The sequence below is a fragment of the Anopheles coluzzii genome, chromosome 2, assembly GCF_943734685.1.
Source record: "Anopheles coluzzii chromosome 2, AcolN3, whole genome shotgun sequence".
Classification (NCBI taxonomy): domain Eukaryota; kingdom Metazoa; phylum Arthropoda; class Insecta; order Diptera; family Culicidae; genus Anopheles; species Anopheles coluzzii.
Window position 1 is genome coordinate 44,460,378 of NC_064670.1, and position 285,095 is coordinate 44,745,472.

General features: G+C 44.3%; 22 protein-coding genes across 44 annotated transcripts; 8 read left to right on the forward strand and 14 right to left on the reverse strand.

Annotated features, from left to right (window-relative positions):
- Positions 1-17,997: 17,997 nt before the first annotated feature.
- LOC120949502 (zinc finger protein GLI2-like) lies at positions 17,998-22,962 on the reverse strand. The gene is made up of 3 exons (XM_040366846.2): positions 20,003-22,962; positions 19,489-19,650; positions 17,998-19,413 (listed from the first exon to the last, which is right to left on the reverse strand). Exons 1-3 carry the CDS (start codon positions 21,470-21,472, stop codon positions 18,814-18,816), a joined length of 2,232 nt encoding a protein of 743 aa, XP_040222780.2. The 5' UTR covers positions 21,473-22,962; the 3' UTR covers positions 17,998-18,813.
- A 94-nt stretch (positions 22,963-23,056) lies between these two features.
- Positions 23,057-32,180, reverse strand: LOC120949503 (shootin-1). 2 transcript variants are annotated; one of them, XM_040366847.2, is made up of 7 exons: positions 31,631-32,180; positions 28,236-28,653; positions 27,759-28,168; positions 27,553-27,665; positions 27,314-27,476; positions 26,257-26,815; positions 23,057-23,656 (listed from the first exon to the last, which is right to left on the reverse strand). In XM_040366847.2, exons 2-7 carry the CDS (start codon positions 28,552-28,554, stop codon positions 23,340-23,342), a joined length of 1,881 nt encoding a protein of 626 aa, XP_040222781.2. In that variant the 5' UTR covers positions 28,555-28,653; positions 31,631-32,180; the 3' UTR covers positions 23,057-23,339. The 2 variants fall into 2 exon arrangements, with proteins under 2 accessions (XP_040222781.2, XP_049461425.1); XM_049605468.1 differs by lacking the exon at positions 31,631-32,180 and adding an exon at positions 29,855-30,043.
- A 3,731-nt stretch (positions 32,181-35,911) lies between these two features.
- On the forward strand, positions 35,912-72,481 carry LOC120949219 (protein Skeletor, isoforms B/C). Of its 2 annotated transcripts, XM_049605466.1 has the most exons (12): positions 35,914-36,034; positions 37,116-37,784; positions 51,748-51,824; positions 52,018-52,169; positions 61,658-61,769; positions 64,684-65,103; positions 65,249-65,269; positions 65,437-65,788; positions 65,880-66,366; positions 67,218-67,348; positions 67,428-67,597; positions 67,675-72,481. In XM_049605466.1, the coding sequence occupies exons 2-12, from the start codon at positions 37,415-37,417 to the stop codon at positions 67,855-67,857; spliced, it is 2,475 nt and encodes an 824-aa protein (XP_049461423.1). In that variant the 5' UTR covers positions 35,914-36,034; positions 37,116-37,414; the 3' UTR covers positions 67,858-72,481. The 2 variants fall into 2 exon arrangements, with proteins under 2 accessions (XP_049461424.1, XP_049461423.1); XM_049605467.1 differs by lacking the exon at positions 65,249-65,269 and having other exon boundaries at positions 35,912-37,784.
- Positions 72,482-80,925: 8,444 nt separating this feature from the next.
- LOC120953722 (NADPH-dependent diflavin oxidoreductase 1) lies at positions 80,926-97,328 on the forward strand. Of its 3 annotated transcripts, XM_040373923.2 has the most exons (9): positions 80,926-81,922; positions 83,516-84,003; positions 84,074-84,370; positions 91,259-91,340; positions 93,572-93,702; positions 93,780-93,919; positions 94,019-94,164; positions 94,242-94,474; positions 94,553-97,328. In XM_040373923.2, the coding sequence occupies exons 1-9, from the start codon at positions 81,079-81,081 to the stop codon at positions 95,189-95,191; spliced, it is 3,000 nt and encodes a 999-aa protein (XP_040229857.2). In that variant the 5' UTR covers positions 80,926-81,078; the 3' UTR covers positions 95,192-97,328. The 3 variants fall into 3 exon arrangements, with proteins under 3 accessions (XP_040229857.2, XP_049461426.1, XP_049461427.1); XM_049605469.1 differs by lacking the exons at positions 80,926-81,922; positions 83,516-84,003; positions 84,074-84,370 and adding exons at positions 86,133-86,265; positions 88,417-89,105 and having other exon boundaries at positions 91,239-91,340; XM_049605470.1 differs by lacking the exons at positions 80,926-81,922; positions 83,516-84,003; positions 84,074-84,370 and adding exons at positions 87,941-88,207; positions 88,417-89,105 and having other exon boundaries at positions 91,239-91,340.
- Positions 82,198-83,333, reverse strand: LOC120953721 (U3 small nucleolar ribonucleoprotein protein IMP4). Its single transcript, XM_040373921.2, has one exon. It carries the CDS (start codon positions 83,223-83,225, stop codon positions 82,284-82,286), a length of 942 nt encoding a protein of 313 aa, XP_040229855.2. The 5' UTR covers positions 83,226-83,333; the 3' UTR covers positions 82,198-82,283.
- LOC120953720 (THO complex subunit 3) lies at positions 84,571-85,751 on the reverse strand. Its single transcript, XM_040373920.2, has 2 exons — positions 85,470-85,751; positions 84,571-85,398 (listed from the first exon to the last, which is right to left on the reverse strand). Exons 1-2 carry the CDS (start codon positions 85,656-85,658, stop codon positions 84,619-84,621), a joined length of 969 nt encoding a protein of 322 aa, XP_040229854.1. The 5' UTR covers positions 85,659-85,751; the 3' UTR covers positions 84,571-84,618.
- A 2,881-nt stretch (positions 97,329-100,209) lies between the features above and the next one.
- Positions 100,210-146,898, reverse strand: LOC120952783 (C-terminal-binding protein). Of its 12 annotated transcripts, none has more exons than XM_040372283.2 (8): positions 146,726-146,898; positions 110,137-110,855; positions 109,730-110,035; positions 109,377-109,637; positions 109,139-109,270; positions 107,944-108,151; positions 106,881-107,054; positions 102,907-105,671 (listed from the first exon to the last, which is right to left on the reverse strand). In XM_040372283.2, exons 2-8 carry the CDS (start codon positions 110,317-110,319, stop codon positions 105,664-105,666), a joined length of 1,272 nt encoding a protein of 423 aa, XP_040228217.1. In that variant the 5' UTR covers positions 110,320-110,855; positions 146,726-146,898; the 3' UTR covers positions 102,907-105,663. The 12 variants fall into 12 exon arrangements, with proteins under 12 accessions (XP_040228220.1, XP_040228219.1, XP_040228221.1 ...); XM_040372284.2 differs by having other exon boundaries at positions 106,881-107,027; positions 109,130-109,270; XM_040372277.2 differs by having other exon boundaries at positions 109,130-109,270.
- A 493-nt stretch (positions 146,899-147,391) lies between these two features.
- Positions 147,392-149,762, forward strand: LOC120952781 (jerky protein homolog-like). Its single transcript, XM_040372274.2, has 2 exons — positions 147,392-147,680; positions 147,753-149,762. The coding sequence occupies exon 2, from the start codon at positions 147,765-147,767 to the stop codon at positions 149,499-149,501; it is 1,737 nt and encodes a 578-aa protein (XP_040228208.2). The 5' UTR covers positions 147,392-147,680; positions 147,753-147,764; the 3' UTR covers positions 149,502-149,762.
- A 42-nt stretch (positions 149,763-149,804) lies between these two features.
- On the reverse strand, positions 149,805-153,948 carry LOC120952779 (kelch-like protein 10). Its single transcript, XM_040372272.2, has 6 exons — positions 153,573-153,948; positions 153,259-153,507; positions 152,885-153,158; positions 152,680-152,805; positions 150,932-151,207; positions 149,805-150,846 (listed from the first exon to the last, which is right to left on the reverse strand). Exons 1-6 carry the CDS (start codon positions 153,812-153,814, stop codon positions 150,085-150,087), a joined length of 1,929 nt encoding a protein of 642 aa, XP_040228206.2. The 5' UTR covers positions 153,815-153,948; the 3' UTR covers positions 149,805-150,084.
- A 73-nt stretch (positions 153,949-154,021) lies between these two features.
- LOC120952780 (uncharacterized) lies at positions 154,022-162,863 on the reverse strand. The gene is made up of 6 exons (XM_040372273.2): positions 162,604-162,863; positions 157,688-158,415; positions 157,533-157,614; positions 157,142-157,451; positions 156,611-157,069; positions 154,022-156,527 (listed from the first exon to the last, which is right to left on the reverse strand). Exons 2-6 carry the CDS (start codon positions 158,305-158,307, stop codon positions 156,184-156,186), a joined length of 1,815 nt encoding a protein of 604 aa, XP_040228207.2. The 5' UTR covers positions 158,308-158,415; positions 162,604-162,863; the 3' UTR covers positions 154,022-156,183.
- Positions 162,864-164,098: 1,235 nt separating this feature from the next.
- LOC120952782 (cartilage-associated protein-like) lies at positions 164,099-169,859 on the forward strand. Its single transcript, XM_040372275.2, has 8 exons — positions 164,099-164,687; positions 164,760-165,388; positions 165,453-165,596; positions 165,674-165,854; positions 165,934-166,059; positions 166,146-166,288; positions 166,362-166,577; positions 166,655-169,859. Exons 2-8 carry the CDS (start codon positions 164,786-164,788, stop codon positions 166,733-166,735), a joined length of 1,494 nt encoding a protein of 497 aa, XP_040228209.2. The 5' UTR covers positions 164,099-164,687; positions 164,760-164,785; the 3' UTR covers positions 166,736-169,859.
- A 743-nt stretch (positions 169,860-170,602) lies between these two features.
- On the reverse strand, positions 170,603-182,169 carry LOC120952785 (protein sex-lethal-like). Of its 6 annotated transcripts, none has more exons than XM_040372290.2 (6): positions 180,386-182,169; positions 179,237-179,282; positions 178,033-178,374; positions 176,746-177,035; positions 176,481-176,644; positions 170,603-172,163 (listed from the first exon to the last, which is right to left on the reverse strand). In XM_040372290.2, exons 1-6 carry the CDS (start codon positions 180,430-180,432, stop codon positions 172,078-172,080), a joined length of 975 nt encoding a protein of 324 aa, XP_040228224.1. In that variant the 5' UTR covers positions 180,433-182,169; the 3' UTR covers positions 170,603-172,077. The 6 variants fall into 6 exon arrangements, with proteins under 6 accessions (XP_040228224.1, XP_040228223.1, XP_040228225.1 ...); XM_040372289.2 differs by having other exon boundaries at positions 176,746-177,038; positions 180,386-182,165; XM_040372291.2 differs by having other exon boundaries at positions 176,746-177,038; positions 178,033-178,359; positions 180,386-182,164.
- A 203-nt stretch (positions 182,170-182,372) lies between these two features.
- Positions 182,373-183,167, forward strand: LOC120952787 (NADH dehydrogenase [ubiquinone] 1 alpha subcomplex subunit 7-like). Its single transcript, XM_040372295.2, has 4 exons — positions 182,373-182,547; positions 182,652-182,740; positions 182,820-182,912; positions 182,998-183,167. The coding sequence occupies exons 1-4, from the start codon at positions 182,482-182,484 to the stop codon at positions 183,050-183,052; spliced, it is 303 nt and encodes a 100-aa protein (XP_040228229.1). The 5' UTR covers positions 182,373-182,481; the 3' UTR covers positions 183,053-183,167.
- Positions 183,168-183,967: 800 nt separating this feature from the next.
- On the reverse strand, positions 183,968-218,545 carry LOC120952778 (GAS2-like protein pickled eggs). 2 transcript variants are annotated; one of them, XM_049607899.1, is made up of 11 exons: positions 218,431-218,545; positions 215,488-216,116; positions 204,903-205,296; positions 194,861-195,057; positions 194,406-194,524; positions 193,811-194,079; positions 189,853-189,960; positions 187,838-188,022; positions 187,578-187,737; positions 187,127-187,514; positions 183,968-187,049 (listed from the first exon to the last, which is right to left on the reverse strand). In XM_049607899.1, exons 3-11 carry the CDS (start codon positions 205,074-205,076, stop codon positions 185,878-185,880), a joined length of 2,772 nt encoding a protein of 923 aa, XP_049463856.1. In that variant the 5' UTR covers positions 205,077-205,296; positions 215,488-216,116; positions 218,431-218,545; the 3' UTR covers positions 183,968-185,877. The 2 variants fall into 2 exon arrangements, with proteins under 2 accessions (XP_049463856.1, XP_040228205.2); XM_040372271.2 differs by having other exon boundaries at positions 215,488-216,162; positions 218,431-218,526.
- Positions 218,546-231,309: 12,764 nt separating this feature from the next.
- On the reverse strand, positions 231,310-233,550 carry LOC120953991 (anaphase-promoting complex subunit 7). Its single transcript, XM_040374477.2, has 4 exons — positions 233,356-233,550; positions 232,116-233,282; positions 231,754-232,028; positions 231,310-231,679 (listed from the first exon to the last, which is right to left on the reverse strand). The coding sequence occupies exons 1-4, from the start codon at positions 233,422-233,424 to the stop codon at positions 231,433-231,435; spliced, it is 1,758 nt and encodes a 585-aa protein (XP_040230411.2). The 5' UTR covers positions 233,425-233,550; the 3' UTR covers positions 231,310-231,432.
- Positions 233,551-233,702: 152 nt separating this feature from the next.
- On the forward strand, positions 233,703-235,606 carry LOC120953993 (required for meiotic nuclear division protein 1 homolog). Its single transcript, XM_040374480.2, has one exon. The coding sequence runs from the start codon at positions 233,869-233,871 to the stop codon at positions 235,072-235,074; it is 1,206 nt and encodes a 401-aa protein (XP_040230414.2). The 5' UTR covers positions 233,703-233,868; the 3' UTR covers positions 235,075-235,606.
- Positions 235,607-235,699: 93 nt separating this feature from the next.
- LOC120953992 (apoptosis-inducing factor 3) lies at positions 235,700-239,483 on the forward strand. Of its 2 annotated transcripts, none has more exons than XM_040374478.2 (2): positions 235,700-236,409; positions 237,653-239,483. In XM_040374478.2, the coding sequence occupies exons 1-2, from the start codon at positions 236,355-236,357 to the stop codon at positions 239,296-239,298; spliced, it is 1,701 nt and encodes a 566-aa protein (XP_040230412.2). In that variant the 5' UTR covers positions 235,700-236,354; the 3' UTR covers positions 239,299-239,483. The 2 variants fall into 2 exon arrangements, with proteins under 2 accessions (XP_040230412.2, XP_040230413.2); XM_040374479.2 differs by lacking the exon at positions 235,700-236,409 and adding an exon at positions 236,792-237,457.
- LOC120953996 (ribosomal protein 63, mitochondrial) lies at positions 239,352-239,960 on the reverse strand. Its single transcript, XM_040374484.2, has 2 exons — positions 239,733-239,960; positions 239,352-239,665 (listed from the first exon to the last, which is right to left on the reverse strand). Exons 1-2 carry the CDS (start codon positions 239,901-239,903, stop codon positions 239,522-239,524), a joined length of 315 nt encoding a protein of 104 aa, XP_040230418.1. The 5' UTR covers positions 239,904-239,960; the 3' UTR covers positions 239,352-239,521.
- A 66-nt stretch (positions 239,961-240,026) lies between these two features.
- LOC120953994 (ADP-ribosylation factor-like protein 13B) lies at positions 240,027-241,722 on the reverse strand. Its single transcript, XM_040374481.2, has 5 exons — positions 241,413-241,722; positions 241,223-241,353; positions 241,070-241,146; positions 240,327-241,005; positions 240,027-240,266 (listed from the first exon to the last, which is right to left on the reverse strand). Exons 1-5 carry the CDS (start codon positions 241,460-241,462, stop codon positions 240,160-240,162), a joined length of 1,044 nt encoding a protein of 347 aa, XP_040230415.2. The 5' UTR covers positions 241,463-241,722; the 3' UTR covers positions 240,027-240,159.
- A 137-nt stretch (positions 241,723-241,859) lies between these two features.
- Positions 241,860-246,321, forward strand: LOC120953990 (WASH complex subunit 4). The gene is made up of 8 exons (XM_040374476.2): positions 241,860-241,990; positions 242,053-242,612; positions 242,682-243,170; positions 243,233-243,790; positions 243,869-244,813; positions 244,889-245,162; positions 245,236-245,694; positions 245,772-246,321. Exons 1-8 carry the CDS (start codon positions 241,969-241,971, stop codon positions 246,050-246,052), a joined length of 3,588 nt encoding a protein of 1,195 aa, XP_040230410.2. The 5' UTR covers positions 241,860-241,968; the 3' UTR covers positions 246,053-246,321.
- Positions 246,200-247,935, reverse strand: LOC120953995 (protein SREK1IP1). The gene is made up of 2 exons (XM_040374483.2): positions 247,089-247,935; positions 246,200-247,023 (listed from the first exon to the last, which is right to left on the reverse strand). The coding sequence occupies exons 1-2, from the start codon at positions 247,191-247,193 to the stop codon at positions 246,589-246,591; spliced, it is 540 nt and encodes a 179-aa protein (XP_040230417.2). The 5' UTR covers positions 247,194-247,935; the 3' UTR covers positions 246,200-246,588.
- A 12,467-nt stretch (positions 247,936-260,402) lies between these two features.
- On the reverse strand, positions 260,403-265,733 carry LOC120956288 (uncharacterized). Its single transcript, XM_040377671.2, has one exon. It carries the CDS (start codon positions 265,731-265,733, stop codon positions 260,403-260,405), a length of 5,331 nt encoding a protein of 1,776 aa, XP_040233605.2.
- Positions 265,734-285,095: the final 19,362 nt, after the last annotated feature.

Consider the following 285,095-nt stretch of genomic DNA (forward strand, 5'->3'; position numbering starts at 1 on the left):
TTTTAACACACCCTTGTTTTGGTAAAGAACTTTATAATAGGTTTGTTCCTTCTTCACTCCCTTCTCGCGAAGCTTGTTGTAGGTCAACCACTGCTTCGAAAAATCGTTACTCTTCAGTGTCACACTGTCGAATGAAATCTCTGTCCCTCATCTTGAAAGTATGCACACAGAGAACAAGTCGAACAAAGCGAAGAAAACGAAACATTTGTGAATACGCAATAAGCAGTGCGCTATTTGTTCAACTGTTTTTTTTTTTGTCCGAGTGTTTCTAGGGCTTCAAAATGTGTGGTATTCTCTACACATCATTTTGTGTTTCAAGGTACAGCCTTAATTTGAAGGCGTATAAAAATGTAGAATATTTTCTTTTTTCTTGCCCCGCGTTTCTGCTTTTCGGGGTTTTCATTTGGCTCGCGCTTTACCGTGCGCTGTGTTGTCGTACGATCGCGCACACATGGTAGACAGGATTCGCAACACGATGCCACACAGTTGTTTATTTAAATTCGTGTGCCACACGCCACCACCGCAGCACATGTGCCCGGGCCGGTTGATGGGCGGCAGGCTAAATCAAGGGAGCAAAAAAACGAATGAAAACCAACCACTCGCACGTGTTTCGCGCACTCTTATCGCAAGAAACGTACGCCCGTCCCTGCCGCAGATCGTTTGCACACTTCTTTATGCGCTTCATCTCATAATGATTAGCGCGACACGATACACGATAAAACTAAACATAAATACATCGAAAGGATTCCCCCCATCGTTGTGTGGTTTGCAATGTAAAACCAAAAAAAAAAAAAACAAACAGAAAGTGTAATAGAAACGTGTGGCAACGCACGAAGCGGGGAAAACAAGATACGAAGAAGCTTGCAAAACGATATGTTTGGGGGTTTATTTTCGGGTGTTACTCGTGGATACTTTTTTGTGATTCTATCTACTGCATGGAACTGAGGCGCTGAAGCGCAACCGGCCATGATATTGTCAACTGGCAATAATTTACGAATGTGTTTTATCGTTCCGTGCGCCAAACTGGCTTGCGCAAATTTTGTGACGGTAAATTAATAGCAGTCATCCACGTTCAGTAAGCGCATTAAGCCGATGATGAAGACGCAACTAAAACCATTTGACAGCATTCATGGGCAAGGCCATGGCAATATAAGGAGTTTTCCGCAAAAAAAGACGATAAGAACAGAACCTGACGATGCGAGAAGAGGATTGGGTAAGGGAATAGAAAAATATCATTTACAGGAGTGTGTTGAGTGCATTTTAAAATGTATGCTGGTGTATTTTTGAAGTTATATTAAACATAAAACTTTGCAAAAATTTTCAACAAAAGTTGGTTTATAATTGTTTACTTAATGCTTGTATTGTGTGCATGGATGGTCGATTTAGTGAATCAATATATAATTTGTGACGTACAAATCTTCTGTAGAAAGCAAATGTCGTATTGATCTCGATTGGTGATCCTCCTCTTTGGAAATCTTTGGAAATTGGATAAGTGATTTGAATCACTTACGACAGAACTTTCAAAAAAATATTTTTTTACGAATGATGATGACCGCGATCAAGACTCTTAAACAGATACCCAAGTTTGGAGGGTTTAATCTCTCTTGGACAGATCCACTCCTGCTAATAAAAGTAATTGGAAGTAAAGTAAAAATCAATCTAGCACCTTGCGGAAGCTATCCGGAATTTTGCCATGGCGGACTAAGACATGCGTGTAGGCATGTTTTAAGATCTGACTGTCATTTTTATCAATTCCTCCTCAGATTTTGCGTCAAAATTGCTGGAGTAGAGCTTTTGCATCATTTTGATCTAGAAAAATTAGATGGGACGCAGCTGGGGACGAGATTTATGTTTCCTAATATCATGGACGAGATTTATGTTTCCTAATATGTTTATTGTTATTTCCTAGGTACTATTTCAACGTTTCGCCGGTTGCAACAACCTCCCGGCCAAGCACTCGATCATCATTTTCAGCTTTCTTTGGAGCTACTTGTCGCTCAGTGTCGTCGGCCATTCAGAAGAGGGCTTTATTTCGAGGCTCTGATTGTTATCTAATAATGACAAAATGATGTAGATGCCGGAGCAGGCATATACGACGTCCACAAACTGCCACAAGGTGTCCATTTTAGACACTACAGGCAGCCGTTCTATGATCGCACACGCTCCTCAACGAAATTGCTTTATTTTTTTTACCATCACGGTTAGAGTCCGACTGACAGAGGTGTCAAAGTTTGTTTGCTGACTCATGGGAAACTATTATTGAAATTTACGTTAGTGTGGGTTATCATAATAAACCCATGGAAAATCGATTATGTTTTATATTTTTTATGCAAACGCTACGACGGAAGAAACAAATTTCCTTTAAAAAACCTGAAAGATCTAGCTCTGACAACCAGTTATGTATAACATATATTATCAACCATGGATCTCTTCTTCTTATTTTCAGTAACAATCATTGTCGGTCAAGACCTGCCTCTGCTACTAATGGGCTTGGCTATCCAAAAAATATTAATTACCCATAGCAGAATAGTCTGTCTTAATAATGGGGGGGGGGGGGGGGGGGGTTAGGCATGGTTCATACGAAGCTTGAACCCATACCCATGACGGGCATGTTGTACCATGAAACCGTGGCCAAGTACAGATCGACTTCTTCTTCTATGGCACAACAACCGCTGTCGGTCAAGGCCTGCCTGTACCCACTAGTGAAGTGAGCTTGGCTTTCAGTGATGGGGGCACGATCTATTAGGGGCTTGAACCCATGACGGGCATGTTGTTAAATCGTACAAGTTGATGACTGTACCCCCAGACCAGCCACAGATAGACTACATGAAGACAAATATCAAATAGTCTCATGGCCAGGCAGAGGGTCTTCATTTGTAGATGATTGACTTAAAAAATGTAAAAATTAAGTGAAATCTTTCATATTTATCAAATTACGGTTGCCTATCTACTCTAGTGGTAATTTCTCTTGGCAAAAATGAGCCTGCGCAATAAAATTGCCATTGAATACACTTCCCCACACACAAAATCCATTAAAGTGAAAGATTTATCATCAGCGCGCCAACATTTCACTCGCCGAGCGACAGAGTCAATAAAATATTCCGAAAGTATTCCAAAAGTAAAACTGCTGAAAACTCCCGTTTTTGACCACACCACTTATGTGTTTATTATCGTGTATTTGATTTAAACTTTTATTATAAATCGTGTATTTTATTTAAAATAATGTACGATAATGTATTAATTTTCCTGCAATAGCCGTTTACACGATATAGATATTCAAGACCGGGGAGTTGTGGAATCTGTGGAAATGTGTTTGTAATGATTATCAACACAGAAATTCAAAAAATACATCAATTTCGTCTCAATGACACCTTCTAACTGTCAAAACCATCGTATCTGCAAATCGTCGTAATTCGAGGGGGTCGTAACTCGGGGGACGCCTGTACAATGGAGGCGCTTGGTCACTGACAGCACCGATCAAGGTGCGTGGAGCAGGTTTTACTTAATTCTATTACTTTCAGCTGTTGAAGAGCCGTTGATGAGCTACAGCAAGGATCTAGGTACTTTATGGCACGCCACTAAATAAACCGTTTCCCACGACAATCTGCAGTTCAGACTCTTTATTTCCTGTCTAATGTAGTTCCTTTGCTTACTTTTGCTTTGTCTATATTACTAGAACATTGAAAGTGCGGCAGCATGTTGCGCAGTAATTATGTTTAGAGACACATTGTGATATTTTCCCATCCATGATCTTGGACAGGTCTGCGCCTCGTGCCGAACTGGGGTTCGCTATCGAATACCTTCCTGGTGAGACATGAATCCGGCATCCTCTTAACATTTCCCAGCCATCGTGTTCTACCGGCCTTTTTTTCAACGACAATATGCTTGGTTTGCCGTACAGTTTGTTAATAGTACAGCTAGTACAGCTCGCACACACCGCCAAAGGTGGTTTTGGAGGATCCGTTGCTCAAGCTTAGCCTAGCTTAAATCGTACCTGTTTATAAGTAGAGGGCATATTCCAAAAAAGCAGTTCAACATCCGAACATAAACCAAATCAATGTTCCAAAACTGACGAATTGTTTTAGCCATTTGTAATTACCAACATTTGCTACTAAAAAAGTTCTCGATTTAATTTAAGAATCTGAAATAGCCAAACACAAAAATAATAGCAATGTTTGATGCAATAGGATGTGGAGAGACCACAGTGAGTTCTTTGGTATTACAGTTATGTGCAATTCAGTATTCAAATGACTTTTTATATCATGTAAAGAATAACATGATACGACTTTTTTCTAATTTTCTTAACGAATGGGCGATATTTTTAAGGTAGATATCTGCTAAGTATCGTTACTAGAATGATAGTAATCTTTAGGACGTTAATAATTCAAATTTAAGAATAATGTCCTTAGAAGAAGATGGTTTATCGTCCACAAGTAAACTTGATCATGAAACTACGATTGAATGATGATGAAGGAGTTGGTTGACTCCAAACAAGCCCATCTCATTAGCTGTGCCATCCTCATCCATAGTATTCATTTTGAGACAGGATTGCCATGTTAAGTTTAGTTACTATTAGCAAGATGTTTTCTATAGGTGCTTGCAAACCCAAAAATTATTTGATTCTCATCCCGGCCTGTTTTATTAAGGACTGACTATCCGGTTGAGGATGAAACACAGTTTGGCATGTAAAACTACAAGTCTATGTAGATTATTTATGACAAGTATCAAAAGAAGAAGACGACATATGCGTCTGGTGTGCATTTCACTGTGACACAGGTCAAACTTGAAGCATAATACGTTAATTCACATCATTTACAGACGTTACCATCTGTACATCTGTCATAAAGCACTTTGAGCAGAACGTATTTACCGAACATCAATTCACCATTAATTTTTATGGCAGCACTTGTCGCGTACGTTTCGGACTGTTCCGAACCCTTCCCATTCGAAGGAAAGCTTCTGGTTTTACGATTTCAAGGAATGTTACTTACGCTAACCGCAACACCAGTAAACCAAAGACAGTAACTAGAAAAAAAAGTTCAGATAAATCTATCGAAAACACGTGAAGCCTCTACTCATCTTACTTTGCACGCTTCAATTCTTTCATAATATTGTCTCAACGAAACCTTTAGTAAATCAAAGTTATTGTTATTCTAACCAAAAAAAAAAAGAATAACACATAAATTCAGATCCTGGTGTGTGATTTTTTGACCCCGAATAGTGACATTTCATGTGTTCGATGACTTGTTTTTATAAAGGAATATTGTCATACTTGCCTTCACAAGTGATCGAATGACGATCGTCCTGCATACTTCAGGAGCAATAAACTATACCGCGTGATCGCGTTTCATGACCTTGCATCCATGCGCTACAGGAACAGTATGGAAACCATCCTCGCCAATGGCGGTATCCTTTTGCATTCGGATACCGTTGTAACTACTGTGCCTGTTGACACACAAACGATGTCATCGTCCTTTTTCCCTTCTGTTCTTTTCGCTTGCCTGATCTTCTCAGTTTATCCCAAAGTTTCGGGTTCCAGGTTCCCATCGTTTAGATACTGCTGCAGTGCACCTCTCGGACCACCACCAATCATCATCCTCATCATTATCACCGTCACACACAACAGCAGCAGCTCCAGCACCGATCACGACGAGATGTCATCGACTGGCAGCCGTTAGGCCGATAATTAATATTATTTTAATGTTCGCTTAAAACGGCTCCTAACGGCTTGTTTGGAGATGAAAACGATCGTAAAGGCGAAGAGCCAACTTTCAGTGGCCAACTCAAGGATCATACGGAATGGGGTGGATGGAAAGAAAAACAACATTAACGTAGCCTCGGGAAGGAAAGATGTGTTGGATTTGGACGAGCGACAACGACAAAAAAAAACCAACAACATTATCTGGAGTTTGAAATATTCAAAAATAGTCCATAAAAAGCACCTACCATCATTAAACCACAGCAACACTTGAGCAACAGAGCAACGCATCAAACACGAAACGGAGGAAAAGGGTGGCCACAAGGAAGGACTCACATACCAATCGTAAGAAAAACACCTAATTTTGAACTCGACATGGGCACGATATGGGAAAATGGAACTACATTCCACGCAAGAAACGTTTCATGTCATGAATTTCTGTGACTGTGTTGTTTTTTTATAGTCCTTGCACTATTGGGAGCTCCTTTTTTTATTACAAACGTTATTAGAAGCGCATCGAATCCTTTTTTGGAATTTCCACGGTAGCTTCCGGTGCTACTAGTTTTCTTGGGAAGGACTTTGTTTCATTTTAGGGAAAAATGTTGAAAGCTGAATCCTTTTGTTGCGTTCTGTCATGTTTTTATTTTTGTTATATTTTGTCAAAGAAAGATGCATGGACATGATATGGGACAATTTCAGAGTTGTGAGATCACCAATCCAACAGCTTCAAGTATTACAACGTTATTATAAATACGCATATATTATAAAAAATACATCTACAACAAAACTTCTATTAGAGAGAAGATACGACCTCGTTTGTACGGATCAGTAATTCTTGGTTTGTTTGGCAGAAAAAACAAGAATTACATAAAGTCGTGCTTTAACCGAATAGAAAGCTAGTAAAAACCTCGGTAAAAATTACAAATCATATGCACAATTTGCCTCTTCTATTTGACGTAACGACCTACGCACTCATGTCGGTTTATATAGACTTCTGAGACTTATTAGTAAAAAATATTCCCATTTACGCACCATCTAGAACTCATGGACAACGTACATTATATAATACAAAGAGTATAGGATAACATTAGCCTCATACAACGACCCTCTATTAACATTGTGTGAACAATTCAATACACATTTCTAATCAGTTGACTTGACTGCGCAGAGCTTTAAAACAAGGAATTTAGATTCATGCGCACTCGGAAATAGGCAATATCAGTTTTAACAAATAGAATAAAGAGATAAGGGTTATAGTCTATGCAGTACCAGACGCATTACTAGTCGTAATATCATATAGTCGGATAGTAAGTATGAGCAACATAAGAGGCTTGCACTCACGACGGGTATGTTGTTAGGTCATGCTAGTCGATGACTGTGCCACGGGACCGCCTCTGTAATAAACGTTTATTCTTCTCTTGTTTCGTTTTCAGTCAACGCCTGCCAGTACCACTGATGGTCTTGGCTATCGGCAACTTATTGATTAACCATAGTTGGATAGTCAGTCTAACGTATGGGGAACTGGCTGACTGACCATACTGGACATGAACCCATCCGTGCTGTTAAATCGTTGACGATTTTACCATGAGGCTTCCAGTAATTCAAGATGTACCGATGAATTCACAAAAAATATCAATACAAACAGGAGTTGAATGGATAATCCTTTATTTAAAATGTCCATGCCGTATAAGGCAATAAAAAGACAGAATAAAACTGACGGAAAAAGTGGTTAATTTTCTATGAACTGCCTACATAGTTTTTGTAATAATTACCTAGATATGCATGTAAAGCAGTATTAACAATACACTACGCTAAAAATTGAAGAGTAAAGAACTTACAAATTAACAATTCTATTCCAAAAATGTTAATCATCACGTAAAAACGGTTATCTGTTGTTATTTCAGGATTTCGTTTAGGTTATGATTCAGTTTCGAAAAGTATTATTCAACAAAGAAGTGGTACTCAAAAAGTATAACATCCTTATTAGTTTTTCCGCTAGACTACCAGCATTGGACTTATCGCAGAATCTGGCGTACGAAAATAAGGTTTAATGAGAAAATTGATATGGTAGAGGTATATAACGACTGTGAGGACGGTTCAAAAATATTTTAAATAGATTCTTGAGTCGGCAGTATTATGAAAAATATCAAAAACTACAGTTTCTCAGACAAATCCTCGAGCAAAAACAAATTTTCAATGAATAAACAATGAAAGTGAAGAATCAATACAAAAGCTTGTACCACTTTACAATAGCTTAGCGAAATTGTGCATAATTACCATATTCGGTGTTAAAATAGTATTGTGTCAGATTCTGCAACAAATCATAACATTCATGTTTGGAAACATGTGCAACGCATTAAATGTCGGAAAATGAACCAACATATTTGACGTTGTATAAATGTAACAGTTTGACACACAGTTTGGCCTAGAAACAGTTTTACAGTATTGGATTATTGAATGCTGGATTTTTGACAAACATATTGCAGCGAACAAGTGATCGGTACGCTGTCCATCTCTGAAACTCGTTGAAAAATTATTTGCTTGCCCTTGTTTGTTGTTTTTTGTACGAAAATAGATAAAAACAGACAGCTTAAGCATGCTAAAATACCTTATTAATGAACATTTGAAACATATCGAGTGTTACTCGCTGTAATTTATATTTTTACTTATAAATAAGCGATTCATTGAACTAATTTGTATCAAAGACATGTCTCATTCCTACAATATTCAATATGTGTTTTTAAAAATATGTTTGATAAGTTACAATCAAACATTCATGAAAAGTCCAACTAGTGCTATTTTTATTTCGTACTTCTTTTGAGGAATTCTTCAGCATAATATATTAAAGTGATGTGAATGTAAACATTTTATAAAAATAATTATCTAAAACAAGCTATCTTACCATTCAGAACTAACAAAATCTTAATCGGTAAGATAAATCCACAACTATTGCAAAAATATAGTGGTGCTATTTTGTGTTGTACCGATTCGAAAATCATCTATCAATTCGATATCAATTTTTTAGATATAGTTTCGTCATTCGATTATAATTAACCAAATCACAGCGAAAGCTGCCTAACGACAGTTTTTTTTTTAATTTACGACATTCGTTAAACTCTCCAAAAATAAAAACTCCCTATGACGAGATGAAACAATTACCCTCAAGTTGACTGAATGTTCTCGATGGCGTGATGCTCATTTTAGTATCTTACAACCCATTACATCGATCATACCATCGTTCACAACAAACAATTCAATGAATGATTATTTTAACCATTACGATCAACATTTATCAATTTAACTACTTTTACAACTTACTTTCCCGTACAAACCTGATCCAGAAAAAACATAACAAACTGCTCCCGTTAACAGCGGGAACGAATTGAACGACGATCATCTTCCAAACGCAAGGATGCGTAACGTAGGTTCGATTAAAAAGTCATAAAACCGACCGAAACCATGCCCAGGCCGCTTTTCACGTGGCCCGGGCGGATGCTCAACATTTTACGACTGTTTGGTACAATGTTGCATTGCACATAAAAAGGTTGTAAAAATCTATGTAAACCCATCGCTACCGATCGCGGTAAAGTTGGCACAACCACTCTACGATTTTACGATCTTTTCCTTGGAAACGTTTCCCCCCCAACAATTATGTCAGGGGTTAGGAAATTTTGGTGAGTTGAACTGATTGTGCCGCGATCGGGGTTAGCTTCGGTCCGAAACACCGAATATACTTTTCCAACCACCGCAACCGGCCGGGAGCGCATGGGAAACGTTTCGTTACACATCATAATTTTCCCCCGAAGCGCAAATGCGCATCGAATCACGCCTGCGCTTTCAGCGTTCGATCCTTGTACGTCCTAAGCCACTCACGCCCCGCTGCTCCCGTTTTGGTTTTAGTTCCAAAAGTTAAACCAAAGCGAAGCAAGTGTCACTGGGAAATGGAATTCAGTGCGACAACTGGAACAACTCATTTTTTTGTTCATTTTAAAACTAAACTAAATCCGTTGCCGCGTGACACAGCTCGAACACAGTGAGTGCCGTTGTGTCAAAAAATGGTGAAATCTTACCCGAACACCCTAAAGTTCAATTTATGATGCGTGAAATGAACGGCGCGTCCTGGCGGTAGAACAGCAAAGGGGTGGGAGGGCAGCAAACATAATTGCTTTCGGACAAATTATGAGACAAGAGAAATAAGAACTTCGACCCGCCTTAAGGATCGACACGCTAGCAAATGCAATAATTCAGATATTCCTTCAATGATAATGCGTAGAGGATAATTGGAAATTTCTATTTAGATTCTGGTTCGGTTTAGAAAATTGGAGCACGTTACTCTTTTCTCTCCAATAGTTTAAAGGAATTTTTGGCAATTATCATTCCTAAAACTAAATGGTACTGAAAACGATCTGATAATCCATAAAATACAAGCAAACATAGTCATTATAAGTTTCCAACCACCGATACATGCGCTTGAGTACCCAAAACTGCCAATAATTATTACCAAAACATCATCCACTTCAACTTCACATTCGAAAATATTTACACAATCCTTTCACGGATTAGAGCAACTGCGTCGATTCATGACACATGGTGGGAAAAACACTCCCACGATCTCCCATTCCCGCCACTAGTTGTTGCGCGTGTAACCCCATCTACAGCAGGGCTTACAAAAGGATTTGATCAGAAGATTGCGCCTGAAACGATCGTCAAATAGACTCTGGAACAACAAAATCCACCTCATCAAGCACAACCAACAGACACAACATCAACAACCCATTTAAGCTCGTTAAGACCCATTTTCCCTCTGCAGTACCGATTTCATGCGAAGGCATTGTGTTGTTTTCGTGAGTAGCGGCAGTTCCCACCGTTTAGGTCACGTTTCGGAAGTGCCAATGCTGCTTAGTACAGCCACAATTCATCTAAGAAATGCACTGCTTCAGGAAGATAAACGCATCCCGGGCACCCCTCCAAGTGTGCTCGACAAAAAGCAAGGATCGTTGATGATTATTCGAGGTGACAGCGTTGCAAGATCTGTGCTCGGTAAGTGGTTTTTAAGTTCACACTTCTCAAATTAGCTTTCCTCCCTTCTCGATTTTCGGATGCGTTACGTCGGCTTGTCGTACGCGCTGGAGAGATGGATGGAGTCTTATTTACAAAACATCACGACAATGTGTTTATAAACTAATTTGATGAATCTGTTCTCGGAAAATGAAAAGAAAGGAAGGAAGGAAGCGCTCAACGAACCCGGATTTAGCCCCTATATCGGTTGTTCCGGAGTGGTGGTTGCTTTACGGGCGGATTCTAAATTTATGACCTGCGTTCGAGCGTCTAATCGGCTCATTTCGTGGATGAGTTGAAGGACGTTTGGAATGATGGAGTGGCTTTGCCAGCGCAACCGGTGCAATTTGTCAGCGGTTGTAATTTCCACGCCGGTTTTCACATGTGGTTAAGCTTGAATTGGAGTATGATCGAAGCGAAAGTTAAGTGCATCATTTTTATGTTATTGCAACAGTGTATTATCTATTATAAGATAAATAACAGATAGAAACAGGTAATGCGTCGAATTATTACTGAACCAATATATATAAACAACTCGCACGATTTAACAACATGCCCGTCATGAGTTGGTAATGGGTAATGAACCGTGCCTCCATACACAGGACTGATTATTCTGCTACGGTCCAACAATAAGTCACTGAATGCCAAGCCCACTAGTGGTAAAGGCAGGCCTTGGTCGACAACGGTCGTTATGTTAAAAATAAGAAGAAGAAGAAGAAGAAGAAGAATACATATAGCTTAAAAAATTGGGATCTGTTTTAGTACCGGTAGGTTAGAGGATATTACAGGATCTATGTCCCGTCCCCATGGACTAGTTCCAGAACCGATATGGGTTTAGACTCTAAACTTTAGAGTATGCTCTGGTATGGGTTCGGGATCTATTCCAGGACCGATACGGCTTTGGAAGCAGTGCTAGAACCAGTAAAGAATCAAGATCAATTCCAGTCCCATTATAGGATCGGGATCAAATCCACGACCGTTATGTTGTCAGAATCAGTTATTTCATTTCATTTATTTTAATGCAATATGTACCATCAATATAGGACCGGCAAAGGCATCAGTTCCAGTGTACCAATGAAGGTTATGACTAATTCTAACACCTGTATCGGATTGGCGTGAATTCCAGCATCATTATATCTAGAAAATTTCAGATTCGACATACGTTCGGGATCATTCGAACAATCGGTATGGGTTCTGAATCAGTTTCTCTTAATCAGTCCCTAAGAAGTCACCAGGAATTAGCGTTGTCTTTTCGAAAATTATTTGCACACATCCTAAAGTTATAAAATTTCTCGAAATTATCCTGCTTATCCCAGTAATCAGGCCAAATAAACTAGTAGCTTAAAAAAACGTAAGATGTTTAAAGTCGTAAGGATAAAAAATCGTATTTTTTTAAACAGTTGTCAAATAAATAAAATACCAATTGATCATCAAGCTAATGTGATCGTATCATACCTGTTATATATTTAATGCTTACGATATGCTTTACAGCATTGATAAAGTATTCTTGGATATTGGATAAATAGCGTTTAAACCACTATGATGTTTTTTTTTCTTACATTCTTTGCTAGCGTTGTTTCATCGTACCACAAAACGCACGAAGCAGCAAACAGTACATCCAAAAACCTCCAACATGCTTGAAGAAAAATCAATTTTCATTCATGTTCGCGAGGTATGGGGTAAAATCGTGTGTTTATTTTTATGATATGCTGTCTTTACCGAGCTGTCTTTGTGTAACCCGCGCATCCCTCCGCGTGCCTTGTCAGACACCAAAGTATGAAGATCATTGTGATTTATAGACGATCACTTACGCACTTGCCACAGCGGTTACGGGTTCTTCAGTCGTTCGTGTCGCCCGGGTTCACGGCATTGCTCCTGGTGGGGTACTTTCGGCATCGTTATGCACTTTGAAGCGTCGAGGCATCCTTTGGTGGATCGGTACGGTATCATCGATGCGCCCCATCGTTTTACACTTGCTGCACCATACTTCCCCATCCTCGCTGGTTGAGTTATGGCAAATGATGTGGCAAATTGTACGGTGTGTTTTTTCCACTGTGGACAAATGGGCCTGCGCTTTCTAAATCGAATTGAGTTCAAATGCGCAGATATAGTGAATAGTGAGGGGGAAAACAGACGATCGTTCCAAAATCCGATCTTATTGAAAAATCCCATCATCAGACACAAAGCGTACGATCGCTGACAGGTTTTGGCATGTTTGTTTTACTTGTGACACGTGATGAGAGCTGATCGACCAATTTAATTTCATGTCGCGGGCCGACACCAGATGGTTTAATTTGCTTAAACTTGTTCCTCTTTTGATGGATTGTTATTGGATGAGTTTTCATCCGCCAAGAAATGCCTTTTTCCCATGACCTTGGCCAGCATAACGTTGGAACGATCGTGAGTGTGCATTGAGTGAAATAGTTTAATGTTTGAAGAAGTATTTAATTTATGGTTTTTTGCTGGTTTGTTTGTTTTTATTGTCAACTCAATTTTGGTATCGGTAAAAACTTTGTTTTATATTTTGCTTATCGGCTTTCCCACAGAAATCTATTGGAATTATTGCAAAGTTTGGAAAGAGCGTGTTATATTTCAAGCGTGTCAAAGATGGACACAATTTTACAGAGCATATTAATTATTTCATTCCCATATTTACTGATTCACAATGATCAATTTCGTTATCTTTAGTAACGAAGTATTAATCATTTGATTAAAAGTTCATTTGTCATGAAATTTTATAAATAGGATTGTAAGATCCCCGTAGTAGATTAGCCACTTTCGGGATTCTTTTCATTCAGCTAGGCAAGCTGATCACTGTCCAAGATCCTGCTTTCAAGTGGAAAGCGACAGGTTTCAGTATTTTTGAACACCAATGTTTGTAACGCTGGTCCGGTGATAAAGCCATCAACTAAATCCACGACTCGTTGCGCTAAAGAAGAAGAAGGAGACAAATGTTTGAACCTATAATAGCACTTCTATAATAGCATTGAGTGATGATAATCCAAATGATATCCTACATGATATAATTATTTATGAAACTTATGCTACTGATTCCTTCCACGTAAAAAATGGTAGCTCTAAATTCTATAAATGCAATTAAGTAATATTAAGACTTTATATCTACAGGTTGTCCTCGAGATACGATATAAATGCGGACCAAGAAGCAACCCCGTACACATAAATCAAATTTCGTGGTTTTCAGTGAACATATAGTAAATTTGCTAGAAATTTTACCGATGTCGTGGATTTTGCCACTTAAATAATTACACTTAGATATACAGGAAATAGGTTCCAAACATATAATAAGCTGATCATCAACTCCATTAACCAAAAGCCCAACAATATAACATTCTCGACAAAATTAACAACTTTTTGGACGTAATATTGTTTGTACATGCAATTTTATCTTTTTTCCCGCTCTACAGAGTCGTCAACAACTTGAACATAATTTATGTTAAAATAAATATTTTAATGCATTTGGAATCACTAAACAGAGCGTAAAAACTGCTCAAGTATTGATTTCCTCATAAACCGCGTGTTTTCTCGAGTAGCATTGGATTTTATTTTTAATAAACATACTGTCAGGACACGCATCCTTATTGGGCGAAAGTCATCAAAATACCGTGCACATGCATAGCTCATAAAAAATGCATAAAATTGGAGCCACTAAATATTGCCCCACCAATGCACGGTGTGGGCTGGCGTGGTTTTGTATGTGTGGGCTTATTAATATTTCGCCTGTGTCGCCGCGAGTTTATTTCGTTTCCCTTTTAACGGTTTGTTTGGGAAAACCACGTGATACCGATGAAACATGATTACTACCGAAATTTCTGACACCTCGCACTGACGCGCCGCTAATTCTCCTTAGTGTCCAAATTTATGGGTGCCTGCCTCCTTTCGGCGGGTTGCTGGTGTTAAATGTAAACAAATTGGTACCTCCCCCCTCGACAAACGATCGAGTCGGGAGCCCGTCGCAAAACCGAAAACTGGTGTATAGTTCTTCCTCCGCCACCATGAGTACCCCATGTAGGCGACGGTGATAAACTCTCGATTTTGATTGTCATCAACACGCTTCTCGGAGGAACGTGAACGAAATCGAAGAGAAAAAGGCGTACACACACACGCTCGCCGTCTACCATCTGGTGGGTAGGTAAAGGATAGGAGCGACGGAGCCACGGGATGCAAATGTGCATTTGAGAGTGCATACGAGAGTGCAACACACTCAAAGACACCCGTTGGCGTCATCCTCCGGGGGCCACTTTAATTGCCTTCAGATGCTCCCAAACTGGGAAGGCCGCCACGAAGGCAAAAACAGAACCTCAAGGGGAAAAGGGGAAAACAGAAATCCACCACCAAATGGGAAGGAATCGCTTCCTCAGGGACATCGACACGGGACACGCGATCGAAGGGGTGCAGTTTGCAAAGCGTCGCAACGACTCGCAGCGCCTACCTCAGCCTGAGTGACTCAGAGGGAAATGAGCGAGACGAATACATACATACCCGGAGTAGCGATATTCACCCGCTATCGGAGGGAAAACGGTTCATTATGTTGATGACCTTTTGCACCACACTCGACCTCTCCTAGTCCGCTGCCGATGGGTTGGCGATGGCTTCTGGGCGTTCTGCTCTTTGCTGCAGCAAGTGCAACTGTGACACGATCCTGTGGAAAAAGCAAAGGGACAGAAAGAGAGACATTTTACTCGATCGCATGCGTCGCACCAGCGTACTGCACCGCCGTTGCATGCATGGCACATGTACGTTGCACTCTCGCTAGCCTTACCCAGCATCTCGCCGGGTCGTCGCCGCTCTTCGCCACCGCCGCTCTTCGCCACCGCCACTCTTGGTGGATGAGTCCCAAATCCGCTTTGCTTTGTTAGCAGCACATCTGGCAGCACGATCTGGTACGGAGGACCGCGCACACTGTATCGTCTTGCAGGAGTCACACCTCTGCCACTACCCTACGCGCCCGAATACTCCACACCATCCTGAACACGAAGGGAAACCGCAACACGATGACGACGGAGACGCAAAGTCCTCGACGCACTCCGTTTGTTGGTTGCTACAAAAACAATATTTATGATATTGTTTATACCGCTGACGAGTTTTTTTTTCGTTCTTCTTGTTTGCAGCGTTCACTCATCTCTGTCCTTTCTCAAACACGCGGCTCGCGTCCTTTCCTACGTGCTTCTTTGTCTCTCCTCTACCACTGCTCGGGAGGGAAACTGTTACGCCAGTAGCTGTTGATGAGTGTTTCCCAACTTGCCGGCATTCAGGCTGCACGAGCTCGGTACAACACAGCAGGCTGAATTGTGCAATTTCTGGTTTCCTTAGTGATGAACGACCTGACCACCATTAGCACATGGCAAACGTAGATTAAGTAAGCCATTTAGAGACGAATAGAGTTTTATGCATATTTAATGAATGGAAAATGTGTATAATTATTCCAAATTATCTAAGAATTGTTCTTTTTTTTATATACACTTTTTCACTACCCGTGATATCACTTTGACGAACTATCCTTAAACTTACAATAAACTATCTGCAACACGATCTACTTGATCAATCGCATTGCACTGAATCATAGAAATGAAAAAAAAATCCCACCGTGAAAAAAAAACAAAGCAAACCACGACCTACCAAAGAAGAAGGTAAAGCAAATGACATCGTGATCGGGCAGGACTGGGTGGACCCAATGTGTTGTGTGGCAGCATTGTTCATTGCGCGGGGTTAAAAAATCAAACGTCCTATGCTCGTACCTATTACTATTTATAGAAGAACCGCGCGCATTTCGAACCTGGGGGACATTTGAACCTGCGCTCCCTTCTCCCTTCGGCTTTCCAGCTTCTCGCACACTCCATCTAAAACTCTTTTTTTGTGGTTGTTTCTGTTTCATGTCGAGTTTCTGTGCCCCGTGATCGTGCCACCGGGTTGAACCGCTTTAGCCTCTGCGTGTGTAGATCGATTGTCCGCCCGTCCTCACACTTTTTTCACATCCTCGTGATCGGTATTCCACTTCGTGCAATGTGTTTGGATGTTGTTTTTTTATTTTTTTGTTTTGTTTTTGGTATTCCACCAAACTATCCAAACTCAATCATTTTTTACGGTTCATGTCATAAGCGGAGACACTTCACCTAGATAAACGGTGCCTGCTCCCGGTGTAGAATAGGACGAGTAGCGGACGGGCAACAACTGGTAGAACCACACATTTGCTACTAATGTTTTTGTTTTCTTTTTTCAACCCCTTCTGGTTACGCTGTGTTACGGCTTAATGCTGGGCACAAGAGAAATGGTTCAATCATGGTGCGAGCTGCCAGCTTCCTTTCTTTACTGCCTTTTTCCCATTTTCTTATGCTGTACTTATGCCCCCGCGTTCCCGACATTAGCGCGACCCGTCAATCGAGGAAAAGCCTATGCAATCATGCTGACACGCTCAGTGTGCTTGCGTTGATGTGCACTTGCGTCGTAAATTTAAGATTTTTAATGAGTTCCAAGCCCCACCGGATCGCTATTAAAGTGTGAAGGATGGACCAAAGCAGTTGGGAGTTCCATATATTCTATATAAAAAAAGAAGAACAAAAAATACAAGATGCAATCGAAAGCGATCGTCTGTAAAATCCTAGGCTCCCCAGGGTGAGAGCACTGCTCTCTCGAAACTGAAAGAGTTACAACGATCCGGGACAGTGTAGCCTCATTACCATGACACGGATATAACGCTGGGCTAATGTGTCTAATGCTTGGGTTAATGTGTCCTCGCGATCATTCGAGTACCAAGTACATTAACAGAAGGTAGAGACGGCCTTCCACCACTTACACTAAAGATCGTCGCAACTACAACCAAGGCAACACATATGGTGTTCGTTAGTGACCTGGGAGCCAGGAGGCGCACAGCGAGACCGAGTGAGGCGTTTATGGTTTGGTTCAGGAAGGATGTTCGCTTTCCCAAGATGCTTCATTTTATTGGTACGCACCAAAGTGCGCTTTTAAGGATCCCGTTATTTGATGGCTTGCTCGTCGTGATGAAAACTGTCATGTGATTCGTCCTAAATGTATGGACGACTTCGTGTCACGATGATCTATTCCAGTCGGTAGTTTATTTGGGCCGTTGTGTTATTTCGGTGTCGTCTTTCCAAGCAGCAACCTGATACATGTCAGCGTCAGGAGTCCTGGTAGGTTTGTATTATCCTTGCGAGAGGGTAGCAGCATCCTTCAGTCCACAAATAAGGTGCTGAGATGAAACTAAATACATTTAATCGTTTTTATTGATTTTACATCGATAACGCTACATTCCACCTAAACAATTGTCTTTCCAATGTCTTTTATATAAAAAAAATCGATACTACCTAAAATCAAACTAACGTTGTCTTTGTTTTGCGTAGCAAAATGTATACATGGCTTGGTAAGGAAAAAAATAAATCTTTTGCATTTAAGCATAACTCATTAATACTAACATCTCCGTTAACATGATGTGCTGCAGTTTTTTGTACAGTGTTTTGTCCTGCCACTTAATGCCAAAAATCACATTTGCTTCAAATGAACGTCACATGTGAGAAAGTGTTTTGTCGAATTGTTCTAAAAATACTTAAAACGGTGAAATAAAAGTAGTCAAAATTTCGCTTATATGATAACTAAAAATCTATGATAACCTAAGCTTTCACACAAAAAGAGTCAGAGGAAAACAACATCTTTGGAAATGTCTTTAGAGTGTATATCAGAGTTTACAACAAACATATAACAAAGATGGAAGATCGTTTTAAGATCATCAGATCAAACGAATGTAACCTATTTCCTCTATCAAATCTGACACCTACGATAACAAGGACACCTAGGGAACAGTGTTCCTATTAAGCACTATTCTATCTAAGCAGACAAATTGCACAAACTTGGTATGCTTGGAAGTACTCTTCAAGAATGGTGAGTTGCTGGAAGATCTTGTATTGCGAAATAGCACTCCTATTAATCTACAGCGTCTATGTATGTACCGCTAATTCTGTGTAATTAATCCTATGAAAATAATCTCTGTCTTTAATAATAATCTTTACCTCACTTCTCCTAACTAATCAAACCACTGCTCCGAAATAGTCGAAGTCAGTTGCAAACGCTAGTGTTTTCTCACCGTTACAGTCGGACTCGTTCATCATGCGACATCCCGCGGTAGATACTTCCAGCATGGTACATTCATCGTTTGAATAGGTTGCTTCATTTTCAAACGAAAGTCCCAAATTTTCCATCAAATAGCGATTACTTTCGATTCCCCCCGCGTTGCTGTCCGGGCCGGCACCGCCGGTAGGTTGTTGCTGCAGGATTTTCATCAAACAGTTAGACATGTCGTTAAAGTCGTCCATAGTGGTACGCGGCCCCGATAGTACATTCGTACCATCAACGCCAGGCAGCTCTTCCTGCACCAAATTCGAAGGCTTATCGAACACATCGTCGAGCTCATCCAAATTGGACGTCGTTTCTTTATAGGATTCCAGCTGGAACGTGTCCAGGCTCGACATGATCGGTTCGGAGAATCGCCTCGCTGCGGGAATGTCTTGCGTTTTCCTGCGCACCGGGACGTCCGCCGGGCGGTTGCCATGGTTTTTGACGTGTTTGCGCAAGCTGGATGGGTCGGTGTAGCGCTTATTGCACCCGGGCAGCTGACATGCGTACGGTTTCTGTAGACAAAGCGAGTGAGATAGGGTGCATATTAGATCGCTGATGGTGGTTGGTTTCCCGCCGAAATGCCTTACCGTATCGTAATGTGTGCGCTGATGCTTTGCCCGATCGGAACTGTTGCTGAACGCTTTGGCGCAGCCTTGGAACTGGCAGTTGTACGGCCGTTCGCCGGTATGCGATCGTTGATGGATTTTCAGATTTTCCAGCCGAGAGAAAGCCTTCTTACAAGTGGGGAACTGGAATGGCGCAGGAAAACAACAAAGAAAAAAGGAAACTAATGAATTTGTGAGCATCAACACAGCAGGATTAGTGTCTCCAAAGAAGGGGGAAAGTAAATAACACATGCAGCAAAAACCATAACCCGGACAACAAGCCCGCACTGCCGCTGGCTTGCTTGGTGCGCGCGCGAATCGTGCAGAAACTATGCGCGCTCCCCGCCAGCTTATTACACCCGTGTGGCCCGAACCGTCAACAGATGTTTTCACAACAATCGTACACCATCGTGCAAGCGGTTCTGAAAAGAGCCTGCACGCAGCATTACTTTCTCTGTTCCTTTCCCTGCTGTTTCCCTGCCCTCTACCCACTTACCGGACATTTGTTGGGCTTTTCTCCGCTGTGCACGCGCATATGGATCAGCAGCTTGTAGCGGGCATTGAACGGTCGATGCTGGCGCGGACACTCCAACCACTGGCAACCGAACACTTCACCACGCTTCGGTTCCACGTGCTGCTTCTCGATGTGTGACACCAGCTGCTGCTGGTCAGCGAACTCCATATTGCAACCGCTCCAGAGGCATACGCGCGGCGAGCTGGACGACACGCAGGATTCATCTACGTCCGCCGGCTCATCAATCATATCCAGCGGTTCCTGTTTGGCCACAAGCAGCCCCATTTGGTTACAATCCGGCGAGAGGTTTCCGGACGTGACGCTGCTGGCGCTGTTTCGCCAGATGTCCTTAAACTCACGGTTCGGTTTGTCGGCGCCCTGGATCGGTTTGTAATAGTTGTCAGCCGAATAGCTGTACGAATCTTGCGTCGCAAGATCCGAGTCTCCAGGTTGGGCGACCGGGTTGCAGCAACTATCGCCCGCCTTGGTGGTGTTGCTGTACTGCTCCAAGAACGATGTATCCAGGAACTCCATAATGTAGTTCATCGATGGCTCCACGCCGGTTGGGTTGTTTTGGGCTTTGGACCCAGCATGGCCACACTGTTCAAACTGGCCACTGATCGTACCACCGAAGGCACTGTGTATCGAGGGCAGTACTGTGGCGGTACTGCTTTTCGGTGGAGTCGTCGGTGTGATCGTATCGGGTCGTCCCATTCCCGTCCCTAACTCTCCATTGGTTCGCTTTGGTGAGGAGCTACCAACGGCAACGCCGCCGCCACTACCATTTAGATTCATCAGGTTCAGCGTAAATCCATTGTCTATCCAAGAGTCTCCAGCGAATGGAGAGGAACAGGGTGACTGATTCTTCGACTGACAATTCGCTTCATTGTAGTTGTAGTAATCCGTGGTGGTGGTGCAACTGCTAGCGCAGCTTATCAAACTTTGGCACGTCAGTGGCGTGCTTGAAATGGTTGCCGCTGGTGACAGCATTATGCTTGACGTGGACTGCAGCTTTTCGATGTACTCCGGGTCAAACTTGAAGAACAGGTCGTCCGTTTTGGAAGGGTTTGTGTAGAGGCAGCTCCCCATCTGCTTGAACGTGTCCTGCTGCTGCTGCTGCTGCTGTGGAAACTGATGAAACTGCGTGCTTTCCGGCGGGAAATTGCACTCCCCAGCGGAACCGGCATATCCCACCACGGGCGGAGCGGATATCGGTGTATAGCTATGGTGCAGTGCATGTTGACCACAATCGGCACCGTACGATGGATTGTGGGATTGTTCAGCTTTGCCCTCGTTCATGCCACAACTAAGCGCACTGTAGCAAACGTCCATAGTGGTATCATCCGGCAGACAAAAGCCATGCTTCAGATCGAACGATTTTAAACTGCTTGCGCACAGATCGACCGAGCCGGCCAAACCCGTGGAAGGAGTTGTTGGTGTTAACAGTGCCATCCTGAATCACGAAGATATTTATTGCACAAAATAAACACACACACGGGAAGACAGTCTAGCTAATACGAAAGCATTGAAAAGCACTGGAAAATTCACTGCACAGACAATAATGTCCTTAAAAACACAAACTCTATACACTCGCAGACAATTATTCACTCGATCACGATCGACACCAACTGCACACTTCCGTAAATAACTTCGACGATGAGCAATGGGAAAATACGTCCGACCCGGTCGATCGTTCGGCGGTTAGTGATTCCAAACCGGGATCTTCGCAGCATCGCCGCGAGTCACCACGATTGCGAGCACGATACACGCACACGCGTTTTCCCTTTTCTGCTCCTTCTTCTCGATCGTTACGGCGAAGATTTTCCGAACTTCTGCCATGTGTGCGTGTTCAGCTTCATGATCATCATCGAGCGTATGTGATGCAGGATCGTACTCGGTCGCGCAGCTCCGTGGAATGATGTGCATGATCCTCGTCGATCCCGCACATCTTCCGCTCGTTCGTCCCACTTGCCGCCAATCTTACTGTTTAACGCGAGCAGTAACAAACAACAAATTATACGACTGTGACATCTACTCGCTGCGTGCAGTGGCTTCTCCCTCCGCTTGTCACGTTCCATTTAATCCTGCTCTTTTTCATCGCTTCTCTGGTTCGCCGGCCACAGGGAAACCCGAACACCCAGAGCAAAGCAGAACGGGGAAAGGTTAGGTCAGGTTAAGCTACTGGAAAAACTAAAACCCGCAGCGAGGACGTAGGGGTCTCGGCAGGAAGACCCAGTGAGGTGTGATTGTTTTTACTTATATTTTTTAAACCCCGCGGCAATGCTGTTTTACCAAATGCAATGCAAAACGATCATGGCCCAATTGCACAGCCCTTAGCATACGGTTTGCATGCATTTTCTTGTTTTTGCAAACATATTCTGGCCTGCGTTTTTTGTCGCAATTTGTCTTACCCATTCCTTTTCTGTGGTATATACAGTGCCAACGTGCATAACTACCAGAGCACTGCTGAAGTTGGGAAGGAGGCAAAGCAATGAAATGAAACTAAATGCAATCCCCTTACTAATGTGATGGAGTGAAAGCGGGTGAAAGTGACAAGAATTTGATATGCAAGTCGTGCTAGGATGGATATCCCTTTTCTGTGATCGCAGCTATTTTCTTTTTTTTGTGTGTGTGTTGGTTGTGCTGCTTCTTTCACTGTTTTGTTTCTGCCCCACTGTAGGGAGTCGCGGCGCTGGTGCTACGCAGTCTGCCACTTATTTATTATTTCGAGCGCTTACGAGTCACTTGTTATGATGTGCTATGATTATGTGTCGCTTTCTTGTGCGTGTGTGTGTACTCTACTTCTTTCCCTAGAACGCATTAGAAGGAACTCTCTTCTTTCTCGACCGATCTTTACCACCCGGTGTGGTTGCTTATAGAGCAAAAAAGAAGTATGAAGAAATTCTTAAATAAGAAATGTGGTGCGAGAGATTGAACAGAACAGAACAGCTCAGTAGAATTAGTCGCCTGTTAAGAATCTGGGGCAGTATGTTTTTTGTGATACAAATGGTCCGCAAAAATTTACACAGAGAAAGGTTTAGCCGTACGCATTCTTTCATTTTTTGTTATTGCTAAAAGGTTAAAATTTATACAAAACAAAGCTTGAATAGAGAAAATGTAGTAAAACTTATTTTAGTTCTATAGCACCTTCTTCTTCGTTCGGCTTCTTCACCTTCCTAATACAAACAACTAGTGCGTAAATGTGTTAATAAAAATTCACTAACTCGTGGTAAACATCCTCATTATTGTGGGATTAAAGGCAGTTGTTAAAAAAATATAAAATTCGAAATGCAGCGTGTGTGTAGTAGCCTTCGGGGTCTCATAAATCGGTTACATCCATCAGCAAACGGGTCCGTCGGGCCGCACCATCTGTGCCGTCCTGGCCCCGGCCAACCAGCTCTGATTCGACAATAATTTTCGATTTCCGGTTGCGCCGTTTCATCTTCGCCAAAATGTCATACATCTCCTTCAGGCCGGGATTGCGAGCGACCATCTGGTTGTAGTCCTGCTCACTATCTCTAATACTGTCACTGGTACCGGTTGTCTCGTCGCCGGCGGAATGGTTGGGTAGGTTGGGACGCCGTCGCCTTAACGTCACCTTTCCACTTTTGATGTCAGCAATCACCGAATCTAGACCTGGTGGCAAACGGTAGAAGAAAGGAGGTGGAAACGGGAGGGGGGAGGAATGGGAAAATGAAAACATACGGAAAACAATTCAATCAACGGAACATAATTGCTGGACGATTACATTCGGCAAGAAATTTGGCCAACGGAAGCGCAAGCAATATCGCTACAAATGGAATCCAGTGTTGCAAGCTGTGCAGCAGTCGGAACAAGGTAAAGATAACACCCGGGCCGAGACCGTTTACAGGGGAGCAGAAGATTGTTTTCAGTTTAGTACCATAACCACATTGAAATGCTACAGGAGTTAGTAAATAGCTGTAGAATTTTACATAAATAATAAAAGTGTAAACACAATTCCCTGCAGTGTCTCCACTGCCATCATCTATAGTCGCCAGTTCATTCGAGGTCATTTTTGATACCCAAATAAAAATGAACACCACCCATTTCGAAAAGGACACCCATTTCGTGTCAGGAAAAGTGTACGAGCGAACCAAATGACACACAGGTATGATTCGTGTACCAAGCAAACAACAATAACCTACAGTCCGGTTCGAGCTTCCGAACGCTAACGACGGTTTCTTCCCCTTACGCAGTGGGAAGTTGTACGCGGCAATTATATCGCGCAACAGGTGTTGTTGGGTGGATGGGAAAATCGTTGAATTACCGCTCCGTTTTCGTGCAGTGTGTTTTAAAAGCCACCCCGCGTGGGCCAAGTGGTGGATCAAAGTTAAAATGTAAAACCACAGCGAGTTAATTTAATAATTGTGTCCTGGTAAAAACTGTGTTGCAAAAAAGCACCTTTCAAAGCAGTATAAAGCATCGTCTATCTATTAATACCCAGTGATCTAATAGGTAACGGTAAAAGAATGACTAAGGTCAAAGGGAACTTTTCACAACAAATTGCTTATCAGTGATAAAACACAGCCTTCGCAGCAAACAAATGGGTAAAATACTAATATTCTGCATCATTTGTGAACCACATTTTGCCAATAATGCTCAAACTGATGACGGGTTCCAGTTTAAAGTGTCTCTTCACGTCCACTTCCGGTCTGGATTCTAGTCTGCCCGCTCATGTCCGTACAGGAGAAAATACCAACGGTGTCCCGCGCGGCTTGTCGCTCGGATGTTGTTCCTTTTTTATCATAAAACATACGACCTTTGGCATCGTTACGTGAAGTACCGAGGAAGCTTTGATGATGGCTACCAAAGTCCTGACCTTTGCGTTCGGAATGGATGTGTCATCAATACGGCAATATCGTACGGCAGCACGCGACCATATTAACCATCGACTGATGTGCTTGGAGTGCGCTTCTGTGCTCTTTAAAGCGCTTCTGGAAAATATTATATTAGCAGAACGAACTCGCCACTACGCCTACGCGTCCCTGGCGGCAGGATAGTGGCTGCCGTTCTTACTACGGCGATGGGAGAAAGGCACGAACATCCCAAAGGAGGCCAGTCGCTACGTTGTGCCAGATACAGCCGATCGGTTACCTTTCGTGCATTATCGAACGAGGGGAGAAAAGCGTCCTCTTGCTCCTGCTGCTCCGGGTTGTCTAGCCGCCGCCGTAGCCGCCGAGAGCACACACAACACAGAAGCTTCCCCGAACGGCTGTGTAATTGAATGGGTTTGCTTTACAAATATGATTATAGACCAATTTGCAAATCGAATGGCTTTTTGTTGTGAAACAATACTAGAGAGGCTCCTTGTTGTAAAGTTTAAATGCACTGATAAGCAACGTTAGGAGAAGTTCGATAGAAATTTTGTTATAGCACAGCGACTACATAGGTAATCCAACAGCACAATGAATCCATAATAATTTGCCATTCCACTGTTCCTGTTTCATGACAACGTAGCCAACCACCACCCTTCCAACAGGATGCAAATAAAAAAAAAAAACAAGAAGCTTTCCACAACTCATCCCGATACAAAACGATGGTCGTAGCGGAAACGACCGTTGCGAAACGATGATACACAGCATCGAAGGGAGGGCGAAAAGGGACAACAAGGAGGGTTCGGAGTTCATGCTGAGTGGAACTCAGCAAACAACTTGTCGTGGTTTGGCTTTTACCGTGTCCTTTATGCGCCCCTGCGTCTTTCTGCGGCATCCCACTCGTTACCAATCCATCCGGTTTATTGTCCTCGCGTACTACTGCTGCGGTGCGGTTATAGGGGAACGCTCATCGGCTGTACCGAAGGATGGTGGCTAGATTCAATATACTGGTAGTTGGTCTAGTGAGATAAATTTTACTATGTGCGGATGGGCGATTGGGCTGGCGGGTAGTGGAAAAAATCCGACCGAACACACACACACCGTACGGAAAACTCTATCAGCCTTCAAAATGTAACGTTTTATCAGCTCACATGGATAGTGAAATGTGTGTTACACGTGGGTTACATCTTACCACCCGACAACTACTACACCCCCATCTGCATGGCAGGGATTGTGAAAGCAAGGACAATACCAAAAAGTACAAAAAGGACAAACAAGGAAACATGGAAAAGCAGCGTTGCCATCTACCCGGCCATACCCAATGGCCAGTGGTAGCAGCAGCGGACGCCAAAACAACCAAACTGCGTATGTATTGGGTACTCCTCGATCGATAAAACCTACCTGTTGCCGGGTGCTGGCTATTTACATTCGTTATTGCCACGTGATTTAATTTCTGCTGCGAAATCGCCTCGCTTAAGCCAAGCGCCCGGTCGCAGCCTTCAGCCGTCCCGGTGGAGGTTAGGTGCTTGCTGTTAGCGAAATTGTTAGCTGGTAGCGGTGGTGCCGGTGGCGGCGGTGGTGGTGGTGGTGGCGGTGGTGGTGGTGGAAGGGAAGGTGGTTGTGCAGGTACATTGGTTGCGACGTGTGAGAGACGGGAAGAGGTCCCGGCCGGGGAACCTTCAGTCAGACTGCACTGGCCTAGCAGCGACACCAGCGGATCGTCACTGTCCAGAACTTCGGAAATTCCAACGATGTTCGTGGAGCCCGGCCTGGCAGAACTTTGCCACTCTCGCAGCCGGCTGATACGGAGCTGCTGTCGTAGCGCTAGCACCTCGCCCTCGGCCCGTTCGGCCCGCTGCAGCGCTTCGTCCAGCTGCTGCCGCAACCCCTCGACCTCCAGCTCAAGGGCAACGATCTGATCGTTCGTCTTGCGCTCGTGCTCTTCGCTCATGAGACTTTTCTGCAGGCCGGACATGGAAGTAGGTAATCGCCAGATAAGTATCGCCAAGCGAGCGAAATGCCTTTCCGGGTAAACGCACACACACACACACATGCACAACAACCACACTGAGAAACTATGCAGTGACCTCCGGGAACGATGAACGCAAGGAATTTTCGTATAAACATTTTTAAATCGTTCTCTCTAAACTCTATTGGCCAAAAGTCATATTGGAATAGTGAAGGAAAATTTCGAGTAAAGTTTTTTTTTTTAATTTTGAAGATGCAAAGTTTGCGCTTCTCATAAGTGGGTTGTTTGAATTTATGGACAAATTAGTAAATTTTACAGGCGAGTAGCTGAATTAAGCTATTAGACAAAGTACATCAATCTCTTTCAAATCCAATCACCGATTTTTGTTTGGTTTTAAATTTACAATCAATAATAATAAGCTACAAGCCGTACAGCACGGTTATAATACAGGCTGTCTGTCTTATTGAAAGTTGGAAAGCATTTACTCACATATTCGATGAACTGTGCTTCGTATGTTTTCCTCTGCAGCTCAATTTCGGAGCGCATCTTTTGGATCTCTTCGTTTGTGCTTGTTTTCGAATCGACAGAATCGCGATTTTGACGCACCAAGTGGTCCCGTTCGCGTTGCACCTGAATGAACGAGTTTTCCAGCCTATAATAGACGACGAACAACCATCATCATTACTGCCGCATCAAACATCAAACATTACTGGACAAATACCGCATACCTTTTACTAGTATCGATTGATTCCAGCATGTTTCGTGACATTAGCCGGGCCACCTTGTTTAGTTCCGCATTTTCCTCTCGCAGTTTCCGATTGGTTTCCTCGTACTGTTGCTTCTAATGAGGGAGAAAGATAGTACGCAGAAAAATAGTTTAATCAATGACGGCTTGCTTGGATGCTACTCCCAACACTGCGTTCAAAATGCGTACATTTTCCAACAGTTCCGAGATTTTTTCATTCGCCTCGTACAGCTGTAGCTCCACGTTGTTCAGGTAGGACTTGAGCTTTTCCATTTCATTCAGCAAACTGTCCACCTCGGTACCCTTTCCGCTCGGCTCAGTTCCGACCGTGGTTCCGGTTGCACCTGACCCCGAATCCCGTGTACGAGTCGGCAAAGCATCTGGCCCCTCGTCATCGCTCTCTACCGCGTCTACGGTGACACCTTCCTCGCCGGGCGCTGGTGTAGGAATGATTTCGGATAGCTTACGTCTTAGGCGCCGGTTTTTCTCCGTAAAGTCCGTTAGTACACGCTGCGAGTTTTCCAGATCTCCAACGAGCTGCTTTACATTGTAGTTGAGCTGTTCGTTCGATGTTTCAAGCTGGGCGTTGCGTTTGGTCACTGGGAAAAAAAGAATGCAACGTTAACTTTGGATTGTTTTGTGCTAAAGCAAAGTTAAAACACTTACAATGTTCGCACTTTTCCATCAGACGGTTGTGGCTTTCCTTTAGTTGAACGTACTCGGACGGCGTGCTGACCGTTGTGCCGCTTCCTGCACCCGCAACACCAACGCCACTGGGCGATGAATCCGCCTGTACGAATGAACCGAGCATGCTGCGCGTGAACGAAGGTTCATCGTCGTTTATCGACACCGAAGCCGAACCGACGTTCGACGATGAGTTTGAAGATGAACCACCGCCACCGGCAATGTACAGGTGGAGCGATGTTTTTCGTTTCGGTATCGGAATGCTGCTACGTCTTGAAGGGGATGTTTGCGAGATGTCCATTTTTACGGGGGTGCTATGCGAAGCAAGTATTCAATGTCCAGTTCAAAGAAAAAAGAGGTCCCCGCTGCGCTTGATCTAGGCGAAACGTCTTCAAAACACCTGCAGTGATGGAAATTAAAGCCAACCAGTTAGGCATCAGTAAATCTCATAGTTTTTTTCTAATTGCTTTAACGTTTTTTTACACACTGATAAGAACAAACAACAACGAGCAAACAGAGGTATATGCTTGCTGATAAAATTGAACAAAGAGACTATTTTAAGAATTAGTTTAATGATACAAGTTGATGACTTTTTTCATGTTTTTTATTTAACTGTGATAAATGCCCGTCATGGTTTCAAGCCCGGAATAGACCGTGCCCCCATACGTAGGACTGACTTTCCTGCTATGGATTATCAATAAGTCACTGAAAGCCAAACCTTCTAGTGGTACAGACAGGCCTTGAACGACAATGGTTGTTGCGCCAAAGAAGAAAAAGTAATAAATACAATAATTATCTTATTTATACTTTGAGTAATTAATGTTTATATGTTATGGTTTTAGGTAAATTATCTGTTTTTGCAATTGGTTTGACCAATTTAGGGGTCGTTCAACACAGACTGTCTACGTATTGTTGATCTCCCAATAAGACCATCTGCTGAATGGGAGAAAAAACCTGAATTGACCAAGCGATACAATGATTAATCTATTAACAGATCGTTTTCGATGAACCGATTAGGTTCAGATGCAAGCAATATAATAACCTATAGAATGTCTAATAAAACAATTGTTCATTAAAACAACCAATTATTAGTCACGCTTCGGTTAATATGAACAGGTACTATAATTTGAGTGCGTATAAAATAATATTATAGGGTTTCCCACGATGTATTGGTCAGTTCCCGTAATTTTTTGGGATTGTCTCACGATTTGTGCATCGTTTCCTATATATTTTTGGATCGTTCCCACATTATATTGACATTTACCGATTGAATAGTAATACAATTGAGTTACGCCCAATAAATCAAGGACACGATTAAAAAAATATAGGAAGCCACAGCAAAACATCGATGATCAACCAAAAAACGTTAAAAACCGTGTATTTTGTCGTTGTTTTAATTGTCTAATAGCATTCCAACGTATTCAACAGCTGTTTAATCTTTTGTTTTGCTTTCATCTGCATGTTTCAGAGTGAATCATTTTTCCAATGGGCTTCCTTTTATTGCAAAGCCAAACAAAAAGTGCCTCAAAGCATCCGATAGAATCGCAAAGCCAGATAAGATAACATTATTGGAATCAAGTTCAGGTTGCACTTTTACTCACATTCATATCATTCGACGCCTATCTTGGTTAGCGAACAGCATTCAACAGACTGGCGATGAAGTCACCGATTCAAACCGATGATCATCCAATGTCAACACAGTACCCGGGGTCCGTGGCCATTGTGGCGGAAGCAAACTCCAAAAACAAACACATTTCATCAAACGTACGTGCTTCGGGTGGGCATTTATTGGCGACATTGGCATATTCTTGATGTGAAAGACAGTGAGAAACAAAAAAGTGCGTCGGGGTGGTCAGTTGTTGTAGGTTCACCGCAGCCGCAAGCGCTTGAACTACTCAATTATTCAATGACCGAATGTGGTTCGTTTAGAGGCGGAAACCTGCACAACAACCCACACGGACCGCGCGATCATATGCGCGTGTCCTGGTGCGAAAGACCACTGCGCCAATCCGTTCGACCGTTCGTTGGCGTTTAGTTTGTCTGGTCCGCCGCGTTGCGGGGATGGCGTGTTCTTGGCTCTATTGATAATATGAAAAAAAAAACATTGTAGCCAACCCACGGTACACGCAAACCCGTTTTAATCTGCGCAATGTACATTTAAGGATCTAGTGTGTCTAATGTACACAAAGGCGGTACCTCATGCTGACGTACTGTTGCTCGGACGATGTCTTTGTTTCTGTACCGTTCCATAGCAGTGCGAAGAAAAGGAATTACAGGCGATTAACATGTAAACCGAAAATGGAATTTTCCATTTCAATCGTCTATCAAAATACTGTTAACTTATAGGTAGTAGTACTGCAGCCACCTGTTTAATGTCAATCATAAACACCTCATACCGAGTATTGTATGCAAACAACCCAAACCGTACAGCGCATACCGCAAGCATGAGTCGTTGCTAAAGCAACCGGTGTGGAGGCTCGATTGTATCACTACGAAAACGGAACATCAGCTATTGCAACATGCTTCGAATACTGCTTCAGAATGTAACTCTGTTTTTTACCGACTCAAAAATGCTCTCCTCACACTTCTCTTCATCACTTGTAACAATCGCACAGACGTTCAGTTGAAACTTTCGTTGCGTTTTTTTTTGTTCATCTTCCAGCAGCATAAATCTTCCAAAGAGAAAGGAACCACTTATGCGTGCTGGTGTGCCCGGTTAAAGGGCTATACGCCTGTCAGGGGTACTGTGAAGAAAGGGTACAAAAATGATCCGCACACGGTGGATCATGTTTGCCAAAAAAAAAAAAAGATTTAAAGAACTTTCTCTCAGTTCATTTTTAGTGAGCGCATTTTTAACCACCGCAGCACATTCACCTGCACACATACCGCGTGGCTTGCTTTGCAAAATGTCTCACTCAGCGCGTATCTCGAGCACACCTGCTTCTTATCACAGGTATTACGGTTTGTTTGCTGTGTCTGGCTATCTTGGCTTGGGGAGGTAAAAGATGAAATTGGGCACAAAATAAGGCTAGTGAGATGTTTGATTACGTTGGACACATTTTCGCACATATCTACGCCAACACTTTGAAATACACACTCACACATGTCTAATTTACAAATGTGCCACAAGCGGATGCATCCTACGCATCGGGCCCTTACAATGCTGCAAAGAACTTGCAGCCTACAAGTTCGAGTTTCACCGTTGGGAAAACATGGGTGATGAGTCACCTGTACTAGAGAGGCTAGCCAACGTTCGTTCGTACGCGTCACAACAATAACAAAACAATAGGAATCGCACAGCATCGTTACGGTGTACGGGCGATTGAACTGCAAGGGAATTTTGTCTGTCCATCTCTCACTCTTTCTCTTTCTCTCACCTGTTGTATGTTCCGTAGCTGGTGATGTTTCTATTGGCTATTTGGTGGTTACCAAACCTTTTCAACTGCTACTTCTTCGAAAAATCACACTGTTTCACAGAAATTCACGTCGAAATAAACCGAAACACTGTTTAAGACGAACCAATTTCTATTACCACTGTTGCCCTGTTCTGACCACCGCTGCTGGTCCGCTTCATGATGCTTTATGCATCATTTCCATTCACAAACACAGCTCAGCAGTCCACCGATGTCGCGAACTACCAGCAAGACAATGAACAGGGCGAGAGGGCGAACAACGAAAAAAACCAACTCCCAAGCAGACCGCGCAGCTAAGTGCCGTTGGATTAAACCAAACCTGTTCCTACTGTTGCTGTATGATCTTTCTCCAACAAGCGTGATTTGAACCGTGTATCGTACGAACTTGTGTGAACATGTGCAAACTTGTGCAGAAAAAGAGACACTCCATCAAGAACGATGCTATGCTAATGTTAACGGAGACTCACTTTTAATGACTGGAGGGAATGTAACAAAGTGAACGAATGTAAAACCTGCTAAAACTGTTTTTGTTTTGTTGTTGCTTTTATTCATTCGAAATGTCAAACCACAGCCATGTTCGAAAAGTGAGACAAGTTTGCTTTGTCAGTTTTACAGGCAACGTTGTCGGGGGAAAACATAACGAATTGATACAATTTTATTGTTCCGTGTTGTTCATCTTTGTTGCTTTCTTTCGCATCAATTGTAAATATGTTGCGTTTTATTTGAAAAAATCTTTGGTAATGCCTTTGTGCAGCGTTGCAGTTTTGTTACGCACTGTAGTTCGAATGGGTTGTTGTCTTGGCTAAACATACAAACAGGCGTTACTTTTTGTTACAACATCCGATGACTGCTTTGAAAAGTGTTATTTTATAACGCAGTTGTAAAATAACAGCATAAGTTTAGAATTTAAATCTGTTTTAATGCTTAACAAGACTGGAATAGTCATTTTTCATTCTACAAACCCAACATAACCAAATTAAATAACCTGGTTAAATAGAAATGTAAAATTCTAGAACAGCATATCCCGCTCTGATTTGGGTCAGACTCTTCATAAATCCGCGGTTTTTAGCCGGTGAGGAATTGCTGAGTAGTAGCATTTAAATAACTTTTACCACTGGTGACCCCGCAATCGTCATATCATTTAGCCGATCTCACAATGCCACTCATAACAGCTGTAACATTTGTGAAACTTGTATTGAGTGTTCTAACCATGTAAAGGGACTTTATGTTGTGTTGGATACAAAACTAACATTTGTCCGTCACACTGAAGAGGTCATCAACCGCTACAACTAACTGATCAGCCACTACAATCAACCCCGTAAGGTCAAAGACCTTACAGGGGTTTTCATAGGTTATCATAGTTGTGGGACACATAGTTGTGAGCTTTAGGTGATGTTAATTGGACTCTATAGCACCTTTTTTGACAGGTTCATTAGAAGATCCTATTGAATGTGTCCAAATGGGCGATTTCCTTATTGGATGTGTCCCTATAGAGCCCTATTCCTAGCACATGAAGTTAATTTCCCTTAAGCGAGTTGCAAAAAAGTGTCCCACGACTATGAGTATCCCTGAAAAACCCTGTAAAGACCCCATGTGTTTTAAGGCTATCTACTGCAGCATCGTAAGACCAGTGCTTGAATTTGGACATCCTTATGCAGATCGTTCCATGAGGTTTATCCACTATTCGACTTTAACATCTCGCTAAAAACTTTCAAAGACAGACTGTTAGTCAGCCAAATTCGAACATAATCAATGACTTTTTTGTTCTTCATTTTGTGACGCTTATAAACAAAGACAAATATTAATCAATACATTTTTGTCAAGTGGATACATATAAAAATAATTATAAATATTTGCATCTTGTGAGCCTGGTAGATAAGATCATGTTTTTTTTTTTTCATTCGATATCAATACGGACACACTTTTGGGACCTTTAAATAAACAACTACAAACATAATTCCGCTACTCATACATCCACTTCTGGTGTTACATAACTGTTTCTTTGGTGGTTGCATTTTTTCCATGTGCGGTCTCCTATTGATTTGTAATGTGGGTCGCACATGGATACTGACCACGTTGCTGAATCCCATTGCATAACTATCGCACACCGAATTGTGCGTGCTTGCAGCTTCAAATAGCCGTTGAATCAAACCTGTAGTATCGCTCCATGGAACTCTCACTCTCATTAAACCGTTTATTCTCTCGCAGCAACTGACCGACCGACCGGTGACTTCAACGGTGGTGTGTAGGAAAACCGCCCTGAAGCAATTGTTCGGAAGGATTATTTGTTTGAAAGTTTCTCCAAGGAATTGTTAAATTGTCGACACAAAATTAACAGTGTTAGAGAAATTCAGAAAAAAGACAAATTATTGTGATTTATTAACAACTGTTTCGGTATTCTATTATTAAAAGTCGAATGGCTTCCCGTTCTTGTGCGCATGCACCGAATGGTTTCAGTCGACAGAAGGAGCTGATGACAAATTGGAAATAAATTTCAATACACTTTTTGTCACAACATTCCGTTCCCTCTGAACACACAGCATAAAGGTAAAAATAGAGTGAATAAATTTTTCACTCATTCGAAACCACTACAAACGACTGCTTTAACGTGCTTGTTTTCGTCTAAAACGGCACAGGTACTATCTATAAAAAAAAACATAACAATCTCCCCAACAACAGACATTTCTCCACATCGACTGGGCTTGGGAAGGTAGAGACATACCCCGACATGCGTACTACCATTCCCCAGGTTTATGGTTCTCTCACGACATTGCAAAAATGGTTTGAATGAAACCATTTTACGAACCAGTCAGTAGAATGATGGCGATGGCGACCGAGCTCGCGATGATGATAACATTTAGAAAACTGAATTATTAATTAACCTTTGGCGGAAATGTCACTCACAGCGATGAGGGCATTGTTTAAGGCTTTATTTAGCTTTTAAGGTTGAAAATAAAATACCACCACCTGAGCAGAGATCGTGTAGCAAAATCCACTACAACACATTCCACGAAGTGAACTGGTCGGATGTCTGTTGGCAAGTGTGTAGAAAATGCGCGTAACAGCGTGTGGATTCACTTTCAATGTTTGGTCTTTTTTGTTTTGCCTGCTCTCCAATGATTTCTCACAAAACATCCGAACCATGCGAGAATCAACAATTTTGACGCGATTCAACGGAAAGAGAGAGATCGAATGCCGTACAGTTTGGTACCGAATTATAACAGGTGAAGATGAAATTATTCATCAAAATTATCCTAATTAAAATTCAAACAAAATTCAACAGAAAAAAAATCTAACCCAAATTATTGTCCATATTGATTCGTGTAATGCCTTCAAAGTTCCTTCAAATGAATGATCTTAAGGGAATATTAATTTTATGATTTTTCATAGCTAATTTTGTTTATACTTTCTATATCAATTTTAATTATATTCGAAAAAAGGTGTTTGAAATAAAAAAAAAACATACATTTGCATTCCTATCTTCTTCTATTTCTACCGTTGGCATAGGTATAATTTGTAAATATTTAATTATTTCTTTACAAAACCAAGTTTAAGAATACCCTTCGCTAGCTCCCTTAAGAATACCCTGGTATCGTATACACTGTAAACAACGAATTGTCCGCTAGTGTAAATGGATGTAACCAATCGCATAAGCATCCTTTTTCCCGTCCTGAAAACAGACGCACACATCCACATGAACGTCCTATCGAAAGTGAGCCGAAGATGGCTGCCGTGAGAAATGTGCGGCTCCCCGGCACGCAACAGCCAACACAACACGCTGGTTGATTGCTCCCCACGATGGGCACGCACACTAACCATTCCTCGCAGTACGCATGTCCCATTCACCCAATCCCTTCTCCAGACACTCCACCCCTGTCGGAAGCTCTTCCGTCCCTCTCTTTTACAGTCCTCCCTACCCCCCAATGGGCCACCCTTTCAAAAGCTCCCCCATCTTGGCACGTTACGAATGGAAAGAACGGAGAGAAAGAGAGTAACCACGAGCGTGTAGAGTGAAGGAAAGCGAACGATTCGGCTTTCCCTTTCGGCGGCTCGCACCGGTGAATGGAGCATGCGAGAGATCGAAACCATCCGAAGCACACCTTTCGCTTGGGAGGGGAGCAAATGGGAGTTGTTTTTCTTTTTTGCATCTCGTGCTCCCCCCTGGCCCATGGTTGCGGTCGTCGTCATCGTCGTCGTAGTCATCGTGTCACGGATTCCGGCGCGGCGGCTTGCTGTGCGCGAACGCAAACACTACTACCCCAGTCCGAGACGAAAATCCCTGGCGAACGGACACACGCGGCACCAGCAGAGCCTCCTCAGCAAAGCGTACTCCTTCTTGCAGTGGTGCAGAAGTTTTTTTTCGATTTGGTTAGTTCGGGTTGTACAAAAGTTTAAAGCGCCCCCCCAACTCCCACACACTGCTCCCCTCCCATCCATCAAACACGTGTGCATTGTGTGTGACTCTGTGTGTGTGCGTTTTTTTGTGTGTGCTGCGAATTAAAAAAAAGTATGCCCAAGCTTTCTGCCATTTTTGGTATGCCACATAGGCTTTCAATTTACTCCTGAATTTCTCAAAAAAGGGAGTAGGCAAACATTGTGTTTGTATGTGTGCTTAGATTTTCCGGGATTTGTTACCGGGATTACTACAATGCTGGATAAAACACATCTCCGACCATAGCAACGCCGTACACCTGTGCCTGTGTCTTTGGACGGCCAGCGACCACTCCTCCTTCACCGGCACCATCAGTATCACCTGCAGAACCCGCGAGGACAGGACAGGCAGCCACAGCAACTCAGTTCTTTCAGTGCTGATCTCGGAAAGTGCAGAAACGTTTGTCATGATGCTGATATAGTGAAGTTGAAACGATTTTACGCTGCACGCGAACGCTTTGGTTCAGTTTGTATCCGTTTGATTTGGTTTCGTTTATGTTTTATATTTGTTTTGCGTTTTTCCAATTTATTTTGAACTTAATTTTCCTACCCTCCCCTATGCAAAAAATGTATGACTAGTGGGTGCGGTTCAACCAGTTTAACCAACCATCAGACGGGTCATATAGAACGACCCAGTGAAAGTGCATCATAGCATGCGGTGTGCAAAGTTTTCTGGCTGTGAGTTTTGGAAAATAGAACTTTGCTTCTATCGCGTCCAACTCGCGCAAAAGTGCAATCGTGCAAACGCAAAAGCTTGAAGAATATATTCCGTGAAAGTGTGAACAGAATCACCGTTTCGATGTCGCAACGACACAACGATTAACATCGAAGATTTGCTTGCGAACAGCCGCACAAATAGCAACGCAAACAATCGTCATTATCACCGGGATGATGTGGAGCAGTGAATTAGTTTGTTCAATGAAGAGAAATGGGTGTACAATTTAACCTAACCCTGTATTGATTTCAAGCTAGTGAAGTAATTGTTTATTTTTTGTTTGTCCATTTTTCTTTCGTTTAGTTGGATACATTTTGCGTTTATTTGTTTCTTCTATCTTGGTTTCTGCGGTTTCACAAGTGCACGCAACTCGCATCCTTCAGCCATCGAGAACATTCGTCCGGAGTAAGTGAACTTGTTCGCCCGCCGAGCTTACTCTCCCAGCGTCATGTGCTTTTGACCGCCATTTTGGAAAAGTGAAGCAGTCGCGTGTAAAAGCAGAGCAGTACAATCCTGCAGCACTCCCGAACCCAACTGTGACCCCCCTCCCGCTCAGTACGGTCGGTCGAGCGCGGGACGAACCGGAGAACGATCCGGAACGAATGATGGCGGCCATTTTGGGTCGCGAAAAACCGCGCCGTCAACGGCGGGCCGGGGAAGATCCTGGCGCCGCAAGTGAACCCATCCAAGCGAGCGACGGTGAGAGTGGTAGTTGTGGTCAGAATCGTATGGAGCAGGCGCTAGGGCCGCCACCAAACGCAAGGACTCCACGATTGTCCTCCCGGTGCTTTTGGTCGGTGGAGGAGGAGGAGGAGATGATGGAGGATGGCGAAATGGAAGTATTACCAGCTCGAAGGAGGGGAGTGGTGAGCAACAATGCATCGGACAGGCATTGGCCATGGTCAGGGTCGCGCGCCAGGGATACGTCGCTTCTCGTAGGACTAGTATTGGTGCTGTTACACACCGTAGAAGGTAAGTCGATTAACTGTGCACTTTTCATTCCTACCTTTTTCGGGGTCAAGATGTCTAGGGATGCTTTATTTCTTAGAATGTAGCCTACAATCTAGCATGCTCAAGGAGCTGAAGAGACATGCTCAAAACTATGTGGAGGGCATTTATTTGTCAGGTGCTTCGGCGTATAAAATGTTAATGATATTAAGATGGAACAAATACAACAAGATAAGAGCTCTTTTTCACGCTATATTACAAGAATGTCATGAAGTCATAAACGATGTGTTAAAATCTTAATGCGGTTTAATGTTTGAAAGCATTATGGACAGTAAAATACTTTGTTTTGGGTGATATTTTGTTCAACAATATGAACTTGGCATAGAAGCAATGGTTCATGCACAACGCACTGACCCTACGCCGTCGTTCCCGCGTCACGTAAGAAGCTACAAGCTACAATTATGCAATTTTGCCCCGGTGCGGTAACGCTTGATAGGGTTTTAATGTACGATCCGACGTTTCAACAGCATTAATCAAGCCTGAGCAAACTCGCTCTTCCACGTGATGGGAGCATAATTTAACGCACAAAAGACACTAAACAATAGGGCCAAATGTTCAGAGACCCACAGACCGCCGTCTGTGTGCGGTTGGGCTCAGTGTTGTGTTGAATAGGGCCAACGGTGGTACAAACTGCTTGCGTGAAGGACACTAGACACGAGACAGAAAGGCAAAAGGTTCTACATCATCTTGGTACAAGAATTCTACGTTTTTTGCTTACTTTTTTGAATGGAATTGGTATCCCCTTCGCTTGCTTCAAGACACACACACACATACACACACCGAATTAACACACAAAGCAACAAAGGCATTTATTACAAACCCTCAAACCGATGGCTTGTACGAGGGGCTAGTACTTGCATAAAGTGGCTATAAATTTTAATACCAACTCGTAGTAAAGTTTAGAGCCGTACTGTTAAGTGACACTACCTTCCCAAGCTGGCAATGAGTTTGCTTAGAGCAGATGAATCTTATTATATTTATACTCATTCTGAATGATTGTACAGTTCGCTTTATAGATTCAACAGTCGATGAGTTTGCCTTTTTTGCGACTATTCAATATAAATTTATTTTTTATGGAAAAAGTTAAAGTGTTCAATCTAAACCACAAGGCTTTCACTAGACCGCTGAGCTAAAGCCATCATCAATGCTCTCTTGTTGCTTATCCGTCTACCTTGAAGTTATCCCCTCCAAGCAAACATATTTTCGTACACCTGCACCCCTTGCTAGGCGAATCCTCCTTTAAAAATTGTCTCTCAACTGACACAAAACCGTCTTGGCAGCGATTTTTAGCGGTTGCGTCAATCACTCCATCTCTAGTGCCGGAGAGGACGTTTGAATGCCTTTCACTTTATGTCTCTTGCAAGAAGCGCAAACAGCTCGAACAAGGCAAAAGAATTACCTTCATTCATCTTGTAAATTGTATGCGTGGTTTTGAGCTAGAGAGAAATCATTTTAGAGTCAAATCCCATTCCCATAAAAATGAAATGAAATAAACACACAATTCATGAAAACGCAACAAAGCTTCGCTGGTAGCAACTTCACCGGAACAAGCTGAATTTACTGTTCTTGACATAATGCGTAACAATTTTCTGAGCTCCGAGTCCCAACTTCTAGAGCGAATCAACCATGCGTAACTACCGATAACCTGAAACTATCAATTTGAACTCTCGCTTGAACGGAACATACGATAGTCAGTATCAACAGCTCTCGTAGCTAGCAGTCTTGCCCCGATGCTTCGAAGCCAAACGAAAGTAAACTTGTTTTCTCGCGCCGCCTTCTGCCAGACGCACCCATCCTCCCTGTCCCGCTATTGCAAAACTGCATTACGTAAGCGGAGTGGAAAGTGGTGAGTGTGTGATACCTTTCTCTCCCGTTCCATTTCTTCCCATGCTTCCCATGAACCGATGCAGTTGTTGTTCTATCGCAAGCCGTACGAAGCGAGCGAGCTCGTGTTCATTGCTCCACCAGTCTACCTCGGTTAATTGCAAACCACAACAAAACGTGGTGAAAGTCGATCGCGTCAAGAGCGGCAAAAGTATGTCGATCAACCCATCGGTGGGTTCGTCGCCTGTACGTCAATTGACTTTAGACGGTTGGCTTACTCAGCCCAACGAAGGTACAAACTCGAGCATGGCGCACAAAGACTACTTCCGTAAACTTTGCTCTTTTGGTTTATTATTTTTCCCACTCTTACGCTTTCTCACCACAACACGATGTTTTTTTATCTATAAATTTAAAAGACTGTAAGCAACTATGGTTTGTGAAGAAACTGCTTCCCCGTCTGTTGGAGAGTTTCTGTTGCGTAATGCGTTTTTTTTTTGTTTCTTCTGTGTGCAATTCTTGTACGGTATTGATACATATTTCGAGCACTAGTCAAATGTGAACACCTTTAACCTGTGGCGATGGCAGCCAAAACAAGGGTTACGTAGGTCAACCTAAACCAGTTTGGTCGAGAAATAGGTGGTCAGTTTGATACTGTGCCAACCAGACGACACAAGAAGCTGTTCGTTTTTATTTGTGTCCTGTGTGCTTGTGTTTTTAGTTGTATTATTAAAAGTGCTTAAGAAAAGCTGGACATACAACAATACACAATGTGAGGTAGCGGATAATAGCGGACAGTCTTGATTACATATAGACGTTAAAATTTAGTTTATAAAACTTCATTTACATACCATTGTCAAATTGTTTCAATGTTCGAGTATTAAATCAAGAATAATATGTATTGATTTGAATTAAATTAAATCTAATTTAAACAAGCTAACTAAAAGCGCTTAAGGGCCACATTTAGCTTGTCTAAAGAAGATCTTTGTTTTTATTAATTTCTTGATAAAGTATCTGGCCTCCGTGGCCTACATACAAAACTTAAATACTAAGGGACCTTATACTAAACGTTGATATGATCCAGTGCTATGTGTTCTTTTAAGCGTTGCAAACATTTGGTAACATTAAAGGACAAATCAATTACACTCGAGTAGTCATTAAACGTTTTGAACATCAAAAGTAAAGGATACCTAGCACAATACAAGCGAAAACGATGGTCAATGTACAAAAATTGTCTGTTTCTTAAATTTTTACTTGGGACGTAGAACTTGACGAGGACGAGACAACATTTGAGGTGTATCTATGTGGCCATTCAGTACTTTAAAAACAAACATGCACTGAGCAACTAGTGTTCGGTTCTCTAATGTTTCCTAACCTAACAGATGACAGCGAGTTTTATACGGTGGAATACTATCAGTGTTTCTCCACGGAAGCCGTTTTATCGCAATTCGTGATTTTTTTCTAACCTGTCAATTCTAGTTATTTGTGCAGGGAACCAAGCTACTGACGCATACTCAATTATTGGACGTATAAAACAACAATACAGAGGTTTTAAGCACAGTGGATCGTGGAACATTCTGCTTGTTCTTAAAATATTTCCTAGCATCCTATTAGCCTTGGTTATTACCGAGCTAACATGTTAGTCCAAACAAAGTTTATTGTCAAGTAAGACGCCTAACTTCTTTACTGTCTCAGATTGTGTTAGAGGCTTGGCAGAAATACAATATGTGAACTTTATTGGAGTACTAGAACGAGTGAATGAAATAACAATACATTTACTTACATTGATGGCCAAACAATTTACATGACACCACGCATAAAATGTAGAAAGAAAGTTTTGTAAATGTTGACAGTCACTAGCAGATCTTACTGGGTAATACATTTTTAAATCGTCAGCATAAAGAAGCACAGTACACTCAGTCATTAATAAATAAATTAAATAATTTCGTATTCGTTTCGCATTTGTTAATAAATAAATTAAATAATAATTGCTCTAAAATACTCCCCTGAGGCACGCCTGATGGTCGACTAAATTCTTCGGAAAAATTGTCTCCTATTTTAACTCGTACAGGGCGATGCACGAAGTAGGAATCAAGCCACCTAATTAATCCTGAGTGAAAGCCAAGCTTTGAAAGTTTAGCGATCAACGTTTGAATATTAACACAATCAAATGCAGAGTTAAAATCAGTATAGATTGTATCAACTTGCATCCCTTTACCTCGCTTCTCAAAACAGTAATGTAGAAACTGCACTAAGTTTGTTACCGTAGAACGACCTGGTATAAACCCATGTAGTAGTGGTGTTAAATGGCAAATAGTGCCTAGCAATAGGTGCTTATGAATCAATAACTCAAACAATTTAATGACTGCACATAGCATAGAAATAGATCTATAGTTGCAAATTGAGGATCTGTCTCCTTTTTTATATACCGGAAAAATCCAGGATTTTTTCCAAAGAGCTGGGAAACACCCAGATTGAAGCGAGTTGTTGAACATGATAGTGAGTGGTGATGTCAAAGCTTTAATGCAGGAAGTAACTACTACTCCCGGGATGTTATCAGGACTGCTAGCTAAGGATGGTTTTAGAGGAGCTTGAATAGTTAAGCTTCTTTAACCGTTTATGAGTCAGGGTTGATCCCATTTCATAGTTTTCAAGTCGTATTACCTATGATGGGTCACCAACTCTGACTCTGTAATGCTATTGCATCTAGAATGATCTTAGTAGAGTATCGCAACAAACGTCGCTGAGTAAACGCAAACCTAGAAAAGTAAAAGTCCAATAATTATTAGATAGGTTTTAGTAAAGAATTATCTTGTAATCGAAGCTTCCGTAACAAACACTGGATATGTTTTTGTTATTGTCTTCATAGTCCTAAATAAAAAAAGGGACAAAGAGTTTTAATAACCAGAAACGTTTTTTAAACTGCTGACTCAACAATAAACTACGCTATGTGTTAAGAAGCACTCACTTTGACATGATCGTGAAAATCTAAATTATATTTTAAATATTACAAAAATAAATAAAAAACAATCAGCTGAAAAGTCATTAATACAGATAAAATATTGATTTCCGTCCGTTGATTGGCTGCTTCCATTCCATTCCAAACGTTTGTATCTAAACACCACATCTGAGACCGATTTGTTCAGCATTAAGCGTACATAATTAACAGATCATACCATTTACCTCTTACCCTCTCCCAACTGTGAGAGCCATACAATTTGTTCCCACTTTCACACTCAAAATTCCCCTCCGAGCGTTCATATTCGATGGATAGGATGAAGCTAATGTAGAGGGTTACGATTTTTACAACTCCCCAAACATTCATAACTAGGCAGCGAACAGTTTCTTCCCCGAAATGTATCGTTCAAAAGATGCCCTGTACCGCGCGTTGTCGATAAGGCTTTCATAATAACCATATCGATGGTTACCATAACATCCCAGATCCCCGGACCGAGGGCGTACTATCAAAGGAGGAATCGTCGGAAAAAGCAACCAACGCCGACGCGAGACACGTGTTGCTCGCAAAATTAAGTCATAAATCATAAAAAGCAAAAACCCTCCATGTGCTTGGGAGATACTTCACGGGCCGGATCTGTGTTGTGCCCGTAACAAATTGGAACATACACACACAGTGGTTGCATGGTTTGGGCTATGAATATAGTACGTAGTTTGAATTATTCGGCCTAATGGAATAGTTATCTTCCAGATCGTTTTAAGAGCACGTTCTTTAGAATAACTGCATTAGACCAAGAACGTTGCACAAGTATTGCACATTGCCATGTGCTGCACAAGTATTGCACATTCAATTGTGTTTAACTAGCTTCTCAATACGAGTATTGATAGAGCTTAGAAGCAATTAGATTACTGCCATTCCACAATGGGCAGTTTAGAACAAATTGCGGGATAAAATTATTTTTGCAGAAATTGTTAGTTTTTATCGTTTGTAGTAGAGTATTATGATAGTAAATAACATTTTATTTGTAGTTCGCATCTATACCACCAGGTGGCGCTACATAAAATAGTGTTTTAAGGGATTTTTGCTTAGTTTTATTAATTTTGTGTGTTTTTTTTCTTGTATTATTTGTTGCTAATTGTATAAACCATTTTAAAATGTACTGTAATGTTCCATAATGAAGATTAAATAAATAAATAATAATAATAATAATATATAAACAAAACATAATAATTTTGAATAAAATATTTTTTTCTGCTTTGTATAGGACAATTGTAGCTAATTCTCGTCACTTTTACTCACAGGTAGTACAAATATTAAAAATTTACATACACAACTTAGGTGGATGCTATTACAAGCTCCTGACGTCTAGTTCACTTTTCCAAAGACATGAATAAAGGCATTTAAATAATTAGATAGAGCAGGTGCATTGAAATAAAGTACTTCCCAAATTCGTAATGAAAAGCAACACATATTGTTTGTCTTTGAATATTCATCCAATACCTTTCCAAGTGCTGTACTGCCTTCAGAAGGGGTAATAAAACTAAAAATCCTTCTTGGTTTTACAACTATCTGAAAAAATCAAAATTGCACGATAGCTACAAACTAAGTATTTACTTCATTTGTAAAGTTAAACCCTGTCTTTGTTTTAGTGCGTGTAGCTACTGATATTGAACTGGTTAACGAATCAGAGAAATACAGCTCATTATACAAAATGTCCTTCTGGATGCATTTTCTTTCTTGCAAAATATTCTTTGTAGCATCTCCCCTCTATCCTTATATTTAGTTTGTCATGAGTTTTGGGAGTTTCTTCTCCCAAAACGCCAATAGATGCTACTGAATTCATAACGTTTTCCTGTTATGCGTATAATTTAAGAATTACTTTCCTTATATCCTTCTGTAATCTGCAGTAGGACCAAAAGGTATTTGGTTCTGATTTGCTTCATTATATTTAATGATAAAGTTAGGTTAGAATAGAAGTACATGAGCTATATAATAAGAATAAGATAAGTACATGAGCTGAAATTAAGATACACAGCTTCGTAATTGAAATGAAAATTGATCAAAAGCACGTAGAATATATTTTTGTAGAATACACGAAATACGCTACACTAGGCACCTATGGAGCCGCCTAGTTACGCATGTGTCTGTTTTTAGAAAAAGTTGATGTGAAAAAACTTCAATAAAATTCGCGTTCGCAAACTTTCGCAGAATATTTCTTCACAGATTGATAGTATATATATTACACTATGATGTGACATATATGAGACAACGCCACTCTACGCCACTTTTATAATGGCATCAAGTCAAAAATTAAAATTATGAAAATTTTCAGGAGGTTTCTTCAGTTATTATCGTATATTTTTGCATTTAATTAACTTAGCTCAAAATTTTTCATGTGCTTATAAAGCTGACTAAATATCCTTTATAAAATGTCTAAATTTATCAAAATCGGTTCATATTTGAAAAAGTTACAAAGGTTTAAAGTTTTCCAAAAAAGTGAAGATTTTTCTGCGTTTTTTTAACAAATCTCGACTTTGAGAGGTGTTTTCTAGAGAACCAGAACAGATAAAGAGCTCATATTTGGTATTTTTCTTAGTTTAACCCTTAGTATTAAAACCTATTATTTGGAATTGCGCTATTACAAAGTTGATTTTTTCTATTTCATCCCGGCAAATGCCCATTGTGCATTCGCAAGCTTTAGTCATACTATGTATGCTTCCTAATCCTTGAAATACTCGCTGAGTGTTGCGGCGAACGTACACCTTGCAGTATTATTGAATATCTTCGTCTGTTTCATATTTTTTCCCCTTAATGCTCCATAATTTTACTTCAGCTGCTCCATCGCGTATGAAAGCTTACACTAAAAGCCACGGTAGGATCACGATATGCAAAAAATGTTTCCTATCCTTCGCGCTTTTATTCCCGTTTCACTTTATTTTTTCTTGCTTCCATTTTGCCGCACTTTCTCCTGCTGCGTCATAATGCACTAAGTTTATGATTGTGCAAGCGTACCGAGCAATTTCTGGAAAAAGGATACAAGAGCTTCCCACCCAGTGTCCACCCCGAGCTGTGCGGACGGAAAGAAAACTTTTGCGGCTCGTTTTACGAATGGGAGGACATGCAGCTCGGAGAAGAGAACAGACAGACGATGCAAAGAGGACGTACACTAGCGTACCAGCGTACGTATCACTCTCATTAGAATACCGAGAATGCAATACGAGACAGTGAAATATGAGACCTCTCCATAACTGTGCATTGTGCAGCCGTCTACTGTTGCTGCCACTACGGGGACAAATTAAGCGGAAAAGTGAATTCTGTAATGAGGCCGGCAGCAAAACTGCACTTGCGTGGGATAAAAAGTTTCCAGGAGTTTTTCTACCTCTGTGTACGGAAGTAGGCAAGTGTACACCCGGACGGGAAAATTATTCAAACGCGACGTTGATGTGCTAAAGGTGCAGAATTGAGAGCGCTGCATCAAGATTTTGTATCAACTTGTTAATTAAATGTTTTATTTTACGTTTTACTATGAGTCACATGAGCGCGCTTGGGACCGCATAAAGCTGATGGGATTGCATTTAGCATGTAATGTTTGTACCATTTTGAATTAAATATTTTCTAAGCCATTTCAAGCAAGTTTCAACATACTTATTGCAATCCCAGAGAATATTATACCATCAATTAAAAACCATTATTTTTTCCTGTTTATTTGTTATTACTTATCTCCATTTAAACTTTCTTTTAACATAACCTTTGTTACATCGTTTTTATCTGCTTCCTAAACGACATACTCTCATCCGTTTCACCATTCCGCACCGGTTCAACCCGAAACCGAAAAAAGAATGCTGACTGACACAGAGACAGATAGTATCGGCTCGATTCAGCAACCTGCAGCCCCCGATCGAACACCAGCAGCAGGGACAAATCCTTTTCGAATCCGTGTCTTATGCACATCCCCCAGTGCCATTATATTATGATGGCCGTAATGAGCTCACCGCTTCCGAATAAATGTCGAATCGGGCAACCAGAACGTCGCAGATTATATCGATAATAATCATCCACTTTCCGCTCTGTGCTCCTCCCCAGGCCGCTGTGCGGCAGGCCGGAAAGAAGTTCATTAAACATTATTAGTTCGGTGTGACGCCGGGCGCACATCATATTTTTACCATTTGCCCTGTTTGGACGGGGGAAAAGGGCGATACACAACCCTCGCCAGTTAGAAAACCCATTTTTCCTCGATACCCGAATAATCTGCGGAGGGGTGCCAGAGTGTTGGGGGTGCGAGGATGATTGGTGGGTGAAAATGCGAAACGTATCCCTGTATCATTTCGTCGCCTTCTTATTGCTTCCGAGAAAGAAAATGTTCTTGTCATCCCTTTTTCTTTCTTTGCTTACCGTTTTCTTTACCATTTGTAAGCAAAAAACGGAAAAATAATGATCCCTTACTCGTGTGGCGCGTGTCCTTTTTTGGAGATTTCTCATATTTATCAACCTCGATCTATTAAGGGGGAAACATCCCCATTTTCCCGAGATTGTTATGTTGCTCTAAAATCGGTTGTAGCAAGCTTTATATGTTTTGTAGTCCATGGAAATTTTAAAAGGAAACGTGCAACGGAATAGCGCTTTTCCGGGCCTAGATCTATCTGCTACCCGGAAAAGTGGGTTTAAATATTTGTATTTTTGACTTTTCTTTCTTTTGCACATCAACAAAACTAGCAAGTTCCCAGATTGCCTTAACCATACTTATGAGCAACAGTAAATTTCACCAGATTTCTCATGCTAGAAGCATCTTAATTGCTTAACCCTCGCAGTACTACAACCTTCAATGCTCCGAGACGGGCGTAAAATCGATGAAATACTACACCAGTCAATAGGAAACGCAATGTTGCTTTGCCCAACCGAACGGCCGTTGACGTTTATCAGACAGCTCAAGTGCCACCCGAGTGTAGGGAGTCAAGTTTATTGATTTATCCGATTTTCCATTATGCATTCCGTTTGCCCACGGCTTCAGTTGAGGATTACTACCCTTCCGAGCGTCACATCTTTGCAAAAGCCTACGCACTGGGAATAGATTTTCCACCAGCCTACAATGCTAGATATGATCCTTCTCCCCAAGCCGCCGTCTGCTGCATCCTCCCTTTGACTCCCTGTCTACAAAATGGCTGACCTCGTAATCCAAACCTCGGCGGCAATTGGCATCGTATCGATTGTACGGTAAATATTTGAAATCATTCAATAACTGTCATCGGGTGGAGCACACTGGAGCAGGGGACGCCGACCTGGCGTTTGGTTTAATCGACAGTACCGATTTCGTAGACTTTGCTTTAAACGGTAGCATCGTGGCTTCGCCGCATATCTCATATTTCGTCACAAACATACACTCATAAAGAAAGCGGAAACGCAGTGAACGATTTCCTTAAAGCCGTTGGCGCTAACATCACTATGCTATCGTGTTGCTAGCATTAATCAATCTGCTTCCTGGGATGCGCGAGAGCTGTGCCGGTAGCGGCGATGAAGATGATACGAAAACACGGTCGCATGCTGCTGATCTAATTTCCCAGGGCAACGTAATAGGATTTGGTTCAGTTGGTCGTTTCGAGCTCGTTTAGTCGAATTGTCTACCACCGACTGACGGTTTAAGCAAACCGGAATCGTTCATTACTGGCTGGTGTGCAAGAGGTCGTTGCCGTTGCTCGCTCGCAAAAGGACGAGGAGCCGTGAGCCGGGGAAATGTTTTTCAAAGGACGGATACAAAAAAACATACACACATACATGCGCTCCGGTATTATATCCATCTAGATCGTTCTAATACAGGTTTCACCTAATTCAATGAAGCAGAAGACACGGCACACAGTTATGTAGCATCATCGGTCCTCCCCAGGAGAGTGAAGTAATACATGTTGATAAAAGCGAATTAATCCTGTCGCAATGTGTGTGTTAGTGATACGCATCCTTTGAACTTTCCGGATACATAAAGAAGAAAAATAAGGTTTCGTTTATAAGAACTACAAAAAAGCATTTGTAAGCTCATTGGAATAGCTTTCTTTTTTGTATGAGCTCTTATCAATCTTCCATCTACATTCGTTTCATTATTTCATCAAAAACAATTCATCAAACCGGTTTCAAAATATAGTTTAGAATAATATTATAACCAAAATCAAAGGGGGTCGTATACTGAATGCTTCATTCAGTGGCTTACGGTTATTGCAACCCTTTCGATGTCGTGAAGAACTGTTTGGCACAATCATCGTTTCATCTAAGGTTCAATTTTTCTGAAAAATAAGAAATTATAATTTTAAATTTGGTTTTGTTTTTTTTTTTTAAATTAAGCTGGTTGATTGAACAAATGCTTTAACCTGTAATTTAGATTGGACGAAACGCTGAACGGTTCATAGCTTCACAGTACCATAATTGGAGTATGAATATTGAGTATGTACTTTAGACGCAAATATACTTTCGTGTATTGGTATTTTAAGGCTTATATACCTACAAACAAAGATCATGTGTGGTGTTACCATGCGTATTTTCATGGCATATTGTAGTAGCGGTGTATATAAAACACATAGATGTCTTAAATACAAATGTTAAATTTATTGGTACTTTACTAATACATTTTATAATATGTATAAACTTATACATTTATGGCGGTCTAGATTGCAAATCGGTCTAGATTTTGAGGGCAATTATCGTATAGTTAGAACATTTTTTTTTATTCAGGACTGCCGTATTGCTTAGTATAGTTTGAACATATTACATTTCAAAATAAATGGGTGCATTAGGAGATAAATTTACACACACAGGTGTTTTAAATTTAAAAAAAATAGTAAAATTAAAAAGGAAAAACCTTTGTAAAGTAAAAGGAAAAACTGTGTAAACAATCATAACACATATCATAACCCATAATCGTTATCCTGGTGAGAAATATTTCTCACTTTTAGACACACCCAGACTCGCACACAAAAACAACATCGATACATTTACCCTGTATGGTGTAATTGTCCACCCATCATTCCCATTACTACATTAGACTCACTTAACATCTGTGCGACATCGAGTGGAATGTAAAATCATTGGGACCGCCACCAGCGCGGTTAAACGTGAAACAAGATGTTTCGCTTGGCGTAACGGTACCGCTCATCGATTTTCCCTTCAAGCAGCGCTCGTCAGGCGAGTGCGAAAAGAAATACCCCAGGAACCCTCCTGCATACAAACCAGCAGCCATCCCGTTTAATATCGTTAAAAGTCTTTTGTTCCCGGTTACCACGCCATTAAGCCGGATGGTGTTTGCTGCTGTTGTGTTCTCTCCCTTCGCCGGCTATTGTAGCCGCGCGCTGTACTAGTGCGGGGAAAAGAAGGTGCAAAAAAGAGACTGAGGGTGGATAAATAAATGTCCCATCACATCGTCGTTGTCGTTGTCAGCATTAATTATCCAATCGCAGAACGTTTCATAGCCAGCGACAGTTTTCATTTCCTTCGGCCGGTTTTTACCTCATCTTTCCGACGGCGGATGATGCTGGATGGATTGGATTGAAGTTTTCCTCGCTACGTAAAGAGCCTTTGCTTTCAACAGACGTCCGGACGCCGGCTAATGCTCGCATGAAAAGAGTTTTCCTGCTTTGATGAGTTGCCTTAAAAAAAAAGTGCTCTAGAATTGAAACCACTTTGGTGCGAGTTTCCATGAGCGTCCTTGTAAGTTTTCCCTTGCACTAACCATTTCGCGCACCTTTCGAATGTATCCTCGCCACGGTACAATATCAACTCACCTACATATATTCTGCTCCTGCTCTAACAGCTCGATGGCGGACGAAGTGTTTGCTTAGCTTTAATATTACTTTTCTAAGCTGCCCTCGGGGGAGGAAACCCCTCAATCAGGTCTCAAGATGCAATCTGAATCGACTATTGACCGGATCGGTGTGGGGTTGCAAATGCCCTACCCCTACGCAAGGTTGTAGAGCGAACAAAGGGATGGGGTATGACCGGAACGCGGCGGCGCTTTTTTTATTGCAAGATGTATCTACTTTTTTCCGGCACGGTATGCATGGGCGCCGTTGTCTGTTTGCTAAAGCTTGTTGGCTCTGGGCGGAAAATCCGTCCAGTTACAAACCTATCCTGCGCCGGTGGCAATGGTGGAAGTGTGGCGTGTGGCACTATTTACACAACAGTCTGTGATGCGCCCGCCGGAAGGCACGCTCGACTCGAGGTTCACTGCAAACCGTTTAAGGATCAAGCCATAGACAGGTTGCAAAACAGGCAAGGGCTCGGAATAAATCGACGAGGGTGTATCCGGCACCATTCGTAATCTCGATGTTCGAGTTTTTAGTCAACGTTTTACAGCTTGTTTAACAACCTGCCGTGATTTGACGCAACCAGTGCATGTTTAACCAGCAGAAGAGAAGCGAAATGTTTTGTTTTTTGTTCTAGAAACGTAGGGTTTATTATTTCTGATAGATGGTTAAACTATTAAATCTGATATATTTTACTATTTCACACTGAACTTGGTTGCTTATTAGTGCTTAGGATCTCCAGAATGAGTGTTTTTTAAGGGACTCAAAATTGAATGCTGGTATCAAGTAATTCCATATGATTTCCTTTGAAGTGCATCATAATAGAGAATGTCAATAGTGATGGCTACCAACGGTAATCGATTGTTAGAAGTGCTTTTGGTTTTGAGACTTAGTTCTTTGTAAGTCTACCGAGCTAAGCTTACTATGCCGAAGAAACTTGATTGTGCGCACTTCTTTTGTGGCTGTTATCAATACATCTATGCTTTTAAAATTAATATAAGTGAACCATTAGTCGTGTCAATGATGTAAATTAATGTTGAGTTCTAACTAACGTTTCGCAAATTTTACCAAGACATTTGGTAGTCAGGACAATTCAATTACTATTTTTAATCTACTATGCGCTTGGTAACACTATGCGCTAAGCACACGATGTTAAACTATCCTACAACAAAGGATATTGCAATTGCAGCACAGCTACAGTATGATAACATTTCAGTAAATAACGATGACAGATAACAAAAACAACTTCTTTCAGTAATAGTGAGGGTTATTAGTATAAGATGAATAGTAACACACCAAACACACACTTACAATTTTCGTAGCAATCAATTAAATGCCTTTTTTTACATTTATTTCCTCTCGGTTTCAGTTGACAGTCGAGCACCGAAGGAACCCTACTACGGTCGTGAAATAGGACATCTGACCAACTTCGGACACGGCATCAAGGTATGGTTAAAGAGATTTTTTTATAAACCTGCTACCGTAAGCGTAATGATCGCACGAGTTAAAGCATGTACCAACGCTTGAAAAGAAAAAAAAACAATTTGCTTAATGTGTTCTGCACTTTCATTCGCGATACCTTTGGGGTGCGTTTGTCTGATCCGTTTTTCTTTTTTTTTTTCATTGCTACCGTATATAGGGACAAGTGTTTGCCGTCGATGAATCGACGCTGTTTGTCAAAGGATTCGCCTACGATGGTAACGCACCGGATGCGTTCTTCTGGGTCGGTAATTCACCTCGCCCAAGCCCGGAAGGATTCATCATACCGTACCCGGAGGAATACAGCGGGCGGTAAGTTTTGTTTGTATTGATGGTTTTTACTTTCCCTTTTTTTTGTGAGTAATGGCATAGGGATACCTAATGTATTTTGATAAATATATGGCTGTTTTCTATACTTTTTAAATTGTCGAATTTAGCAGCAAAGCAATCGAATGTTTTACTTTACTCGTAAATGTCTTACACACAGCTCAAAACTGATTGCTCAATATTATGGGCACTATACTTAAACCCCGTGTGTGTGTGTTTTTTTCTATTTTAAACGAACGGTCTAAAAAGGCCATATTGCTGAAATAGGTGTTAGGATGATCTATTGTTTGACCACGACTTATGATTTCAATTTCAAATGTGTTTCTTTAAATCTGTGTTGCTTCAAATGAGGTGCACCAAAAATCGCTCACCTTCAATTTAGTTTCCGAATAAAGACCAGCCCCTTACAAAACGTGTCCACCCAGCAACGATATCTTAATTGGAACAGTTCTCGTCTCATCTTTCTGCTCAAATTAAAAATGAAAATAAACTCAACTCAGCTTTGCATCCCATTCAACGGCGCTGCCCTAGTATGCAACAGGGTGCGACGCTGGCACCCAGAAGAGCTGCGCATAAAATTCACATAAATTTTTATTTCTCTCACCACCAACCCCACCACCCTTACGGGAAGCTATTGCCACTGCAGGAGGAGTCACAAAATAAATGAACTTCCTGCAGGCGGGGCGCACCGACGGCACACTGTAAGGCTTCCGGTTTTTATCCACACGAGCGAAAGGATGAACACCATCATCCACCCGCCTGTGTTTGTTTGGACGGAGAAGTGTGTATATGTGTGTATATCTGTGAATCTTCACGCACGACTCCCCGTACTTTGAGCTGCTGGACGCCAGAGATTCTTCTCGGCCACCTGCCGTCCCGCACCCGGAGACGGAAGCGAGCGATAATAGCCCTGCATCCTATCTAATCTATTTTTATTTAGGGCTTTGGCCACAACCCCTCCGGAAGATGCTCACACTTTCTCTCTACCTCGCTTCGCTTCCACTCTCCGGCGCTACGCATTCATACCGGGTGTCAGACCGTGCGTTCCCTCTACGGTGGGATTTCGTTACGGGGGTTTTCCCCCGTACGAACAGCGTGCGCAAAGAATTTGAATCATTTACTAGAGATTAAGTACCTTAATGTTACCACACTAACATTTCGTCACGTTTTCGGCATTTGCCCAGGGAGTGGCGCGACCCAGCGTGAGAAGTATATTTCCGCAGATTAGCGTGAGGATTCTGTCTGCACATCTACCGCTTCTCGCCAGCCAGCCACCCAGCCAGATAAGTGTAGAATTGGAAGGAAGGGAGTTTGCAAAATTAAATATTCAACAAATGATCGGTACGTTTAATAAGTTAATTCAATTATATCGTGATAGTACCATGTTGGCACACCCAAACACGGACGTGCACGACGGAAGATGACATAATTTTAGAAGCGAACGAATTTTACCATTGTCAAACAAAATGATCAAGCTAAAGTTTTTAACCGTACGGCGTTTATGTCAGGCTGCTCTCTTTTAGTGCATCTTTGGCAGAACCTTGAACAGAACGTTTCTCCAAGAAGCCGTCTTCTTTGCGCTGTTTCATATCACAGTCGTTTGCTTTCAATGGTTTTGGAGCGTTTCCAAACAATTCAAATTGAGCGTAACTGCGGTGTCGTTTGCACATAGTGATGTCACCAGCAATTACTCACAGTACCCTCGGCCGCCCAATGTTCGACAGTATGTTGTCGCGGACAATTATTATGCATATTTCTCGCCTCATTGGAAGGGCTTCACTCTATCCGCCCTCTCCTTTCACGATGAGCGAACACATTTTAACCAGGGCAACCCTCGTCCGTGCCCATTTGGAAATGGCACAGTACCAAGCTTCTGCATAGGACGAAGTGGAAATGTCCCTCGAGGGCTTCCAAAAAACGCCCTACCTATGGTATGTACCTGTTCAAGTACCGCCTCAAAAAGTGTGCTCTGGCCCAGATGCCATAATTGAACATTTAATTGAAATGGATTATGATTGAGCAGAACGTTCAACCCGCTTACCTATTATTCGGAACAGTTTCCCTGTTTAATGTTTCGTTGCGTATCGTGAAACAGTGAAGCTTGTTGTTCTATGTATCGTTGTTCAAATCCATATTTTCTTACCAGTTTACCTAACTATGCCAACTGAACATTGAATTGAACAATACTCTTACTGGCTCGCATAATTAAAGCAATGCTCAATCGCAAAACTGATATTGAAACTCATTGCCATCGATTTAATTTACTTAGCAGATGCTAACCCTTCCGGTACAATTTTCATTAAATTTAATGAACTTGTTAAAAGATTATCGATTATCCCGTAGAATTACGAATGAGAACAATGCATTTTAATTTTGCAATTGGTTTTAAGTTTGCTAATGACGTCTGTGTGTATGAGTTAAAAGAATGATGATTGAGTTCGATTTTGTGTTAAATCTATCGGGTAACTTTTGGTATGGCATTCTTCCGCCTAAATGTAATTTTTTCGATCAAATACATTTTATTCAACTGTTTGCATAGCCACATACAAATAAACATACTTCTCGCATGTTGCTTTAAAGGAGATAGATGACTTAAAACAATGAAAAACATATGCCCTAAACGATCCCATTATTGAAAGGAATATTTATTGCTTCTAAAACCAATGTTTGAGTTTGAAAGTTAATTCACTACAACCATATCGTTCCTAGCAGTTCCAGCTTCGAAAATTCAGAGCTGGAAGGGAGTACTCCAGTCGTGGTACGGCTGGAACGGCTGGTATACGCTCAGCTGCTTCAAAAAACCCTAAAACTAAGCCACGAAATTGTAATGTAATTCCGCTGCTACTCTCGATTGTAGATTGATTCACTCTGCTAGACTGCAGAGACGACACTTTCTGTTCCCGTTTTTCCATCCATCCTTTCTTGGGCTGGATCGTGGTTTCTGTTTGGATGACGGTAAAGAGCTGCGTAAGTGTCTCGAGCTACTGAAAATCTGCGAAGGCTCAATAGCGACTGTGAAGAGTGGAAATTGTTATACACTGCACACCGGGCCAGCGTAACCGACATTTGTGACTGTGTTTTGCGTTATCCCCTTTTCTGAATCGTCCCTTGCAGGGGTGTTTTTACTTTGTTCCTTGTGCGTGTGGATTGTTGGTGGTCTTCTGATAAGTGATTACGTGTAAAAGGATTTGTTTTATCGATCCAGGATGAAATGTGCCCGGTTTTTAGGGGAAACTCACTTGGGCAGATTGCTGACGGAAAGGGGAAACTGCGAGAATAAATTGAACCAGCTTACCGCGGACGAATAAAAAGAAAGGTCTAACTGTTACGAGTGGGAGTAGTTTTGAACCAGGAATTGGATTTTGTTGATTGTCTTTCTTTTATTCCATTCCTTGCTTGGTGGATCAGCGGAGTATCGACAAATAAACATGCTTGTTTATCCCCATAGTCGCGCATAAGTGTAAGTTTTCCAAACCGAACAATAAATAGTAAGCTGTACATTAAAACATGATAAACGTAATAATTGGCAGCAAATAGATTGGATAGGCTGTAGGGAATTGAACAATGTTGCTGAACATTATTGGTATGGAGTTGGTGTTTTTGCTCTTTCCCCCATACATATCCGATCATACAACAAACTCTGTGCTTTATAATGAACTCAGAATAATATTTCCATATACATATTTTTGTCCAAGCAGTTAAAAGGCATGACGTTGAAAACAAGCAACCTTCATACCCCGTACAACCCAATTACAAACGTGAAAACGGAAGCCGAATCCGACTTTTAATAAAATCATAGAAAAAACTACAAAATAAATTACTTCAACTCTATTATTTGCCAATGATTTGATGATAACCTTTCGTTGCATTGATGAGATTATGTGACATCGCTAGAAAAAAAATCGTGTCGCACTTCACATATACCCAGTACAGCATTAACTTCTCATAATAGTTTCATTAACGAAACAGATAATATTCCCCTAAAACAAAACCCGAGGCGTTGCGAAGCCTGGAACGTGCTTTTTGACGTTTTTTGGCACGCGTGCCAGATAAATATTCATCCGCACCAGAACACGCGTTGGTTGGTTGTCGGCTTTCTATCCCATTGTTCAGCGACCTCCATTTTCCTGACAACAACCATCCATCTACCAGGGAGCATAGCTAAACGGCACAGGATGAGGAATGCGATCGATTTTGAAGAAAATGCTTAGAAAAGTATAAGGCACACCCTGCCACCACGTTTTTTTGGTGAAACGTTTTGCAAACCGACAATCCGTGTACCGTATGCCCCACTACCACATAGTACAATGGTTATCAGTATACTGGTCCTCTACTCGCACGCACGTATACTTAGTTGCTCCTAACAGACAGAATGAGAAAGAGAGAGAAAGAGAGACAGAGGGTAAGAATGTGTGAGAGAGCCTATACTGAATTACTCGAATGTCGCCAACGCACGTGAGAATTTAGGGAGAAACAGGCCATAGTAGGTGTACCCGGGGCGACAAAATCAGGCGTCTCCGATATTGAAACGCCTAATGCACTTCATTGTTGACGCCACGTGGCCGTTTCATAATGAAAATTCATTTTAAATTATTATTGTCGCTACGTACTACTACATTTTCCTCCACTTATCCCGTATTTTGCCACTCCTCCTCTCCTGTCCTCCTCCCCGTGAACAATCTCCGACTACCGACTTCCGGTTGCTTCTTCCGGAACCGTGTGCGAGGGTGTCGGTGCGTTCCGTCTTTTTGGCACTATGTGAGCATTGACAGTGACATCGTGCGTATCCTTGCCCACGTCGACAGCACGTTCACTGGGGGGAAAAAAGCAGTTCATTTCCCTCGTTTGCCGTTGCTGTGTTATGTGGTCTTGCTGGCAGGAAATGGGTGGCCTCTCCGTGGCGTGTACGTGGCGTGTACGGGTTTAATGCACTTCCACACGTTCGGCACATCATTAATAATTGTAGCGAAAGAATCGAAACTCGGCGTTGATAGACAGCATGTACCACTTTATCGGCCAGTGAGGCGGGTTTTTACCATTACCGATGCTGAACTGTCAATGTCGGTCAGCTTTGCGACAACGGTTCAGGTGGAAGGTATGATTGTGTACAGATTTTACTTCAGCCGACATCATCGGCCACCAACGGACCCAGATCAAACGGTAATGGATTGAAGTCATTTTTTCTTCACCACTTTTATGTATACCTTTGCGTCATGTTCTGTCATTAGGAGTTTTTTTCTTGTGTGCATGACATGATAGCAATATGATTCAACCTGTCAGGGCGATGAATTATGTGCATTTAAACAAGTCATTTTAGTGCGAATCATGAGTAAATATAAGCTTTGTTGCTGTGATAAAATTTCAAATCAATATGTTGCTGATCATGGTACATCACATCGAATGACTTTATGCGATTAAATCCATTATAAACTCCAAAGTTCTTTAGTCATAGCATGTCTCTATTCTATATCAGCAATGGCAACACACAATTTATCAAGAACAATAGGAATACCGCTTTTTTATTTCTTATACTGATTTATATTTATATTTATATTTTTTATATTTTTATATTTTTATATTTTTTTTATATTTTATATACTGATTTGAAAAGTCGGTTGGTCTGTCTTTCTATCTCCGTAAACAATTGTACCGCTATGTGGTTCAATTGATTAATAAAACCATTATATTTGACCATAAGCTATTAGGTGTTGCCCTAGATTGGTTATTCATCATCTGTGATATATAAGTTACATCGTTAGACACCAATTTCTGTGTTCGTGTTAGGCTGTTAGGCTTAGTAAATCGCCATTCAAAAACAATAACAGAAATGTATTGTCTTTAGTTCCAGTATTTGTCATTTATCCGGTCAGTACTGGAGTAGTTATTCCGTGCTGTGGTGTCCCTACTCTTTGTTCTAGATTAATGAACTAGAATATGTTAAAGAAACACATATCCGACGAATTCTTTAAAACTCGCCGTGATAAGATGCTACTTACTGCAAATAGTGTATAATTTTAGGCATTCAATCTCTAAAACAACATCACATGGTTTTCCGAGTGTCTTTATGACTAAAACCCCAACATATAATACTGGATCGTGTATTATTTTGCTTCCTAAATTCTCCCTTTCCTCTCATTAAATCTATGTTTTAGGGCACCAACTCAAATGTTAGAAAACAACCAGTTTTTGATCAAATTTAGATCCATTTGCAATTGATGACAAGTTAATCGAGTTTAGTCAAATAAAAACAATTCACTTCCATTACACAGTGACGCGAATTGTCAGGGAAGGGGTAGAGTTTAATCTTTCAACACAAATATTAAAACACAGTAAATCAGTGTAATAACCCTTTGAACATGTTGCATGTTTACAATATAAACAGTAAATGCATAAATACCCTCACACACATACACACGCACTCTCCCATACACCCATCAACGAGACAGAGCTTCGAGCGGTCGACTCGTCTGTTTTCATGGTTATCATTTGATTGTGCCAATCATTTTACGTTCATCAAATTATGCTCGTCAAACAATCGGCACTGGATTTAGGCAGTGGCAGTCCCTTACCCCCGGCTTGCGGGCCAACACGCCACCGTAACACCATGCCAACGGTAAACCCTCGCGCACTCTCGAGTGCAAATGCTACCGTGCAGAGTCCACCCTGTGAACAATGTGTCGCTTCCCCCTTGTCGTTTGTGTGCTGTTGAAAATCCGGAACCGTCAGCATATGAATTCATCAAAGCATATTACCCATGGAGAATACAATAAAGCCTAGGGATGGCTCGACAACACGCTAGTAGAGGTGTCTGGGGAGAGGAGGAGGGGCAGCTGCCGTGCTCCTGTTGCCTTCGATCAAGTTTCCCTCAACGCTCCCTCGACACTTGTGACTTCCTTTCGCTGTGGACGCAAGGATAACGAACAGATTGCTGGGAAATCCACTTGCTCAGCCCAGTTCCACTCCGTTTTGCTCCCTTTTGTATGCTGCGTGATGCTGTTGTGATTCTTTCCAAAGAGCTTAACAAGAAAACGAGAATTGGAAGGGGAGGTTGAGTGCGTTGTGTGTGGGGTAGCAGAACGAGGAAAAGAAAAAAAAACTGATTCTTCCCCTTAAAAAAAACGTTCCACGATAGATACGGCTTAGAATGCCCCAGCTCAGTCTCCCGGGGTAGGACATGCGTGCGAAATCATTGTCCACCCTCACCACCTTCTCCATTCTCCGTCACAACAACCAGTCCGGGAAAGGCAAACACACCACATTCTCACTCGTCGAAACAAAACCCAGGCACGGAATCATGCCGAGCGCATCCCACCGCGCTGAAGTTCTAACCTCAAAACCCGAAAACCATTGCCGTCGGCAGGAGTCGGCACCCGGCAGTCCACGGCACCATGATGAAGTCATGAAAATCTGCACATTCTTGGCGGGCGGGCTAGAGAAACGACTGTAAGGGCTGTAAAAAGGGGTAAGGGAGCTTGGTATGATGGTTTGCTTCATGCTTGGTTTGTCACTCGATTCGGTAAATCCCTGTGTCCTTGGTAAAACCAAACGATCTCGTCTTCGTGCTTTCCGTTTTATTTCCCCAGCGTTTGGAGCACCGTAGGGGGGGGGGCAAAAAAGGCGGTGTACTGCCGGTTTGCCAGCTTCAAAGTTGCTTTGTGCCCGAGGTTTGGTTGCTCGGTGCTCGCAAAAGAAATTTTTCTCAACAAAGTTAAAACCCGAACAGTATGTTGCGGATACTTTCGTTCGGGAAAGAAAATGAACCAGAAAGCGAACAAAAAAAAGCAACAAACCCATCCCACACCACCCAACGGACCCAAGTTATGGACCAACACTGGACGCACTACTGGAAAGTGACCTGAAAAACTGTCGCTACTGCTTCTTTTCGAACGGCGTTTCGTTTTGAACGAATCGGCAGAAATACAAATTTCCCTGATCTTCTGCCCTTTTTCCTATCCCCGAGCTGTTACGAGCAGTGGAAAGCGATAGTAGCAAAATGATTCACATTTTTCGTCCCTGTCGTCCCTGCCGTCCCCGTTTTGCTCGGTTTGTCCATTTTCGCTTCCCCCGCCGCTTCCCTAATTCGAGAAGGGGAAGGGATGGCACGAGACCCCCGCTCTGCACGGCAATCTGCACGGGAAACAAGCATAACGAATTATATATCTTAGATTACACCTCATTAAATAATGATCGATTAAGGGCGCATGCGACATCGGACACCGAAACCGCAACCGGAGGGAATGGGAGCGCGGGTTGAACCATCGCAGTGGCAGACGAGAAGGTAATGTTTGACGGAGAGGAAAGAACCAAAACGGCAAGCAAAAAAAAAAACACAACGGTGGCGCTGCTGTGCAAACGGTTGTGTGGAATTTGTATCAGTTTTCATAAAGCACAATGATGTTGCTGTGTAACCTGACCTCGAAGTTTGGGCGGAGATGGCGCACATAAACACTACTAAAACAGCAACACAAAACAATAGGTGACGATGGTGCGAGGGGAAATGAAACTCGAGCGCACAAAAACGCGCAATAAAACCGGCAATTGGCATCGGGAAAATCTGGTCCGGGAAAGTGATGGGGCGAGTGGAGCTGGAGCGAGGCGCAAATCGCATATCACGCTCATCGATTTCATGCTCATGGAGTGGAGGGTGAATGTCATCAGCATAAAAATGTAAACGTGCATAAATATGGATGATAACGTTTGTGCGGGACGATGCCTGCGGCCGGACAACGATGTGAAGGCCAGGCCAGGAACCGTTGGTCAGGGTAAACCTCATTTTCCAGACGCTGAGATTACTTATACATGCTTTGTATTGGGAACATGCTAAGAATGGATTGTCAAAGGGTAACAATTGCGATATATTCAAACAGAAAGATGGTATTAAATGAATGTTTTGAAAGTTCTTGCCACCGACATGTTTTCCAGAGGAAAGTGTTAAAAATATGAAAACATTTGATTGGAGTTTAGGTTTAGCGTTCTTTATTTTGATTCTCGTTCTGAATCAAGCACAAATAGATATACTCTTTGAAATTATTTGCTCGGTAGACCAGCTTTTACACCATCTTTCACCAATTCGTTCTCAAACATTTGCAAGTTAACGTTCTTTGTAGTTGTTATTTGCAAAAAGAACATTTGGTATTACTTTTTTTAAACCTTTTAAGATTTTAAAGCTCAACAATTGCATTTAACATAACTTTCTACATCAAAACTATGGTAAAATTTACAATTTTTGTTTTTCTACGAGGCTGCTTCTTTTTTAATATTTTACTAACACCTAAAAAGTTTTCAACAAAATGTTTATTATTTAAACATTTAATATTCTTTGAGCATTGAACATCGAGAGATTCGACAACAAATACATTTTGTAGATACTATTCTTCTCCAGTTGAGTTGTAAAACTGGACATTCAAAAGATGCATAAGAGAACTAAGCAAATTCCTTTGGATTGACATTCTTACTTTATTGTGTATTTTCAGAGAGCCGCCGGTGTTGCAGCAACATACCAATACGGACATTATCCTTAAGTTACCGATGGGAAAGCGCATACGGGACATTCGATGGCTTTCGGTTTGGTGTCGTCGATTTACGGTATGTTTTAAAATCCTTAAAAAACAATATTTATCTAAAACTTTTCAATATTTGTATAAGAACTACAAAACAAAACCTTTAAATAATTAAATTGCGTATTTTTAAGTACAGATACATCCATAAATGCGGTCAACATAATTTGGCTGCCAATAAAATTTAAACCACAGCATAGTAAAACAAATGTTTTTTACATTTTGATGATTTTATTTTGCAACATTCCGTATTATTTGATAAGTACTTTGAAGGTATTTTGTTTTGATAGTATTAATGTACAGTATATTCCCGAGTTATGCGGTTCTCGACTTACGCGGGTTCAAATCAGTTCAATTCAAATCAGTACAATTTGCTTCAAGAATTCTCCAATGCAGTATAAATTGCATTGTTGGTAATAAATTTAATCCACATACAAGCGAAAAATATCAGAATGTTCTTCACGAATCGTATCAAATAAATGATAAAGTGTATAAAAGTTTTAATTCTAAATCTAAATTTAATAGAAAAATACCGAGTACCCAATTGTATTTTGGTCGAACACCGCGAAATTCGAATTACGCGGATATTTGAGTTACGCGTATCCATCGGGAACGCACAAACCGCGTAACTCGGGAACAGACTGTATGAGAAAATTCTATAAGTAATGGATAAGATTTTTATTTAGTTTTTTATTTAATTATGTTATTAATATGTTTGATAAAACTCTTGATTTTGACCAAACATTTGACTGTGGCATGTTTATTTATTTAATTAAAAAAAAATATATTTAAAATGTGATCCGGGTGTTTCAGGAGAATGCACAATTCTATTGTTAAACCTACAGTAAACAATAAAATTACATTGAATTGAATTGAACATACTGTCAGTCTTTCAAACATAGTCAACAGTCTATCAGACTTTAACTCAAACAGTTGCGGATCAGATGGCATCATAATACTACGATACCGTTTAATCATTTCCTGATGTTAGAGGTAAAATTTTGTACCCATACCTTCTGGTACTATTTAAAATTATTGACACAACCATATCCAGTATTTGATAATGATATATTTATCTCAAAGAACATTTTCTATTTAAACAGTCGCACTGTCTCCAGCTCAAATTTACTGTTTACCAAATTTACCTTGTTAAATATGACATTGTACTACACGAGAAGAAAAGCAATTGATAGATCAAAGAACAGAGCGAGTTCAGAAGTATAATTTTAAATTCTTTTCTGCGAACTTATATTGTATCGCATTACACAGGATTCATTGCCCACCAGTATGCTATTAATGTTTATTAAAATCATGAAATTTAAATATTCAATTGCGTTGCTTTGAAAATCGTACCACTTTTGATGAAAAAAAATAATAATGGTCATTTAAATGTGAAAATTTATGAGTTCATGAAACAAATGAAGTTTTGCAGCTGGATTAATGCCAAAATCATCAGTCAAAATCATTAAAATAAATTATGTTTTCGTATTTCTGATAGCCCTTAACACATGTCATATGTGTTCTCGTTTACCTCACAGAACCTACACTTTTTCAACATTTATCGGCTTAAATACAACACGTGCCTTGTAAATTGTACCATCGCTCTATATATATATAACGCAAATAGAACGCTTATAATAATTTCCGGCTATCATTAGCATCATTTACGCACACAAAACTGTCTCTTTGATCTGTGACGGTGAAATGTTTGATATTTTACAGTTCCCGGTAAGGAAGCCCCGTGCTATCGGTTTTAATCGTTCGCGTCACCACGGTTACAGGAAATGGATTGAAAGTAGTAATTCACTCAATCGAATCGACAGATGAAAAAAAAGCCACATCAATGTCACCAGAGTGCCCTTCCACCAAACCGACACGGTATTTTGCTTTGCTTTGGAAAATCGAAACGCACAAAAATCGTCGCAACCGCTCGTCCTGTAACCGATACCGTCGTCCTACACCTGCACCCACATCTTGCACACGTCCGCGCACAACCACACCGTCGAATGGATTGATAATTTCGATAAACGTACCGTTTCGTCCTGCTGGCTGGTTCGTTGGCGGGGCTGGACGAATAATTGCGTCGCGCTAGTGCGCGTGCGTGGGCAACAGTCACCTCGAACGGTATCGGTGAACACCTTCATCGTTATGGTGGTCTTTCTTCGCCCATCAAAAAGCCCGTTGCCATCGTAACCATCCTTTGCTGCGGAGCCAACACTCCACCTGGGGTGCTGCCTCGCGTACCCGTACTAGTACAACAGTACTACCACGTATAATCACTTTACCAAATATGAGATGATTAGCTTTTTGTCCCAACGTGCCTGTCTGCAAACGAGGGGATAGACGATGGATGGAAAAAAATCAAGACCGATATTTTTATTATGAAATTCGACCACAGTTTGTTCTTTCTCTTTGTTTCAATGAGTCGCTTGCCACTATGGTTAACCAATTTGGTTCATGTCAATATGCCTACGACATGTTTAGAACAATCAAAGCTGGAAGCAAACTAGTTCACTTAATACTGTATTTCAATCTTCAAAGCGTAAAGCGCTTGGCAGGTGTATGAATACTTTTATAATGCCTCCGAAAGTCTATGTTGTCCTAATTCTAGGTCTATGGAAAGAATTCCTTCGATAACTTGCAATAGTTCTTCCAACTTACCAAAAATATCGTCATTATCGTTGGAATTGAGTGGCAATCCAATTAAAATTTGCCATCACAATAGAGCGAAAATGAATGTTCGCCTGGTCTAATAAACGTCAGCAACAGTCAACATTTTCAATTCCACAAAGACCCGTTGAACAGCAAACACGGACACTCTTCACTGCTCACAAGTGCTCGTTTTCAGCTCTAGTGTTATGTCTTTTCCACCAAACCATCAACATCAATTTCACGATTTTCATGATTTTTTTTTTATATTTTTTTCATTTTCACTTCAACAGGTCGATTTTGGAGAAATTTTCATCCCACCAGGACTGGACGTACCGAAACCACGGGTACTGCCCGAGTTCAAGCGTCTAGCACACGGGCTTCGCTCGAGCAATATCAGCATCCTGGACGCGAAAACGTTCTACATTCCCAACCTGCACTATGACGGTGCTGGCCCAGATGCTTACTTCTGGGTCGGCAACGGTTCCGAGCCAAACATTATGGGCACGAAGGTACCGAACGAGCTCGGATCGTTGGACCCGCTGCGTGGCTATCAGGGCGAAGATATCGAAATTCAGCTGCCGGGAAATCTTACCGTGTACGATATCGACTGGCTGGCGGTTTGGTGTGTAGAGTATCGGCACAACTTTGGGCACGTCTACATCCCGAAGGATCTGGATGTTCCGCCAGCACTAGGACAAACGAAGATAGCGGTAGGTTACACTACAGAAGCGATGCCAAGACACAGTAGAAGCTAACATGGATGGTAACAATCCATGGTTGCAAGAATGTAATGTGATTTTCAAAATGTAACATGTTCCATTTACCTTTCTTTACCTTTTCTCCTTCACTAACAAGCCGCCATGGTGGTACAAACCGGTAACTAGTCGCCATTTTCCTACAATTCAATCGTTCTGTTTCATGTCATGTCAATGTTTTGATGTACTAATGTTGTTTTTTCAAGCATCACTTAATCCGCCATAGCTTTCACCGACGGCCACCTACTGATGAATGTTTAATTGATTCCCCTTACAAATGACTTTCAGACAACCACGACTACATCATCGGTGATAACACAGCCCACGAGCAAACCGGCAAATGTCAACTGCAAAGAGCTGCTGCGCGGTAAACTCAACGTGATGTGGGAGGTGATGGATGACTTCATCGTCATCGAGCTGGTTGGGCGTATCCGGGAGGACCAGTACATGGCGTTCGGTATTTCCGGCAGCCATGGACACCCGCAGATGATTGGTGCGGACGTTGTGGTGGCGTTCTACGATCGCCGTCAGCGCCGATTCCGGGCCGAGGATTACTATATGTCCTCGCTGGCCCAGTGCGACGGTAAGCTGGGCGTCTGTCCGGATGAGCGGATCGGTGGTAAAAACGATGTGGAAATTTGTAAGTAGAGAGCACATTGCATATATGCTCTATTGCATAGTATCTCTTTTGACGAATTTCCTTTGTGTTTTGCTCTCATCTTCTACGGCAGTGTCCGGTGATCGTAGCCATGGTGTTACCAAGATCAAGTACCGCAGGCTGCTGCAAACGAACGAAGCTGTCAACGACCGGGCCTATCCCTTGGATCGTCAAATATCGGTGATTGCCGCTATCGGGCCATTAAACTCACGGGACGAAGCGAACGCACACTCGCACACAGGCACGGAGGTCACGGTGGATGACGTGCAGATTGACTTTGCGTCGAAGAACGATCACACCTGTACCGATGCCCTAGATAGCTTCCGGGAGGAGGACGGCCCGGAACCATGGCCATCGCGCACAATCCTGGGCGAGAAGACAATCACGGCTCGCATTGGTCCGACCGGTGGCAAGCGCGGTTACACGCCCATTACTGGCCATCCGTCTTGGGGCATTGCCTGGTACATGAATGATTTGCTGATTCCAGAAATCTACGTCGAACGCGGGCAGACCTACACATTTATCGTCGAGGGCGGTGATGAGACGACGCAACCGGCTAAGTATGTTGATATAAAGCATTGCATTGCTTAAAAAGCTGAAATGGGAACAACGAATGTCAGACCCTTTGAAGTCTGTGTTCTGATATCCTTTTTCCATATTTTAAATTCGCTCAATTTGTTGCAGAATAATTATCGATCTTATAACTATATTGAAAAGATTTTTCTCGGTAACTTATTTCATTAAAAACAGAGTAACTTTGAGCATTCGTTACTTTTAAATGTCTCAATAAATATGCAACAGTCTTTTTAGTCCTCAGTCCAGAAAACTCGCAAACACAAATACCATAAGTAAGAAGCTCTGAGGCACCAGAACCACTATGTGTGTTTCACAACCTCAACCAGATAAAACTTTATCTTTCATGTAACTATTTCCGAGCGTCTGGATATGACTGGTTTATGACATTCCGCATTTGGTGCTACAGTTAAACAGTTCCACTAAACTGATGAAAAATAGTAAAATAATTTAATGGTTAGTAGATCCTTTGCTCCATTCTGCAGGCCCTCACACAGCATTATTTTATCTTTTATCTTCGCCACCGCTTTCATGCTGTTCTGAATATTGTAGTAACATGCAAAACCGGCATATGGCATGAAGAAAAGTTGAATAAACTCAGTTCAGTTATGGAATTCCCTTTTATTCGTCCCATATCCATCACTACTTTCACCGCAAGCGCTCTTCTCTGACTTTTTGCTATGAAAGTAAGGAAATGAAAGCAGCATGATTAACTTTCCCATACTCCAAACTCAACCTCCAACCTAGCTGCATTCGGGTGGGAGAATTGAAACCGCTGGGATGAAAATGCTGTCCAGAAAACGCAACGAACTAACTTTTCACATTCTTTTCACCACAGATATCATCCACTGTACATTACCAGCTCGCATGAGGGCGGCTACGGTCAGCTAACCGAAGCCCAGAAACGCCGTGAGACGGTGTACGCCGGCGTAGAATATGATGCCGATGGGTACGCCTATCCAACAGCGGGTAAGTGTGGAAAAGTTTGTTTTTTTCATCTTTTATGCCGGCATTTGCTTTTAATCACGCTTATATCATGTATTTATAGCCGGAAGATACTGCGAATGGAAGCACAAGACGATTGATCGTTCGGCCGAAATTGCTACCTTCGACGAGTACAAGAAAACCCTCCAACTGTCCTGCGACGATCCGAACGGTCAGCCTGCTTATCTTAACTGGACGGTGGTGGACGAAACGCCCGATCTGGTGTACTATCAGGTAAGGTGTTGTGCCAGTAATTGATATATTAGTAAGCTAAGCGTCTAACATTCCGTTTTTCCCACATCTCGGCCCAGTGCTTCACGCATCGCAACCTCGGCTGGAAGATTCACGTCGTCAATGCGGGCGAAACTAGTAAGATCAGCGGTTCGCATGGCTTGTATGGGTCGGTTTCGTCTACCGTCCTGTGCACGCTGCTTCTGCTCGCTCTGGTACCCGGGTTGTTTGCTCTGCTGCCACTACCGCCCAGAGGTTTTTGATAGTTCAGTGCAGACACTAGGCAACAGATGCACCTCTGACGGTACAGGAGTCCCCTGTTTGAGCTGTCATTTGCGTGCGAGCAATAGTAGTAGTGCGCAACACTTAGACTAGGCGTGAGTCGGTCGGACCCAAGAAAAAAAAGCGAGAACCTTTTGGTTCTCTGCCATTTACTGCAATTGCTGTTTTCAATCTGCACCGTACATTTGCTCCATTGCTGTCCCATGCACGTGTTCCTGTGGGTGAGAAATCAGGAATGCTTGTAGTACACACTCAATGCGCTGCGTCCTATATGCAACCGGGCTCATTTTGTTCATAAAACTACACACAAATGCTGATTTGATCGTCTCTTGCCGCGTGCACCGCATGATTTGTTTTTGACTCGTACCCCGCTCTCACTCTCGTCAGCACGAGCCGCAGTGAAGGAAGTTAAACGTCTTTATCCGTCCACAGTAATCGAAGCTACCGGCACCCGCGTAGCAGTACCGCGTCAAATCGTAACTGGATTGTGTTGCCTTCACTGCCCGCGAAACATATTCGCACCGCAAAAATAGTCTGCAATAAGATGCGCGCATATATGCAACCAGTGTGTAGCCGATGTAGAACCACAGCCACCCAATAGCTTCCCCGTGCGTAGGGACAGCAACGAGCAAAACACCACGGTCAAGATGCCTACCAGGCAGAAAGTAGGCAAATTTAGGTAGGCAACAACAAAGTTTAAAGTTGATTTAGAAGCGCTAAAGTGGGCGCTACACTGCAAAACGGATACTGGTCCCTCCGGGCTCGGTTTTGGGGGGGCATCCAACACCGATTCTAGGTAAGCTGGCCCAGCAAACTGACCTCGTTTGCTTGAATGAAGCAATTTCAGTGGCAGTACGTGGCACAGTACTAACAAAAAATTATCGAATGCTTGCAACAATGCATTAGCATTATCGAACAAACCCATACAACCATGCGATATCGCCGAAAAACATATCTTACTAGTGGGAGAACGCCTGCAGAGCGTCTGCAGCACGACGGACCGAACGTGACCGACACGAATCGCGGAAGCTGACGAAACATGGAGGGAGAAGGTGGAGATGTGAGTAGATATAAGGACACGATACGAGAGCGGAAAAGGAAATGCAAGGCACAATTATTTAGCTAATCAAATTGTCCTCGGGAGCTGTGTGGGAATATCGAGAGTCTAGTGTGATGGAAAAAGAAACGATTCAATAACCTATGCGCGAAGCTAAGCTTTGCAGGCAACCATTAGATAAAAGAATTTACAAACAAAACGCGTGACCAGCTCATGGCCAAGGTAGGTTGCAAACGAAACGAATATGTGTACGCAGAAAGCGATAATAACAAATACCTACTACACGTTTGCCGAACATTCCAATTGTTTCCCCGTTTTATAGCTACGTTAGAGACAGTTACTTTCTTCTTCTTTTTGGTGATCGTATCAAAGTTGTTAAACTAATTTTAAAAACTGTTACATGTTACAGCGTCAGTTTAAGCTCCTCATATTGTTTCTCTTACAAAGAAGGCTTTTATTGAGCATTTATTCTATTATCGACGCACAGACGCTAATGGGGCTATGCTATGCACTTGCAGGCTTTTAAGCGTACACAAGGAAGGACATCGAAACATTCTTATCTGGTCTCACGTGAGACAGAACGGTACAATAATTAGCAGTGAGATGAACACAAACCCGTGCATGTTGTGTAAAACCATATACATATTACATATTTATAGCCGTGCGCAAGATTCGCTTTTTTCAAAGCGATTGAAAACGAATGACAATAAGTAACTTCAAACTGGTTCGTAGAGTACAACCAGTGCAAAAGAATAAACGGACACTATTTACAGTGCAAAAGACAATAAACGTGTTTGCAATCTTTCGATTGAGATTGAGACGTAACTTACAGTAACGTAACGTAAGAAAAATGTGCAAAACTGCACCGAGTGAAAGGCCAATCGAGGTGGACAATAATATGTACTTTACAACCATTTTGCTGTTTCGACATTTTCAAACCTCCCATCGCATGCTACTTCATTCAAGCAGAGCAAAAGTAAGAAATTACCGTCTGTGTATGCAATTAGTAACCTGGGCGTTGTATTAAGAAGTAATTAAGAAGATGTGAGAAAGATACAGCATAAATCTTTTCTCTGATTAAAGCTAAATTTGGCTGCACCTCTGTACGCCGTAACCATCGATTAGAGCAACAACAGTACACTCTAGATAGTTTAAGAAATAATTAACTTCATCTTCGGTACGGTTAGCGGTCGGAATCGGTACTATTGCCGCCTCTTTATAGTTCCGCGAAACCTTCGAAGAAATGTGAAATTAAGACAATTTGACAATAATTAAACCGTTGGAAACATGTGCAACTAAGCTAGACTAAACTAGGATTAAGCTAATAGATATTGCTTTTTTATATGTTCTTTACCCATCAATATATAATGCTAATTCGGTTCGGTACTGTACTGCTCACTCAAATATAGCTGTAAAGTGGTATGTAGGTGTAAAGAAAAATAAAAGGCACACAATGAAAATCGCGATGGGTGAATTACTGTTCTGGTGGAATCAAAATTTGCACACATTTAGCTACACCTTCTTCCTTTATCACTAGATGGCGAAAGTGAAAGTTTATTGTAATCACAATGATTTTTCGATTCAATTGCGACACACATTTTGGCAATACAAACAGAAACCAAAACCAGCAAGGAGTTCAAAAGTTTGCTCATTACAAAACATAAATTAAATGCATAAATGCTGCAAATAGCGATAAGTAAAACAGTAAAAAAAACCCTATCTAACAAAAATCATTCAAACACAAAATATAAAACCATGCAAATACATTCACAAACAGCACAACTAGCAGCGAAAAAGAAAGAAAAGACAATTGTATGGAAATTGAAATTCAAATTAAGTACTATATGACAATAATAACACAAAAAGCCGAAATTGGAGCAGAGAAAGAGAGAGAGAGCATTATATATATACAGCATCCCATTGAAAGTGACGCGTTGTTTAATGTGCTGCGAGCAGAGCTCAAACAATAATTAAATGAATCAAAATACAAGCAAACAAAAAAAGAGAAACAAAACTTTACCAATAAGTGTAAATTTAGCAAAGAAAAACTCAAAATAGGCTGGCGAAATGCAATTCACTCAAATTAAAACATACAACATAGGTGCATCAAAATCACCACCCACTCCCGCACCACTATGAAAGTAGCACCATACCCACCATTATCTCCGATGAGATGTGTGGGTGGTTGTTAACACTAGTGGATCATTTTATTCTACTATTATTATTACTACTACTATTACTACTACTACTAATACTAATAATTCTTGTCGGCAAGGAGCACATTAAAGCGAACCTACATTTACACGCATCATCATTGCATCAACGGCAAACACAGAACTAAGGACAATAATATATTAGCGACAATAATAGTAAGCTAAACTACCATATAGAGCAAATCTTGCTAAAGTAAACGTTGATAGTGTTGTACATGTAATTTTACATCCCGATCGCAAGACTATTGGATCATATGTGGAGTGCAAACAAACATTTGAGCAACACATTGTACTAGTAATGCTATTATTTCCCTGTAGCGGGTGCAAATTGTGCTGAAAGTTGGTTTTTAACTTTAAGAATGTTATGTATTTTAGCCTGGCTTTTTATGGCCGAAGTTATTATTTGTTTACTGTTTTACAATGCAAGCACGAAAATGCAAACTTTCATTTCTACTTGACTTGAAAGCGACAGTAAAACCGCAAACGGTACAGCCGTTTCCACCTACCGAACACACAACTAGCACGGTATACATTGCGGTGCGTAGCAGACAATGTGACCAATGCAATCTAAAACTTAAAAAAAGCTTGTCAAACCCAATATAAAAATGATCAAATTTTGATTACTTTATGTGTCTCTTTGTGTAAAATAGCCATGTGTCAATTACATGACAATAACGAGTAAGGTGGTGTAAGGAAAATTAGATGAAACAACAAAACATTTACTAAAGCAAAAAGGAACAGAAAAATCACACAATACTGAAAAGAAGTCATCATTACTCATTCTAAAACGCTAATTCTAACAAACAATATTGATTGAGCAAGGATAAAAAGGTGAAAAAGAAACATCACAATACAGCACCGATAAATGAACAGATCTGCTACACTCTCGCGCTCTCTCACTGTGTATGAGTGAAGTGAATTTCAACCGGAATCATAGCTCCATCATAAGAAGAAAATCGAGAGCACACTGTGTAATTTCCTTTGACATTCTATTATTTGTTTTTGGAAACAGTTTCTACATTGTTCGCTACCAGTTGACCAATATCGAAGCATAATTTCGAATCGAAGCGGCCATTGGAAGCCGGTAAATGCGACCGCACGACCGCACGTTACTAGAGAAACGGCGGGAAAATCTTAATCCTAAACAAAAACTGATGATTGTGAGAGACAATAATTCTTTACAACTTTGAAGTACGCGAGCAAGGATATTACATAATAAGCAAACAAAGCAAAAAGAGCAAACAAGCCAACCAACAAAACAAACACATCTAGTTTTAAATAAAGCATTAACGGTAACTAAGCAAAACGAAACAGTCTGTGGAGGAAAAGAGAGAACATTTTAGTTTTACTGATTGATGCATCGTCATGCAGATCGAAAGAAACGGGTCCAGATGCAATTGCCAACTACCAACCTAGTAACTAGCTGCGTATGGTAATTTGTGGCGAATAATTCGGAGTGGAATCTTCGATGCATTCCGACTCCGGTCTTGCAAAACTGAATGATACTCCAAAATTCGCATTCAATTCAGCTATTTCCGACGACTCTGATTCCTGACGACCCTGGTTGACTGCAGTCGACTTACAACGGTTCTCGTCAATTCTGGGATACTGGCGGACTCCGATCGAGTGTGATTGGCGAGAGAAATAAAAAATCATTCCCAATTGTTCGAACTCATCCGGACCCATGCGGACCCAAGAGCATTAAATTTACATTACCGTTCGCAATGCTGGTTCCAATCGTTTCGACTGTTCCGTTTGCTCTAACCGATCTGAACGAACCTACCGTTCTGGTGATGGAAAAAATGAATCCCAGAAGGGATTCAAATCTTCGAATCCCTATCCTGGATGGGATTCGAATCTTTGAATCCCAATCCCAATCCCAATGTGGTATAGCGTTATATTGTAGTTTGCAAGGGAGGGGGGGGGGGGTGAATTAGTTAAAGCTGGAATAAGAAGTCATTCTGTTTTACTCCTAATTATTTAACTTTGCAGTACTTACAACATAATTAGTACAGGTCCCCGAGATATGCGGACCTTTATTCAATATCAAATCAAATAATTTATTTACTGACTATAACTTCTCATTAAATGCTACATTACACGAACATTTGCTATATTTTTACTGAAAACTGCGTGATTCGACTTCCGAAATTAGAGATACGTGGTTTCTCTCGACCCCCATTAATAGCGTATCTCGGAGACAGCCTCTTATTACAATCGCAATCCCAATCCCAATCGCAATTGCAATTAGAATCCCAATCGCAATCAGAATCCCAATCGCAATCGAAATCAGAATCAGAATCTCAATCTCAATCGAATCCCAATCGAATCGCAATCGGATTCCCAATCGCATCGCAATCCCAATTCCACCAGAATCCCAATCGAATCCCAAACGAATCCCAATCCCAATCTAATCGCAATCGAATCCCAAACGAATCTCAATTCCAATCGAATCGCAAACGAATCCCAATCCCAATCGAATCGCAATCAAATCCCAATGACAAAGGAATCTTTTAGGGATTCAAATCCTACAATGGGATCCAATCCGATCGAATCTTTCTACGGATTGAAGCTTCGAATCATCCGAATCTCAAATCTCCCAACACTATACCGTTCCCTCCAAACATTGAAGCTTCGAATCATTCGAATCTCAAATCTCCCAACACTATACCGTTCCCTCCAAACACACTGTTTCGATCGAACCTACCGTTTCCATCGAATCTACTGTTCCGGTGAACAAATAAAAAATTCAAAAATGTTAATTTTGTTCCGATCGTTCCGTTTGAAAACCTACTTCCGATCAAAGAGTTCTACTTTACATTAGTGATGGGAAAAATGAAGTTTTTGTCGGAATCGATTCCGAATAGCCTCGAAGATTACTGGAATCATTTCCGGATAGTACGTCCGGAATCAGTTTCCAGAATCAATTACAGAATCAGCTCCGGAATAGGAATCGGGCTCGGAATTGTTTCCGGATCTGGCTCCGGAATCGAAATAGGCTCCAGAATTGGTTCCGGAATTGGTTCCGGAATCGGCACCGGAATCGGCACTGGAATCGAAATTGGCTCTGAAATCAGAATCGGCTGCGAAACGGAGTCGGTTTCAGTATCTCCATAAGAATAAGCGTTTGGGTCCAATGATGCTCCATTCTCATGAAGATGCCCAGACTGATTTCGCTTCTGAAACTTCTTATTTCAATTCAAGAACTGATTCTCATTCCGGATCTAATTCCATTTCTGGAGTCAATCCTGATTCCATTACCGGGGCAAATTGAGATTTAAAGGTCGATTACGATTCCGGAGCCGACTACAAAATCGGCTCCGGATTCGGCTCCGGAATCGAATCCGGAGTAGGAATCGATTTCAGTATCGGAATGGGCTCCAGAAATAATTCCAAACACGGAATCGGAATCAAGTAGGTCCGATTCCGAGCTCCCACCACTACTTTACATGAGTCCCTGCAAATACGTCCACAACAACATGAATCATTGTTGTGTTTTAAAATAAAGCAACCTTGGCATAAAAATCCATAATCCTAAACAATGAATTTTAAAATTGCATTTTTAAAATTCCTTTTCAAATTCACCCGTTAGCACATGTGTGCCGTCTAACCACTGCTTAGCGAAGTGAAGTATCGCTGTCAATCCCAATCAGCTGTTTGTTGCGAAATACCGCTATGAGGAGCAGAGTGACCAGAAATACCGATTTATCTGTATTCCTACCGATTTTTCATATGCCTACCGATTTACAGATAAGCCTCCTAAAACTACCGATTTTTCATTTAACCTACCGAAAATCACAGAATTTTAATTTTTCAGTCGTTTAAGCTTAAACTGAGGCGCTTGGGATGCTGTTTCAAGGATTGCTACCCTAATTTGTTACTTATCGCGCTGATGCAAGTTTGTTTGCCTGGCACTTTTTATTTTTATCCGTTAAAATGTAATCTTCATAATAAGTAGAAAATGTCAGTTGCGTGGATTCCGAGAATTGCTCGTCAAAGAAAATCATTTAAATTTGAATTTGAATCTCGCTGTCGGCGGTTAAAGCTTAGCCGACAGACAAAGAGAATGAAATTTTCAGGCGAGGAGTAGGTAGAAACACACGGTGGGGTCCGGCCCAAGATCGGATCCGACCCAAGTGCCACAAATCCACTAAACGACCACTAAACGGCTTCTAAACGACTCAAGTTCTCTACCTAAACGGAATATAGAAAGACTTCGTTTAGCAGACGGCAAACGACTCATGCATTCTAAAAATAGCAAAAAAGCTGGTGGCGCTCTCTGTTGGTGGGATACCCCAACCAGTGGAGCTTCATCGCTTGGAGGAGAGCTTTCTCATTTCCTCTGTACTGTTGTATGGTTTCGCATTGAAGTTATGCATCGCTAGAACTAGAACGGCGATACGATTGTTTAAATACTAAACTCCAATGGAAACCACCAGCACTGAAGCAAGTGAGATTTGAGTAATGGTCGTTGGTGTTGATACCCACGTATCTGACCACACGACTATCCACATAGATTGTTGCTCAGAAAGTTAGAAGGCTATATCCCAAGTGCCACAAATCCACTAAACGACCACTAAACGGCTTCTAAACGACTCAAGTTCTCTACCTAAACGGAATATAGAAAGACTTCGTTTAGCAGACGGCAAACGACTCATGCATTCTAAAAATAGCGAAAAAGCTGGTGCCGCTCTCTGTTGGTGGGATACCCCAACCAGTTGAGCTTCATCGCTTGGAGGAGAGCTTTCTCATTTCCTCTGTACTGTTGTATGGTTTCGCATTGAAGTTATGCATCGCTAGAACTAGAACGGCGATACGATTGTTTAAATACAAAACTCCAACGAAAACCACCAGCACAGAAGCAAGTGAGATTTGAGTAATGGTCGTTGGTGTTGATACCCACGTATCTAACCACACGACCATTCATATACAGTAGAACGTCTATTATCCGGGGGCGGATTAACCGGCAGGCGGCTTAACGTGCGCATATATCTGACAGCTGTTCATACGTATGGCGAAAGTTTGCAGCGATAATCAATTGGGTAACCAGTTTCTTGTGCAGCTCTGTAGTGTCTAGGGGTATTTTCGAAATTCATTTTTGTTCATGAACAGTTGGTAAACCTACAGTTATTGATTAAAAGAATATTCTACTAACGATTAGTCGATTGATTCTAGGTGAATTAATAATAAAACTAGTGAATTTCATATGTTTTATATGCGTTTGACATTTCTTGAACCATTATCCGTGCAAATCGATTAACCGGCAACCGTCCGGTCCCGAGCTGCCCGGATAATCGACGCTCTACTGTAGATTGTTGCTCAGAAAGTTAGAAGGCTATATTGGTCATGATAAGATGAAACTTGTCGAAACACATTGCAAAAAAAGGATAGCAATATAATGATGAGTTGTAATACGCCATCTAATGATCAAACCAATGAAGCTGTGGATCTTTCATTTTTTTCTATGAATATTCAATTTTCCAGTCGTTTAAGCTTAATCTGTGGCGCTTGGGAACAACACAGTTCCCTAGCAAAATCTGATATATAGGAAACGATTATTGAATCCGTTCAGTCAGCGAGCAAGGAGAAGTGTACCAAGCGAACCAAATATGAATTTATACTGAAAGTGAGGAATTTATCAGAGTGCCAGTGCATATCCCAAGCGCCACAGATTAAGCTTAAACGACTGGAAAATTGAATATCCATAGAAAAAAAAGAAAGCTCCACAGCTTCATTGGTTTGATCAATAGATGGCGTATTACAACTCATCATTATATTGCTATCCTTTTCTTGCAATGTGTTTCGACAAGTTTCACCTTATCATGACCTATATAGCCTTTTAACTTTCTGAGCAAAAATCTATAAGAATGGTCGTGTGTTCAGATACGTGGGTATCAACACCAACGAACATTACTCAAATCTCATTTGCTTCAGTGCTGGTGGTTTCGTTGGAGTTTAGTATTTAAACAATCGCATCGCCGTTCTAGTTCTAGCGATGCATAACTTCACGCATTTTTGTGCATAACTTCACGCAGCGATGTGTTTGTGACGCATTTTTATTCCGCTTTTACACGTAGCGTTCCCGGTTTCTAGATTAAGGTGATCGTGCACCACGCGAAATACAGTTTGAGACATTTTGAATAATCGCACGCGTAACAGAAGCAATAATCTTAAACAATGAATTTTAAAACTGCATTTTTAAAATTCCTTTTCAAATTCATTCGTTAGCACATATGTCCCGTCTAACCAATGCTTAGCGAAGTGAAGTTTCGCTGTCAATCCCAATCAGCTGTTTTGCGAAATACCGCTATGAGGAGCAGAGTGACCAGAAATACCGATTTATCTGTATTCCTACCGATTTTTCATATGCCTACCGATTTACAGATAAGCCTCCTAAAACTACCGATTTTTCATTTAATCTACCGAAAATCACAGAATTTTAATTTTTCAGTCGTTTAAGCTTAAACTGAGGCGCTTGGGATGCTGTTTCAAGGATTGCTACCCTCATTTGTTACTTATCGCGCTGATGCACGTTTGTTTGCCTGGCACTTTTTATTTTTATCCGTTAAAATGTAATGTTCATAATAAGTAGAAAATGTCAGTTGCGTGGATTCCGAGAATTGCTCGTCCAAGAAAATCATTTAAATTTGAATTTGAATCTCGCTGTAGGCAGTTAAAGCTTACCCGACAGACAAACAGAATGAAATTTTCAGGCGAGGGGAAAGTAGAAACACACGGTGGGGGTCCGGCCCAAGATCGGATCCGAAGTCCGTTGTTTTGGGCTAAAAATTAAAAATGGCGGATGGAGCGCTGTTTCATTGTATTTTCCTTATACCCCTTCCTTTACACGGACTTGGTGCACCCGAATCAAAAGAAAAACTTTAACACATCAAACTTGGTTTATAAAAGACGCACACTTTCTCATTCTTTTTGCTAGTAGGGTAAAAAGAAATTGATCGTTAAAATAATGGATTAAATTTAAATTGTTGCGTTCTCAACAGTGCTCCTGCCGAAATCTGCCAATATAATCTGGTCACACTGGTCCGCAGGTCAGGCGAGCTTTTTGGCGGCCACCGTCGCAAAACCGTCGCAAAACGTCAAAACCGGCGTCGCATGTACTGCAAACCGACGTCGCCAGCGAGCGAAACTCGCAACGATTTCGAGGCGCTGGCGACGGTCGTTTTTGACGTTTGGCGACGGTTATTGACCTTTCGAGTGAGCTTTTGCCCTGCGGGCCAGTGTGGCCAGATTATATTGGCAGATTTCGGCAGGAGCACTGTTGAGAACGCAACCATTTAACCAAAGTGAGTGTATATATCAGGTGGGCTTATGGTGTTCTTTCTCACCAATACATCGACACACAATTTGACGGTTTGCTCCATAACAAAATCTAGTATGCCTTTAAGTTTAAACAAAATCTCGCAAAAATTGTATGTGGTTTTGCTCAGGCGTAGCACAAAGAAAGAAGCCAAAAAACCTACGCGACGGCCAGTTTTTGGATTAAAATGATGATCTGAAGATTACTGAATAACAACCCAAGTGCCACAAATCCACTAAACGACCACTAAACGGTTTCTAAACGACTCAAGTTCTCTACCTAAACGGAATATAGAAAGACTTCGTTTAGCAGACGGCAAACGACTCATGCATTCTAAAAATAGCAAAAAAGCTGGTGGCGCTCTCTGTCGGTGGGATACCCCAACCAGTGGAGCTTCATCGCTTGAAGGAGAGCTTTATTATTTCCTCTGTACTGTTGTATGGTTTCGCATTGAAGTTATGCATCGCTAGAACTAGAACGGCGATACGATTGCTTAAATACTAAACTCCAACGGAAACCACCAGCACTGAAGAAAGTGAAATTTGAGTAATGGTCGTTGGTGTTGATACCCGCGTATCTGACCACACGACCATTCATATACAGTAGAACGTCTATTATCCGGGGGCGGATTAACCGGCGGGCGGCTTAACGTGCGCATATATCTGACAGCTGTTCATACGTACGGCGAAAGTTTGCAGCGATAATCAATTGGGTAACCAGTTTCTTGTGCAGCTCTGTAGTGCCTAGGGGTATTTTCGAAATTCATTTTTGTTCATGAACAGTTGGTAAACCTACAGTTATTGATTAAAAGAATATTCTACTAACGATTAATCGATTGATTCTAGGTGAATTAATAATAAAACTAGTGAATTTCATATGTTTTATATGCGTTTGACATTTCTTGAACCATTATCCGTGCAAATCGATTAACCGGAAACCGTCCGGTCCCGAGCTGCCCGGATAATCGACGCTCTACTGTAGATTGTTGCTCAGAAAGTTAGAAGGCTATATTGGTCATGATAAGATGAAACTTGCCGAAACACATTGCAAGAAAAGGATAGCAATATAATAATCAGTTTTAATACGCCATCTATTGATCAAACCAATGAAGCTGTGGAGCTTTCATTTTTTTCTATGGATATTAAATTTTCCAGTCGTTTAAGCTTAATCTGTGGCGCTTGGGTATTGTACGCTGACGATCTTAAGCTATTCCTTCCAATCCGTGAAGCATCCGATGTTATCTCCCTGCAAAGTTCAGTGAACTGCTTTTCCGACTGGTGTGAGAAAAATGACCTAGTAATATCTGTCGATAAATGTATGTGTATGTCGTTCCACCGAACTGTCTGTCCCATAACCCATAACTATAATATTTCTGGAACCATACTGCAACGCTGCCAGACTTTTAGGGACTTAGGTGTTACCTCAGACTGCAAATTGAATTTTCATCAACACTACTCCGATATTTTAGACAAGGCCAACAAAATGGTAGGTTTCATTCGCAGACAATCGAGAGAATTTTTCGACCCACACTGCCTTTTAATGTTGTACAAGTATCTTGTTCGTCCTTGCTTGAGTCTTGTTCTGTAGTATGGTCTCCTTCATCCAGCTTTTGGTCCAAAAAATTGGAGTCAGTACAGAGAAAGTTTACACGTTTTGTCCTGCGTTTTACCCCGTGTCGCAATCTTGATCCTCGTCCGTCTTATGAAACTAGGTGTTTACTGTTTGGGTTTGGGTATATATATATATATATATATATCTCAATTAATTTGGAATTAATTATTTTGGAGGAAAAAATCTCAATTTTTTATTCATTGAACTACAAAACTCAGCCAAACAATTAAATCAATCTAAATAATCCAGCGAAAATGAAATGACAGCACGTACGATAAAATCGTATCCAAGGAGCACTGCTGCGGTCCTAAGTGGTCGCGTGGAGCCCCGAGAAAAAGAACTTGTCACCACAAAAAAAAATGTGCATCTTAGTCCTTCTTTGGCTTAGAATTCCAATTTTCAGATCGACACTTCAGAAAAATCTTCATTTGTGTAACCGCTGAACCAATTCTAATCCATATCCTAAATAACGGATGCATATTCTCGTGAGCCGGTCTCGTAGTACAGTCGTCAACTCGTACGACTTAACAACATGCCCGTCATGGGTTCAATCCCCAAATAGACCGCGCCGCCATACGTAGGACTGACTATCCTGCTATGGGGGGGAATCAATTAGTCACTGAAAGCCCAAGCCCACAAGTGGGTACAGGCAGGCCTTGACCGACATCGGTTGTTGAGCCAAAGAAGAAGAAGAAGATTCTCGTGAGATGAAACTTTCATTTTCCGCATTAGCACCCCTCCCATCCCGCTTAACATTCCCGCTGACTTCTTTTAAGTTTCGAGGTTTAACCTACCGAAAACTACCGATAAAATTTTGATGCGCCTACCGAAAACCGCCAAAATAATCTGGCCACACTGATGAGGAGGACAATGCCCGATATAAACAGAACAGCTGCTATACAAACACTTACTTTCTACGGGACAAAGAGCGACTGTGCTGTCTGGTGTCGTTGATCTCTGGTGTGTGTGTTCTTGCCTCAATTCAACAGCCCCCAGCACGACGATGATGGAACGCAAGCTTACCATCCTGTACGGCAGCCAGTCCGGCACGGCGCAAGATCTGGCCGAACAGATATGGCGCGAATCGAAGATGTACTTCTTCCGCGGGAACGTTCTTCCGATGGGCGAGTACGACGTTTCGGAGCTGATCGGAGAACGGTTTGTGGTGTGCGTCTGTTCCACCTACGGCCAGGGCGAGGAGCCTGACAACATGAAGCGCTTCTGGAAGTTTCTGCTCCGCAAAAGCTTGCCCAACGATTCCCTGCAGCAGGTACACTTTGCCGTTCTCGGACTCGGCGATTCGCGCTACCCGAAGTTCAACTACGTAGCGAAGAAGCTACACAAACGTCTGCTGCAGCTCGGCGGAAGTGCACTGCTGCCGGTTGGGCTGTGCGACGATCAGCACGATCTCGGATATGGGGCCGTTTTTCTGCCCTGGATCAATCAGCTGTGGGATGAGCTGGGACGTATTGTGCCACTGTCGGCCGGAACGCACAAGCTGCCCGAAAGCCCTCGCGAGTTCCGATGGCAGGTGGACATTGCAAATGAAGGGCATATAACGAAGAACATTAGTCCGGACGGCATCGACCTGTATGCGGACTTAAAAATGCCCAACGGATTCCAAACGGTGGTGGTGGAAAATCGACGAACAACGGCAGCGGAACACTTTCAGGACGTTCGGATGATAACGTTCGAGAAGAAGGCGGTGCCTTGGTGTTCGGGCGATGTGCTATATGTGAGGCCGCACAATTCGAAAGACAGCGTGGACCAGCTGTTTGAAATATTCCACCAGCACGAGTTCGGCCTGGACAAGCATACATGTGTGCAAGTGAAAGCCATTGATTCCGGTAAGTTCACTTACGTGTGCTGTATTTATCCTTATCAAGATCATCAACTATGTTGCAAACAGCTTTAGATGTATGTTGTCGTTCATCTCTACAGTTGGAAGCGCCGTTGAGATATCTCGTTGCCATGGCACACTAGGATAAGATAATGATGATGGATGGGGGGAATTAGTGCAGCACCGTTACAATCAAACGCTGCTGCACCCTGTTTTCTCCGATTATTTAGAATGACTGATAATGTGTCTTTCTCATCAAACTGTTGTTAGTAGACGATACACTTTGTCGACCATGTTTGTATGCTTTATTACGCCCCGCGCATACATGCATGCGATGGAGCTATACGTGTTTCCTTACATTCTACCGGCTATCCTTGCGTTGCACCATCTTCCTGCCAACCATCATCGTCCGAGAGGAAGCGCCGCTTTGCTGCCGTGTTCATGTACGGTCTATATACCCACTCCGTGTCGGCCGCATCCAGCTCGTCCACCGTGCCGAGCTTGATCTGGTACAGCTTCAGCTGGAAGCGCGGCCCACACTCCGTCAGCTCCAGCTGCTTGTCCACCATGCGGAAGGTGTGATGCCGGAAGCTGATAAAATCATCATGATTAGCGAACGTCATGACGCGCTTCGAGTCTTCCTTCGGCACCGGGAACAGATACCGCAGGATGGACATCGTTCGTTCGGCCAGCTTCGTTTTGAAGTTGTGGAAGATCAGGTGCGGCTTCTGCTCGCTCATCGTACCAATGTCCGGAATGTCGTGGCGCATTACCACCCCGGAAATATTAAAGCTTGCCGTCGGCCCGTACGGCAGATGGCAGATTACGAGGTTGTCCGGTACGCCGCTGTGCTCGTGCACCACGATGAAATCCGTCACGTTGTTGGCCCGGCAGGCGTGCACGAGCTGCTTCATTTCGAAGTTACCGCGATTCATTCGCTGCGCGTTGGGAAAGATGAGCCGCAGCTCTTTCACGAACTGTACCAGGCGGGAGGAGGGATCGCGCGACGTTGTGATCATGATCTTCGGATCCTCGCAGCCGGCGTACCGGTACTCGTCGTCCTTGGAATCGGCCGTGTTTGCTCCACCGCTGATGCCTCCGATTTCGGCAGCCCGCTTGGGACCCTCGTCGGTCCACTTAAGCTTTTCCTGCAGCGCTAATGCATCCTTTTTGAGATCGCCGTGTATCGGTATGTGCTCCTCAAGCGATCGTTTAATGCGTTCCTTCTTGTCCTGTATGGTTTTGTGTTTGTTTTCAACTGCCTTCCGGAAAAGATACTCTCGGCGTAAACGCGCCTGCCGACGAAGCATTTTGTAGCGTTTGTGCCGTATTTAATACACTATTTTTACAGACCAACTGTGCTCGGGCACTTGTTTCACGAGAAATACAAACATTAGCACGTTGTTTTACCGAAATGTCATCTACGGCCCTTGCGCTGCTTTCATCTTATGTCGACTCGTGTCGTATATCTTTGTCGACTTGCGACGCCATGTATACTCCATCGCCTGGATGACAAAAGCTACTCATGTCTTCATTGTTTCATTTGATTTGTTTTATTTTTAAAAGATCTTATTTGAATTACCTTATTGCCTTTTTTCAGAAATGCCGGTACCATCAATTCTTCAAAAGCCCCTACCGCTGGTTGCCATTGCGGAACAGTACTGGGATTTAACGGCCATACCGCGTGCGAGGGCATTTGCCGTGTTGGCCAAAAACTGCTCCAACGAGTTAGAGCGCGAGAAGTTGATCGAGTTCAGCCGTTACGAAGGTCAGGAGGAACTGTTCGCGTACGCTAACCGACCGAGAAGGACGATTTTAGAGGTGCTGTTGGATTTTCCACACGCTACCAAAAGTCTCACGCTAGAGGCACTGTTTGAGCTATTTCAGCCGATCAAACCGAGGGCATTTTCAATCGCCTCCGCCATGGAAAGTGGTAAGCTGCAAATCCTGGTTGCCGTGATCGAGTACAAGACAAAGCTGAGCGTTCCGCGGCGTGGATTGTGTTCACACTGGTTAAAAGACCTGCAACCTGGAAATATGGTAAATGCATGGGTACGAAAGAGCACATTCCAACTTCCGGCCGATAATGTGAGTAGCACGGATAAAAACACGTTTTGTTTGAAAATAATTAAGCTTGTTTTACTTTCTTGTTTTACAGAAAACTCCTTTGGTGATGATCGGTCCAGGTACGGGTCTGGCACCGTTCCGGGGCATTCTTCAGGAAAGAGAACTGTCCGAAACGCCTACATCGGCACCGTTGGTACTGTTTTTCGGGTGCCGCAGCTCGACTGCCGACTTTCACTGCGAGGAGGATCTGAAACGCATGGAACAGAGTGGCATGCTGCAGTTATTTTGTGCATTTTCTCGCGATCAGCCGGAGAAGGTTTACGTGCAGCATCTCATAAAGAAGGAGAGTATGTTGTTGAAAAAACTGCTGATAGAGAACGGTGGATACGTGCTCGTTTCGGGCAGCTCAAAAAACATGCCTCAAGCGGTAAAGGAAGCCTTGATAGAAGCTATCGGTGATGCACAGCACATAGAGAAGATGATACAAACGAATCGCTATCAGGAAGAGACATGGGCATAAGCTCACTTTTCAATAAACACTGGACGGAACTACTAGATAAATGGAAACAAATGCGACAAACAAAAAGCTATCTTAATGCTATTACAGAAGTGTATTCATCGAGTGATATTTTGAACTTATTCGGAAAATCCCCAAACTTTCAAGCTGCCAGCATCCCTTCGCCTATCGTTCGCGTCCTTGTCGTCGCAGGCGTATGCCAGGATGTATTGCTTCGGATGCCAGGCCACGGTGAAGGTGGCCGCGTCCACGGATATATCTGCCACCTTCTCGCCCGTCTCCGTGTCGCCGATGTCAATGATCAGATCCTCGCTCGCCGATGCTAACAGTTTTCCATCGTGGCTGAAGGAAATCGTGCGCACGGGCCAGTCGAGTCGGGAAAACACCCGCAAGCAGGCCAACTCTTCTGCGTCCCACAGTGACACGAGCGCGTCGGCCGAACCGGTGGCAAAGTATTTTCCCGTCGGATCAAACTCGATACAGATGCAGGTACTCGGGTGCGCCTTCAGGACCTGCTGCAGCTCCAGGTTCGGGTAGTTAAGGATATGCACACAGCCCTGCCCGTTGGTGAGGAAGAACAGATCACTGCCATTGCTCCAGGCGATTTCGTTCACCTCGAAGCTAAACTGTTCCTCGGCACGAATCTTGTGCGTGCGCGTGTCAATGAACGTCACCAGATCCTCCTTGTTGCCGACCGCTATCGTGTGCCCATCCGGTGACCATGTGATGTTAATGTTTTCCCCCTTCGTGTTTATAAAGGTTGCACATTTGCCGACACGCACGTCCCATATGCGCACCGTCTTGTCGCCGCTGGCCGTGCTAAGCAGGTCCGGCATTGACGCATGCCAGCATAGCTGATCGACCGAGCCGGTATGGCCGCGATAGGTACTCTCCTTGTTCTGGAAATGAATACAAGGGAAGGATGGTTAAAAGGGGGCCCGCTCGCGTAAAGCACTACCACCATCATTACCAAGCGTTCCCGATCCAACGTAAACACAGCGACGGTTTTGTCGAAGGAACCGGACGCCAAGCGGCGCCCATCACAGTTCCACCCAACCGAATGGACCTTTGCCGTGTGTGCCTTTGAAGCTTCTCTGCTTTTGTTGTGTCCCTTGAAATACTCCTGTAACTCTGCGAGTTGCGTTTTGCTGCTCACCATTGTGATCTGTAGCTGGTTTGCTTCTTATTTTAAGCGAATGAATCGAACAAGCGGCACGGGTGGATTGTTTTGTTTATGTGCTGTAAGCCTGAATGACATCCGTTTGATCGACCGCAACAACCCAACAACCAGCTCCGACAACTGACGTTTTTGTCGGATTTCAAAGAACTGTCAATGCATCTGAAGGCAAGCTTGGTCGATTACTGAGAATAGGTAAATTAACTACCATTAATCTATATCACTTCTTGAACTTCTTTCGTTCCGTACTTCTGTATTCACAATATTTTTTCTCCTTTATCGCTTTATTTTTTGCCATCAAGACAGCATAAAGCTTGGTTTCTCTACAGTTTCTCAAAACTAACGGGTTTTCCCCGAATCAAAAATGTGTAACAAAGTGTAGATGCTGCTTAATGGCAAAGGGAAAGAGAACAGGGCAGCATCGTACAATACGGGTAACAACATTGAGATTTCAGTCTTCTTTGGACTGCGACCACATTGGCCGCCGTCACTGACCATCACGTGAACGGAAGACACACCGCCAGCAGCGCGGTGTTCCGAAGCGGCACAAAGTTAATCCCGCCCGGGACAATTGTACACACGCGAGAAGGTGCGTAAGTTCTACCAAAAACCAAACAACCGACCACCATCGAGCGGCGGCATCTTTCTGATATCGATTTTAGGCAGCCCATTATGTAGCCACGGAAGGAAAGTTGTTGCTCTCCTTACCTGCACCTGCTCTAGACTTGTTTGGTCGATGTGCAACAGTAAAAATGAAAGGATGTCGCCGCTGTGATATAGCTACCAGCTCTACCGTTGTGCTGTTTCTCTATGAAAACTGTAAAGTGTGTGAAAACCCCCTGCACCGTAAATATTTCCGTAAGATAATAGATGGTACAGAGCCTAAGCGGCAGCGGCGACTGCAGCCAAGCATCGCATTAACAGCATGAATGAGAATTAGATTAGCAAGCTATGCTGCACATTCGGATCACATCAACCCGTGCTCCTCGCGCCTTGTGAAAATGTGCTTTTCTAAAAATAGGCTTGTAGTGAAAATTTCCCGACCCCTAAGATCGATTCTTGACGAATGGGGTGCGTTTGTCACACCACACCGTACGCTGTTTGACGTGTGCTGTTGCTGCTGCTGCTGCTTCCGGTGCGCTTTTATGTCTTGAAAAACTTCCGGCACAGTTCGCGCGTAAAGCTAAAATGTGGACATTTCCCACGTGTAAATTGTGCAACACGTTCTTATCGGACGGCCACGATAAGCCTGGTGACTGTGAATGCACTCGCTGTGTGGACTTAGTGACCTCATGCACAGCAACATGGTATGCAACAGATTAGAGCCAGCTAGGGGAAATCGGGAAAGTACGTTGAATAATAATTTTATGAATAATTGATTGTGAGTGCGCACGATGGGCGAGTAAATATTGCACGCTAACACAACCAGATAGGGCAAACAAACTCTCTCCAGAAAACCGGCATCGTTCATATACGATACACGTGTTGGCTATAACACCTCGAGAATAGAACCATCATTAATCGGTGCCGCATATGAATCGACCACGCGCGCACGTCGCGGTCGTTCGCGTACTGGGGATGCGATGCATTTGGGCGAGACTAAACAAACAGAGATAGCCTGTCCCCACTTGATGGTGCATCACTGCGACGAGAGAGCTGAGTCGATTGCACACTTCGATTACGAACAGAAGGGTTTACTCCCTGCATTTGAGCGAGACTAAACAGAGAACGCCTGTGACCACTTGATGCGAGAGCAGAGTCGCCTGCACACTTCGATCGTGAACAGAAGGGTTTACTCCCACCTGCAGCGATTGGCAGCCGTTTAAAATGCAATAACAATAACCGTCAAGACGGTTAGTTTTCTTCTTTTCATCGCCGCCTGCACTTGACCAATGAGGCGGCGAGGCGAGCAAATCCGACACCACCATGACGGGCTCTGGCGTATTTGCATCGAAATGGCCAACCCATCAAATAAATCTCCATAATTAACCCATTCCGTAGCAAGATCAGCTAGCGCGCCGGAACAGGTTTACAACGCTTTTGGATGACAATTAATTGTATTACATAATGAAACGCTGCTCCTAACTTAGAGCACAGAAACTGCTCCATTTTGCTTGAAGGATGTACTTCCTATCAGCACAATTCGGTGCACAATCTGGCATCGGTCGGTTTAAGATGATAGAGTACGCAAGCAGCAGCAGCAGCAGCAGTTTGCCATTGTGTGCTCGAAGCCGTTATCAAATGGTTCTCGTTAACCTTGCCCACTTCTGGGCAGTAATTCGAGTATCTTCACACTCGGGGCCGTTCGGTTGGCAGTTTGTTGAGTAATGGACGTCATTGGAGGAGGGCAAGCAAGAAGAAGGACACGCGCTTTAGCTTTCGACCGTTTTAAAATAGCATAGCAGGTTTGGAACAATAACTGTTTGATCACTTACTCCTAGCTGCGGTGTCCGGTCCGAAGTTGATAAGACAACAGATTGCAGACGCCTTGCCGATAGTAGAGCCCAGCATGAAGTAGAAGCTGTTTCTAGGTACTTACAATGGGCAGCGGCATACGATGGGGAGCGAGGGCGAAAAAAAAAAACACTCCAGCAAATATACATAATTATTGATTGAGACATTAGATAATACATCAGCCCTTATCAGTAATACTGGGGGCAATACTACGTCATTGATTTTATCTCTCCTTCTGAAGGACTTGCATTAACATTGGTTCGGTTTTGCTATCATTTCATTACAGACTGGGACTGGGACAGCAGCACCGGAACCACCCGCTTGACCAGTGTGAACGAAGTTTGTGCTCAAGTGTATGGGATCTTGCCCCCGTCAAGCATCGGCATCGATTACACGGATTTTACAACCCAGCAGTTCTTGTGTGCTGACGGAGCAAATTATTGCAGCACTGCAACTGAACCCCAAGGAATGATTTGAACCAACACAAACACGCTACACTTGCATAATTTACCTCTCCGCCCTGCTCGGTACCAGCGTTCCGAATGACCGGTACGCCGCCGCCAGTTCTCAAGAAGCAGCAACAGGGCCAGCAGCGCCAGCTTTATGCAAAAACTCACGCAACCATAACACCACGTGAACCAACGGTGTCGTGAAGTCTGCGGCCTGTTAGTTTAATCTCCGGGATGGAAATGAACTGCCCTGTTACCATGCTCCGAACGTGCGTCTGAATGGCAACAGTGAGAAAGGACAGGCCGAGCGGATACGAGTGCGAGTGATTGCGCAACATTGTATGCGGTGCCTATAGAAGGATCATAAGACACGCAACGCGATCTTCCGGAAAACTGATCTCCGACCCTCCCCAACCAAATAACAGTACGATGGCGTCGTACGATAGTCAAAACCTTCTGCCCGGCAGCGGTGGGCGTACAAATGGAGGCAATATTAGCGTCGTTAGCAGCAGAAGCGGCGGTGGTGGTGAGTATTTTGGCGCGCTCGCCATTCTCGCGGATGGGTTTTTGGCCCCAATAAACAAACAATTCCGTTCGTTCGGTGGTGTCTCACCGCACGCCACTGGACGATTTTATCGCCATCTCGAGAAGCTGTGACGTACGGCTAAACATGCTAATATGCTAATTTTAACTGTTACGTGTCGGTGCAATTACAGCGCCTACAGTTTTGTGTAGTGCCCCACAACACAACAACAGCACGTGGGATAGTGAGTTTTGCGCGATCGGTCAATCGGTTCTAGTTTTCGGGTTTTTCCGGTGAAAACGTTGTTTTAGTATCTAATGTTTCCGTTAAAATTTAAATTTAAATTCTTTGAACGCAGGCTCTGGAGAAAGTCACTCATGGGTTGAATGTTGATTCCGGCTAGGAACGGAAATTGCTTTTTACGCAAGCGTTTAGTTCATGAATAAGATTACTAACTGTATTACTCATGCATAGTACCGTTTCATGTAAATGATATGGAGCTGTTGAACAGCGCTTCACCACTATCAAAAGACAAATTTCTTCACGTCCAGCTCGATAAGCAACTTACAGGAAGAAGCTGTGCCACACGACACTTGTGCTCGCTTCAAAGATTGATTGATACAGAGACGGCATGGAAGGCATGGGAGGCTAGGGGGGCGAGTGGACCCTGTCTTATCGTCTCCACTCACGACATGATTGTGACATGAATGGGGTACGAGACTTGAATGTTGTCATTCGCCCCTTTTCTTCTTTTCCTTCGCACAACATAATTGGCTAATAAATTGATTGAAACGCCCATGCGCATGCGTACCATCGCGTGAAGGGTTCCCGATCGACACACTACCTCTTCTCTCGATTGATCACCATGGGTTGGTGACTAGATCAAAAGAAATTCCTTCGCCACATAGCCGGTTGCCATGCTACTAAACTACACACATTCCTGCCCAATTGATCTATTGCCCATCCATCCAAGAAGTCCAAGAGCGGTGAACCAAAAAAAGGTGGTGGCGATTCGCTCTGTTCGCCAGTGTCAAGGGGATCTAGATCTCGCCAGCAGCAGGGCACCAGTGTGACCCAGGAGGACATCTAAGGGCGGAAGGCAGGGTACGATTTAATGCGCGCGGTGATAAAAATAGACCTTTATATTATTCATCCCCCATTCATCACGCGTATCAAAAGCGGTTCGAGTGCTGGGAAAGGGCGGGGCGGGGGTACATCATGTTTTTTTTTTTTTCAACAAGTCGGAACGTCGGATCATTTCGGACCGGTGTTTGTGTGTCTGATGCGACAGCTCCTTCTCCTCCTTGGATCGTCGTGTCATGTGAATCGCCCCCGAGGACCGGCAACCTCGCCCGGCTGATCAACTGTGTGAATAATGGTATCGCGCTCGCGACTGATGAGGGTTATTTATTGTCCGTCAGTACAGATTAAATTTGCCCGAGATTGCTTTATGCAACACACAAGATTCGGATGAGGAGACGCGCACGTCCCGGGTTGCACTTGTAGAAGCAGGGCCCGATCGAATGGTGTATAAATGGCCATGGTAGTATGGTGACAGCGCGGAAGATGGCGAGAGCAATTATCAGCATGCCGTAACGGGGGTAACGTAGACAATAAACAACGTTGGAAATGCGTTACACCAAGACAATGGCACCCGGCTGATGATGAGTGAACGGACCGTCTTATCCCAAAACAAAGAATTGCAACTGTGCATGGGCGGACTGATCAAAACAAGCTCGGATCGATGGGAATTTCCTCTATGTTGAATGTTTAACAAAACGTCCAGTTAAACTAACGTCGATCTGCTCATCCTTCCGGTGATTAGTGTGATTAATGGATGATGATCTTTCCCGATTATGCAAACGGGGGCTGAGGTTGATTGAAACTAGGACAAACAGTTCATTTGAATGCCATAAGCGAACAATCTTATCACAGGCACGCGACTTGTGCGAGATGGTGCCATTTATAAGTGCACATTTAACACTCACTGTGGGTATTGTTTTAATCAACCAGCATAATAATGAACGGGCGATTACAATCGCTTCCTTATATTGAGAACGTAATTATGTTTAAAAATCCAATGGTCATAACGGCTCTTTTAATCGATGTTTTCTTTTCCTATTACTATTTCACCAGGGACCAACAATGAAACGGAGAAATCACCCTTCCTGGAACCGGTGCGGCTCACACCGGCCTGGGAGGAGAACAATCTACCAAACGATGAGCTCAACTTCAGGGGTAAGTATGGGCCGTGGGAAAAAGGACGAAAGGAAGGGTTGTGTTCTTTTGCCAAATATAGATGCGAAAGGTAGATATGATTTAGGTCGCAGCATTAAGCGTATTTCAACGTAAGAAAATAGCTTGCATGCTACAAAAAAAGGCACACCCCCACTGAGCCTGGAATGTGTGGGGGCAGTATTTTGGGTAACGTTTGCTGCATTCGCTTATATCATATGTCAGCTTAAAGCTCACACACATACACATTTTAACCCCCGTCAGCAAAAGCTCGCGGGTGCAGTTTTGCGTGTGTTAATGTTTTAATGGAACGAAAGAACATTAAGTAGTCCGCCCTCGACGCAGACACACACGACGTTCGTGCTTCCCTTTACCGCAATCCACGGAGCTGTTGCGATAGATGGGTATAAGTGTGAATTATTGCTCGATTGGAAACAATAATTTATTGGTCCTGTTTTGTCGACATGGGTTTTTGCGCGCGATTTTTTTTCTTCTTCTTTTTTGGCAACAGTCATGCACGCCAACACAGTCGCCCCACAATTTAACCAATTCACATGCTTAGCCACGGAAACTGATACACGGGACTGCGCATTGTTGCTGCGGCGTGCCCGCTAGGTGGTTCGGCAGAGCAGGTTGCGCGCGCTTCAAAGTCTGTTGGCACAGTTTTCTTTTAAATTTACCTATCAAGCAATACATAGGCAGCAACATGCGTGTGTGTTTGCGTGTGTCTGAGAAAACAGCAAAAGAACATTTTTACAAATGTCTTATTTTAAAATTAAAGAAAAGACAACTTTACCTTGAACAAATTCTCGAAGGTCGCCTCAGGGGTTTCATATAAATAATGCGATTTTTTTTTTGTTATTCATTTTTTTTTTTTGTTTCCGTTAATATTTTTGCTTCATTTTCACCGTTTCTTTGATGTTCCTTCGTTGCTGTACCTTTGTGTCTGGGGATGATTTCTCTTGTCCTCCTCGCCTGTAGTACGGCGGTTCTTCCTGCACACGTGGTTTTGAGTAATCGTGCTGGTGAAATTTTATTAAAGGATTTTAAATTGAACAACCGAATGTAATCAATTGAAACATTCGATCCTTTGAATAATTATTATCAGATATTAAAAAAAAATTACAAACCAAATAAAACTATAAACGTTAAAACATTCAGCATTGATTTTTTAAATTAAAATCTAAAAAAATAATATTAATTTGATTGTTAAAATCGTAACTCGTTATGTTGCTGGTTCGCTAGGTGGATCGCTTGTCAGGCGGGAATAATTTCCTCGAATTTTTCCCGTGGCGCACTGCCCGATCCCCCCGGAATGATAGCGAAGGGGTCGGTAAGGTAGCAAAAGTGAAAAGAGAGCCAGAGAGAAACATGAATTGCATCCCGACCCGAACAAAGAAAAAGACGAGATGCACGTTGAACATGCAATTTCATCGGGGGCTCTCCGTCTTCGCCACCAACCGCAGCACTGGAATTCAGGATCCCCAGGATGATGAAACTGGCCGTAAGACCGAAGCACACAAGACACATTGGAAGTGGGGACTATAATTTAACATCTCTGCTTCGTTTTCGTTCTGCTAGTCATGATAGCTTCCCTTTTTAACTTGCTGTCCTGCTTTGCCTTACATCGTACTACATTTTCCACATTGGCCATCCCGCTCGATGCTGGCGTTCGATCCTTTTGGGAAACGGAGCACACACATCGACCCGATCATTCCAGTGGCATCTTTTTATTCGATCGGATCGATCAGCCACTCCCCTGGTTGGCGCGCGTTTTAAACAATTCAAAGTCTTGCAAGCATTTCCACCATCTCTCTCTCGCTCTTTCTAGTCTATTTTCACAAAGGGTACCGAAGGTTTCGTCGCCTCACATTCCGACCCCCGTTTGGGGGACAAGCGTTGTTAGTGTGTGTCGTTTGTGTTCCTTTCTTGGTCCGAAACACAAGCAAAGTCTTGCGGGCCCGCCTCGGTTAGCACACGCTTAACGCATCCCCCCAGTTGACAAGTGACGCTGCCGACGTGAAGAGGTCATTTTGTGTGACCGTCCAGTTACCGGCGAAGAGTTTGTCTGGTGCAAAGAAAAGGGCGCGTACAAGCTGCCGAAACCTACTCGTCGTTGTTGTTAGGAAGCTGCGTTTCTGCGATTGTTTGCAAACACACATTTAGCACAGAAAGAAATAGGAAAATGTTTTTCACCTTGTACTATCTGCTAACGCGCTGGAACCTGCTTCCAGGGATGACGATGGAGCGGGCCAAGATGGAGCTCAACCCGCCCCGGGACAAGCTGCGACTCGTCTTCCTCACGCTAATGATCCACGGCGTGGGTACGCTAATGCCTTGGAACATGTTTATCACTGCCAAATCCGTAAGTTACCGCCGCCAACTCATGGTGTGATTGAACGCAAAGGATGCTTACAAAGTGTTTTCGTGTCATTCTTACAGTACTTCGTAGACTACAAACTCAGTCAAAATTACACGGGCGTCGAGTCGGAGTACGCCACGTACTTTCTGTCGTCCATCGGGTTTGCTTCCCAGATCCCGAACCTTCTGTTTAATTGGCTCAATATTTTCATAAACCTTGGGTAAGTGTGGCATAGCGCGCAGTAAATCGAAAAACCAGCACAGAGAGTAGAAAGTAAATGTGTGACATCTCTATCTCTAATGTTCTTCTCCGTGCACAGTGGCAACCTCACGAAACGGATCGTTTACAGCATTCTCATCGAAGTGCTGGTGTTTGTCGTAACGGTGGTGCTGGCCATGATTAACTCATCCGAATGGCCCGGTGCATTCTTCTGGATCACGATGACCACGGTGGTCATACTGAACAGTGCGTATATTATTTCGGGGAGGGCGCGTGTGTTTTCGATTGTTTGTTCGATTGTTAATCGTTTGTTTCAATTGCAGTGGCGGGCGGAATTTATCAGAACACAGTGTACGGTATGGCGGCGAAGCTTCCGTTCAAATATACCGGGGCGGTCGTGCTCGGATCCAACATTAGTGGCACGTTTGCGTCCATCATCTCGATCCTAAGCTCACAGTTTGCATCTTCGGTCAGGACGGCCGCAATCTATTACTTCATTACTGCGATGTTTGTGCTGCTGCTGTGCTTCGACACGTACTTTGCACTTCCGTTGAATGTGAGTAAAGAGGAACCTTTTACACTCCTAAGACAAAACCCGTACCAAAACATTGATATCGTTTTGGGTCGATTTTAGAAATTCTACCGCTACCATGAGCTGCTAAAGGAGAAGGAAATCGAATCGAACCAGCGTGCGAACGCGGGCGCCCGCCCACCGTACTGGACCATCTTTAAGCAAGCGTTCCCGCAACTGTTCAACGTGTTCTTCGTGTTCTTCATTACGCTGGCCGTGTTTCCAGCCGTCCACTCCGACATCAAGCGCTCGGACAGCAACTTCATCATCGGCGACGATCTGTTCGTGAGTATCTGCTGCTTCCTGACGTTCAACGTGTGCGCCATGCTCGGCAGCCTGCTGACGTCCTGGGTGACCTGGCCCAAGCCCAAGTACCTGGTATGGCCCGTCCTGCTGCGGGCCGCCTTTCTGCCGCTGTTCCTCTTCTGCAACTATCAGCCGCTCAACATTACGCGCGTCCTGCCCGTCTACATCGATAACGACTGGGTGTACTGGGGCATCGGGATCGTGATGGCCTTCACGTCCGGTTACTTCAGCTCGCTCGGCATGATGTACACGCCGCAATCGGTCGAACCGCAGTACGCAATGACGGCGGGCATGTTTGCCGCCGCCATGCTGATTACCGGCATCTTTACCGGCATCCTGTTCTCGATGGTGTTCCCGATGGTGGTGCAGTACAACTTCCTCGCCTGGCTCCACTAGGCCTGGCATTGGGGAATGGGCGTCTACGACGGCTACGTCTCGTAACCGTACTAATGGCGTATCCCATTCCCATAGCAACAACAGACCCACGCTGGGCTGATCATAGTCGTTTGAACTGTGGGTTCCGTTTCTAGATCATCTGCAAAAACCTGTATCACTTTGTTCAGAATGAAAGAAAGCTTTCAAACAGTCTGGATAGTAGTAGATGGATGATAGACAGAGGGGAAGTGGAAATCACTACCGGGTGAGATATAGTTTCGCACAAATTAAGCGTTCAAGATCTGGTTTTCTTTGCGAGTGTTTGCTTTTTCTTTTTTTATTATGCATGCTTTAGCGTCGGGAGAAATTCTCACCGTTTTGTACTTTCGGTATCTGTGTGGACTTCTGCGGTCTGCAAAAACTGTACTACGCCGCTTCTACACGACAGCGCAAATTTCGCGTTTGCGAAAACCGTATGCAAAACTCTACACAACAATTATAGCTCACAAACCCAGAAACCATGTGTTATTTGGTTTCATTTTGGCCAACACCAAATTTTACGCTATCGTGTAGAAGCGGTGTAGTACAAAACATTACTTTGTGTTTTTGAGCGTTTATGTTCATTATTTTTTTTTTTCGTTAATTTTATCATATTGCATTGTATGTCATATGTCATTCACATCAACACGTTCAGTGTATGCGTCCTTGCACTGATATGTATGCTCTTTAAACGATGAGAACAGTTAACAATTGCATCAAAGTGCATCGTTTTAGTCTGAAATTAAGAGTCATAAATGTTGATCGCTTTAATAATGGACCCAAACACACACTTTAACAACCCAATTATGTATTTGAACAACAAGTTAGTCAACGAAACCGGTTATGTTGCAACGCTCTTTATGGTCCAATTTCGGTTGACGGAGAACGCTGTTAAACTCAACATCTGAAAGGACATTGCTAGAGCTCTGCGTACTGTTACAGATTTCAAGTAATTTTAGTTTTTAAGTATATGTTTAATAAGGTGATTGCGTTATAAAGATGCGAGAAAATTATGCCGCCATCACGAGATGCAGTAAAAAAATACCTACGATGAGTAAAAACTTTCTCTATATTTATACAGCCCTCCATCATACTGGAGACATCAGCATTTCAAGATCATCGAGTCAATCCTTTTGGATATTGCAACATCAGCTCAGATTTATTGTTTAATATCCATTTCATGGATGTAGCTTTATGTATCGAAAATGATGATGAAACTAACGAAAGATGTTCTCATTAAAAGACCTTCTACTGGAGATAGTGATTGATTGGATCGTATTCTCCTCGATAGGCAATCATTCAGGAAATCAACAGCTCATTCGCTCTTTTACGTTTAATGTGTTCCTTAGTCACGAGCTTTGGCTACATTTAATTACAACTCAAGCATCGAAAGATGTCACATGCGCAAGCAAAAAACTAGCAACCGTCACTTTAAACGTGCGTGACAAAAAAGTAACTAAGTTTTGTCTTTAAGTATAATGCTAAGAGCAGCAGCTCAACTTGAAGTATAATTTTTAGTAGTAAGTAGTCGTCATCAGTCTCGCAGACCACGAAATTTCCAAATTACACTGTTAAACTTGCTTTAACATACCGGATCTCACAGGACCAAATGTCAATATGAAAATTCACTCAAAAACATGGAATGTAGACCAAAAACATAAATGCGAAACAGGCAAACCACCTATGCTGTGTGCCGCATTGATTTACTAAACAGAAATGGTTTTAAAATGAGGTGATTTTATTTCAAAACCTGTTAATGATGATCTTTTTTTACCCTTTTGTTGTTGTCTAAGTTGTAACATGTACCAAGAGCAAATCTACAAATGATAGTCACCGTTTCTTCACTGTTAGACTGATGATTTCTGGTTTTGTCGTAGTAAACTAGTGTTTAGTTTATGGTTTAACATTTTTACAATTTTGCAAACTGTTTTTCTAATCTAAAACTGATATGGGCGCCAAATTGCACTAAGATTACGTTTAGAGTTTAAATACGTTTTAATATATCATTTAAAATTTGTGTGCGCTTGCAAGGGTTGGGATTTATTTCGATTGTTTGAAGCAACTGACTATTCGTTTTCATTACTTTTTAGAAATAAAATGCTTGAAATACATACACTCACATTTTTGTTTATTTAAGCTATATTTTTACTATCTCATTTTTATTAAATTTGTTTCAAATGTGCAACACTACCTTTCACCCCTTTCAGCAGAAATCGATAGAGAACTGTTGTGATGATCACGTTTAAAAAACGAAACACTTGTTTATACGATTACGGGAAAGAGAGCTATCAACTACTCCAGCAAACTGTACTACCGATAGAGAACGCAAACGAACATAATCAAACTCAAAAGAATAACGAACAAACAACCAGAACATTTGTTTTTTAAACATACACTAATATACTGATATTATAGAAGCTGCACTAAAATCTATAGCAAACAGTGCTGCCGCTACCATTGTATTTCGTCCTTTTTAAATCAATTTTTCATACACACAAGCGCTGTGGAAACTTCAATACAAGAACAATAGGAGAGTGCAGCAAAAACAAATGTTTATAATAAAATACTTCCTCATTACAAAAAAGCAACTCTTTACTACTTCTCCCGCATACTGAAGTATCGATAGATGAATACAATACAGTAAGAACCATAGTATAATAATAACACAAACATATTAAATAATTCTAGTGCGGTGCTTGTTGTTGAGAGCAGCATATTACTATCATATAGCGAGATAGTGTACTTGTTCGAAATAGTTACAGGACAACAAAGTACTTTACTCCAAATGACAAAGGACGTTGGCAGGTGTTAATCTTTATATACACATATATACATAGTATTAAAGCACAAGAATTTATTACGCGTGTATAGAACGATCAGGGGCAGGGGGATTGTATTAGATAGCAAAAGAAAGGGATCTTTTTCAACCATATGTGCGCTTCGTTCGCGTTAAGTAGCGCTCTCTTTCACCGAAGCAATATTACACACACTCACTGTGGCACACAATGAATCAACAACTGCAAGCTATTCTAAAACAACAAAAAAACACATAGCGCCTGCTCTTCTCTTAATCTCCTCAAAACAATTGGGCTACACATAGTCAGGAATTGTGGATTATAGTGTTGCTGTTGCACCGATAAAACTCCCCGATATTGCTTATTTCAAATGGTTCAAGGTACGGACGAACGAAAAAAAAAACCTTTAAATCATGTTTTAACTTAACCCATTCAACTCATCCAAACGCACTACGCATAGTCACATAAAAAACCCGATTTCTAAAAGTATCTCTTTTGTACAAAGCATGTTACACGTTAAACAAACATCTCTGCATCTTCAACTAGAGTAAAATGTTTGCTAAAAATGAGTAAATATGGAAGGAGTTTGGGAGTATCGAACTGAGATATTTTGCAAGTATAGTAAATGATAGCAAAACAACACACACACACATGTTTCCGAATCATTTTACCAATCTATCTACCTAGCCACCAGTTGATGATGTATGCATTAGCTAGAGCATAGAGAGGTTCTTTTTATCTATGGGGAATGTTGTTATGCATTCAATGTTCCCCACCGTCTCTTCATCCTTTTCTTACTTTCTACTCTTGTTAATCAAACTCTAGCAAACGATCAATCAATCAATCACTCTTCTTAATACCTCAAAAACAACATTTCGCTCAAACTACACATAATATATACCATTTTTATCTCGTGTCCGTACTCAGCACACACCCACACATATACACAAAGAGTGCACTTATCCAACTCTAGCTCTTCATAGTTACATACAACAACTCATACTGGATATTACCAACAGTACTTGAAAAGGTGTTGGAAATGAAGCGTAAATTTCGGACACTGTTTTTGATAGCGAAAAGAAATGGAAATACTATGGAAATAGAACAGCATTTACCAAACAACAAATAGCAATGGCAAAAACAATACCAGGCACAATAAAAGTCGACGGGGAATATTTTCCTTGCTCGGATGACAATAAATACAGCAAAAATAAAGCATAAAAGAATAGGCCCAAAAGATAAGCAAGTGCACTACTAGTAACACACACTGCTGCGGTGCATTCAAAATGCCTTTTTGGATTGGATTTTTTTGTGTGTGTATGTGTGCATTGAGCGCCGGAAGTTATTGTTGCGGATGTTTTCTATCTTACGCGACAGTTAAAACAAAGTGTTGTCGAATACACACCCTACTAAAAAATGCAGATTGAGTTTTAATTTTACTGGTTGAAATAAACAAGAACAACAGATAGTAACAAAGTGACATGATAGTGGAACGATAGTGCGTTAAATGACATGGTTAATAGTGGTATCGAGTAAGCAAAAAACAAAAAAGGGAAAGAAAAGTAAGAGAGAGAGAAGAATAAAGTAACATGTGCCATATAAAAAGTAATAAAACTAACAAAGAAAATTCATAAGTAATAAAGGGAAAGAAAGCTAGCAAACAAATAAAACATAAGATAAGAAAAGTTAATCATACAGCGCGGATAGCTTAGAAAAGAAATGATAAAACAGTCATCTTATTATAAGCAATGATTTGTGGTGGCAGCAAATGGAACCAATTTAGTAATGAATGCATGTAAAACATAAGACAAAAAGCGGAAACATGCTCTTGACCAGGATTATTATCAAATATTAATCAATAGCCTCCCGTTTTCTCCTTATGTAATCTTCCTTCACATATGGCTTAATAACTCTTTCGAAGAAATCAACCAAAAACTCATACAGGGGGCTCCGTAAACAAGAGAGGGAAAGGGAAACAGAAATGAAAGCAACAAAATAAAGGTAAAACAGTTTTGTCCCAGTTTAAATATCCGTCTTTGCATATTTAATAAATGCCGACTTATGAAAGAAACAGAGGAATACATAAGACAGTATAACATGTAGATAAACCGACCCCCCCCCCCCCCACTCCCCCATGAACCCTTCTTTCTCAACTATTGCTTCCAAATAGTGTTGTTATACGTAATAAAAATAAAAACATAATCGTTTTACTTTTTTTTCTATTTATTTCAAGTTATTTCACATCGCTTTTGCGTCCACTTGTTCCTTAGATTCCTTAAATTTTGTATTTATGTCCTCGTTTTTTATCGCTTTTACTTCTGTTGTTTGTGAATGTTTGTATTTTCTTCTCTTTTTCCTTCTTAAGATTCCTCATGTGTCACTTGTAGAACAATTTGCAATTTGTATTTTAGAATTTATGCTCGCCGGTCTGCACATTTCTAACAGGCAAACGTTTTTACTTCCTCGCACCCTACTCTCTCTCTCTCTTGGCAGGAGGGATGGGGGGGGGGGCTCTATCCTCCTACTCCCCATTTGTAATTCATAATCTCTCCCTTTGTTTGCGAGTCTTTCCTCCTGTAGTTGCTAGCTTTTCCTTTGCATATTATATCCTTTTCCCTTTTCTTTCTCATTTCTTCGTCGTCATTTTGCCCACCTAGAAGCCACACACAATTGTTGACTTTTAATGCTGCAGCTGCTGCTGTTGCTGTTGTTGTTGTTGTTGCTGTTTTGTTCTGTTTAATTTTTGTTTTTGTTTGCAATTGAGATTGCTTGTTTGTAATTCCTGGTTTTTTTTGTTATATCTTTCATTAATCGAATCATGTAGTTCCCGCTAACAGTTTTGCAGCCATTTCTGAAGGGAGGAAAGTTGAAGAAAGTTTCACATTATACCAGTTGTTGGATCTATCGTTGCTTCTTATGATACTCTTCTTCTGCTGATACAGTTCGAGTATGATTGTTTTCGGTGAGAACTTTTGTTTTATAATGTAAGTGTGTTGCATGTGTTGTACGTGTGGGTGGGTTTGTGTTGTTTGTTGTATGAAAATGTGTATAACGTGTCCGACGGGTAGGATAAGATAGCAGAGAATAACAGAAGAAGATGTAAAAGAAAAGGTAGTATATATTAGCATGCATTATTGTTTGATGTGTTGCCCGTTTGTTGAAAGTAGTTATGTTTTGTTGTCGCTTTTATAGGCTGTTTGTGTTTGTTTAGTATTTCGCAACCCCCGGTCCATGTGAATTCCGGTGCAACTCCCATCCGGACCACTCTCGGTAGCATGGATTGACTACACGGTAACGTGATGCAAGAAAGTCTAGTAAATGCCCATAGAGGCTTATATAATCCCGTAATCGTCTCATAGCAAATAAATCAAGATTGTTAAAAGTGAAGTCTACATCGTCAGTGAAGATGGTAAATTAGACACATCTTTCTCGTTCAAGAGCCGAACAAAAAACAATGAAAATGCCAGGGGAATCTCACAAAAGTAATCCTCGTACTACTCATTTTTCAAACAATAGATAACTAAACGCAAGAAGAGTATCAAAGCTTTACATACATTTTACAAACAATAATCCTCGCGTTTTAAGATGTTTTCTGTAAAAATCTCCATCCAATTGTGACGAAAAAAAGGTTCTAAGATAAAGATAACATTTCTTCTGGAGCTGATAGGACGTTATACATGCGTCTAATCTATCAAAGCGATCGGTTTAATCTTGCTTACAGTAAACTCCTCCTAATCTGCAACCCTTCGAATTATCAATTATCAATCAATTATCCAAATATATCGAAATTAAATAAAAATTTTGACAGTCCCTTTGTTTTCAATCTATTTTTGTCCCTCAAAATTTGAAAATCTCTAAAATCTGAAATCTTTTATCTGTAAGATGGATTCACAATTACTTTTAATATTTTCTCTGCAAATTATTCTTCATCTTCTTTCCTATTTTCTATCTCTTTTCATCTTAAAACAAACCCGAATAGTTGTTGTTGTTTCTGTTTTGCCATGGTTCCTTCGATTCGAGAGAACTTCGAATAATACGCCTGCTCTTCTATCCGGCTTAAAACTGTCCAACGTCCATTTTTACGAACAACACATGTGCATGATTTTGGCTGGTCATGAAGATGTGTGTGTCCTCTGTTGTAAGCTTTACTCCTCAGTAGTGCGCTGTGGCAATATGGCTTCGAAACGTTGAGAAAACAGATACATACATTGAAAGATCAGATACGTTTGTGTAAAACGGGGTTGTAGAAGGATAGGTATGGCACGAATGCGGGCGCAAATGGTAGCAGAGTAGTGTTTGTTTCAGAGAATGTTTCCCATAATAACAATGCATTTTGAGAAGAAAATAATAAGGAAAATTGTCGAAAGTTTTCACATCAACCATTACTTGTGTCTGTATGTATTATTTGTGCATGTGTATGTACGTGCGAGTGTTTGTGTGTATGTGTACGTGTGTTCGTGTGTAGGGAAGATGGGAATAAATCGAATCTGTAACGTTTTAAGTTATGCTATATAAACCAACCAATTAGTAATTAGTGCTCGAATGGGTAAACGTGTACAAGGCAAAAAAAATATGCAGCTCAAGAAGGTATCACGGCAATAGTCGTTTCCCAATGACAGCATACCACTGCACCACCGTTGCATCATAATCCGTTCCTCCTAATATGTGGTCCAGCATTCCTTCCATCCAACCCGATGATGATCATGATGATGTTAAGAGATGCCTTCCGTTAGTGTTCATCTTACATCTCGATCGTAAGGAGAGCAAGCAGGATAAGAGTCCGATGCGCAACCATCTCTATATTCACAGGTATCACCGCATCGCATCTTCTGTTTCTCTCGCTTTCCCGAGATTTTACTTTCTCTTTCTCGTTCCCGTAAACAGAAAGAAAAGTCCACCAGATTTCACACATAGCACGTGTTCGTCAAGAATTACTTTTATTGTTTTTTTTTTTGTTTTTTGACAAATGAAGCCGCTGTGTATTATTCTGATCCGAAAAACTTATTGAAAATTAAAAACAATTTAAAAAGAAGCATATTGTTTGTGTGTGTGTTTTTTCTGCAACTATCTTGCTATTTATGTGTACAGGTTTTGGTGTATTCGCCTTTTCCTGTTGTTTCCTAACGCTTCTGATGCTGCTGCTTATTGTATCTGTGGGTTTAATACACAAATCACCCGATTGCTATGGTTTTGTTTGTTTTCTTTTTTACCTCACTGCTTCTAAACACTAACTTGCTCCCTCCCTCCCACACACCTTCGCAGGGAAAGGACAAACAGAAAAACACGTTTAGTTTTGTTCTAAGGCCAGACGTACGTAAACAAAGAGTTTCTACTAAATAATAGTGTCTGTGCAGAAGTAGTGTGCGAGTGTTACGGTCAGGTTTCATCCACGCGTACGGACACAACACACTTTATCATTCATAATGGAATTTAGCGGCACTCGATTATTGCAAACGTGGAACCAAAAATTAAACATTTTTTGCACCCCTTTTGCTTCTCCTACGCCAGAAACGCATATGCAAGAATGGGAAACATAGAAGGAAAACGTTGCTGGGCATAACACCACATCACATTCTGTCCTCTTTCTTCATGCCACAAACATGTTTGTGTTTGTGTGTTTTCTCCTGTTGTTAACAATTACGAATGATCTTGGAAGGGACATTTGTTACAGCTTTGTCCCATAGTTTGCTGGCATGATTTATCTACCTTTTCACGATCAAGACGACGACACAATAAGGACGAGGCTCTATCGATCGCGATAGTCACCTGCATGCGCAAACAACAATTAGACATGTTTCGCAGCTTCACTCACATGATCATCCTTCTATTCATTTCATACAAAGCTTATCATTTCAACCTGTTTTACACTACGGCGCGCACCTCACTCATTTACAATCATTCTAACTTATTTGTTTGTATTTCATACGTGTCGCTCTCTTCTTTAACTCATTGATCTTCGAGTAAGGGTGGAGGGCGCACTGATGCTTTTAACCGCTAGAGAATAGTTGGTGGTGCTTTTGCCGTCTATTGTTGTTAGACCAATGCGTGTATGTGTGTCAAACATATGAATGTGATTAACTAAGCATTCTCCTTCGTGCTTCTATCTGCTCCATTCAAGTATGTAACAACAAGGGACAGTTTATTACATCATTATTGAAGGGCAAAGCAAAAACTCATCGTAATTATTTTAACCCTCATGTTGTTTTTAATGCATTGCTGTAACGCCAATCTGTCAGCTGGTTTTGCAATGCATTTGCACTCTTGTGTTTTTTCTCCTCTTCCTCTGTTTTCCTGTGATCTCATTTATGCTCTTCTTGCCTTATCGGGCCTCTTGCACTGATGTGCATTTACAGTGTTACAGCAAGTGTTGCATCTCCTCTTTTATAATTATTATCAATTATTATTATCAATTACACATTAATTCTCGCTTTTCCCATAATTCATACCTTACCTACCTCCGAATGTGTATATGCACATGTTTAAGTGTGTTTGGTGTGAGTGTTCTGTTTTACTTTTAACTGTGTATTTATGTGATTGTATGTATGGATGCTCGTGTTGTGTATTGGCTCTTGGGGTTTGTGATTAAGGAGGGGAGGGATGTTTAGGGACTGTGTTATGCTTTCTTCCTTCTTCGTGGAAAGGAGAAAAGGGTGTTGCTATACGGGCCCTATTAGTGTTGATGTTTGTGTTGGTCTGTATGAAAGTCTGCAGGCTAGTTAGTAGTTTGTTTAATAGCATGTTCCTTCTTTTCTACTCTTAATTTATTCTAATTTTTCGTACACATTGTATTTCACCTTTCACATTTTCTTTTTTTGTCAAGGACAAAAAAGCACATTAAACAATAAAAAATAAAATCCTTCCTTACATACCATAACTAGTGCTTGCTTTTTTCCTTATTTTCAACGTTTTCATTTAGTACTTTATATCTCAACCGCTTGCTTTATTTATAAGAATTATACTTCACATTTTGTTTTGTCAAATAAAAGAAAGTAAATTAATACACCTTCGCATGCGCCCACACACACACACACACCCGACTATTATTCAATTTATGATCCTTTTTTAACTTGCTGCATGATGTTGTATCTGTTGTTTCGTGTTCCTTTGTTTGTTTGCGTATCTTCTGTGTGTATTTTTATTGTATTTTATTGGATTGAAGTTTGCACTCTACCCTATTTATCCTTCTCTGCTTTGCATTAGGTTCTGTCGGTCTAAGAATTCATTATATATATATTTATGTTTTATAATTCTTATGCGTTTTTCTACAGCTGATTACAAAGGGGGTAGTCGTCACGTGTTTCCTCTTCTTCTCTGCATTTGTTTTACATATATAATCTGCCATATTTTGGGGACTTCTAGTACTGGATGGTCGTGACATTGCGGAGTGCCAGAGTTTTGTTGTTGTTGTTTTTGTTTGTGTACGCCTATTTCTGTCCTTCTATTTCTCTTGCCTCTTGGTGGTATGTAACTGTGTACAACATGGGGTTTTAGGGTAAATTTCTTTTTTCTTTTCTTTTACGTTTTGCTTCTTGTTGTTACAATTGTAAAGATAGTAGCAGCGTACATATGTATATTTAATATTATTTTCATTATGATAAAAACTAATGTACTTCTGATGGTTCCGGCTTAACCGAATGATGATTACTTGGATCTGGGGCACTAAGAGGCTGTTGGTTTTGTGCATATTGTTTGGTTTAGTTTTAGTTTTTTTTGTGTAATTCGACGCGTACAGGTGGTGGTAGAGTAGGTAGTAGATCGAATCGCAGCGAAAAATTGGATGCGGATGCGGAAAAAAGAGGATAAATGGATAGAGAACGTACCGATTAGTAAGAGTTAGGTGTATGTAAACACAAAAAGAGATTTAAAAACAACAACCGACAGTCCATTTTCGTTCACCAGCACACACGGAGTAGGAACCCGCATGGATGAATTTTGTTCACAAAGGGGGCAAAGTTTAATCAACTGATAATTGTGTGAACAAGAGTGTTGCAAAACATTAGATTCAGGGGGTTAAGAGTTAAGGATAATGAAGACGAGGACAAGGAAGACATAAATACTTCACAGCATACTAAATACGAGCAATAGGTGGACACCAATAGGAACGAATGTAGAGAAAATGCATCTGTTCGTTCTAGCGTATCATATCACAGCAACTAGTCCTAATTATTTTGAGTATAGCGCTACGCAAATGGAAATCAAAATCATTTGTAAAAAAAGTACTACTCGAACTATTTCAAATGAAACTACACGCCATGAGGGCTTATGGCATTTCCCTAATACTGTTTGAAGTACATGTGTAAGAGATAGGCGGTAATTTAAAAGAACGAAGCATCACATAAAATCAATTTCAACTGTTTGTAATACCACAACAAATAGCAATTAGAAAACTGAACAACTGATCATTCAGTCCGCCCAGTAAAAATCACGATTATTGTTGATTGAATTAATCAATAAAAAAAGTTGGTTATAAAATAACAATATCCAATTTACACACAAACAGAGACATATAAATGAACTATTAAAAATAAATTGAAGATAATATCGGGATAAGAGAAACAATATCATTGCGAGTGCGTAAGGAAGTTAAGCGATTAACCCCTTGAACATGGTAACGGCAAGCGAGTGCAGAGTCAATAATGTGAAACATATATTCTTGTGCTCGCATAATTTACGACCATTATTAAGGTCTGCTCCGTATGTCGTATTAATCAACAAGTTCAGTTGTTTGATTATGCATCATTTTAGCTCAGCTAGGATAGCATGATTGACAGAGAGAGTGATGAGGGAAGTTGGTTTCCGGCGGTCGTGGTGGTGGTGTCGATATTGGACAGCAGTTGCAGTAGTAGTTTCGGAAATGGGAGGAGGTGGTATAATACCTTGTGGTGGTGGCGCTGTAACAGCGGAAACAGGCGGTATTACGGCAACGGGCGGTGGCGGGGGACCGCCGCCGCTGGGTGGCGCATGCGATCCTGCACTGTGTGGTGCCTCGAGCGGTGTTGTACTATGGGCTTGCTGTAATCCACCTGAATAATAGCCGCCATTTATACCAGCTATAAGTTTTTTTCTTGATTTGTAAATTATTATTTCACTTTTCTGCGTATATGGGGTTTTGTTTTTTTTTTTTAATTTAAATTAAATAGATAGATTTTGTTTTCAATAATGTACTGTCTTTTTGTTTTTAGTAAACATAGCTAAAGTTAAAGTTTGATTCGTTTAGAAACTAAAAGCATGACAATGAACAACATATCACTACGATAGTTTTTCTTATCGTTTTGTTAATCATCGTTTTACTGTGGTGGGATTGGCATTTGAGGAAACAGTTTAGGTTGTTGTTGTGGTGGTTGTGGTCGTGGTTGGTTGGTTGGTGAAAGTGGTATTTATCGAGAAGAATCGAATTGGAAGTATGAGAATGCTAAATCATTTTTCTGTTGCATGGTTTTTTTTTTTCAATTTGTTTTAGTTGAAACATTCAAAGAAAGATACGCGCGCGCAGCAGAAAACACACACTACGACTTGTTTCACAATTCAGTTGAAACATTTTCAGTCGTAGTTTGCTCAATTGTAAAAAGAAGGTGAGGTAACACAAGAGGGTGTGTTAAGTATATAAGCAACTTTAAAGTGCGTATGTTTGTGTGGTTGTGTGTATAGATGTGATTGTGTTGGACTGTGGGGAAGGCTATGACTGTGATCGATAATTGTGATCGATTCCGGGATAAATAATACCCCAGAAAAATGTGTCCCTGTATGTGTGAGTTTGTGTGTGTATGTGTATGTGTGTGTCTCTATGTATGGGTGAGTGATCCTGATATTATATCATCGGCAATAGAGTATGAGAGATAGTGTGAGTTCGTATTGTGTATCGGAGTAAAGACAGCGTAACGACAACGACAACAAACAGAAAACAACAAACAACAAATCGGACAACCTGTGACTACTAACCTTCTGAGTATCCGCCGGCACCACCGCCCGTCGAGGAACGCAGGAAGTACTCCTTGTTCACACAGTTCCGGAGACACTCCGGTATATTGCCAATGATTGCCCGTCGGATTTCGCTCGCCGCCATCTCGCGCAGTTCCGTCGTGGCCGCTTCGCTGTAGAAGGCAGCGTGTGGCGTACAGAGCAGGTTAGGGGCATCTTTCAGGGCACCCTGCCATTGTTTAAGTTCCGCGTTAATCATATTTCATATTTGTAACAGACGATCGATTGTTCGAATGGTGACCATTTCGTGTGCATTACGTGTATAAAAAGAGAGAAAACATCAACAAAAACGTTAGAAACAATTTTTAAGTTTTCTAATGAATTCTCTACCCTCGCGATACGCGAATGAGAAGAAATCATTAGTGGTTTTGTGGTTCGCTACCATGCTAATCCTTTCCATGCTTGGTTACCTCTAACGATGCATGTTTGAGTGGAGTTATGTTATACCAGGAACTAAAAACATTCCAGTGGCTCACCATTACGCGTTGCTGGTATGACATGTACCAAGTATCTGGCGTAAGTAACCATCGCATCAAAAGGATTTGTTTTGAGGTGTTAGTATGCAAATGAGAAATGATGCCCTAGCCGGAATTATTGTTAGTAAAGCGCGTTTGTGTATTGTATGTTGATGTTTTTGGTTTTTAAATTAAATTTCGACAATTTTAAATATTCGTATGATCATATTAAGCCGTGTAACTCGATAGCCGTAAGGTTAGTAGCTTTGCTTAAACTCTCAAACTCTCAAATAACATTTAAATTCCTTAAAAGATATGAAGAAAGTTTATCTACGATCATAATACGAATTTGAAGGTGGAAGACTGAATGATATTTTCAATTCTGGATATTTGTGATTCATATTATTAGTTCTAAGCCACTGAATGTTAAATGAGTGTATACAGTAGAGGTAACTGAGAATCTCCAATGATCTCCTCTATGAGCACATCTCCAATGATCTCCTAACTATCAATAATAACAACGTAATGGACTGATTGTCCTTGCAAATAGAGTTGCCCCTTTCGTAATCTGGTATGAGAATGAGGGTAATATGCAATGAATGAAGCGAAATGCATGAATCGACTAACAAAAACAATAGCATCAACACAAACGGTGTATAGAGAAAAAAGATAGTATAAGTAGTAGAATAAACCTGAAATACATTGTATGGCTCATTCTCATGAACGTCTAGTGCTGCCGCCCGGATGCGACCCTGCTTCAGTGCGACGGCAAGCGCCTCGTCATCCACCAGGCCACCGCGTGCCGTATTTACCAGGAATGCACCGGGTCTCATCTAAAAGATAAGAATAGGTATTATTAAGGAAAGAATAACAACAACAACAAAACCCCCAACGTGCCAACGTGCGTTTCTAGGCGATTCTCTTCACCGTAGACTGTACCTGTTTAATCGTAAACTCATTGATAAGATGATGATTATGCTCGTTTAATGTACAGTGCAACGAGACGCAATCGGAGTGGAACAGCAGTTCCTGCAGGGTGTAGACGCGGTTGAGTCCGAGCGATTTCTCGATACCATCGGGCAGGTACGGATCGTAGAAGCTCACATTGAAGCCGAATACTTTTGCTCGCAGCGCAACCGCACTGCCAATGCGTCCCAGTCCGACCAACCCAAGTGTGTCACCGCGTATTCTGGCACATCCCTGAAATCGAACGGACGAACGAAACGATTATCGCAAGTGTTCGCAACGTTTGCCGATGCTCCCAACTTCACCGCCAAAACAAAAACACCTACCTGCGCTGCATCTCGCACCTGTTCCGGGCCAGTAAATTTCTTGCCTTCTCGCACCATGTTCGCCAACCAGTAGGTCCGCCGGTACAGGTTCAGGATCAAGCACATGGTCGTGTCGGCAACCTCCTCGACGCCATAGCCGGGCACATTGCAGACGGCGATACCGAGCTCACCGGCCGCCTTCACGTCAATGTTATCGACTCCGCTTCCAATCCGGACGATTATCCGGAGGGCTTTGAACTTTTCCAGATCCTCCTTCGTCAGAATGATTGTGTGCCACATCAGTGCGCCTACGGCTTCGTTTAATACCTGATAGGATGGGACAAAGAAAACAGCAAGTTAATCGACTGCACACCAAAACGACGGTTAAGGCGCGGGCAGCGCGCCAGAGCACACGATTTTCGGCTTACTTTTTCATGAATCTCTGATGTGCTCTGTGCATCGCAGAATGCAACCGTGGCCACATCCTTCAGTATGGGCATCTCGATCGAACAGTCGCGCCCATCGAGAAGAGCGACCAGCGGGCGCGATTGCATCGGTCCGTTCGAAATTGGCCCGCGGACGTCACCCAGACGTGATCGTTTCGGCATCATTGTTGTTCCAACCAACGCTCTTCCCGGCCAAACGTTCGGCTCGGTTTGTGCGTCTGTTTTTCACTTCCGTGTTCCGAGCTCGCCAAGAATCGCCGATCAACGTCCGGCTCCTGCTCCTTCCTTCTGTCCCGATCAGTTCAGCCGCACGCAGCACACACGCTCACGCCAACACAGGAACTAATTCCTGTGTAATTTTATTGTTCCAACACTCTCACACACTAGGCGCGCGTTGCTGTTTAAGATTCCGCACAGCACTCAACACACAAACCAAGACTTGCAAATTTCTGGCAGTTCTTGATGTGAAGCTCCAAGTAGCTGGAAATTAGTATACGCCACAGCGCGCACGTGGTTTTCACACTCTCACACTACTTCTTTTCACACTGTTTTCCCGCACTCACACAGACACACATGCACAGTTTATTTTATTTGTTGCTGTTTTACCTTTCTACCGATCATACAGTAGTAGCCCACGCAAGTTCTTGAGCACACTTTGGACGAATATTGAAATAAAACACCATATACATTTGCTGATTTAACTGTTTAAAAAAAAGGATAGAACGAATTTTAATTATTATTCCCGTTCCTCTTTAATAGTAATAAGAAATAGAACTTGAAATCAAAAAAACAATCATTCAACGGAAGCTCACAAATAACTTAATTCCAAACATTTCATAATAAACAAAGTGTCTTTTTATGCAGCATTAACGATTGTCGCGCAGTAATGACGGAATGATGACGAGAAATTACAACCTGCAATGAAAGATAAAAAAAGATAACTATTATTAGTAACGGTGTCTGATGTAACGATCTCAACAGAGACAGGGAGAGCGCGAAGGAACAAAAAAAAGCCAACTTAATCACTAACTTTTCTCATTTTCCCATTGCCCCAGCCTCTCTATGAAAGGCGAGGGGAAAAGTTGTTGCAGAAAAGTAGAATGCCATCATCACATCGAACAGAAAAGTTTGTTTTCCTCTCCGTTTGCACGTCTAGAGTTTGCGTTTCTTGCCAAGTTTTCCCTCCACCCAGCGGATGTAACTTTGTCCATCTTAAATCTTTCGCATTTCTTGTCATACAATTAGGACACTTTAGCGTACATTTCTTCACTCACCACCCGCCCCCGCCCAACCCTCATACCTCCCCTCTGTGTCTTCAACACAAATCAAACAATTTTCAAAAAAAAAGGTCACAACTCTTCTTTGACGCCACCCTTCAGCATATTTACTTCGCCATGTCTAGGGCGCAGCGTGGCGAAACTTTCCTCTTCCCACGCTAATGTGTGTGGCAAGAAGTTTCGATGAGTTACACCCGAGCCGGGCGAAAAAGGCCGGGTGAGAAAGAGATAACATTGCCACCCCGCCCGTACCCAATACAAATAAGTCCTAAGTCACAAGGTTAACACAGGAAAAAAGCCTCCAAAGTTTTATGAAACCAACGTGCACCACAGTAGCGACTTCAAGCGGCCGAAACAACACACACACACAACAATCAACAGGGAAAGGGGCAGGAAACTTCACAGTTCCCGGTTGGTGATCGAAAGCACAAGTTGGTACAGAGTGCAATCGAAGGCGAACACAGGGCGAGAAGTGTGTAGTGAGAGTCGCCGGGAATTGCGGGGCAGCACGACGCGGAGATTGTACAATAAAACGAAAAGTTTTAATTAAAATGTAATTAATTTACAAGCTCCCGGGTTCTTGGGCAACCGTTGTGCGGAGAGCCAGTGTACAAACACAAAAAAGGAGACCCAGCGGTAGGTGGCAAGGGAAGTGCCGAGCCGCAGTAGCCACGTTTTAAGGCAAAATACCTCACCGACAAGATGGTTGCAACGAACACAGCACAAGGCGGCATCCGCAGGACGGAAGAAGAGCGGCAGCAGCAGCAAAATGATGCTTCGTGTCCTTGCTAGATCCGTTTGCCCGCCATGTTCCGCCTGCTTTCGCATGAGTCGCTGGTTGGAGGCATACCAGCCAGGAAAAACCATCGGCACGTGGAGAAATAAAACGAAAGGTACGAGGAGGACGTGTGTGTGATGAGAGGAGCAACTGCACGGATGTGGGAGAAGTTTGTTTCCATAGTTAATAAAATTGAAAAACAAGAAACAAACGATGTTGTGCAGAGATTTTGCGCTGCTCCCGAAAGTTCGATCAAGCGAGTTATTCGGTCAAGTGGAAAAGTTTTGCAAAAACGAAAACAAATGAAATCCGTGAGAGGGGGATGGCGACTGGGGATGGAACGTTCTCTCGCCAAACTAAGTTTCATATTAATTAATTTCGCTTTTCATGTTACGAAAACGTAAAAAGGAAGAATAAAAATGGGAAAGATAATAATGCCGTGGGTGGTATTTTTGTAAGTATTAATTAGGAAAATTAAAACAACAACATCATGGACAGAAAGATAATTTAAGGCACACAACGACCACTCGTGGAATAAGTATATTTTTCAGCATCTTTAAAGCTGGGACAGCAGCGTCTACTGAATCCTCTGGGCAAAGGGAGAAAATACTTTCCAACGTAAAAGCAACGACGCATATAATACATATTAAAGATATTAAACTTCATAACAACAACCCCTTCCCACCTATACGCCGCCCCTTCGCTTTTACGGAAGGAAACAATCTCATACTAAAAACTGCTGCTCTCGCCTTAATCTCCGCGCTGTAACAGAACGACCGAAAGAAGTTAAAACTTAAAGCTGAAACTTGCTCCACACTTCCAGTGGTATTAATGGTACCAATGGGGTGAGGGGCGTTCATGGAAGTGGGTAGGATAAGAGTTTTGCAAAAAGTGTTACCAGGAACTAGAAAAAAAAACCATAGACGATATGCGCCACTGCTTATAACAACGACACACACACAGAGAATGGAATACCATTTTGCAACCATTATCCTTGCCGTTGCGCTAAAGAGCGAAAGCGGGACAATGAGAGTGTATATGCTTAGTCGGTTAGCTCTTTCTAGATCTCTTTCCTTGTTTCTTCCAACTGATTCATTCAACTTTTGCGAACGAGCAGAACGAACAGCTTTAAACTGAGGTTTTCCGACATTTTCCCCCAGGGGCGCCGCCAACAGGAGCGTTGGCCAGTTTAAAGAAGTTTCGAACGAAATGTCATCATGTTGAGCGCCACATTCACTGTTTAAGCTAGCAAAGTGGTAGCGAAAGAAAGCAAGAGAAGAAAAACTGTACTTCTTTCCCAATTTCAAATCAATATTTTCCCCGGCATCTTTTTTATCGTTAGTGTGGCTTTTCATCTAAGCGCTTGTCTTCTTGTTATCACAAACTTATCATTCAATAAATATTCTTAAATGTTTGGTTCTACAAACAAACACAAACTTATGGCACATAACTAATTAATCAAATGATGAAAAAAGATCAGTGAATTAATAAATAAACGATTATAATAATAATAAACGTCCTTCAATATATAAGAAGTAAGCTTGAAATACATTTGCTATCTCATATTGTGTAGATGAACCATTTAATATATTTGGCATATATTAGTTAAATATTTACCAAATAAAGTTTGTTAAAATAACAGTAACTTTTGTGCAATATTTATCGACCTAGTCAACTTGTCTGCAGGATAATATTACATTCCACATCAACGAAGCCTTTGTAATAGGTTCACGAGAAACAACGTGTTTTCCACGCCAAGAGTCCTGCTGTAACGCAACGCACAACACAGCGCAGCAGCAGCTTCGTGGCGAGGATATTTTTAAAGTCCGTCAGGCGGAAGAGTTTACCGGCATATTCCAATAAACCCGGCCACAGTTGGCGTCACCCGGCCTAGCAAGGGAAGTAGGAAGCCCACAGCGTATCGCGTCGCACTCTTTCCACAGTGGAAACAGTGTTGCCATCCCAAGGTTGCTGCTGCTTTCAGTTGGTTTGCTGCCCCGTTTGAAGCGTGCGCCGTTTTGACTTCGATGGAAATTTCCATGTGTTTTTCATCCTCCACCACACACACATACAAACACACACCTCTATCTTTCTCTTTTTCTTGTTGCTACAAGCAGCATAAAAGCGTAACCGGGACGGAACGTTTGCCGTTGCTGCAGAGGCGCCATCCTATACAAGCAGCACACAAAACATATATCGCACAACCTGCAAGCCGGCAGTTTCGCTCAACGGTATAATGCTTCATTCTTTGGCGTTCGACAAACGCCCGCAACATATTGAGGGGACAAACAGTTTTCCTCCAGTGCAACAAACGGAGTGGAGAGGCGCGACGATGAAAAGTCAACGATGACTTTGCTAGAACTTTTCGTCTCTGCGTACTCGCCTCCACGCCCCAGAGACCACACACACCAGCAGCAGTGGGAGTGGGGGAGGGAGGTAAAAGTCCGCATACACACAGCAACAAAAAGACACATAGACACACACACACACACATATACATTTCTAGCTTTCACTAATACTTTCACATCCACAAGCCGGGCGAAAAGTTAGAGGAAAAGTAACTTTTCGGCAACGGCTTCAATTGACCTCCGGAAGGGAAAGAGAAAGAGTGCGAGAGAGTGCAGGAGAAAAAGAGAACGGCGGGAACTTTTCCACCGACCGACTAACATCCCTTTCAGCTCGCCCTCGCACTCTGGCGCCGGCAGTGGAGCATGGAGCGCGGCAAACACGACAGCAGCAGCAGCTCGAAAAGCAGAAGTTGTCGGCAAACTTAGTTCCCGAACCGGGGACAGAAGTTTTGGTAGCAAAGTTTGATGGGAAATTGTGCACGCAACCTCTCCCGCCCCTTTCCTTTCCCGTCTACAATCATTCTACGAGCGATCTACGGGAGGAAAAGTTCCGTGGATAGGGTTTTTGGAACTTTCTTCTCACAGGCAAATTCCGGTGTTGCAGTTGTTGTGCTGCTGCTGTGTGTGTTGTGGTGGGTTGGGAGCGTTTGTTGTGATCCTTTTTTGCCGGGACCAAATACTTCCGCAGCCCTATCGTTCTCTCTCTCCACTTTGCAAAAGGGATAACTCTTTCGCTTGCTCTCCATTGGCGTTAATCGGTACCCTATGCCTGGTAGAAAACATTGCCTCTTCCTTCTTGCCTCTTACCCTACTAAATTTACTCATCTTTAGTATAGACACACACACACTTTGGAAATTGTTTCAACCTACTGCAGTCGCGGATGCTTAAGCGCAATAGATAACAAGACAGTGCGCGAGAGTGGGACAAAACGAGTGCCAAATAATTCGCGGACGAGAAAGGGTGGGAGGGGGGAGTTTGTAAAGAACTTCCGTCAACTAACTTTCCGTTGAGCCGCCGCGGTAATTGAGAAAGGTTCTTCTTCCCCCCGCCCAACACAGGGCAGCAGCACGCGCTCCAACACCACCACCAACGATCGCGGCCTTTCCTTCCGTCCCTTGCTTTAATCAAAACCATAACCTGGAAACCCGGCAAAAACTCCAAAAGTTTGGTGAGAAAAGTTTAAGTCCGAAGAAAACTTTTCATCGTGCGGCACCACACAAACACACGCACACCCTTCTAACCGGCACCGCCACGCCGGCAGCTGAACAACTTTGAAGAAAAACTTTGTCTGCTGTGCCTTCAAAAACTGGGATGGTGGGGTCGCGGTGGGCGCCACCGCTTGGTGAAGAGGCATCATCGATCGCGATGTTGTTTTTCTTATTTAATGTTGAAATCTTTGCAAACGGCAATAGTAGGTCTCTTAAAGATGAAAATGATGGAGCCAGCGCGGCACAAAGTCTTTAGCGACAACCATTTCTTTTTTATGACTTTCTCTGCCGCTCTGCTCCCTCTCTGTCTCACGCATTGGGCTTCTTTTTCATTGCTATCGTCGCTTCCCTAGTCCGGCCACGAATTGTTAGTGAGATAGTAACTGATCCAAAAGCCATTAAACACACAGCACAATACATAATTATCTCGACCGCTTCACCCACCTCCCTGGAGTGCCCACACGAACAACGGAGGGACCGGCGACTACGTTCGGTGGCTGCGCATGAGAGGAATGGGTAATGATATTAGCAAACGACAAAAGGAATCATTTTTGTTCAATTGTATATACATATTAACGGTGCCAAAAGACTAGCGTAACCGATATCGCTGTGATCGTTCGCCAGAAACCGAATGGCAAGGGCCCGGGGGGGGTGTAGTTTCAGCTTGGCGATGGGTAGGGCGATGGGGTGGCGACAGCTTCCCTTCCCCTGCTCCGCAGATGCTTTTCTTCTTTCGCCCGCTTTATGCTATGCTGCACATGCGCAGCCGCTTCCGGAATGTTCTCGTTTCCCTCTGTCTCATCCATGTCCATCCCCCACCCGGTCGGGCGGCGTGCGTTCCACCAGTATTCATTTGCCGCCAGTATTACCGCCACCGCCCGCCTCACCAGAGCCCATTGGGCCGGGGCACGATTGGAATCCATTATCCGGTTGCCACCTTCGAAGGACAACCAACCCACCCTCCTCCCGCCACAAATGCGGGAACGGAAGAGCCAACAACAAAATAAGTCTACACTGTAACGTGGAAGACCAACAGGGAAGGGGGGGGGGGGGGGGGTGTACGCGATACACAAGCGCTCTTATACCTTACGTGCACTCCCAACCCCCCTTACAATGTCAGCCATACCGACGGGGAAACAGACACAGCCGGCAACATCACTGGATGGTGGGGTTTGGGTAGTACACGGTTTTAGTGGATAAATTTATGAATTTCTTCTCCCACTTCCTCTGCCAAACCACTCGCCCCTTTGCCCACTTTGAGGGGGGGGGGGGTGTAGTGAAAGTCCCCTTGGTTCTGGGCGCGAGAAATTTGAGAACGCTCATGCTCGAAATTGGAGAGAAAAGAGCGAAAGCGAGAGAGAGAAAAAGTGCTGTGTGTGTGTGTGAGTATTACAAGTAAATATTTATTGCTGTAAAAACCTCGCCTCTTTTAATGGCTTACCCTCCGCCGCTCCGTGGCGCTACCATTTCCCGTTACCACACACACACAGGCCCTCTTCCTCGCTTAAAAAAGTTAAAGAGTATTATTTTCCATGAGGGAAAAACTTTAACAGTTAATTTGCCTGTGTTTTTCTATGTTGTTGAGTTTTTTGCTCTCCTTTTTTTCAATCTTGGCAATGATGCCTTTCTATGAATTGCAACTCAAAGCATAATAATATTGTAAGAAGAAGAGGAAGAAGTAAGGGAATATTTTTGAAGTTGTGGGTGGGTTCCTTGCTGCCAAGAGTTGTTTTAATAGAAGTTTACTCATTTCAATGTTTAAAGTGAGGGTGTGTGGACGGGATTTTTCTTAATTACCAACGAGAGCAAAGTTTCCACTTTTTAAAGGCGCATTTATTTCAGTTTCTTTGTTAATCATAAGCCATTAGCATTTTGTAACGTTTTTTATGATATAGAATTACATTTTTTTTTTCTTTTCTTTCCATCATCATCTTAAACCACCAGACACCGTGCGCCTCCATTAGAAGTTTTACAGACTTTTCATCCGGTGCACTGTTGTTCACATTCATCATTCCGTAATTGCCAAACGGCATCCGACCCTGGATGATTACTAAAAAGGCAAAACACTATACACTCTTTTAGTTTTTCTTTTTTTTTTTGTTATTGTTGTTATGCTTTAATACCACAGCAGCACAAACGAAACATCCATTGCCAAGAATTTAACACTTTCAGGATACCATTGTGCATCGAAGGAACGAACGAATGGCAAGGCAAGCAGTTCGTGGAGTGCAACTGAGCAAGCAGGAGGCACGACACGACGACACGCGCCGAACCATAATTGGGAGAGTTTTGGGAGGGGGAGGAAAAACTGTATCCAAAAAAGTTTGCTTGACAAACTTTCGACAGCGAGTAGCACGACGAGCAAATGGTACACACAAAATGGAGGTAGAAAGGGAGAGATATGGCTGGTAGTGGGAAGGGAAAAACCGAGAGTCAAAGCCTTGCGTCGGGCGTCGAAAAAAGTTTTCCATGATTTTCCCAAAACTAGTTCGAACTGCTTCCTCACTGCCCACGCCAAACCTCCCAACACGATACTTGTTCGTCGAAGGATGGGAAAAGTTTTACACACAGCCAAACTTTGATTCCTTCCAGAATTTGCTTTCGCACCTCAACTCATTCGATTCGACCCTCTTCGCGTTCAAGCATCCTTCCCGTGCCGGTTTGCTACTTTGGTACTGTACTGGTATAGCGTATGTCTGGCTCAGAGTCAGAAACGAAGTGAGTACAAGAGTTTGAGCTAGGAGGAAAGAAAGCGCTCAAAACTGTGATAGAATTGGAGCGATAGAAGAAAATGCTAACCGCTCAGCACACATTAGTAGCAAGTTTCGCCCGGGCAAAAGTTATGTAAGTCTACAACAACAACATCGGCCACACACTTTCACCCTTTTTGTCCAACACAGCCCCTCTTACACTCTCCGCTTTCTTTCACTGTACGTATGCTAGGACCATTGTGGTCGGAGTTGTCTCCGGTTGGCTGCTTCATGGTGCAGCAGCGGGAATTCCAGGAAAATATAGCTTCCACTTCCCCCCGCACGATTGGGACAAGTAACAGTTTCCTCCCTCTATTGTCTACTTGCACAGCAGCCAGCCATCGATTGAGCAGCTTTTTTTTCTTTTTCGGAAAAGTGTACGAGCAAAAGTTGTTGAGCAATTTCGCTCATCTTCCGCCCTTTCTCCCGTTGAAAGTGTTTTTCACTGCAAGCGACAAAAAAAATAGTTGAAAAAGCCGGAAAAAAGATGCTGCGCTGCAGTGTGTGGCGAGACAGGTCGTCCCTCCCCCTAACGGTGACAATGTTTTTCAACATGTCGGGGACGACGAGAAGAGGAGAAAGAAACACGAACACAAACTTTATGGTAATAGTGTTTGGCGGAGGAGCTGTGCACAAGGCGGCACAGGGCAGAAGAGCGCCACACACCGTGGGGTGGTGGTGTTTATGCTGGAAAGGTAAACGATAAACTCCTGGTGTCCCTGGGCCCAGTGCATCAGGGGGCGCGAGAGGAGTTGCGCCAACGCTGAGCGAAAAACTTTTGTTTTCTTTCCTTGTTCTGGGTGCGCACAACCACCACCCTCGGAAGCAAGATTACGTGAATCGGCTAGAAGGAAAGTTTGATGCATGGATGGATGTGTGCAGCGTTCCACACGGTGAGTGGAAAGGGAAACTTTCCTGACTTATCTCATTAAATGTGGCACGCTTTAAAGAAGGAGAAAACCCCCCCAAACCCGACTGCATTGCGCTGTAGAACAGGTGGGCCGGCATCACGGGACGCGGCAGACCGGCAATAGAAGCATACTTTACATTGTACTTTTTGAGAAGAATGTTGTAACGATTTTTCACGTTTATCTTTTTGCGTAAGACTAAAAATATGTTTTTTGCTACATATTTATAACGATTTTTTATTTATTTTTAGGTGGTCACAAACGCTGTCAGTGGCATTAACGGAACCGTAACGGTGCAATGTATGCTTGTAATATTTAACAGTAAATGCATTTTTTTTTCTTAAACTGAGCACACTCATTTACAGTACAATCGTGCGCAGGATTCGGTTTCGTCAATTTCATCCCCGTAAAAAAAAACAAAAACTACCATCATATCTGACGGTGAAGCAGCAGCAGCAGCTGCTTTACCATTTATAATTATCTCCTAATTTTTTGCGTCCATCCATCCATCCACATTGTTACGCGGAAACGGTTTGCGAGTACTTTGGAGGGAAAATTAATTTCCTCATTTAACAGTGCCATTAGATGATTTATTTCGCAAAACAGAAACTGCAGAGAGAAGAACAAGTCGTCCTACCTTCCCCGTACATTTACATTTTTGCTTCACAATTCCTACGCTTTTACAGCACAGACGACCACCAGGGATATGAGCGCCGATGTTTGGGGAAGTTTTATGTGTAAAACCTGCCCAGCTTTCCAGAATCGTACATTTTTTAGCCATTTTGTTTCACCTCAAAAAATGAAGGAGAATAAAAAGCATCACTTTCATCATATGAACAATGAATGCCATATCATGACTGAGCTATCCAATATCAAGCACAATTTGAAAAGTCTTTGCTTCGAGTTTGCGTTGGAACTTTAAATTGGTTCTGGAACTTTTGGACTTGTAGATTAAAATACATTTCCACGAAGAGTTCAAAGACGTATTTTGATAATAAACCTGCACAGCAAAAAAAATCTTAGGTGACCTTTGAATTTCCTTTGAATTTGGTTTGGTTTTTTTTCCTTCCTTCCTACTAACTACCAATGAAACAACGGTAAAAGTCGATCAAGAAAAGTAAATGCAAGCGTTCTTTGCTTTCGTTTTCGCTTAGAACGCATTATCGGTTTCACCATTCGCTTCTCGTGCGCCATTCAAGCCATTTAACAAACACGGTAGCAACAAAAAACACTCTCATAGCATATTTCTTTGAGGGCGCATTGCACAGCTACCTAAGCATGAGCATTAGCCATCAACGAACGGGGTCGGGGAGGAGGAGAAAAGTTCGCGGAAAATATCAATGGTAAATAATTTAATCTAACCAATGGTAGAGCACCATTCCTATGGGTTCAAAATGTAGCCCATGTTTACCACTCCCCACCCAGCTCAGCATTGCTGTGTGTTACGCTTGATTTGTAAAGAGAGCAAAAAACGATGTTGAAACCGAAAATAACACAGTGATGAATATATCGGCAGTCACACATTATGTGTTCCACCATTCCCCCAACACTCGACCTACACCGCTCTTCAACGACCCTTTCCTTCCATTTTCCGACACGTACGAAAGCAGCAATCCCCTACACTTCTTGACACATATGTGCATTTCTTTTGTCTCACTTGAATATGCTGACCTTGTTGGATTTCGTTCGTGTCCTCAGTGTTTCATAATGGGGCCACCAACGGTCCCCCGACTTCGGAATTGTTTATAGATGCGTCAGCAGAAAAGCACTCGATGATACACACGCACACACAGCGTGCGATGGGCACACGATGCGTTAAAGGGTACGTTTAGTCTCAAAAGAAAGAAAGAAAGATTCGCTAGCTAAACAAAATACAGTGTACATGGGGGGGGGACCCCTTTTACACTTATGCGGAAAGTGAAAGACAACTATTTTGCACTGCTAGCAAAATTGCAACAATGTTAGGGATAATAATAGAAAATTCTTTGTTCTGCCACAGCTTCCATCCGGAAGTATCCTGGAGCTAGCAGATTGAACAATGCGACAAAAAACATACTTTCACGTTGCAAGACAAAGAAAGACAAATTTTGCTCGAATTCGCCAACCGTTTGTAACCAATAATATACAACTCGAGCTATTTGTTCGCGAAAAACAAAAAAAAACCACTCGTGCATCACCACACAGCACCAACGATCCCAAAGCGTTCGAGCTAAGAATAGATCGATAACAGAAACAGCAGTAGAGGGGCGAGGGGAGTAGAGGCGGCGAAATACTTTTGCATACTTTTCATTTTTTTGCCAACCCTCTCCTCTACTCTGCCCTTAAATGCTCCACCACTTCTCAATTGACGCACCGTTTTCGTCGCTTGCCGCTACACAACGATGCGGCACCCCGAATGCGTTCGGAGTCTTTCCACTGGCTTGGGGCTTGACCGAAGCGATGAAAATAATATATATGCTTGGTCTGCCAGGTGAATCGAGCCGTGCACAAAAAAAAAACACTTTCAGCACTACACACATATCCCGCAGAAAGTATGGGGTGTGTCGGTGGGAGGTACAGACAGAGGGGTTAAGAGGGGGTTTTGGTTAAAGTAAAACGGCGGCAAACGCACCACACGTTACGCGATCAGATGTTCTTTAGGCTGGCGAGGAAGCAACAACAAAACAAAACAAAAAAACAGCAGCAAAGCCAATTTCGTAAATGAAACGACCGGATTTTATTATTTCGCACAACAAAACAGGGCGGCGCAGTGGTGGCGGCGTCTTAAAAATATCCGGGCTCCCCGTAATGAGATAACGCTGGTTGGTGCAACCCGTTGTTGTGCGTTTATTTTGGGGCCGAAAAGATTGGAAAATAAAACGGAAATAAACACGGGCGGCAGCGCGGAACAAGAAATCGGTTTGAGTTTTTTCGGGAAAGAGAGAGAGAGATGGAGAGATGGGAGGCACGTAAAGGTCATGGCTTTGTTTGCAACAACATTGGTTGCAAGGCGGGGGTTTTCACATTAGGAAGCAGTAAAATACAGTTTTTGATCTGTTGGGAGGGGAAAATGAGGGGACAGACAAGAGTGTGAAAACTTTTTTTAAAACGATGTGTTTTGCATTCGTCAGATTTTCCGCGTGACGGATATGTACGACGATATTTTCGACCATCAAAACAACAAATACTATTGTGGGTTGTTTGACAGACGCCGTTGGTTACACGATAAAAAGGAAAATAACATTTAAATAGCGATTAAAGTACGATCAATTGTGCGTGTTATTATCGCGTTTAGTGATGAAACTCATCAAATGAGTTAGCAAAACAAGAGCAGCAATTCCCTTTTTTATATTTCGGCATTAAAGTAACGCACGTTGCGGAAATCGGTAAATTACAACCAACATTTGCTCTTCTTTTGAAGCATATTATTGAAAAAAGGCTTCACAATACTTTACTTTATTAATAATGTAATAAATAGTTGTTGATAAAATTGATTTACAATCGTTTTCCCTCCTTTGCCGCTGCCTATGCAGCTCTATGCAATGAAAAGCGATCGCATCTAACAAAACTAAATCTCAACACAACCACTTCCACAACCACAACCAATTTTCACAACCATTCGGTGTATTAAATTTAGTTCATATTTTCCGCTATCCACTACTGCAGTGTATGTATGTGTGCCCTGTGTGAATGTGCAGCGCAAAAACAAGCGTTACACCCCCCCCCCCCCCCCTTCCCTTTCCCACCCCCTCCATCCTTCTGTTACAAATCCTTCAGCAGAGAAGCACCGGCGGTCATTGTCTGCCGGGTCGTCTGGTCTTTCTTCGCCGGTTGAATATTTATGTCGCTGGCAACGTCAATAACCGCGCACAACACTCCGGGGGGCGCGATGGGTGGCGAGAGGCTTGAGATGGTGCCAGCGCGTGCGGACAACACACACACGGGTGGTACATGCTTGTTCGGTTGGCTTGGCTCTTGAGGATCGGGGTGATCGTGTTTGAGTTTTATGATCTGCGGAAAGGCAGTTCTCGCGGCACGCGGTACACCCAACCAAGCTCGGAGAAGAAGCAAACTGAGCAAACGACAACCCCCCCTTCAGCCCCAGTCGTCATTCGCCAACCACCACCACCAGCGCGACTGTCCTCGCTCAATTGCCACCGAATCCGAAAAGGGAGGTAGAGAGGCACACCATGCTAACTACGCAGATGTTATTTAAATATACAAACATCGTTGAAGCTATTTTTAACCCGAACAGCTCCCGACCAAATAGTCGCCCCACACACACACACACACACATTGTGAAGAATGATCATCTTACGGCGCATCTTACACACAGCCAAGCTGCAAAAGCATCCCCATGCAGTTGCGCTTTAGCCAAACCAAAACTCTGAAGAGAAATCTTGGAATGCATGATAATGGCGTTGCAACGCAATGCTGAGAGTGAGACTGGAGACACACAACAGCGTATGACAGGCCGCACTGTTCCTGATTGCTGATGAGCAAGCAGGCAGCTTCCATTTTCTCCGTACACCTATCACTCACACACTGACTAACTGGCTGTGTGCTACACGATCAGAATCATTTATCGATTGATATCGATGAGAAAAGTACACACCCCTACACAGCCATACAATTTACACATGCTAAAGTGCGAAATGCATCACGCACCCTCTTCCTCCCTGTCTGTTCCCCTACTACCAACCTGAATGCAGCGGAACATGATGCAACTCATCTGTTGTGCTAAGTAACTCCAAATGCTACTGGCGAATTATGGGTGAGGACATGCTGTGGCAAATTTTTGTCACACTCTTCTTCTATTCTTATTTAGCAGACCTGTAAATAACACAGCTTTCAACGGTGACGTGTCCACGAAAAGCATGTACTGTTGTACCGGCATTAAATCCTCATTAAAAGAGAGTTGAATGATCAAAACAGCGGATTCAAAAAGGAGCAAGTGAATCAATGATTGAGTCAGCAGTTTCAAGTCACCGCTTGCACTGCTGCAAAATAAAATGTTGAACGGTCGTTTATCGGTTTGTGTCTAGGAAGAATTCGTTGGTCAGATATTAGGACATTTCTTATTGGATTTTATCGATTTTTTCGATCACAATTAAAACGAACTAGATTTTCAAAAATAGCGATAAATTAATTGGCATTAAATCTCCAGCACTCGTCAATGTATCATACCACACACTTGTACATCATAAAGATATACGACATTTCTCCTCCTGGCAATAGTTTCATAGAAAACCAAGCTCTCAGTTGACTAAGCGATAAGCAAAATTATAGAAATGCTCAATATTAATCGATCGTGATATTGATTTCACATCGGCAATAAAAAAAGGCATCAGGAAGACTAATGACATTGCTCGCTATGCGAGAATCTACTCGTTAAGAGAGGTATTTGTTTTGCATTTAGATTTGCTTGATATACGAATATGGTAATAAGGGGGCACTCATTATGAGGTGTTCCACTGTATTTTCTCTTGCTGGTAAGCTAATTAGACTCAATCAGACGCGCGATGAGAGGCTTTTTTTAAGTTTTAGCAGCCGAAGAGATTGTTTCATGAGAAATATTGTATCCAAATAATAATATTTCCTTAACCAAAGCTGAAATATTGCAACAAATTCAACCAATGCCAATGATACCAATGAAAATGAGAACTAAAAGTGCATTTTTATGTCACAACCATATTCGATGCACGTTTAGTGGTGGGCCCGGTTTCATTACTTCCCTCCACACTAGTGATGAGCTATTATTTTCTCAAGCTCACCCGAAAGCATGCCACTACTCACGCCGCCGCGTACTTTCAGTAGTTTGCTTATCAGTATGCTGATGCTGCTGTTGTACGTTGCCGGTTCGATAAGCGGAGTATAGCAAAACTCACGATCCGTGTGTGTACGATCCGTGTGTGCACGACGTTTCTGTGTCTGTGGTGCAATCAAGAAAGCGCAAGAAAAAACAACCAACACAACTAGGAAAGCATCTCCGCCTTCGTTGAACGTCGCTGGCTTTAAAAACGCGTCAACCCGCGTCCTCGGATGCCCTTCGGAACAAGGTCTCTCGACTTCGTGCAAAGTACACAGCAACCTTGAGCCGAGTCAAAACGGAACACACAAACACACACACACACGACGCTCCCCTATCGGTGTTGCTGTCCCCACCCCCATTAGCAGCCACCACCACCACCCGGGGGACCGACCCACCGACACGCTCAACGAACCGGACGGCGCACACACACGGCGCGCGGGTTTCTACCTTCATGCTTGACACCTCCTCTCTCTCTCTCTCTCTTGCTCTGTATGTTCACTGTGGGGGGTTGCTGGCTGTGTTTCGAGTGTTTCGCCGATCTATGACGAATGGGTGGTGGAGGAGTTTGGTGACAACGCGCACTGGCCGCGGGAGGTGAGAGGAAAAAGTCGCTGAGCTAGTGCACCCGACGATGACAAGCTAAGCACGATGGGGGGTGGGAAAACCAAAAAAAAAAGACGACGACAGCCACACACAATGCTAGTAGTTGCGGTGGGGGCAGGGTAGGGGCGTTAGGGCGCAATAACAGAACGTGACATATATCAAAGCGTGCAAACGTTTGTCATCCACAAGGAGAAACATGTTCGGCAAGGAAAGGGAAGATCGGTTTCTCGTTTTTTTTTGCGTTCCTTCTATGCAACGACAGAAAATGGTTTATGACAGGAAAATCTCTCAGATATTTTTTGACGTATTTTTGAATTAGAATTACATAACTTCAAAATAATTAAAAGTAGCCTTTTTACTCGTAAAACTTCGAGAACGTAAATGCTGTCTAGAAATATGTTTGAAGATCTTGTGGTAAACTAGTACCTCATAACAGTTAGATATTAAGGGTAAAATGCTGCGAACGGAAAATAAAATGAGTTTTCGGCTCTGTTATCTAACTATAAACAAAAGAACGATCAATAGATGGAGTAGCTGCCACCTTCTAAGCGGCAAGTTTCATCGAACTACTGAGAATAATGTACTTTAGGAACATAAGCACTGCTTAGTCACTGCTTTAGTTTCCATTCATCCTTCAAGCAAAACCGTGTATCCAATGTACAGACTTGATTAAAGCGATACCATTTCCCCAACTACCAAGTATTCCTACAGATATAGTATTCAGTTCCGACCCTTCAACACTTGCTCACACACAACAGAAGTTATCAATGCCCCCCAAAAAACGAGTACGCGCATTGCGAAAATGGTAAAACCATCATCATCATGCTTTCGCACCACGCCGAATGGACGAGTTATGAATAAAATAAAAAAAAATGGTTGCCATAAAAGACTTGTCAAACCAAAACGTAACGGAGCAGCGAAAGAAGAAGCAAACCCCTACCGTCGCCAGCACCACCAGCATCAGAGCGCAGCAAACATAAAAAAAATTAAATTTACCCAACCCAGCAAACAAAATATAAAACAAGTAACCACTCAAAACATGTCGTGAATAATAATGGAAGCAACAATCGCTGAAGGTGAACGAAGAGAGAAAGGGAGCATCAACAACAACAGCAACAAATAGCCATTGGAATCATGAAATGCAACAGCAAATCGGTCACATACAACAAAAGCATACGAAAGGCAAACCACTGGACGGTATGTGAAGCGGTGCGGATGCGGCGGGTGATTCTGAGGGTGCGGGAGACACAAACTTCCACGTCATCCTGCCGCTGTCTGCGCTGGTGTGGTGACGGCGCTGCAGAAGGTAAAAAACGGTAACACACACTGGTGGCAGCGGTAAAAACAATGGCAATGAATGCGTAACGAAAATAGCAACACACAGAAGAAGAAAAACGCCAGCAACGCTCTCCCCCCAAAAAGGTGGTGAGAAAATGGGAAGGTGAACAACAACAGCAGCGAACGAATAATATGTAACAAGCGCACAAGCGTCGCAAAAAGACACCGACCAAGGGAGAGAAGCGGAGAGAGACAGAAGGAACGAGAGAAGGCACTACCACCATTGCCATTCCCGGCGCTCGATCGAGAAACATGATAATCGAAGAAGCGAAAAGTAAATGAAGCAGAGAGCCAGCAGCCAGTGCTGCGACCGGAGACCGAAAACCGAAGCAGCGTTGCGCGGAAGGGATGAACAGAAATGATTGTACACCACCGCGGACACCGGTATATCCCTTCGCTACTGACTCACTTCACACAGCGCCATACAACCCACAACAGCACACACACACACGCGCGCGCATTCACACGTAGTCTTGCTCAGTGACGATCTCCAGAGGTTCGTGGTCCGTTCCAGCCTTCTTTGGCCATCTTACGGCCATAAAAGTACAGCGCAAACACCGTGAATTGCCACAACAGCAGCAGCAGCAGCAGCGTATCGAATATGGGCACACACCAAGGCGCGTTGTGATTTTATGACGCGCGGCTGGAACGGGGGGAGGAACGCGCACCGCCGCGCAAGGGAGCCGAACGATGCCGAAAGAAACACGGAGGAAGAGCAGCATAAAGAGAGTTCGATGTCGGCGGGGCCCGTGGATAATGATGGCAGCGCGGCGGAAAGGAGGCTATACAGTTTCGTGTGGGCCGGCAGCCCCAAGCCGGGGCCGCTATACACATGCGGAGAGTTTAGCCAAAGGCAAGAGCAAAAAGCAAATCGACACTCAGTGGGAGGGAGCGAGAGAGAAAAAGAATTGACCGCGAACGAAACACGTAAGGGGGCAAAAGCAAAAGCAAAGGAAAACACAACATCATCCAGACAGGCATGAGAGGGAGGGGGGGGGGAGCAGGTAGACAGCGCTGGAGGAAGTGTGTGGGAGTGGCTGACCCCGAGAAGGGCCGGAGGCGAAGGGGTATAGAGGCGGAGGGTAAATGGGCTTTAGGTTGGCGGCGGTGGGAAGGAAGACCGATCTACAATGAAATAAAATGGCATCCAAAAATTCACATCGCTTGGGGTCGGCCACTTTTCTTCTTATTGCGGCTTTTCTTCCTCCGATTTTCTTAGGCGCTCTTGCATCAGCTACACAAGCCAAGGCGATCTCTTAAAAACTGGATCAGCAAAGCGTTGGAAGAAAAGAAAAAAAAACACACCATAGAAAAGATGTTGCTGCACCGATTTATTTCTTCTGTATCTGCGCTGTTCCATTTCGTTCCTTTCCGTTTTTTTTTTCACCCAGCGACCCAACGACCGACGCCCAGAGCGAGCAGCTTCAAAGTCGATTGGAGGATTTAAGCATTGCCAGTACCTCCGATGCGAACTTTCCCTTAAACGGGACCGTGTATCGTTGTTGTTTTTTGCGTTTGAATTCCTGCTTTGATGTACAATTTGCTATTATAACCACACTTTGATGTACATCAAAACGCAATGCTTTTTCGAGTTTGTCCATTTATGTGTCCTTCGTGGACCAAAAAAAAAAATACGGATCCACCAGCACTTTACGAGTAATGAGCGCCTTTTATAACCCAAATTTTGCACCACCCGCCCACACCAGCGCGGGTAGATAAATTGAGCTGCTCCCTTCGTTCAGTCCCTCCGCGGTCAATTCGAAATTAAATATTAAAATCACTCTTGTTCACCTCCCACCGCCACACCTCACCCATATGTCCCACGTGCGCAATGACAATGTGGAAGAGGGGGGGGGGGGGGGGTTTGAAGGGGATGAAAACACATCAAAAGGGGGATATTGCGAACAAAAGCATCGTCTCGTCACGCAAAACAAGCGCCGCAGACGGACGCGAGCGAGCTGGCCGCTGAAGCTGAAGAGCAAGAATAATTGCACAAACATCCCAACCCAACATCCCAAACAGCCTCAAACTGTCTCATTCTATCCTGTGGTCATGGGACACTACTCTCTCACTCTCGCGGGAACCAACAATCATTATTCGCGTGTGTTTTTTTCGCCCCGGAAACGGATTGAAGTAAGTCGGCGAGAAAGAGCGGGGCAAAAACTGCTCCAAAAAGACAAACACCACACGATGGCCACGAACGAATATGCTTACATTCACAGTCGCCCGTCTTCCTTCCATCTTCCCACTATATAAGCTCCCAACCAAACACACCTTTGAGGGTTGCTGTCCTGCTGCTTGTGGGTCATGAAGGGGTAGTGAGTGGCCCGGCGGTTCCATTTCCAATTCCACTCACCAAAAAAAAACCCCCATCAAGCAACGCTCGGTCAAGGGGTTGGTGGTGGTGACACGCCTCGCGCGAAGGTGAACGCAAAAAGGTGAAAATCAATAAATCACCACCATCGCGCGCGCGTGTCCACAGGTTCGAGACCATGCGGTGGTCGGTTGGTGGCGTTTTGTGTCTTATTTATTTTTTCGTTTTGTGCGAGGTCGAGGTTATTTTCTATACCATTACACAGGGCACTAAAAATGAGTCAAACCCGTTTTGCCAACGACGGATGAGGGAAACAAACGCTTCCACCACCAAGCACCGCGTACTTCGGGCAATGTTTTATGAGGTGTAAGTCGTAGAATGACAGACTCTAGGCATACAGCAAGAGAAGATACACTGAGGGATCTATTATTTCGAATTCATTTCTTATTCTGATTGACCCATTAGTACGCTTACTTACCTTAACATTAGCTGAAGTGCGGAAAGGAGCAATGAAATTCTGTAACAAAAAGGACCAGATAGAAAAATAATTGTTAAAACCATATAGAAAACAGATACATTGATGAAAGGCTAATTGGCCAAGATCTTATATCTATAACATAATTACCACTAACTGTAACTACAACTTTTGTATGGAACTAGGTCACTATTCCAAATTCCAGGGTCGTACAAAATGGATTTTGAATTCTGTAATTCAATGTAACAAATAACAAAACTGCTAAAATCATAATTGATTACGTTAAATAACATAAACTGATACTAAACAAGTTGAACTTGAATTCAAAAAAACACACACACACATACACAATACATCGTTAAATCTCCCGTAAGGGCATTTGAGCCGCCAAAACAATGATTTCCAGTGAAAACAAAAAGCAAAATATATGCCGAACACACACAAAAAAACGGATCCATATCAACCGTCACACATCGTAATCGCGAGCACAACAAGGAAGGAGCTTTGTCTAGCGCACACATAAATGATGTCGCTGATGTAGCGACAGAAACGGAGAGAAAAAGAGGAATCACGACCATAATTAGACCCAGCCCAGTAAGTCATTACCGACAGACACACAGCTGATGATAACGAAACTAACACCCCCGGGTGGGAGAGGAGGAGAAGAGGAGGGGAGCGGTGATTAAGACCAAGCTCTTGCACAATCCATGTGTGCGCTGTAAATAGAGCTTAGAAGACAAAGTCCTCGGAGAGAAAAGCATCTGCGCTCATCAAAGAAGCTGGCAATCGACAATTGTGTCTTTTAAGTTTGTGGCGAACCATACACACACACTCGGGCGATGTGTTATGCTCCTCGTAAGCTCCTACCGCCTCCCCTCCAGCATTAGCCGTGGCAATTCCACCCTGAAAGCCATCTGGAGATAAGGAACTCCCATACATCATCGGTGTGCGGTGGTGATTTTGCAACAAAACACAAATGCTTATTGGCCCCAGAAGCATTGCGAATAAGAGCGCGCGCGCAATGTGTTTTTTCCTTGCCTTGTTTTGTTTGCAGCTGATTATTTCATGCCACCTCGTGGCGCTTCCCGGCAGCCGCACACAGCCACACACACACACACGAGTGATTTTGGTGGGGAGGTGAATGGGGGTCACACATGTGGGGTGTGGTAGTGATTATAACAAGCATGGGAGGATGAGCGAGATAAATGAAACAAAAGTGCTTCAAACACTCGCATGAACGTCGTCTCCTACTTGTGCCTCTGTATTGGCCCGTCCCTCTCCCCTTCTTCCAATCACGTCTTGTAAGCTGATAAGCAGTCGAACACACACACACACACGCACTCCAAAGGGTTACGGGAGTAAGTTACAGTAGGAAATGATAGGCGGAAAAACAACAAATAAACAAATACACTCCACCGTTTTCTATTCCCTGCGGGAAAAGGGCGTTACGGACGGACACACAATTTAGTGAATTATTAAACGGCCTGAAGCAAACCAGAGACCAGCATCCTAAACGAAGGGTAAATAAATAGGTCCTTCCTCTTCTAAGGCACGACGATGGAACGGAGACGGACCGCGATTTGGTAGAGATAAAGAAAAAATCGTGATCATTATCACATCGCATCCCGTCCCAACCCACCAAAAAAAAAAAGCCAATATGGATGCTGCTGTGCTGTCCCTGCTGAAATGCATTTCTGAAACGCTTGCAATAACACACGGGCATCATCATCACTCGTTTGCGCGGGGAACGGGGGGAAAAGAAACACAGACGCAACAGCTCAATAAACGCTTCAAAACCCGTAACTTTAAGATGGAAATAAAATCGATAATTGCCCACACGCGGGGAAGCAACGCAGAAGAGGACGCGGGAGAGGTAAACTGATCCCAAAGAAACGCGCGACTTCAATCTTCCCTCCCCCTTTCGCCCTCTCTCCCCCCATCCACGAGGCACACAGAATCGAACCACTTAAAAGGTTACTTCGGTGTTCGGTGCTTCCATCGTTCTCATCTACCCTGCTATCCCTCCCCCGTCATCCCTTACGGCGATCATTCACTCATCCCATCCCCAGGGCATGTGTGTGTGTGTCTCACAAACAAAAAGCTGGTCCCCGTCGGCCGCCGCCGCCGCCGCCGTCTGCTACTGCTGGTCGTAATCGCATGAAAGCGGACTACAAGCGCACCTTTCAATGTAACACAAAAATGACGCGGACACACCACACACACACGTAACCTCACTTCTCATCACCTACGTCCAGAAGGGGCGGCAAAGCTGAAAGCGCGAAGGGCAGTGGGAGGAAAAGGCAAGCTAAATAAAATAGTGATTTTAAACATTCTTCCCCTTCCATCGTTCTTTGCCACCGCAATCGCAGGGGCGCACGCATCAGCACACGCGTTTCCCGTTGGGAGCGGGCGCGCGTGATAGTAATACACATACAGTCACACACACACACACACGCAAGCTCGAAAACAACAACAAAAACCGCGACCATCAGTCGGCAACGTATCCGTCATCGCAGCGTCGTCGTCGTCGTCCCTTGTCTTGGCGCTGAGAGGGTTGAAAACGGGTGGGAAGAACCAGGGAAGGGAATTTGTCTGTGATGCACGGGAGGGTTGGGTAGGATGGGAAGGGGTTAGCGATTGGGCGGACGGAGGAAGAGCGACACACGGTGATGCGCCTGTCGCGGAAAAACCGGTTTCTCCATCGTACCGCGTCTTGTTCCTAACTCTTCTTTGCTCTCACTATCTCTCTTTCTCTCTCCCTCTCTGTGCGAGATATGCCCGTTTGTTCTTCCTCTTCCACCATCATGGCACCATGTTCTGAAGGCACGAGGCTTGAATTCGAGAGACCCTTGTGCTCATTGCTGGACACACGCAGCCCCGTCACAGCGCGCGTATAACTATGCTGCGCACTGTTCGTTGCTGGTTGCCGCTGTAACTGTGTGTTTGGACACCGCTATCTTCCACTTTTATTTATCACCCCTTCTTCCCATAACAACCGCCGCCGCCGCTTCTTCTTCTCCTCCTCTCCTTCTCACTCTACTGTTCGATTCACCAGCGCAAGCCAGCTTCCATTCGCTTCCCTGCGTCATCCGAACGCATGCAATCGAACCAGTTTGAAATGATTTTAAAATCGAATCTCAGCATCTCTTTCATTCTTATGAGAGTAAATGCAATGCAGAGACACACACACACGCCCCACACAGAGCGCGAACGTTTTTCTTTTTCCTTCTGCAACTGCAGCATCTTTTCTCTTGCGCGCTCTTCTCCTGCTGCCTGCACGCTAATTGAAGTCTTCTTGCCCTTTTCTTTCAACCCCATCCCCAATATGTCTCTCTCGCTCTTTCTGTTTCCCTGTAGCATCACCTTTTAGCAACGAGGAAGTGAACAGAACACACGCTGCCGCCGCCCCGCCCCGCTCCAGCGCCCAGCCTCGCAACACCACGCCAGAGTCAGGGTTTAACTTGAACCCTATTTCACCCTCAGCTCATCACGTGAGATGCACTACTACACTGTCCCGTTGGAAAACGAAAGAAGAAAAGGCCCCCTCTCTCCTGCGCGCATCTCAGCGCCACTGGCTTCCCTCTGCCGTCGGCGTGTGGTGTTTGCGCGTTCATTTCGCGCGCTCAATTTTACCCATCATTCAGGCGGGAGTGAAAACACACACACACACCGTCGTTTTGGACATTCCGACCGAAGTTCGTGAAGTGGAGAGGCGGACAAGATTTAAGGATAGAAGGTTGCTATGGGCTACACACATCATAAGGGACTTCTCTGGCACAAGTGAAACAAGCGGTAGAGACACAGAGAGGGGAGTGTACCATCATTAGCTTAGCAGGCGAATAAAATGAAACGCTGCACAGCAAGGGGTGGGTGGTGTGTGTGTGTGTGCTCGGGGCGACTCACTCTAACGCGCGGCTCCGTGGCACTACACGGCCGCCGGCCGGCGAAAAAGGGAAACAACGATCTAATGTTTAAAATTGAACCGTAACACTGTGGGGGGCGGTGGAAATGCGGTAGGTGAGCATTTCAGCATAAATAGCCCTAAATTTTAACAAGCACGGCATCCCCCTCCCCCTCCGGTACACCCTTTTCTCGCGCTGCTATTTGCGAAAAACGGCAAACGGTTGTGAAGTGGGGCAGCAGAGAGCATTTGGGAGGATGAAAAACGGAGAAACCAATTTCCCATGTGCTTGCTTGCTGGTGCTTTATGGGAAGTGCGGGAGGCAGCAATGAAGAAGCGACCGGTGCCGCCGTGCTTCTTTCCATTTAGGTTCTCGGGTGGAAAATGAGATTTATTTATAAATCGTTTTTCGCCATTTTGCCTATTGATGCACAAACACAAGCGCGCGAGCGCGTGGGCTCACACCCTCTCACACACACACATACACAAACAAGTGATGAAGTTTTCCGTTCCGGTTGCTTCACTGCCTGCCGTTGGCAGATTAGTTCCAGGCATTGATAATTCGAGATGAGGCCGGGCGGGAGAAGGCGGCGATCGACGGTTCGGTCGTATTATTTTTCTTCAGCATTTAGTGTTGATGGCTTTAAAGTGAAATGGGAAAACATTTTCATTTTCCCTCGACTTTAAAAACAGCGCCCACATTGGAAGGGGTGGAAATTTTGCTCGGGAAATATGGTACCCAACCCCACCACACGCCCCCTTTCCATAACGCACTTCAATCGTTTGATTTTTTCCTTATCGCAAAGCACAGCACAGGAAGAAAAGCAGAAAACAAGCGTCTTTTACGCCATTTTTTCTCGGCCAATTGAAAAATCGATAAGAGGTTGAAATATATATATATGCTCGAATGACAATATTACTAAACGATGCCAGGAATGTATGAGAGGGAGAAAAGATACATGAATGAAATGAGTATAATACACTTCCGAAAACGTTTTTTCATTAATCATTATAAAAAAAAGTGTTTTAAGATGAAATGACCGACATTAAGCTGGGGCAAATAATTTCGCAAAGGTTAAAACACATATTTTCTGTTCCCCACAATCCCCCAGTGCGCCCCAAAAGTTTGTTTGAAGTTCAGCCGTTGTACTTTTTTTTGTCCGCCTTTTATTACACGTTCACCCAACAACACAACGCGTTGCCTGGCACAGAGGAGGGGAGGGGAGGGGGGGGAGGGGGGGAGGAGGTGGCTTACGGGAGCGGCGTGTTAAATTGCGAGCAAGATAACGTTACATTTTCCTTACCAAAACAGTTAAACAACCGTCAAACCGTCGGGGTCTGTGGGTGAAGCCCGTCCGGCAGCAAACAGCGCCGCTTGGTTGATAAGGAATGGCAACGAGAACGACAACGACACACACCAAGGCACGCTCGTGTGCACACAGTTTGTGCAAATGGAGTCTCCATCTGCACACGGGGGAGGAGAAGCGTTGCATTTTCTCTCTCGACGCTGCAGCGCCAGTCTGTGTCCTCTCTTGCCATTTGCTCCCAGCGACCCCGCTCCTCTATCCTGTCTTTGTGTTGCCTCTTCACCCACTTTAATGTGGTTAAAATTACGTTCCATAGATTCCGGTAGACACGCATAAAGCAGCCGAAGGGAAGCAACAGCAAACGTACGGAAACGTACGGTGCGGTGCGCAAGAAACGGCCAAGCAGTAGTGAGGACGTGGCAGGTGGTGGAAGAAGGTTAAATGCATCTCGCGCATTCCCATCGTGAGTAACGCAACAACATTGCGCCTTATTGTCGTCTTGTGCTTCCACTCCGAAACTGTACAAATGGTACCGCACAACAAGCCATACTACCGCGCGCGCCACCTACAGAACAGGCATGGAAATAGAAAGGCGCATACATAACGAGCACATCGTGGGTCGAAATGCTTAAAACACGCCAGTGGGGGGCGGTGCAACGTTCTTAAAGAGTTGCGAGCTGCAGTCGTTACGATGAGTGTGGTTAGGAAGATGCTGCTCTGCCTCGTGGAATGAGCGTCAAGAAAGGTCAGTGTTCACTTGCAAGCCAACATTTTCGCGAAAGGGATGCTCGTGGCTGAGGATAGAATTGCTAGAATCTATCCCGAAAATGCGTTATGTTGAACACTCAACTAAGGCTAAGAATAATATTGTTTAATTATCTCACTCAAGGTTTTCTTCTTATATTTGCCGTAACGTCCTACACGGACATGCCAGGCCTATATACGCTTTTGAGACTAATTCAGAATACCACGTTGCCGGATAGTCACAGTCCTTGCTAGGAGGAGACGGTCTATTTTGAGCTTGAACTTATGATGGATATGTTATAGAGTCGTTCTAAGACCAACTTCTACGCTGATTGCTGAATGTTCTTTCCACATTTTAAATTCCCTCGTCCAGTTTCCAGTAACGTCAGCGCAAGCATCTGGAGTAGTGATGGGAAAAGTTAGCAAAAATCTGGAGTCGACTCTGATCCGACTCCGATAATTTCGGAACCGAACGGGGAATTTAGATCCGCCCAGCATTATCCGGAGCCGTTTGGAATCATCCAGAGCCGTTTGAAATCATCAAGAACTGCTCGGTCCGAAGTCGTCTGAAGTCATCAGTAGTCGTCCGAAATCGTCCGTAGTCGTTCGGAGTCGTCCAGAGTCATCCGGAGTCATCCAGAGTAGTAGCGAGTAGTTCGGAGTCTTCCGATGACTCCGATTCCGGTAGACTCTGACCGACTCCGGACGACCCGGTCTCCGTGCGACTATGACTCTGGACGCCTCCGGACGCCTCCGTAAGCTCCGGAGAGCACATCACTAATCTCGAGACACAGTGCTGTGCTCTCTTACATGTAACAATAGCCGTCATCCAGTAAAGTTTCAATGAAAACTACACTTCTGGCGAAAAAAAAAACTTCCCACATACATTTTTGGGCCAATCTCGCCGTTCCCGGATTTGCATGTTTTCTCCAGTGCGCTCTCGGTTCTTCACAGTACATCCACCCACAATTGTACATTCCAGAATCATCACCTTGGAAACGCAAACGAAACCATCTCCGTGTACGAGCATTCGTACGGAGCTGTAAAGGGAAGGAGCTCGTCCTCGGTTTACAATTTGCCGGTGTTCTTCATTCCAATTCGAGTGAGCAGAAAGAACGAAAGAGGGAAAAAAGGTTACGACCAGTTTGGACCGTTGTGACGGGCAGAACGAGGAAGAGAGTTCATACGCGAAACAGAATAAAAGGTCTTCTTTCCATTTCCAGGCGTTCCACAAACGACGGGGACCAACAAGCAGAGGAAAATAGAATAAAAACCACATCAAAACCAACAAACGTAGCACCACACAGGTAAAAATGTAACGTTCTGCACTCTTGTGTGATTTTTTTGTTGTTCTTTTATTAACTGTCTCCTCGTTCACACACTCCCGGGTGTGTCTGGTTTTGATGTGCGTTCTCTTTCGCTCGCTGTCCTCAAACCACCTTTCACTTTAACCCGTTCGGCATCTGGTTTTTCCCGTCCGGCCTCTACACCGAGCACCAAACCCTCCTCCCTCTCCATGTCAAGCCGGAGCTGTGCTGTTTTATGCTACACAACGCATCTGCTTCCCCTAGTCTTGTCTTGGTCGCCTTGATTGCACGCGTCTCTATGCGCCCCGGCCATTTCATAGACACACACACACACACCGCGTGCCTTCTCGTAACGTTCATTCCCATCCCTTTTACATATCGGGTCGGGTGGGTTTTAGCACACAGCAGAGCGCGAAGTGAAGCATGAAAAGCTGAAAGGATAGAAAGGGCCCGTGCACCCTTTCTTTGTGAGTGCGCCAAACACAGAGAGAGAGAGAGAGAGAGAGAGAGAGAGAGAGAGAGAGAGAGAGAGAGAGAGCACGTCGTGTGTGTTTGCTTGCCCGTCTCGACACAACGGTACACAATAGTATACACACACACACACACCACACCTTCATCATCCTCACTTCATCTTCTCCAGATGTGCCCGGCGACATCATATACTCACACTTTCCGGCTGTTGCTAACGCACACCGGAGGAGGAAGCGTGCACAGAAAACTTTTTTTACTGAACTTCAGTAAAATTTTACTGAAATTTTTTTAACTGAAGTTTCAGTAATCCTTTCAGTAAAAAGAATGTTTACTGAATCATTCAGTAATGTCCGGTGCTCACCAAAATGACAGCTCGTTTACTGAAATCCCAGTAAAGCCATTCTCATATTACTGATTTTTCAGTAGTTGGTAGCGATTAAAAAATGACGAAATACTTCTTTTAAATTGAGTTTTTATTGATACGCAGATATTGCTAGTCGCTCAGTTCATATTAATACATGTTTTGTGTTGTTTTATACAGTTTTTATACTGTATTTCACCGCCGCAAGTGTAGATGGTTCAGTAGGCGCTCACAGACACCACGCAATTTCAGCAAGCACAGTGGATTGTAGCAAACATTTTACACACCAACACGGCTGCCAATTGCTTTAAATTAATCCCGTAAGCCGAAATATCACCTGAAATTTCACCAGGGTGCCTGTAAGCGCCTACAAAATCAACTTTTTGCACATCACGAGCAAGTAGGTACCGCATTGTTTTGTTTTGATGTTCTAACTGACAGGTCGATTTGACAGAATGAATTGCTGCATTTTCAGTAATTTGTTTTACTGATATCCAGTAAAACGACTAATTTGACACTTATTTTACTGATTTTCAGTAAAATGTGTATTACTGAAATGCGTTCAGTAATTTGTTTTGCTGAAAGTCAGTAAAAACATGACATTCATACTGAAAATCAGTAAAATATTCTATTACTGAACCGTTTCAGTAAAAAACTTTACTGAAGCAGGATGAGAAAATTTGCTGTGTGTGATGCTGCCAGCCGCACCCCAGAACAAGAGGAATAGAGCTGTAGAATGTGGATGTAGGCGCATGCAAATATCTTTTACGTACGCACACTGCCGTGACGACAGGGACAGGTAAAAATATCGGACGACCCCAGCACGGCCACAACCGGCGGAGGGATCGTCTAAATACGGAACTCTGCAGAAGTATCTTTGTGGAGCGCTGCATAGAGGGAAACAGATACCGAATTTAAACGCGTGCAATAGACACACTGTTCTTTAACAGCATATTTTCAACTGCACAAAGTGTATTACATTTGACATCAAGTGGCTTGTATTTTAGTTCGTTTAAACATTGTTGCGTAATTCATCCTTGAACGAGCAAAATACAAAAACTGAAATAAATATTTCAAACCGCAGCCAGCAAAGATCGATGAAATGTTTTAAAATGAAAATGAGTGTTTTATTACCGTCATTTCCCCGTCATTTCATTGCTCAACTCATTTGCGATGTAAACGGTGCCATTAAATATCGATGCAGAAATTGATTGCAAACGAGAACCAACGGCCATCCCAACACACCAACGGCTGTCACATAAAACACATTTTTGTGAGCGGTGGAAAACTGTGCCCAACCATAAAGCATCGTTCAAATACAGACAAACACACGCACACTGGACGGACAGACAGCGGAGGATAAGTAAAATTTCATCAAAAATGCCCTCGCATCGATCCGGAAAACAGCCACTGTGCTGAAATGCTTTCCCCCCGGAACGATGGTGTGGAGTGTGTGTGTGTGTGTGGGCCAAAAGGATGAACAATTCGAGATGAAACAAAGAGATCCTCCCCCAGAGCTACCGCCGCACCACCCAGAGCTTCCATCTCGTCCTCCTTCTCGGCCAATCGGGCGCCGCACTGCATCCTCTCCCCGTCCTGCAAACGTTTGCCAATCGATATACATCACACCCCGCCACCGCCTCCACGCCACCACCAACCACCACCACCCAAAAGGGGCCGTCACGTGCAGCTTGAGAGAGACAGGGGCCGGGGGCACACGCAAATAACGAACTGTGACTGCAATGATGCAACGACGGTCCCCTCCTCCCTCGTCCTTTCGACCTTCTTCTGGGTATGGTTTAGCAGTCACGGACGAATGCCCCGGGGGTTGGAGACCGGGAGGAGCCGTGAGTCCAACCCATTTCACTGTCCCTTCGGATAAACACGAGCACGTGGTGACCGGAATTGAAAAAGGAACGTGGTGGTGACGGTGGTGGGAGGGAGCACATCCGTGCGCATATAGCTCCCCTCTGCCTCCTGCTCCTGGCTAGGAGAAAATCTGCCATACGCAGCACAGCATTCACTCTTGGATCGGCTCCAAATCCCTTTGCCCCACCGCTGGCACCGTTCGGCCCCGGATATGTGGGGACAGCAGGGAGGGAGAGGACGAACAGCCGAGGCGCATCGTAGTTCGATGGCAATTTCATCAATTTGTGTATCTGTAATATGCAATGCGGAATCGACTCACTCTTCACGCGTGCGTGTGTGTGTGTGTGTGCGCATTTTTCCCCACCCAACGCCATGCCTTCCCCCCGGCTGGCCGCTGCTAAAAGGTAAAATTATTCATAGGACAGCAGCAGTGCCCCCGCCTAAGGGTGGCGCGCAGAATCTTTAACATGTAAAGCACCGAGCTAGAGCGGATGTACGCCAAGTTGCCCAACGACAACACAACAAAAACGGGAGGGGGGATGATGTTTTGGGACGAAATCGATAATTTTAATTATTTCCCAAAACAACCGCAGGGAGGAGAAATGAATGGGTGAGACGAGAAACACGTCAGCATAAAACCCACGCGAACTACGAGGGACCTAAAATCAATTGCGATGGATTGAGTGTCTTTGTAGGGGGGTTGGGTTTTTCGCATTTGGAGCAGTGTTGGAAAGGTGGTGGCCATCATGATGTTGAAAAGTGGCTTAAAGTAATTTATTATACGTGCAACTAAACACCCCGCAGGAGTAGGATTTTTCACAGCTAATGCACAAAAATACAAAAATAGTTCATTCCAACAAGTTATGAACAAAAAAACGAATCGGATGCATATCATGTTGTAATAACTGATCAAATGTAGTTCAATACATGTATAAAATACACACACGTATATGTTAATTTACCCATCGCAGTAGGCACACAAATGTAATGCTTTAGCACTGTTGGATTTGCGAATCTGGCCTTAAAAACGATCTAAAATCGACGGCTTTACGATCCAAAAAGCAACACCCACGTGTTGGTAATCCATCCGATTATTCGGAACGAGTAGCTCCATTTTCCATCCAAACCAACCCTCCCTCGCCTACAACCATCCCCTCACCGACTATTAATCGGTTTACTAACATATCGAATTACACATACACACACACACCCTTGACCTTCACACAAACAGAACGTAAAGGGGGGGGGGGGATAGAGAGAGAGAGAGTTAATTAAATTTTACCCCACTAAGCTTTGTCCGCAAAACTTTTAAAACTGAAAGACTAAATTAAATTCATCCCCCAAAATCGAAGCGACCCAACCCCAACGACAACGCATGGACAATGGGGAAACACGCGCGCGCACGTACACACTCACACACACACATAAATGCGCGCGCGATTGCAGTACAGAAAAGACGCGACACAGAGAAACAAACGATGTGATAGGGGGAGTAATGGGGTGGGGGAGGGTGGTACCACTGCATAAATCGCGAATGCATTAATGCAAATGGCCGGCCGGTTGGTTGTGGCGCTTCTGCACCCCGGCAAGAGATTGGCGGCGATTGCCTGCTGCTGCTGTCCGGTTGCGTTTGCTTTTTTTGTTTCTTTCCTTTTACCACCCCCTCCAGCCCCGCAGCACAGTTTCCAGCCGGGCTGTCCGCGTGAGGGGAAGAGGAGTCTCTATCGCTCGCACAATGATAATCGGTATGCTCGTAGAGCAGAGTACAGTAAACAGCAGCAAACCAGACGGACAAGAAAGGGGGCAGAAGCAGTGTGTCGGTGGCGCTGTATTGAAGCAATTAAAACAAATGAACAAAAAAGACGCACCAGGCGGGGGTGAGAATTTCAAAGCATGACTCGAGGACGCACACATCGGAGGCATTTTCATTTCCCTTCCATTGGCAGAACGTATTGGCTGTTACGTCTATACAGATGATCCAGCAGGCAGAACAACGGGGGTTAGACGAACCGGCCAAACAAAGTAGCGAATGAATAAAATTATGTGCGCCCGACGACACCCTGCGGACAACACTCTGGGCGCTCTTGTACGTTCTAGCTGCTCCATATAGCTCTAGCTATTCCACCATTCCAGCTAATAATAATAACACACACGCACGAAGAAGAGCCAAAAGCATTTGAAAAGGTGTGCAACGGACAAGAAAAACATACAATCGCATAAAACCAGAGAGACACACACAGAGAGCATAATATCACAAGCGTTTGTAAAATGGGTTTCCCCCTGTGGTGGTAAAGAGCAGTAGAAGCAACGAAACAGAAAAAAACAATCTCAATAAGAATCCAACACATCCCTCTAGCGGGGGCACACAGTACAAACCACCACGATGACACAGCAGCAGCAGCAGCAGCAGCAGACAAGACACAAGCAACATTCATGCGGCATTGAAAGACAGAAGAACCCAAAAGAAGAGAAAATAATCACCTCAAGCAAAGAAAAACGAACGAAGCAGCGACAAAAAATGAAAAAAAAAGGAAACAAGCCTAGATGAAGAGCAAAATGGAGGGAGCAAAAAGGAAACCGATTTACGTGTTTATGGGTGTGTTTTCCTCCCTTCCGCGCGGGTGAGAGGAGGGCTGTACCAAAAAAAGAAGAAAAATAAGTCGCCTACAACACATCACCTAGAAGCCGAGGACACGGCCAGGCCAGTGGGTCTGACCCAACGCGACCCTTCTCCATTTCCCCCCGAACCACAACACTACCCCCACCCAACACAACACCCATCTCATTTCACCTCCACCCCTCACTACCACTACACATTGATCACGCTTGCTAAAAAAAACATAACCCCATCCCTCCTCCCCTCCCCCTTGCCTTAATGCTACGTAGCTTTCAAAGAAAGAAAGAATAAAAGTAACCAAACGACAAGCGAAAGAAGAAACGGCAGAGAAGCTCAAACACAGCGGAGAGGAGGAGTTTGGGTCAAAATGCAAAAGCCGCGACCGGCTGGAATGATGGTGGCTTGTGGGGCGGGGGGTTGAGGGGGATCAAGGGGAGGAAGGCGGTGGGAAAGAAGATGGGGAGAAAGAGTGTGGCAAGACGAAAACAACCCCGCATCGAAACCATCATCATCGTCGTCAGCACCCCTCTCTCTCTCTCTCTTTCTCTCTCTCTCTCCAGGCAGGCTACAACCCGCGCGCTCAACAAAACCGGTGCTCTGTAGCATGTACATACACACACACACACGCGGTAGGGATAAAAGGAGACAGCACAACACGAGCGAACGAGGAAGTGAGTAGAAAACTGGGCGAAATATACATAAAAAAACGGTCGAGAAACCGCACGGAATTGAAAGAAAGACAGAAGTTAACTCCATGAAACTGAGGGTGCTGGGGCGCTGCTGGCTTTAAAGACGAGTTTGGGAAAGGGCAGCAGCGTGTAAGCTGATGTTGAGCAAAAAAATAAAAAAATAAAAGAGTGACGCTATTTTTTAACCTTCTTTCCTCGTGCTATTCTTCTTCTGCGGCTTGTTCCACCACACACACACACACCCCGACTGGAGATGGAGGGATCCGGGTTCGATCGTAGGATGCTGTGAGCCGATGTGTATGTGTGTGTGTGCGGTTGGTTGGGATGGTGGTGGCTTGTGGCCCGAAGCAGGAGGTCGTTTATTTTTACAAACACACCACCAGAACGCGTATCAGAGGCATTAACGGACGGACGGTGTTGGCAATGCGGCAAGTTACATGGTGTTAAATCAAAATCATTCCGTGCCACACACCACATAGCCACACACAGTGAGCGAGACAGATTATTTATTTGCACCCTTGGGCGAGGGAGTCCTCTACCGGTTGCGCACCTGTTTGCAGCAGTATCGATTGAACGCCGGAGGAGTGTGTGTTGCTGATAGCCGCTGCCGGAATCCGGTTCTGGTCTCGGCACCACCACGTGTGCGCGCATCATTTGCACAATGCAAATCGTCACACCACCAATCGTCAATCGCTCTCGAGGAAATGAGTGCTCGACTGGTGATTAACAATGAAAATGTCCACTGTCTGACCCGGCCTGCCCAACAGTTCTAGGCAACGCGCGTTCTTACGTGTAACACCAGCCCAGCACTATCTTTATGTAAAGTGAAATCAAAAACAGCACGAGAAATATAAAACCTGTAATACTGCTCAACCGGCAATCGCTGGTCACATGATAAAGAGCAACAACGACACAAAGCCTGGTGTGAAGCCTAGTTGGGTGATAGAATAATTTATCAAAATATTTGTCATAATTTCAATAATCTTACCTTTCATTTCTCCTTTCCGTTGGGCATTTAATCGATTATTTTCCGTAATGTGCTATAGTCGTATTATCGATTACTTTGGTAAGGCCACGGCGCATTGTATTAAACAGCTCACAATCGTTCAGTCTATGCTCAAACGCTGACAAAGTCCATATGAATGTGCCTTTCTTTGGATTTACTGTTTTCAATTACGAGCGTCGATCTTATCTGATTACACTCACACCCATACATACACACATTATTTCAAGTCCATTTCCTATTAGGATGCATTTACTGTACATTGATTTTCTAGCTGTCGCTTCGAGGGACTCCACTCGCCTATTGGAACCATTGACAATTTCACTCACACCACGCCATCCCATAATTATGATACCAATGTCGTGTACATACTGAAATGTAACAGCAAGCTCGGACATTGTTCGATCTCGTCGCACGCATAGCAAGGACTCTGAATTATCCCGCAGCGTGATTCAACTATGTCTCGTAAGCCTGCAGAAAAGCTGGCATGACCGCGAATTGGCTGAAATTATTGATGCATTGGAAGGTGCATTTGCATTTAACCGAATCTCGCAAGCATCACGCACCCAAAACATGATGCATATGCATTCATTATCATCATCATCATCACCATCATCAAATCAAAGCAAACAACACCAACAATAACAACAGCAATAAAATCAACTAACGTCATTCGCAAATAATGAGAATGACGACGCAAAAGCACGCGCTCACCCTTTCTTCCTTAAACAATCGCGCGTAACCTTAAACCGATGATTGCCCGTGCCGACGGGAACAGACGGGGGTGGTAAGGGGCAGACCAAGCATAAGATGAAACGGAGGGGAAGGGGTTGGAGGGGGATGGAAACGCGCGTTCTCGAGGTGAAAAATAAGGCTCGCTTCTCACTACAGCGCACCCGCACTCCGCCACCGCGCACTCATCTTATTCCGCTTCTTCTGACTCTTTACGATCACCACCATCGTAGGTAAGTAGCCACTTTCCATTATGCGCTCCAAACACAAACATACACACACACACAAACGCACGTACACGCGCACCCTCACACTCACATCGCGCAAAAAGAAATGTAGCGCACCTTTTTCGTTGCCTGTCCTTCTGGCCAAACCAACCCCGACGGCAACTGGAAGGTACCTTCGGGGTGTGATGAGAAGCGAAAGAAGGGAGAGAAAACTAAAACGTTCTCTTCCTCCGCGTCTCTTTCTTGTTTGCGGCGACCCGTTGGCGGGGTGATCGCACAAAAACAGGAATGGTGAGCATGAGCATAGGCACGATGATCATGATGATGATGATGTTGATGAAGGTGAAGCGGCAAGAGGAGGTTTAGAATATTTGAAACGGTCCTGCTATCCATACCATTCCAGCCAGGTACACCTTTATATAGCGCGGCTAGCAAAAAAAAAAAAGAATCAACACACACACACACAAACGCCGCACGAACAGGCGGGGAAAATCGTAACATCGCGCCGCCCGATTGTGCTCCACACACAGAGTGCTGCGATCTACAGCGGGAATGGTGCGGAGAGGGGGTGGGGGAGCATGGAAGGTAGTCGGAGGGTAAGGCGTTGTTTCTTGATTCGCTTTTCATGCCCCTTTCGCTTCGCTATTTCTTCTTCTGCTACTGCTACTATTCGCAGTGGCTTTGCAATCGACGCGCGCGACAATCTCGCGTTGCCTTTGGCAGAGTAGCCATCGAGCGCCACACACCACCACACACACGCGCGCACGAAAAGCTGACGCACACACTCACACAACTGCACGCACGCGGCCACAGACGCAGTGGAGAGCGCGCGCGGTCTTACACATCCACTGTGTGGTTCCCGGTCTGTTTCACTGGGGTCCCGGTGATTTTGGCACCGCCCCACCCCACCCCACCAGCCTTTCTGTTCCACCGCCGGCGGTGTGGCCGACAAGCCGACGTTCCGTTCCTCCTTTCACCATCGAGCACACACACAGAATGACACATTCACGCACACACATACATACACACGCACACATACTTCACTCCTACTCTGCTTCCTCTCTGCGATGCTTCAACGTTGTTCCGGAAACACCACAGAGCGCCAGGGGTGAGAAAGAGACTCACTTCACCTTTAATTTCTGGCAACCGATACCGCGCACAGGCCACCGCCAACAGCACACAACTTTTTCGCACACGGCGGCGACGGCGGCGTCGTCGTCTTGTCGTCGAGATTTTCAATTCATGCTAGCCGTGTTCAATTTTACCCACGAGCGTCACTAGCGCTGGGTGATAAATGGTTCACACGCACAGTCGAGAACGCACTCACACACCGTCGACGCGGCTACTGCTGCCACCATTAAAACCGGATCGGCATCGCACCGGACGCGACGACGACGAGGCCGACGCAGCAGCAGCAGAACAGTAGGGAGACACCGATGGAAAGAAAACCGCCGCGGCCTACCGATGACCTCGAGACACAGCCTAGCGGCACACACACGGCGGACACCCCTGGGGAAAAGGCGGCTTTTTCAGCTGCAAACCGTACACTTACGCTGCATCTAGCACCGGATCGGTCTTGCGATCGATTCGAGCGACATTTGCACACCGGAAAACGCCACACTGGAGCTGCTTGGAAGCAATTTTCACCGCCCGGTTCGATGGAGGAAAAAGAAACGCGTCGTCCTCGCTACCTTTCGAGTTCGAAAATGGTGGCGCGTCGGCCATGTTGCCCAGCGCGGTTGACAAGCGTTCGCACAACGGGATGCGCTCGGATCGGATTGGACAGGCAGCGTTGACGGTTGGTCGATGTGATGTTTCGAAAATGGAATTTCGCGAAATGCTCCAAAAAGCGACCCATGGCAATGACACGATAAATAATGATTTTTGACGTGGTTTTCATGTGAACACTAGTTCTCATATTAATTTCTAAATAAATGTCGGTTGTTTTTTCATTACAAACTATCATCCATTCATTCAATCCTTTTGTTTGCCTGTGCACGCACCGCATACACCTTGAAGATAATCAATTGAATTTGTATTAGATGTTCTGTGTGCAACGTAAAATATTGCAAAAAAACTTTTAGAATTCATTTCCAACAATCATCATCAAGTTTTGGCTTAATTTTACAAAATTTATTTACTTTTCGCTACCTGTTTTCGATATCACAGGGTGTCTCGCCAAACTGCTCTATTCATCTTGAGCTAGCGGGAAAACGTCAGTGCATCGCACCACAAACGAAACAAAAACGTAAACAACGACGCACTTGGCGAGGAAAATATTGCATCTCGCATAATCCCCGATTATTCGGTCCAAATACATATTATCCGTGGTTTGTTTTAACGGATATGAAAACGATTCGGTGTAAATTTGCTGCGAATAATATTTAAATCCAGTTTCAGCAAGTAATTGATTCGCTAACGTGTAGATAATTAGGTCAATACTTCGGGGCAGAAACCCGAGAAGCATCTTTGGATACGCTGGTTTGGGGTAGTTTACAAACACTTGAGTAAGTTTGTCGTACTTGGCAATGTTGCGCGAATTGTTCCACACTTTTAATTTCCTATCATATTCCGCCCAGCAATCGGCAGCAATGGAACGTGAAAATATCATCTTACGGCGCCGGAAGAAGACTATGCTTACGCTGGACCAAAAGCTGTGCCTGATCGATCGGCACGAGAGCGGCGAAACGCCACAGAATCTGGCCAAATCGTTTAAAATAGGCGAACAGACGGCGCGTGACATTATCAAGCAGAAGGAGAAGATACGAAAGTTTGTGCAGAACTGTGAATCGTCCGAGGGACCGATCAAGCGGAAAAGCATGAAAGTGTCCTCGTTCGAGGAGCTGGACGAGAGCATGCTCCGGTGGTACAACGAAAACCGTGCCTCCGGTATACCGGTCACGAGCGCCATGTGCATCCAGCAGGCAAAGCTGCTGCACGAACAGTTGGGTCTGAAGGGCACGTTCAACGCTTCGGCCGGCTGGTTGAGCCGATTCAAACAGCGATACGGCATCGCGGGCGTCTACTCGCACTCCGTCGCAAAAACGGGCTGCTCGGTGGCGGCGTTTACGTTTCAGTACCAGTTTCAGCAATTGATACAAAAGGAGGACTACCTGCTGGATCAGATTTACAACGCGGACGAGACGGGCCTGTACTGGAAATCGATACCGTCCAAGATTGCTGGGCAGGAAGGGCAAGCAACGAGTTCATCGGGCGAGCGCGTAACCGTAGTGTGCTGCACAAATGCGGCCGGCACGCACAAGCTAGACCTGACCGTGATTGGGAAAACCAAATGTCCCTGGTCAGAACAGTCGGAGCCGAAAACCTCCGTAAACTACTACGAAATGAAGAGCGGCTGGGCGAGCAAGGAAATCTTTCGCAACTGGTTCGAGTACAAGTGGGTGCCGGAGGTGCGCGAATTTCTGGCCAGCAGAGGATTGCCGCAGCGAGCCATACTGATCCTAGACACGTCGCCCTGCCACATTACGGACAGTTTGCTGCGGTCCGCAGACGGCTGTATGGTGGTTAAGTTTTTGCCCTCCGATGTCGCCAATCTGGTACAGCCGATGCAGCAGGGCATCGTATCGCTGCTGAAGTGGAACTATCGGACCGATTTGCTGAAGCAGCTGCAGACGGAAACGACGGAGCGTATTAAGAATCGAACGATGGAGGACGCCATGCTGGGGTTGGAGCAGTCGTGGGCCAAAATTACACCGCTAGCGATAAGGAATGCCTGGGACAAGCTGATCACAGACACGGACCAGTACGTGGTGGAGAACGAAATCGTCGACGCCAGCAGCGTCGAAGGGATGATGCTGGTTGATCACGAAACCGACCTGGTGGAGGAGGTGGAGGACATGGATGACGACATCGAGGAGGTGGAGGAAATCATACAGTTTACCGACGATATTGAGCAGGTGGAAGAAGTCGAGCAGTTCGACCATGTCGCTCCGATCGAGCAGGTCGACGTTATTAACCACCACCAGCAGGAGCAGGAGCAGGAGCAGGAACAGGAGCAGCACGAGGAGCAGAATATGATGGTGAACTGGATAGACGTTAACGAGGCGGCAGGTATCAAGACTGAAGATTATGTAGACGTGGGAGTAGAGTTTACCGAAGTGAGAGAAAATGCCGTCGAGAGCGACGACGCCTCTGGCGACGAAGGCGAGGATCGACGGATTGAGTTGCAGACCGCGCTAACGTCGGTGGAAACGCTGCTCGGATTCGTCGATCTGAAGGGACTCACGCCGGATGATAAGAAAGCGTTCAAAAAGATTAAGACGGATATACGGAATCTAATGAAAAGTGTACAAGCTAGGAAGCAGTAGGATAAATCGCAAAACTCTACACCTAAGTGTTACGGCTAATGATATCTAGGGTTAAAAAACAAACATTGTAACCTGACGGGCTAAGCGTGTACGGCGTGCCGGGGTAGTGCATCTTCATTCACAAAGCAGTTATATATTTTTGCGTGTAAAATATTGCATATCGTACGTTTAATGTTTGTATACGGGACTGACAACATGTACGCTATAAAACAACCAAAATAAACGGTTTGCTGGCTTGAGACTGGCAATAATTACAGTTAATTTAGCTTCAATCTTTTGCATGGCATCGACAAAATGTAGCAATTATTTCTCACGGAATACAATTTTAATGTTCTATCAAACGTACAAAACTTACAAGCGGTATACTTTGCACGCAACCTTCTTTGCCGACGCAAGGATATTCTTGCCCATTCCGTCTGAATTGTGGTTTGCCACAGTAAATCGATGCACAGGCTGCTTCAATTTACACAATTTCGCAACAATAGATTTTGAAAATGATTACCACGCACGACCCTCCCTCTCCGCTTTGTGCTCTGCAACAACGTCGCCCGTGAGCAAACTGGTCCGGTGGACGCGGCGCGTCCTAGTCAAGCTCATCCTCGATGTCGCTTGCGGACGTTGATGCCACCACCACGTTGCTCGCGTTGCGCATGCCGTGTCGGTGCTGGTTCAGCTCGTTGATAAGGTTTTCCTTGTTCGAGTGCACATAGTCCTGGATGTTCGGCAGGCCGGAAACGGTGACCGCCCGGAAGGCCGAACGCATCATGCTCAGGTCCGTGGCCTCGAGCCACTCGTTGGCGTCCGGGCTGTAGCATTCGACGTACGCGATCGCGCTCACCCCATCGTATCCGCCGATCGCGAACAGCATGTCGTCGATAACTTCCAGCCCAAAGTTGCTCCGCTGATGGTACATCTCCTTGCAGGCGGTCCAGCGCCGCGTCGTAGGATCGTACCGCTCGCAGCTGTTCAACCGGATCAGCCCATTAAAGCCGCCGACTACGTACACCGAGTCACCGAGTGCGGCACAGGACACGCCCGAACGGCGGTGCAGCATCGGGGGCAGTGGGGACCAACTGTTCGTGTGAGGATCGTACATTTCGGCCGTGTTCAGACACTCGTGCCCGTTAAATCCGCCCGCTATGTAGATCATGCCGTTCAGGGTGCAGGCGTCTGCGTCCGAGCGTAAGGACCCCATCGGGGCGATCAGCGTCCATTGGTTCGTCTGTGGATCGTACCGCTCGACGGAGTTGTGCCGATTCGAACCATTGTAGCCTCCCATCGCGTAGATCTTGCCGTCTAGAGCGACCACACTAACGTAACACCGTTTGCAGTGCATCGGGGCAATCTGTTTTGAGAAGAATGGAGCGATCCAGTGTAAAGAACAGGAAAAGCCCAAGCTCATACCAATCGAGACCACGGCGCCCGCATACCTCTTGCCAGTCCTTCTGGACCATATCGAAACGGCGACAGGTGTTGAAGTGTTCCACCCCATCGTAGCCACCGACAAAGTAGAGATGGCGACCGATGTAAGCCGCACCGTAGTATGCCCGCGGACCGGCCGGATCCTCGGTCGGTATCTTTATCCAACGATCTGCCCGCGTGTCATAAGTTTCGATGATGGATTGTGATTGACCTTCGCCCCACCCGCCGACAGTGAAGATGACTTCGTGAGGTAACCGTGGCGTAGCGATAGCAGGAGTTTTCATCTACAAATTGTGGGTGAAGTTTAGTGCGTAGGAGAATCTTGTGTCGTTGCCGAATAATTTTGATGAAAAGTATTTGGTAATAAGTTTTTTTACCACATTATGGGCAAACGGTTAGCAAATCATCACAAAAACCGAACTATCTTGAGACTTGAAGCGTTGAGAGCACATTGCAAACTTGCCTTTCGAATATCGTTAACTCATACTCGGTTATTCTGAACAATCATCCTATCAATCACTTAAAATTGCGAACTCAGCATAGGCACTGCAATCTACCTTAACTGCTTGATCATTTTGCAGCCGAAGATATCGTGTTAGAAAGATGATTCCAGAGTTGATTCCGGAATTGATACCGCATCCGATTTCAGAGTTGACTCCAGTGCCGATTCCGGAGTTGACTCCAGAGCCGATTCCCAATTTGACTCCGGAATCGATTCCGCAATTAGATTAAGCTCCGGAATCGGAATTGTCCTGGGAATCGCTATTTGCCCCGGTAACGGAATCAGGATTGACTCCAGAAATGGAATTAGCTTCGGAATGAGAATCAGTTCTTGAATTTAAATAAGAAGTTTCAGAAACGAAATTGATCCGGGAATCTCTATGAAAATGCACCGTTTACAAGTAAATTTTGAATCTTTGCGGATATCAATATGTATTATCATGGGCCTCAAACGCCTATTCTTATGGAGATGCCGAAACCGACTCCGTTTCGAAGCCAATTATAATTTCGTTGCCAATTCCGATTCCACAGCCGATTTCAATTGCAGAACCGATTCCGATTCCGGAACCAATTCCGGAGTCGATTCCAGAGCGAATTATGGAGCCTATTCCAGAATCGATTCCGGAAACTGATTCCGGAATCGATTCCAGAAAACTTCGGAGCTAGCCGGAATCGATTCAGATAAAAACTTCATTTTCCCATTACTACTACGTAGGGGTGAATGCACTTTTGAAGTCGTCCAAGAATTCACCTATCTCCGGTTAAAGGTCAGCACCGACAACAACATGAAAGGAGAGTGGTGTGCAAGCATGCTGACTACTAACCGTTGATTCTTATTGCCTCAGAAAGCAGTTTACAAAGTTCTATGGGGTGAGGAGGAGCCTTTACAACGACGGGCTTTACGGAGCTGTCGCCAGGCTGCAGTGGGCTGGCAATATTATATACATAAATCCAAACAACTTAGACTGTATAATCGTTGATCTGGACAAAGAGGGTGTGGTAGATCCAATCTGAAGTAGCAAGATGGCGTAGAGGCGTCCGCCATTAAGGCCAGGATAGTGGATTAGTAGACAAAGGTACGAGATCATGAGCGTTTTCGGACTCTCCTGCGACAGGTCTAAAGTCCAGCAGGCACAGCAGCGCTTATAGCGCCGGATAAGTAAGTAAATAGTAAACACACAAACCGAATGTGCTCCAATGCAATCAACCATGCCGCAGCATGATATGGTTGTTATCCATGGATCAACACGCTTACCTCTTTCATAGCTTTGGTGCTTATCATTTCCAAATCGTACAGGAACGTCAGGGCTTCAATGACCAACGGCTTTGTGTCCTCGCTCGCCAGTACATACTGGTTCTCTTTCACTTTATCTAGGAAGTACTGCAAAAGTTAAAAAAATGAAATGGAAAAAATGACAGCATATTTCTGAAGAAAGCATCTCTGGCCCACAAAACGTTACCTCCGTGTTTAGCAGCCCGAAGCGAACCGTTTTCATCAGCCTGTGGATATGTTTGCCGCGTTTCGTCGGATCATGATCGATCCATCGCAGCACAAACTCCCACGCCGTGTCTTCTTCGCGCACGTTCAGCATATCGTCTGCGAGCAGTTGGCAGACGTCGTCCACCTCTAGCTGCAGTAGTTCATTTTCACTGGTAGCTGTTTGGGCCAGCAGGGGGAAGTTCTTCAGAATAAACATTCTTGCCTTTTCGTAAAGCGTTTTTGAGGCCCTTTGTCTTTGGGTAGAGTAGCAAATAAACAAAAAAAAACACAAAACAGATTACACCGATTAAGCCTGTAGAAGATCGCTTCCACTGGTGGCACTGCTTGTCAAACCTGCCGAACAGCATAATAGTTACACAGTTATCCAAACGTAACCGGTCCAGTATGTATACGGAGCAATGCTCCGTAAGACAGTACATGAGCAAAAAGTCGGCCGCAGCATACACATCGAACACGGTGTCCTCGGTGAGTTCACACTCGCGCAGGTAGGCGTATCGGATGATTTGTTCCATTATCGAACCCGGTATACCCGGGATCTCCACGTGGTACTTCTCGCTCGGTACGGACGTTGTAAACAGGATGCTGAAAATGATAGGACTCCCGGTGCTTTAGAAATGTCTGCCGATTATTGGAGGGATGCGTCCTACCGGAAGTATTCACTGCACGAGCCCACGATGACACGGTGTATTCGAAATTCGTGTCCATTGTCCGGCAGCACGATGGACGCATCGCAAAGCGTTTCGCTCAGCCGCATATCGTGCAGCGTTTGCATCGTCAAGTAGCTGATGCATCGTTTCGGCTGCAGCGCCACGTTCGAGGACGACGCCGTTGAAGAGCACGAGATCGTGGACGAAGAGTCCGGATGCGATGCACGCAGTTCGCCGATCATCCTGTACGGTCGGAACCTAGCTGCACGCAATTTTGACGAGGAAGGTGGTAAATAAAATGCAAATGTAGAAAATATCAACTTTATCAGCCAGTCGGTGAAACGAAGCGTACTGAGCACTGAACAGTTCGTTCAGCTAATCCAGCAGAGCTCCAGCGGTTGCTAAGGATGCGATGCAAAATGGAAAACAACAGATGCTGCTAGACAGGATTCAAGTCCACACCATCGTACAGGATTGTGGAAAAGGGTTTAATTTTATTTCAATCAAATCGTACCCGCGGGTGGTTTAAACATGAGATAAAGTTCTCCCTGCCAAAGGCGTACATTGAGTCATGAATAACTGCGTCGTTAACAATCTAGGAATATATATATATGTTTTTATTGTTTGCCTACCCAACAGTCTATCATGCTTGGTGCCTTACATCGATTTTTAAATCCATGTTTCTCATCTTTAAGTTTGGTCCTCACTTTCATTCGTTTCCATCGAATCGGGGGTCTTTTCTGTTTTGTTACCTTAATTGTTCGAATGATTTTGTATTAACTGTTTTTTTTGTATTTTCTCCTCTTATGACGCTTCACATTGTCATTAACACAGTAACTGGTAATAACGATTCAACTCAGCTTAAATCCACGCAACAATCAACGAAATTTTACTGCTTTACTGTGAGCAAAACAAGAATAACATCAACATTTGAAGATATTCAATAGAAAACTGGTAACGGACATGATGACACTACTTTCAATTGAATGGGATTTTACACCGCAGTTTGTGTATGTTTTTTTTTATAGAATCTTACTCTAAGAAGCCGCTTATCACACGCTTGATAGGTGATGTATCCTGCCTGACTATATTGGTGGCAAACTTTATCTGAAACCACATTGCACCGTGTCTTATGGCAATGATGCGTATAGCAGCAACGAAAATAACGTATAAATAATTGTGAAGAAGCTGCAACAAACTAATGAAAATATGTAAAAGAAAGGAATAAGTTGAATAATTTATCGATACAATTTAATTATCGACTAAACAGTGTGAACAATAAAAGATAAGAAACGAATACCTTTTGCGGTGTTTACGCTTGATTCGAAAGCATTCCTCACGATCGTCGTTCGAGTTTGCTGCTCAGTAGCATTGAAAAGGTAGAGTTATATTAATTATATAGTTGTTTTATATGATTTTTACGGTAAAAAAAACAAAGATAAACAAAGCTAGCAGTGTATGGAAACTTATGTGTTGGCAAATTAAACACTAATAATATTGAAAGGCACATACGGAAGCAATTCAAACAGAAGCGAGCCAAAACGGCTCAAGCACATTCGTTCCCATCTCGCCACCATTCATTCACTGTATGTTTTTAACCAGTAAAACTGCTGATTGATAAACATCCTACAGTCCAAAAAGGTGTTAAGTTATGTGGGTAACGAAATCATGCGAAACTGACGGTGGGTGTCATTGGAATTCATTGGAAGTTAATGGAATTTAAGATTTGATGACCAAAAAAAAACATAACCCAATCCTAATGGTAGACAATCACGGCCGTGGCTCCTTTTTCCATGCGGACCATAGTTTAGAACTGATGCAGCAGTGACTGAGTAGCTCAAAAAAACAACGCAAAATACATTAAGCTATTATTGCAATAACATTTAAAACTTAACAGTCTACTGTCAATTGCGCGCACATCGTACGTATTTTTTAAAAAGATTAATTAATGTATTGATAATCTAACGCTTGTGTGCTTTTGATTCACTACCTTTGGATACTCAGATACGACATGCTTCCAACTAGAATCCAGTTTGGTATGTTGCTTCATGACTTGTCTTTGCTTACCGTTGTACTACTGCAATGGTGGTAGCCTATCTTCTAACTCCTGCAAAAATGCACTAACATTAAATAGTATTTTTCCTGCTTCCTCTTGCACTTTCCTACTAGAATCACATACCATTACATGAGTAAGGGAAGGAAACAAAATTGCCGAACAAGCAATGTTACCCTTAAACAAATGTATCCTGTGGATGGACTGGCAATCTTTGTACTGCACGACATAACGCCAGACAGTAGTTCTGGCGATGCACTGTTCAGATTTACATTCGTAGATGAGATGAGATACGTTAGATTTACAATTTGTGCTGATAGTATGTCGCTAGTGGCTATAATCGTAATAAAAAGCGACAAAGCTCGAAAGCTTGCTCGAAGGTTTACGTTAACGTTAAGAAAAATATAGTTTTTTTTTATATATCCGGTGTGTAGGGCAAAAGGAGAGAGTGCGACGGAGGGGACGGGGCAAGGTGATGATAAGAGGAGCTTCTGTTGTGAGATCAATGCTTGGCGTGTGTTCGCCAACTGATCCTTAATGGAACGTCCGAAGCTTGTTCTATGCTGAACCGGTACGGTCGTGGCAGGTGGTGTCATCCTTTCTCGGATCAAGCCCACACCCAACCTCTCGTTCGACCACCGACGGGCGAGGATTACGGGTAATGCATTCCTTAGGTGCTTTTCGTTTGCGACAACCGACGATTTTAGGAGGGCCAGGATGAACCACGGGCCTTACAGAGTCATCCACTCCGTTAGTGGCCGGTTGCGTTATTGTAGCGATCGGTGGAGCCACTCCGTTTATGGAATTACAGGACTGTAGCACTACTCCACTAGCTGTTACCGAAGCAGCTGTCGATGGCTGCTCCTCTCTGTTAAGGAATAGCTTCTGTTTCGGCAATTTTGCTGCAGACGGAAAGGAAAGGAAAGTATAGGGTAAACTATTCTTGATAGGACCCTTCCACCGGATTCGAAATATGATCACTTACTGAATGATTTCTTGCGCTTCTTTTCGCTGTTTAACAGGATGCAAAAATCGCCCACATTCATCGCAGGCAAATCGGATATTTTTGAATCCAGCTCCATCATCAGTGCGTCTATGGCGAGCGGATCCAGTTCTGGCATGGCTGTGTTGCTATACACGAAACCGGTTTGATCATCACCACCAGCAGCAACTGTAGCCGGTTTCGGGAATTTTTGGTTATCCTTTTGCATTCTTGCACCAGGAGAACGCTTCGTCTGCGGTGCATGTGCATTCGGATACATCCGGCTCATCAGTTCTTGGTACTTTTTACCCTTACAGGAACGTGTAGCACGCGGTGAGCTGCGTCCTTCGGCAGCAATTGGCTCTGCTACGGCATTACCGCTGATGGACGGGGTCGGTGCAGGCAATTCTCTGTCGACTGTTTGCGTTGCTTTCGGTGGCTTCCATGTGGGTTCTTTGTTATCTGCGGCAAAGGGAAAAAGAAATTACTCATGTTGAACATCCACCGAACAGTCACATCTTTACGTGTACGAACCTGCTTTGGATCCGACATTCGGACCAACACACAGCGCATTCAGACTTCCCATATTGGACTCGTCTGCCAGCCGAAACACGCTCAGCAGGGGTTTGCCCTGAGCTAGCTGGACTAAGCTTTCGGCTGCCTCCAGACTCTCTCGGTTGTCCTGCACGAAGGATGGTTCAGGTCGGACCGCCGCTAAGGATAGTCCATTGGTAGGATTCGGTGCCAAGGCGACTAATGGTGATGGTGTAGATGGTGTTGCCGGAACCATTGGTTGCTTGCACCACCGAAAGTTCGGATTGAGCGATAAATACTTGTTTTTGTACTGCAAACAAACAAGGTGCGTGCAATTAATTAATCAAACTGATCATACGAAAACCGATCTGTCACTTTAATAGGTGCGTACCTCCTTCGACAGTAGCTGGAATGGTTTCTTCTGCTCCGTAGTAAGCATCCGCCACCATTTGCCAAGTTTGATCGAGATGGCCCTGCACGTTGGGAGAGGGAAACGCTTATTAGACTCGACCAGATTCGTCGTTATCATAGTTTTAGCATACATACCGATTCTCTTCCGGAAAACGATTCTTCAGCATCGTTCGATGGCGTTTGCAGAAGATCAGGAACGCATTCATTGGACGGCGTTGCTCCTTCTTGGGCGATGCTTTGGCGCCAACGTCCTGCTCGTCTTCGGGCTCTCGCTCCTCACCAGCAGCGGCCGGCGTTTGTACGTACGTGATGCTCTGGTGCGTAAACGCTTCGTAAGGCTTTTGGTCGACAGTCTGAAGCATTTGCTCTGAAGCCTTCGGCCTAGCTGAAGTAATGCCCAATTCTCCGCCAGTCTCGTTGGTGGCCATGTCCTGACCCACGTTGTTTGCAATGCAATGCTCAGTCTTGATTGGGACATTGTGCGAAAGTTGCCGAAATTCCACAGCCAAATCCTGTGTATCTTTTACGATCTCGGCGCGAACACAGCTTTCACGTGCAACGAGTGGACGTGCCGGTGCTGGTGCAACGCACGTCTGGTAAGAGTAGCCACTGTTTCGGTTGGTGTAGTTTGCAATATTGTTATTGCTCGGTGGTGGCCCATCCGGCTTATCTGCAGATTGATGTTGGATGTAGATATCGGGAAATGCCGACGCACCATCCAGCATCGGATTCCCGTAGGCACTGTTTTGTATCATGGCTTTGTATCGTGTCGATATAAGATTTATAGATTTATTGTACTACCAATTGTTCCAATCCGCTGTGTAGAAACGATGTAAAAATATTCAATTTTCTGAAATAAATAGCTGCAATAAAAAAATAGATGAGATCGTTGCAAGTCAAGCATACTAAAATGAGATGTGAACTACAAGGTCTTCTGGAAATGAGACAATAAATAGGGTCAAATGATTCTTTTTAATCATTAGTTCTATTACGAATCTTAGAATATACTAGAAGTCACACAAAGAAAAGTGCAAAAGCCACCTCTGTAAGTCAACACGCCGTTATTGAGCGATCGTGTGCCGATGGAATGTGCTGAGATCGTCAGCATTTGTGAAGAAAAAGCATTCGCCACAGATTCATTCACTCAGTATTGATCCTATAACCTTCTTTGAAGAAAAAGATATTTTAATTTTAGCAACAACAGTAAGCAACAACTGAAAAAAATAATTGCATCGACTAGGTAATGCAGCCAGTACTGGAGTTTTACACCGAGAGACATACATGTTTCAAACGCTTTATTACAGTTATAAATAGTTTTTATTGGGATATGAGGTATGGAGTAGGGAAATACAACATGGCATTACAGAAGCTATGGGTCCATAAAATCGACATGTAACAGTTATTTATTTAAAAAAAAAACATTTACATAAGATGCAGCAATTCGTAAAGCTGAAATTACATCTCATGTTTGTCTGCTGTACGTTTTTCTTATTGATGCTTGTTATTGTCGTTAATCTTTAATAGACACTAGAGACCATAGTGCAATTTTACACAATCGATCAAAGTGCAGCCAATTCAAGACCCTCAAATGCACCCGAGAGGTAGATGAATTTCTATAATCTTTTATTGCTGAATATACATGCTGTCCCTGAGATACACGGTTAATGGGGGCAAAAAACCGCGTAGCTCGAATTACCGCGTATGTCGAATCTCGCGATTTCCAGCCAAAATATCACTAATTTTCGTATAATTTTGTAAGTAAGAGGTGGTTTTAGCTATCTAATTAATTATTTAATACTTACTGAATGCAACAGTTTTAGAACTTGGTTTTTCACATTCGATCTAAAGAGAAATTATTTTGCATTTGACAATTTATGTGTCAAATCGGTACAATTTGCTCAAAAAATTGTCAAATTTAGAAAACCGCGTATCTCCGAATACGCGTATAAGAGGTATCTTGTATCTCGGGGACCGCCTGTACTACACAACAACTAATTGTCACTTTATTCTAGAGACTTAGCATTCAGTGGTTCGATCGCTGAGGACACGTACGTGTATTGTCATGTACACACGCATACATACACATCCGTCCTCATCGCCATTCGTAAACACAGCGCGTCATAGTGTGCACAGAGTGTATATGTTACCGCGCACCCATACATGGAGCTAGTTACGTGTGACTGTGTGTAGATACGAATAACGCAAGTGTGCGTTTTTCTCTCCTCGAAAGGTTCGATACATGATTTGGAATTATCCGAGACCTATGCTACGACCTGTTATGTTGTGCGGATTTAAACTTCACACCAAAATATGCAACACTTACTATTTCCCTGCCCACCCGACCCACCTTCTGCCACTGATAAAATGTACTCGTGGAAGTACGGAAAAAAACCCGCGCCCCCATCGATGACGATAAGGTTTCTTACACAGAGCAGTGATGCAAAAATACTGACAGAAAATGCATCGCAGCGTGCATGGGCAGTGTGGCCGTCGGACGCACGACAATGTCGAACACCGTTCTGTAAGCTGTGCCGAAAACGGTACTTCCACTTTAACTTATGCTTTTCCTTTCGGCGTGCAATAACATTCAAGGTCGCCCGCGAACACTAAATTCTTCATCCCCCTGCCATCCCCCTTTTTTCCCGACCCATTCGCTTGGTGGAGCGACCCAGCTGTGTATGTGTGTGCCGTGTGCCGACACTCGACGACTCTCAGTGCACACACCATTGTCGGGCCCCCATCCCCCTTCCCCAAGTTAGCGATAGATGTGGTGGAGCCAGTAAGCGCGAGAGTGAGAGTGAAAGAGTGAGAGCAACAACATAGCACACGCATTCGTTTCACACACACACACATACACAAACACACAAGCAATCCCCTGCCCCCCTCACCCTTCATTGGACACGCACACACGTCCTCTATTTTGGGTCAGCAAACCAAAGCAACCTGTGCTCCCGCCGAATCCCAAAAGGGCAGCGCGCGGCAAGCAACCGGGAACGGCTGGGCGAACCAAAACAAAAAAGATACGCGCGCGTCCTGGGGCCTGGGAAACAAAAGCTGAACCGAAAGGCAAAAGATTATGATGATTGGAGCTTGGCTTAGTGGCTGGCTCCTTTGATATGGCGAACGCTGCTTCCTCTCGCATATCGGCCCGATCGGTGTGCATTTGTTGTCGCTGCTGCAGTTTTGGCTCTTTGTTGTGGCTATGTGTGCGCTCGTGTGCAATATTCTTTGGGTATTCGCTCATGCACACATCAAAATATATATATATATACAGGCGGTCCCCGAGATACACGGTTAATGGGGACCGAAAACGGCCGCAAAATACCGCGTATCTCGAATTTCCGCGTAAGTCGAATCTCGTGGTTTCCAGCTAAAATATCAGTAATGTTCGTGTAATTTTGCAAGTAAGGGGTGGTTTTAGTCACTTTATGAATTATTTGATATTATTCTGACTGAATATAACTGTTTTAAACCTTTTTAAATAGTTTTTAACATTCGATCAAAACGGAAATTATTTGGCAATTTGCAATTGATGTGTCAAATCAGTACAATTTGCTCAAAGAATTGTCAAATTTTGAAAACCGCGTATCTCCGAATCCGCGTATAAGAGGTACCGTGTATCTCGGGGACCGCCTGTATATACACATTCTCGCCCAAATGGGACAGAGCTGCATCAACACTGTCACCGTTTTATTACTTATTTCGCATGTTTTTGTTGTTGTTGTTGTTGGGTTGTACGAACAACGATACTAGAAGGGATAATAGGGAGACGAAGTTTGCAATTTTATTGCGTGTGCAATATACACGAATTGCATCGAGAGTTGAAAAGTGCAACTGCGATCGGTCGGAGTGCAATCGTTTATTGGATTTTTACGTATATTTTTATGGAGACGTTTTCGGACGTACTCCATGCTCCACCAAAAAGACCATGCAACTTAAGATAAGAATTTAAATAATAATAATAAAAGCTTAGCAACTATAACAGCTTGTCGATAGTGTATTTTGAAGTAAAAAAATATTTATGTAAAAAAACACTTCGATTTGCGCTCGTCATTTGTGCGAGCGCGTATAATTGAAATTTACTTTTGTGGCGCAAAGCGCAAAACATTTTCGATATTACACGCGATTATTTGAACCGCGAGATACGCGCGCAGCATACGCGGCTGTACGATGGCCGCCTTTTCGCCTGTATGGGTGACCGTGATCGCACACTACGGTATTACACGGACGACACAACACGACAGCAATATTTGTGCCCGCCGTCTCTGTGTGAACCACGGTCAGCGTCCAACTAACCGAACGATTCTGCTTTTTTATTAATTTTTGATACAAATAAAAAATACCCCACACACTATCACAGAACAATGTTATGCTGTGCTGCACTCCCGTTCGGGCGGGTTGACACGCACGCAAATTAGGAGACTTCCTCCTGTACCTTCCAACCATCCCGTGACATTTCGATGTGTGTGTATGGGGAGGGGGGGAGGGCGAAAGATGAAAACGCAAGGTTATGTTATGCATTGGGCTAAACATGCGTAACCTCCTTCCCCCATCAAGCGGCGATCGACATTTGGTAATCCATTTTCACTCTCGCTCACCTTCCCTTTTCTTCGTCAAGAATTCCAATTTTTTTTACCATCAATTCACGCTTATCAACTGTTCAGCGGCAAAGAGCAGAAAAGAGAAGGAAAAAAGGAGGACGCAACGTACTTGCAACACCACAAGAAAGGATCATCGAAGTAGGTGAGAAAATGCACAAGGAAAATGGAACAAGTGACACTTTTTGTTCACTGCCCGATGCACCGTGTGCGTGTCTGTCGGTGACACGATCCGTGTCGGTGCGTTACACCCCACAAAACCACCCGATAGAATTCCGAATTCTTTTGCACTAACTACCAGCCACCTTGCGAGCGACCAAAAAAAAAAACCCACCCCTATCACAAAACTGCACACACCACAGCCGCGTGCGTGACGTCAACACAGTTTCACGGTAGTTTCAGGTTGTGTGGCACGGTTTTTTTTTCGGTCGTATGAAAATTGCAACCAAGTACCTTGTACGCTGGAACCAGTGACAGAAGGTGGTCAAGAAGTAACAGTTTTCCATCAAAAACAACACTGCACGATTTCCACACGCACTCGTCACTCAGAATAAATGGATGTCACGCACCACACACACTCGGGAACGAAAGCACCACCAAACCGTGCCGAAGTGCTGATGGCCAGAGCGCTGGTTGAACAATAACGATGCAGCGCCAACCGCGACACCACTGCACTTGGACGAAATTTTCGCCGCTGTGTGCTGGCACTCACACACCGCCGCCACCACATCCATCGAACATATGACAGTATGTGTGTGTGTACGTGAGTGTGCGTGTGTGTGCAAGGGCAAGGAAAGGTTCAAGTGGAATTTTGCACCGGAAAAAGGGGCATTTGCGAGTGAAAAAATCGCAAAGCTGTCCCTTTGGCGACACTTTACGAATTGTGAAACTAATTAAAGGCAGCAGATCTTTAAACTAAAACAAAAAAATCACACTTGTACCCTGAGTTACGTTCGTACATTTATTTTTTCGGTTTTCTGCAGGCCCTCAACTGCGACTCAACTCGCGGCTGTAAACGTATCACCGTGGTCACCACCAACACCGCCAAACAGGCAGTATGCACCCTTTGCGCTATGCTTGCGCACCCCTTGCGTGCCACCTACACGCCGTATAAACAACATGTAACGCACGGGGGAAAATCAGCTGAAAGTTGGCGTAGTGTTAGTGCAAGGGTGGCTGTTTGCAACAAACACACGCATCACGCGCGCGGACTGTGCGGACTGTGCGGTTGCTAACACGTGTGGTTTTGTAGCCCCAGAAATGGGAATTGCTGTTCGCTCTCTCGCGCCCTCGCATTTCATCCTCTCTGTCTCTCTCGCTCTCGTTTCTCAAGATCTTTACCTTCCAGCTCCATTCATGAAATCGAAATGGGAGTTGTGTGTGTTATTTTACAAAAAAAAAAATACTTCTCATTTAAAAGATATAAAAAAGTGTAGTTTAAAAACTGTGAAACATATTACCGGTTTTTTCCCTCTATTTATTTGGAGAACGACGGATAGAAGCAACCAACGGCAGCGCCGTGATAACGTGACGTCATTATTTTTTTGTTCGGCGACAGTTTGCTTGCCAATCGAATGGAGGGATGGAAATTTAGCAAAAGTTATCAGAGAAAATTGCCATTCCAGGGGTGATTGTTGGTTTTACGTCGTAGATCGCATATAAATCTAGAATATCCAGATGCGATACTGTCAATTTGATAGCCGGGTGATGAAAATTTTCGAATTTATGTGTTCGTTCGGTTGGCGAGAATTTTTAGATTCTCCAAGGTCATAAAAACTGATATGAATTGATTTCTGCATCATTGCTGGCAAACTACAGGGCTCTTTTCAAGCAGTACAGTTGTTTCCAATCGAATCAACGCAACATGACATGGGATGGATGGGACCACAGGATGGGCAAAAGTTTTTCGTCCAATTTCCAAAAATCTTAATTTTATTTCCAATGCATCCCGTCGTAAAAAAAACTTCTGTTCCTCCCCAAATCCATAGCCGGGAGATGCGGTTTGCTTCAAACAATCAATAAATCCGATTGTTTGCGCGTCAACACAACCAGTCAACCGTCAGCGAAGTACACGGCGGTGTACATTTTTCCTCCAAAAGAGCGAAAACACAGAAACACTTGCGTTTGTTTATACAGAGCATGTGGAAGCATTGCGCTGCGCGTACGTGCTTGGAAGGGCTAACGCGACGACGGCAAGAATATTGTCCACACAGCATGCCTTATCGATCAACGCAACGATCGCGACAAAAGGGAAGCGAATACCAGCGTGCTGGTATTGGTGTGTGCTTGAGCGCAAGCATAAAACCGGAGCATCACGTTACGATCGGCATGAAACGATGCTGCTGCTGCTGCTGCAGCTTCAGGTATTGCCTTCTCTTTCTAGCCGCTTTTCGGCCAGAGCACGGTGTACGGTCGCACAGGAAGTGATTGCGTGAGGTTCTGCTGCTGAAGTGCAGAGTGTTTGATGTCTGAGTCTAGACGAAAGAAGTGCCAACAGTCTGCAGACAGCCAAGAATAGCAAACTGAAACAACAGCGGGTGAGTTGAATGTGCAAGTGCCTCCAGAAATTGAGCATTATTTAGAACAAAACCTGTACACTTGCCCGGCAGCTTTCCCCCGGTCGGCGAACTCGGCGATGATCGTCTACGTGGAAGTGATGATGATATCACGCAGGCGCTGGAATTGGATGCTGCTTTTTATCGGCTGCTGTTGCTTGGTTACGCTCGCCGTAGCCCAAACGCAGGAATCCGATGCAACGTCAGCATCGGCAGAAGGGACCGACACCACCGCGACTGCTTCCTCCGCCGCAAGAGAGGACACGGAGCGAACAGTGTACAGCGACCCACCGGACACACCGGAAGATGGCAGCAGCTTCATCGACCAGTACGAGCAGGGCGTGCAGGCGTACCTCACGAACGAGTGGGAAGACTGTGTGTACTTTCTCGAGCGCGCACTGGAGGGCTACCGGACGTACTACGAGTCGGTGGCAAACTGTCGCATGGAGTGCGAGTACGCCGCGCGCGACGTCAAGCATCGGGGCGAGTTCCTGCACGGCAGCAACGTAGACAATCTGCAGCACTACGAGCTGATTCTGCGCCGAACGCTCTGCCTGTCCAAGTGTGCCCGGCGGTATGCGATCTATCGGTACCTTCCGTTCAGCGAAGACTTCGACGGACACTACATGGATGTATTTCAGGAGCTGAAGGTGTACCCCTATCTGTACGCGTGCTACGTTAAGGTTGGTAGAGATGCGGAAGAGATGTCTAAGCGAAGTTTGAGGAAATGTTTTTTTGTTCTATCAGTCAAACCGAGTAACGCTGGCAGCATCGGCCGCCTATACGTATCTGGTGAAACATCCGGAGAATACAGTGATGAAGAAAAATTTCGAAGAAGCAATCGAAATGCCCGGAATCGATCGGGACGAGATCCACGATCTCGAGGAGAAGGTACTCGGATTCCATCCCTTAGTAATAATTCGCAATGGCAGCACAAATTCGAGCTCTTCCTTCCGATTTCGTTGCAGAAATTCGTCGAACTGCTTATCGGAGGCATCGTCGACGAGCAGGAAAACAACTGGGAGCGTGCGATCGAACAGCTCGAGAGCTCCATCAAGCAGTTCATCTTTGACGAGAACCAATGCCGCGCCTTTTGCGAGGGTGAATTTGATCACGGTTTCCTGCCCGACTTTATCACCGCGATCGGAAGTGAGTTCCCTTGCAGGCCACAGCACGTTTCGCAGACGCAGCTCACGAAATCTAACGTTGTCTTGCTCGTTCGTTGCAGATCATTTTACGTATGCGCTGCAGTGCAAACGGAACTGTACCTCGAACATGGGTATGGTGCGTGGGAAATACTACGACAATCTGTTCCCCCGCCACTATCAACATCTGCAGAAAGCTTACTATCACGGTACGATGCAACAATGATATGGAATATGGTAAAGAATTTTAAAATACGCATAATAATACACTCCCTTCCTGTCGAATGCTTTACAGTAAAACGGTACGAAGAATCGTACCGGGCCGGTATGAGCTATTTGCTGTTCCACGCAGATGATTTCGATATGCCGGAAGCACTGAAAACGATCGAAGCGGAAGCCAAGGGTTCAGTGACAGCCAACTTCTTCAAGGCTCGTCGGGTTGGTGTCTTTCGCTGTGTGTTGACTTGTTGACGATGGGTGGAAATAATACTTCCCGATCTGTCCCTTGCAGGAAGCGGTCGAGTACAATGATCGGCTGCAGTACGAGGAAAAGCTGGCACGTTTCATAAAGCAAGAGTTTGATCTGCTGGATAATGTAGCCGATTCGAATGCCGAGCTGGATGATGCAGATTTTGAAGATGAAGACACGGTGGATACAATGGAAGGTAACAGAGTGGATGAGGATGGGGAGACGCTGGAGCAAAACGATCAAAAAGAGCTTGAAGAGGTATGCACAGGTTGTTGGAAGGGAAACATAACCTGGCACTAAGTTTGTTCGCTTTTTTTCCTTATCAACCGTTTAAGGATACTCAACCACCTGCAGATGGCAGCAATGAGCTTTATCCAGCAGAAACTATCGGGTATAACGATCACGACGAGCTGTAGGAGAGGCTGAACGAGGTCCGATCATCCTTCAGAAGCGGTTAGTCATCCGCCCGCTGTGCCATAAAGGTGTCTTCTAGTAGATCTTAACATTGAAACTCACCTCTCACACATACACACTGTCTTTTTTTAAATTACAATAAGTTAAGCAATAAATAAACGAACAAAACTGAAGAGAGAGAGCTCTACACCAAAAAGGGAAACAAAAGACAAGATGAAGTCTTTGCAATCGATTTGCTTTTGGTTTGTTATTTGTTTCTTTTTATTCCGGTTTTTTTGTTTTTAATAATGCTTTACATAGATCAAACATATCTAAACTTTGGAAAATGTACCATTTCAAATATATATAATATATGTATATATGTATAATAATATAATGTATCTAAACGTCCGTTCTATGGGAAGTGTGTGTATGTATGTTATGAGTAAGTGTTGCACACGTGCTATCTGCCGATCTTTTCCTCCGCTTTATTCTGCTTTGTTGTTTGTTGTCTGGTGTGATTTTCAGTTCATTTGTTCTGTTTCGGTTTGGTTTTGTGTTTCGGTTCGTGTTATTGAATAATGTTTCGTTTTCGTCTCTATTCTGTTTTGTCTATTACGGTGTAGTTCTGCTGGTTTTCGTCTGTATCTCGTCTTCCTACTGTATGCCTTTTGTCCTGTCTGCTTCATGTCACGTTCCAATTTTAAATGACCTAGAATTATAAATTCCTTTCAGGATGTTAGTTTAAATTAATTGGAAAAATATCGTCTGTGTTTGCGTGCATACATACACACGCACACACAAACACCGCTTGCCAGGGCTTTTTTTAAAGCATATTCAGCACAACACAGCACATAAAACACGTGGCCCGTAGCATGGGTAAGAAGAGGGGGAAAATCGGTTTATACTTCAAGTTAAACAGAGTTTCTTGTTTCGTTTGTTCATTTCTCGCTTCCTTTTCCATTATACCCCGAATATGACACACACGATTTGCATACACGCATACACTATCACACTCTCATACACACTTGTTTAACTCGGTTTTTAGTTTTCTCTGTTTTACACTTTTAAGAGAAGTTATGTAGTTTTCCTCTTGGAAGCATTTACTATGTTTGTTTTCCTTTTCGTTTTTCTCTTTCTTTCTCTCTCTGTCTTTTGGGTTGATCTTACATCTTCGACGAATTACTTCTTATTGTAACAGTGCCTTTTGGGGTTTTTCGACTTTTCCTTACTGGCAAGAATGACATTAATGCTATAGCTTTAGGTATAGTGTTTGTTTTTACACCGGTTTTTGTTGTTTTTCTGCTGCTTTTCCGACCACTTTTACTTCGCTCTAGTTCGGAACATCCAAAACGTGCACGCATAGAATTTATGTTTTTTTGTTTTTGTTTGTCTTGGTTTATTCGTTATGTTTTTTACATCTTTTCTTTGCTTCCTGCGTCCCCATTGCTAGTAGATTTTCCTTTTAGTTTGCATACAATTGCTCTGGTTGACACAACCAAAAAATCACAGCTAATAACTAGATCTTTATGTTTCGTTCCATTTCCTGCGTGTGTATGCATGCGGCTTTTCTCTCTCTCTCTCTCTCTTCTATCTGCTGTCATATTTTCTTGTTACTTGTTTGCCGGGGTACGCTTTGATGCAACTTTTACACGTTGTTCTGCTACTACGTCAAATGCTTAAAATAAATAAAACCATCGCGATCCACACCTCAGGCCCGCTCACCATGCAGATTGATGCGATACATTTTTTGCTATTTATAATGGTACTGAGTACTTAGCAAATGAATATAATATACAATGGGAAACAATGAGACGATACTAAAAAAAGAGTAATTCCTTAATGATCAATTAACGACCCTATAAATCGATCGATAATTTTTCAACAAAAAACAACTCCTACATTCTTTGCTAAACATCATTACAATTTCAAGTCCCTGTTTTGTATTACTTCTTGTTCGCAACATAATGTAATTCTATTGTACTTATTAGTTTATAGTTTTGTCTTTTATATTGTTTCCTACAGTTTACCAATACTCCATTATTTTCTTCTCAAGTATGCAAGTAACAAATGCACGTGGAATGTGGGGTCTGTTCCCTCTCTTATAGTACAGTATATTTAAATGTTTCATTCAAATATCAATAATTGACCAACTAATTTGATTTCGTGTCGATTGTTTTATTTTTCCCTTCCACTAAAAACAAACCGTCTACTATTTCAAGCTGTATAACAGACGAAGACCATATTGCTTAGAACACATTAAATCTGAACAAAAACGTAAGTGTTTTAACTATAATTTAAACAAATTTAACCATTATAAACACACACTTACACCATCTCAAACCGTCACACATACACACACACGCACACGCACAATGATCGCTCTACAGTTGATCTTACAGTGAATCCATTACATTGCATTCTTTTCTTCCCGTTGTTTTGCTACACAATACGATTCTAGGTTTCGTTTGCTACTCATTTTTGTCGTTATTATTTTTTGTTCGTTTTTTTTCTTCAACTTTAGTTTTCATAGTATAGGAGAACAAACAGAATGTATATATATTTGAGTTTTGTATATATATCTATATAGATGTATATATATGCCATTGGTTCAATATATAAGACACGTAAATGTTTTTTTTTTCTTCTTTCAAGCTATCTCGTACTACTTAGGTTTAGTTTTCCTTGTGCCGTAAACATGTGAACAGTATCCGTCATTTTTTAAATCTGTTTTGTTTTAACGAAATGTTTCATCTCTACTAATTTCGTCACTTTTCTTTCTTCGCTGTCGTCTCCTGTACTGCGCAAACACAATTTCCTTGCTTTCTTTGCTTCGCTAGATTTTTTGCTATCTTGTCGCAAAACAAGTATAAAGTGTATCCTCACTCCTTTTCTATGTCACTGGCGGGGGTTTGTTTTGCAAGCCTAACCAAGGAATGATACTCGAGACTGCTCTATTAACCTAACTTTCCTAACACCTTTCTCTGCCTGACAGCTGACTCGCCCGGTACGCTAATGGTTTCGAAACTTAACACGACGAAAAGCGCAATAATTAATCACTATGGAAGATCAAATTGCTAATCTTTCTAAGCCGTAAAATCCGGATGTGTCTGTACTACTATATCAATGTATATAATCGTATGGCGTTGGATTTGAAATCTGATTCTATCTGGTTTTGTGTAATTGAGGAAGAGTTTGATTTATATTAAATTTAGCGTAAGTATCGGAACTGGCGTAAAAACTGGCGAGTTTGGATTTACTACGCTGAATTTGACGTAGCGAGTTTGTCTCGTTTCTTTCTTTTTTTTTTTGTTCTTTTGTTCTTGTTTAACTTCTTAATGAGGTATGGATAGAGAAGGATTATCAACTGGGGTGCAACTGGCACCAGGAGCGCAAGGGTATTGCTTGGAGAAAATACAAAGGACGAATGTCGCCGAATATAGATCTACTTACTGACTCTTCCTCTGGTAGAGCTACACCACTTTCACTGTACACCCATTGTGTGCGTAAACGTCGCAAACACTCTGTTGTTCTAATAATTCTTCCGTTTTGGTTTAATGATCATTGTATCACTTTTTAACTTTTATCGCTAGAATAATTCGATCGCTTTTTTTTTGGTATTATGATTTTCTTATTCATTTCTTTTTTTCATTTGCAGGGGAAATTTAACAAACATAATTGCATAGCAAAGAGTTACTCTGTGAAGGAAGATGATAAGACTCAATGAAAATTGAAAAGCATCGATTTACTGCTATCGACTTTTACGTGAAATCTTTCTTCTGTTTCGTACTCTCTACCCTTCTTTTACGCGAGCATGGGGATGCTTCCTTTACATGGGTACATAATGTATGTAAATGCAATTTGTTGCTTTTTTTGCTTTTTGAATCGTTATTCAATTCCCGGAGCATGTATTCCTTTATAATCTACTCTCATTGCTTCGTTTGTTTTATTGTTGTGTAGCTTCAGGAAATAGTTTGCTCTATAAGTCTAATGCAAATTTACTTTTTTAAAGTTTTCTCATGTTTCCGGTTTTCTATATATAGTTAGACTCTCGACCCTTTACACTTTTATATGCAGTAGGTGTGTTCACTCTTTTTTTTACAGATCATCTACTAGTATAGTTTGATTTGGTTTTGTAACTATATAGCTTAGAAATGGCAGATTATGCTCCAACGCTGTACAGCATCATTGTTGCGGGAGAATTGCATTTAATGCCAAAGTAAAGCAGCAGTACTTAACATTGATACTGTTGATAGCTAAAAGCTACTATCACCAACCTAAAACGCACACACACCGAGGAATGCATTCAACTAAATATGGCGAAGGGTTTCAGTCCAGTTATACAACCACGGAAACTTAATATGTGCAATTGCAGTTTGTTACTCAAAAGCGAAATTGATAATGATCTTTAATAATGGAGCTTTTTCTCGTTTATGCACAAAAAATGTATGTTAATAAAATTTCCAATGATTGATGGCACTAACACGCACCCCTAGTTCATTGCAATCATCACATGTGTTTAATGAGAAATAGTAAGAACCCTGTTTTGTTTGTAAGTATGTCTAGTAATAGTGTGTTTTGAATTACTTTGAGATATTTCTCTATGAGAAAGTCTTTCCAACCGCTTTTTTTTGCTTGTGCTAGCTTGTAATTGGGATGGATTGTTCTTCTCAAATGGCCGCCAAATACAAGAACTTGCAGTAATACTTTGTGTGATCGCATTTCCAAAAAGATTGTTCGTTCAAGATATTCGATAACTTAATCATCGCAAGCACATGGTCACCCAAACAGGCAGAACATAATCTAACAACTTTGGTTTTGTATTGGTAGAAGCCAAAAAGAAAATCACCTATCTGGATCGACCATCGATCGCAGTCGATTGAACACTGGATTGTTTATAAAATCTGTTTGGCTCGATTTGTCTCGATCAGGAGTCGCCCTCTCTATAACAACCTTTCTTTCGTCTTCATTTTTGTGTTCGCCACAATCACAACACGATCATTTCCTGCCACTCCTTGGTACCTCGCGACCGTATACCTGATCATCGGCAAAAACCGTCCATCCGTTTATGTTGCCATAGGTTTTGCACTTTTCATTTTAATTAAATGTACGTTTTACAACCATTTCTATCGCAATTGCGCTCCGATAGGGAGCTAAATGTTTGCAACGCTCCCGACCGACGTTCCTAAAATTACACTAAAAGGAAGTATGAAATTGTTCCCACGCCTCCGATCGGTTTTCTATCGACGTTGAAAGAAGCGTAGAGCAACGAAGCACAGCACTACCGCACCATTCGAGCAACAATTACTTGCGCTTAGCTGTACCCGAACTAAATCGTACGTGCCGTTGCGACGAGAATGGACAGTTAGTAAAATATTAACGAGTGGTGCGATCGTAACAGCCCACTCGAACGATCGTTATATTTCATTGTGTTCTGACGAGGAAGTAGCGCTGGAATGTGATAGAAAAGTTTGGATAAGGAGCACGAATTGGCGGTACCAATTCGTGCAGGTGATTGAAGGGAGCAAGTAAAAGAGAGATAATGATGCTGATTAGTAAGTGAAAGACAGTTACAGGATGCATGTTGAGTGAATGATGTTTGAAAAAGAGAGTGAGTAAAGATTTTTCTCATAAAAGATTGAATTTCCACATATAGAAACATTGTTAAAAGGGCGTAAAGTGTTAAAGTAAGCTTTAAAGCATAATGGATGAAATTAACTTATCATTAAATTAAACTAACATTTTTGAAAACAAAACCTTTCCAGTTCGTACACTAACTGATTAAATTGAAGAAAGTAAGTATTCTCTTTGTTGTGGCAGTTTAAAATACTAATAATCTAATTGAATTACAAATACAAGACTTTGAACATGAACTAAAATGCTACGAAGTACTCGCTACTCGCTAACTAAGTACAAAACAAGACATCTGAAGGTGATCTCAAGATAATGTTTAGAATAGTCTATCCGTAGTCTATCAGTAGGTTTTACACCGACCAACACAATTGTTTCTACAACAGTAGCTTAGTAGATGATCGAAACCTTGGAAAGTTTTATAAGCCACAATATGTGTAATTCCTTGCAATGTAACCGTTTCGAGTTTGTGATCGGCCTGTTTTCTTCTAATGAATTTAACCTTTGCAAGTCTATCAGGGCTAACACTGTAAGATTGTGCTTCGGAATGTATTACTATTTTTGGAAAATAATAATCTTAAAACATTTTGTTCTTTCAGGTTGATCATTGCTAGCTTAGAGGTGCTTCAATTACAATTTCCTCAGCTTCCATCCTATCCATCAGACCATTCCGTGAGGTTGCAACTAGTACGTAATTAGAGAAGAACAAACCCTACGGGTTGCTCTTGCATATCTCGTCTATAGGAGAGGAATGATATTTGTAAACTACCTTTGATATAAATGCTTCTTCTATGTTATAGTCCACGTTGCAGAATATAGCTTAGTGTACACAATCGCTTTGTATTTTGGCAAAGTCTACGTTTTTCATACTCTCGTTTTCCTATGTACAACGCACAGTCTATGGATTTTTGTTCAGTTTTTGACTAATGGTTTACTTTTGGTTGAAGTTGTATAAAAAGTCTTACATCTAAATCTCACATTGTTTGCACCCGCGCAAGCTCTACAGCGCGCTCAGCTTTATGCTAATGCAATCGTTTCGATTGGCAAAACCGTTCAATCTGCAATTGTAGAACACAAATCCGTGCCTCGTGCTCGATTATGTGGTCTTCATAATCGTATGATCGCAGTCTCTCGTTGCCGTTGCCGTTGCTGCTGCCGGTGCAGGACTTTCGCTAACTATCACCCACCAAACGCTACCCCATACAGTAGGAGCGGCTAAATCGGAACTACGCAAATTACTATCTAGTAGTACCTTAAATATCAGTAAGGATACGACTCAATGTTGTTCCTGTTGCTAAAGTCCAATCCATCGGCTGGTTGGGGCATCAGGCCGAAGCACACAAAAACACATCAGAGGTTTGATTTTCCCACGCAAGATCGGTAGATTGCGTCCGTTGGAAATGCATGTCAAAGCCACGGAGATAAATAACCGGAAAACCGGAACCAGCCACGAGAGCGATAACGCAGAAGTACACGAACCCGAACCCGTTTTGAGAGAAAGAAAAATGCAATAAAACGTTATCGAATCTCTTTGAGGTATGGGGCAACAGTTTCGCCGCAGAAGGGTAATGGTGACATGACTCCATATGATCAGTGTATTATGGGAAGCGGTCTAACCGGTGGAAACAGTCTACCGACATCAAATGGAATAATTGCAGTGCAATGCTATAAAAACAAGTCACATCAATTACGTCTACTTGTGAGCATTTCAAATAAGCATATCGTTTTGCCTACGGAAAGGGAATGGATGCGTTGCCTAACGTATACACATCCCATCACAGATTGTACATAAACGAATGTGTCTGTATAGCATACGATACGATAGTGACAGAAAAGGATAATGAATGGGCGCTCTTTTATATTCTCTACATTTCACTTTATGATTAGAAATGACAGTTTTAGGGTAGTACGAGACTACTACAAATTATAATGCAAAGCCAAGAGAGATAGAGTGAGAGATAGACAGAAAGAGAGGGAGTGAGAGAGAGAGAGCGGCGAAGGTAAGTCTAAGAATTGTTCACAGGGAAGAATATTAGTCTATTGCACTATTACCACGAAGCACGATGAAGGGATTTGCCGGAATTCTACATGACAAACTATAAATTCCGATGATTAGAGCGTCGTATGAATAATGATTCGATTCGATACACAGTAAGATTACATATGATAACACACAACAAGCCTGTAGCACTGTGGTTGTGGCACAGTACTAAACAAAAAAAACATACATATACTGTTCATAAACTCTAATCATCTATCGCCAATGTTTGCGCATGGCGGCATTGGAAGCATTAAAAAAATAAAAACAAAACAAACGAATAAACACACCGTCATCTTGAAAATTCAACTTACGTTAGGCATCTCTTCATATATTTCACCTATAAAAAAAAACTCTGGTGTCTGAATGAATAAGGCTATTTTTTATTATTTTGTAACGTAATTGATTCCCCGTTTGCTTTCTTTAATGATATGTTAGGAGCATTCTTACGACTAAGAATTAATCTTTCTGGCAAACTATTTTTCAATCGCTTTGGTCTCTTAACATTTTCCATTTGCTCAAAGCTTGAACCGAAATAAGAGGATTAGAACAGTTGCTAGCGAGATTCGCTAAGATCCAGCCTTTCTTGCTTTTTGTGTGGCCCTAATAACCTGTTAGTAAAATCCTCTTGCTTCAAGGTTTTGCTTTATAAAATTGTTCCCATCAGATGTTAAAAGAATCACTATCTTTGCAGCTTTCAAAATATTACATGATACGGTATGGAAAAGTACGCATTCTATCTAACAAGCAGAACATTTCATTTATATAATACCTAATTCGCACAAAAATTGAAAACTCGAACAAATATAAACGAAACTAACCTTCTAACCTTATTATGCTGGGCATAGGGACAATTACAAAGGCGAAACATTGTGTAACGTGTTTTTTCATATGAAATACGTAAAAAAAACTACATGCTTGAACAAAGGATTTTAACATAAATCCATTTTTATCGTACAGAATAGATATTCAACCAATATGAACGCTGGATAATGACTGGACTAACATAAAAAATATATACTACGTTGGTTGCAATTCACAACTATTTGTTTTTCTTTTATCAATTAAAATTACTTGCGTAGTAATGTTATTTTGAATTTACTAACCGGCTTTACTTGACCTGCAGTGGCCATATATAACCGATAGTTTAACGCATTATTTTACGTTCATGATACACAAAATAGAAACAAAACCCTGTCCGCTTTGCATCGCGTTAGTACGCAGGTACAGGTATTTAGATTACGGCAACAAAAACTATATTCCTTATGTATCTAAAACTGGACTAAACATATGTTATTAAGCTCTGTGCTAAGGCTCCTCCAAATATGTTTTGCTATTTTTTCGCTTAACGTATGCACAAAGTTGCTTTTTCCGAGAACCATCAATTGTAAGCAGATGTTTTTTTTACGACGCGAACGAGAGGCTCGTCATGCACCTTTCACTACAAGGTAAAATCTAGTCCTAATGGAAATCAAATATCAGTTGAAATAAAGCAATGTTTCGGCCTTGTTTAGCATAGGTAAACCAGGCAACAATTAAAACGACAACAAAAAGAAAATCGCACTTCTAACACAACACAGAGAATCGCGCTAAATGGCCGAATAAACGCAATCATACTATAATCGTAATAAGGGTAACCACTAATCAAAGGGAAGACATGAATAAATTATTAAAAACTGCATAAGCAACGAATCGGGAAAAGGACTGCCGAATGAAAAAAAAAAACTGATCGGCAGCCTAAAGCTTCCTTACATGCCATAACAAACTTAATCAATTGTTTTGCTTTGTTTTATTTAGTTACGAGCAATGACAACGGAAACCCAGGATAAAGATGAACAGAACATATTTAAAATGATCAATTAGACTTATCGGTACATCTAATTACCACCATTTTCTCCTGCATAAACCGTTGTCAATACTTCGTTAAAAAATAGCTCATCTAGGTAAATGAGTATAAGAATCGGGGAAAGAAATCCTCCAAGAGGATGTACACTAGGATATTATTAGGATGAAGATGTTGGTGTAGCTGTGTAAGTGTGCATGTAAGTAAATATGTCGGGTGATTATTCAGTACGGGGTATTGCGCATTCGTACTCTACCTCTGTTATTGTGCACTATAGAGTTGTACGAGGGTACGTAGAGTGCCGCCTTAGCTCTGCCATGGTCTTCTGCAACACGCACTATCAGTGGTTGATTGCCACCCTGCGGGATGACATTATTGAGGGCCGATATTGCTTCCTGCGCTTCCTCGCGCTTGTTGAACCTAAAATAACAGCATTGTTCATATAGCAAACAGTTCAAAGTTAAGACATCATTTGCCTGCAGTGCTAGGTAAACGTTCGAGACAGTCGTTTTGATTCTTACCGTACGAAGGCTACTCCACGCGGCTGACCCGTTAGCTTATCTCGAAGGATATTCTTTTGCACGATGGTACCGTACTTGCCGAATATGATATCCAGCTGCTCCTCGGTGATCGTGCGGGGCAAATTCGTGATGTACAGATTCGTTTCCTTGATATCGTCGCTCTGTGGCCGTGCGTACGAAACCTTTAGACGCTTGTTACGCAGCGGATAGCCATTCAGACATTTGATCGCTCGTTGTGCCGCTTCCTCGTTCAGGTAGTTTACGAAACCAAAGCCGTAGCTGTACCCAGTCTGCTTTGGTCCCAAGCACGATTAAGAATTGTTGTGTGGAGAATGTGTCGAAAAAGAGAGAGAGAGACGAAAACGAAAACAATAAACTAGCAAAATCACGGCACGTTCCTCATTCCGTGATACAGTTCCAGCATTTTTCAAGACCATACTGTAACCGGTTGATGAAAGCGGCAAACAACAAAACATAAAGATTAAATGTATTATTATAATGTGGTCTCTACGGCTGACATCTGATTCCTAACAGCAAGCACCTAACTATTATATTAAGCTCATGCGAGCACAGTACCATGAAGACGAAATGGAAATAGCAAAAGATATATGCTGTATTATGCAAAAGGAAGACAGTATTATGCACAACAACTATCTAAAAAGCATCAATTGAAGCTAAACATAGAAAACAAAATTTAAAGTTGAAACTGACTTTTCTATCTAAAAATGAAAAACGCAACATCGACTGAATTATTCGTTTTCATTCTAGCAACACACAAAAGAAAGAACATCATTTGCACGAAACCCGAAAACTAAAGCCTTCCCGAGGACGCTTACATGTGTCCCAAGGCCAAACCATCCATATTCCCAACACCCTGGGTGCCCCCACATTGCATGTAAGCCCCAATTATGTTATTTCTAATTCTAAATTACTGCAGTCACTGTCAGTGAGAAGAATCTGTTAACGATACCGCCTTTACCGATTGGCAATCATGACAATGATGATGATGGCGATGGTGATGATAATACTTGGTGCGAAATGTAGCTTAATGTGTGCAGCGGGCTTCACAGCCCAGCAACTTATTTCCGCTCGGCCTCATTCAAAATGCGGTATATGGCGATGTGGAGAGCTTAGCGCTGTGTTTTCATTTAATATTGCTTCGCTTACTTTGCCTAAAGCCGAACGCACTAAAGCTAATGATGCCAAGAAGGTTCTACCAGTCAGACTAAAAGATGGGCAATAAGCGTCTACAAACTACCCGGCTAAGCGTCATTCCGTTGAGCATACCTTTAGATCTCTCATCAGTCGGCAACTCTCGATGGGTCCCATCGCGGAGAACATCGAGTACATTTCGCGCTCCGTCATATCCTGCGGTAGATAGTTGACGATCAGGTTCGTACCGGCGGTGCCGGACGACCCCGGACCAAAGTTCATGCCGGTCAGCGAGCTGGTGCTGGACGATGACGTGTGATGATGGGACGCTGGCTGGCTGAGGTGATTGTGATGGTGGTGGTGGTGATGGTGCGGTGTCGAAGGATTGCCACCACCGAACGTGCTGCTCGACGGCATATCCCCGTACAGTCGGGGCCGCGAATAGGATGAAAAGTCAGCATCCTGTAGGTAGTTTGACTGGAACATTGCAGAACAATTTGAACTTTTTTATGCGCGCCATACGCGCCAAACACGCGCACACGGCAGCTCGGTTGGTAGTGGTACAGACTGGTCGATGCTGGCTAAAACGAGACAGGGTCGGTCACCAGCAAACCGAACGGGACCACCTCGTCGTCGTTTGCGTCCCTTCTTGCAGGACGTTAGAAAGCGTTGAAATAGAAAGGCAGAAGAATCGCTTCCGCCATTTACCAACGCTTTCGGCTGTGATTTATCAGTGTGATCAGCAATTTTAAACTAATCTTTTATCGAAATATTTCTCCATAAGCGATACTCATTGACCAGAAGGGAATGGGTATGAAAAAATATACATACCGCACGATTATCGGTACCAACACACAAACGTAAACAAACGCAAAGGAAGGACAACACGATGTAGTGGTGGTCGGTTGCCAAAAAATGAAAAAGAACGTTCTACAGCCATGGCTTTACTTTAGCCTGAAGCCGTCTAGGACACCCAACCACGAGAACAATCCGACGTCACCGTCGTAATGCAGCAATCCTCGTGGACAGGTTGTCGCCAGCTGACGTGAACTTGAACGTTCGTTGTCGTGGGAACTTTTTTTTTGCTGCCCCTCTCTGTCATTGGATTCTAAACGACCAGGCACATTCGAAAAGATTTCGTCCGAACGTCCTATTGGGACGCGCCGGAGTGCACCTTAGTTTTCTTTTTCTTTTGCTAAGGACCGGAAACGACCGCCATGAGGTGGGGTAATCGGGAAGGGAGTCGTTTTAGCATCAGTATCCCCAGTGCACTCCAACCGGGCACACCGTAGGCGCAAATTGCGCGAGCTGAGATTGAAATTATACAGGCAAAACGTACCATTCCGGAGGGTAACGAGTGGGACATTCCCCACAGTCGGCCGCTACTACATCCGAGCACATTACGTATCACAAGCGGTAGTTTTACGTGGCCGTATGATGTGCACGTTGTGGGAGCGAGTTCGAAAGCGATGAGATGCAACCGAAAAGGAGAACCGAAAATGAAAACAGGAAAAAGAAACGATATAAGAACATATTGTCAGAATTAGAGGATCAAAATTCATGTAAATACAGTCGAATAAAATTACACAAAATGTAAATGTAGCCCCCCCCCTTTCGCTCCGTGTCAGGCCTAACCTAATCGATGGGTTTGCAGCCGTAAATACTTCTCCCTAACAAGCCTTTTGGTTTAGCCTTAGTGTTTAGGAAAGTTAACTGAGAGAAAATAAGTTCATAAAGCGAATTGATATGTCTCGCATGTTGCAAGAACGATTGATATTCTTGCCGCCGGCCCGCCCGGGGATGATGTTAGGATGACAAGGCACACGCATGGGGCGCGATAAACGACGCACAGCAGTATAAACCACCCCTCTCGTGCTGCTCTTCCCTCTCCCCACCATGATGCACGGACGATTCCCAGGAGACGATGGCGAAAGGATTCACCGAGAGTCGGCTGACCGAGAGTGTGTGTGTGTGTTTTCAGTGAGCCCTGCACTATCACTGTGGCCGACTTGATTATTATTTCAAAGTGGATCATTTTTATCGATTTCCTCGCGCTCCCTTCGGACGTTTCCCCATTTCCCCGCACATTCTTTGTTTTCGCCTCAATTCGCAAATATACAACCCATTCGTGCGCTCTTCATTGTATGCACATTTTAGTGATGTGTTTTTTTTGTTTTCTATCTGCTTCCCTTTGAATCATCATAATGATTTCGCTTCTTTTCACTCACACACTCTCAATCATTGGCCTTCGGACTGGGTCATCCTGATTGCTCTCGTACATTGGAGTGTAAGGGGGTAGTAGACTTCATTCCCCATTCAGAACCGCATGGTGCCTCGCCTTCTCCCGCCAGTGGACCATTAAATGATAGGCACCGATTTGAATTCCGCCCCTCTTTCCCCTCTTCGAACCCTTCTCGCTCTCTTTTATGATATTGTTATGCTGAGACATGATTGGTTCGGATTCGCTCAGCGACCCCCAAAACCGTACCTTGATCGAAAGGATGACGAAGGATATCCATTCATTTTACTGTACATTTTCCTCGCTGTAGCCGCAGCTGCCACACGTCGTCCTCGTTCCGTCTCGCTCGAAGTGATTCCTTTTTTATGTATTCTTTGTACAGATGTTTTTTTTTCTTCTTTTTACTTCTTTTCGTTTCACTTCACAGATTCCACGCTATTCCACGCACCACGTTTGCGTTCGCTTTCTCGACAAAAACTCGCCAACTTTCGCGGGGAATGACCAGGGCACAGGACGAACACGAGAGATGACGATGTTGCTGCTGATTGCTGCCGAATTGCTACTGCCTGCTGGTGCTCCTGCCACAACACACAACCAGGACGAGGGCAAATCGCTCTCACAAATTAAATAGGCCTGCTAGGACGTGCTGCTGCCACTGCTTGTGTATGTTTTCAAACTACCACTGATAACAAACGGGACACAGAGCGCACTAGCATCAATGATGGGGCACGACGGAGCAAAGGGAGCCACAGCGTAAGAGTAAAGTAAAAAAAGAGCACATACACACACACACACACACTCTGAGAAAATCGAAACACGAGGAGCACTATCGCGTACGAGAAGATGCTTTTCACGTTCTTTCAACACACTCTATGCTATGTGCACTAATCGTCAACGTTTGAGCAGAGCTTTTTTGCCTGCTTTTACACCACGGCCTGCTACGTTGATGTGCCCCTGGCGTTGGTATACAGCGAGCCACGGGGGTTTCCTTCCGCGCCTGCTAAGGAACGATGCACACACTCGCTCACACTATCGACGTATATCCACAGCACCGCGCGCGTTTGTACGACAAAGCGAACTTTTCCGAGGCCTGCTAATGATGCTTCTGCTGCCGCTGCTGGTACCTTCCTCAGTGGGTTTTGCGTTTTCTTTCTAGCAAATTGTTTTCGATTGCTAGTTAGACCAGCCGATGGTACGATGACGATAGAAGGATGTGATACAGGCTCTGAAGATGAAGAAAAATTTAATCTCTCCACATAATAGATTCCCCACCCACTGATGTGACTGCCGTAGGACAGCAAGCAAGTGCCCAAGAGAGTGTACAGGGCAACGGGCAATCCGCGTTTGGGATAAAATCAATGCAGCTCCCGTGTGTCACTTGCAAGAGATGCACATTCGAGTGTCGAAAATGATGTATTCCCCCTCCTGGATGCTCTTCAGCTGTCACCTGTGCGTGCGGGGCCAACCCCTCCTTTGCTATTCTCCCGTAAAACGATCCGGAGGGTGATTTCACAGTAGGGAGCAGAGCTTACGCTTCACTGAATGCGAGTTTTACGTTTGGCAGGCCGCGATGCAGGGCAGCAATGTTACAATACTTTTGCACAAATTAACCTCATTGTGGCATCCAGAACGCTTCTTCCTGCCTTCTTCCACCACCGAACACACAAATCCACCTTTTTTTCTTCTCCTAAATTGTGTTCGTAACTCGCTGCACAAACACACTCCAATTTTCGCTGCCGTCCACACAGTTCGCACCACAAATCAATCCCACCAGATGAGGCTACTGCAAACGTGCACGCTATCGCAACGCAACGAAAGAAAATGCACCGCTGGGAGGAGAATTGTCGATGTTCTGAAAATTCCTTCGCTTTTGCTGCTTCTTTTCACCCGACCTTCCGACTCTTTGCTGCTGCTGCTGCCTCGTTCGCCTGCACGACTACCATCGCCCGAAAACGCACACTAAACAACACCGTGGGTTTCACTTGACAGCAGCCGTGTACATACACAGCGACCAACTGATGGCTGTTCGGTAAAACTAATCCAAATTAGGACAATTTCACTTAGCAAAGAACAGCAATGCATTGGTTTTAAATAATAGAATTATTAATTATGTGAAATATTGTACACCACATAAAAACAGACCCAAAAACTGTAGACAAAATCTCAAGCGTTCGACTAGATGACTTCAACGGCTGGAACCCGGATAATCGAGCGCCCGCAGCTGCTGTCATGCGGTGGAGCGAAATCAAAACATTGCCTTTCCATTGCACAGAAATCAAACAGCTGGGGACGTACCAGGGAAACTCTATCCGCTCGAAATCAAGCGCGTTTTTACGGCAAGAAACATGTCCGGAGTAGTGCGTCGTGATATTTCGCCGATGCTGCAGAAGCTGCGCAACTTTCTGCTCGGTGTAAGTACCCTGCCGAGCGCCTATCGTTCGAGCAAAATTGCAATGTCCCAGAAGAATTACCATTATGTAATCTAATCTGTTTTCCCGGACGGGCGGTTTTCCAGCGTCAACATACGAACGCTCTTCGCTTTGAGGATGGAATTGCAGCCAGAACTCAACCGCCACCGAATCTACCCGATGGACCAGCACATAAGTATGTAGATGCCAGCCGGCACCATCGCGCATCGCGTATCAGTAGTCAGTGTTTCTCAAACATACGAACCCCGTTTCAGACTGTCTGCCAACCACTATGTGATCCGTGATGCTCGTCGCGAAGTTGCTCCCCCGATTGATTTGACCACGCAGAAGCTACTGGCGGAAAAGGGGTAACTAGTGTATTTTTTTTTAGCAATCCTTCCTAGGTGGGGGGATGTGACATGTCTTACTAACTTTTCACTTTTATTCACACAGATCAGCTGCGAAACTTCCGACACCCGGCAAGTCGTTTGGCTGGGATAAGCATTAAATCTTTCGGACTCGTTATAGGTGAACTATGAAGTGAAAAACAACAAGTGCTGTATCCTGTGTTTATCTAGTGAACGTGCGGTCCCGAATAAAGAAGCGAGGACGTGTACCAACTATAGCCGTCTACTTCATTAGTCCGCTCCCGGTTGATCAACCGTCGCGCCGACATGATCGATTACCAATAGGTCTTCAGGTAGCTCAGTCCATAATCGAACAACTACAGCCTGGTGTCTCCAGTCTCCGTTAGACTCCACCAAAACCCCTAGTCTGTTCCACCTAGAATGTTCCACCAAAACCCCTAGTCGCTCGCGAACATACCTTTCATCCCGGCAGAGTTCAGCATTCTCATGTCATGCATTCACCATTGTCGAGATATCAATTGTAATGTAGTTGTCGAAAAGTACGACCTTTGCAAGATAGCATACACTCATCCATCCCCTCGAGGTCGCACCGTATTACTCTGCTTTAGAAGGGAAATGTTTAACGACCAGCAGGCACTTCGTCTCCATCCTGTCGATTGTGAAGGCTGTAATACCGTATAAGTGTGGTATACAGGGTTTTACAGGAGTTCTCACAGCTCTGGGACACTTTATCGGCTCCTTCTTCCGTGAATTGAACTTAATGTAATGAGAATTTGACCCTCACCCCTTGTTGGACAAATCCAATAGGAATTTTCAAGGATCCTTTCCAAAAAGAGTGCCATATAGTTCAATTTCCAACAAATGAAGTTCACTTCCCTTTAGAAAGAGTCAAGGAAGTGTCCCACAACTATGAGAACCCCTGGAAAACCCTATACTTTTCACGGTTAACCGATGCTAGATATACTGTTGAGCAGTACCCAAAATGTAACAGAGCTCGATCGACTAATTTCGGATTCTTTTTTATGCAAACTATTGTTACTCTACTCACAGGCCAATCACTGCAATGATGTAGGTTTCACGTTTATTTACGTTTATTATTGCCACAAATAAGATAGTGGAGTTTATTACATATGCTGTCCTACCTTTTTTTTAATTCTTGATACACTGTTAAAAGCAAACAGCAAAAAGAAAACTTTAAACAATGTGTACGTAACTAGGTTTTATAGTGTGATTTTTTAAACGTGATTTTTGATTTTCTTGCAAGAACTGCGCGTTTTGTTAGTAACTTTTTTTTTCTTTATGTTTCATCAATTGTAAATTGTCATCCTGACTGCGCTCTACGCCAAGTTTAGCAAACTTAACACTATTGCGCACTCATATTGCACAGCACTCTTTGATTATGCCTAATGCTTCTCAATCCCACTTTTCTTGCTTTTCCTCGCCTTCGTCACATTCCTTATCACCAGGTGATAAAGGTGTGTGTAGAATTGCTTTTCCGTTTTTTTTCGAATCCAACATGCAAACCGTCCTTTCTAGCCACTATTCTATTGACCGCGTGTTTCATAGTCTATGCTACATTTTACTCAATTTTTGCCTGTTTGCCTGTAAATGTCAATCAATTTTAATATGAATTGTTATCATCTTGCTCAATACGGCTATAGCAGTACTTCAACCGGCTCGCTACTCACGCTGGACGCTACGAATTTCGTACTTTTTGTTTTCTAATTTGTAGTTTAGTGGCGATCGTGGAAATTGCACGCACAGCGCTTCTCATTTTGCTCCCATAAAGGCAGAAAGGGCATAAAGATGGGAAATGTGCAATGTTTAAAAAATGCGGCATTTGTTACGCTACATAAAAATGGGAAAGACTTGACGCATCGTATCTGGGCGGTTCGTATTAAAACATGCCTTTTCCTGCAAGCACTTTGTCTATTTCGGTTAATTTTCACCGATATCAACTACGGTCTAGTAAAAAAAAACTCCTTCCACTAAGCAGTCGATACATTCTAGTGTGAAAAAGGGTTTCTACATTTCGTATCTTATTTTCTTCCTTTCCTAAACTATCTCGGTAAAAAGCAAAAGTCAGTCATTCGTCAGCACTCTCAGGGATCAAAAGCATCTTTAGTTAGTGTTTTTTTCCTACCCCCTCAACATGTGTCTAGTTTTAGTTTTATTCCAGATAAACCAGATAGTGAATGCACTTAGCAGTTCGGATGGGTAGCGCCTAACGTGGCTTTGTTTAATTTCCATTCGCCATCTATCGGGTAAACACGTGCTAGGAACGTAAAACACCAGTAATTATTATTGAGAAAAAGAGCATGTTCGCGCAAGGCTGCGATATGGAAGCGCATAATGATAGGGTACGGCATTACATGTTGTATGTATAGCACGGCTTTTTTTTTTCTTTAAATCATCTTTTAACTACAAAACAATCCTAAGCACAATAACAACGGGAAGCAAAACATGGACCGCAAAAAATGGCAAACATGAGGATGTTGCGTGTCATACTCCGGGAATGATAACGCCAACTTTTAACCATGTCAATTGTACTCCCTCTCAAGGAGTAACTCTCTCTCTCTCTCTCTCTCTCTCTCTCTCTCTGTTCAGTCATCAAAAACGACTTCCATCCCTCTAGTGTAAATCTGATATGGTATCAAACAAAGAATAAGCCAGATACAATGTGGGAAACCCTCGGAAGGTTTGTCGGTTAGTTATGAAACGGTCGAGCCGTTTTGAGTAAATCAAAATCCAAATAATCGTTTCAGCTACAAAAAGGGCCTGGCAGGAAAATTCATTCTTCTCTCGTCGTCCATAACAATGCGATAGAAAACTTAATCGGAAGTGCAGCAGCGCTGCTGGTATGGAAATATACCGTATTTAGCTTGAACGTCCGCTCACATGCTGGTTCTGGATATGGTTAGGGTAGCACACCGTTCGGACGTACAGGGTGGTACGCTACACATCGTCAATACAGGCCCGTGTTGGAGCGAACGGGAGCCGGTATCTTCGACAGGCCCTTGTCGAGACGCCTAGGCGAAACGACGGACGCTAAATCGCGACAGTTGGACTGCGTACTGTCCGAAGCGTTCGAGAGCGTGCTTGCCCGCTTGGACAGTGTGGAGTGTGGCTTGGACGGGGACGCGCCTGTGCCGACGCCTGCCACCATCACCTTCGACCGATCGAGATTGCCATTGGAGTGCACCCAGGCGGTGGTGAAATCGTCCACCAGCTCGTCCGGTACGCTCGTTTGCGATACCAGCCGCCTTACGCGCTCGACGATCTGCGTATCGTTCGTACCCGAGTCCAGCGTGTCTTTGATTTGCTGCAGCAGCATCGCCACCGCGTCCGTTGAGCTCTTGCTCGGGGACGTGTTGGTGGAGGTGCAGGCCGATCCGGTCGCTTTCGGCGTCCTGTTTCTGCCGGTCATTGTGCGTTCCGCTGCCAGCGAGGCACGGACGGGTGAATTGCGCGTGAACGGTCCGGGTGCTGGCGGGCCGCTAGCAGCCTTGCCCGCCGCACTGAACGTCTGGGACGTGAGCGATGGTCGCTTCTTGTTCGATCGTCCGCTCCAGGTGTTGGTTTCCTTCGCTGACGATTCGCCCGTCGCAGCGGTGGAACCGGCGTGTGCGGTCGGTTTGCGCGTGACCGATTTGGCGATGGATGGCTTGCGGAGCCCGGGTGCCACCGTCAACTCGTCGGTAACCGTGCCGCTGGCGGTGCTTTCGGCACTTTCCTTGCGTCGTGGCCCGACCGGGGAACGCGGAATGCGTGAACCGACACCGCCAGCACCACCAGTAGCGGCAGCAGAGGCAGCCACGCTGGTACGGTCCAGGATACGGTCGGAAAAGCCCGTCTTGCGCAAACCGGTCGCATTCGCAATGTCCACCGTGATCTCGTCATCGTTCACGTACACGCCGTAGCTTTCGAACGAGCCGGATGCAGGACCGGTCGAGATCACCCCGTCCGGGCAATCGATGAGCGAATCGTGCTCGGTGACGAAGTGGGGCACGACCGGCGATCCGTTCGCCACTGCCAGCTCGTCCGAGATCGGCGTCAGATCTTCGTCGTTCGTTTTCGTAGAGCTTTCATCCTCGGTTGGGCTTGCCTGCGAGTCCGAAGTGGTCGTCTCGAGATGCGCTGGGATCAAACGCGGAAAGTAAGTAAACATGAATTGTTAAACGGTTCTATTCATCTATGTGCGATTCCATCCATACCATTGGTATCTGCATCTTCGCTCGACTGTTGACTGTTTCCGAACCCTTTACGCAGCCCGCCAGCACCGTTCGCTGTTTGGCCTGCAGTTTGGCCACCCTGCACCAGCCCCAGACTGCGGTAGCCCTCATCACTAATCTCGCTACCGTTATCGCTGACGCTCTCGTAACGGTTCTTGTCATCTTCCGACGGTAAGACCGTCGTCGCTCCGACTACCGGTGCTACCAGCTCCTTATCACATTCAAAGTGCACTACACCGCCAGCAGCACTGCTCTGTATTCCGCTCGGTTTGCGTTTGTTGGCCACACTGTTCTCCTGCATACGGCGAGGACTCGGTGAGACCGAGCGTCGGGACGTTTTCAACGGTGATCCAGGTGGTTGGAGTTTATCCTGTGAACAGGAAGATAGTGTATTAGTTTAACTTATCATAGTTCATTGTATTTTACCACTTACCCCATTTTCAGTCGGTAAGCGCCGTTGCGCACTGGGGCTGCGGCTGCGACTTCGCGCACGTGCTGGAGGTGACAAAGTATTGCTGTTGTTGCTGGTACCGCTATTGATTGGCGATCCGTTCTGGCTGGGAGTAGCATTGGCTTTCCACGGCGAACCAGAACTAAAGAAAGAGTAAGTTCAAGAAAATCGTTAGAATAGACGCTAACGCACAAGAATAGGTACAACTACAGGTTGGCATGTGATGACCTCCGGATACCTACCGATCATAATGAACCTGAGCTTTGTGCAGCTCGATTCCATTGGCGTTGGTAGTTTTGGTGATCAGACGGGCAGAGGCGGACGACCGATGCTGCGATCGACAACGGCACGGATCGTGTTTGTCCAGGTAGTGTGCAAGCGTGTCCCAGCCGCCACCGACACGTACCATCACGTGTGAACGAAGAATCTACACAACCGGCACAGGATACCGAGGTCGCGCAAGGGAAAACGCAAACACAGTTTCATTAATGATTAATGTTTCGATGCTGCGGTGAGTTTGGGTGTCCACGATTTCGTTAAAAAAAATGTTACATTGTCAAACGGTGGATGGTTTGGACCCTATACCAGCCCATGGGGTTTTGATTTATGCAATCTATAGGGTTCATTGCAGCGGAACCAAAACTCTTTGGTCCACACATAGCGATTCCTTTCCGGCAGTGTGATGCGCAGTCACGTTCACGCAATATTGACCTACATTCCATGCGTCTTCAACTCTTGCGCTTTGTTTGATGAAGAAATAAAACCACTGTGATGTACCCTCGAGTTCGTTTGTACCTTTGAGCGTCGACCTTTGGTTTAGTCGCATCACATTTACACCGTTCCGGTAGCCTGAATCAACCATTTCCATCGGTACAGTAAATTTTTTATTTTATAAGTAAACAATGAGCTGATAACTCAAGTTAATATAATGTGGTAAATCTAATACCTTTGCAATGATCTACTTTTTTATCACATTCAGCGGTTTAGAAGATAACTGTGATAAGATAGGTTGGTAATTTGGAGCAATATTACGCTATATTGCCCTTTTGGTCCGATAATTCCATTAGCCGATTTAATCGTTAGAATCTTTTAATAAATAGGTAAATGTTTTCAATTTTTCTATGATTTTTTAGCATAAGTTACATCGTTCCATTGAATCGATCGATCGATAACGTACATCAAAACAACCAACGAGGGACGGCAAACATATCTAAGGGAAAACTAATAAGTTAGCAATGAACCAACCCTTATCTGGCAAAGATAACAAAGGCGACCAACTCTACACAACAAAATCGATGACGGCACACGAAGAAACCGTCATCAAGTTGTGTCGCAAAAGCGGAAGCGACTTGATAATGACACAGGATGAAATGGCTACATGAATGTTAAGGCAGCACACCAAAAGGTGTCAAGGATAATTGAAATGGGTTGAGATTTTTCAGTCTGCACGTCTCACGAGTTGAGAGTTTAAAAGATTCATGATCGACGCCGCCTGCATATTGGGTTTTGTTCAGGTTAATTTACATTGTTTACATCAGCTTCTGAGAAATCTGTCAAGAATGATGCTCAGGATTGCTTTTCAACCATCTAAAGCCCTTTCCCTACAAATTCCGTCGAACGAAGAAAATGTTAATCCTCAAACTAAAAAGATCCAGGTAAAAAACGGTTCCTTCTACTTTGGTGTCTTCTTAATGGAAGTGCAGTAGAAAGAAACAGACGCCGAATGTTCTCACGGGTTCCTAAACAAATTCTCGGAAGTCAAAATATGTATGCATGTTAAGCTTTAGAATTCCGTACACCTATTATCTACTGCTTTGACCTTTTCTACAGAAAGATAATAGAAAAGCCGAAGCAAATTGGTTACAAAATGATAATCTCAGCTGACCCACACGCTGAAGACATCACTGCTCAGGAATGCCGAAAAAGAGCAAACATGGTTTTAAAAAAAACAGAACGCGTCCTAATACTGCCCCAGGAAAGCATAAGAGTTCCCAGCTTGCAGCAACACGTTTCAAGATTACAGAATGTCTTTCCTTCGGTCACTCTGTCCCACCGCTCAGCTTGGGCAACATACCACCTTCTGCCCACTGGTGTGTGCTGTGTGAATGCCTGCCACTTTGGCTGAAACCGCTCAACATTCAACCCACGGAGGGCAAACCCTGAATCATTATTCCCTCTTCCGGAGTGTACTGGATGCAGTTGTGGTGCGCTCGCCGGGGACGTGTTTAAGGGAAGGCGGTATGCAGCGTTTACTTACCCGCACGAAAATGAGCACTTTGGTATCGCCGATTCTGTACTTGCCCTCCGAGACGCGCACCATCGGGAACTGTGACGGGCAGGTGCACTTTTCCACCAGATCACGAACCTGTGGGAAGAGAGATAGATGGGGTGGAGAGAGAAAGAGAGAATAGAAAAGCACAGTGTACACACCATGCATAAATTAATGAGCATTTGTTTGGGCGTCAATTGATTACGCGTGCCGTGGGCGGGTGTGGTAGCATAATGGTGAAGGTGAACACAAGCGATACTGTCATGGTACATGATAAAAGAGAATCCGAGGGTTTAAGCCTGCCAATCGTCTCGGCGATGTCTACAGCATGATCTATAACATCTATAACTAAAGTGTACGGATTATTGAGCAGGCTCGTTGGTTAGGACCTTATTATGACACAAGAGGCATGGCCAACTCGAGGGGAATTGTGTTTACTCAACTTGGTCGTCAAAACTAGCCGCTGCGGAGCAATTGTGCAAACTTCCAACCACATTGAAGTCCACGTCGTTCTTAACCATCATCCCTCGTCAAGCTGTACCGATCGCTCTGGTACGGCTAGGCTAGGTGGCAACCGGACCATAGGACCAGTTCAAATAATAGCCATACAGTAACCAAAGATCACTGGTCCAAGTTCGCCCACACGATCGAACCCGGGTTTGGTATCGGTCCCCGCCGCCGGACACTAGTCCGTTGCGCCATTCTGCCCTCTCTCTTGCTCTATTGCGATCGATCGATGCCGCGCGATGTCTAAAACACCGCCCCGAGAAGTACGCCAAAGATCACAGTTTACGATCGCGGTATAGTGTGTGTGCACAGCACACGGTGGCGTGTGTGGTGGGTACCGCTTTCCGCTCCGGCTGGACATCAGAACAAGATTGTCGTCGAGGCGCGGGAGGACGAAGAAAGTGGCTTGGATGTGGGTCGGCTGTGTGTCCACTTTTGTACGTGATCGAGGCGGCCGCGGACGAAAGGTTTGTAATAATAATAATAATAATAGTAATAATAATAATGCTAATGCCAATAATAATGGTCATCATCATCATCATCATCATAAGGGCAGTAGAGCCGCCGTACTGCGTGGCCTAAGCCGTAAAGCTGTTTGAAGAGAGTGTGGACAGACAACATATACACACACATACGCACACACAGAACCCTCGCAACAAGAATGTCGTAAGCGCGTGTGGCTCTTACGGCAAATCCTCCGCGCTCGCCAAACCGTACGAACCTGTTCCGATAGAGAAATATGACCTAACCCCACATCCAACTACGCTCCTTGCGGCCCATTCCGCACGAAACTTGGCGAAGAAGTAGCCACCGTCCTCTGCCACTGTCTTGCTGTCTTGCTAGGTTGTCACACACACACACACCCCATGCCCTATCTCCCGGACGAGGGGGGCTCGCGCATGTTCTGTTGTTCTGGCTCCAGCCTATAAAGAACCCATTTGCATACTCATACGCAATGGACCGACTGCTAGGGGGGACCCAGAAGGGAGGGACGAGTAGCCAGGATAATGGTGGCGGTGGTGGTGGTGGTGGTGGCGATGGTGGTGCTGGTGGTGGTTGGCGGGTGGATTATTAGCGAAAAACTATCTAGCGAACCACTTCCTACTCGTTTGCGGGTTTCACGCGTTTGCTTTTACCGTTTGGCACGAGCGACGGCGAGCCTTCCGAGCCGGCCGGACCGATGGGCCGGATGATGTTGGGCGTCGGTGGTGCTGGGTGGAATGCCGCGGCCCGGTGACAATTTGCTGAACCCCGGGAGGGGCGACGCGTTAGAGGTTGGCGGTAGCAGAGTAAATGGGACGTATAAAAAGGGCGGCATATAAGATTTGGTGTTTTGTTGTTGTTGTTGCTGTTGTTGGTGTTAAACAACAATCCGATCCGAAACTCTTAGCATAGGGATGTGTGTGCGTGTGTGTGTATGTAAGTGAGCTAGATGAGATAAATGAGCGCGCCTGCCAAAAGCAGCAAACCGGATGGTCTCGGCTGCCGGACGTCATTGGCATAAGCATAAAAATGATAAATCTAACCATATTTTGGCAGACAGTTTAGGACAACGACCGGCAGTTCTCACATCGTCGCCAAATTATTTATTATCTTCCCCATCGGGTGTACGAGTGAGGCTAGTGAGATAATTTGTAGGCAAAGATTATATGTTTAAAAAAAACGCACGTTTGTAGTGTGTAGTAAACAAACGCTAAACAAACCAGGTCCACAATCTTCATGCACGAGTGAGCCGTGCTGTTTGTTTCACTGGAAGTGAAGATGTTGCGTGATATTTCGTAGTGTTTATTTTGACATGCGCTCGAAAATTTAAAAAGTACTCAGCGAGAAAACATAAATATTGCTGCTTGCCGAGCCCGGATCACACGAAACATTAAATTTCAACAACAACAAAAAATCCGTTTTGTTTGGCGGCAAAACATTACACCTCGATCGTGCCTCGAGAGTGAGAGATCGATACGGGTGGCCTCCCCTCACGGTTAAAGCAAGATTTGCTCAAACTGATTCAAACGTCTTAGTACACCTTTTGCTTGTCTGCGAGTGGTCGTGCGCGCTAAAACTCTCAGCTTCAGGTACCTCGAAGGTACTTCAAAGCAGGAAGACACAACGCACCTTTCCTGGGTGAGTAGGGGGCAGAAGAGGACCACCACAAGTAGCCCGGACACACTTTTCGGCTGTTGCTGTCAATTGTCAAGCAGCGTGTCAAATAACAAAAAAACCGGGCATCGTCATCTACGCGTTGTTGTTTCTTTACTTTGTGCTTAAGGGGAGTGATTTCACCACCCAGCTCACGCCAGCTACACACCACCAATCGGCAAGGTCGCTGCAAACGGCGGGACCCAACGAACGATGCGCGTTGCATCATCGGTTTGATGGAGCCGAACAAACCAGTCCTGCGACCGAATCGGTCCCTATCCCTTACCGGTGGCACTGCCGATCGGCAAAACATAATGGTGGATCGGTGTTTGTCAACAATCAGTGACCTCCTGGCCGCCCCCTGCGGGTGAATGCTAATTGTCGAATTAATTGTGTCCACAGCACGGTGGCATTTTGCAGACAGTTTGTCACCCGGCACCTGCATTGTTGCGCAGGAAGGTTACTAAACAACAGCCCATAGGTCTTTTACGGCAGGTCGATGGTAGTGATGTCACTTGCTACATCTCACCTTTGCCTAAAAGCGATCCTTACAAACGAGTGAAGCGTCGAGGACTTGCGCGTGTTTGCTTATTACACTTATTGATCTCATCGTAAATACGTCCCTGTGATGTCATCGTAAACATCTTGGCCGCGTTCAAGATGCCTCTCCTCTGATAGGAGAAAGGCCACGCAGGCCAAAAGAACGGCCCATTCATAATCCGCACCGAAAGTCACACGCGTGCATCGAGGGCAGGTTGGATACGGTTGCAGTTAAGCGTGCGTAACGTCGTGCCTTCTGTCAACCGTAACCGACCCGAACTGCTCCCCCGGAATGTCGAAGGACAATGTGACACACACACGTTTTTCTTCCCCTTGGCCGAAAGGTGAGATAAATTGGATTGACCCTGGGGCAGGGTTTGGTGGCCGCTAGGGTTTGGAGCTAAATGCCTGGCAAAGCGGATAAAGACGTTTCACTTCTTTAAGCTTCCCCCCAACACGGTCGTACGACGTAGCCCTAATCTGGTGGACGTGGCAGCGGTACTAGCTCCCCCGGAGCCGGGTGTAGGGCAGCTTATCCTCATTAACAGCGATGTCGGTCACTTGCTTCAATTTGTTTACCTCACAAAAAGGCAGTTCGGGAGTTCTTTTGCGCTTACGTTTCGCTTCTAACTTACATTGCCGATCTAGATATGGCTAGGAATAGGGGGGGAGGGTGGAAAAATGTACAACCTTTTCATTTGCCACAGATGCACGCCAACCCCGATTCCCATGGTCTTACTTGCTGCTGCTTTGCCTTACTTACCATTTCGTCCAGGCTCTTCAGATCGTTCGTGACGATCTGGGGCTGTGGGCCGTACATCAGCATCGGCGACTCCGACTCGTGGTCCTCCTCCTCGCTGTCACTGTCGTACAGCTCCGTTTCCGTCCCGGTAGAGACGCCATTACCGGTACCATCGCCGTCGCCGCCCTCGGTCTGCGTGCCGCAACCGACGCCCGCGTTGGCCCGATTGTCGGCCGCTATTTCCCGATCGATCTGCCGTTCCATCTGAACCAGCATGGGCGCAAGCATACCTGATAAACAAAGGGGGGAGGGAAAACCCGTTTTTCATTTCAGTCCAACCATTTCATTTGCCTAGAACATATGATTTTCCACACCCTGACCTACGGTAATACCGATGACATCATCGGGCATTATTAGGCAGAGCTTCCTTTTTTCTAATGTCGAAAATATTGATTTTAAACGTCCTCGGTGGCGGTTTGCCAGACTGTGCGGGGAAAGTCTGAGTCATCGCTGCGGCCGGCATTATTGACCCAGACGATGTGGCGCATACCGAGCCACAGCATACCAAGGAATAATGGAAAACCGCACAATGAAGCAGTCGAGAAAAAGCACTTACCGAACTTGGCACCGCGACGCGCAACTTCCAGCAGGCACAGGATGACGTGTTTTTCGTTCTTGCGCATTATCAAATCGTCCGTTTCGAACAGCAGACACTCGAGAATCTGGAGGCTTTTTCTGTGTGGGTTGGAGTGGGGTGAAAAAAAACGGAAATAGAAAATCGAAATATGCATGCACTCTCTGGTGCGGTGGAAAACAAAACACAAAAAAAAACGCCCAACTGCCGCAATGCTTTTCACACGCAATAGACTCCACACTGCAGACAGGAAGGCAACGTAGGAAGCAATACACTCCGCACACACATCAACCGCGTCCGTTTGCTATTTTTAGAGCCAGCAGTGCCGCCGGGTTTTCTGGGTCAGCGACAGGATAGTGTCCGCAGAGTTGCATACTCTGTACCCTCGTCCTGCTGTTTGGCGCCCTGGTTCCCCAGGGACACCCCGAAGAGCTTACCTGCACCAGGTGATGAAGTTGGAGACGTTGTCCCGGGCAAAAAAGGTGCCACTCTTGGCCGCGGCCAGAAAGTGCACGTTGCCCATGCTCAGGATTGGTCCGGCCAGCCCGGATGTGATCGATTTCGTCATGGATTTGTTCCGTGCCATGCGCCGGGCGACGTACTGTTCGGCGGCCACTCGCACGTTGTTGGCATGCTGTTGTGCGGGAGGATTGCGAGAGAAGAATGGGAAAGAATATTAATCACCTGCGGGGCACATTGGGGTGCTTTGGGATGGGGGTTGATCACGGCTGAGCTGGTCAGTGAGTTGGGTACCGGTATGGTATCTGGACATATTTTTTTTCTTTCTACAGATCAATTAAAACCCACAGCCACACTCGCAACCGGGACCGGGTTGAATTCCGTGCTGGCTGCTTTTATTTGGCAAATCACAGCCAACAAAGAAGCTAAGGGTGTAAAGGGGGAGAAGGGTTGCTGGTGGGAGTTTGTAATCGGTTCGATCGACAAACTCGAACTCGCATGGAATTCTTAACGACCTCGTGGAGAAATGTGACGTCCGTTGACGCAACGTGCTTTTTCGATTACGTTCCCCTCTCCCTTTCGACTGTGCGCGCTGGTAGGCAACGTGGTGAGTAATGGATGTTGTAAAATTTGAGGATGGGTGATTTTGCAAAATTTAAAAACCATCCCCGCAGCACATTGTGCATAAGTGTACGCGACAGTTTTAGACGCTACACCATCCGCGAGCATCACCAGCAAAGATATCGTGTGTTTAAAACCAAACGTAAAAGTAAATATTTGCATACTTTTTCGCACAAACTTTCCGATGAGTAATCTGGACTTAACGTTTTGCCATACTGCTTATGCGCTATGAGCAAGATAAAAATAAGCATTGCCACTCATCGAACAACCGACATGAGCATGGTGATGATCAACTGGGATTTTTTTTCGTTTCAAATTCCATGAAATGCGTGAAAATCTCTCACACACGAGATTAGAACCTGCCCATAGTGGCGACGCCACTAATAAAGCAATCACATCGAACCCACCTCCCCTCCCTGCTCCGAAGGAGCGAAGGAGGTGACAAACTTCATAAATATGGACACGAGAACAAACCCTTGGTTGCGGATCGATCGAAAAAGGACCGATCTGCGATCGACACTCGAACGCTTTTGACATGGCGTGCCCAAAGTGTCCGCCATCGTCGCGGAGAACCCATTAAAGGCGGTCGCGTTCCACGTGTGATCCGTTCCAAAAACAAGCGCCCGATGCTCGATTCGTTCGATTTCTCACACGGTGGCGGAAAGTAGATCAATATATTTTCGGTTTAATTTATGCGGATCGCTTATATTTAGGAACCTGTTCTCTCTCTCTCTAATCGGATCGGAAAGCAAACGCCATCCATATTTGAGTCGTTCTAAGGGGGACACATTAGTAAACTGCAACCAAGGGCTGCACTATACGGCAAGTATGTATGTGTGTGTGCCGATAAGATATCACCCAGACCCTTTTTTTACGCCCACCACAAAAAGTGGTCGTTTGCACAGTGTGTTTGTGAATGCGAATTTTCCATTTTCGTCTACGATTGCCACGACCCACCGTGCACTAAAAGGAGGGGTGGGGCGAGGTGGATGTGCCCTTTATGGCGATGGGCAAACCCTGTCCCCACAGGGAGGCCGCGACAGGCGGGAAACAACAGAAATTAGATGTGCGACGGGTGGCTTAGGTTTTGGGGTTTATTACAGCTGCATTTTTCAACGCCCCGTGCGGTGTGAGGAGAAAAAGCAGCCAGGCTACAATGGCGTGTCGCATGCAGTTGCCAGAAAAGGTGAAACGGTGTTGGCGTTGGAAAAGAGGGAAAGATGGAACCGGAATGGTTGCCGCATTTTCTGTAACTACCTTACCCCCCGCGGGGCTGTAGTTGCTAGAGCGGTTCTTAGCCACTAAAAGCGTACGCGAAAGGCGACTTCATTATCGCAATTATATGCTCGCTGCAACCCGACGACACTAAGCTGGCCCCTGGTACTGCCACGGTTCACGACAGCGGATGGATGGATGGATGGTTGGTTGGTTTGTGCCTTCCCAAACAAGGAAGCGAACGAGTGTGTTCCACCACGTACTCCGCCGCACGGCGCATAGGATTGCGCTGTACCATCGGAATTACGACCATGGTGACCTTGGCTTCGTTGCCTCCCGCACCGTGTGTGCACCATGTGGCGCCTGCACTCTCAGCCAGGCATGTCAAACAATCGATGAGTGAATCGTAGCATCGGGAACACGCTGCCACAAGCTGTACCAGGGATGGTAATGCCAAACATCCTCTCTTGGGTTGCATTTAATGAGACATTAAATAATTAATGTTGATAGTTGTAATATAACGCTTCTCCTTGAAAATAAACGTTTTTACAGTCTATGTCCCAATTATTAAACATACAGTGGAGCGCCGTTCATCCGGTACCTTTTATCCGGCTGTCCGTTTATCCGTACAGTTGATAAATGACAGTTTAATAAAAATGATACATGGCGTTCTAAGGAGAATATTTAAAAAACAAACGGTTATCAGAGCACATTGTCACAACAAAAAACAGACGGTCCCCGAAATACACGGTTACTGCGGACCGCATATAATTTCCGGGTAAGTCGAATCTCGTGATTTCTAGCCAAAATATCACAAATTTTCGTATAATTTAACATTTAATTCGTATATAATAACAGTTTTAAATCTTTTGAAATGTTTTTCAACATTTAATCAAAACGGAAATTATTTGGAATTTGACAATTGATGTGTCAAATCAATACAATTTGCTCAAAGAACTGTCAAATTTAAAAGAAAAATCGTGTATCTCCGAATTCGCGTATAAGAGGTACCACTGTGTATCTCCTGAACTACCTGTATAATTCATGTAAATTTCAAATATTTCTATTGGAAAACATTATTTTAATAAAAAATGGGTAATTGTCATTATTCTAAGAGTCTGTCCGATTCACAACAAAAAAGATTCGATCCACTCTTTGCTTCCATCGCTTTGACACCCCTTGCGCTGTGGTCAGAATCGCGCATCAGAATCGTGACGCATCATGACAGCCCCATCAGCCGCGCGCAACCCTAGCAAACCCACCCCGCAAACACCCCCCCCCCCCCCCCCTTAAAAACTGGTGAGGAAATTGATTTTTTGCTTTCTATTTCACGTGAAGCGTGCAGTGGCAGCGGGCCGACCTGCCACCACTTAGAGGCTTCATTTGCGAACCAAATTGATAGGAAACTAACAAGCGAAGGCGCATAAAAATAGCCAACGCAAATGGCCGCAAAAAAACGCGGGCACTAGAAAAGAACGAGCTTAAACCAACCTATTACGCCATCACGACGACGACGACGGGATAGTACGTGAGCTTTTCGATCGTGTGGCGATCATTGCGTCTTCAACCACAGGGGGACAGGGGGGGTTTAGAATCCACTAAGTACAGCGACACGTTTGTCCACCGGTTTGTATGGCTACGTATGTTTGTCTGTGTGTGTGTGTGTGCTTCACCTCATATAACGAAGAACAAAACGTCAATTGTCGTTCCAGCGCTTGGACATCTACGCGTGTGCGCCCAACAGACTCGGCCGGCACCTCATTCCCGGCCGCACAGTTCCCACGCTTCCACTGAAACCTGTCAAAGAGCTCGCGATGCTCGTGTGACGCTGTGGCGGCGGGCAGCTCCATCGACATGGATTGGACTTTTGACAATGGTTGGACACGCGGCACACGGAGAGACAAACCGTTGCGGTTGCACCATTGCGCGTGTCGCTGGACCGGTGCCGGCACTCGGTGGAAGGGGAGTAAAACGAGAGGTCAAACACTAGCGTCGCGTCCAACCCGCTCCTATCGCCTACTTTGCCGCTCCGGCGACCCGGTTTATGGAGATGAGATGAGATGAGACACAAAGGCGGCCATAATCACACGGTGCCGGTGCCGATGTCAAGATCACTGGCGACCTCCTCTGTGCGGTCGCTATTAGCACAGCTAGCGAAGCGAGCTTGGTCAAAGGTTTGGCCATTTCGGGCGATCTCTGATCGTAGTACGGCGTTGTTTAGATGCGCGATGGGTGTGGAGTTTGATGCGGATCCTTCAATAATATGGAGAAGCTATTGTTTTTGCTGCTCTGTCTCTTATGTTTAATCTTCTTAAGCAGTGTCAACATACACACACATACAGATTGGACACATGGGTAAAGATGGTGAAGGTGGCGAGAAGGAAAGACGTTAGAATGCAAAGCTTACAACAGAACCGTTTTAGCGCAAAACTACTTTGCAAGATCGAAGATCAAAGAGTGGCGAAAACACGGTCACAAAAATACAGCTTTTAATGAGAAGCGAACGCCAAAACGGCGACATTGGATTCGTTTAAAAGGAATAAAAGCGGACGTTAAACAAGTCATATCGTCGAATTGGAACGTTATGGAAATGCTTGGAGTTTATCAACGATTTAAAGCTTTAAATAAAATCGTAAACCCAACTGCTGCCGATCCAGACGATCGTTTCATCCGGTCGCTTAAGCTTGTTTCTGAAATGCTCGTGAAATTTTCCTCGCAGAACGGCCTCTTAAAGAGAGGTGCTAAGTGATCAAGAAGAAGATCAATACTTATTTACCTCATACCTCTAATCGGATCTTGCCTGTGGATGGGTATGGGATTTAGTAGATATAAATTTTAACGATCTTCCAAACATTAACGACGATCGTGCGTAAACGATCGTGTCATCTTCGAAATGTTCTGCGACTGGATTCAAAGCAAAGTCAGCGCGTAGTCGTAAAATTGACCCCCTTGGGGTCAATAACTTTTAAAAACCTCCTAAGCAGCATGGAAGTTTCAATAAATAGTTTCAAACATTAGACATAACCCAACTCAATGTCACTCCAACGCGTCGTTGACAAAGCAAGACAAAGATTGTCACTGTCCGATAGCGTAAATGGATCAATGTTAACTCACTGCTCGCTTACAAAGTTGACTATGTGCAAGGTTGAACACTTGCTCTACCTATATTACCTGTCAAACTGCACGACATCTTAAAAGCACACACTCAATCTCGAAAGATCATCTTCGGCCAGTCTAGCAGAAACATTGTCCCATTGTTAGTTGTGCCGTTGTCCTTGAGTGGAGCAAAAGCTTTTAAAAACATTCCAGCTGGAACAAACACGGCCAAAAAATGCCAAAACCGCACATTAGGTACACACGAGCGTGTGTCCTCGTGGATTTCGTGGCAGCAGAGATATATCTAATGAATGAAATCGTTCCAAATCGGGGGCATTAAAATTCCTTCAATTTAATTGTACTGACACTAAACGTCCAATCCACCCAGAGCAGCCCCATGCCCCAACAATCCGACTGGCATGCCCGCGTGTGCGTTGTTTTGTCGTGCCCAAAAGTTCAAGGAACCCGCGTGTGCATGTTCGAAGCAATCACCAATAACCTCGCGAGTGGGTGAGCAGCAGCAACACAATCTGGGGGTAACGTCGCTGCCGAACCTGCGCGCGGCCTCGGTGACCAAAAATGGCGCGCGCGGGCTTGTGATTGATAAATGGACCACACCGAAGGTGCGCTGACAAGGAAGCGCAGACTCGACGTGGTTGGGAAAAGAAATAAACTTAAAAACTTTTAAAAATTAAGAAATGATAACAAATTCTATTAAGAGTTACTCACAGAACAGTGGAAATTCAATATGCAGTTCGAAAGCACGCAATATTCGTAAAATTTTAATTTCTATCCAAATTCGAGGGCGTCGGCCAAACCGATGTTAAATTTTGTTAGAACACCATTTTTCATTCATGTTAAACATAAACGCAATTTCGATCCAAAAAGAGTTGAGGCAAACTCTAACGACGCACGGCGGGAACAGAACGTACAGTTAAAAATAAATCACACTTCCCCCTAAATTCTGTTCCACCAAATAGATTGCATGCCTCACGCTAATCCTTCCGAATCTTACAGCCCGCACAGACGCGGGATGGGGCCGGGGACAGGTATGGCCCGCTTCACTGCAGCGAAACGTCAGTAGACTGTGCCCCAGCAACAGTGCCGCCACCGTAGCTGCATTCCATCCTTGCCGCTTGCCGCCCCGGTTGATAAGCGATTATTCAAGCCATTTCCCGCGCCGGCCCATCTCACCCACTCGAGAGGCGCATTCACGAGCTCATAAAGCGTTCAATTGCAGCCAATTCAAAAAACCCCCCTTCTAAAAAGGCAACCATCGACCGACAACCCAATTTATTCCGCCCTTTCGCAGGAACTAGTTATGTGCGTGTGTGTGTGTCCCGTTTAGTTTTGACGTTGAGCCGCTGAGAAAGACGGCCGACGGTGTATAGTGGCACCCGCATAGCATAACTGGCAAGGTAGTGGAGGCGAAGGGGGCGAGTTTGAAGTGTGAAGGAACTTTCAGTGTATGTGTGTCTGTGTGGTCTATGGTGCATATGAAAAGTGAAACCTCCCAAGCGCTAGAACCCTTGTGTGCAGCATACGCCCAGCAACCGTTTTTTGTGTTGAGCTGGTTGTTGGATTTCTTTTTTTCTTTTTTCTCTGTGATGGAGCAAGTTGGCCTTTCAGCTGCACCCTCCTGGCCCGATAATGCTGGTGGCATGAGTTTGTGTGTGTGTGTGTGTCGTATGCTATGTTGTGCCAGTTGTTCTAAATAAATTCTCATTCCCCATTTGTAGTCATCGTCGTCGTCGTCGTCGTTCTTTCACGCCGGAGGTAATCCTTCCGTCCATGGGCACGCGGGCATCGAGAAGGGAGGAGGAGCACGTGGGTCCCGGACGTAGGTTTAAAAACAAAATGAAACAACTTGCCATTAAATCCGGCGGCACCGTGCGAGAGCATCAGAATGCAATGCTGCGCTACTGCCCGTATCAAACACGCCCGTGGTAAGAACATTACGGCGGCAAGGGAGACGACGTGTCAGATGATTGTGAGGACGGCCCGCGCTGGTGCCACAAATTCGAGGGACTATTTTTAGGGGAGTTCCCATCATTACTCCCTACCGGTCGGTGAAATGCGTTCCCTAGCATCACCACCATCAACGCCCCATTCTTTCATGCTGGCCGCATTTGATCGTTGCAACTAGCCTCTGCTGCTGCTGCTGCTGCTGCTGCTGCGGCGATCACATCAAACCAGGGACGTGAGCGGTACACACTTCCGCATCCTCTCAACTCGGTGGAGCAGCGCGCGGGTGACGATTAGGGGAATGCACCACGCACCGGTGTGTGTGAGAGTTTCTTTTTTTTTTTGTGTGCAATAATGGGTTTCTATTTTGCGCCACGATCGTTCAACCGCGAGCAACGAACACTTTCGCAGCGCTTGTCCTGCCCTTTGCACTTTGAAGGCGTAGGCACGCCACGCTCACGGCACTACCCGGTGGTTCTAGTTCTGGCCCGCCAGCGTGACGACGTATTTAGAGCAATGCACGCATCACGTCCCTCCTATCACATGTCGTTTCTACACGTTCCTTCTCTGCTAGACGACCACCCCGTGCGCTACACCACTTCCTATTTTCATGTTGTGTGTTTGATGTTCGTTTTCTGTTTTTGTTGTTGTTAGTTTAACAAGAGTCATTCATTTTTTTCCTCCTCGTTTTGGCTCGAGGAAGCAGTGGCACGAATCTCTACCCGCGTACACGTATCACGTAGGATCTCGCAAACAACCGCAACAAAAACAGAACCGAGATTCCCGCCAAATAAGGAGCACACCGCGTGCGTGAGGAACGTCGGCCCAATCAACGGCGACCGGCGATAGAGCCCCACCGGTGTGATTCAACAGGTCGTCGTTGTCGTCGCCTATCGGCAGCGCGCGGTGGTTGTTTCGTCGCCGAGGCGCAGTTGCCGTGTGTAGCAGCAGGTCGTCATCATTTGCAGATCATGGTCGCGGATGGGTCCCGGCTGTGTGTTTGCAGCACAGCGCGAGCGGCAGGTTCGAGTGGCAATTTCCTTATCCAGCATCGGGCAGGTATGCTTGCGGTGTGGCGGCATGGCTCTCCTCCGGGTGACCTTCTGTGTGTACACCAACAAGGCGACAAGGTCTCGAGGAGTGATATGCGGCGCCAGATCGCACACACCGGCGGCGCTGGGAGAAGACTCTTCCGCACCCGGACAGCGCAAAGATCAACGTACCGGCGCGCCTCAGGGAAACACAAAAGGGGGAAGAAAACCTTGACAGGCGATTCTAATAAGGCCGCAGGGAAAAGAAAGGCAACCCAGCGGTCGCTGGCACGAAGTATTGTTTGGCCGTTGCCGAAGAAACTGTCCATTGATAGGACGACGATACGTTGCACCAACAATATCCGATAAGTTTACGCGTGGGACTTGTTAGACTTTGTGGAACCACCGGTCGAAAATGTTGAGTTTGTGTTCAAAAGAATACATTAAATTGCAACCCCTTGGCGAGATCAAGCTATCGGCAACTATCGAAAATGATATCCCACAATCTGTTCCCTAATAGAAACGGTCCCTAAACGGAAAGTTGAAACCAAATGTCAATTTGTAGTATTTAAAGTCAACCCCAACCAGCAGAATATGGTAAAAACCAGTTTCTACCCAGAATTTAGCAGACAAAATGCGAGGGCATACACGTACATTCCCGCGCCCCCAGTAAGTCAGCCGCCTCCCGGATCTCATGGTGTCTCGCCCCTCGAGGCCCGGTGGACAGAAAATTGGAACAATACTTACTACAAATCGCTCGGGTGCGCGTGTGGGCGCTGATTTACGGAATGCGACGGAATGCCAACGTTTGTGCGTCTGCTGGGCCTTGGACGGAGACCAGACAGACCCAACTCGGGACGATATTTGTTTTTGTTTTCGTTTTTTCGAGCTCCGCTCGAGTCATCTTCACGAGTTAATTGGTGTTAATGAGTACGGCGCAGCAACAGCAGCAAATGCAACGTTTTAATTAAAACAATCAGAACTCCAAACCATTCAACGCCGTTCCGGAAGATTCCGCATGCCAACCGGTTACTAATGGAGACGACAATTTTCGGAACGGATTGTACGGGTGACAAATTCCAAACGGTTATCCCCTCGCCTGAGGCCGAGTGAGCTGGAGAGTGTACAAATGCATTGGATGGGGCCGAGATGCATTCCATAAATGAAACGACTCAAACACTCCATCCTCTCACCTCACTACCCCACTACCAGAGTCAAGGAGTCGTCAAGGCAAATGGTTTCCAACGAGCCGTGAAAGTATGCATATGAGGGTTAGGATTTCTTCTTCGCGGGGTGTGGACAATTAATTGATGCAAGGTTACTGATCACGTTAACACGCGTAGGGTGGTGATCAATTGTTTTATTTTGAAAGCTTCAAACAAGGGTTAGGTTTTGGAAAGTTTCCAATGGCGACACGCTTGTAAGGCAATTTTATTTGCTGTACATATCAATTCTACACAGTTTAAGATATACATTTGTAGATTACATCAATTACGTTTGGCGATGTAGAAACAATTATATTCTTAAAACGTGTTAAAAAAGAAAAACAAAAAACATATGCAATATATTCGAACCACTTGACATAAAGTGGCACAATAAATTCTACTACAACAAGATTCCAGGCAATAATAAAAAATTAACATAATTCTACGACAAATATTCTCAAGGGCAACGGCTAAAAATCAACTTAAATAGGTCACCGAAGCAACTTTACGCAAGGACAATGCATCAATCTGGTTTAACCTTAAATAGTGATGACTGCATTGATTATATACATAAATTACAAAATTTATAGCACTGCTCTTTAGCCGGCTTTGCAATTTTATAACTTTTGCTGGATTAGCAAAGAAGGACCGCACGGGTAGTGAATAAAAATAACAAACCACAGCCGGACAGTAGTAGCCGTAAATGCTTACACAATGGAAACTTCAATCTGTGCCACAAGCCCAAATCTGTGAGAAATATTACACGCGCACGCTAGCAGGCGTGTAAGAGATGCGTCGACCGTATTCCGCTACAAGCTACAAGTTGTTGCTACCATCGGCATTGGCAACATTTATGAATGAATCAACTCCGCGTAACCTAAACTTACCTTGCACAGTGCAACGCCCGTATCCAGTCGGTCCATAAAGTTTTCCACGTTGATGCGCAGGTCCGGATACATCGTGTTGAGCCATTCGGCCAAATCTTCGCGCATCGCGTACAGATACTCCTCGCTCGATTTGAACGGCCGGTACGGCCGGGATTCTAGCAGTACGGTGTTCATTTTTGCTGTTTGGGTGCTTCGGCTTCTTTCGCAAACTGTCGTTTAACGTCCTTTTCAGGGAACGTTTTCAACTTTCGTTGCAAGTTTAGTTGACTAGTTTATTGTCTATGGTGTGATATAATGGTCCACCAAAATGCTTGGTTGGAAACCTGGTACTCTCCTTAGGCGCTGACAGGCCTTTTCCGTTCGTTTATCGATTGGATTTTCATCGAGAGAAAATCTGGAATGAGAACAGTGAAATCGAAAGTTAATTAAACACGTTTAGAAACCATACGTTAATTGGATGAGGAGGCGCGCGTTTCAGAAGATGCTGTTTTTTCCGCTCATAGCTAATCAGATTGTTAATCACGCTCGAATTCTCAACGGAGAGGGAGAGCAAGAGTGATAAATTGGAAAATTCTCAAATTAACTCTGTTACCGATTGAACTTGATAATTAACAAAACAGACACGCTTCACAGTAACTCCCTCTCATTTAGCGTCTCCCGCCTAAGGCTTCAAAATCAAGTCCCAAAAAAGAGCAATGAAACATGAAAAGGAAAAGTGAAACGAATGTTAAGGCCACACTACTAAAATGAGCATAACAAAGCAACAGGAAAAGCCAAACCTAGAGCAAAAGTGAAAAGATAGTCAAGAACAAGTACCGAACTGCGGGGCCGGCGAAGGCGAAAGCGACACAAACGAAAGGAAGCCACCAAACCAAATCCAGACTAGGGAAGAACTCGGCCCAAACAGAAGACAGAAATAAAACGATGAATGACGGTAATGCGATAGCGCCGCCGGTAGGTTAATTGGAAGTACGATGTTTAACGTGACCGCATCGGGGACCGCTTTCTTCACCCCATCAGGCCTTTCTCTCTGTCTCTCTTTCGCCTTCTGCCGCCCTCTAGTCGTGCGATCGTGTGCATGCACGGTCTGATCCTCCCCTTACGTTACACAGCTGGGCGAAGGTGCCAAAGGATCTTTTCGATGTTTTGCCGGCGTGTCGAATTTCGTGCCGGGTTTCATGTTACGTGTGGTGCTCTGCCAGGTGAGATGAGAATGTAATGCACTGGCCGACTGGTTGGCAGACGGATGAAACGTACACGTCCAACAGATGCACTTGCGGGGTAACCGTCACGATGCGGGAGCGAGGTAACCGTGAGGGCAACAAATGATCCGCTAATAGAGGTATCGCGCCCACCTCATATTCCTTTTCCCCTTGCTTCCCTTGCTAACACAAAACCAGCCCGTGATTACCCTCTTAAGAGATGTTAAATCGACTGAGATAATAAGCGATTCCCTTTGGGGCACACGAAGGAAAATAAAGATACCAAAACAGAAACAAAAGCCAGAAATACGCGGGAAGGCTGAGCGTGACGAGTGGAGTGACATAAAACAACACGAAGTATCGGAGTTGTAATTTGTTGGGGGAAACTTTAAACCAATTTGTTTCGGCCTGCGGTAAACCCGGAATTCAAGTTCACACCGTTTACGCCGTAATCTTGCCCAAGTTGTGCTTTGCCGGGGTGGTGTCTTGCCGAACAGGTTCGTAAATATAATTATAAGCTCAGGGTAAAATCATTCAATTAGCTTAAACAAATTGCTGGATAAGCAAACGGAATGGCGTATTAACATTGATTTAGATATTTTAGGTTCAATTTTAATATTTGCCCACCTAGGGCCTTCAGTTTGATTGATTAATTCAAACAAATTATGAACAAAATTAAGAAAAATATGTAAGGATTGCATATTTCATCAGATTGAAACCAAAACGTTTGACAAATTGCTTAACCTCTTGAGTGCTACTTGCATAGCTAATGCGTCGTTTCAGGAATGGGGTTCTGCCTCCCAACCTCTCGTGTCGTGTCATATTCCTTTCAAAATAGCCATTTAACCTGTGGAATGGTCAAATATTTGGCAACATTTATCCCAAACACTTTTGAAGTCTCCCAAATATCGATGATTTATTGTATTGTTGTTGTTGTACCTCATCCGAATGTGTTCGCGGGTGAAAACGTTGCATAATTCCGACTCGCCAAATTGATTCATTCGCTTTGTTCGCGCATCTTGTCGCTTTTGTCTCGCTGGGCGATGTTTAACAAATCTGCCACCAAAAAATCACTCTATTCAAATGTATTCCGGGTGTAATCGGGCGTAGTAAAGCTGCTCTTTAAAATTCGGCAATTTCTCACCCACCGTCACCTCGCTTGACACAGTTCCCACATGGGGAATGAATATCTATTTGACGGTTTTCGTCCCGTGCCTTTACACAGTTTTACAACTTCACACTACTTTGAACACAGAGAGGCAATAAAAGAAAATAAAAATAACGCACAGCCCGCCAACAAAGCTTTCGCGCGACCGGCCCCTGCTTGTGGCGTGTTACGAAGTGAGACAAAAGTTGCGGAGCTGAAGTTTTGGCAAAGCGTTTGGAAACATGCGGAATGTTAAAGACTGGAAGGAGGTTTTTTTGGCAAGCGTACAAGATAAAGCATGCACATTACCATGCAATCCCATGATTGATGTCAAAGACCTTTGCTCCGCTCGGGAAGGAAGAGGAAAAAAATGGACAGCAAACAACAATGGTTCCACTTGAGATGCCAATAGTGGGCCCATTTTCGAGCCCTACTGTCTAACGACTACCGAGCCAGTCGTTCGTGTCACTGTTCCCGCAAACCACTGCCACACCACACGCTCACTCATTTCCCACGTTCGTCCCCTTTCGGTACCCACTGATTATTCTTATTGCAATCGAGAAATTTAAATGACGAAATAAGTAATAGCTTACGGCTTACGGTCCCCGACCGCCAGAGCACACGCGCACGCTCGCCCGCCTCCCAATCCTGCCGGCTTCAAAATCGCCAACCGAAGCCAAAAATGCCACACCGGTGACGTGTCCGGGGTTGCGTTTGAAAGGGGGAGTTTGCAAATTAATGAAAAAAACCCGCAGCGTACCCACACAGCGGCACAACACGGCGCCCCCCCCCCCCCTTTGCTCAAACATTACACCGAAAAGTGACCGCATTTCGGCACGGTGCGCGATCTGGCCGGGCCAGCAGCCAGTAGCATTCCGTTCGGCCGGACGGTAAGACCGACTCCATCAGGTTGGCGAAACCCGGCGTGCTTAATGAGAGTGAGACAGACGCTGTATAGAAATGAGGTCACTCAACCTTCCACCTTCGTGGCGGGATTCCGTGTGCGTACCGGCGCGCGCGTTATGTTTTGACGGCTCCCCCCTTAGCATTCCTCCCCCGCACACGTGGCTGCGCTAATCTGGCGGGCGCAACCGATAATACCGTCCTCCGCGCGTCATGCGTCGGTTTGGCCGTTAGTGATCGGTTTTCGCGGCCGCCGATGTCGTTGGAGTGGCCGCATAGCTGTCGTTCGGATCGCTTCACCAGGGTGGCTGTTGGGCGCGAAACGAGTTCGAAGTTCATTAAAAGAATAAACGCCACTGCACGAGGTTTGGTTGCAGTTTGTTGGTGTCTAGTGCGAGTGAAACCGCAAAACAAATTAAAATTGTCATTTCAAAATTGAATCATGTTTTGTTACGCTGAAACGAATCGCTTCAATTTGTGGAAATAACGGCTCCAATTAATTAAACATAATAGAAAACCAATTAATATAATGGTGCAACATAAGAGTCGAACCCGATTGAAATCACTCAACTTCAATCAAGCATAGTACAAATAGATTTGAAATGAGATAATAGTTGATAATTTGTCGAATAGAAACATTTGGCTGAGTAGTTGGTACATTGAAAGGCTAATATGAACGAAACAGAGAGATCCAGCGGGCAATGGGGCTATTGAAATGATTTAGGAGATTCGGACAAGAAGCGTAAATGCTATAAAAATAATAAAAATAAATAACAAATGAATGCATCCGGGAAATGGGCTGTTTTGCCAACCATAGCAGTAGGACTTCACAGTTGCATTTGCATGATAAGGGAGCAAAAGTAGAGGTCATGTAGCAAAGTTGTCCCATTGCAGCAATCGTACGTACCAGCGAGCAAATCGCATGGATGACTGCTTTACCGAGAACCGGTCACAGATTGCATCGTTTGATCGATCGAGCTGAGTGTCTAGTGACATGAATGTTACATAAAATCATGACGCATATTGCGCATAGTGCGCATAGCACATCTCGTGCTAGCAAGAAGACAAAAAAAAAACACTCTGCACGCGATAAGGGGCGTTGAAGAAAGGCCATAAAAATCGAAAGCATTCGAAACAAAGCGGCCATAAAAATGCAGATTAGCGTGCAGAGCGCCTATAGCTGAGTGGCTCTTAAACTACTGTTCTAAAAAGACAAAAGCATCATAAACCCATCTTCAATGCTGGGAGCAAACTCCTACCTCTTCTGTGAAGTAGGTTATTGTATGGAGCTTTACTTTTGACTTTCCATAAACTCAGCCCACTCGGGCCAAAAAAAAAAAAAAAGGGCGTACAGTTTTGCAAACCGCTCAAAACGAAAGCCCAATGAGGCAACTGTAGCCTGTACATTTGCCGCAATTTGTCGCTTCTTCACGCGAAACAACCCTCGGTGGGCTTACCACAAACTTTGGTAATTAAACACGGTTCGAAAGGGAACCGAAAGGCCCCCGATAGTGGCTGACCGCCGCCCAAGAGAGTATGGCACGAAACGCGCAACACCCCATTACCATCACACGACAGTGCATTCGGATGGGGAGCAAAGCGGCCAGCCCAAGGCAAGTAGCAAGTTATTCAACCGCGTCCGAGATAGTGCGTTGCTGCAGCTGTGCCGTGGCCATGCCGTGACTGCAGCCGCGTGAAGCAATGTGGGAAGATGGATGGGAAAACATGATGATGATTAGATTACGATCATTCGGTTGCGCCTGCTGGCTGGGACGCGTGAGGGTTGATGCTGTTTTCATTATGCTTCTAATTGCTAGATCGAAAGCCATTGCCTAACATGAGGCTAATTTGCCGAAGCGACAAATGAAGCTGTATCTTTCAAGATGATGCCGGTGATAAAAAATGGTAACAAAGTAGGGCCTGTTCGTTGGTGATGGTGGTTTTGTTTATTTTATTTTTTTAACGTGGCCCATAAGCTGTGGGAGGGTGTTTTTTTTGGGGGGAGCAAGGGTGCCGAAATTGCATCCACTAATGGCATGAACTTTTGTTATTTTTTATGTCTTGTGTTATGATCAATGTGAAGCACTTTTTAATAATCGTTTCCATTTGTCTTAAATTGATGGTAGACTTTAAACAAACACAAGATCCTTACAGAAAGTGGCTGAAACAAGTTACATTATTTCCTTTAATTATCATTAAATCATTTAAAATAATTCATAATTATTCATTAAACAACATTGATGTCAACAATCAATTATGCTACGGTTAATTGGAAAAAGTTCTTTCTTTTGCTGAACTGTTAACTTATATTAATATAAACTGAATGTTAATATAATGAGTAAAAATCGCTTTAAAATAATATATCTTCAAAAACTTTAATTCCTCACCATTTTTGTACCAACTTTTTTCAATTCAAATACAAGCAAGAGGTTATTGCAATTAAAAAAAATGTCCTTCGCCTTTAAAAGCATCGCATCCTTTTTCCAAGTTCGCTATTTTAAAAGAATATTGCGCATTGATTGCGCAACCGGAAAATAAACAATCCACAGAAACGAAGGAAAAACATGTCAACCATAATAAATTACACGGCGAACCAGTGAACCATGGTACATATTTATGTGTGTGTGTGTGACAAAGGTGGCAAACGGCACAGATTAAGAGCCGCAAAGGAAATGGATGAAATTAATTCGCATTTGCCATCGTTTGTTTTTAAGCAATTCTTTCACGGTCAGTGCCTGCGCGTTTCTTGGTCTGCGTGACTGCGCCCAATCGCTCGGCTATAGCGATTGCTTGGCTGGACTTTTGCAACACGGCAACACGGCGGATGCAACTTTATGCAATAGATAACTCGAAAAGTGCATGGGTACTGCGTAAGGCGCCATGGGACAATGTGCACACGTTTTCAAAGTTTGTAACCTTCAAAGCGGTTCAAGCCGATATTGTGGTGCGAGATTTTGGACTAGCGGTTAAGTGTTTATATCGTAACTGTGCTAAAAATTAAAAACAAACAAACGATTGTGGAACGGGGAGTTTTCAATTTGAAAGGATTACCACCGTACTCCATTGATAAAGTGGCATTGGAAAAAGGCCGTTTCAGTTATCAGAAAAAAAACGAATTCACGGTCTGTGCCAGTGTAATAGCAAAAACAAAAAAAAAACAATCTTCCAAACACAAAAAGGCTAAAATCAACACCAAAATCAACGAACCGGTATTTTATTGCCGGCAGGTCCTCGGGTTCGGAGCAATCAATGGTGGCAGCCAATGGTACCAGCCGCCAACGGTAGGCATCCCGCGACGCCCCATACGCGGAAGCTTGATTAAAAAATTCCATCATCAAGGTCAGAGCGCGCGCGCGCACGGCACAAAGCCACGGGCAAAGTAAACGTTGAATGAGTCAACGTGAAAATTGGCCGGCAGCGGCGGCGGCGGCGGCGGCTCACACATGAAAGCACTCCGTTCAGCGAATGAAAGAGAGAGTGAGTGTGCAGGTTGTGCGTGAAGTGGAGGAAAATGGAATCAAAAGCCGATAGTAGTACTGCAATCAAATCATCTTGGCGGCGGCATTGCTTTGACCGAATGGCATTGTTGTTTATTTGTTATGTTTTGCGTTTTTTCTGTCTCTCTTTCTCTCTCTCTCGCTTCCCTGTCTGCATTCGGCGATGCAGCATCCTCACTCGGTGCATCAATCAGTACGATGCAATAGACGATTAGCTCTCTCAACGAACCCTGTGTGTGTGTCTGTGGATCTTTTGCAGTTGAGCAAACATTTCCAGTTTTGTTACTATTTCTCGCATCTTATTGCGTTCTCGGCTTTTTATGAACCACACGGAACGGCACGATCATAAAAAAATATTTTCGACCGGGCGGGAACCGGAAGTTGCAACAGCATTTTGACGTAGCTTGCAGTACAGTGGGAAGAAACCCAGGATCAATGATGCCCGCATTTAAAACTGATGCAGTTTTTTTTACATTTACAATCAACAATGCAGTCTTCTTTGATGTAAACGAAAACATTTCATAAGCAAATATTTGGCTTCATGTTGCTAACCGAAATTGAAGTGGAACCAAACCGACAGCCCAGCCTTTGAGGTTCAGTGAACTTGATAAGTGGTTCAAGTGTCTTATTTTAAAACACGGAAATGTCTTCCACCTTAACGACGATTCACGATAAGATTAAGTGAAGAGTAATCGGTTTTAAGAGCCATATAGTCTCAAGACGTTCACCGCACGTGTAACAGAAATCTTCACTCAATTTTTCAGTTCAGATAAATTAAAAAGAAAAAAAAACGTGTAGCTCCTTCAGTTAAATTGTTACGCCTGTCTCGCTATGCTTAAAACCTCTCAATGGTATGTGATGGTCCACATAATAATTTACTGCGTTAACCGGCAGTATCCCACTGCCAAGAACTGATCCCACTCAATGTGATGCTTAACAAATTGTTTATATACACTTTAATGCCACACTACCAGGTTCGGCTGGCCATGTCACACTGGACGTTTCGTATCCGTTGCTTTTGAATTTCAATTCACACGTCACTCGTCGACCGTAATACAGCATTCCCCAGCATTCGAGTACAATCTCTGCCGCTCGCAATGCACCAGAATTGATGATAATTCCATATGCCTACCACGTCCCCTCACGCATTTGCTTTCTTCTGGGCGAACCGGCCGAAGCATATGCTAATGGTGTCCGTTAGCTTCTGTGATTTACCGTCGCGCCGGATCGATTCGTGCTTACGGAATTCTGACACGTCCACGACCGACCTAAAGTGGCCTAGTTTATCTTCCGTATGACCGTACTATCTGGCCACTATTCGACACAGTTCCAGGCCGCTGGTTCCGTGCCGCATAAACGGCAGCGTCCAGTCCAGTTGCTCGCTAGCGCCCAGTTGCACTTTTGCTAATCAATGAACGCACACAGGCAAAGCGCTGTGTGCACAGACGGAGCTTAGAGTGGACAACAAAGCTTAAAAAAATTATCATAAATCGCACATTACTCATGGGCCTCTCTTTCCTTTCGCTTCACGACAGCAAGCGCATTATGGTAGCCGTCCCCAGCCACACACACACACACACACACACACACGCATACAAACACCCTTTACCCCCGGGGGCTGGCCAACCCCATCGAGGGTGACACAATCAACACTCACTCACATTGAACGGGCTTGTAAATTACGCGCCGCCCGCGGAACTGGCACAGCACAACATCTCCACTATCAGTCCGAGTATCGAGACGCGGCCGCGACAAACTGCGGAAAAGGGCGAAGGGGGTTTGTTGGGCAGGAGTGTTTGATTTGTTTCGACATCTCTTCGGTTGGCCGTATGAGTCGTCGGTTGGCGAGTGAGTGAGTGAGTGAGTGAGTGAGTGGGGCGCGTATGATAACAGCACCGCCGCTGATTGCATCGCCGGCCATTTAAGTGGACGAAAACGGTGCGCGTTGCAGCGTTGCGACGTGACACAAACTCTGGGAGGGATGGGAGTGGAGGGGGGGGGGGGGGAGCGCTCACGAAGGGTTTCCACTACGGCGCCGCGAACACCCGCGAAATGTTCCAACCGCTTTGCGAGGGCTTTTCCACCATATCACCGTGGTACACCTTTCAAAGCGCTTTGGCCAAAGTTCACAATACTGGTTAGAAGGGTGGGTGGGTTTGTGCGCGGGATTTTCAATCCTCCCGGAGCCCGCAGAGTATTGATTTTATTTCTTCTTCCTGTCTAGACGGGGAAGAATGGCTTTTTGCTTCGTTCCGTTCGGTTCGGTGACCATTTAACTTTCCGAAAGGAAATGTGGACTCTCTCTCTCTCTCTATCTCTCTGCTGTGCTTTCCGAACGGACGCTACTGTTCGATGATCGATGAGCGTCGTTTCGAACGGTTACTACAACACCCTTGAACACTTACGGTCGCGTTTGCGTGTTGTTTTAGTATCTCGTGCCTTATCTTTCGCATTTGGTAGACCATTAGTGATGGTTAGCAATTTAGCGTTGACGAAATAATTGCAAAAAGCTATTTCGAATTAAAATTTTGCGTCCTGCAGCACACCGTAAGGTGCAGCAGCTCTTGGGACTGTGGTTGGGCACAGTCGAAGGGCATAAAAATGGCCCCAGACACGCGTCAGAATGAAATGAATTGGTCGTGAAATGTGGCAGGGTAGAGAAAATAAAACAGAGAAAGACGGACGAATAGTTTAGTCACGTTTGAGCCATGAAGACAAAATAACAGAATAAAATTAACAGGGCTTTATAGGCGTCCCATGCTAAGCTTTAAAGAAATGTTAGAAGTTATTCAAGCGAAACAGCTTCGAAACAGCAAATAATTCAAAAAGCGAAGGAGCATAACTTAAACGACGTTAGTCATGTTTAGCTTACGAAGTATTAAATATTTTAAAAATCTTCCCTTTAAAGTTTTATTACAAATTTACTGGCAGACGTTTAATTTCATTAAACAACATTTTTCTAATAACCTGTCCATTGCAGCCAACTTCACAACAGTAATAAGGGGGAAAATTAAATAAAGGCCAAACTAATAAACCATCACCACTGTAAGGCAATATTGATTCCGAATCTGTACCCTTCGGTGGCTTATCAAAATCTATCGCCTGCGTTACCTCATCCAACAGGCAAGGCGTGCAGGGAGAGCAACACAACGTACATTCAGCTGGGTAGTCTACACAACTGTGTAAAACTGGCCACTGTTATCAGGCCGTTCTGCAACTATATAGTCCCTTCCCATTTGCACCAATGGGACAATAAATATCGTTTCTAAGCGTTGTGAGTACGCGTGTGGTGGGTGTTGTCGCATCGAGCTAGCGATAGTTGCGTATCAGAGCACGCGTTCGCTGTGCGTAACGAGCAACAAGTCAAACAAAACAGTGCCTTTTTTTTCTTTCTTCTTTCCAACAACACAACGCAATCAATGTGGCTTGGCCAACGATGATAAGCCGCCGTTGGCCGTCGGAACCCCGGCCCGGGATCCTTCTCAGATCGGGAGGTTCTCCTTGGGCGAGAACAAAGAGAGCACCGCGAAAGGGAAAACATACGCCTGTGTGCCCCGTAAGCCCCGACAGTGTTCACCTTTCCCGCTGGTGAACGTTCGAACCGGAAACGGATGGAATGGTGTACGGGATTGAAAAACACCACCACAAAGTGTGGACTCCGCCGGAATGGAGGATAAGGCAAGCAACAACAAAAAAAGATGGGTTAGTTTAAAGAAATAACACAAGTAACAAACCAAGAAGTGACAAAACCAACAGAAGAAAGAACATGGGTTCAATATGCAGATTATGACATAAGCTGATGTGTGTGTGTGTGTGCGCATTGGTTGAATACATACCGAATGATTTCCGTTCTCTCGCTGGCGTGGAGCTGGTGGAACGTTGCCCTTTCTTGTTCTGCTGCTTCTTCGCTAGTTGATGGGTTTTGCTCTTCCTACGCTCGTCTCGCTGCAGACAGACAGAACTCTTTCCCTTTTTTTCTTCCCTCGGATTGCGTTTGGTAGATTGTTTTATTACTTTCTCTGCCGCTCACTACAGTGCGACTGCTGCTGCTGCTGCTTCCGGTTTCACTGCGACCGCTGTTGGCACGTTCTTCACACGTCCGTCTGTCGTCGTTCTAACGCCTTCCAGTGCTGGTTTGATCGTAAAGGATATCATGCTGGAAACTGCCGCACAGTTTCGCAGAGCGTTTTTTTTCGTCGTGCTCGTGCTGCCCTGCTGTTGGCAACGCGCTCTCAGTAGGCTTTACGTAGTCGGTATTTGCACTAGAGTTTGCACTTGGGTTTATTTTTTTTTTGTTTTTTTTTTTCGTTTTGTTGTTTCACTATTTCACCACCGGAGGGTATAAAACTGTCACTGAATGTAGTTGCATCGTCGGAAGATGTGGAAGATGAAATGAGCTGTTGACTCGCTGTTTTGTCAGTCAGCTACATTGGCAGGAGGAATTCTATTGTTTTATCTCATCACGCTGCAAGGATAAGGTGGAACAACAAAGCATTGAAGGAAAACTGTCACTGCAAAAGACGCATCGGATATGAAAGGGTAATGCTCACTGATATGACTAGAAATACGAATTTTGTAATCAGAAGCATTTTCCTGACAGACATTGAGGAATAGATTTTTTTTAATAGTCAGACACATTTGCAACACATGGTTCCCTTGGTGGGGTTCTGATGAAGACAGCACCAACAAGAGAAAATCAAAACGAAATTTCGAAGCAGGAAACGTGCTGCTCCCCGGAGACCAGCCGAAACCTAACAGCCCAAAAACGCATCAGTAACTTTAACAGAAAGATAGACACATTTAAAGGCGTTATTTTATCTAATATTTAAGATCTTCACAAAACTCATAGTTCACATGCAAAATACAAAGAGCTGCCGCAGTTTTAAAAGCCATCGAATAAAACTCGTTGAAGTGCGCTCGCTCTCTCTCGCCCTGTCTGTCTGTGTCTGTGGCATGCCCACGGAGTTTGCGGTGTTGTTCGTTCGCTCTGGGTGGCAAATGAGATCGTCTCTAACATGGCGTTATGTTTTTCCTCTACTCCCCAGTGTCCTTCAACCCATTCCCCACCAAAAAGGGCGGCGGGGCGCGGAGAGAAACAGAGATAGAGAGAGAGACAGAGACAGAGAAATACGGCACGGGAAGAAGAGGCCAAAAACTAGACAAAGCGATACCGAACGAGCAAAACAAATGGCAGAACAACGAAAAGCCACAAAATGACACTATCTTGTGACACCCGCGATCGTGCCCGGTCTCCACCGTGTCTCACCCTCATCCATATGTACTGCCATACTCTCACTTTCCGCCACATCTCCCAATCCTATCGTATCCATTCGTCGGCACCGTCGTCGTGTGTGGTGGAGTCTGCAATGCTCCACCAGCGTCGTGACCGTACCACTCGAGCTCGATAGGAAGAAACGAAAAAAAACAACAACAATAACACTTTGCCGAAACGCTGCCCTTCTACGCCCGGCCTGGACGGAAAACCACGGCAGCAGAGGTGAGAAAAGTGTGGGAAAAAAGAAAATCGTGAGTGAAAACCAATCTTTTGGAGCCCTGCCGAAGGTGCAGGGTGGTCCGGTTCAGGAAGATTTTTGCAGTCCGATTCCAGTTCTATTCCACATACCAGGCTTTTCTCAAGCAAAAAAGGGGTGTTTTCCTTCAAATAGGATGTGTCTACCATAGAACATCATTCACACAAACACATTAACACATACACACATATATATGTATATAGATATGCGAATCCACACGCACTAGTACAGGATCTAATAAGTTTGTCAGTGTTCTTGGCACAAACGGCTATTGCAGACCTAACCAAAAGAAATTTCAAAGAAACACACATTTTCCCTCGCGGCACTGTGCTTGGGAGGCAAATTGCCTGGAGGGTTGTGTTTGTCCAATTTAACGTTTATTGTAGGAAGGGGAAAACAATGATTTCGTTCAACCACAGCGAACCAAACAAACAGCTTCCAAGGCCTACTAGCCTCGGGGCATAATATCCAAAGCTCTACCCAAATAAACAATCGAACTGACCGAAAATGTCCTAAAGACTAGCAGAGTGGGCCTAATGGGAGCAGAAACTCGATGTAGTAAGAAGAGCTAGCCTAATCCGTTTAAATGAGTCTGCTGCTGTGGATAACTTTAATGTTCCAACGAAAAATACTGATTGGCAAGGTATTTGGCCCGAAAAGGATGTTACAATTTACCGACACCCGGCCATTTCTACTGCTGATAGACCAGCACGGGAAAACTATCACCACCCCCTCCCCGTGACCCGCATAAACAAATGGAGAACCAGCAAAACATAATACACCCCAAAAGCGCAACGAGAGCAAACTGTCACAACTGTCACTGGAAGAACGGGGGAGCATACACGCACACATGGGAACCTCTTCGGCAGGTGGAAAAAGGGGACCGGGAAACAGTTGCTGTGCGATGGGGAAAAGCGATCCTCTAAACATCGGCTTAGTAGCAGCTCCTCCTACACCGAACCAAACAAATCACTGCACACACAAACACGCCAACACGCCGTTCTAGCACTTTTGGTTCTACCGTCGACGCACATATACACACATGGGGACTGGGAACGACCGCATGAAAAATATTGGACACACCAGTCTGGAAGAGGAAAACACACAAACACATGCACACATACACACAGAAACATAGATATACACGGTGGTAGGAAGTCGCGCAATCGCAGCTGTCACACGGTCACGCACGGTGATGCACGGATAAGGGCTACACGCGTTCCGTGAGCCTGAAGTTTTGCTCCTTACCCGTTGTGGTGTGTGGTACCCGTGCGAGCACAAAACGCGCGTCCGAATCGTCGCGGGTGTACGAGTGAATTAAGCGCGGACGAATCGAAAAGTGTACATTATGTACGTGCTCGGTGTTTGCCGTTCGCCCGCAAGTTCGCTCTTTTTCTTTCTCTCTCTCGCTCTGTCTTTCTCTCTTTTGTGCGCTCTCACACCGGCCCTGATGCTGCTGCTGCTCGTTCTTTTACGCACTTTTTTGTGTGGATTGCATGCATGCGTATGAGAAGGAACTGAGAGAGAGAGAGAGAGAGAGAGAGAGAGAGAGAGAGAGAGAGAGAGAGAGAGAGCAGTTTTGAGAGAAGAGTGTTTTTGTTACAGGGTTTCTTGTTCACTGTTTGATATATTGCTTTAGGTTTCAATTTCAGGTATAGCAATTTGTATTTTATTTATCGTTTATGTGAAGTTTTGCTGCTGGCACTGTTGACAATTCAAAAAAACCATCAAATTCTATTAAAAAACGTACAAATACGATACACTTTTTTCATCTAACCCTGTAGAAACTCTTTCTCTCTCTCTCTCTCTCTCTCTTTCCTCGTCGAGCTGGAATTGTCTCTCGCGTTTCCAAGAAACGCATCAGCTGGAAACACTTTCCATCTCTTTCGCTCTCCTTTCACTCTCTTCGTGTCTCACTCACCCATGCTTGTCGAGGCTGGTTCACTCTTTTCCACCCTTGGGCAATGCTGTTATCGTGTAGCTGAATGTGCATGCATCGACTACCGCGGTGGCTACACAGTGCGTACACCACCCCTATGCGCAGGAGAAGGACGAACACGAGCGCAATCTCCGCGCAACGGAGCTCTCGCTCACAATCGACGGAATCCTGGGCGCATACCGTTTTCGGGGAAGGATGCAGGAACCCTTCACCTCAACCACCGAAACTCATTCGCTTCCTCCCCCGTCCTCCCCCTACTGGATTGCATTGCAGCGCATGCCGGCTTGCAACTTCCTATGCGTGTGTGTGTGTGTGTGGAGTCACCGATGACATTGAAAACTGTGGCGTGCGATGACTCAGGCCGGTCATGCGGCAACAGGATTGAGCAAACAAATAAAATTACGAAAAAAGATAAAAAAAAACAGAACACACTACGAGGAAAACACTCGCGACAATATAAATGGCCCCGGCGTGTGCTTCTTTCCTGTTCGCATGGATGCACTTTTATCTTTCTTTATTGTTATTGCATCTTATCGACAGTCGCCGATTTCCTGACCTGGGGGTTATGGGATTTAGAGACGTTTTAAAATTATGAAGCTGTAAAAACGGCACCCAAAGGGGGAATGCAAATGAGTTTTCTGCATTCATAAACAGATTCGACAGGGGACAGACAGAACTTAACGGTAATGGTCGGCAGTTTGGGCTGTGCATGAAGCGTTAAAGCTCACGAAATGATTTAAAAACCATGCAAAATGCTTGTAATGTGCACAACAAATCAACCCTCTCGGAAGGTTTAGCCAACGGAGTGTTTATGTTTACATTTAAAATAAGGCTCGTATCTATATATAACCTTACAGTTTTCAAGATCTTTTTATTTTATTTTACACACAAATGAACACTCCACTTTTTAAGACCTTCTCGTGCACTGCACATTAAAACGAACATAATTGTGTACAAAGCAAACATAATGAATTTCTAAATAAAGCCAACGATCCCTTCAGGAGCCAAACATGCACGTACATTGCACTCCACGTCTTCCGCGTTGTGTCTTCACTTTTGCTGCACTTATTGTGCAATATGTAAACGAAGCCGGGCTTTAGCACGATCGTACCCGTGTGTGCATGGGTAGTGCGTAGAAAGAGTAGAACTTGCGAATGAAGAGGTTGGTGTTGAGCATACGTCTTTGATGTGGGAAGCGATGTTCAAACAAATATTTATAAAAAATGAGAACGTTTTGTTATCTCGGTTAAAATCTAGTTTGTTAATTAATTCCAAACTATTTTTAAAGGTTTTTCGGCCTAAAATCTACAAGCAAGAAGTGAGTGTTTGTGTTCGTTCTCGTTTAAATTAAAAGAAAAATAAAAACACCATCGCTGAGTGCATTCAACCATGAGCATTCGAACACTCTTCTGCCGGCTGGCACGTATTCTGGCCGGTCGACACATGGCCGTTCTTGGCATGTTTGCACACGACGATGACACGATAGTGCTGATGCGCAGTGCAATATACTACTCAACGCACTATTGTATGATTCACGGTCAATAATCTCGCCGCAAAGCCATTATCACGCTGAGACACTAATAAACAAGACGTTTCCCCTGTCGATCCTTGGCTCCTCCAATCTTCGACACCTGCACGTGCAGCGCACGCTCGAACACCTTCCTCGACAAACCTCGAATAGTGCACCCTTGAAGTAATGATGATGAATTCATAGTTATGCTTTTGTTCTGCTTCCGCCTCACGGAAACGACACACGGATTCTCTTCACACTTCACAGCTCATTCTCGCCATTTTCCAGTTCCGACACTTTCTTATCAGTGCTGCACGGCACGGCGTGCCTGTGTGTCAACTTCCGTGGGCCGTTCGGTGTGAATCTCGCACCCCGACGAGGTGTGTAATTTATGACTGACGCTGTTGTGGATCGCCGGCAAAACAGTGTGTGTGTGTGTTATTTATATCCTCGTCTTACGTTTTCTGGTGGTTTTCTTTCGAGCGTGAGTGAGTGAATTCCGTTGTCACGATAGAGTACGATCGACCAATAATAATCGCCCTCCCACATCCACGGATAGCGATGACTTCCTGAATTATGAGATCTACTGCCCCGAAGATTTACGAGACGTTAGCACATCCATATTTATTTTCAATTAATATCCATTTTGTCTATACGATATGTTATTAATATCCTGGTAGAAGCGAGTAAATTCTTCAACTGTTTGATTTCGTACCCAACTATCATGTTTAAAATTATTTACTAAAAAAAAAACAAAACAAAATCCCAAAAAGGTAATTTCTATGCTATTCGCTATTTCAAACCATGTTCACGGCTGTCCCACTTGAGAACAAACATGGAAAGGTCTCACACTTGAACGGATTACACGAAGCCTCACTTTAAATGCAAATGTGAACAAACGACTTCACAAGGGATAAAAAAGCAACCCATTCATAGCTCAGCGTCCAACCAAACTACCACATTGAAGAGTTTGTCTTTCCACCAAACTCTTCCGTGTACGGTAAAATTATTATTGCTCATTCCTCCCTGGCACAGCGAGGTATCTCCCGTGTTCCATTGAAAAGGCAACCACCTCAACAGACTGCCTCTCTCTCTCTCACACACACAAGCCCAAGCTCTAATAATAACAAGCCGTAAAAATGTGGATATTAAAACAAACAAAGATTAGCCCGGCCGGATGCCCGCCCGGGAACACGATCTCGCCCGGGATGCTGTCGAGCGGCTGGGAAAACGCGGCCCCTGAGTCATGCAGACCCTGTGGACCGGTACCGTACACCCGCACGTACACACCGTACCGAAAAGTTATCATGTAAAAATATGTAAAAACATTAGATCATGAACAAAGGGAACGCGCACTGCTGGAGATGGAGCGCACTGCGATCGCGGCTGCTGCATAGGCTGGGTGCGATTGATCGTTTCGGGGATGGGAATGGAATGGACAGGGGGAACAAAAAGGAAAACCAAACAGTCAACGCTGAGAAGCTCGACGAGTGGCGGGGGAATGAAATAGAAAGGATGCAGGCTTGTTTGGGTGATCGTACAAAGGGGGGACTTACTACGTTGGATCTGGATGCAAATGGTATTTAAACAAAAGTGAATTTTATGCTGCTCGATGATTAGTAGCGGTTTCAAAATGATGAGTTCTAACTGTTTGAAAATAAATGAGAATGTTAAAAAACGTAATTATTGATATTTCTAAGGTTGTGCTAAGCGTAACAATCAAAGCCATTCTAAGACCATATGCTTATGGATTTATGTTATCCCCGAAATCCACCCAAGAAAAAAACTCCACAGCTCCTACGCTACAGTAAAATTTGATACACAAATAGCTCATTCATATTTTTTTATACAGATCCAACTATAAATTCAATACTAATTTCTGACGAAATAATTCTTTTCAAAAATATGAAATAAACCTGGGCCAGAGTAAAGCCGTTTCAAATGTCCAAAAATTCACATATAATTCCAATCAGCATCAAATCGTACTAACTCGTGTTTCGTGTAGCAAGTATTCAAGTGATCATTCTTTTTTCACCTAAGATGTTCATCAAATATGGCACAATTTGCCAATACCGTTGACGTTGCAGCGGTAAACTGCATTTGCTTAAGGAATTTATGCAAAAAACATGCTCGAAATCATAGAGATCAACATGATATCATAACAAATACTAACTTAGCAGCGAATGACGTTTCTATCGCAAAATAATAACACTTGATTGTTGTTAATACATAATTTCGAGCAGCTTCAAATCGCTTCTTCCGTTGAACTAGATGATGTTGCAGCGTTGCCAAGTATATTCAATCTACCAAGAAGTGAAAATAATGTCTTAAATCAGACATGTCAAACATACGGCACGTGGGCCACATGCGGCCCGCGAAGGCTCTCAATCCGACCCGCGAAGAACTTTGGCAGTTATTTGAATGAAGCTGAAATAGATGGCAAATTATAAGATAAGAGAAAACGGGTGTATTAATGTTTATCCATTGAGGAAGAAGGTTTCAACATTCAGTTTTAATATTCCAATTATCGAAGAGTGTAATAATTTACACATAGTTACTTGTTTGGGAAGGTATCCGTGAAGATGGCACGTAGCATGTGTTTAAGTAGTTGTTTCCTCAGAGCAGTCTAAAGTCGGACTACCAATATTTTCACCCATTTACCGACATTGAGGCTCTCTGGAAAGTTCGGAAATCATGTGTTGGAATACCACTTTCTTCACTTCATTGATAAGGGTACTCTTTAAAATGATCTCTCTAAATATCAGGGCGGTATAGTAAAACCATGGAAAACCAAGAACTTAAAAAAGGTATGAATTGTATGAGGTAGACTGTATGTTGTTAGTCTTTTTTTCCTCAAAAAAAATGGCCACAAAATGGCCACAGAGCAATTGAATACGAATTATTAAATTTCCAAGCAGGGACGACCGCCACTAAAGTAAAGTATGAGTAAATTAATGAATTTCATGAACTGTTTATTGGAGGCTACAAAACTGTAGATGAGATTCTAGGTTGAAGAATAAGTCTTTAATGATTTTTTTGCCTATTGAACGCACTCCCACCCCACCGCCGCTCAACTGTGGCCCGCGAGAATATTTTGAACCGCAATCCGGCCCGCGTGCCAAAACGAGTTTGACATCACTGCCTTAAATATTGGCCATCATCCATCGTGCAGTGAAACAACTGCTGGTCGATTTCTCCACCCAAAACCTCCGTTCAACTACAATGCGATCTATTCGATTCGTGTGTGATGCGATCGATTGTCCCCGAGCCATGTCTACGCATGTTTACACACCCCTCCTGGTACGCTTGTCCCACGTGCGGTGCGGTGGTCAACGCCAGGGCGGGAGGGAGTGAGAGGTGCGGGAACCGGGGCTTCGGATGGAGACGGCTGACACGGAAGAGCCCGGAGGCAGAGAGTGCAATGCGCACGCAAACCGTGATCATACCATTCGGCACGACCCCTCAAACCGCATCGTTTGACAGCTGGTTACCATGGCGCGATTGCAGCCGGCCAGAAAGTGAGTAACGCCGCGTGTGTGTGTGTGTGTTAGACAGCGATTGCAAGCAAAAGACACTCCGTATACCCGGTCGTTATGGTAACCGCGGTATATCCCGCGCACGGTACACCCGCCGTAACGAAAACAACCGAATGCTAATGTTTATATTATGTTGCGCAGCTTCGGCCCGCGAACTTCCCATCCTGGTCGTCGGCCGGGTCTTGACCCTCCGCACAGCGGCCCCCACAGCTTTGGCCCGTTAAGGAGTTGAAGATCATTTTCAAAGCGCGCGTGTACATAGCCACACACACACACACACCATGACTGATCTAGCCTTGCGGCCGACTAAAGCTTGAATCATGCTTGCGAGAAGCAGGGAGAGACACAAAAAAAAACATTTGCTACGAGGCCCATTACTGGAGTGACCGTGCGAGAATCCGCTGGTTTCCGAGGGTGACGACGGGGCTTTATGGTCGTTAGTGGGTCCGACTTTTGGACCTCCTAGACGCTGAGCAACAGATAAATCATTCATGTGCAGCTCGCTCCACGCTACACCGCGGTGCGGAAGGCTGCATAAGCGATATCGATGGGCTTTGGCATAGGCGCGCACACACACACACAAGTTTAGTTACGTCCGGTCGCCAGGCGCTGGTGGCTGGTAAACTGTCGCAGGCTTGGAGGGTCATAGTGGCGGCCGCGACGACGACGACGACGATGGTGACAACGATGACGACGCGCTTTGGCGCTTTGCAGCGGCGCTTTGATGGCGTCTGTTTTCATGCCTAGCGGCGGTCTCTCCAAGATGCCTTTCTTCTCAACATGTCCTCTTCCCGGGACATGTGCACGCTCACAGTTCTTGCTGGATTGTAGGCATCACCTGGGAGTCTAGGATTTGGGATGCGAAAATCCAACAAAAGTTTGGTGCACCAAAGTTACACAAAAGCTGTTTAGAAATTTGTCACAGTCTTAATTCTATAACCATTTCAGGATAGTAATTTGGTACATCAGGAAACTTAATTTCTCCAGCTCCAGAGCAAATCGTGGCAGTAAACGATCGCCCATCACTGTTTTGCTCTTGGGTGATCTTTGCAACGAGGGATCTCCTACATGGACACCATGCAACCAACAGCAACAAGCCGCATGTGGCGCATGGGCTTCACCTAATGGTGCACACTACCGGCCCGGATGCGCTCGTATGTGACAACCGGAGAACGCGAGAGAGGGCATCCCCAGCACTCCGAGCCACAACGGCAATGGTAGCAGAGGCGCCTACCACACAGCGACAACGAGATCACACGAAAGCCACACGCTTCCTATTGCTTATAACCCAGCCCGAGTCCCCTGCCCGATCTGACCCACAGTTCCTTGCACGTGAGAGCCTAAACATCGTGCCGAGGCTTCTGCCACCTTGGAGCACAGTTCACAGTCACACATAGTCCACGCTTTGCGCTTTCCGATCGCACCAACCATCTGGGCCAACCCTCCCTTTCTAGCATCGGCAGCTTAAGCCTCCGCTGGCTTCCTTCCTCGATGCCGTCCCCCCCCGCTGTCCCAGCATGTTCGCTGCCCAGCAGCTTCGTTGCACACACCATAATTGCACACCGCCTTGAAGATCAGCTCTGGCCGGCCTAATCGAACCGCAACCGGACCGACCGTACGACAAGGTGACAATGGTGGGGGGGCACTGAGAGGATCGTGATCGACAAAATAGCTCCACGAACGGTAGGGTCCACCGATCCCCATCGCCACCCCATTCGATCGGTTCGACCCGCACGTACCGACCAGGGCAGGGTAATGGCGCCCCGGGTTGGATATAAATAATCGTGAAATCTTGAAATGCCCATATACGGTCCTGGACCTGAAGTGAGATGCTGAGGACGAGAGACAGAGAGAGAGAGAGAGAGAGAGAGCGAAGAAAAAAGAACGCAAACAACAAGAGCCTTTCGTCATTGACATTGAGCCACGGGGCTGCTGCTGCTGCTGCTTGATTCGCTGGTTCATGCTTCCGAATTAATACGGCACGGGTGAAGGCGGGACGGTTTGGGGACGAGTTTTCGCCCGCGGATCTCCCGGTCGATGGCTGTGTGTTTGCCCGCTGTCGTCGCCATCGTGGAGCCACCGTCGGGCAGTAGTAGTAGTAGTAGTAGAAGTAGCAGTCCCCAAAACAAAAACAAACGAAACGTCAAAAGTCAATGGCCACCGGGCGGCGTCCCATTGCCATTCGGTTGCCCCGCCGTCGTCGATACGAGTCGATCATGAGTCGTCGCGTATTCTGTTTTAGCCGTATCCTTCCCCGATCGGCAGCTAGAGCAGTGCGGCAATGGCGACGACGGACTGCTGCAACGGCGGTCCTTCTTTTCCGGGTATCCTTTTCGCGGCGCGGCCCATCGGTATGCAAATGACACGCGCGCGCTCGCGCAGCTGGGCTTGGTTTTGGTCGATCGGACGTGACCGTGATGATGACTCATGGAAGCACAGTGGGTAACCTATGACTGTCGGGCTCTACTGTCGGCGTATGGTGCTGCTGCGAATAGTTTGTACCGCGTACCGCGTGAACTGACCTGCCCGAAGGTCTGTGGCGTCGATGCGTAATAGCGGCAATGGACAAACGGCAGGCAGCGATCGATATTACCACTAATTATGGGCATGGGTAATCGCTTTCAAACGAAGTGCCCTTACCTATTAATTATCCTGCGCAAGGCACGTGTACTTGTTTGTGTGTGCGTATATTTAAGCTCTCATAGTTATATCCTCAGCCCTGGATGATATATTTTGACCGAAATTGTCACCCGATCAGCGCGGCGGAAACATTGTGCTTCAAATTGTTTAAAAAAGGACGACATTTTATTTTGAAAATTCCAAAGGTACCCATCCCGTGCTTTGCCTTTTGTGGAAAGAAATAGTAAAATAAATCATCTCATAACGAACGCACGTACGACAGCAGTGACTAATTAAAAGTCTTGGGAAGGGACAGTGAAAAAACAACAATTTCTTCCCGGTTGCTGGTCCCATCTCCGCATCACACTTCCCTATTGCTACAATGTAGTACGTAATTTGTATTTTAACTGCCCAAACATGCACAAGAAGCAAATAAATGCTTAAGTTGCCGCACTGCCCATTGACACGCTTTTCATGCGGCGCTCCATTCCATCGCGCCTCGCACCAAAAGCGGGAGAGCGTCGCGAGGTCCACAGCATAAATCGTTGACCACCACAGCCAAATAAAAGCAAAACCGTAACGTAAGCGAACAATGGTGGTAAAGTAAGTGAGTGTTCTTCTTACCTCTCTCTTCTATCTCTCTCATATCTTCGATGTCTTTCTTGTCCAAGAATACAAGATTGCTCGTGCCCCGAAAACGAGCAAACAAAACCAAACTTGCTTCCCACAGGCAGAGGACACTGTTCGAGGTCTGTCGTTGTCGGATGTAACTGTGTCTCCTCACAGCCCTTCGATACGGGTACTCCACCTCAACCCCACGGTGAGAACACCCTGGCACACGGGTTTAACCTCCTCACACAGTAAAACATGACACAGCGAGGGGTCAATTGACCGAACATCGACCGATCGATATGGCATTCCGAAGGTTGCAGCCGAGATTAATAATACCTCTTCCCATGTCTCTCCTTCGACGACTTGACCGGAGAGCGTGTATTACACCACCGCGTCCATAAACCGTGAAAGCATGATCGCACGAGTGCAGGCATGATCACCAGTAATATATATATATATATATATATATATATATATATATATATATATATATATATATATATATATATATATATATATATATATATATATATATATATATATATATATATATATATATATATATATATATATATATATATATATATATATATACATACATACATGCACAATCCATATATGCATGCTAGGTATCGTCTTCTTCAGATGGTGACCCGAATGGCACGTAAAAGAATGACCGAAACCATGACTGACTCAAGAAGTTCAGTACTCACCCGGAAGTGTGATTGAAGGGGAGAGGGAGGGGGTGTAAAATTGTGTGTGCTGTTTTAAAGATAAGAATTGATTCCTTGGTACAGCATCTTCTCACCTTCCGGTGTGATGATTTGCACGCTTTATGACACATGACAAATGGCAGCAGCGACCCTTGACACCACACGACACTAACAGCCACATACATTCGCACGCGAAGTATTATATCGAATGGACGGAAATTCAGGACCGATAAATATTGTGATAAATCCCCACATACACCTCCTCAAAAGGCTTCTCTTCACTGGCGGAAGTGGGCATCGGATTGGGCATGGGAGTCGGAATGTGGAGGAAGTTATAAGGAAGCAATGTGGTGTCCTCGGGAAAGTTTTAGGAAATCGTATGTATATGAGCTTTGCCTTAACTTCCTATTGGAATGTGAACCTTCGTTCTCTACAACGATCATAAATCAGTGCCACATTGTGCGTTAATTAAGCCATAAAGATACACTGAGCATTTTTACAGATGATGAAAATCAAAAGAACATTTACAAATGCGGTAGTTATCACACCAAGGATCGTAGGTGACAAAAGTCCTGGGCAGGCGAAACTGCATAATAAATAGCAATATTTAACGATCTTTCTTACCTATCCATCGGAACATGAGTGTTGCATTATATTTATGGCACATCGGTTCGTGCTGAACTCCAACACTGGTGGAGGTCTTCGTAGTACATTAATTCTTACAGCACCCCCCCCAATAAACGGCACCGGACAAACGATAACGGAAGAATTCTCCTCTCTGACCATCTATAAAAATAGACAAAACCAAAACGGAACCTCGTTTAATGAGTCAACTTTTGAATGGTTCCGTTCGGGTGTTTGTATTTTCCAAACTACACGGCCACGGTAAGGTTCACCCCTACCCGGACAGCTGTTCGTTCGGCAAGGCTCGAAAAGCGCCACCTTCCCCAATGCTAGATTCACCCATCCCCAAGCCCATGCTATCCAACATTGCACTTAACCCACTCAACGGGCGGCAGCCGGTTCCTGTCGCTGTTTACCGATACCGTTGTCATGATAAAGTTCGGAAGCTGGACAGCAGCAACACGACAGCACGAGTGGTCTTTTAGCATCTAGGCTACATCGGATGGGGCCTAGGATGTGGTAGAACCTCGCGGGCTCAACGCGGCCTGCAGATATCGGGGCTAGTTTGTTTTGTACCTTCGTAGCAGCAGCAGCAACAGCGGCAAACTACCTTCCATATATGGGCAAGCGCTACACAAACGCGAACGAGGAACGCGTATCGAATTTCTGCAAAGGACGTCCGCATTTTGCTGCGGCGCGTACGCGCGATCACGGTACGCGGATCGCGGGCTTTAAGCTTTAAGTGTTTCTGTGTGTGTGTGTGTGTGGTTTTTACTGTTGTATTGTTGCTTTAGCAGTTTGCTTCTGCTTCTGTTGCTATTGTACTTTTTTGGGCTCGATGTTTAACGGAACGCAAGGACTCACGCGGTGGACACCACGGGCAAGGGGGGAAGGATAACACGATGCTTTCCTTCCGCAACGGGCCGCGCAATTACTTCCGGTCCATCGGGTTGAGGGACATTCGGGCAACGACTTTTGGGGCGCCCAATGAACCCCAATCGTTGCTGGGGTGTTGAAAAGATAACGTCATCCATTAACACCGGACAGCCCAGTAGCGCAACGCCTAAACGATGTGCCAGAGATAACTTGATTACTTCTTTGGCCAGACGTATGACATTCATCGAAATTGTGGATTTTGTTTTTTTCGTCGTAATCAACACGTGGTTCAACTACTCTGCGTTTTAGTTCCGTTTTGACCTAAAATAAATTGTATGACCTTCGATCCAAAATTTTCCATATGAAATGTCCTAATACAAAACACCCAAATTTCAAATCGACACACTCGCATTATCAAAACCGATCGGCCACATATTACTGCCGAACATTCCCGCCTATGGGGCGCGGAAGTCACACGGACGGAAACGGACGGATAGTGTTTGATAAATTATCCTACCCCGGCGCGGAACCGTAAAAGGGTAAAGGGCCCGGGCGCGCATTCGACACGCTCGCTAGATCCCCAACCAGATACATTTTGCGTACGATATCGTTCCGTTTTGGAGCGTTTAATTAAGCGCATAAACCGCTTACCCATTTGCCGACCTTTGTGCCGGCGCTTTGAGGTGCCTATTACGGATGGAAATGTTTGTTGTGGAGCGCGGGCGCGCGTGTGCGCGTTGTACAATTGTTGCCCACCGTAGCGCGCAGTTTAGCGCCCGTACAAGGAAATGACACGCCGTCGGCTAAGCTCATAACTTTGAATTGATAGGCGCAGCAGCGTCGTACCGCGTGTCGCGAGAGCACATTGGACGGCCGTTCCCAGATCGACCAGGCGTTCGGGCGCGCTTGCGCCAGTGGGAAACATGCACATCAGGGATTAAGATTCGTTCTGAACGTTGAGATGCGTGTAGAATCCAAGGATAACAATGCGGCAGGGATATTGATTAATAATGTGAAAATTTACGCATACTTTACGCGCACGTTGAATGGGTACGGCGGATGGGAAGTACGGTTTAATTTCCGACGGCTGATTGGGACATCTTTATACCTTTACCATATCTGGTCATTGTTTGTGCGTTCGGCGTTACTGGGAGGGTTTTTAGTTGTTTATCCCTTCAAGGAATTAAGCGTATCACAACGATTTATGATGCTGTGAGTCATTTGTTAAAGAACCTTTTTGTTATTCCAATAGAAGACTTAACATATCCTTATATAGTCAAAAGAATGTCCAGAAGGGTTTACTGGCTCAAAACAAATAACAACAGTAGTGTTTTTGTTGATTTAAAATATAAACACAAACTCACTGTTTTAGAGGATAACAGATGTACAATACAAGTGTAAAAAAATTAAGTTGCACATTTTTCTTAATCATTGCAATAGTCCTCGTTAGTCATATACGATTGACATAGCTTTGGCTGTACCTACTGACTAAATATTAGGTATAAAAATCCATGCCAGTGTACGCTCAAGTATATCATTATATCCATTTTCTATAGGCTTTTAGCTATCATAGCATAATTCGCACTTTGATCAGCTCGATAGTTACCTCGTCCAATGCCGGAAAATGCAATTGGTAATACTTTAGTGATATTTCAAATGGATCGAAATATGTTTGCATTCACTCGCGAAAACCAAATGTTGATGATTCGACAGATCCGGAGATTATATTCTTTTAAAGTGGAGCTATAAGGTAGGTTTTATTACAGCTAGTACTAAATTAATCGATCACCCACTGGAAGAATTCTCACCGCGCGTACCAACCTACTGATTGATTTCGATTTCCAAATCCGACCACATAGCATCACTTTCCGACTCCATCTCGTTCGCTCCAGTCGTTCGTATTTCGATCATTTCCAGCGGATTGTCCGGTACGTCGCTACCGTCTTCGGCCATCGACTCCAGATATGAGCTGGACGCACCCGCATTCGAGGCGCTGCTGCTCGTGCCACCCTTGTTTTGTCCCACCATAAGCAGTCCCGACATTGCCACGCGATTCGAAGGATCGAGGCTGCATTTGAAGGACGGAAAGTAATTATTATTTCTGCGCAAGCCAGAAAGGTAGCGAATGTGTGCGACACTTACTTGAGAGCAATGGAATAGTGTTCTAACGCGCCGGAATGATCCTTTTCGTTGTTAAGTGTTTCCGCCAGCATCACATGGAGCTTGCTGTTCTTCGATAGCATTACGTGCTTTTTGAGCAGCTTCATTCTGGTGCTGATATCGTTCTCCCGTAGGTAAATTTCCGAGAGCAGATATACTGCAGGCAAGAAGTTTTCGCTCATCTCTAGCGCCTTTAGGCAGAGCGCTTTTGCCTTCGGTCTTGCGGCTTCATCTTTCATGTATGTGCGCGCCAACAGCTGCAAGTAATTGTACCAGATGCATTAAACAAGCTACTTTTATGATACTGAAGAGAGCGGACTGTTTGCTCGCATTTAAACACTTACCACCAACATTCGCGCTGACTCGCCCAACATCTTGACCGCCTTCAGTGCTTGCAGCTGCGCCTCCCGGTTGCGTCCCATATTAAGGTAATTGTCTACGAGCGCCTTGTGAATTTCGTACCGATAGGGGGCAAACTGCTGCCCGTACCGAAGGTGTGCGATGCCCTGCTGATATTTTTTCACCTGAAACAGCACTTCCGCCTTCAACACCAGCGCCTCGACGTTGCGCGAGTTCTGGAAACATGCCTTCTGCACAAAGTACACAGCCTTCTCGTACTTGCCGGTGGCAAACAGGTACTGCCCCATCACGTACCACATCTCGGACGTGTACTCGTTTAGCAGCGAGGGCGACGGAGTGATCAGTTTCTCCAGCTCGGCAATTTTTTTATTCTTTGCCATCAGTAGAGCGAGAATCTGCAGACCGTTCTTCGATTGTGGCTGCATGGCGTGCGCACGCTTCAGCGTGATGTACGCCTGCTCGTAATCACCATTGTGGTAGTAGCATTCGCCGATCAGCACCAACAGCTGATGATAGTTGCGCAGGCAGGTGTTTGCCTCGATGCTACGCAACGTTTGGATTGCGTCGGTGTACTTGCGTGCCTGGATGTTGGCGTGCGCCTTGATCCAGCTGCTCATCCATTCGCTGCACTGCGGTGCCATGGTAGCGTCCACGATCATTGAATTCACTTCGATACCCTTGACGCCAAGCGTGAGCAGACCCTCTATCGCCTCAAACGCCAGCGGACACTCCTTCAGCACCTCCTTGTACGTCCCGATGGCACTTCGTTCGTGGCCGTGGTTGTGACACAGTTTGCTCAACAGCATGTTTACCTTCGGTGTGCGCTGTTTCAGTGCGAGCGATTGCAGCAGGACAATGGCATCGCGATAACACTTCATCTCTATCAGGCACCGGGCCGTCTTGTACTTCAGCTCCACCTCCGACTGCAGGTCGACCGGACCGGGGACGGAGCCTGCCGTGGTTTTGCAGTTGGGTGATTTGTTTTTCGTCAGCAGCCGCTTCAGCTGCAGCGCCTGCCGGTAGATGGTTTCCGCTTCGCGAAACCGTCGCTCGTGAAAGAGCGACTCCGCATAATACACGAGCGTACCGAAGTGTTCCTGAGGGCTGAGCGTGGCACGATTGGTGTCATATATGGAGATAATTAAATTGGCCTGCAAGAAGTGGCGATTTGAGAGGTTTTGATCATTTGTGGCAGAAGAATGGGAAGTACTACCGGATGCTTACCAGCGTGGCCGCATTTGAGTAGAGCTCATAGTCGAATAGAGTTTTCAGTTGTTCGAACAATGTTTTCATGATGGAATGCAGATGGTTTGGATAAATTAACTAACTTATTTCCTGTATGTTTCCTGTTGTTTCTTCCGAACGAAGACCAGCTTTCTTTTGAATGGCTTTTGTTTACGCCAGCTTTCAAACTAAACAGCTGTCAGCGTGACAGATATCGTTTGAGCTGAAGCACCGACTACACGTACCGGTTGTAAAACTGATGAAACAACAGCCAAACATGTTTCAAAATTTATTTCTAAAATAATCTGAATTGAATAATTTTTATTGTAAAATCACGGAGCTTTCTTTAATGTTAAAAATGATTAAAACATATTGCACAACTGAAATGTATTTCTTTTGACGTCGCTTCGCACATCAGCTCAACTGACAGCTGCACAATCGATTCAAAAGAAAACAATCCTCCTGTGTTGAGTAATTTCGCGACATGCCGGTCGATAGTAATTCGCAATAAACATGACGAGTTTTATCAGCAAAAGTTTGTTCAACAGTTGCCGCCGGGTTTCTTCAACGCTTGTGTTAAGTGGGTGGAGAAATGCTTCCAGCAACACCACCACCATCGGTGGAAATGTTCCATTGACGAAAGCTGCACACTCCCGCACGATGCCGGCAAGTTCCGGTCCCCTAACCATAGCATCGCAGCAGCTGGGTCACAGTCCGTACTTCGTCAGTCGAGGTAGGCCATCGTCGCAGGTACAACAATGTAACAAAATTTCATCATCCTCCATCATCAGTCTGCACGAAAGCATGCAGCTGAAGAAACGGCCGCGCAGAAAACGGGAGGACGAGAACGAAAAGATTTCCCGCGGCTACAAGACGGTCACGGCGTTTGCTACCGCGGAAGAGTACGATCTCGATCGGCTGCTGAGGGCACTGCGCGAACAAAATCTGTATGAACCGAAGCAGTTCCTGTCCAGCGATAATATCGACACGGAACCAGACGTACTGCATGTGACGGCAAAGTACAAGGTGGGCGACGAGTGTCGAGATTTGTACTTTTTCCGCGAGGGCACGGTGGTGCTGTGGAACTGTACCGATCTGGAGAGCAGCAACATTCTGCGGTTCTTGCGCCCGTTCGAGCAGGACTCGTACGACGAGGGTACCGTGCTGGAGGAGAGCGAATCCATGCTTTACAATCAGGATGGTATTGCGCGGCTAAAGCACAACAGCTTCTACGTTTCGAAGTCGGAAGATGCCGATCTGGAAAAGTACACCTTTGCAAATGCAATGTCCCTGTCGGTGAAGCTGGGCATCTGGGAGGCATCGCTCGAGCGCTACATCGACTCGATGGCGTACGTCACGGAGGATCTGAAGAAGGGAAACAAGATCAAAATCACGCGACCGGAAATGCTGCGCCGCACCGGGGAGCTGTTCGCGCTGCGGCACGTCATCAACCTTAGCTCGGATCTGCTTGACACGCCCGACTTTTACTGGGACCGGGAGCAGCTGGAATCGCTGTACAATCAGACCTGCGCATACTTCAGCATCTCCCGGCGGACGCGCGTGATGAACGAGAAGCTAAACCACTGTGTTGAGCTGGCCGATCTGATCAGCTCGAACCTGAATGATGACCATCACGTACGGTTGGAGTGGATGATTATCATCCTTATCATGGTGGAGGTGGGCTTCGAGATATTGCACTACGTGGACCGGTTTTCTTAAAGACAAACACACAACAAGCACGATAGGTGGTGATGGTGGATGGAGTTTCGCTTGCCGAGGCTTCGTTCTGATAGGCTGTTTGTTATATCATTGACAGCATTCGAGTGATTCATTGATTGCACGTTATCAGGAGTAAATACTAGTTTATAGGCGTAGGTTTCCGGTTTCGTTAGACTTTGTCTATTTTTTTGTTTGTATTACCCCTTCATAAATATGTGTTATCAGTTGAGTGTTAAGCAGAAGACTTTAAAGTCATTTTTTGCAATTTCGATGATAAGCAGCACAACAATCCTAAAACTTGACATACCTATATATATCTTTCCAACCGAGCACCCTTATTCACCAATTCCTATCTGCTTGGATTAAAAATCCAACCTGAACGACTGTGCTAATGACGATGACCTTCAGCATTTAGATAGTGCTTAAATAATAACGGTATGAAAAACACGAATGCGTGCGTTGCTGAAAACTCCAAGGCCGTTAAGCCAACGATTGAAAAACAAAATGAATAAAAAACTGGTTCAACATCTAATACCTCTAACACTGTAATGGGTAGATATGCTACTGCACATACACTAGGCTGCTTGTTCTACATACATTAGCAATTGCATTTTTATGTCGTTAACATCCACCGAGCGAGTGCGCGATTTGCACGGTTAGGCCTCCCTACTCAGCCAAGCTCAGTATACGCTAGATTTGCAATAAACAAGTGCAAAAGCGAAGCATTCAACAGTGCCAGCACTCCTCCTTCTCGCGCAATCGCATCGGCGAAACGTCACGATCGCGATGTCGAATGCCGATTAAACGCATGGTAGCGAACGCGACCAAACGAACGAATTGAACCGCCGTTGCCTACGAGCACGTTTTCTGCGCGATGTAGCGCACAGAACCGGCGGGTGGCACGCGGTTACGGTGCGCAAACCCCCCCACCGTGCAACCGGTTGAAACGGTCCGAGAGTACGGGCGCTGGTCTTAGTTAACGATCGACCGCGGCACACGGAACACTATTCCGGTACACGGTCTCGTGCGCCTACCTTTTCAATGGACAGGATCGTTTGCGGCAGTGGTGTAGTACCTTTAGCCAGACCCGCTGCAATACCTTGTCGAGACCTTCGCATTAGTCACTCGGTGGTTGTTCGCGTCTTCGTGTCGCCATCGTACCACATTGTCTGTGGCCTACACTGTTGATCGGTACGCCAGGGTCATTGGGCTTCGGCAGACGGCAGCGTGGTTCAGGCATTCGGGGCACCAACACCTGTCACCACGGGCTTCATTCCAAGATGGGCTGCAGTTCGTCAAAGGCGGTTCGCAATTCGAACGAATCCCTCGCCAAAGGTAAGACTACAACCGTGTGCGTGGTGTTTGTTTCGTTTTCGGAGGTCACCGGTCGCCATAGCAACGGGCCAAGTTCAAATGTGTAATTTCATGTCAGTGACCGGTTTGTTTGGCTATATCCTGCTGCCCTGCTAAGATAAGCCCTTCACACTCGCTAGTGCTGTGTAATGACGGCGGAAATGTGTGGTTTTTTTTTGTTGGTATCTGTGGTTAGCGAGCGGCTGAGGTCTCGCTCTACAAAATCGGAAGAAGTGAAAGTTATGACTGCCGCTTGCGTCTACATATTGTGGTGGAAGGGAGTCGTTAGAGCGTTTACTATGGACGAAACATAAAGCATAAAGTGGTTGGTGTTATAAAAGAAAAAAAAATGGGAACATTCAATGTGTAACCTTGAATGATTTTCGCTTTCGAGTGCCGTTCGCTTTCTGTCTCTAAATCGAATTCGTGACTTGGATTCGGTTCTCGAGATGAAACGAGCGGCGTTTGGTTTAGATTTTAATGGTAAAAATCGGCATACGTTGATGACCTTCCTCAAAACCAACGACAGAGAGAGGGAGATTTTGCAAAAAAAAAAACACTCCATCAAGTACGGCGAAGGTCTTGTACCAAATTCAACCCTTTCTTGAAAGACACCGCACAAAAACCGGATCGGACAAAGACCGGTCAGAAAACGGCAGCCAGCTAGCCGCAACCAACCACAACAAAATTTGGGCAACACGAAGCGGGTTTTTTTTATCGCCCAACTAAATAGCCAAAGCCAAAAAACCGCGCGAATTGCTGCTTCGTTCGTTCGTGGGTGTGCCAGTCGCGGTACGCTAAACGTGTTTGTGTGTGTGTGTGCGCGCGCGGTGACAGTGTGCGGTTGCCTTGGTAACGCATTAGTGTGCACTGTGCGCGGCACAGCAACAATCGGATCGTTGGGGACAGGAAAAAAACCCATCCATCAGAAATTCCGGCTCCTTCGATCGGTGCGAACGTGTTGGGTGGTGGGTTTTGCAAGTTGACTATTCTTTCCAGTGTGTGCGTCACAAGATGATGTCGTATCTCGGTACGTGTTTTTTTTCGGTGAACATTCCTGTACGGGTGACGATGATTCATCATTGAGTGTGGCTGCCGGGAATTTCGTAGCTCTAATTACCGAACAGTGAATTTTCACGCGCAATGGACGAATGTTTTTCCGTGCGTAATCGATCGATTTCTCTTTGCGTTCTAATGTGTCCCACGTATCTCTTTGGCTCCACAGCATCCAAGGTTACGGCGGCTACGTCCACGAGCAATGGAGGGGCAGCAGGCACGCATGATGACGATTTCATCGAAGCCGTCGTGTGCCAGGAGTCGGAGATTGGCGAGAACCAGATGAAGCAGGTCGAGTTGGGCGAGGGCAAGGTGCTGCTGGTACGGCAGAACGGGAAGCTTTCGGCCATCGGCAACAAATGCTCCCACTACGGTGCCATGCTCGTGACCGGTGCGCTGGGCGAAGGACGCGTCCGGTGCCCTTGGCATGGAGCGTGCTTCAACGTGGAGACGGGCGATATCGAAGACTTCCCGGGGATGGATTCGCTGCCCTGCTACCGCGTCACCGTTGGCGAGGCGGGTGAGGTGAAAGTGCGCGCCAAGCGCACCGAACTGGCCACCAACAAGCGGACGCGCGTAATGGCCAAACGGGCGGCGCAGGACGCCCGCACGTACGTCGTCATCGGTGGCGGCCCGTCGGGAGCGACGTGTGCGGAAACGCTGCGACAGGAAGGATTCACCGGGCGGATAGTGATGATCAACAAGGAACCATGCCTACCGTACGACCGGGTGAAGGTGAGCAAAACGATGGACCTGAATCTGGAAAAGGTCCTGCTGCGGACGCAGCAGTTCTACGACGAGAACGACATCGAGGTCATGCTGGGCACTGCGGTAACGAAGCTGGACGGTGCCACGCACGAACTCACGCTCGACAATGGGTACAAGATCCGGTACGATAAGGCGTACATTGCGACTGGTTCGAATCCTCGCCGGCCTCCGATTGAGGGCGCCAGCCTGGGCAACGTGTGTGTGCTGCGTACGGCGGCCGATGCCAAGCAGGTTAACGAGCAACTCGCGCCGGAAAAGCGGGTGGTCATACTGGGCACGAGCTTCATCGGACTCGAGGCGGCCGCCTACTGCGTGAACAAGGTGGCCAAGGTGACGGTCATCGGTCGCGGCGCCGTTCCGCTAAAGGAATCGTTTGGCGATGCGATCGGCCAGCGGGTCATGGAGCTGTTCGAGGAGAAGGGCGTGCAGTTCGTGATGAATTCCGGCATCCGGCGGTGCATCGGAGCGGAGGGTACGGTGCAGCAGGTCGAGTTGACCGACGGTACCCTGTTCGATGCGGATATTTGCATTTTTGGCATCGGTTCGACGCTGTACACGGAGTTCCTGCAGGGTTCGGGCATCAGCCTGAATCGTAACGGATCGATCAACACCGACCAGTATTTAGAGTCGAATCTGGAAGGTGTGTATGTCGGGGGCGACATTGCGAACGCACCGGTCCACTCAAACGATGGGCAGCAGGCTACCATCGGCCACTATCCGCTTGCACAGTATCACGGCCGGGTGGCGGCACTGAACATGATCGGCAAGGCGACACCGCTCAAAGCGGTCCCATTCTTCTGGACGGTACTGTTCGGCAAGTCGTTCCGATATTGCGGATACGGGCAGCCCGACGAGGTGATCATTGACGGAGATCTGGCCGCACTAAAGTTCGTGGCGTTTTACATCGGTAAGGGGGGACGGGTGATAGGGATGTCATCATGCCAGCGAGATCCGGTGGTGGCCCAGTTTGCAGAGTATTCCTCGCAGGGTAAAGTGTTGCACAAGGAAGACCTGACGCCCAACCCGCTGGGCTGGGTACCGGCGTAACGGACCACGCCGACGGACAATCAGCAACCACTCGAGAACAACACACAGTAATATATTTTGATTGTAACATTATTCACTATTGATTCTACTGTTACCATATACACGAGAAGAGTGAACACTCTCTCAAACGCATTGTTGATGTAAAATGCTTGTTGTACAATAAAAGGAACTCCTTTTACTCCGAACCTTCAGCGGTGTTATACTGTTTCACGCTTCCGTTACGCTAATCCCACACATTTTTGACCTGCAAGTGTGCCAATCGTTCCGCTATCGTGACGTGCGGTTTCATCTTGAGCTGTTCCGCGCGCCATTTGGCCACCAGCTGTTCCTTCTTACCCAGCTCCTTCGCATGTCCGCTGGATTGTTCCTACAAATTGCGAACGTGTGAGCAATACTGATCGGCACAATTTGCAGCCGCGACTAGACGGACTTACCTTGGACAGGTACGGATGGAGCAGCAGTTTCATGTTAGCCTCCGTTTGTTCGTACTCTCGAATGAGTGTCTGGGTCGAGCGAGGCGTTACCCGTTTCACCAATCGATATTTACCGCGAAAAATGTGTCCATTTACACTTTTCTTGAAGAAATTCACCACCGAAAGCCTCATTTTGTTACGAAGTGCGTGCGGAAAATGAGAAATGCGATTGTTTTCATAACTTTCATCATCTGTCATCATGACACCCGACCAAGGTGAGTAGCAGCATGGGTGTTACAAATGAAACAAGATTGATGTAGTGCTGGTGGGATGAGAATGTTATTTAAAAATTGAAATAGTTTTCCAAAAAAATAAAACACCCGACAGAACAGGAAGTGCATCATAATGCCTTGCCGATGTATAGCGCTTTTGGTACAGAACGCTAATCTCAAATAAGTTCCACCGCTTTTCCATTCGTCTCATTGACGGAGAAAGAAAGGGATAAATCTTCTAAAGTCATATCATCTTTGCTTACATGTATGACTGTGGCATGTTCTGGAAAAGTAAAGCATCAATTGTACATCGGTCCTGTTTCCCATTGTCATACAAACGCACCCGTGCTACTGCTGGTCTGGCTGACTTCCACAGCTTCATCTACGACCGAAAGTCCGCTGCCGGAGGTAGTAGTTGCCTTGGTGCTCGAGTTGTTCGTCCGTTCCGTGGTAGTGCTGGTGGGTATACTCTTCACGGAGATAATGCTGTTTCGTTTAATCAGATAATTGTTGTCATTTTCTTTCAGCCAGGCCTGCTGGCTTGAAGGTGCCGTTTTCGGACGGCTGTCTTTGCGTTTGCGTCTTCTGCTGCCTCCAGATTTGATGCTCGTGCGTGGCCTTTTAATAGTTCTCGATGCATCCGCACCATCGCGTCCCAGCATCAGTTTGTGGAAGTTGATTCGGTTCATAATGAACTGCCGATGGGCAAGCACCGTTCCTACCAGCCACTGGATGCCGTAGGTTAATCCATCGTATTCGTTCGGTTCGTAGGCGGTGGTGCCCCAATTGCCGCATGCCTCTACGAGACACGGACAACGATACCGGTTCGCTAGATACTCGACGTCCAGATACTCGCAGATTTCGATACAATCGACCGATTCCGGCAGGTCCTGCTTGTTGGCGAGTATAAGGAATGGTTTGCCGGCCAGGAACTCGTGCGCCATGAGGTTTTGGAATATTTTATAAGACTCACAGATGTTGTGTATGTTGGAAGCATCGATTACGAAAATAACAGCCAGAGCCTGCGATTGTGGAATAGAACGATTGTTAAAATTCTTCACACAAATAGAGAACAGCTTAAATTACATCTAAGAAATAGTACTTCCAGATGTCTCGAAGGTCGGATCCACCGCCGATTTCGATAAGTTTTATCTCAGTATCCGCTGGAACATAAACAACAAGAATACACTGTGATTAAGAAGGACACAGCTCACAGTCAGCAAAAATATAAACGCCTACCGATCACAGTTTCGAACAATCGGCATCCTTTGGTCGAAGCATAATCGCCCCGCTTTTGATGACAAATTTTGAACGATATCTCAGTCTTGCCCGAATTCTCAATTCCCAGCACGAGAATGTTTAGTGCATCACTGGCAACAAAGTGGCGAAGGTTAGTTTAGCACACGGCATCAGAGTTGCCACTACTTACTTGTTATTTTCATGCTCTTTTCTACAGCATTTGGCGAAAACTGTTCCCATTATACGGCCCAAAGTTGCATGGTTTAGATATTTAATCTTGTTTGTGTACGAGTGAGTTTTCTACTCTACGTGAGCAATACATTTGTTTGTTTAGGATATTTACCTGGTCCTTGCCAACGGTTGCTAGGTGTCTGGCATATATCTGAAGGGTGTCAAATTATTGGTTGAAAAGAGGTAGAATATAGACGGTGGAATCAAACGCAGAGGTAAGTATTGTTAAAGTTAAAAATATAGTTTAAATATTCTTCTTTTTACAAATTTTAGAATAAAACCGACAGAAACATATAACGGACAATTAAAAACTCAACCACCACAAACATAACGACACTTTAAAATCCGACGAGAACAGAGGAGTTCGAATGACAGTTTTCATGTCAGTTAGAAGAAAAAAAAAGTCATAACATCAACAAACCGACATGAATCATCAATTGCTATCGCTAGTCGGGTGAATATTATTATTCCATTTCTCTTCATTTCCTTCCCATAATATGAATTAATCAGTCGTGATGGAGACGGTTGTTTCGTCAAGTAAGTGTTTGCGTATCCATACGTTGTTATATCACGAACTAACATGTTCACTTCATTTCCAGGCCATCTGTACGCAACACAGATCAAGGAGTACGGTCATTTCCTGAAAGATTATGACCAAAAGCTAGCCCAGCTCCACTTATCTGCCCTTTCAAACGGACCCGTACCCAGCATCGTGCGATTGGACTATGCGTGCAATAACGAGCGGCTACCACCCGCTCGTATGATAGAGACCAACAGCATCAACAGTGGCAAATCGAACAGCGCCACACCCGGCACTAGCACCCTACCGCTGAACAAGCTGCTGTCCACCTTTGCGCAACTGTGCCGTGAGATCGATTGTCTGGAGCAGGAGATACGGGCGCTGGTACGCACTATTTACGATCGCACCGAACCATTCCGTGATGTGGAGGATACCGATCGTCCGCCTCTGCTATGGATTGCTCAGAATATTGACCTGATGGCAACGGTGCAGTGCCACTACGAACGTCTTCGAGATGTCGGCGTTCTGCTGCTGCGTCAAATCGGTGCCTTTTTTGACGAGGAAGCATCGTACGGTCGAGCGAAGCGCACGAAAAAGAATGGTCTGGATGGGAAGTCACCACCGTCGTTGGATGTGGACGTGAGTAATCCACAAACGAAACAGTGAGAAGTATGTAGATATTTGTGTACATTCGTTCCTAAATTCCAGTACCTTTTCGACTATATTGGGAAACTGTTACGCGTCGCCCTGGAACTCGATCATATAATAGGCAAGACTCACCTTAAAGCGCACTGGCGATCGTTCGCTCATAAGCTTCGCCAGCCGACTAAAAGCGCTCCGTCGAACAAGGCCGGCTTTCGCGATCTTCTGTTCGTGTGCCAAGCGATTGGCTTTTGGATTGGGGATGAGTCCATGCCGGAAGTGACGGGCGAAAGGCGCCTTCTCGAGGCACTGTACAAGGTGAAAACGCGCTTCGATCCGGTTTGCTCCGGGGAAGCCTTTAGCGATCGGTTCATGAAGTTTTTGAAGCGTAAGCTTACCAACCTTACGGCGAGTGCAAAGACGACACCAAACGGAGTAGATTTTACACAATCGAAGGATGTTATTGGCGTGAATGTGCTGCTCAATTTCGCCCTCTATCTCTTTCTGCCCATCGAGCAGCGCATGTTGAAGAATCTTTTCGAGCTAAACCTGAAGGTGGGTGAAGGATACCTTCGTTGTTGGAAAATGGTACCATCATGGAAGCGTTTTTCTTTCAGTTCCCCCTGATTCCGCTGGAGGACAATTTCCCCTGGCAGCCGGACGAGTTCATACAGGTGCATGGACATAAGCTGCTGCGGGATTACGATGCGAGTGCGGCTCCAATTTCCGTCAGTACGCCGCTGTCTACGTCGTTCGATTATCAAAAGGCACGGGACGCGCAGCTGCAGGCGCTGGAAAAATCGGCTACAGCTGCCGTTCTCTGTCTGCATGCGGCCAGCTGGCTGGTGGAGGCCCATGTGCAGCTGCGCAACCGGCCACCCGTGCCCGGGGCTTCTCAGGATGATGGTAATTTTACGCTGGAAAAATTGCGCATCAAATGTGGCCTGCTGCTGGAGGGTGTACGGCTCGTGCGCGAGATGGAATACGTGCTGGGAACACTGTACGCTCTGTACGGTCGACGAGCTACGGAAAGGACGGACCGATTGATACAGTACCGGCGCATGGTGGTAGAGTTTTTGCTGTCCTCCACGCGCCGTTCCGTCACTGTGCCCTGCCTGCAGTTTATCGTTCAACATCAGCAGCATAAAATCTACACCATTGTTAATAATGCCAAGGTAAGGGGAAGGTACCACTAGACCGGTCCGGTGGCAATGTTTCATTCTAACTTGGTTCCGCCTCTTTTTTTTGGGTAGAAAAAATTGCTCCGCGAAGCAAAGGAATCCAAATCCACCGCCAATGGGTCGCTCTGGCTGGAGAAGATTTCCACTATCGATGTGTTGGAAAAGTGCCTTCACGGTCCGGCCACACCGGAACGGGTGGGGTTGGCACAGCTGACCATTGCTCTGTGCCACGGAAGTGCGTCCAACGGCGGACCTCCTCTGCTAGCGCTGACGGACGACGCGTACCGCAAGGTGGAGTCGCTGCTGAACCGCCTAGCCACCTTCATCGACTGGGAGCGGGAGTGCAATCGTCTCGACGTTGCCGGCAAATATACGCCCCTGCTGGGCCCGAGCGCCCGGCTGGATGCACTCTCCGTGAGTGTCGTTCCCATGAGCAACCGGATCGAAGCATTCATACGATGGGACTTTCACGGCAAGTGGCATCAGATCGAACCGTTCGATCCGTTCCGCGACGGATGCGACGCGGCAATGGGTGAACAAAACCATACGCAGAAGCTGGTGTTTGCGTTTCTGCGCACGAAGCTCACGCAGGAGCCGGATGGACGATGGCTGTCCGCGCGGCATTCGGTTGCGCATCATTTGAGCGATGTGTTCTACACGCTTTCGACCATCTCACCGTCCGAGTGGCGCATCTATCGCGAAATGCGCTCCATCGTGGACCGGAAGTACGGTATACGGTTGGTGGAGGACCAGCTGCCACGGACGACGGCTGAGGATAGGCGGGGCCCGCGTGGTCACGGACAGGACGACGATGTGCTGGCGCTGATGGAAGATTTCGAAACGTTCATCGGCTCGTACGGGTACGATTTGCACGGCCAGCTGTTTATTGAGCGTCAGCAGGCAGCGGCACCGGCAAGCGGCGGCAGCACCAGTGGCGGCGGTGTGCTCAATGTGGTCAAAATTGAACACATTGCCAATTCCATCAAGCGCCACGGGCCGGGAATTATTAGCACAGTGGTAAGATGCGGTAAAAAACATCTGTAAGGGTTTACAGAAGATTACATTTGTCCCTTACCTAATCTCTTCCACCAGGTAAACTATGCATTCCAGTTCCTGCGCCAGAAGCTGTTCACATTTTCCCACTTCCTGTACGACGAGCAAATACACTCCCGGCTGGCTGCGGATGCGAAAAAGCTGGCCACTGACAGTAACGACTCAGCGGGAACTGGTGCATCGTCCGGTGTGAATGCTGCCAATTATACGTACGACCGGGCGCTCGCGTTCAACCGACGCATCCGCAACCTTGGCCTGTCGGACGATGGTGAAACGTACGTCGATCTGTTCCGCAAACTGATCTGTCAAATTGGTAAGCTGTCAAAGACGACCAAGGAGTCCACGCTGCTATGACGATATCGCTTCGCGTTTCTTCTCTTTCACAGGCAATGCGATGGCATTCATACGGATGCTGCATGCCGGTGCGCTGCACGAGTGCACCGGTGCTGCCGAATTCGTCTCGAATCCTCCAACGGCAGCGGAAGCGCCAGAGCACCATCAGGCACCATCAAGCGAACCGACCGTTCAGTCGAACCCGGACAATCAGTCGGCCGTTAACATATGGCGTCAAGATATGGCCACCGTTCGGACAAGCTGGCGGCTGGAGAATGAATTTTTCCGCCTGCTGCTGAATGCGTTCGACGGGTTGCGGCGCCGACGGCCGACCCATGCGGATGGCGAAAGCTCTGCACCAGCGGACAGCTTTGCGCATTTAGAGCTGTTCTATCTGATCATACCGCCGCTCACGATCAGCTACGTCGAGGCGATGCTGAAGGCAAAGGAAACGATCGCCAAAAAAGATCGGCACGGAACGTTTCTGCCAACGGACGATGGTTTCGTGATGGGTAAGAGCAGCGTCGTTCTATTTAATGCAAGTGTATCTTAATAAAAATCCTTTTTTTTTGCTTTTCCCTCGCTAAAGGGCTTTCCTATTTGCTGACGCTGCTCAACCAAACGGCAGCGTTCAATTCGCTGCACTGGTTCAAGGAGGTACACACCAAATATGCCCGTGAAATGGGCAAACTAAATCAGCAGACGGCCGGTGGGACCTCCAATCCGCTGCAGCAAACCTCCACGATGGAACCGTCGGACGAAAAGATGCTGCCAACGGTATCGCTCACACGCAAACGGCTGAACGCGATGCAGCATGAGTTTGAGCTGTTGCAATACAATTTATCCAGCTCGAAGATATTTTTCAAATAGATCTTGTTCGACCTTGAAGGATCCTTACACCAACATATGTATGTTACACATTCCTTACGATGTTTTTTGTTATATGCTGGGCAAGATTTGTACCTCTCTCAAGCGAATTTTATGGATGTTATTGTGCGAAAAGAATAGTATATCAAATCAGTAGAAGCGTCAAATATATTTAAGAAAAAAAAAAACGCTAATCTATCGCACTATTGTAGAATCTATTAATCGTATAATGTGTGTTGAATCATTTTATCAATAAAAAGGAAAAAAGGAAATATTTAGCATTTAACTTAATACAAACCACAATGACTAATTAAAAGGGAAAAGCTTAGTTAGAAAAGCTTTCCTAAAATTGTTTCTTATTTTTCTGACTTTCCTACAACGCCACTTAAGATCGATTGCAAAGAAAGCGATATTCTAATGTGCATTAAGCAAAAAAGCTTATGCTGTCAGAGATGATCAATCTATTCTGTTTTTCAAGTGTATGTATGTATACAGCTTTTGTCCTTAAACACAATTGAGTGACTGATTCCGGATGCTCTCTAGCTGTCCGAGCTACTGTCGGAATCCTTTCGCTTGCGCCTGTGCCTAACCTTTTTGGACTTTTTCACTTCCCTTTTGCTTTGCTTCACTTCCCTTTTCCTGTATCGCTTTTTGGTTTTCTTTTTGTGCTTACTATCGCTACTACTACTACTACTACTACTGCTGCTAGTGCTCCTATCCGAACTATCGCTATCGTCCGAACTGCTCGAGCGGGATCTTTTCCGATGCTTGCGCTTCTTTTTCTCCTTGCGTGCCTCCTTTGCGCGGCGTGCCCGTTCTTTGCGTTCTTTGCGGGCCGCTTTCTCTGCTTTGCGCTTTTCTTCTTCCTCTTCCTGCTTCCGGAGCTCTTGCAGCGGTGTGAGGTAGTTCTGTTCGGGCGATTCACTACCCGGACGCTTTTGGACCGGTACTACGGCTTGGCTTTGCGGATCGACCTGTGGCATGAGAGTCGTCAGCATGTTGCATGATGCTACACACCTTTTACGGTTGCTTTACTTACCGTCAGGTAGTTCCGGCACTGATACGTCAGGTGTCCTGGAAAGCCACACTTTTTGCAGGCTGCGCGAACATTCTCCTTATGCGACAGACCTGTTAGGTACTCCATATTGTGTGTGTGTGTGTGTGTTTGGTGTCACTAATCACGGCATAAACACGTATTTTTTTACCAGTTAAAAAGTATCGCTAAAACTTCTTCTTCTTCTTCTTCTTTTGTGGAGCAGGATGTAGTCTTCTATGTTTTATAAAGCCTATGCTTAATAAAGCCACATTCAAAGACGTACCGCTCTTAGGTTTTCGACTGCCTGAGTCATATACCTCTCCAATGTTGGTACCGTTGTATTTGTGTTGTTTACTTGATGATGGTTTTGACATTTCTATGTTGTGTTTATGATTTGTCTTTCAAAGTTCATATGATCATGTTATCTATGTTTTTGTGTGCTGTTCAAACTTGCGGTTTTTTTTCCATTATAGGGAGATTTTTGTGTCTTGTATGAATCTAATTATTTCCTTTATTATTTTTCCATCATTATTTTTCCAGTGTTTGCGAAATAGGTCTTCTTGGATGTTGGGATATTTCTGTCTTTCATTGTTGTATTTTGTACAGTGAAATATTTGGTGTTTGCCCGTTTCCTGTACTTGGCAAACATCGCATATATCATTTTCTTCTATTTTAAGTATTTTTAGCCAGTATTTGGAGAAGTCATGTCCTGTTAGTATCCGATTCATAGTCTTTATTTCATTTGCATTGATATTTATCGTTTTATGCCAGTTATCTCTTTTGAATTCTTTCTGGTATTCTGCGAATTTTTTCCCTTTATGTTGTATTTCCGTTGTGTACCATTCCTGCGTTTCAAAAATCATGCTTTGTTGAAACATAAGTTTGATGTCACTTTTTCTTAATTTGTTTTCCATAATGTTGTCTGCCGTCACTCCTTTTTTTGCTAAGGCATCCGCCTTTTCATTACCTTCGATATCGATATGTCCCGGTAACCATCTGATTTGTGCATTTATTTTTAAACTGTTTTTAATAATATTGTATGTACTTTCCTCTATATTGTTGTTATATTGTTCCCTTTTGATGATGCTGCAAGCCGCTTTACTGTCCGTATATAGTATAGGATTTATTATGTTGTTTTCCACTGCTATTTGTAGTGCCTTATCTATTGCAGTCAGTTCTACTGAGGTAATGGGTGTGTTGTTTTTTAATTTATATTTGTAACTCCAGTACATATTTTTGTTGTGTGGCTTGATGTATATACCTATACCACAACCGTCATCTGTTCTGCTTCCATCCGTGTAAATAATTGTGTTTGTTTTTCTAAAAAACTCTATTTCTTGTTGGTAATGTCTTTTGAGGATTTGTTTGTTTGTATGTTGATTTTTCGTTATATTATCTGGGGCATTGGATATTATCGATACTCTTTTAGTGTTATCATTTATTACTATATTATCCATTTTGTTTATGATATTTTTGTTTTCTTCATACAATCTTTCGTAATATGTTTTGTGCTTGTTGTTGTTGTTTCTGGTGTTGTTATTTTGGTTTCTGTCACATAGTAGATTTCTGTGAATTTTTGAATGTGCAATCTCTTTTGCTTGCTCATTGCTCACGAGGTATTTTGCTCTTATGCCTAAAGGAATTTCTGCCGCTATGGCCATTAGTGAGGGTATAGGAGTTGTTTTGGTACATCCTGTAACTTTTCTTAGAGATTGATTTTGTATTGTATCTAACTGTTTCAGTAGTTCTTTTTTTGCATTTCTTATTGATGCTGTTCCTATTTCTAAGTTGCTTCTAATAAAACTTCTGTGAATTTGTATTGTTTTGTTAGGATTTAATTTATTGCGATAATTACAAATTCTTTTTATTGTCATTAGTCTTTTTTGTGTTTTTGTTTTCATAGCATCTATTTGTTTTTTGAATGTTAGTTTATTATCTAACCATAATCCTAAGTATTTGTAGTTATTAACTTTCTCTATTGATTTTCCTTTTATCCTTATTTTTATATTATTATTTTTCGTATCAAAAATCATGAATTTAGTTTTTTCTGTGTTAATTTCTAGTTTTAATTCATCTGTTATGTCTGAAAACTGTTTCATGATCTCCTGCATTTTTGTTTGTAGTATGTGATGACTATGACTTTGTGTAATAATTGCGAAATCATCCGCATATTGAATTATTTGTATTCCCAACCTATTTATTTTGTCATGTATGTCTTTAGTATATATGTTAAATAGGCTTGGCGATAGCACATCTCCTTGAGGAAGTCCGTCTGATATTAGTTTATTGATTATTGTATCTTCTGTGTTTAATTCTATAGTTCTGTTGTTCAAAAAAGCTCCTATCCATCTAATAATTTCTTTTGGTGTTTGATATTTTTCTAATTTAGAGATAAGTATATCTGTCCGTACTTTATCATATGCATTCGTTAGGTCTAAGAAAATTATCCCTGTTGCTTTTCCTTCTCTTTTATTTTGACCTATTCGATTCGTTATGTAATTTGTGCAATTGTTTATCGACCTGTTTTTGATAAATCCGAATGTTGTTCCTGGAATTACTTTATTAATATTCCAATACCTGTTCATTTCTTCCAACACTGCACTATTGGCCATTTTGATAATCGCTGGTATAAGAGCTATACCTCTATAATTCAGTGGATCGTTTTTATCTTGGTTTGCTTTTGGAAAAGTTATTATTTTCATTTTTTTGTAATGTTTTTTTATAATTCCTTTGTGCCACATTTCATTTATTTCATTAACCATTACAAGTTTTGTTTTTTCATTTATTTTCTTTAGTATTTCATATGATACTCCATCGTGACCTGGTGCTGTGTTTTTTTTCTTTTTTAATAAGCGATTCCATTTATGTATATCTATGATATCTTTGTTAGGTTTAAAGTTTCTATAAGGCTTCTTGTTTCCTTTTTTATTTTTAAAAAAATGTTTGTCTAAGAAAATTTTTGCTGCTTTCCTGTCAGTTTCTATTATGTTTCCTGCTTTTGTTTTACTTTTGAATTTCCCTTCCATTTTTTGCAAGAATTCATACAGTTTTATTGGATCTCTGTTGAAATCTACTTCCTCTAGCTTGTCCTCAATTTTTTTTATTTTATTAAGTCTTTTTTTCGTTCTAAATTCAGCTATTCCTTTATTCATGTTGATTTTATTTTCCGTGCTTTTGTCATTGTTGAAAATTTTTCTAAGTTCATTTTTGTTTTTCCATGCTTTTTCTGTTTCTATATTCCAGTATATTTTTGGTTTTTTTTTCGATGTGATTTTGTTAGATTTTATTAATTTTTTAATTTGTTTTGTTACCTGGTATGCTGTCGTGGTTTCTTTTACCTCGATTGCTTCTATTTCTTTGAACAATTTTGATTTATTTGTGTATGTTACTGTGTGTTCCTGTATTATTTCATTTATTTTTGTTATTATAGTTTTGTGGTTTGTTGCACCCATATGATGTTCTGTAACTGTTCTTTGGCACTTATCTATTATATCTTCTGATATGATAGTAAGGTCAACAGCTGTTTCTCTTTTGCTTCTATCGGTGGGTATTAGTGTTTTTTCCTTGTTGTGTAATAAGCATAAATTTGAGTCATTTAATTCATTTAATAAAAAGTTCCCTTTACTGTCATTTGTTGGGTTCCCCCATATTTTGTGATGACAGTTTAAATCTCCTGTTATTATATTTTTTTGATTTCCTGATCTGTTGTGTAGTAATTTGCTAACATTTTCTCTGAATCTATTAATTTTTAATTGAGGTGACATGTATACACTTACTATATTTATTTTTTCCCTGGTTAATTTTATTTCTGTAATTTGAACTTCTTTATCTTTTATGTCATGTTTGATAACTTTGTATGCTAAATTTTTCCTAATGTATATGGCTGATCCTCCATATCCATCTTCCCTGTTGCTGGTAACTAAATTGTAATTTGATACGTTTACTTTATTAACTTCCTCTTCTTTCATCCATGTTTCGGTAATGCACGCGATAGTAATTTTGTTTGCGTTCATCATCCTCTCTAATTCTTCTTTATTTCGTTTTAAACTTGTTATATTAGTCTGTAATAGGCTAATTTCCTTTTGATTTATCGTCGCCATTTTTATTTTCATTTAATTTTTCTTTATTGTTTAGTTTATTAGTTTGTGTTATTGTCTTGTTTTGTTTCCTGTGACAGAGTTTTTGTTTTTTTGGGTCTTCCTTTTAGTTTTTTTAATTCGGTTTCTGTTTCCATGCAACTTTCATCCTCAGTTTCTGTTGTAGTGTGGCTGTCCACTATTCCTGTGCGCTTCTGAGCATTAGCTTTGCTAGTGCTAGGAGCTTCTTCTACGCTCTCATACACTCGTCGCTCTTTTATTGTGTTAACCGGTTTTTTGAACAAAGTGTTATCTTGTTTTTTTTCCCCTGAGTTCAATCCCTCCACTGCTCTCTCTAACTGTAGTCTATTCTGTACCGAACTCTTTACCCCTTCCTTCCGTACCATATTGGCATACGTACCTTCATCCTCGTTGTTATTCGTCACCGTTTTTTTGTACTGGAGACAGGTCATGCCTAAATGCATGTTGAGTTCACAGTACTTACATGTTCTCTGCTGTCCATTGTATTGTACATGCGCCTTTTCTCCTTTAATAGATACGAATGATGGTATTGGTGTATCTATTACGATGGTTACCTCTCGGTTACCATCTCTTATTCCCGCTATCGGGGATGGCGCTTCCCATACACAGTCAATGACTTTCTTTACTTCTCCAAATTTCATCATGGCTTTTTTAATCTCCTCGTTAGTTATCTGATCCGTACAGTTTTTTATTATTACTCTTGTCGAGTTATCTTCCATTTTTATGGGTATGAAATATTTCTCCCCATTGTAGTCCACCGCGTGTTTGCCATCGTGGTTATCCACTATTTTTATGGCCTCTCCCGATTCTTTTATTTGCACCACTGCAATCGCCGTTGTCGTCATCAGTTGCACCTTTAGCAAACTCTCCTTTTTTACTCCAATTTTCTCCAAAATAAATTGTATCACATAGCCCGGACTCGGTCTTTGTGGCATTGGATTGAAATCCACTTTGAAGGTATTGTCCTTCGTCACCATTTTGCAAAATCGTTTTTTGTATCACTCGTTCAACGTTTGCTTTGAAAAACTGTGTTGTCCGTTTGACGTACCAACTTGGAATGTTGATCGCTAAAACTTCGTTTCGGGTGCTTCGAGCGCTGTTCGACTGTTTACAAATAGTTCGAAAATGTAAACAAACACGATTTGACAGCCCGCTGAACATTGCGAGGTTTCGAGTACCCGCTATGCAAAATGACAAAAAAAAAATTTGCTTCTCGCTCATTTTGTCAGGCCTTCTCTTTCCGCCTTTCAGTTATCGTACCGCAACCTCCTAGCGATGAATACTTCATGCGAAACCATATAACAGTTGTTGTTGTTGTTGTTTTATTTTTTACGAGGCTTTTTAGCATTCGCCTCTCGTAATTTAAAATTCAGAAATCACTAATACTATTTGAGATAAAAAAAAAGAATTAAAAATTCAAGAAAAAGAAGAAAAAAATACAATACCCAAGTGCCACAAATACACTAAACGACCACTAAACGGCTTCTAAACGACTCAAGCACTCTACCTAAACGGAATATAGAAAGACTTCGTTTAGCAGATGGCAAACGACTCATGCGTTCTAAAACTACCAAAAAAGCTGGTGGCGCTATCTGTTGGTGGGATACCCCAACCAGCTGAGCTTCATCGCTTGGAGGAGAGCTTTCTCATTTCCTCTGTACTGTTGTATGGTTTCGCATTGAAGTTATGCATCGCTAGAACTAGAACGGCGATACGATTGTTTAAATACTAAACTCCAACCGAAACCACCAGCACTGAAGCAAGTGAGATTTGAGTAATGGTCGTTGGTGTTGATACCCACGTATCTGACCACACGACCATTCATATATATTTTTGCTCAGAAAGTTATAAGGCTATCCCAAGCGCCACAGATTAAGCTTAAACGACTGGAAAATTGAATATCCATACAAAAAAAAATGAAAGCTCCACAGCTTCATTGGTTTGATCAATAGATGGCGTATTAAAACTGATTATTATATTGCTATCCTTTTCTTGCAATGTGTTTCGACAAGTTTCATCTTATCATGACCTATATAGCCTTCTAACTTTCTGAGCAAAAATCTATATGAATGGTCGTGTGGTCAGATACGTGGGTATCAACACCAACGACCATTACTCAAATCTCACTTGCTTCAGTGCTGGAGGTTTCCGTTGGAGTTTAGTATTTAAACAATCGTATCGCCGTTCTAGTTCTAGCGATGCATAATTTCAATGCGAAACCATACAACAGTACAGAGGAAATGAGAAAGCTCTCCTCCAAGGGATGAAGCTCAGCTGGTTGGGGTATCCCACCAACAGATAGCGCCACCAGCTTTTTTGCTATTTTTAGAATGCATGAGTCGTTTGCCGTCTGCTAAACGAAGTCTTTCTATATTCCGTTTAGGTAGAGTGCTTGAGTCGTTTAGAAGCCGTTTAGTGGACGTTTAGTGTATTTGTGGCACTTGGGATATAGGTCATGATAAGATGAATCTTGTCGAAACACATTGAAAGAAAAGGATAGCAATATAATGATGAGTTGTAATACGCCATCTATTGATCAAACCAATGAAGCTGTGAAGCTTTCATTTTTTTTATGGATATTCAATTTTCCAGTCGTTTAGGGCGGTGGCAACGCTCATCGGATGCGATTTTATCGGACGAGATTTATATGAGATTTGACAGATAACGTCGGACGTGCGATTTCGTCATCCGACGTTATCTGTCAAATCCCATACAAAAATTTGACAGGCCGTCCGATAAAATCGCATGCGAAAAAGCGTTGCCATCACCCTTAAGCTTAATCTGTGGCGCTTGGGTAGTTCTTACGGCCAAGCTACACGTACCGGACGACATCGGACGATGCCATAAAACGTAGGACCGCAGACAAGAGATTTGCGTCGGGCCGGGCCATGTCGGATCACAACGGGCCGATTTTGTTTGGGATTTGACAGTTGGCCTTAACGGATTTATGGCATCGTCCGATGTCGTCCGGTACGTGTAGCTTGGCCGTTATGGTAATGGTGAAAGGTGAAAATGTTTGTTAATTCTAATGCTGTTCTCATATCAGTTAAGTTTTTATAAATATTTTTTCCATATTTGCTACACTTGTTTGTAGAGGTTGTTGGAAGGGAGAAATAGCAGGACACTTGCGCAGTCGTATTTAAGTGTGTGTTTATTGTACGAAACACATTGGCGGAATGAATCGCTTACATGTATTTACAGTGTTGGTGAAATGTTTCCCTGCCCAAGTGACAATTCGCATATGCGTTATATTTGAGGGGTAGGAAATTGCATACTTTCAACACTCCTCTTCAATTAATAGCCCTCAAATTACCTCTCATCAATCCCAAACGAATCGCGAACATATTGTGCTTTACCGTTCCTAATGGCTTAGTTAGTATATCCGCATTCATGTTCTCAGTAGGGCAGTACCTCAACTTAATATCGCCTCGCTGGCATACATCCCGTATGAAATGACGTTTTGTTTTTATATGTTTGGAGCGCTTGCTGGATTTCTCCGATTGAGCAAATGAAAGACAAGCCTGATTGTCTCCATTCACTATTGTTGCGCTATGCTGAACTTCCCCCAAATCACTAAGGAGTTTACGCAACCACAGTACCTCCTGGCAGGTCTCGGCCAACGCGACGTACTCAGCTTCCATCGTAGATAACGTAACGTTGCTCTGCTTACGGCTAGCCCAGGACACTGCTCCTCCTGAGAAGCACACCACGTAACCGGTTGTTGATTTCCGTGATGAAGAGTCGCCTGCCCAATCCGCATCGGAAAACGCGATTAAGTCACCACAGTCGGTTACACCATGCTCTCCACCCATCTTCAGCTTCCAATCTTTGGTATCCTTAAGATACCTTACCGCACGCTTGGCTGCCGACCAGTCCTTTTCCGTTGGGGCACTAACCTTTCTACCTAGTACAGTGGCCGTTCCCATTATGTCGGGTCGCGCACAAACAGCTATGTAGAGTATTGCTCCAACAACGGATCGATACTTGGTGTTGTCTTCCAACAGCTTGGTGTCAGCTGTGTCCTTCAGGAAACCCTGGTCCATTGGTGTCTTTGATGTCTTCGCCTCAACAAGCCCCACGGTGTTAACTAGCTTGTTAATGTAGTTGTTTAGCCCGATGCTGTATACACCATCTTCTTTTCGAATTTACAATCCTAAAAAGAATTTTACATGACCAAGATTAGCTATCTCGAAATGCCTTCGTAAATGTTCATAAACGCCAGCTATGATTTTCTCGCTCTTACAACCCACGAGAATGTCATCGACGTAGACGATGAGATACACCGTCTCACCACTCCTGTTCGCCGTATACAAGCATGGATCGGCCGAACTCGCTATGAACCCCAGCTTTCCAAGCACTTTCGACAGCTTCTCGTTCCAACACCGAGCCGATTGTTTCAGTCCGTAAATGCTCTTCCGCAGACGACACACCAACTCCTCCTTTCCTCGAACCTCGTACCCTTGCGGCTGACGCATGTAGATCTCCTCATCGATATCACCGTAGAGATAGGCAGTACGTACGTCGAAATGTTGAAGAAACAAATTCTTCTTTCCCGCCAGGGCCAACAGTGTTCGAAGAGTACTGTATTTTGTGACCGGAGCATAAACCTCGTCGTAGTCTTCACGGTATCGTTGATTATAGCCTTGAGCTACGATCCGTGCTTTATATCTAACGATCTCGTCTGACTCGTTCCGCTTTTGTTTGAAGACCCACTTGCTACCAAATGCACGTTTTCCCTTGGGAAGTTGAACCAATTCCCAACTCTGGTTTTGCATGTGAGACTGGATCTCACTCTCCATCGCTTGCTTCCAAGACGTTTGATCTACGCTCGAAATCGCTTCCTTGTAGCTAGAAGGCTCTCCTGTCCTTTCGGTCACAACCCCCACTACGTAGTCGCCCAATCTACTAGGAGGTTTACCACGATTCACTCTAACAGCCCTTTTAACTGTATCTGTATCTTACTGCATCTGATCATCTCTGTCTTCATGTGAAAATGCGAGCGGATCCTCGTTATTATCGACATCGAAAAACTCGACATTTTCGCTTTCGTCATCAGCAAATACAAGTGGACTATCTTCCGTAGTATTACGCTTTGATGGACTCGATAAGAAATATTCTATATCGCTTTCATTGGAATCATCATTCCATTCCTGTTCTTGCGACGGTTCTGTTATTTTACTCTGCTTCTTTACGGGACTATTACAATGGGTAGACATCATACCATCTTCCAAAAATGTTACGTCCCGGCTAATCGTGATCTTGTTGGTCTCAGTGTTAACGAAACGGTAACCTTTATGATCTGGCGAGTACCCTATGAAAATTAGTTTTCGAGCCTTACTGTCTAACTTTCCTCTATTGACGTTAGGAATGTGTACGTATGTCGACAACCATACACTTTAAGGTGACCTATTTCCGGCTTCCGACCAAACCACAGCTCATAGGGAGTAGTACTTACAGATCGTGATGGTAATCTGTTTTGCAGGTATACAGCCGTTAGAGCTGCCTCGCCCCAGTATCGCTTATCCAATCCGGCATCCAGGAGCATCGTTGTTGTCATCTCCTCTATAGATCGATTTTTCCTCTCTGCTACGCCATTTTGTTGTGGTGAGTAGGCTGTCGTGTATTGTGCCTTAATGCCTTCTTCTACAAAGAAAATACGTAGGATTTCATTAACGTACTCACCACCACCATCAGATCTTATTGTTCGAGGCTTGCGTGCAAAGAGATTCTCCACGTAACGAACATACTCCTTTATCTTTTCAGCTGCTTCGGATTTCCTCTCTAACAAATACACGATGGTATACCGGCTGAAGTCGTCTATCATCGTCATCAGGTATCTCTTTCCCCCGGGTGTAGCCGTACGCATTGGACCGCATAAATCAGTGTGAACCAGGTCCAAAATCTTCGTCGATCTCTTGTCAGTTGCTGTAGGAAAAGGGTTACGTACTGACTTACCCTCCATACACGTTTCGCAGGATTGGTGAATACCGCAGTCGACGAACTTCATTCCTGTGCCCAAATCCTCGTTTACCATCCTTAGGATCATATTTGGGTCTCGATGTCCAAGTCGCCGATGCCACGAATGCAAGCAATTGCTGTTATGTTCCTTTTCCTTAGCCATTCTCGATGCTTCAGCTAATTGTAGCTGGTATAAACAACCGGAACGCGTCCCCACAGTCATCAACTTTCCATCCGCATTGCGAACCTCGCAACTATCTGCTTTAAACACCGCTGAAAATCCGTTGGCGGTAATCTTGTCCACTGAAATGAGTCCCGTTTTTAACGACGGAACGTATAACACATTTTGCAGTGTTATTTCCACCACGCCGCCATTTCCATTTGCACAGCGCAGTAATCCATGACCGTAACCGCTTGCTTCCGCGACATTACCATCCGCCAAAATTACGCTCGGTCCTTTTGTGTTGTACAGCTCTTTGAAGAAACGCATGTTGTTCGTCATGTGGCAACTAGCACCGCTGTCGATGAGCCACACATCACGGTGTGCTTCTCCCACCATAAAACACATACAGCTACACTCGGCTTGGTAGCCATTATGTTTCGATTCCCTCGGCCTTCTCACTCTGTCGCTTTGTTGTGCATCAGAACGGGAACGACAGTTTCTTTTAAGATGGCCCGGCTTACCACAGCTGAAGCAAACTCTTTTGTTTGAGGGCGGTTGTCTGGTGGAACTTTTCATGGCCTTTTCTTCACTCACCGTACCACATGATCGCTCTTTTCTTCGCTCGTACTCGTCTAGTAGCTTCGACTTTACCAAATGCATGGTTAAATCACTATTTGGGCGACTCTCTAACGCCGTAACCAAGCCACCGTATGATTCTGGCAAGCTACGCAGAATCATGGCGATTTTAAGCGATTCTTCCATTGCTTGTCCCGCAATTGTGAGTCGATCGAAGAGTTCATCAACCTGCATAAGATGGCGGTCCATATCACCGTTTTCGCCCAGGTTCAGGTTACACAACTTTTTCAATAGGGACACCCTTGAGGTAACGGTTGTCTTTTCATGGTACTCACGCAGCTTTTCCCAGAATTCCTTTGCCGAATCTGCCTTTTTCACTATGCTGAATTGGTTTTCCTCAACACATAGTCCAATAGTTGCTCGAGCCCTTTTATCATCCTTGATCCATTGTGGCGTCACTGGTTCAACCTTTGGTTCGTCGATCACGTACCAGAGCTCTTCGCGAATCATAAGCATTTCCATGCGAAACTTCCAGCCCTGATAGTTTTGGTTATTCAACCTGGCAAACGAAAACTTTCCGGCATCTGCCATACTGGACCTTTATCGATTCACGCCAGAAAACAGAAGATTAACTTCTACACACACGACTTAAACTTTCTGAGAAACCTTTCTTGGAACTTTCCCTGGGCCCATAACCTGTTGGAAGGGAGAAATAGCAGGACACTTGCGCAGTCGTATTTAAGTGTGTGTTTATTGTACGAAACACATTGGCGGAATGAATCGCTTACATGTATTTACAGTGTTGGTGAAATGTTTCCCTGCCCAAGTGACAATTCGCATATGCGTTATATTTGAGGGGTAGGAAATTGCATACTTTCAACAGAGGTTAGATTCCTTTATAAAATTCAAAAGTTTTTCAATTTCCTTGTAATTGTTGGAAAGTACAATGTCCAAATGATCTCCAAGCCTGTGTTTCTTCCTTTCTGCTGAATATCCAAAACAATCAATTAAAATGTGTTCCACCGTTGTATCACATCCACAAAATGGGCAGATTAACGGTGATTCCTTTTTAAGGACGTATGTGTAAGTCTGGTGTGTCCGATTCTCAATCTTGTTACCACTCTTTGATCGCTGTGATCTAGTGGATCGTTCCAAGGTGCCGTGGATTGTTTTATTTTTTAAGGTTGGTAATGGATGATTTGTTCCAAATGTTTTGCCAGCTCTGATTTATTAACCCTTTCCACCACAAGGATGCATCACTCCTAGAGATAGTTCCATCTACATTGTTGTGGGCAGCTGTGCGTGCCGACCCCTGGACTTCCCGTGGCAGTTGCGCTGCCACCGGTCAACGTCCAGGGGGAAGACAGTGTGTACACGCTAGTGATGGGCGTTTCGGAGCGCGCCAACGGCTCCGTAGTCGGCTCCGGACTAACGGTACTCGCGGCACCGTTCCAATGGCTGCGGTGCCGGCTTCAGGCCCACCGTTTCGGGGCCGGCGACGAATCAACGGCTCCAGACTAACGGCTCCGAACTAACGGTTCAATAGAGACATCATTGTATGATAGCGTAATAAAAAAAACTAATATATCTTCTCGCACGTGTGGAAACCAATACACGATGTGATTGCAGTATTGACATGCATGACGTTGTGTAGCATTCGTTGGTCTCGCCTTTCTTAACAATATTCAAAAGTCATCGATGTTTTTTTTTATAAATTATTTTATACATGACTTACTCCGCTATTACCGGATTTTCTCGATTGAAACTTCATTGAAAAAGTTATTTTGGTCCTTTGTGTTAAAACCGGCTCCGGAGCCGTTGGAACGGAGCCGGCTCCGGAGCCGTGGGTGTGGAGCCGGCTCCGGAGCCGTTGGTGCGGAGCCGTCTCCGGAGCCGTCGGAGCGAAGCCGGCTCCGGAGCCGTGGGTGCGGAGCCGGCTCCGGAGCCGGCTCCGAAATTGTCTGGAGCCGGTCGGAGTCGGCTCCGGCTTCGGAGCCGTTTTGCCCATCACTAGTACACGCACACTGTCGCACACACTAAGCGCGCAAGGCAGAGTGTGCACGAAGGCCGATCGAGCAGGAGCTCTCGGCAGGGGCGCTCGGTGCGGCTGGTGCGCGGCCACTGCACTTGTGGTTTTAAAGTGCTCATTGTGATTGTTAATTGTGTTGTATTATTTATTTTGTATGTAATAAAATAGTTAAGTGCATATGTTGTGTCTCTAGCGGTGGACTGAAACTTGAGGGGGTGGGGTAGTAGTTTTTCTTTCACCATAAATCGGGAGCCCTCACGGACAAGACGATCTATCTTCGTTGATGTCGCATGCAAGACTAAAGTACATTTATTATACCTTCAATGTGTGCGTGTCGCACTCCGAATTCTACTGTCACAAAAAATATGCAAACCCAAGCAACAACCCAATCCCTGTGACATATGTCAGTTTGCCCAAGCAGCAAACGCAATGCGCAACTCGCACAACATCCTCCCCGGCGTTGAAATGTTATTTCAATTTTCATCCTCGTCTAACGGTAGAAAACAGACCTCAGTTACCGCACGCTTGAATTCCGCTCCATTCGCCGTCTTAACGGTAACGACACGAATTGTACCATCGTCTCCAGGGTGTGCGGCAACGATTCTGGCAAGTGGCCACTGCAGTAGTGGCGCATTCTGGTCAGCTAGTAGCACAAGTGATCCTACTTTAATCAACTTTCGCTTCAGCCATTTCGATCGATTCTGCAGCTCCGGCAGATATTCGGCGGTCCATCGTTTCCAGAAGTGTTGCAGCATGGACTGCACTAACTGCCATCGTGAGAGATGATTTTCCTTCAAGGTAGAGTAGTCAGGTTCAGGAACCGTCTGCATCTCACGTCCGATCAGGAAATGTGCAGGCGTGATCGCAGTGTAGTCGGATGGGTCATCTGAACTCGGTACCAAGGGACGAGAGTTTAGTACCGCTTCTATCTGGGTCAATGTCGTGTAAAGCTCCTCGTAAGACAGCTTCCTATCGCCAACAATACGTTTTAGGTGGTATTTGACCTGCTTCACACCAGCCTCCCAAATGCCACCAAAGTGTGGGCTTCGTGGTGGTATGAACGACCAGTCAATACCCTTGTCGACGCAATAGTTGGTGATCTTTTTCGTAGCGCAATCGTTCTCGAACATACGCCAAAGTTCATGTAATTCGGTTTTAGCTCCGACAAAATTAGTCGCGTTGTCAGAGCGTATCGTTTTTGGGCATCCACGTCGACTGATGAACCGTCTCAAACTCGCTAGAAATGCGTCAGTCGTCAAGTCTGAAACCAATTCCAAGTGAACCGCCCGAGTCTGCAAACACACAAACAAGCACACGTACGCCTTGGTGATTTGCGGTTTGCGAGAATTAGTTGATTTTATCCAGAAGGGACCGGCGTAGTCCACACCGGTATTCGAAAAGACGGGGGCTGGCTGGACGCGATACGACGGTAGGTCACCCATCAGTTGCGTCGTCTTCAACGGATTTGCCTTGAAACACACGATGCACTTCCGTATCACCTTTCGAATAGTATTCTTCACATTCAGTGGCCAGTACCGTTGACGTACAACTGCAAGCAAACCTCTTTGCCCGATGTGTAGGTTGTCGATGTGTAGTTCGCGAACGAGAGCTTCACTGATTGGATGCTTAGCCGGCAACAGCATCTGATGTCGACTGTCGTAAGGTATGAAGGCTCGCTTGATTCTGCCTCCAACTCGTATGATCCCATCGTCAGGATCCAAAAACGCTTGTAGTCCATTAAGTCGATGTTTTGTATTCGCACCGTCCATAAGTGCGATGATTTCGGGCTGGAAAGTCTCGCGTTGAACCAGTCGTACTATTAAGAGCGTCGCTGTACGCACTTCCTTCGCTGTCAGTCGGCCCTTTACCACCTCCCTTTTGCGTGACTTGATGAACCTAGCTAGTCGCACCAAGTAGGCCATACTCCTTACAATCTGTGTGTAACTGCTCAACCTGTCAAAGATCGGAAAACGTTCGATCGGAACAGTCATGGCTAAAGCCACTCCAGCTCGCATTTCCGGCAGCTCATTATCCGGAATTTCCACTTCGTCCTCATCCTTCATGAGGTGCTGTGTTGGTCGGGGCCGCCACCAAATAGTTGAACCTATTAATTTCCTCGGTGTAACTCCACGTGAAATCAAATCGGCCGGGTTGTCATGTGTGGAAATGTAATGCCAGTGGAAGGATTGGCTAAGCTGCTGGATCTCGCTTGCCCGATTTGATACGTATGTCTGCAGTAGTTCTGGCGTTTTCTTGACCCAAGCCAAGACGATTTTTGAGTCGCTCCAAAGATGTACTGATTCAAACTTAAGCTCCGTAGCGTTCAGGAACTTCACGACCATTCGAGCCAGTAACAGTGCCGCTAACAGTTCGGCTCGAGGGGTCGTGATGGCCTTCTCCTTCGGACTTCGTTTTTTCGGTAGGATCCGAGACTTGCTGCAAACAAGCTGCATCTTGGACTCCTCGTCGGTGAAAGTGCCCTGCACGTACAAGCAGGCACCGTAGGCTTGGTCGGATGCGTCAGCGAACCCTTGTAGTCTCAGCTGGAACACATCCTTCCAGGAAATCCATCTCGGAACTCGGATTTCCCTCAGTGATGTCATCTCGGTCCGAAAGTTTCGCCACTTCTCGTCGATTTCGGTTGGGATGGAGTCGTCCCAATCGATTTGTAGTTCACCTACTTCTCGCAAGATCAGCTTCGCGTAGGTGATTACTGGGCCAAAGAATCCAAGTGGGTCGAAGATTTTGGCCAGTTGACTCAGAAGTTTCCTTCGAGTCATTCCTTCTGGGTTGTCAAAGTCAGGAACGGACACCGAGAACCAGTCCTCCAACGGGTTCCATGTCACGCCCAGTGTCTTAACGATGGTCTTCGAGGTGTCGTCCGTAACCTCGAAAGTGTCTCCTCGTTGTTCTTCAGCTACACCTAAAACGATATCTGAATGGTTGGCGCACCACTTGTGAGCGCTGAAGCAGGCTTTCGCTAGTAGTCCAGTCACATCTCGCTGTAGTTGGCAAGCCTCAGCAAGGGTATCGGCACCAGTCAGGATATCATCCATGTATGTCTCCCTGTTGACCACCTTTGCGGCCCTTGGGAACTCATCGTGATGATCTTCTGCAGCTTGCTTCAGAGCCATGGTTGCTTGAAACGGGGAAGGTCCCAAGCCATACGTAACTGTCAGCAGCTCTCGCACCGTAAGTGGGTCGTTCCGATTGTACCTCCAAAAGATTCGCTGGTACCTTGTGTCATCCGGATGGACCACCACTTGACGAAACATCTTCGGAATGTCGAGTGTGAAGACGTACTGAAATCCTCTGAAACGAAGCAAAATTGCAGTAAGATCGTTCTGAACCGTCGGTCCAGTCATCAAAACGTCGTTGATCGAGACGCCGGTTGACGTCTTCGCTGATCCATCAAACACGACTCGCAGCTTGGTTGTCGTGCTCGTAGGCCGCAGCACGCAGTGGTGCGGTAGATAAAACACCGATCCTGGGTCGTCATTCAGTGTTTCCACAATCTCGCGCATGTGTCCGAGATCCTCATATTCTCGGATGAACCGCGAATATTGCTCCTTTAAGTCCGGCTGCTTGTCAAGTTTTCGCTCCAAAGCCAGAAAACGTCGCAGCGCTGTGTCTCGCGAGCCGCCAAGCTCGCGTTTACGTTCGTTGAACGGATATCGTACTACATACCGTCCCTCCTTAGTTCGCTCGTGTGTGCGCTGGAAGTGTTCCAGGCACGCTTCGTCATCCGCCTTCGGGGAAGGGCGGAGCTCGTCGCAGGATTCTACCTTGTAGAAGTTCCTCAGCAGTTCGATGAGCGGCTCATCGTCAGCAGTTTGGCAAAGTGTACGCGCAACGACCGTCGTGTCGCTCGCGATCACACCTCCAGCGATCCAACCCAGCTTTGTGTATCGCAGCGCAGGTCGGTTCGGACCGAGTTCACATCGGCCGTCAAGCATCAGGTTCCAAAAACTTCCAGCGCCAATCAGCATGTCGACAGGTCCTCTTCTGTTGAAGGTAGGGTCGGCCAGCACCTGTTCGCTCGAGATGGGCCACTGTGATATGTCGAAAGACTTCGTCGGAAGTTCCCCAGTGATTCGTGGTGTCACTAGGAAGTCTAACTCAGCTGTAAAGTCACTGGCACGAGACCTGATCGTCGTGCGCAGTTTACGGCAAAGACGAGTTCTATTGCCGTTCAGACCACTAACCGTGACGTCAGCGGGTTTTGTCTTAAGGGAGAGAAGGTTTGCAAATCGCTCGGTGACAAAGTTCATCTGCGAAGCAGAGTCTAATACCACTCTACAAGGGTAGGGAGAATCGCACAAACCATCCACTAAAACAATGGCAGTCGAAAGGACGGTCTGCTTCTCCGGTTCCACGTCACTCGCGCACAGGGTTGTCGGTGTTTCAGCTTGTACGTTGGCTGTTTGGGATTCTTCTATCACTGATTCACTAGATGTCGTTTGACCTACGTTAGTTGCAACCTGACTTGGGGAATCTTCATGGAGTAAGCTATGATGTTTCTTACCGCAACGACGGCAAAAACTGGATAAACATGCTCGCAATTGATGGCCTTTGGAGAGACAATTGAAGCAAACACCGCACCGTTTTGCAATCTCGAACCTTTCCTTAACACCTTTAGCCCTGAAAGGTTCACAAGCTCGGAGTTCATGAGCAGCACTGCATACTGGACACTTCGCTAACGGTTTAGGTTCACTCACTACCAGGCTCCTTGCCACTGTTTTCGGCTTTGTACCTTCCGTCGATGTTTTCACGCTGGTATCGAGCTTCTCAGAAATTCGACACTGCTCCTCCAAAAACTCCATCATAGCGGCGTAGGAAGAAAGTAAGTTCTTCCTTTGTTTCGTCTCCCAAGCCACTCGCAACTTCTTGTCTAACTTACCAGCTATAAGGTTGACCAACATTTGCTCACCGAGACCACCTACCGGAAGGTTCTGATTCTTCAACGCCTCAACGTTTTTAGTGCAGGTGTCAATCACTTTACGAAGGCTCGAAGCATTGTCCTGGTTAATCTTGGGTAAGCTGAAAAGGTTTTCAATGTGCTTATCCACAACCAGTCTTTTGTCTTCATACCGCTGAGTGAGAACCTTCCAGGCAGCTTCGTAGTCGTTGTTGTTTACCAGCTCATCGTCGATGATACCAGCCGCCTTTCCGACAAGGCAGTTTCGCAAATGAAAAAGCTTCAGGGCCGGTTCTTCTTGCTGGTATCGGTTCATCACCGTGGTGAACATCGCCTTGAACGAATACCACTTTTCGTATGACCCATCAAATGTCGGTAGGGGCACTTGCAACGGAGGGAGGTAGGGCTGAGCCTGCTGCTGGGTCAGTGGGGGAGCAGGTGGAACGGCTACTTCAACTTTCGTTACGGCATCGAAACACGCGGTCAGTTTCAACGAAACGTCATTGAAACGTGTCTCAAATTCGATGTATTTGTCATTCTGCTCTTTGTCTTGGTCATCGTGCAGCGATAACTCGTAGATTTTGTTCTGTATTTCGTTGCACTCACTATAGATGTTTTCTAAAGCCTTTTCCTGGAGTTGAAGGAAGCGCACGTTTTTTACGTTGAGGTTAGGCTGCTCTGCACTGTCACACAAAGCTGCACACACACGACTAAGCTTTCCACACACTGCTTCCCGTTGCTTCTCCAACACTTTCAGCTGTACCTCCATTTCGTCGGAATTGTCTTCTACTAGCTGTTGTTGTGATGATGTTGGTTTCGGTGATGTCGTCCCACGCTTAACTGGTGTTCGTTTTAGCTTTTTCGATCGAGTAAATGGTGATGGCATCGTTCGTTACACATGCACACACACCATCAACGTCGTATCGAGCCTTTGCACAAGAATCCGCGCCAAGCTAAGCTGTCACACACACACGCGCATACACGTACACGTACATTCGCTTGCGCCACTGCGCAATTGCACACGAACCGATACCAAGCTGAACGCACTAACACACATTCACTTGCACCGGCACGCCATTTGCAACCGCTAAAACCCAAGCCAAACACTTCTCCTGAAAAGAACACTTTTCCCTTCTTGTTGTCTGGAATGCCCTCAGGCAGCTTCCGTCGAACAGCACTGACCGAAAACACTCGCGTTTACGGATACTGTTCGATCTGTTTGTCAGTAGTAACGCACCAAAAGTCACGTCACTGTAGGGCGTCTAGAGCCCTTAACACCCGGTCTCGGATGTTCCTTTGTACCGACTTTACGCGAGAAAGACAAACCACTTATCACAACACTGGGTAACTTTATCCGGTTCCGTAGGACCACAATGTTGTGTCTCTAGCGGTGGACTGTAACTTGAGGGGGTGGGGTAGTAGGTTTTCTTTCACCATAAATCGGGAGCCCTCACGGACAAGACGATCCTTCTTCGTTGATGTCGCATGCAAGACTAAAGTACATTTATTATACCTTCAATGTGTGCGTGTCGCACTCCGAATTCTACTGTCACAAAAAATATGCAAACCCAAGCAACAACCCAATCCCTGTGACATATGTCAGTTTGCCCAAGCAGCAAACGCAATGCGCAACTCGCACAACAGCATAAGTTAAAACACAACATACATTATCTTTTATCATCCTACCTTCATTCGTAAGACGGTCAGCTACTTCGTTTCCTGCGATTCCTTTATGTCCTGGTATCCAACAGAATTCGATTGACCTGTCTTTTGATAGTGATTCGATAGTTTGTATGTAGGGGTTTCGTAAGGATCCTTTCTCTAATGCTTTCAGAACACTAGCGCTATCTGTGAAAATAACGTTAGGTCTGTCATTTACGGTCGCTTCTTCAGTTGCTATCATAATAACAATAGCCTATGCTGAGAATATTGATGTGTTCTCCGGAAGCTTAATACTACAGCGAGCATTTGGCGATTGTTATGGTGAATATTTTGCCTTGGTGAGCCAACCTGAATGCATCACGGCTCTCACTGATGAGTGCACGCATCTCGTGAGATGCCGTTAGGTTCGGGCTTATGACGTGATCCCCGAAGGATCACTCTCTCTCCGGCGCGCCTCCACATAGGATAGTGAATGTTATGTTATCCGGCGCTACAACCGCTTTGCGGTCTCGGCTTGCCTCAGGAGTGTCCGAAACCGCTCACGGTCTCGCACCTTCGTCTGCCAGTCCGTTATCCCGGCCTTAATGGCGGACGCCTCCACGCCATCTTGCCACCTCAATTTGGGCCTACCACGCCTCCTCTGTCCTTGTGGACGGCCTAAAAAGACTTTACGGGCTGGGTCGTCCGTTTCCATGCGTATAACATCTTTACCTATGAGACATTATGTGCCTCATATCTCTTTGAATTCATCCATCCATTTCCTGCTTTTTGGATGTGTTAAATTTGAATGAACTCTATCAGCTGAACGGGGTGCATAACCATTCAAATCATTATCTGGACCTGGTGCTCTCTAACTCTGCTGCTGCTGCTTGTTCTTCTGTGTATCCTGCTTCGTCACTGCTCCTGCCCCAGGATGCCCATCATCCTGCTCTGGAAATTGCGTTACCGTCTTCTTTATTTAGGGCTAGTAGGGTTAGGAATGAATTGCCTTCTGCTCCTAATTCATTGAGTGTTCGTTATAATTTTCGTCTTACAGACTATCGTAAACTTAATTCTATTCTATCTCGTGCCGACTGGTCTTTTTTTTATCAATGTACATCGGTCGACGAGGCTGTCCAATCGTTTAATGCTTTGTTAACCTCTGCACTCCTTTCATGTACACCTATTTTTCGTTCCCCTCCTAATCCTCCCTGGTCCAATCGTACTCTTCGCAACCTGAAAAAGGATAGAATGAAATATCTTAGGAGGTATCGTCTGAACCGATCTGCTTTCAACTTTCGTTTATTTAAGTACGCTGCCTCTGCGCATCGACTATACAACAGGGCTCGTTTTGAGGCCTATTCGAGTAGACTGCAATCGCGTTTCCGTTCTGATCCAGCATCCTTCTGGCAATTTGTTAGGATTCGAAGAGGGTGCAATACGTTACCTAATGAAATGGTACTTGATTCTCGAACTGCCTCTACGCCTGTTGAGATCTGTGAGCTATTCTCTGCACATTTTTCCCAAATGTTTGAGCCACCGGTTAGTGACCCTAACCTTATTGAGGGTGGGCTACTCTACACGCCAGAGATCTTAATTAATCTCTCCGATATTTCGGTTAGCTCTGAAACAGTTGTACAGGTGTTATTTGGGTTGAAACGTTCTTTTACTCCTGGTCCAGATGGCATTCCTGCCTCAGTTTTAATAAACTGTAAGGACGTGCTTGCTCCACACCTTGCTAAAATTTTCAACCTTTCACTTTCTCTCGGGGTCTTTCCTGCTCTTTGGAAATCCTGTTGGCTTTTTCCGGTACACAAAAAGGGATGCTGTAGCATTGTCTCTAATTATCGTGGGATAACTCAAACATGTGCCACAACCAAAACTTTTGAGCTATGTATCTTTCCAACCATACTTCATAGTTGTAGTTCCGCTATTAGCCCTAAACAGCATGGGTTTATGCCTGGTAGGTCTACTTCTACTAATCTCATGTCTTTTGTTACCAATATTTTCAGATCTTTTGAGGCAGGTACAGTATCGGACAGAAAGATAGGGCATTGGTTTTTTAACGCACCGTGCACCCGTTGGGCCAAGTTTATGTGTGGTTTGTATGTGTTTGTGTGTGTGTATGTGTGTGTGTGTGTGTGTGTGTGTGTGTGTGTGTGTGTGTGTGTGTGTGTGTGTGTGTGTGTGTGTGTGTGTGTGTGTGTGTGTGTGTGTGTGTGTGTGTGTGTGTGTGTGTGTGTGTGTGTGTGTGTGTGTGTGTGTGTGTGTGTGTGTGTGTGTGTGTGTGTGTGTGTGTGTGTGTGTGTGTGTGTGTGTGTGTGTGTGTGTGTGTGTGTGTGTGTGTGTGTGTATGTGTGTGTGCATGTGTGTGTGTGTGTGGATGTATGTTTGAATGTGTATTGATGTGTGTGTTTGTTTCACAAGTAGGTCGTTTCGAATAGATTTGTAAGTAGTTTTTTTGTGTTTTGGGTTAGGTTTTTGGTGTGATAAGCAGGACCACCGCCCTCGCGATCAGTGTGTTTTCGATATATTAACAATGTTACGGTCTTCTTTCGCCGTGGTCTTCTGAGGACGTCCGGTTGACTTGCGCGTTTCGGTTGTCCAAGCACGTTTCAGTTGTCTAAGCACGTTTCGGTTGTCCGAAGCGCGTTTGCCACAAAAGTGCGCGATCGTTCCATTACGAACTCGATCCTTTTGCGCTTAATGCCAGCAGCAGCCATTCGCTTTTACATATGGCGCTGATAATCGGTACAACGTTTACCTCGACCTATTGTTACTAATATTGCTTGCTTGGACCGTCAAGAACGCGCTGGTTAAAAACTTGGACACGGCTGATCCCTGTGATATTCCATCGAAAACACCGGAACTACAGTAACACACGTCTGCTCTTTATTCCGTCCAACCTCCTACTGCCCGCACACCCACACTGCTACTCTCACATACCACATCCTCCCCTTGAGGAATAAGGCTACAAATTCTTTAATATTCGATTAATCGTTTTGGTTTTTTAATCAGCCTAGCCTGTCGTTCTTTCACTAGCCCTGCTACTTCCTCCGAACTACTACTACCACTTGTCAACCCTTCTTCCGCTTTTCGCATGAAAAATTTTTTTATGTGCTTTACATTACGATCGTAAATTTTTCCTGATTTTTTTCCTTCACCGTTACCCTGCCAGCACCACAAATTTTAAGTACCTCATGCAATTCTTTTTTGTACGATGAGTCTGTCTTATCTGCTTTTTGATTTCTAACTAAAACCGTATCCCCAGGTTTAATGCTAAGAGGCCTAGCTCCACGCCTTGTATCCTCTCTTTGATTGCGCTGAAATTTCGCCATTTTATCCCTGTCTCGTAATTCATCATCGTTCGCTTGTCTAGTATCCGTTTTTGGGTTTGGTAACCTATGCCTAATAGCTCTACCAAACATTAGTTCGGCTGGTGCTATTTTAGTTACATGGTGCGGCCATGAGTTATAATCCGCTACATATTCCGCAAGGGCCTGTTTCCAGCATTTTTTTTCTAACCGTGCAATGGCTGCAATCTTATTTATACCTTGCATTCCACGCTCAACTAACCCATTTTCGGTAGGATTTAGAGGCGTGCTATTTATGAGTTTTATCCCCCATACATCTGCTAACCATCTTTTGAAATCTACCGCATTAAACGGGGGTCCATTATCTGCTTTTAATTTCTTAGGTACATAGTATGTTAAAAATATCCTGTTCAATGCTTTTTGTATACTATTCGCATCCGTTCGCTCTAGAGGGACGGCTATCAGAAATCGCGAGTAATTATCTGTAAGCACCAATGTTTTAACATTATCTGTGGTAGATGAAATATCCATTGACACATAATCCCATGGATTCTCCGGTAGCTCCGTTAATTCTATAGGTACCGCCGTATTTGTCGTTTTCACTAGCTGACATTCTGGGCAGCTTCTAACAAAAGCTTCAATCTCTTTGTCCATACCGGGCCACCAAAGTCCCGTTCTCAGAACATTTTTCATCGTGGACATGCCAGGGTGGCTTCTATGAGCTAATGTTAACGCTCGGTTCCTAAGTATATGCGGGAGGACCATCTTTTCTTGTTTAAATAGGAAACCGTTTTCCACATACAGCTCCCTCTGAAACGCTTTATACCTTGCAATTTCTTGTGGCCATTCATTCTCTTTATCTAACCAAGCAATAACCTTGTTTAATATAACATCTTTTTCTAATTCCTTTCCTACTTCTTCCGTGGTTAACGCCAATAGTGTTTCATTAACCTGGTTTACGCACGCAGTAACCAAACATAGTTCGTGAGGCTCCTTAGCAACCCCAAATTGGTAATCCTCTTTAGATCTGCACAGCCTAGACGCAGTATCGGCTATGTTCTCGTTTCCCGGAACGTGTTCGAAATCAAAATCATAATGGTCCAGTCTGATGAACCATCCTTCTGCCCTGGACATAATCCTCTTTCCTATATCTTTTTGTTTAGCCGGTTTAATCATAAATTTCAACGCTTCACTATCTGATCGCAACAAAAATTTCCTTCCTAATAGATAGTAAGCAAATCGTTCCATAGCCCAAACTATGGCCAAAGCCTCCCTATGCAGTTGCGGATAGCGGCTTTCCGTCTCCGTCAATCCTTTGGATGCACATGCGATAATACGCATTTCGGACGTGCTAAATTTTTCTTGGGCTAAAATTGCTCCCAAGCCCCAAGGTGATGCATCAGTATATAGTATGATCCTATCCTTTTCATTGAAATAACCCCTTTTGATAAGGTCTTCCATAGCAACCTTTTTCAATTCTTCAAACGTATTTTGATGCATCTCTTCCCATTTAAATTTATGTCTTTTTATCAAATCCCTCAACGGCTTAGTTTTATGTGAAAAGTCTCTGATAAATGGGCCAATAAAAGTCAACATTCCTAAAAAACTTCTAAGTTCACCTGCGCCCTTAGGTCTGTCAAAATTTTGAATGGCTGTCATTTTTTCCCTCATCGGTAATATTCCTTCTCCATCTAGTGTTAATCCTAAGAAATTCACTTTTTCTTGACCATAACACGATTTTTCTTCGTTAATGGTAAGTCCATTTTTTTTTAATAACTTCCCTAACCATATTTTCTATTTCCTTTAGTTCTTTCAACGATTTACCGTACATCAAAATATCATCTAGGTATATAAGAACATTTTTGCAATTTCTGAAAACTTTCTCCATCTCTTTTTGAAAAATCTCCGGTGCACAAGATAGCCCGAAAGGTAATCTCTTGAACCGCATTAATCCATTCATCGTCATAAACGCAGTCAAATGGCGCACCTCACTATGTAATTCTATGTGAAAGTATGCGTCTTTCAAATCTATCTTAGAAAACAAAATCTTTCCATCGTTGTTGGGGATATCAGTCCAAATTCTTTCTAATGATGGCATGGGGTACGGATCTCGTATGATAGCCTTATTCGCTTCTCTATAATCAATAACAATTCTAAAGTCCTTATTTCCTTTCGGCACTAGCACCATAGGTGACACAAAAGATATTTCCGCATCCTCGCTGTCTACATACTCAATGATACCGTTAAGCTCCATTTCCTCTAGTCTCTCATTCACGGCTCTCTCAAATGCTTTAGGTATATTATAACGTATTATTTGTTTGGGTGTGACTGTTTTGTCTATTCTAAATTTCACCGCACCAATATTCAATTTAGGAAATGTATCCTTTACTGTCGTCTCTTGTGTTTTGTTACGCAACATATAATGCTTTCCAGGTCCTATGCACACTAAACCTAAGCTGACTGCTGTGTTAAAACTTAACAGGGATATTTCAGCTCCCTTTACCACAAAAATTTTTGCCATAGTTCTATTAGTTCCACCTGCACATATCATTGCTTTGAATGAGCATTCTACGTCCAAAACTGCACTATTCGCATAACTCCGCAGCGTTGTTTCAGGGTGTGGCTGCCATTCACGCACACTCGACTGGGCGTGTGTCCTTATTTGCCACCAACTCTCAGCAGTAACAGTGTTCACCGATGCCCCAGTATCTAGTAAGAAAATGATAGGCACATTTCCGATCATGCAGTTAATGCGCCTTGGATCGTCGGTTACTGCATGCCTTCCTCGTTCGCCGGAAAACTGTTAAAGTAAATTAAAATAAAACGAAATAAATAAGATAAGTGAATCAAAAATACACTTTTGCCCACACACTCATGAACTTTTGACGGCGAGCAATTTCAGCTTGCTATATATATATATATATATATATATATATATATATATATATATATATATATATATATATATATATATATATATATATATATATATATATATATATATATATATATATATATATATAGCATGATAATAAGTTTTTTTTTTGTTGTTGTTGTTGTTATTTAATTTTTTTATTTTTTTTTTAATTTTTTTATTTTATTTAATTTTTATTTTTTTTATTTATTTATTTATTTATTTATTTATTTCTTTTTTTATATATATATTTTTTTTGTTTTTTTTTTTGGTACCGTTCTGCAGCGGGGTCTCCTATTACCACCTGATTAATGTCCTCGGTCTGCTTCTTCACCACATTTGGAAATCGATTTGATCCCAATCTGGTTCTGCAACAAATTGCCAGATGTCCTATGGCACCGCACCGGAAGCATTTTGATCTGGATGCTCCACACTTCCCCCAGCCATGTATTTTGTCACATTTTGAGCATTTCGTTGCTCCCTTATTATACGTGTTCCGAAAACCGTTTGGATGCATTCCCGATAGTCTCTTGTTTTGTTGTTGTTCGTACGGCTCATATCGTTCCCTTTTCGTTCTCCACGAAGTCACTGCCGCTACATAATTATCGCTATCTGTAAATTATTTTGTCGTGCTTTTGGCAAGCTTTTGTTCTATCTCTCTCTTTTCCATTCTTACGAAATCAAGATGTTTACCATGCTTTACTAATTTGTCCAATTCATTCCCAAATAAATCTGTCATTTCAAACAATTTTTCGGCAATCTGGGGAACCGAACGTCGCAACACAGCTTGCACTAACTCTTCAGTTTTCTGTTCTTCTGGCAGACCACAGAATTTCACTTGAGCTTCTAATCTTCACCCAATCACCAAATGTTTCATCAGCTTCCATTTTCATTTCTCTCAGCTTCATCCTTTCTTTTCCCTCATTACATATGCCGTTGAAAAAATCGTCTACCCCTTTCACTGTTTCTGTATACACGTCCCCTTCACCACTTTTCACTCGTCTTTCCTGCATTTCTATAATGTTTAGCAGATAGCTTCCAGCAAATACTTTCAAAGCTATCAACTTCATTTCCGAATTCACTTTTCCTTTACACATCACTATTCTCTCATATTGTCCTTTAAAACGCGCCCACTCTGCTTTCCGCTCGTGGATAGGAAGCTCTTCCGAAAATGGTTTAAGCGGCCAAGAACCGGCCAAAAAATCCCCCTTGTAATCTTTTTCCTTGCTCTCACTACGCACTTCCAGGGCACACTCCAAATTGTTCTCAACTGTCCAACCTGCCATCTTTCTAAACCACTTCCGTGCTTGTTCTGTGACGATGCTGTCCGCTTGCTACACCAAAAGCGACTGATCCTGATAGCTCAGGTTGCCACCAGCCCACCCGTTGCAATGCTATGTGTGCGATCGTCACTTATACAATCACACTTGTTTACCATGGCATTGAATTCCATGGAATTGTTTTTGCCAAATCTTGGACGGCACGCCATCACGCCGGACAACAGCCGGGTTCGGTTGAATCCATCTAAGCAAACCAGTGACCGACCATCCATTGTATTCCATAGAATTGTTATTGTTGAATATCGGGCAGCTGTACCAGACCGGTCAGCCGGGTTCTGCTGGCTGAAATAAATAAGAAAAAGAAGAAGAAGAAGAACGCGAAACAAAAAAAAAACGATATACCGCTTTATGTTTTTTTTTTTTTTTCAGCCGAGCTGAACTCGGCTACCACCCGCGTATACATTTCCTTCGAGGGGCCATGAGCTAAACTCGGCTACCACTCTGGCTTACACTTTCTTCGAGGGGCCATGAGCTAAACTCGGCTACCACCCCCGTATACATTTTCTTCGAGGGGCCATGAGCTAAACTCGGCTACCACTCTGGCTTACACTTTCTTGGAGGGGCCATGAGCTAAACTCGGCTACCACTCTGGCTTACACATTCTTCGAGGGGCCATGAGCTGAACTCGGCTACCACTCGCGTATACATTTTCTTCGAGGGGCCATGAGCTAAACTCGGCTACCACTCTGGCTTACACATTCTTCGAGGGGCCATGAGCTGAACTTGGCTACCACTCGGGCTTACACCTTTTTGGAGGGGCCATGAGATGCACCAGGCTACCACTCGGTTTATCCTTTATATCGCCTGTTTTTATTCTTCCTCTCCTTTTTTTTTATATCACTCCTTATTTTCTTCAACCTAGGAGCGCTTTTATTCATCATGGCAGGATCGCCAATGTGATATTCCATCGAAAACACCGGAACTACAGTAACACACGTCTGCTCTTTATTCCGTCCAACCTCCTACTGCCCGCACACCCACACTGCTACTCTCACATACCACAATCCCGTGCTCTGCCTGCGTTATACTTCTATACGCGATGAATTACATCGTTTTGGAGCAGCGAAAACATCGCATGGATAAAACTATCAACGAGTACGCGAATAAGCGTCTTCCCTTCAAAATCGAGAAAAGAATACTGCCGCGCTCATGAAACAAAACGCCCATTGAAAAGAATAACTGCGCGCCAGCTCAATGCACGCACAAAGTTTACCATTCGCACACAACGTGCAACGCAGAGATGCACGAAGGCCTTTCAATGGCGTGCACTGGAGAAACACCTGTGAGGGAATGCCGAGTTCATTGCTATTGCGCGTGTCCATTTCGCACCGGTGTCGCATTCACATTCATGAAACAGAACACCTGCGTTTTCGTCCGAGGAACAAGCGCTGCTGTCGATGCAAACTTTAGTTTTTATCCAAGTGTAAACGCACAATGTTTCACATGATACACCTGTTTCCATCTACGTTCGAATCTCGTGCCGTTTGCATCGAATCGCAAACCGCCTGCTTCGAATCGCATGCCACTACGATCGAATGCGTGCACCCATGGTTGAATCGCGTGCCAGTACGGTTGAATCGCGTTCCACTATGGTAGAATCGTATGCCACTACGATCGAATCGTATGCCGCTACCATTGGATTTCTGAAAGCAAGAGCATAGTGAACTGTTTGTTTACGTTTGCAACCTATATCTTTCTTCGCCAACGGCATTTCGTTTGTAAAATAGTGCTAATAAAAGGCAGTTATTCACTGATACACGTAAAATCCTTGTTATCGACGAATATCGTGGTCCCTTGTTGATGGTAAAATCCTTGTGTTCAACTAATATTCGGTGTTCGTTGTTGATGGTAAAATCCTTGGTTTCAACCAATATTCGTGGGGTTTACCTATAATCAGAGAATAAATCCCATTTATTAGTATTTTACAAATGAAATGCCGTCGGCGAAGAAGGAAAGAGCTTTCAAACGTAAACAAACAGTTTACTATGCTCTTGCTTTCAGAAATCCAATGGTAGCGGCACACGATTCGATCGTAGTGGCATATGATTCGACCATAGTGGAATGCGATTCAACCGTACTGGCACGCGATTCAACCATGGGTGCACGCATTCGATCGTAGTGGCATGCGATTCGAAGCAGGCGGTTTGCGATTCGATGCAAACGGCACGAGATTCGAACGTAGATGGAAACAGGTGTAACACACATACACCTGTTTCCATCTACGTTCGAATCTCGTGCCGTTTGCATCGAATCGCAAACCGCCTGCTTCGAATCGCATGCCACTACGATCGAATGCGTGCACCCATGGTTGAATCGCGTGCCAGTACGGTTGAATCGCATTCCACTATGGTCGAATCATATGCCACTACGATCGAATCGTGTGCCGCTACCATTGGATTTCTGAAAGCAAGAGCATAGTTAACTGTTTGTTTACGTTTGCAAGCTATATCTTTCTTCGCCGACGGCATTTTGTTTGTAAAATAGTACTAATAAAAGGCAGTTATTCACTGATTACACGTAAAATCCTTGTTATCGACGAATATCGTGGTCCCTTGTTGATGGTAAAATCCTTGTGTTCAACTAATATTCGGTGTTCGTTGTTGATGGTAAAATCCTTGGTTTCAACCAATATTCGTGGGGTTTACCTATAATCAGAGAATAAATCCCTTTTATTAGTATTTTACAAATGAAATGCCGTCGGCGAAGAAAGATATAGCTTGCAAACGTAAACAAACAGTTAACTATGCTCTTGCTTTCAGAAATCCAATGGTAGCGGCACACGATTCGATCGTAGTGGCATATGATTCGACCATAGTGGAATGCGATTCAACCGTACTGGCACGCGATTCAACCATGGGTGCACGCATTCGATCGTAGTGGCATGCGATTCGAAGCAGGCGGTTTGCGATTCGATGCAAACGGCACGAGATTCGAACGTAGATGGAAACAGGTGTAATAAGAATAATTTCAACGCAATATGACATCATGGCAAGCTATGTTTTTCAGACACAAACCCGCGCACTTGCAAATACACATTAAAAAGCACACTCTCTTTCTACTACTACTACTACACACACACACACACACACTCACACACATACACACACACACACACACACATACACACACACAAACACAAGTAACGTGGTAAAACAAGTGCACGGTGCATTGAAAAAAAGGGTCCTATCTTAATGTCCGATACCCAACTTGATGCAATATACACTGACTTTCATGCTGCATTTGATAGTTTGCCCCACTCTTTACTATTAGCTAAACCATCTGTTGCGTTAGCAACGTCCGGTGATATTTTTTTTCCCGAAATGATTCACTCGCGACGTTAGTTAGGTTCTCTTAACTTCACTTTATTGAATTCTATTAACGCAGTACGTAACGGTGGTACTGTAAATTTACTTATAACAAAGTGGTTAAAAAAATTCCACTGCTTCTGGTTCCGCGGTGATGACGAGAAAAAGAAAGTGCTTTCCCAAATTTCCCTTTTATGGCTTTTCCACCATTGCAAATTCGCGGGCTTGCGATCCTCATCGTTAGTCGAGCAGTCCCACAGTCGAGCAGTAACGTGGGTCAAATGTCACTGCTTGACACTTGCGCTGACATTCGATGTTTTCCTGTGTTAAACAATAACATTCTCCCGCCCAGTCAATTGCCCGGAAGCTCTTGACTCTTCAGTTCGTTATTGTTGTTGTGTCGTGACCATGTGTTTTCGCTTACCATTTCGTGGGTTATTCTTAGTGCTGTTGACTGTTGGTCTCCGGCGGGTAAGTATTATTTTCCTGTTGTACATCCAACACGGCTATCTTCGTGGCCGGCCGTTCGTAGATTCCGGTGCTTGTAGCTACGGTTGCGCGCCGGACTTGCCCGTCCTTCGACTGGATGACCGCCACTACCCGTCCCTTGGGCCAAGTGTTTCGGGGAAGGTTTGGATCCACGATCACTACAATGTCGCCCTCCTTAATCGGACGAACCTGATGATGCCACTTAACTCTGCGCGTTAAGGTCGGTAAGTAGTATGCTACCTACTTCTTCCAGAAGAGATTGGCCATAACCTCTGATACCTTCCATGTGGTTTTTAGGGTAGCGATGTCGTCACTGAATACTGTTTTCGGTGCCTCTCCGTTAGCTGTCCCTAGCAGAAAGTGGTTCGGGGTTAAAGGAAGCTCGGATTCGCTGTCAAGTGGTACCTGTGTAAGAGGGCGAGAATTAAGCATTGCTTCGATCTCCGTTAATGCCGTCGTTAACACTTCGTCGGTTGGTAGCCGAGACATCCGTATTTCGCTCATCGCCTTCTTGACGGATCGCACTAGTCGTTCCCAGCAGCCTCCAAAGTGTGGTCCACCAGGTGGGATAAATTTCCACGCGAGACGCGGTGTTGTAAACTCCTCCGCTAAACGCTGTTTGTCTATCGCTTCCCAGGCCTCAGCAAGCTCTCGCGATGCACCGACGAAGTTCGTACCGTTGTCGCTGATGAATTCCAAAGGTTGCCCACGCCTAGCGATGAAACGACGTATAGCTAAGATGCATGATGATGTGGTCAGGGAGTGCGCAGCCTCTAGATGGATGCCCCTGGTGGTGAGGCAGGTGAAGAGAACGCCCCAACGTTTTTCGACTCGTCGACCAACTGCTACGGTTACCGGGCCAAAATAGTCGACGCCCGTGAATGAGAACGGCTTCTGATAAGCAGCAAGACGCTCGGAGGGAAGGTTCCCCATCTCTGGAGGCTCTGGCTTGGCATCACGGTTTTTGCAGTGCTGACATGTCCTACGGATACGATTGAATTCGGCTTGCAGTCTCGGTATGTATAGCTTGCTTCGTATCGCATTTATTGCCGCGTGATGGTTTATATGCTGGAACCTACGATGAAAATCTGCTAAAATTAGTGCTGTCACCTGGTGTTGTCGTGGCAGGATCACGGGCCGCTTGGTAGATTCGCTAACCCAAGGACAATTGGTCAGGCGTCCGCGCATTCTCAGTACTCCGTTGTCATCGACCTCGGGGGACAGCTTTGCAAGTATGCTCGTCTTCGGCAACACGGATTTCCATGTGCAACGTTGTTCGCTTGCGTCACGTGCGTCGGTTAATCGTCGTATCTCCTGTGAAAAGGCATCCCTCTGTGCCAAGCGAAGAATGGCATATTCTGCTTTTTCAAGCTCGCCTTGTGTTAGCGGTCCTGTTGTTCTAGCCGTTCTCTTAGAAACGATAAAGGAGACAAATCGTAAGACGTACACTACTGACCTTAACAAGCGATTCCAGGAAGAAAAACGCTCGAGCTGAATCCATGGCTTCGTGTTTGTGTTATGATGCATCATGTGTAGCCGTAACTCTTCCTTCGTGTCGGTGGGATATTGTTCGGGAACTGGCCACTCACACTCGGGCTTCCACAAGAAGTCCGGTCCGCGGAACCAGCGACTATCGGGATCTGCAGTTGGTACCTTCTGCCACTTCGTTCCATCATCAGCTACGTTTAACTTTGTTGATAGCCAGCGCCACTCATGCACAGAAGTCGTCTCCAGGAGTTCGCCTACTCGGAAAGCAACGAACTGACTAAATCGGCGATGATCAGACCGCATCCAGCATATCACGTCACGTGAATCGGTCCAGTAGAAAATGCGTTCGATGGCTATTCGGTGTTGGGCGATAATCGCTGCAGCAAAGCGGGCTCCGATGACTGCGGCCTGTAGTTCTAGGCGCGGGATGGATACAAACTTAATCGGAGCTACGCGAGTTTTGGCACCCACCAGAGAGCATTCGATAATACCCCCATCGTTGAAACGGAAAAACGCCACTGCAGCCATCCCGTTCTCGCTGGCATCGCAGAATACATGAAGCTGTATTTTTGCATTTACCGAAGTGAACTGACGATAACACCTAGGAACACGTACTTGTGAAATAGTCGGCAATACCGCAACCCAAACGCTCCATTTTTCGGCTAGTCGACCGGACAACACATCATCCCATCCAAGGCCAGCACGCCAAATTTCCTGCATAAGAATTTTTACGTACATGAGAAAATTCGCGATGATTCCCATTGGATCGTAAATCGCCATCACTGTTCGCAGAACGTCGCGTTTTGTTGGCATCCGTCCTCCAGATAGCAGCTGTATATCGTGTTTGGGGGATAGTTTGAAAGTAAATGTGTCGGTTAACGTATCCCACCACATACCCAAAACCTTTTCGGTGCGATCATCGGAGCACATGTTTATCTTGTCTTCGGGTGATGCCTCGCGTTGTAGGTGAGATGTCACACGATGTGAGTTAGACAGCCAGTTTCGGATTTCGAAACCACCTTCAGCATGGATATGCCGGACTTGTTCAGCTAACGTGATGATTTCTTCGTCAGTTTCAGCGCTGGCCAAAAGATCGTCTACATAATGTTCTTCCTTTATGCATTTTACAGCCCGTGAATATTTGTCAGCAAAACGGTCTGCGTTCAAATTTTTAATGAACTGTGCGGTACTCGGCGAACACGCAGCACCGAAAGTCATAACAGCAACTGCATAGACATCCGGTTCGCTACCTGTAAAGTCGTTCTCGTTCCATAAAATCATCTGGGATCGTTGATCATCTGGTTTCATACGGACTTGGAAAAACATTTCCTTAATATCCCCAACTATGGCCACACGATGCTCACGGAATTTATATAATACGGATAGAAGCCCTGCCAACAGATCTGGTCCATTTAGTAAATATGTGTTGAGGCTAACACCCTGAACCTTCGCCGCTGCGTCGAAAACTACTCGAACCTTGCCTGGTTTGTTCGCATTGAAAACCGGAAATATGGGCAGAAACCAATCTCGGGAACCTTTCATCGACAGCTCTTCAGGCGATAATCGTCGTATATAACCCTGCCTTTCATAGTCCCTCATTTTCTCAATGACTGCCTTAGCTAATACAGAATCTTTCGACATTCTTTTTTGCAGGCATTTGTATCTTCTCATAGCCATGTCACGAGAGCATGGCAACTTAACATCGTCGAAACGCCACAGCAATCCGGATTCATAATGCTTTCCGTTGAATTTCGATTCCGCGTTGAGAATCCCCAACGCTCGCTCATCATCCTTTGAACGAAGTGTTTCCAACGGTTTGACGATACCGAGCGATTCGAGCGTAAAAAAGTTTTTTACCGCTGCGTCCAGATTGGCCTCTGCATCTGCGCCGCAGTTGCATATGTGGATGGTATGTATTGCTTGTATGTTAACACTGTTGGAGTTCTTGTTACGTGGGCCATATACGATCCATCCCAATGACGTCTTTGCCGCAACGGGCTCATATTTCCCACCTTCCGCGTAACGAGTCGGTCGAACCAAATGATGGTTGTCGATACCAATGAGCAATCGAGGCCTAGCGTTTTCGTACGCATGAATTGGCAAACCCTGTAGATGCGCGTACTGTTTAGTCAGTTGTGTCACTGCCAGAGTCTGGGCTGGTAGAGAAAGGCTTTGCACCGTGTGCACCTTTGGAATAATATGTACACTGCTGTTTTGCCCGACTCCTGAAATCTCCAAAAGTGACACGCGAATTGAACCCGTTTCGTCGCGTTCCGAGTTACCTGTCCACTTCAGGCACAGAGGATGGGGCTGTCCTTCCAGACCGAGTTCCTCAATTAGGCTATGCTCGATGAAGGTACCGGTAGATCCACTGTCAAAAAAGGCAAAGGTCGTGATGGCCTTGTCTCGCCCGTAAACTATTACAGGGATGTATTTTAAAAATGCGAAAGGTCAACACAAGTGGCCTCACACAGTAGACAAATTTGACTTCCTTCACTAACCAACCCCGTAGCGTTATGTATGTTCATGTGATGCGTTCTACTCTTATGGTCGACTTTTCTCTCTGGCCTGAATTCTAGGGATGGCAAAGTTATCAGACTAGCTGCCTTAACTTGGGTTTCTATCCACTTGCCAAACTCCGAGAGTGTCGCGGAGCTCGATTGCATACGGTGTCGTGCCCAGTCTAGCCGAAGCGCATGAGGCAACTTTTCTACCAACTCGTGCATTAATGCCACGTTGCACTTATATTCTTCTAGCCCCGAAGCGGTTATAGTGGCACACATATTTCGGACCGCCATCCCAAAATCGATTACAGTTTCCAAGCGCTCGATTCGTGGTGCAGGCATTTGATGTATGCGGTGGATTAACGAATGCACAATTATCTCCGGGCGACCGTATAACATGCGCAGCGTCTCTATCACACTAGTAAGGTTAGAGGCATGAAGCAAACATGGTTGAACGGCTTCAAGAGCTTTGCCTTTAAGCGCCCGCTGCAGTCTTAAAGTGTTCTCTTCATCGGAGTACCCACAAGCAGCTGTCGAGGTTTCATATGTGGCGATAAAAATGGGCCACTCCTCGGGTTTGCCGGAAAAATACGGTAACTCCTTGCAGCTTGCCTTTCGAGCCAGAATTTGACTCTGGTTGACATTCATCAACGTGGTTCCGATGCTGTTACGGAACGGGTAAGTATCAACCGCCCCATCAGCAATATTTAAATATTCTCCACTTCTAGGCTGACGCTGCTGACTGACCACTGAATCATTTCCCTGTTGTGCGTTTCCTGGAGGCACAGTACGCGATGAAGAAGGTGACACATTCGGATGGTGTGAACTATGCCCCTCACTATCCCCACGTCTCGACCAATCAACCATTTTGTTTGACTCACCTTCGTCGTCAATCATGCTGATGAAGCCATCGCCGATCCTCTTCGATTCAGCCAAGATCAGCTGCTCTTCAAACTCCAGCTCTCGTCTCTCAAGCTCCAGCTTTCGTCGAGTCAAATTTCGCATCCGAAGTTCCAAGGCGGCAACAGCTTCGCTCGACTCCGCAAGCTTGTCCGCCATCGTCCTCCCGGGTGTGCCGGTTTGCGATGGCGTCGGCTGATGAACGTTCGAAATGGCTGCCCCAGATGCGCCGACCGCCGTCCGCAGTACGGTTCCCGCAGAAGCGCCGTCCTGCGCTTGCGGTGGTAGTTCCATGTCCTCGATGGCCGCTCCAGATGCACCGTCCGCCACCCGCGGCACGGTTCCTGCAGAAACGCCTCCCTGCGATGGCGCTGGTTGTTGTACGTCCGCAGTGGTCGGTAGGTGCGCTAACCGTGGCACGGTTTCCGAGGATGAGCGATGTAAAGTTCCCAGGTCTGCCACAGTAGAGTTTGCAAGCGGTGTGTACCGCGATGCAGGGGCTTCGCGAACCTCCGAAGTCAACCGTTGCTGCGGTCCCCTCAGCAACAATCCTGCACCTAATGGTGCGTTCGGGGTCGATGACCTTGCGCGGTCAACGATCTCCAAAGACGAGTTAACCGTCCAATCTTGTCCAGTCGGCGCGAACGATCGGAAGTGAAGTGAATCCGCGGCCGGTGCAAGTGGCCTATGATCCAGTGCTCCCGTTTCAGGTTGCTGAGACTCGTTCGTTTGTGCTACCGCTGGAGGTGCTTTCAATTCGTGCTCGTGTTCCATAGTGAGAAATTGCGTATGTTGGTGTAATGTGTAACGTACACCTCAACTATTCTCTCGCCGTCCGACGTATCGTCTGTTGGTCGCGTTCCTAGGTGTTTCGCGGCCTCAACTGTCTTGCGACACGGTTCACTCACGCACTCGCGTAAACGCGTAAAATTTCCAAACGTGGAATTTTTTTAAAATGTTGCGTTAGCAACGTCCGGTGATATTTTTTTTCCCGAAATGATTCACTCGCGACGTTAGTTAGGTTCTCTTAACTTCACTTTATTGAATTCTATTAACGCAGTACGTAACGGTGGTACTGTAAATTTACTTATAACAAAGTGGTTAAAAAAATTCCACTGCTTCTGGTTCCGCGGTGATGACGAGAAAAAGAAAGTGCTTTCCCAAATTTCCCTTTTATGGCTTTTCCACCATTGCAAATTCGCGGGCTTGCGATCCTCATCGTTAGTCGAGCAGTCCCACAGTCGAGCAGTAACGTGGGTCAAATGTCACTGCTTGACACTTGCGCTGACATTCGATGTTTTCCTGTGTTAAACAATAACACTATCTAAACTTGGTTTTGGTGATGGCATTATTAGCTGGCTGTCCTCATACTTAAGTAATCGATCTTGCAGGGTTAAAACCGGGTCGTACTTATCTGAGGAGTTTTTTTGTACGTCAGGTGTCCCTCAGGGTTGTGTGCTACACTCTTAAAAATTTTTGCCGAATCTCGGTTAATTTTTGCCGAGATCTGCACAACTGAGATCTCGGCAAAGATCTCGGTTAAATTTCTGTTGCCGACATCTCGGTTAATGTCATTTTGTTTTGACGTTTACGTTTAACCGAGATTTTCGGTTAGAGCAAATCGAGATTTCGGCTAAATATAAAAACATTTTATTTTTATTTTAGTGATTTTATTTGCGTATCAAATGGGTTTTTTTGATGCGATGGAAAGCGTTGGGACAGGCGCCGATTCAACCGCCGGTTGGGGCACAGCGTTTGGATGTGGTACCGGTACAGGAAAATGAGCCGGACAAGGAGCGGGCACTGGTACAGGCACGGTTCTGTAAAGCGGGCAGAGTGAAACAAGTCTGAGTGAACCCTTTTTAGATTTCTTGTGATCGAGTGTTGATACTTACCTCGTGTAGGTGACCGGAAATGAATCCTCGAAGTCTGTACGGTCTGGCAAAGGTTGAACCAACCGGATTAGCTTCCACATCTGATCCTTAAATAGGGACTGCTCCGAGCGACGCTCTGAAGAGCACCGGTTGCGTGCGCTGATGGAGTTTCCTAGCCCCAACCCCGCTCCATACCTGTGCTCGATCGCACGCAACTGATTCTCGTTTTTTTCACGCTGAGGGACTCATTTTCACTTTTTTTTACATTTTTTATTTTACATCACAACATCACTCCGAAAGGTTTTCGTTTCATTAGCACGAGATTAACAGAATGGCGAATGACAGATAGAATACCGAGCCTCGGCTAATCCAAATAGTAAAGCTGAAATCTCGGTTATTTTGACGGATTATCTCGGTGACAGCAGTGTTAACGTATGTTCTCGGCATGTTGTGTTGCCGAGTTTCAGTTCAAATTTTTA

Bases quoted from the DNA above. Each gene is read 5' to 3' on its own strand.
- LOC120949502 (XM_040366846.2), bottom strand. From the start codon at position 21,472: ATGGCACTGTTAACACCAACAACTCCTTCCACGGGTTTGGCCGGCTCG. The intron at 19,651-20,002 runs GTAAGTGGGTAG...GCGCCATTCCAG, and splicing joins AAAAGCCCAACAAATGTCCG to TTCCCCACTTGTAAGAAGGC. The intron at 19,414-19,488 runs GTAAGGCATTTC...CTTTGTCTACAG, and splicing joins AGCGCACACATTACGATACG to AAACCGTACGCATGTCAGCT.
- LOC120949503 (XM_040366847.2), bottom strand. From the start codon at position 28,554: ATGGACATCTCGCAAACATCCCCTTCAAGACGTAGCAGCATTCCGATA. The intron at 28,169-28,235 runs GTAAGTGTTTTA...TTTTTTTCCCAG, and splicing joins GATGGAAAAGTGCGAACATT to TGACCAAACGCAACGCCCAG. The intron at 26,816-27,313 runs GTGAGTAAATGC...TCCGGCCTGCAG, and splicing joins AAGCACAGTTCATCGAATAT to AAAAGTCTCATGAGCGAAGA.
- LOC120949219 (XM_049605466.1), top strand. From the start codon at position 37,415: ATGATGGCGGCCATTTTGGGTCGCGAAAAACCGCGCCGTCAACGGCGG. The intron at 51,825-52,017 runs GTATGGTTAAAG...TACCGTATATAG, and splicing joins ACTTCGGACACGGCATCAAG to GGACAAGTGTTTGCCGTCGA. The intron at 67,598-67,674 runs GTAAGGTGTTGT...ATCTCGGCCCAG, and splicing joins CCGATCTGGTGTACTATCAG to TGCTTCACGCATCGCAACCT.
- LOC120953722 (XM_040373923.2), top strand. From the start codon at position 81,079: ATGATGGAACGCAAGCTTACCATCCTGTACGGCAGCCAGTCCGGCACG. The intron at 81,923-83,515 runs GTAAGTTCACTT...GCCTTTTTTCAG, and splicing joins AGTGAAAGCCATTGATTCCG to AAATGCCGGTACCATCAATT. The intron at 91,341-93,571 runs GTAAGTATGGGC...ACCTGCTTCCAG, and splicing joins CGATGAGCTCAACTTCAGGG to GGATGACGATGGAGCGGGCC.
- LOC120953721 (XM_040373921.2), bottom strand. From the start codon at position 83,225: ATGCTTCGTCGGCAGGCGCGTTTACGCCGAGAGTATCTTTTCCGGAAG.
- LOC120953720 (XM_040373920.2), bottom strand. From the start codon at position 85,658: ATGGTGAGCAGCAAAACGCAACTCGCAGAGTTACAGGAGTATTTCAAG. The intron at 85,399-85,469 runs GTAATGATGGTG...ATTCATTTCCAG, and splicing joins CGTTGGATCGGGAACGCTTG to AACAAGGAGAGTACCTATCG.
- LOC120952783 (XM_040372277.2), bottom strand. From the start codon at position 110,319: ATGATGCCGAAACGATCACGTCTGGGTGACGTCCGCGGGCCAATTTCG. The intron at 108,152-109,129 runs GTTTATTCTACT...AAACAATGGCAG, and splicing joins AGCCATACAATGTATTTCAG to GGTGCCCTGAAAGATGCCCC. The intron at 107,055-107,943 runs GTTAGTAGTCAC...AAAAACTTATAG, and splicing joins TGCCGGCGGATACTCAGAAG to CTGGTATAAATGGCGGCTAT.
- LOC120952781 (XM_040372274.2), top strand. From the start codon at position 147,765: ATGGAACGTGAAAATATCATCTTACGGCGCCGGAAGAAGACTATGCTT.
- LOC120952779 (XM_040372272.2), bottom strand. From the start codon at position 153,814: ATGATCGGCGAACTGCGTGCATCGCATCCGGACTCTTCGTCCACGATC. The intron at 153,508-153,572 runs GTAGGACGCATC...TATCATTTTCAG, and splicing joins TCGTGCAGTGAATACTTCCG to CATCCTGTTTACAACGTCCG. The intron at 152,806-152,884 runs GTAACGTTTTGT...TAACTTTTGCAG, and splicing joins TCGGGCTGCTAAACACGGAG to TACTTCCTAGATAAAGTGAA.
- LOC120952780 (XM_040372273.2), bottom strand. From the start codon at position 158,307: ATGATACAAAACAGTGCCTACGGGAATCCGATGCTGGATGGTGCGTCG. The intron at 157,452-157,532 runs GTACGCACCTAT...GTTTGTTTGCAG, and splicing joins TCCAGCTACTGTCGAAGGAG to TACAAAAACAAGTATTTATC. The intron at 156,528-156,610 runs GTAAGTGATCAT...TTCCGTCTGCAG, and splicing joins GAAGCGCAAGAAATCATTCA to CAAAATTGCCGAAACAGAAG.
- LOC120952782 (XM_040372275.2), top strand. From the start codon at position 164,786: ATGATCGTCTACGTGGAAGTGATGATGATATCACGCAGGCGCTGGAAT. The intron at 165,389-165,452 runs GTTGGTAGAGAT...TTGTTCTATCAG, and splicing joins TGTACGCGTGCTACGTTAAG to TCAAACCGAGTAACGCTGGC. The intron at 166,060-166,145 runs GTACGATGCAAC...AATGCTTTACAG, and splicing joins GCAGAAAGCTTACTATCACG to TAAAACGGTACGAAGAATCG.
- LOC120952785 (XM_040372289.2), bottom strand. From the start codon at position 180,432: ATGTACAGTAAAATGAATGGATATCCTTCGTCATCCTTTCGATCAAG. The intron at 179,283-180,385 runs GTACGGTTTTGG...GCTCGGATGTAG, and splicing joins TCGTCATCCTTTCGATCAAG to TAGCGGCCGACTGTGGGGAA. The intron at 176,645-176,745 runs GTAAGAATCAAA...CTGTTATTTTAG, and splicing joins CGTGGAGTAGCCTTCGTACG to GTTCAACAAGCGCGAGGAAG.
- LOC120952787 (XM_040372295.2), top strand. From the start codon at position 182,482: ATGTCCGGAGTAGTGCGTCGTGATATTTCGCCGATGCTGCAGAAGCTG. The intron at 182,741-182,819 runs GTATGTAGATGC...ACCCCGTTTCAG, and splicing joins CCCGATGGACCAGCACATAA to ACTGTCTGCCAACCACTATG. The intron at 182,913-182,997 runs GTAACTAGTGTA...TTATTCACACAG, and splicing joins AAGCTACTGGCGGAAAAGGG to ATCAGCTGCGAAACTTCCGA.
- LOC120952778 (XM_049607899.1), bottom strand. From the start codon at position 205,076: ATGAACACCGTACTGCTAGAATCCCGGCCGTACCGGCCGTTCAAATCG. The intron at 194,080-194,405 runs GTAAGTGCTTTT...TTTGTTTATCAG, and splicing joins GCGTCGCGGTGCCAAGTTCG to GTATGCTTGCGCCCATGCTG. The intron at 187,738-187,837 runs GTAGGTATCCGG...CTCTTTCTTTAG, and splicing joins GCTCAGGTTCATTATGATCG to TTCTGGTTCGCCGTGGAAAG.
- LOC120953991 (XM_040374477.2), bottom strand. From the start codon at position 233,424: ATGAAAACATTGTTCGAACAACTGAAAACTCTATTCGACTATGAGCTC. The intron at 233,283-233,355 runs GTAAGCATCCGG...CACTTCTTGCAG, and splicing joins ACTCAAATGCGGCCACGCTG to GCCAATTTAATTATCTCCAT. The intron at 232,029-232,115 runs GTAAGTGTTTAA...AATTACTTGCAG, and splicing joins AGTCAGCGCGAATGTTGGTG to CTGTTGGCGCGCACATACAT.
- LOC120953993 (XM_040374480.2), top strand. From the start codon at position 233,869: ATGACGAGTTTTATCAGCAAAAGTTTGTTCAACAGTTGCCGCCGGGTT.
- LOC120953992 (XM_040374478.2), top strand. From the start codon at position 236,355: ATGGGCTGCAGTTCGTCAAAGGCGGTTCGCAATTCGAACGAATCCCTC. The intron at 236,410-237,652 runs GTAAGACTACAA...TTGGCTCCACAG, and splicing joins GAACGAATCCCTCGCCAAAG to CATCCAAGGTTACGGCGGCT.
- LOC120953996 (XM_040374484.2), bottom strand. From the start codon at position 239,903: ATGAGGCTTTCGGTGGTGAATTTCTTCAAGAAAAGTGTAAATGGACAC. The intron at 239,666-239,732 runs GTAAGTCCGTCT...CGCAATTTGTAG, and splicing joins TCCATCCGTACCTGTCCAAG to GAACAATCCAGCGGACATGC.
- LOC120953994 (XM_040374481.2), bottom strand. From the start codon at position 241,462: ATGGGAACAGTTTTCGCCAAATGCTGTAGAAAAGAGCATGAAAATAAC. The intron at 241,006-241,069 runs GTAATTTAAGCT...CCACAATCGCAG, and splicing joins GGAAGTACTATTTCTTAGAT to GCTCTGGCTGTTATTTTCGT. The intron at 240,267-240,326 runs GTGCGTTTGTAT...TTACTTTTCCAG, and splicing joins CCAGACCAGCAGTAGCACGG to AACATGCCACAGTCATACAT.
- LOC120953990 (XM_040374476.2), top strand. From the start codon at position 241,969: ATGGAGACGGTTGTTTCGTCAA. The intron at 243,171-243,232 runs GTGGGTGAAGGA...TTTTTCTTTCAG, and splicing joins TTTTCGAGCTAAACCTGAAG to TTCCCCCTGATTCCGCTGGA. The intron at 244,814-244,888 runs GTAAGATGCGGT...CTCTTCCACCAG, and splicing joins CGGGAATTATTAGCACAGTG to GTAAACTATGCATTCCAGTT.
- LOC120953995 (XM_040374483.2), bottom strand. From the start codon at position 247,193: ATGGAGTACCTAACAGGTCTGTCGCATAAGGAGAATGTTCGCGCAGCC. The intron at 247,024-247,088 runs GTAAGTAAAGCA...CTCATGCCACAG, and splicing joins AGTGCCGGAACTACCTGACG to GTCGATCCGCAAAGCCAAGC.
- LOC120956288 (XM_040377671.2), bottom strand. From the start codon at position 265,733: ATGCCATCACCATTTACTCGATCGAAAAAGCTAAAACGAACACCAGTT.